Source organism: Neopsephotus bourkii, unplaced genomic scaffold (assembly GCF_033783945.1).
Source record: "Neopsephotus bourkii isolate Nb327-2 ecotype Australia unplaced genomic scaffold, CSIRO-AGI_Nbou_v1 NB_1615, whole genome shotgun sequence".
Taxonomy (NCBI): domain Eukaryota; kingdom Metazoa; phylum Chordata; class Aves; order Psittaciformes; family Psittacidae; genus Neopsephotus; species Neopsephotus bourkii.
In genome coordinates, this window is record NW_026902090.1 from 1,417,816 (window position 1) to 1,657,500 (window position 239,685).

General features: G+C 46.0%; 3 protein-coding genes and 3 long non-coding RNA genes across 15 annotated transcripts; 2 read left to right on the plus strand and 4 right to left on the minus strand.

Moving 5' to 3' along the window:
• Nucleotides 1-1,061: 1,061 nt before the first annotated feature.
• On the minus strand, nucleotides 1,062-8,470 carry LOC133222590 (solute carrier family 2, facilitated glucose transporter member 5-like). The gene is given in 14 exon segments (XM_061372386.1): nucleotides 1,062-1,313; nucleotides 1,546-1,673; nucleotides 3,170-3,245; nucleotides 3,772-3,873; nucleotides 5,220-5,330; nucleotides 5,457-5,573; nucleotides 5,575-5,645; nucleotides 5,944-6,076; nucleotides 6,157-6,302; nucleotides 6,568-6,692; nucleotides 6,774-6,934; nucleotides 7,318-7,416; nucleotides 8,202-8,398; nucleotides 8,401-8,470. Coding segments are annotated over 14 exon segments (1,773 nt in total). The 3' UTR covers nucleotides 1,062-1,076.
• Nucleotides 8,471-18,547: 10,077 nt separating this feature from the next.
• Nucleotides 18,548-135,467, minus strand: BTRC (beta-transducin repeat containing E3 ubiquitin protein ligase). Of its 10 annotated transcripts, XM_061372512.1 has the most exons (16): nucleotides 135,292-135,466; nucleotides 117,466-117,534; nucleotides 106,391-106,498; nucleotides 85,307-85,384; nucleotides 73,174-73,263; nucleotides 42,065-42,296; nucleotides 37,144-37,330; nucleotides 32,850-32,946; nucleotides 31,909-32,046; nucleotides 31,325-31,443; nucleotides 28,741-28,990; nucleotides 27,930-28,048; nucleotides 24,455-24,565; nucleotides 23,788-23,866; nucleotides 19,885-20,078; nucleotides 18,548-18,883 (listed from the first exon to the last, which is right to left on the minus strand). In XM_061372512.1, exons 1-15 carry the CDS (start codon nucleotides 135,337-135,339, stop codon nucleotides 19,917-19,919), a joined length of 1,887 nt encoding a protein of 628 aa, XP_061228496.1. In that variant the 5' UTR covers nucleotides 135,340-135,466; the 3' UTR covers nucleotides 18,548-18,883; nucleotides 19,885-19,916. The 10 variants fall into 10 exon arrangements, with proteins under 10 accessions (XP_061228496.1, XP_061228498.1, XP_061228499.1 ...); XM_061372514.1 differs by lacking the exon at nucleotides 85,307-85,384 and having other exon boundaries at nucleotides 135,292-135,467; XM_061372515.1 differs by lacking the exon at nucleotides 106,391-106,498.
• LOC133222653 (uncharacterized) lies at nucleotides 60,631-62,144 on the minus strand. Its single transcript, XR_009728330.1, has 2 exons — nucleotides 62,022-62,144; nucleotides 60,631-60,862 (listed from the first exon to the last, which is right to left on the minus strand). It is a non-coding gene; the product is annotated as an uncharacterized LOC133222653 (long non-coding RNA).
• A 43,232-nt stretch (nucleotides 135,468-178,699) lies between the features above and the next one.
• Nucleotides 178,700-190,829, plus strand: LOC133222644 (uncharacterized). Its single transcript, XR_009728329.1, has 4 exons — nucleotides 178,700-179,097; nucleotides 179,291-179,401; nucleotides 186,755-186,871; nucleotides 187,653-190,829. It is a non-coding gene; the product is annotated as an uncharacterized LOC133222644 (long non-coding RNA).
• A 41,367-nt stretch (nucleotides 190,830-232,196) lies between these two features.
• Nucleotides 232,197-235,812, plus strand: LBX1 (ladybird homeobox 1). Its single transcript, XM_061372379.1, has 2 exons — nucleotides 232,197-233,892; nucleotides 234,200-235,812. The coding sequence occupies exons 1-2, from the start codon at nucleotides 233,568-233,570 to the stop codon at nucleotides 234,700-234,702; spliced, it is 828 nt and encodes a 275-aa protein (XP_061228363.1). The 5' UTR covers nucleotides 232,197-233,567; the 3' UTR covers nucleotides 234,703-235,812.
• Nucleotides 235,813-236,104: 292 nt separating this feature from the next.
• LOC133222580 (uncharacterized) lies at nucleotides 236,105-237,959 on the minus strand. Its single transcript, XR_009728315.1, has 3 exons — nucleotides 237,827-237,959; nucleotides 237,157-237,229; nucleotides 236,105-237,022 (listed from the first exon to the last, which is right to left on the minus strand). It is a non-coding gene; the product is annotated as an uncharacterized LOC133222580 (long non-coding RNA).
• Nucleotides 237,960-239,685: the final 1,726 nt, after the last annotated feature.

Consider the following 239,685-nt stretch of genomic DNA (forward strand, 5'->3'; position numbering starts at 1 on the left):
TAGATGGCTCAAGATGCAGGAGGGCCCCAAGCCAGCTGCTGAGGATGGAGAGACTGGGACCAGGCACTGCGAACCGGTGGGCCCAGCACCTACCCCATGTCTGGAGGCACCCCAAGGGGTGCAGAAGGGGTGAACTCCTCACCAAGGGACCGCAGACCTGCAACTGTGGCTGCCACAGAGCGGCCAGCTAGAAAAAAGGGGGATGAATTATTGGCAATAGAATAAGTGATGCTTGGTTGGCACTCGAGGGGTTTGGCCACGCAGTGCTCCCCGCTTTTACCTCCTACCAAGCAGAATATCCCAGGTTCCTTCAAACCATAGCTCCCTGAGGGTCTGCTGCCCTGGGAGCCCCAAGCCCATGGTGTTTGTGGGAGCTCCTGTGAGGATCCTGGATCCTACAACTGCCATACCCAGGAAACAGGGCAGTCCCCACCACCCGCAGGATTCAGGACAAAGACATGGGAGAGGTCATGCTTGGAGAGCACCTTGGGGTCACAGCAATTCATGGGGCACAGCAAAGGGCCCTCTTTAAATCAGCAGAGTTTGGGAGGGTGCAGGGGTCCCATGGGAGCACTCTCTGTGGGGCCAGCACACAAGGAGGGCAGCAACGGGCTATGGATGGGCATGGTGCTGGAGTGTTACCCCCAGCTCTGAGCTGCTCCATGTCCCTTCAGCCACAGCCTCTGGGTTTGCATGAGCACAAGAGACCAGTGGGCACCCTACCACCCATCCTGCTCCTTCCTGGCACTGGGGGAGCACCCATGTTTGCCAGCAGGCGCCAGTTTGCTGCTGTCCCAGCCTGGCCTTGCCAAATGATGGCTCGGGTGCAATGGCTTTTATTAAACTGCTCACACAGGCAGCTCCTGGCAAGTCCACAGGAGTGATGTGATCCCCCCTCCTCTGGGAGGACATCTCTTCCAACACAGGGGTGGTGGACCATGGTCGGTGCAACCACGGCTCCAGGCTGCACCATGGTGAGATGCCCTGGGGGAACCAGAGGTGATGGAGTCCAAGGAAATCCCTCCTCGGCGCCAAGGCTCCTCCACCATCCCTGTCCCCTTCCCAGCACACCCACATCAGGGGAGGTCGGAGTCTTTGTCCTTCAGGGAGCTGTTCTCCAGGGCCCCGTAGCCATCGAGTTTCTTCATCCGGAGGTGGGCTGGGATGGAGGGGAAGGAGCGGCGGCTGGCAAAGATGTGGCTGATCTCCATGAAGGTTTTGTTCTTGGTCTCGGGGACCACGAGGTAGACGTACAGGGCCACCAGCAGGCAGACACCACAGAACACCAAGAAGCAAAAGGCACCAGCTGACATCTGGGGACAGCAAGAGAACAGGGATGGGGCAGGGAGCCAGGCACCCCCAAGCTGGGCATGGCAGGAGGCAGTGTCCCCTCCCATCACCCCTCCCTGGGCTGGTTGTCCAGCACTGAGCTGAGCCAAGAGCATGGGCATCCCCTGGGTTAAGCTTGTCTTGGCCCTCCATCCTGGGGGAGCAGCAGGGATGTGTCCATCCCCTCGTCCACCCATGGCCCCTCCAGAGCAGTACCTGCAAGAAGGGGAAGATGAAGCCAATGGTGAAGTTGCAGAGCCAGTTGAGGGACCCCCCCACCATGTAGGCAGCCGGGCGGTGGGACTGCGTGAAGAGCTCTGCTGTCATCAGGAAGGGGACACCGGCTGCGGAGGGAAGGGACATACTGAGGATACGGGGGACAGGGTCCCACTGGCACCCTTGGGGTTGCCAGGCCCTGCCCATCTCAGTCCTTTGGTCAAAGAGCTGGAGCCCAGCAAGACCCATGGGTCAAAGAGGTGATGGTGGGAGGGCTGGAGGAGCTGGGGAGCAGAGGACCAGGGTCTCCCTTTGGGATCAGTCTCGGTGAGTGGTGATGTCCCCCCCTGACATACCACAGTTGCACCTTGCCGGGTGTGAAGGTCAATATCACAGCTTACTTGACTGGGAAGTTTCAGACCAAGTCAAAACCGAGGACCATCTGGATACTCATCTTGCAATAATCTGCCTAAATGCTGATACATTAAACCTCATGTAGACCACAGGCGTAGAGAAACACGTCCCTGGCACCCTCCATAACGCCCTTTCCATCCTCCTGTGCTCAAAATGGTTCAGAAAATTTACTTCTATTGATCAGCTTCTATTGATGCTGAGGCTGATCTAGGCAGCGACGAAGCAGCCACATTTCCGAGCATCAGAATTCCTTCGGGACACAGAAACACCATTTTCCAACCTGCTTTTCCCATGGTCAATTACAAAAAAACCCAGAATGACTGAGAATGACTTCCCAAGACAAATTGGCCACTAAAACTGGACACAGGTTGTGGCTGCTTCTCAGCAGGACTCAATCCATCACTGAGCAGGCAGCCTTGGATCCCAGGTCTGTCCCTTTGCTGGAGGGCAGTATCCAAGGCCCAGCACACATCCCCGGGCACATGGGGACCTGGCAGGGGGCTGTATTGGATGTAGTGACACGACTGAGGTCCTACTGCCCGGGACAGAGCTGACTGGGTCCTCTTCAAAAGACGTGCTCCAAGGGAAAAGGGAAACCAAAAGCAAGTGCTAGGAAGTGAGGGAGGAGCAGAGCCCCTCACGGACTCTTACTCACAGCTCGCCCAGAATAGAGATATCTATTTTTTGGTTTTAAAACTCCTATTCATCATTGTTTGTGAACAATGAGCCATTAAAATCCTAATTAAAGATGTAATTACAGTGAAGAAAGTCTGGGCTGAGAATGAATTATAGATCTGTTAACAGCTCTGCTAATACATCAACTGGGTAAACCGGTCCAGGTTTCACTCCTCGCTGTTGGAGCCTGGGCTCAGTTAGGGGCAGGATGATGCTCCCTGTGATAGCCACACTGTGATGGGAGCAGGTGACAACTCCAGAGGGCCGGGGAAAGGCTGCCAGGGTTTTTTCCCTGTTTGTCCCAGGAGCAGGGATGAACAGGAGGAAGTGGAGTGTGCCCCAGACATGTATGGGGCTGGAGAGGCTTGTGGCAGGGTCTTGCTTGTAGGGTGCAGCGTGATAAACCAGGGCCTGGCTGCAGGGAAGGGGCCAAGGAGCTGTTCCTTCTGCCTGCCTGCAAATCCCGCTGTTCCCTGCTTCCCTAGGACCCCCATTTCCACTGCCCACCCCTCCCATTCCCACTGACCTCACTTACCTGGTCCTATGCAGAAGCCAGCGATGGTGCCGATCACACAGACGACTCCAACATAGCACATCCAGGGCACAGTGGCCTGAGAGGAGACACGGGGCCAAGGGTGCTACTGGTGTGGGGGCCCTGAGCTTCATGCCCAGGGTCCCCGGGGTGGAGCTTCACCGCCTCGGCTTGGTGGTGGCCCTTGGAGATGGTGGCCATGCACCCATGGGGGAGACACAGGCAAGCAATGGGTGGTTTGGGTCAGTCTCAGCACAGCTCAGTGATGCCGAGGTGTCCCCAAGTGTTGTGGGAGCATCCCTCAGGAGCAGGCAGCAGAGGAAGGGCCCTGCAGCCCTTCCCACCTCCCTTCCTGGGTGCAGCTATTTCTGCAGAAAAGCTACCACAAATGGCAGGATTTTCCCGATGTGGATTTGGGGTTTCTTCTTTGTTCTTTTCTTTAACTTTGAAGGGAAAACAACTGCTTGGAAGAACCAGTGCACCCCTCATTTCCATGCACGCTCCCTCCCGTGGGGTGATACCCATCCCTTCATCACCCAGCCCTCATTAACGCACCAGGGCTCCAGCCTGAGCTTAGCCTGGGGAGGGGTGGCTGCAGACCCTACCTGCAGCAGCAGGGAGACGGTGATGCCAGCCAAGCAGATGCCCATGGCGCAGAAGCCGGTGATGAGGAGGGGCCGCCGGCCCAGCTTCTCAATGGTGAAACACTGCCAAGGGAGAGCAGAGACTGATGGGGTGGTGGAGAGCTCCCCACCAGGACGGGGGCATTCCCAGATCCAGCTGAAGGTGTGAGGATGCTCTCAGTGGTACCTAGGGGTTGGAGTACCCTGAGCTCAAGGCACAGGGCTGGCGCCAGGGCATAAGAAGAGCCAGGACTCTTTACAGGCTGCTGAAGGAAGTTGTGAATGCTCCATCCCTGGCAGTGTTCAAGGCCAGGTTGGACAGGGTCTAGAGGAAGGTGTCCATACCCATGGCAGGGGGGTTGAAACTGGATGACCTTAAGGTCCTTTCCAACCTGAACCATTCTATGATTCTATGACTCCGAGGTCCCTGGGTGAGCACGCACTGGGCAGCAGCAGGGTGCTGCAGAGCCCCAGTAGGGTGCAGTCGGGGCTGGCTGGGGTGTCCCCACGGTCACATTTGCACCGGTGCAGAGCGGAGGTGCTGGTGTGTGGAGGGGGTGTGTGCGGGGCAGAGGAGCAGGGTGCGGGCAGCAGCAGGCGGGGTATTGACAGCAGAACAAATGCCTCTAATTTTATACCCAATCTCGGCACGTCCATCGGGGGCCATTGGCGGGGCTGCTCCTGAGCGATCTGGCTGCGTGCTGGGCGGCTGCTGGGAGCTGGGGCAGCCCCATGGCCAGGGCAAGGAGAAGGGGGCACCCTTCGGAGGGGCAGGGGGGTGACCCAGGAGCCCCACTCTGCTGTGGGGTCAGCTGTAGGGAGAGGGGAGCAGCCCCTCTCAGCCCCAGTTTTCTGGGAGCAGGCACCCGCCATCCATCTCTGTAATTGTCAGGGAGCGGATTTAGTGCCGGGTGGCTCGGGCTGGCCCCGGGTGACACTTGCAGATGGGACAAGGGCCATAAATCTGCCCAGCCCAGTGCTAACTCTCCAGCTAAATAAGGCCTGGCTGGGGGGGGGCTGTGGCTGATAGCCTGGGGCCAGGCCGGTGCTTGTCTAGGGGAGGCAGATGGGGACAAGTGGCTCTGCTAACGGAGTGACAATGAAATCAGGAGCCAGAAGGAAACACTTAACCCCCTCCATCACCTCCAGCCTGCTCCTTGCCTGGTGTCTCCCCCCCAAGCTCCCTGCTACCCACTTACCTCAACATCCTCCCATCCCTTCTGGATGTGATCCCACAAATTGAGCCCCTCTCATTCCATCTTTCCACCTCACTTTCCTGCCAAACCATTTGTCCCCCAGCAAAGGGGCTGTGCTATGGCACAATTGGCATTTGGGATCCATCCACACCACCCCCCATTTGATTGTGCTGGGAGCTGACAACAAGGCTCTGGCACTGAGGAGCTGTGTCCGTGTGTCCGTCCATCACTCACCCCGATCAGCCCAGCAACAACTTCAATGGTGCCGGTGCCCACGGTGGCGTAGGGGATCTGGGATACGGGGATCCCGGCGTTCTCAAAGATGGTGTTGGTGTAAAACCAGATCTGCCGAGGAGGGGACTTGGTGTGAGCTGGGGGGACCGGAGCCATGGGATGCTTGAAATGAGCTGCCAGGTCTCAGCTCAGGCCCTGCAGAGCCAGGTCCCGGGGTGAGGACCCTGCAGGGCTTACAGCATCGATCCCCGAGAGCTGCATGCCGGCGTTCACCACCACTACCGACAGCATTTGCCAGTGCACGGAGCGGTCCCACAGCAGCTGCCACACAGAGACCATCTCCATGGAGGAGAGCCGACTGCTGCTCTGCCTTCATCTCCTCGATCACATCCTGCACATCTGGTGTGCCCAGGAACCGGCACAGCGCTGTGGGGAGAGCAGGGGTCATAGCCATGGTGCTCACAGGTATGGCGCATGGAAGGGGGAAGGCTTGGGTCTGTCTTGGCTCAACCTCCCCACAGGACCTTCCTGACCCATGGGGCTGGGCATCCACAGGAACTGAGGAGATGCCTCACACCGCAGCGATGGGTACCATGGAAATGCTGCGGTGCAAGTGGGTGGGACAGAAAGGCTGAACCTGCTGGTGAACTCTCAGGTCTGGATGCAGAAGGATGCTCTGAGAGACCTTGGACCAGCATTGGTCTCCCCCAGGACACCTGCTCACCCCTGGTGGTCCCGCAGACATCATCCTTCTCTATCAGCAGGTACCGGGGGCTCTCGGGGAAGCAGTGCAGCAGCAGGAGCTGGAGAGAGGCAGGAATGACCACCACTGACAGGAAAAGGGGCCAGAACCTGTCCTGAGAGGGGTCAAAAGGGGGATGTGTCATGGGGAGGGCAGAGCAGGGTGCAGCACACGTGGCTGGGGCACGGTGCTCACCTCACCCAGCAGCTCCGGGAGGCCCAGGACCTGAGCAGAAAAAACCCCCAGGCAGATGAAGATGCTGGGCACGAGCCCCAGGAAACCCCGCAGGTTCTTGGGGGCGATTTCTCCCAGGTAGAGGGGCACCACGCTGAGACAGATACCTGGAGGGACAGGAGGGACTGAGGTGGAAGAGGCACTGGGGAGAAGGGTGCTGGTGCCTCGCCTTCCTCCCATGCCCAGCATCATCCACACCTCCCCTCTGCCAAGGAGGCGGCCTTGTCTGCCTTGTCCCCATGGAGACCTCCACAGCAAAGCCTGTGGCCATGGGGAATAGAAAGCCTTCTGCAGCTGGCTGGGAATGGGTTGTAGGGCACAGAGCCGTGAGGAAGGGGCTGTGCACAGCCCCACAACCCAGGCAGCACTTACCCGAGTGGATCCCTGTGATGCAGCGGCCGATGATCACCATCTCGGGGGACCCCAGCTCCCGGCTGAAGCCCATGAAGCCGCCAGCCAGGAGGACGAGGAGAGAGCTGCGGCTCAATGCACCGTTCCTAGTGGGCACAAGCAGCAGGGCAGCCCCCCCCCAGCCCCATCCCATCCCTCAACCACACTGTCCCATGTCACCCCCTTACCTGCCGCAGCGCTCCACCAGCACCCCCACCAGCAGGGAGCCCACCAGCCCGCCCAGCGAGAAGGTAGAGACAGTCAGGGAGTAGAGGAGGGTGAGGGGGCCGGGTGCCAGCCCGTGCCCATACCTCTGGGACCATGTGGTGTTGTAGAAAGCCTTTATGTGCTGCATGGCAGAGAGACACAAAACAGGTATCAGATGTGTTGGGAGAAAGGGGAAGACAAGGGATGGTACCACCCCCCATAGGGAAAATATCATGGGTTTAACAGCACTGCAGGAGATGCAGGGCAGGATGTGACTGGGGCTGACTGGGGTGTCCTGGTCTGGTTGCTCAGCCAGCTTCAGCACCGGAGGCGTTTAAGGACAACTTGGAGATGGCACAGGAAAAGCTGGAGCTGGAGAAAGGTGTTTGTGGGGACCACTCCCCATTGGAGCCCAAGGGAAATGCCAGCCCTTTGGTGCGGGGCTGCAGGGTAGCTGTCCTGCCACCCTCTCCAGGAGGGACACAGAGCCCTTCCCCTGCTCCTGAGAGGCTTCCTGCCCCTTACCACCGCTGGCGAGTTCACCACAGCCAGGTTGTAGCCATAAAGCATGGAGGAGCCAAAGGACACCAGGAGGGTGACGGACAGCAGGGGAAAGGTGAGGTGCTGGAAGAGAGGAAGAGGGATCAGCACGAGGTCACTTGTGGCATGAGCTGCGTTGAGTCCCTGCCCCAGAGCAAAGACCCCAGCGTGATGCAGCCCTGTACTGAGCACTGCTCCATGCCACTGCCCAACACCAAGCCCAGATGATCCGGCTTCCCCATGGCTGCTCTCCTGGCTGTGGCATGGGGCTGGGAGGGGGCAGCGGGCAGAGAGGCACAGGTATGTGAGGAAGAGACACGCTTGTCCCCCTGTAGATGGGGACCCCCAAAAGGCGGTGCTGCCCCACACATAACGCCCACCAGGGAGGCCCAGCACCACTGAAAGGTCCAGCTCTCTGCAGCAGATCCCATCCCTCCCCAAATGCACCCGCCTCCTACACCATGACCCCCACCAGCACCTCTGCCACATCCTCTGGTGCAGGGGGGGCCCTCACCCCCAGCCCAGCGGGGTCCCGAGCGGGGTCAGGGTTCACAGCAGGACCAAAAGGCATCCAGCCCCCCCCCCCCCTCCCCAGCCTCAGGGGCACCCCTGGGGTGCTGCCCCCGTGTCCCCCGGCAGCCGCCCCGCATCCCAGCTCCCTTTGCCCGGCCCCCCGCAGCTTCTCCCCAGCACAGTAGCCGGATCCGTAGCCCCCAGCAGCTCCCGGCTCACGCTCAGCAAATCCCCACTAATCCCATCAGGAATCCCAAGCCGGGAAAACTGGCGGAGAGGGGAATGTCAGAGCTGGGGTGAGGGGGGCAGACGGGGAGCGGGGATGGGGCAGCCCCCCCAGCCTGCAGGGAGCTCACCCCAGTGATGTCCCCGCCGGGCCGCGGGGTCTCTTTCCCGACCGTCGGGGCGAGGCTGTAGCCGGAGCAGGGGAAGGGAGAAGGCAGCCCCGGTCCGGCGGGCTCGCTCGAGTCTCCCATTGTTAGCTGGGAGCAGGAGGGGGAAGAGGGGAGGGAAGGGAAGGGAAGGCAGGTCCGGGCAGGGCAGCAGCCTGGGTGCCCCGGGGCTCATTGGAGACGCCTGAACGGGGGAGGAGGAGCCCAGGGCCTTCCCCCTCACCCCTCCCCATGCCGGGGGCAGGGGCAGGCCGGCACCTCCGGGCTGCACAGCCGGGGGAGAGCGGGACCTCCGGTGTGATGCTCTCGCACCGTAGGGAGGCCCCACATGTCCCCTACAAAGCGGGGTAGCCCGGGGGACCATAAGCAGGGCAGGATCCCTGCATCCCCACCGAGGCTGGGGGAGAAGGGCAGCCCCACATCACCAAACACCCCTGCCACCCCCTCTCCCACCCTGGCAGATGGGCCCCATCCATCCCCTGCGACTCGGGTAGGAGGGTGAGTAACCCACCCAGCCACTGCTCAGGACAGCTGCCTTCCCCGGACACAGAGGGGGCAGCGCCCAGCCCCACACATGAGAGAACTCAGCTCATGGCAGCTCAGAGGAATCCAATTTTGCTGCGGCCAGGAGCTGCCTCCCCTGCTGCTAATGAAGTGCCTTTAATTAGCAGCCTAATAGCAAGCTCTTAATTTGCGGAACAGCCAGTTGAAAGGATGGGGACCCCACTAAGCCAGGGCTGGCAACAGCTCCAAGGGCTTAAAAGGGACAGGCCGTGAGCTGGCCCCACCATGGGAGCGTCCCAGCCATGTTCCCATTCCCACAGCCTGCCAGCGTTCAGCTTTTCCCCAGGCAGGCACCTGCTCAAGAGCATCTCTGCCTTACTCAGGCTATCTTTCTCCATGTCTCATCACCTTTACCTTTGTGCAGGTGTGCTGGGTGACTGCAGAGACCTGGGTGACAAGGCCACAGTGGGAAGAGACCTGCAGGAAGTCACTGTCCTTCAGGGGATGGTCCCATTTCATTCCCAGAGCAGCAGGATGAAGATCCATTGATCAGACATGCCCACGGGTGAGATGACCCAGCAGGGTGAGGACACGCAGCCTGTGGGTACCACCCCTGCCCAAACCACTTGCCTTGCTGTGGGGGCAGCCCTGAACACCCCCAGGACTCACCCCAAGCCCTGTGGTAAGACAGGGGAAAGCATCAGACCAGGAACAGGATGATAAGCCAGGCTATGCTGTGTCCAGACTCGCACTACAGTCCACCAGGTACATGGCTTGTTCCTTGGACAATCACCTGGAGGTTAAATGTGCCCACTCCAGTGGTCCCTGCCATCCTGAACCATCCCACCTAACGGCCCTCCTGGATCTTCCCAGCCCTGCTGCACTCAAGTCTTTACCCATCCCCAAGCCCAGTGCTTGGACCAAGCAGGGACATCCTCAGGATGTTGCTCCAAGCAGAGGGGTGGCCACTGCCTTGATTTAGGGGATAAATCTGGGTTAGCGTCACTGGTTGCCAGCAGCAGCTGGGATGCTGGGAGCAGTGGTTTACCAGGAGATGAACAAGTGAGAAACACGTGCTGGGGGAGGAAAGGGGAGGAGCAGCAGGAAAGCCTGGGGTGCCAGTTAAGGGTCACTAGGGAGCTGGGTTAATTGGAGACACTCCTGTGACCTGACCCAGTGACAGTGACACACGGTAAGACAAGTGCTGGTGAGAAACACGCTGCTCTGTGCTCCGAGGGAGCTCCTCTCTGCCATTTACAGGTGTCCCTATTCTTCCCCTGCCTCCATGCAAGGGCTCCCTGGCTAAAACACCACAGCCCTGGCCTGGGAAAGCGTCTGTGAGCCCACAAACCACCCTCATCCCCTCCCACTGACACCCCCAGGAGCTCCCATCCCGCTCCTGCCTCGCTGCTGCCCCAGTCCCCAGAACTGTACCTGTCCCAGTGCTCCACACCGTGGGATGGATGCTCATGCACCTCCTCTCCTCAAGGCACTGCACACACAGCACCCGGAGCATGCACATAAACACAGGAGGACCAGGAGAGAGGTAAATCAGCAAGAGTCAGTTCCAGCATAAACCCTGCATTTGCCAAAGACAGGAGGATGGGGATGCTGTTGGGAGCCCCAAGCTTGATGGTGTGGTGCTGTGCAGGGTCCCAGCAGAGCCCAGCTCCCCATGGTATGGGCAGAGGATGGATCCATCCTGCCCCAGAGAGTTTGTGTGGAGGGGAAGGACAGAGCCAGCACCACTGCAATGGCAGAGAACCTGGTGCCTCCTGCCTCCTTTCACAGCTCCCCAGGGCCACACATGAGATCCCACACCAATGATGTGAAACACAAAAAACAGCATAAGGATATCTGCTCATAAATCCAGGGCATCTGAAAGGAGTGGGGAACGCAGCAGTGGGTAAGGCCCACTGGAAGAGTCTGTCCCCTTTTCTGAGACGGGATGGAAATCCCTCGGGGGGAACATGGCCTTCAGTGCCACCTCTTGGTGATTGCGCAGCACTGTCTAGTCCAAACTAGGACAAAGTCCACAAGGAAGCAGTAAATGGCTCAAATGCAGGCAAAAAGAGGAATTGTTTAGCAGCCACTAAGCCCCTTCCCTGCACTGGGAACTCGGCAGCACAGGCAGAGCCACTCACAGACATCTCCACAGCTCCAAGGGCCAGAGCAGTTTGCTGGCACTGCCCTTTTGGAGTTGACACTGCAGAAAGGGAGATGCTCCAGTAGCCTCCCCTACTCGCTGCCCCCTCGGGGGAGAGGCCTTGCTTGATCTGCCTCTGTAACTGCCAGCAGGGTGCTTTGGGCACGGGACAGGGGGTTTGGACACATCCACTGCGTGATGTTAACCAGGGCCATGAGTTCCTGCAAACCACAGCAGCCTCCAGAAGGAATCAGCGGTGTCCCTAGTGAAAGCACTGCTCAGGCTGCTGGCTCTGCCCTGTTGCACTCAAAGCCCATCTGACTCCATTCTGCAGCTGCAGGAAAGCTATTTACGTGTACAGGTGAAACCTTTTCAAGCCCAGGTTTTCCTGGCCATATTCCTTATCCAGCTCTCTTCATGCTAACACAGTGCCACCCAACAGCTCAATTCATCCTAAACGTCTTTTGTAACAATTGTATTAATTCTGGCCCCACAGCTCTAAACTGGCCTATTTGCTCTTCCTCCAAAGTAGCTTAATATACTCGTTAAAGCATCCATAGGAGAGAATAAAAATAAATAAATAAGAGTAATTTCATTTTAAAGCTGTAGGTTGATCAAACGCTGTTAATTTGAAGCTATGGCAAACATTACTTTCCTCCTTCATTTGAAGTGGAAATAAGGCACACATTTTTAAACAAAAAGGGTAATTAACCACTGAATCTATTTAAGATAAGCTGTCTGGTGTTCGTGCTTTTCCAGTGGAAATTTACAATTGAGATTGCTTTTCTTTCTCAAAGACTCTCTTTAGTACCTGAGATTTTGGATGCAATGCCAGAATTCCTGGGAGTTTTCCAGCCTGTGCCCATGCCCTGCAGCACAGCACTGTCCCAGTATTAGAAATCGGAAATAAATACTCTGATCTTCATCTCTAAACATAAAGAAGAAGGGGAAGGACCAGATAAGGAACAGCTGGAAATACCCACAAGGAGAACCTGTTTCTTGTAGGACCGGGTAGTATGTGTGTGGTTTGGGTACATGCAGAGACCTGGACCTGTGGGGACAAAAGGGAAGGGCTCTCATTTGTGTGTGCTGGCAGTCACACATTCAAATCAAGCTGCATCCTGCATTACAGACTGATCCGAAACGATGGATGAAGCCTGTCACCACAATTCCTCTTCCAAATCTATTACTGGATGGGAGGAAAGAGCGGGGAGGGAACAGAGAAGGTTAAAGTGGTGTAAATACTAATATATAGGAACACAGCCCCCAAACCCTTAGCTAAACAAAGCACGCAGCCGCTGGGAACCCTGTCACAAAGAGAGACGGGGATTGGAAGTGATGGGAATCCTGCTCCCAGCGCTTCAGAAAAGCAGGAGCCTTTGCAATCTCCAGTCCCCTGCTGGCTCCCAAGAATGGAGCCAGCAGGGAGAGAGGCTGCTGAGCGCAAGGGTTTGTTTGTTTTCTGACCACCCCAGGAGTCAGGATCTTAAAACTGTGGTGGCCTTTGTTTTAAAAGGGGCCGTTAAGTAGGGAAGATCCAAGGCTGCTGCCTGAGGAGTGTTTTTAAGAGAAAGGTGTTCTGAGGGCAAGGGTGCTTGTGCTAAAATTGGGGCGCGCCATGAACATGACAGCATCCCGAGCCGCAGAGCTGCATGGCGGTGCTGCGATATGTCAATTACTCACTCATTATTGAACAGCAGGATTCTGATTAGCTTATAAAACAAATTCATGCTTCTCCTATCAGGATCTTGCAACAGTACCCAGAAAAATACAAAGTCTTTATAGCTTCTCCCCCCAGTTTTTTAATGGGCAGGATGGTTCCTGCTCTTGTGTTGTCAGTAACATCCATTCTCTGGCTTACAGGGCGGACTCATTTGCCCCAGCCAGAGGCCACCAGCTATGTATGAATGGAGAGTTTGTTAATTAAAAAGTATGCTGTGGTTTTAGGAATGTTATGCTGCTTCATCAACAAGCAGCAGCTCAGAGGTGGGATATGCTGCTGCAGACTGTGCATCCTGAGAAGCTGCATCTACCCAGGCCTTGTCCACCTGATGGCCACAGCATTTCAGGTGTTTACACTGCAAACGTCATCTACACTGCACACGTTGCAGGAGTGTGACTCACACACATGGGGCTTAAGGAAGATCCAGGCTTGATATTCTGACCCCCCCAAAGGAAAACAGGAGAGATTCACAGCTTGATCTTTGTATTTAAGTTATTCTCTGAACAGTTAAAAAAAAAAACAAACCAAAGCAAACTAAACCACACTGTTACCATGATCCTAGCTCAAGTGAACATTAGTACATTAACTACACATCACCGTAACATAATCACGAAATTCAAAGCACTCATTACTTAAGAATCCAGATAACAAATATAGCAGAGTAACAAACAGAAAACTCTGGAGAAACCATGTTCTTTCTCACCTCTCCCACTTCTACACCCTCCTCAGCCTGAGCAGGCAGGAATGATGAAGCACAGGCTGGCCTGGCAGGCACGCAGCTCTCCTGAATGTTGCGATGGAAAATGACTGGGACAAACAGGATCTGTTAAGACTTTGCTGAGGTCCACGTTATTTTTCTGCCATGCTAAAACCATGGCTAGGCTGAGCTCTGCAATGCCTCACATGATAAGGACGAAGTAGCTGAAAGCGAAGTTTTACGCTCAAAAGCAGCTCCATATTTTCACATTGAGTTGTCTCAAACTTCTCACAGCTAGCTCCTCATAAAGGTCCCTGCAAACAGCCCAGGACAGCCTGCACTGCCTTCCTCCTGCATGTGAAGCTTTGCTCAGACTAAAAACAATGCTTGAGTGTGAGCAGATAAAAAACACTGCCTGTAAAGGCAACAAATTATTATTCATGATACAGGTATGAGCAGAGCTGCTCTGTGATGAAGACTGGCATTTCACACTGATTTTCTGGCCACAGCCATACTTGGCTCCTGCTTGAGCAGAAATTAAGATACCATTTAGGGTGATAGGCTATTGAAAAAAAGGACCTATTTCAGAGTTGGCTACAATACCTAAAGCGCTTGTTGTACATCTACATACACCAGCATCCCTCTGATTAACATCAGTCAGGTTAACATCGCTAAGGATTAACCAGTGTTGCTAACTCCCATGCAGTATCTGTTGGACAACAAATGTGGAAACACAAAGTCATAAGAGTTTTCTGACAAGACAGAGGATGACTTATCCTGGCAGCATGCTAAGGCTCACCCTGGCAGAGACACTGGGAATTTGCCAGTAGTTTGGCTATACCTCATTTAAAAAGAAAATGGGGTGACGGGGAAAGGAGGGAAAGGCAAATGTTCAGCCTCAGCAGGCAGCCATTCCTCTCAACCCACTGCTGGGGCTGTGGGGAAAGAACCCACTCAAGGGACCTGCTGCATCTGTGAGTCTCTGAATTCAAAGTGGGGACAAAAAGACTCATGCCAATTAATCCACTAGGGATTTGCCAGCAGAAAGATGGAGGGATTTCATATGGAGACCTCCTTTGGGGACAGCTGGGTCACTTGCTCTTCCCCCCTCCTTCTGGGAAGCTGCTGTTTATTGCTTCAGGGGGAACAACAGTAGGGCAAGGCTCAGCATGTCAGATGCATCATGCATGCCACTTGGAGACCCTGGCAAAGTTCATTCTTCTCTTGGCAAGTGTAGTTTAGACCATCCCTTTCTCCCCCAGCGTAACCTAAGAGCAACTGACAAGTTCAACAGTTGGAGGCCTTACTTGACTACCTTCTCATGACTTGTGTTGCACTCATAGAAAACTTCTATTCTTCCGCGTCAACTACACTGGCTGAGAGACCTATTCTCAGCATTGCCCCCACTTCTGTGGAGATCCATCTCCATCCCCACACCCTGTCCTAGCTTTCAACCTTTTGGGTTGTCTCCTCCTTTTCCTCCCACAATTAAGAGCACACTTGCAGTAGGAAGGCTGGCTGCTCCTTCTTGTCCACTTCTCTAGCTAGGAAAAGCTGCTATTTGTGATTTATCAAACACAAATATGCCTCCCTCAAGTGAATTTAGGAATCATCAGCCACAAAAGGCAGATCTAAAATGGAGTTAAAAGGAAGCTAATAAAGTTAGGGATAGAGCTCAGCCTGGTGATGTGCTTCCCTTTGGAGCTGGGATGCCAAAAATATCCTGAGAACCAAGCCTGGAGCTCTGCTCAGACTGAGAAAGGAACATGTGGCAGTGGCAGGAAGCACATACCTGGGAGTGGAGAAATGCACACGAAACTCTCCAGCTTTTTCAGTGTTCAAAAAAAAAGGAAGAAAAAGAAAAAAGGATCCTTTGGAGCAGGAGGCGGGTAGGTAGGGCATGGTGGTCCAAGCCAGCTTCCAGTTTAGAAACAAGTGTAAAGCATTTCAACATTTCCAATGATCAGACTTCTCAACTTTATCACTTGAATCCTTCCGTTCCAACAGCGGATGTGTCTGTCCCTGAACATTAACGGGGAGCAGAGGGAGCTGCTCCAGAGGAGACAGCTGCAGAAAACTATCTTGATGCAAATTCCTTCAATGCCATTTTCTATTTGCATATTTTAAAGCAAGCTGTATTCCTCTGAGGAAGAGAAATATTTGTAGCAATACTGTGCCCTATTGCAAAGGAGTCATAAGCAGGAGATAGTGTGGCCATAATGGATTGCCCTGCTCTGAATGCCTCACACCTCCAGTATTTTCCAACCCATAGTTGAAGGAGGAGAGCTAGCGTGAGCTTCCTGTTTGTGAGAGAAGTGACGATCTCTACCCAGCAGAGGTATCTCATTTCATTTCAAAGCGATGTGCAACACTTAAAGCCCACAGACACTTCCAGCCCTTTTTAATCTCCTTTCAGCAAGCATGTCCTAGTTCATTATAAACTCTGCAATTACTCCAACCTGGCTGAGAGATTATCCATCCAGTTCATGCCGAAACCTCTTTCTTACATGCACTCTTGCACACTCACACACGCACACACACATATCTTAAGGGAGGTAAGGGGAGTCTGAAAAAGCCACTTTCCTCTGACACTGGGAGATCTACTTACCAGATTGCTCCTCCCTGGGTGCACAATAAACACCACCAAATGTCAGGCTGTGGCAGTTTCAAGTTCAAGTTAGATCAGTTAACTTCACTTTCCTTCTTAGCTATCAGAAAATCTGTACAACTCGGGGAGTGGGGTAGGAATCCTCACGCTCCTGCAGTTCTGATGAAGTACCCAGACACAGCCTCTTCTTGAAGGCAAGATGCTATTCTTACCATGTGCCTAAAATGGATTTCAGCTGTTGCTGATTGTACCTTGAACAGCTCTATACAGCAGAGTTCAAACTACAGTACCACCTGGAAGACCCAACAGTGCTTAGAAATTACAGAATACCAGCATAAAGCAGCAGGACTAAGACAACCAAGGACAGTCTGCTGCGGTGTTGTCTCTGTGTTTAGCCAGCCAGTCTTTGCTTCTTCAGATTCTCTAAACTAGCAAAATAGAATGCATCCTTGTAGGTACTGGCCACAGGATGCAATTAAAATATTAGGAAGTTCTCCAGCCTTCAGAGGCTGGCTTAAGATCCCCGTAACCTATATGTAAAAGACAGAGGATGACCAAACTGAGGAAAACTGATTAAATCTGCAGCCAAGGTCATACAAACTCCTGCTGATACGCAACCATGCTGCAGACCCTGTAACAAATGAACTTAGAGGAACACTGTTCACATAAAATTAAGACTCAGAACTTCAAGTCAGCAAAGTCTGGGATGTAAACTTTGATTCTCTCTGCTCCCTTGCCACTTTGGCTTTGGGACTGCACTCTGTTTGACATGTAGAGATGCCCAAAATCCAAAACAGCCTTTCTAGACTTAAATGTAGTGCTAAAATTAATTCTGGATGAACTCAGCACTGTGGCTCAGAACTTCTATAACTGCAGCAGTAAGTCACACTGTCACTGTTACCTCAACAGAGCCAAGTTGTAAACCTGTCTGACCCTTTTACAGTAATTGTTCAAACAGAAACCAGGAGTGTCACCACATGCTCCAAGACTCTTTTCAGAACTGATGTAGGCTCTGGGCTCAACAAAAAATCCAGGAAGCTGAATGCTCAGCACTGTTGCCCACATGCGTCAGAAACTGCAATAGGTACTCCCCAGGCACTAGCTTTCCCTTCCTCTCTAACTCCATTGCCTTCTTGTTTGTCCTAGCTGTCACCAAAATGACTTAACCCCTCTGGACTGCTCTTTGGGAACTCCTGGCCCAGTTCCTTGCAAAATTTGATTGGTGGAAAAAGCAATTAGAAGCAATGCAACTGCTCCCCCAGCAAAGTGAACTGGATGAGAAGAGCTTGAAAAAACCTTCTAAGTTCCAAGTTTAGAGGGTTTAAGAATGCCTGTTTAAAACCCTTCCAGACCAAAATGAAATGCCCCAAATTCCTACTGTGGTATTGGAACAACCCCCTACTAAGGCAGTGGGGGTTATTCAAAACCTACAGTGGAAGATGTGGGCCCAAATCTGGAATGAGAGACTGATTTACAAGTCTTTCCTGATCTAAATGCAGGCCTGCTGCATTTCCTTCAGTTCTGTAAAAAGAGCTGTTTTCCCCCAGACCTCTTTGTCTAGTTTAGAGACACACAGAATTGTTTGTCATGTCCCTCCTTTTTAGGGCTATTTTTATCTTCTAAGCAATGGCAATTTGCAAAAGTCTCATCCAGAAAGCAAAGATCCAGCTCACCTATCAGTAAAGTGACTAATCAGGTTGTGTCCCTAGACTGCAAGGCAGTATGCATGTAGGTTAGAGAAGCACATCGAAGGCTTTCTATCAAGGCCTGCTCCAGAAATGCTGCAGAAGTGGCCTGAAGTCAGCTAACTGTACCGACTGTACTGAATGTGCACTTGCTCATTCATGTGAGCAAAGTCTTATTGTCATGGCGAGGGGGTTTGGGTAGTATCTCGACTCTATGTTGGCTAGATCTTGAGAGCTCGAAAGGTGTTTAGCAGCTCCTTCTTCCAATACCCAGCTAAAGCCTCTCTAAGGGGAGAAAGAATAGAAAGAAAGGTGCAATGTCCAGCTTTCCCCCTCATCCCAGCCTCAAACTTCCTTCAGTTTACAGAATGATTCCTAAGTCACCAGCAACACACTGTCTTTAAGGAGAAGCACAAGAGGAAGATGCTGCAGACAACCCCTTTACTAATGAAATACTGCCTTGGGCCAACACTTCATCTGGGGTGGGAGTGGATGGGTTCTCAGACCCAGTCCATCATGCTTGGGACTTCAGCAGAAGAGAGTTTAACTTTTCATTGACTAGCATTCCCCAGCCAAGCAGATGTTAAGGGAGGCTATGATACACATCCAGCTTCCAAAGGGTTAGCATAGCAGGCAGGAGAGAAAAGAGATGGATTTGGCTCATAATAGTCAAATTTCAAGGGTCCTCTCTCCACAAAAAATAGGTCTGCAGTCAGAACAGCCAAAAGCCGCAGGGAAGTGAAGAGGGAGGGGGTGGTCTGGCTCCTTATGAGTGTTTTTGTTGCTCTTCAAAGCTGAATGCTTTTTCAAAGGCATAGCAATGGACATTGATTTCAGTCTGAAAGTAGCAGCCTTCTCCCCACCCACTCTCCCACCCACCCTGAAGTGACTTTCTCAGCAGGATGCATTGTGGCTATAAGTCTTCTGCTTAACAGCAAAGCAACACATTCTGGCAACATCTTAAATATATTCATAGGACATCTGTAACTGGATTTGGAGGGGAACCAAACAGGGTAAAGGGAAGAGGAGTGAACAGGAAGCGCAGGATGGGGGAAGAAAGGGATGGGAAGGTTTAAAAATGTTAAGTGTTCATGAAAGATAAAAGACATCTTCTGATATAGCAGCACTTTAGCAGTCAGCCACGCTGAGTAGACCCTGTCTGAGATCAACCGCACGCCAACTTTGTTCCAGAAACAAGTCTGAGAGCCTCTCTCTTCAGCAAGTATTGGTTACGTGGATAGTTCTTTTGTCCTGGCATTTAAATACTGCAGCTTAAATGAGTCCTGGGAATGAAAAACAGAACAAACCAAACAAAGCCCATTCGCACTAAACCTTTTAATGATTTAAAAGAACATCTGATTGACCAGAGTGAGAAAATCAAGACAGCTGATCTGACAGCTCTGGAGCATCACTGTACATTTCCCAATCAAACATGACACAGGATATGCCCCATGACAGAGCATTTTCAAGGGAAAACATCATTGTGGACACCCCCTTGCAGAAGCCTGTCAACTTTTCTGCCATTTTTCTTAAGCTATTAACAGCAATTGTGCATGTACCCACCATAGTGGGAAATCATGCTACCCCACTCCACTCACATAAATCAAATCCACTCTAAAAGTGACCCAAAAATATGAAACATTATGTCCTCCCCACATTGTGCAGGCCAAGACAAAAGGGTAAGGCGATGAGCAAACCAGCAGCTCTGATATGAACAATTTAATAGCCGTGCTATGCTAGAGAGATCTAGGGGTAGGCCCTATGAGTAAATGATTTTGCACACTGATGCATCTCGATTAAATTTGCCTGGGCTTGTGCCTCAGTGTCTCCTCCCCTAGCCAAACTGTTCTAATGAATCAGCTTGCCGTAGAGTGAGAAGAATGGTCACCACTTCAGAGGGACTGAACAAAGCTGATGCTTCTTAACAAAACCCTCCTGCCTGGCGACAACTGCCCAGGGTCATGCCATCTGCATCCCCTTGTTAGGCAGCAGCTGCTCTACTCGCTCTGCAGAAACCCTTCTTCCTTCTGCATAGCAGTGATAGCTGATTTAATTATTGATGATGATGGGCAGAGGAGGAGGGGTTCTTCAGGCGAACTCACAGGTGCCACATGCCACAAATCCTAAAATAAAGTCCCTACTCTAAGGTTTCAGAATCATTCCTGTTCTTTTACAGGACACTGTAATTACTGTCCAACCAAGGTGAGAAATATTGATAGACTCAGCTAGTTATTCAAGCAGCATGCTTGCACTACATCCAGTGCCACCTTTGAGCCTCTGTTACCTGTGCAAGTGTGAGGTACTGTGTAGTGTTATTTATCTTGAGATGTAGGTGTACGTTCTGGACGGGGAACGAGTGGATTCTGCTTGGGCAGCTGGGTCATTCAGAAAATCCCAGATGAGGATGGTGTCATCGTGTGAGCTGCTGACGATCTGGAACTCATCAAACTGAAGTCGAAAGACTCTTCCAGAATGCTCCTAAATGCAAGTGGGAGACACAGCATGTTATAAATTTGCTGGCACGTGGGATGGATCAGGGAAGATGAACTTGGCCTTGGATTCTAGCATTACATGCATTTCTCAGTAAACCCCACATGACACGCTGTGCATCAGCATCACATTGTGTAAATTAAGTCCTCTTTCAGTGAAAAGGATTTCCTGTATCTGAGTACTTGGCTCACAGGAAGTTTACAGTCACAATTACCCATTACTCCTTAAATCTTCAATCTTAAACACTGGGCATGTACTGTGCAGAACAAACCAAGCTCCCTTCACCACACAATTCAGTCTGGTGGGGTTGACAGGAACACTGTCTTCCTTGTTCCATGGTGAAACTCTTTCCCAAAATCACAGATTTCCAAATGCAGTAGGTTACAGGGGGAGAGATGAGAACTTTGCATTTGGCACCACTGCCATTGCTATAAAGGAAAGGGTTTAATACTGGAGGACACTAAGAAGCCTGTTGTAAAGCCTGGTGACACAGTAATAATTCCTCTTAAGCAGTTCTAAAAATATGAACTAGAAAGGGCATACTTTATAGGCAGTTTGCATTCTGCTCTGAGGCTGAGTGGAAATGGCATGACAATTTGGCAAGAGTTCAGACTGTAATTAACAGGAGGTAACGGTAAGATCCTGGATATCACAGAGCAAATCCACTGTACTTTCCCTTTTGTATTGCCTGTCTTTCTTGGTGTTTACACTGCTATAAGAGCAGCGGCCTCTTCCTTGGTCAGAAGGGAACAGAAACCATACAACTAGGGTGAGCCCTATCTCTTCCATTAATACAAAAATCTCTTCAGTGCTCACACACTGTGAGGGGCTTAGAGTCGGGAAAAAAACATGTCTGAAAATACTTCAATACTGAAAATACAGTTTTCTCAAATATTTAGGCAAAAGATTATGCTTAGCTACTCAAAGTCCCTCCCCAGCATCCCTATAGGCCCCCTTCATAGCAGCCTTCCAGTATCTGAAGCGGCCTATAGGGATGCTGGGGAGGGACTCTTTTATTAGGGACTGTAGTGATAGGACAAGGGGTAATGGGTTCAAACTTAAACAGGGGAAGTTTAGATTGGATACAAGGAGGAAATTCTTTCCTGTTAGGGAGGTGAGGCACTGGAATAGGTTGCCCAGGGAGGTTGTGAATGCTCCATCCCTGGCAGTGTTCAAGGCCAGGTTGGGCGAGGCCTTGGGTGATATGGTTTAGTGTGAGGTGTCCCTGCCCATGGCAGGAGGGTTGGAACTGGATGATCTTAAGGCCCTTTCCAACCCTAACTATCCTGATTCTATGAAAAGCCTCTGTCCTATGATACAGGACTACAAGAATGCAGCTTGGTTTGCAAAGCATAACAACTGCTTTAAAGTGAATCTCTTAATCCCTAAAATTGACTGAAAATACACACATGCAATATTCAGATTCTATTTTTAAGATAAATTTAAAAAAATGGTCTAATCCTTGGACCTTTTCTGATCTCTTAACTATATTTTGAATTTGTCTTAAGAACACCTCAGGGGCTTGTCTTCCCACCTATTCAAAAAAGAAATGTTTTCCCAGAGTCTGTGTTGTAGAAGTGAAATAAAGAAGTTTTTTGCTAAAAAATATCACTACAACAGTCAGATCCACTGAGGGACTGCTCACAGAGAGAGGTACTTCCAAAAACTGTTTCCAGAGCTCCCTTTTTTCTCCCAGTCACTGTAGGCTATGTACTGTTGCCCTAGAAGTAGCACACACCTGCCCTTTGCTTTTACAGAAGCAGTAAGCACAGTGCACACCCTAAGTGAAGGCCAAAAGGACCTGGACTCATTAGCTTGTAAGGAAAGCTGAACTATGTGCTTATTCTGTGCCTCAAAAGCTTCTGACAAATTCATGTGGCCACCGTTCCAGCTAACAGAAGACAAAACTGGAAGGGACCTGGCATGCAGCGAGCATTTGTTATCTGTGCACTTTCCTCCTACTGTTTGAAAATTGAACAGGAGCAGCGGGAGACTCATGATGTTCATTGTGCAGCCAGGTTTAATTTTGGAGGCCAAGGGAAGAGAAAAAACACAAAACCAAACCACGGGTAAGTGGGTATAAGGACACCCTGTTGTCTTAAAACTCCTAAAAGTGCCACAACAGCTTCCTCTGTTGTTCCCCCCCCATCTCTTTTGGCCCCCTCCATTGCTATCAAATGGGGATTTATGAGTATCTATGTGTTGAGATTCCTACAGTGTTTCCATCCCACCGCATCTGATTTATAATATAATTAGCTGGGGCACTTTGGCTGTCCACTGCTGGAAAATGCAGAGGAAATCACACCAGTTAAATTAAGTCTACAGGTTACTAGGCACACATTTGTTTCAGGCTAGAGCAGGAACACTACTAATACCAAGCTGAAGTCTTAGAGTCTCAGGATATGTGCTTATGGTTACAGAGTAGTTTCACAGTTTGGGACTGGGTGGCTGATGACAAAAGGGTTTTTCTGGATTTCAGCCATGAAACAATTTGTAGTTCTACTTGGCTAACAAGCAGGTTTTTCAGAACAGTACCTGCAGGCACCCTAGGCTCTCATAGACTCTTACTCTGCAGCTCAGGGTTCAAATACATGATTGGAAAAGAGTTAGCAGGGTTTAATGCTCTACTGCCTGTCAGGTGAGTCACAGTAACTCTCACACTCTGCACCAAATGTGAAAGCTACAACAACAGTAGCAATTCAGGTGGTGGATGAGAGTGCAGAAGGCCAGTTAGCACAGCTCAGCTGGTGAGAGGTAACCACACTTCTAGAGAATGAGATGGCCTTGGTATGATCTTGGTTTAGAGCACAGACTGCAATCTCATGCCACAGCAGGGAAAGGTCTAATATATACCGACCCAAACGTTTCTTTGCTAAAAAAGAAATATATGTAGTACTTCTTTCAAAGATAACTTGGTACTGGATTGAAATCTTCCTTTATCCTCTGCGATAGTGCAAGTGTTTTGGGGTGACTGTGATGGAGGAATACTTACAGGAACCATCCCATAGCCTTGGCTGTACTGGCATTTTCCTCACAACTTTCTCACATTATTGTAAGACCAGTGCAGAGCCACTGTTAAGCATGACTGTGAAAGTTGTTAACACTCGCACAATGACATTTTAACCACATCATCATCAGACCTGCCCTAAATACTCATGAACAGTATGAAAGTGGTAGTTGCTTTTAAAGGATGAGGTAATTAAGGTGAGGCAGTTTCACTGTCTGTTCCAGTCCTTACCTGCTTTTTTCCTTAAACATACAAATGCCAGTTAAAAGCAATTCCGAAGGTGTTTTTGTTCTTGTGGCTCAAATTTGGAATGTAAATATTTAAGAAATTTCATGTCAACAGATCAGACAACTTACTATCACAGCATCGGGTACGCACAGGTTAAAGCAAACCCACTGGCACACAGATTTCAAGGACAAGTCTTGAAAATTAATTTAGCTAATAACTTCAAATCACAGAGCAAAACTGTTAAAAAGTGAGTGACAATTCCACACGTTCCAACTTTTAATGCTTTATAGCTTGCAACATTAAAAAAAAACCCCAAAACATGGACACACAAAAAAGCCAGACCAATAGAAAATTCTAGATCCTGCAGACTAAGCTAAGCTGACTTGAGTTTTCATGGCTCAAGATAGCCCTGATCAAGCACACTTTCCTGCTCCCTCCAACACCCCTGTCAAAAGCTCTTACCACAAGGGTTCGCAAGCAGAGGGTCCCTGCTGGAGCACGGGGGTCCAAAGCAGCCACAAGATCCCATACTTTAATTTTCCTAGTAGTGAAGAAACAGACAAAACCACAGCTTTGTTAGAGAGAAAAGAGCAAGTGCTCATAGAAAAGAAAAATAAAAATTAACTGTTAGTACATCTTAGCTAATACAGCAGTTCAAGGAAAATTACAGCAATCCTTCTGCTCTTGAGAACTGGTTCTCGCATTTCCCCTTTGTAAAGCTTATAGAGCTTAATGGGAGGAAAAAAAAAATACACTGTCAACAAGTAAAACCCATAAAAAGCAGGTGGCAATAACTAACAGAAACATGTGGGAGTGCAGACACCTAGTCTGTAATGGCAAATGGTCCAGCAGATATAACCACAGATAGGAAAAACTGTTCTTAGTAGTGGTTCAGCTACAAGAGGTTTCAGGCTGTGTCAGTCAGACATTCTTACAAAGTAAAGAACTGGACACACACATCAAAACACACTGACTTATTGCAAAAGAAGGAAAACAGGTATGCTTTGGAACATGGTCCTGATTTACAGACAAAGTGACTAGTATTTATAAGGAAGATACAGCAAAGTGGGGTGTGAGACACTGAGACAGACAGGAAGATGCAAGGTATTAACTGCATTGATGGTCTCACCCATCATATGCCCCACTGACTATCCTCTTGTTGTCAAAGCGTATGCATCTCACCAACTCTTCATGGCCTTCCAACACTCGTAAACATGCCCCACACTCGATATCCCATAGCCTGGAAGAAAGAAAACAAAAGAAGTACTTAAAACAGTTACGACGCTAGCCTACTTGCTTTCCATGCTTCTCTCAGCTTTTTGACATGACTTCCAGTTACCATGGATAAAGAAAGGTTATTTTCCTACAAGAACTGAAATTCTTTGACATGCATTGTCTAGAGGTGGTCCATCTGTGGCTGAAATGTGCTCTGCTCATACAGGAATCTTAATAGCTGTATCTGCTGCATCTCCCTGACACACAGCTGAAAAGAAAGCAGGCACAAATGTTCTTAAATGCTCATTCAATTAGCATTCAGACTGACTTGAACTTCACAGTAGTGAGAAATACAGGTGGAATCTCTAGGTGACACATCTCAAAGCAGCACAACTGCTGAGGATTCAGGTCAATTTTCCTGAGAGACAGATAGAAAGAAACAGAAACACTGTCCCCACATATTTTACTCCTGAGGTCCCCAAAGAATAATCCAGATCCAGTGGATTTGTGCCCAAGGTTGGTACATAATGACTGCAGGTGTCCTGCCATGACAAGCTGCTCTCACTTGGACAACAAAGGAATGGACAGAACTCTTTCGCCACTACAGAACTAAGAAACAATTTGTCTATGCACACAGTTGAGGCCGATGAGGAGCACCAGGTGATTCTTCAACCTGTGAAATCGATCTTTCAGGAATACAAAGATGAAGATCCTAACAATTTTCACATAAGAACCAGCACACCAGTCAAGGTCAGAGCAAGCAACTCTGTGGCAAAGGTCAGCCAAAGGCACTCTGGCTGGTCAGAGAGCATTAAGTCTCCCAAGGACTGTGAACAGGATAGACAGTGCCAGAAATGAACTGGTGCAGAAAGGTTTGAAAAGCAATCTTGTGCCAGGAACTTTAGTGCCATGTGTTTCCACTCCTTGCCATTAATCCTGAGATTGCCAGCAGCTCTGGGAGGCTGCATCACACTAATTCAGGCCTGTATTTTCAGGTCCCAGTTTGAGGTTTTACCTGAATCTGAATGTGCTGAGATGATGACGTGCCTAGCCATGTGGGGAATGAGCCTTCATGTACAAAAGAGGTAACTACTATGTAAGAGCAGAATCTCCTAACAGAATTGGTATCAAGGGCATCTTCCAGATTTGATAACCTTCTCAAATTTCTACTTCTTTAAATAGCCAAAGGATGAAACAGTAAGGGAAGCACTCTTAAGGCTTAAGAACTAACTGAAACAATTTACTACAAAGTGCACACAGTCAAAACCACCACCACTCTTCCTTCCTATAGCTTTGGGAGAATTTCTGGAAGTCTGCAAGCCTTTAATTCACCTGAAGACCTCACAGAGCTGGAAGATGTACGGAACGCAGGTGAGCCTGAATCCTCATCTCCCAGAGAGAATGCTGTTGTTTAAACAGTCTAGTGTCAGAATCCCATGTGTGCAGACACTGGAGGTTGAACACACACATGCAAATCAACCACTCAATTAAAAATTAACCCAAGATGATGCAGCCTGAGTCTATTTTCTTGTTATAAATTATCTTTTTTGTCTTATTTTTTTCTATACCATATTTGTCTGTAACAATTAAGAACTTTGACCCTGAAGACTAAGATAATGAAGTGGTTGGATTAAACTTGATGAACCGATTTCTAATAGATGGAAATCACCATAATGACAGCAATACCTATGTAGCTGTGTCCTCCTTCACTGGTGAAATATCTGGCCTACAACAAAACCTAAACCATTTTTACATACGACATCTCTCTACAGAAGATCCTGATTTCTCTGCCACTTCACGTGTCCTTGTATTTTCAGCTGCAAAACTAGAAATCAGTTACCTTTCAGAAGAAGTTTCCCTGAAACTGAGAAACATCAAACTTCAAATTCTGTATCGGGAGGCAGCCTCTATTAAAGGCCAACACACAACATCTGGCATTTTATAGTGGATTAAAAGCAAACATACAAAGCACAAAGCCACCCACAAAGATGGCTTGGCAACCTGCCCTTTCTTCATCACCCTTCCACTGACTTGTGCCCCCTGCTAATGGCTGGGAGAAAACAATGTGACCAGGTAAGTCTTGTGCCTTACCCACACAGCAGCCAAAAAAAGACTTTCATTAAGATTCACTGCCAACGTTCCTGAAATTCTAGCACAATTTATCTGTCAACTAGGGATTTTGTCCAATGTAAGCATAAAAGTAACTGTATTCCTCTTTAGCGTTATCACTATCTTGACATCTATTTTTATTAGCATTGCAAGTCGTAATTCCGATCCTTCCCTAACTGTTGTAACATTTAACTATTTCTTACTCTAACACTGGTACCAAGCTTCATAGTACATTGCAGAGGGGTTATTTTCTATTTGAAGTGCAGGAGTTCTCACCACGGGTAACTGGTGCTACTCTTACATGATGCCAGTAATACTCTTCCCTTGATTCAGAGACAGAAGTTCCAGTTCTCTTGGTCATGCTTTCAGACAGCCCGATACTAAAATCTGGTATAATGACCCGGTGATGTCAACCAAAGGACAACCATTTTCCAATAGAATGCAAAGCCAGGAGAGGTAAGCAAAGTCTACAGACAAACAACAGCATGAATCATTCTCACTGAGGAGAATTTATTACTGACATGCAAAGTGAAGGGTTTCTGCTTAAACTGTCCAGTTTTCAGGTTTTATCAGAAGGCAGACAATTGTTTAAAGCAATGACAAAGACAAAAGCGGGGCTGCTCTTACTCCTCTTTGCACAACAGAGCCATTTCTTTCCATCACTTCAACTACTACTCAAGCTTGCTCCTTAGGCCCTGAGATTAGTGATAGATCCCTCTGCTAGCAGCTGAGTATGTATGGAGAAAACCTGACTCACGATACCAGAAGGAGTTAAATCTCAGACTGGAACCAAGGCAGCTGGAGAAGTGCAAAAGGCAGTAAACTGAACTTCAGCCTCTAAACCAGCTGTTCCAAACTTAACCAGGTGCCAAGTACCACAAGAGGAGTTTGGCGAGAGCCCAGGAGGATTTCTGCAGAGGATTAAATGCCTCTTACTGCAAATCTGACCCCTTTAACTAGACACATAGCCCAATTAAAATATCACAAGAGGACATCATAGAAAGTGGTACTTGCCAGCTCTTTCATACACCAGAATTGTCAGAGCAATGTAACTTGTTGATTAGTATGGGACTCTTGAGATACAGAGGATGAAAGATAACACAGTAAACAGGCTTCTAATATCTCCTTCCAGTAGTTCCCAATGTTCTATAGCAAAGAAAGCATTTTTCAAAGACGACAAGGGTACAGAGCACTTCAGTTGCCTAACCTCTCTGCACATCCCAGGGAATCAGAGACAACGTGCTGGCACAGAACTCTGCAATGGGGAGTGTGTCTCTCACCTGATAGTATTATCTGAAGAGCCGCTCACTACTAGCCTGTCTCTGTACTGCAGACATGCAATGCCTCGTTTGTGGCCATTTAAGGTGCGCACAAATTCGCAGGTACTAGTGTTCCATACCTGTGACAGGAAGGGGGGAGGGAACCACACAGAGACAAAGTTATTAGGAAGAGACTAACAAAAGCTGGTATCTGTATGATATACAGATGCATCCAGAATGCTCTTAATTGAAGATGCTATCATTAAGAGTGGGAAGATTACCGCTCCAGGGACTTCTGATTATATTCTGCAACTGTTAGCATCTTGGGTCACTGTACACAGGAGATTTTTGCCACACCATGTAAGAATTAGCTTCCAAAATCAGGCTTTAGCATTCTTGGGCTATGATTTAGTCTACACAGGATCTTGATTTTCCTCAGTTTTAAGGCTGCAGATTTGGATACAGCAGTAACATTTAAGAGACTCCTATCCACTCACCTTTACTTTTGCCCCCATGCTGCCCTCTGACAACTGTTCGAGTGACATGCTGAAACAGATCATGGAAGTGGTCAAGTTGAAAAAGAACACAGAAAAAAAAAGAAGTCCTTTTTCAACTGCATCTGTAGCTAGACCTCATTTGCCATCCAGCTCTGTAAACAAGTTGTGCAAGCTCAACACAGGAGGGACAAGTGGAAACAAGCAGGAGGAAGAATACTGCTTCTAAAGGAAGATCTGTGCACTAACTGCCAAGGACTATCTTCCCTCTCTGGGCATCTGTTCTCGGTTATTAAATACCCCAATGCTGCAAATAAAAAGCCTCTGAAACACCTCACCTTTATAGTTCTGTCACCTGATGCTGATACAATGTACTTGTCATCAAAGTCCACCACGTTGACAGCTGCTCGGTGCCCTACTAGCACCCTCCTCAGGGTGATGTCTGTTGGTGAAGCCATGTCCCACACAGCAATGGAACGGTCTTTGGAACATGTCACCATCATGCCGTTATTGAAGCGGAGGTGCAGTACTGCTTCGCAGTGGTGAATCAGTGTGTTCAGCATCTCACCTGCATTCACGTCCCACACCCTGCAGGTCCAAATTTCAAACCAGAGAGAAGAGTTAAAAAACTGTACAGTGGATTTTCTGCAGAGCAAGAGAGGAACAAAGAGAGGTAATTGACTCTCTAGCAATATTAGAGAAGCTAATATAACACCACAAGTTATATCTATATCTATTAAATAGTTCATTAAAAGATGTATTATATAAACCTGTTGACTATGCATATACTGAGACAGGCCAGCAGCCAAAACCCCTGCAATGCAATTAACACCATAAAAATAAACCAGCCAGGAAAGAAGTGTTCTTTAATTAAGGGAATGTAGTGCTGAGGAAAGGTGTGAGATTGATGGCCTTCAAGACTGATGTTTCTTGGTTGTATAAGCCTACAACAAACTCCATTTCCAGTCAATGATTACTTAGTCATAATGTGTGGAGAAGCAAGCTCAGTTACAGGTTTAATTTTTGACCTCTTTCACAGGACTATCAACTCAAGGCAAAATTTACAGAGAAGCAGAAGATAAGAATATGCTTTTCAAACAAATATAAGTAATTGCCACAAGTTGCACCATGAACTGCATTTACCCTGCAGTGCATCTGCTACACAGCTACATTCCAGGAATGTGCTGAATACTCAAATTAAGACAGAGCAGTTATGTCAACTTAATGTTATTAGAACCAACTGTTCCAGTGGAAAGATAATTTAAGATGAAAATTAGGAAAAGGCTTCATACAGAACTTCTAGGAATTGAAATGAAGATCTTAAGTCTTAAAAATGTTTCTTTTGGGCTATTCTGTTGGCAAACTTCTTTCACCTTCCATAAAGATTTCTTTTGGCACTATCATACCTGTATCCCACATATACTATGTGAGAGCAGAAAATGGCTGTATCATCAGGGACATCAGACATTGCAGAAGTTTTCTCTGCCAATAAGGCAAGCAGTAAGAAAATCTAAGATGTGAGAAAGACTTCTAATGTCTTATTTTATAACTTATGGAGGCTGAAGTGCATCAACTTATGGTCTATAAATGAGAATGAACAGTACATTCCAATTACAAAATCCAAAGAAGAAAACTTGACAGAATAAAGACCTGAGCTGTTAACGTAGGAGCAGTTTGCAGACAGGAGCTGGAGACCTACTGACTTCTTTGGACAAGTGCATCCCTGAGATTTCAAAAGCATTAAGAGCCCATCTGTACTGTCTACTGAATGAAGCCCCTCTTCCTGAGGAGACCCGAGGATAAAAGTGATGGATCCTATGTGCCTCTGGGTTCTGCACAAACATTTACAGATACAGTGGGAAACCAAAGTATTTCTGGGCAAGTAGCCAGGCTGCAATTTGGCCTGCCTGGCCTGACATGGAAGATGATAGTGCTTGTTACAGAAATCAGCCTCTCCGTTGTGATCTGCTCAGTACAGTGCAGTTCCCACACTGTCTCCAGGCAGGCAGAATTGCTGAAATTCTTGATTCCTGCCAACGATAGGACCCCAAAATCCAGCAGCACCACAAGATCACATGCATCACGTGTCAGGAACTAAATGTAATCTTTATTAGCTTAACAGTGGTAGTTTACACACATGCACAGTGATAACCATAAAGAGCTTTCAGCTAATAGCTTCAGAAAAGGCCACTGACACAGCCTTTTGTTGTCTGCAACTTCACTTCATGGACACTGTTTGTACTCTGACAAGAAGAGAATAGATAGTATAACAACATGGAGAGGACAGACCTGCTCTTCCACATATAAGTTCATATTGCAGTTCATTAACTCATGTGCTTGCATTTATACTACATGTCTTAGACTCCCTGGGATTCTGTAATATGTCTAATGGACGTCACATCTCCACAACATGCACCACAAGTGCTGACTTGAGGTGTGCAGCCTTTGGTTGGAGAGTGGAAGGAAAGCAAGGTTAGAACGACTGAACAAAAACAAACATCATGCTAAATTTAATTAAGAGTCACAGGAGATCTATTCATACATCTTTTGTTAAAACTGAGTGACTATGAATGACAAAACCTTCAAACTTGCTTTGAAAACTTCAACTTTTTAAAAGTTACTCTCTGGGAGAAGTTAAAATATTCTTAGGGAGCATCAGAACATGCAATACCTTAGTGAAAAGCCAGATAGCCTTCCTAACTCATCTTGACCTTGACTGACCTTTACTTAGGTTCTCATTTCTCCTTGACTTCCATTTGCATGGACATCTGATAAATAAGGCACGGTACACTCCTGAACACATATGCTGAACTACTTCATGGAACTGACTGAAGAGCACGCATTTAAGAAAATACTATTTCAGCAGCTTGCAAGGCTAAAATCTTAGAGGCAAACAGAAAACTCCAAATCATGAGCACACACCTGACTGTTGAGTCTGAAGATCCAGTAATGATCACCCGTTCATCGTACTGGAGACACAGGACAGAACCCGTATGTCCAGTGAGAATTCGCTTGCATTCCAATGTATTCTTATCCCAGATCTAAGAGACAGCAAACATTCCAAAGCAGACAGCTCAGTAAGATTTTCACCTTTCAGCACTTACTGGTTTGACTAGTGTAGTTTTTACTACAACACATCATCCATAGTGCAGTACAGAACATCTTTAGTGACATCTGTAGAGTCTTCTACAAGGCTCTTTGGTGCAATACGTTAACATCTTTGATATTACCGTCTTTACTACAAATATTGGTTTCACCCTTCTCATCAAGGTACGAGGCACAGTAATTACATAGGCTGTAACTAATGATGGGCAAAAACTCTGCTAGCGAAGTCTGTCTGTAAGAAAACAGGGTTTCTCTTGCCAGATAAAAGAGGCATAACATGCTCTGCAGGTATGAGGTAAGGGAAGAAGAAGGATAGGTTACTAACAAGAGATTGGGCAGATGTCCTGAAATTAGGACACTATTATTTATGGCATAGGCACTACATTCTTGAGCATTCTCACCTTGATAGTATTGTCTCGTAGGCCACTTACTATCTTCTGATCATCATACTGTAAACAATAAACCCCTTTGCTTGTCTCGCTTCGGCAGTGGATCCTCTGTAAACTGTGCCTTCCACAACGCCAGTTTGACTCTATTGTCTTGAGAGACAGAAAAGAGAGTAAAAATAAAGCATGGAACTATCACCTCTTTTTCTGTTTGTTTGAGAAGACAGTAGATACTTTTCTTTACCTTTTTTTCTGCAGTCAGGCCCATATAATGACATAACTACTTTCTAAACTTCTTTCCAACACATATAAGAGAACCAATTAAATGGACAAAAGCCTAGAAAACATATTGTGGCTAAACTCATCTGTGTTATCTGGAATGGTGAGAGAGAAGTGACCTAAAAGCTTTTTTCTGTCTTCAATCTTTAACCCCCAGTGACTCAACAGCTAAACAACTGAAAAGAAAGTCTCAGTTGAGCTCTTAGCTAAGCACTTGTACAAATTTGTCACAACAGCACCTGAGCATGCTCTTGCCATTAGGAAAGTACCAGAACACGGCATTTTGCTCACACTAGATATAAGGCAACCATGCTCAATTTCTCCCTGCAACATCTTAGTAGGTCTCATCCGCATCAGCTGGAGCAAAGTACTGTGGAACAGAGAAAATCAAGATGGCATGGTGCTGCTGTGGCATATGACCTGCAAGGGGTAGAAACCCCCTCTGCAAACAGCTCACTCAACAATTCAACTCATCCCCTGTATAACGGAGTGCTGAAGCCTGGGACTTCATATAGCTATCCCAGATCTACAAACTCCAGACAAAGGCACAACAGATTTAATGAGGTATTTCATTAGAATGGCATGATCTCAGAATTTCTGCATCATGAATAAATCAGTGAGATTTAAAAATAAATTAAAAATCCAACCAAACACCACATCTGGAAGCTGTTTCTTACCTCTATGTCCTGTATAATTTTGGGGTAAAGTGCTCTGTAGAATGAGTTGGGTGGTGCAGTCCCATCAGGAGGTTTATTTTTAAATAGATATTGTCCCCTGGAAGACAAAGAACATCCCCCAGTGAACATAGATCATGTTTCAGTATCTTGGAGAAAGGTCCTCTTGGCATTTTACAAATGGGTAGCCACTGTTTAAGAGCACAGACAGACTGATATTCAAATGTAATTTACTCAGTCAGATGGGGTGGTTCATTGCTTGTTTGCCCTGTAACATGTCAGTGTTGCATTCTGACATTGAAATACTCATGAAAAATCTGAGCCTAGTCACACAGGGAAGGGAAATATATTATTTATTATGGACATGAGCCCATTCAACTCAATAGGAGGTGAGAACAGCTCATGCCTGCAATACACACACCTATATCAGAGGTCACCTTTAAAACAAAGAACACGAAGGAAGCCAAGGAATCCTCATACTCACCATGCATTTACAGCTTTTGTCTGCATTAGCAGGAACAGTATCAGTTTTGGTACACGGACATTTTACTGCTTCTCTACTACATTTTGGTAAGCAACACTTCATCTGCAGTGCTTCCCTCATTTCAACACTGATTTGGAATACTCATATCCCAAGCTAGATTTTTGCTACCAAAAAAATCCTGTAAACGGCAATCACTACCTGCTGTGTAAAAAACTTTAATTCCTCATCCTGAAGTTAAGAAGCCACCAAACACGGTGTGGAAGCTAGTAAACCCCACCATGGGCGTACTAACTGCTGTTCTGCCTGGCAACATGCCTCACAAAATGGAGAGAGGCACAAATGCCTCTGAGTGTAATCCTGGCATCAGAGGCACAGAGTTTACACTGGGCCAGCTCTCCACTTCTCCCTCCCTTACTCCATTATGGCATAATTAATTGTTCAGTACTTCTTTGTGCATTTCTTTCTTGTCCTTTCCATACAGTAGACCTCAAAACTCATTGAGACACTGTACATTAGCTGCCCTGGTGTACTTGAACTGGGGAAATCACAACAATGAACCACATATTTTCTGTTATAATGCAGTTGCAAACTATAGGACTGAATAAATTAAAAAACAAATGCTCAAGAAAAGAACTTTTGATAATTCTTTACATAAAGTATCTTAAGTATGACTTGAGAGAATGGTGCTTTCCACTTTGGACAGAGTAGTCACCTGAGTCTTCAAACACAGTGATCAGCTGCCACACATATGGGGCCTAACACTAATTAGGTGGTTGCCTTTTTACTGTGATCCAGTCTGGAACTTATTGGTCCAGGGAGATAAAAAACGCTTTGGAGATATACAAAACACCCAAGATACATCCTGGAAGACTTGACTTGGTCTACAACAGTATGTATACAAGCTTATGTGCCTGGAAACCTGTCTACTGTTTTCAGCTTTACTAGCTAATCTAATACAAGGTCTTGTTGCCATCTATAAGCCCTGCCTTACAACCTGTAGAGTCATTTGTTTACAGTACAGCTAAAAGATTGCTTGGAATTTCCATGGCATCCCAGTGGCCATTGCACTATGGCTCTGGGATAAAAGGAACTATTGTTCGCAGGTTTTGATGACTGGCCAGTTCAATCAGGTATTCAGATGGACACAACCATGCCCAGATTTTGGACTTCTGTTGTATATTTCTCTAAATCTGTGTAACCCTTACTGCTCCCTGACAAGCTGTCAGTGAAGGGCACCATGCTGCAGAATTGGGTTTCTGTTGTAAGCCACAAGCTGCAAATACTGAAATCAGGCAGCCCGTGTGCAAAGTGAGAAGCTGTAAGCAAGTAAGACCAGTCATCTATCATTCTGAACTGTCCAGTTAGTCAGCTCCCAGTGCTATGCACAGTGTTAGCATTGATTACAAGCTATAAAGCTCTATGTGACAGAGATACAATTATACTGGATATTTCTTGTCTGCTTCTCTTGAACACCACACCATGCTTGGAGTTACATCTTTTAGAGCCTATCATAGGGTAATCTGAAAAACAGAGCACAGCTTGCTCCTGTTCTGTGAAAGCAACCTCCAGGACACAGTGTAAACCTGAAGAAGAGGAGCGGTAATAGGGCGTGACTGTCCTTTGAGATGAGAAGCAGAACTGTTCAACTGTCTTTTAGAAACATCATATGTCTGTACTAGTAGTTGTGATAATGTTATTTTTAAAATCTTGAGGGACCATGCAACTCAACTTTGACTTCTTAGCAGTTCTAGAACACACTGTCAATCAGACAACCAGGTGATAAGCAACATGTAATACCAATCAATCCAGAATACACCATATCAAATTGTGACCTGACCTAATCTCTTCTCACAGGCTATTCTCATGACTTAGCAAGAGAAGCATGATCTCTGGAGAAGCTCAAAGATGGACACACAAACGGCTGGAAAGCACGGTTTACTGAATGTGCGCTGTTAACAGAATGGCAACTGGGACCTTGCATGGAGTCTGTTCTAGACGTGTCATTACTGAACATCTTCATTAAAGACAAAGTATAGAAGAGGGAATGCATTTATTACCTGGCCAATGATATTAAAGCTGGGAGAAGCTACAAGCACTTTGGAGGACAAGATTGATTTCATAATGCTCCTGACAAAATGGAGATATACCAAACAATAAACAGAATCTAATTCAATGAGGACAAGTGCCAAGTTCACCACTGAGGAACAACATAAGCATGCAAGATGAGGAATAATGGCTAAGTAGAACTGCCACAGAAAGGGTAACTGATTTTATAACAGTATTATTTCACTGTTAAGAAATAAAAAGTACATGTTCCACTGGAAAGCATAAAATGGAATATTCTCCATAAGACAAGCAAAGCAATGCTTCTCACACCATCAAACTCTGGTGATACTTTGGCAGAAGACACCATCCACCAATGAGTAGAGTAACTGGGGAGGGTCTGAACTGAGAAAACCAAGAATGGCAAGAGGACGAGGCAACACAGGGTTACAGCTGGTCAGGGCATCCACAATCTAGGAAACATGATCATCTTCCAACATGGAAATGATTACTGCCAAAAGGAGAATGAGAAACTGCCCTGTTTGCATAGGCTAAATACAATATGCCAAACTGTAGCTAGGAATACAGCCTAGATTTACAGAAAACCTTTCTAACACCAAATTCAGTCAAACAGTGGAATTCCTTGCCCCAGTAAGGCTTGAGGAAACTCCATCAGTGAAGGTTCTTAAGAACAAGTTAGACAAATATCTGGGATGACTTAGGAGAAACCTGGCTCTGCCTCTGGGAAACAGGAGAAACTAAAGAACCTCTCAAGGTCCTCTTCAGACTTAGTGTGATCTCAACCTGGAGAGAACAAGGTACTAAAAGGAATGCAGAAGTTACCACTGCCATGCTTGTGTTCATTTTACACTCTTTATAAATGTTACACTATTGGAAGCAGATCAAAATAGTATTTATTTTTAAAGGACGTTTCATAATCCTGATTTACTTGCCTTTATTGCCTGAGACAAACAGTATAACAAAATTAACCATAAAAAAGGAGCCTTTTGTTTGCAACTCTGTATCTTTTTCTTTTTAATAGCAACCAAAATGCCTGAGCTGTCACTTTTATCTTGTTTATGAAATATTCATACCCAGCTTCCTTTCTGCCAACATCCTAGGGACACCCTTGGAAAAGAAAATTATGTATTAAAGGACGTACCCCTGAGAGGGAAAGTTCTAATGAAATGTTAACAGAGCAGCTTCAAACTTGAGTGAGACCCACATTGTAGTAAGGCTATTCCAGATGATTATTAACTAATCTATCTGCATTTCTAAAGTCCCCTATTCTCCATGGTACCTACCCTCAGCTTCCAGTTTGAAAATTAAACAGATATCTAATAGTGAAAATCTGCTGAGGAAAACAAACAGACCTATCAGGAAACAACTAATTCATAGCACATGCTGCACCACTGCCACCCCTAAAAAAGCTCTTCTGCTCTGAACTGCTGACCAGTTTACTGTTCCCCTGGGGTGTACACAGCATCTTAATTTGAACCAAATGACAGCTGGGTGTAAAAACCTCAGTCTGTATATCACACTTGTCACAGTGGGAGAAGAGCGTGATCAGGTGAGGAGAGTGAGGAAAAAGCCCCCACATTGCCTGCATAGAAATTATGATGACCTAACCCCCAAATTTTGATTTAAGTAACTGTCAGGTTTGGAACCAACATGATGTTTCAGGGTGCTAAATAACTTCAAACATGGTTTGAAACACAGCACCTACTGTCCTGAATGGGGGCAAAGGAGGAGAAGATGCAGTTTTCTCACCATCCTCTCCTCTCTGACAAGCCCCTCCACAGGGAGTCTGTCCGGACCATTCTCTCAATGAGCTTCTTCCACAGCATCCCATCCGACGTCACCCGGTACCACTCTTTGCACACCAGCTCAGCAGCACACAATGATTTGGCATCCAGGTATGACAGAATGTTCTCAGCAATGTGATCCAATCCCCGAGCTGGGGGAGAAAAAAAAAATAAAGAATAATATTATTTGCTGGGGAGACATGGAGTTTAAAACCACCCCCCTTGCTAGTACAAAGATACCCTCTCTTTCCATCTCCTCTTCTGCATGTGGAGCTGGACTAAATGCACACAAGAGCATTTGCAGCTAAGTTCAGGAGTGAACAGCGTTCTCCAACTTCCTTTGGATATAACATAACAAGTCATTAAAAATAATAAAGAATCCAAGAAGTCATTCCAATCTATTTCGATGGGTTTTAGCACTAGGGGGATATTCTATGGATGGCATTTCCAACTCAGCAACGCAGCCCCCAAAATCTCTCTATATTAGGACCATTTCTCATCTCACTGCTACAGCTGTTCTCATGTTGCAACGGCTCAAAAGCTGTTTTTGCTAAAGCAGTAGCTTTTAAACGTAATGAAGAAAAAAATATATATTCCCAATGTGTGCCCTGAAGGGTAGTGGTACCTTTAGACATGGGGGAGGGAGAGATATGCAGATGCACAGGGAAGTCGAGAGAGAAGGAGAGGCTGTGTAAGGAGAAAGTGAAGCAGGTTTATCAGATTCATTTGCTTTAGTTGGTGAAGGGAAAATATGCACCAAAATGGTATAATTTTCTGGTGTGAATTCCAGGACTGGCTTTGTTTCAACATGGCTGGAGTGAAACGTAAAGCAATTGCCTGGTTAGAACCAACCAGCCCAATGTAACGTCTGCGAAGCTGGGGGACAGGGAAAAAATATCCTATGTTTCTTAACTGGATGCATGGATCCAGTAAAAATGTGCTCTCATCCACTCAAATTTAATCACAAGCAAGACTTCAGGAAAATAAAATGGCTTTTAAATGAAATGTTGCATAAACACAGCTTCTCTTGGAGGCTGTGTAAGTCACGAGTGATACACGTCATCAAGAGATGACCTCACTTCACAGGTCAAATTTCAGAGGCTTTGTAAAAGCTGTAGCTTAGACCTCATCATCCCTCAGGCATAATGTCCAGACCAACCAAAAAGGAAGCATGGCAGATTGGCATTACATGCATCTTCCCTCTGATTCACATTTAGGACAGAGTTAAAGAAGTCTTTTCTTGTTTTCAAAACAACAGCCTCAAAGACCAGGCCCTGCTTGTGACATGGAAAGAAAAAGCAGCAAGTGCATTTTTACAGTCATATGGCCATACTTCTGCAAACCCAAATTGGGTGCAATCAGCTGATTCTGATTAGAGTTTATGAAACACAGAAGACTCAACCTTTGTTGATGGTAACTGAAAGATCTCAAAATCACCTTCCAGTGCATGAAAATGAGAAAATTCAGCATGCCCCCTCTTGCTCCTCTCAAACATCCTAAATCTATAATACACTTTGGGTTAGACATTCTGCCCAGCGTTTTATGCTTCCATTCATGAGGAGAAAAAGATGTGAACGATACCATGCACAACCACAGAGTGCAGAAAGAGGTCTGACATTTCTTATCTTTATAGATGCAAAATTAGATGTCAACCTGCAAAATAAAAGCATCAGCAGCCTTTATTACGCATTTAATCTGAAAAGATATATACAGCCACTACATAAAACTCTTTAAAAAAAGGAAAAGTCTTTGTAAATTTAGATTGGCTCTACAGTAATTCGTGGAAAGAGATACACAAAGTTTTTGTGAATGGTAACTGGAATTTGCAGGAATTCCACAATTCTGTAGGGCAGCCATGGATGTTGTATCCCCCCAGCTTCCCCACTCTGACACCTGCAGCCCTGAGCTCTCTCCACTGGGTGCAAATGGCATATTTGTTCCCCCGGTCTGTGTTGCTTCCAGTGGGCCCACAGACATTTATAGACACAACAGGGCACTTAAAAATGCCTGTGTGTGTAGTATGTGTACTGGTGGCTTTATGTCAGCAACATCACAGCAAGGAACTGTTTTATACAGGGACCAACCTGTGCTTTAGGAAGCAGGGCTACACTGCTGGAACTGTACACAGTATCTTCATCCATAAGTGTGCCTCTGACTCACCTGCCTTTCCTGGATCATCAGCAGTTGCTCTTTAGATTTTACTGCAATGAGGTGTGGCAACTACTTTCATGACCATAAATAATCCCTTGCCACTGATGCAAGACCCTTTGCAGAGAATGAAAACTAATGTTTTGGCCTCTCCTCCTCACATTTATAAATGGATAGGCAGAGCTACTTTGGCCTGGTTGCAAACTCAATTTTACTATTTTGTTTCTAAGGAAGAGCACAACTCACCGAGACACACATCTAACAAAGCACTGCTTCCTTAAAAAAGGGAAATCTCTGCCCACAGAAGTTTTTGCTAAATCAATGTGAAACACGATTAGCCCTTCAGTCCTCCATACCAACAAGGATGTTTCAGTTATTTCACACATGAAACCCCTATAAAAATGACTTTCCTCATAAAAAATGTTAAACAGCTTGGAAATGCTAACCAGAGACCTTATTTTTCATAAATGGAACAAAGTTTGTGAAGTCTGCAGTTAAGCTGTATTTTTCAAACCACCTTAATTCTGCTCAAAGTACTGAGAAGATAATCTGAGTCAATTTTATTTTGTATTAGTAAAATGTGCTCGTGATCGAAAACTACCTTTAATTCTGGTCATTCTTTGGGACAGTGCTAGGAGGACAGAGATAAGATGCCTCATGATTTTGAAGTAGCTTTATTGTTTTATTCACTCAAGGGGGAGAGCAGGAAAGAGAATGAAGGAATAAAAATGAAACCAGAATACTGAACACTTGAGAATTTCAGAAAGCTGAAAAAAAATACTTAAAGAGTCTAGGTTTTTTTTATTATGTCACTTCATTTAAAATTTTAGGTTCATCACTCTTTCTTAGGCCATTTCTTACCTTTCCCTTTCCCATTCCCCTCATTAGAAACCAGCTTGTACTCAGGACATCCTGCGCAGACTGCAGAGTCTGCATCAGTGTAATTCCTTCCCATTAATTTTCTCCCTTAGAGCTATATTCACTAGGACATTAGCACTTTCAAATATGCAAATTGATGCACATACATTATTTAAGCACACAGTTCCCACAGCTATTCAAATACTCACATATTAGCTGCCTGATTCCTGTCTGTTCTGCATTCTGAGATAGTAAAATTAGCTGCTTCCTGGGTAAGTGTGAACACACTACTAACAAATACAGTATGGCTACAAATACAGAAATTTTGAATGCCTCTGAAAATATTTACCTTTGCCTATGTTTTTCAGAACAAGGCCTGTAGGATGAAATTAAGCAAGCACAAATTAATGTGTTGGCTTGTTTTGATGGAGTTTTGTGAAGAAAGACCTGGAAAAACTGTGCATGTAACTATATGCATGCTTGCACTTTAAAAGTGGGGAAATCACTGCACTTTCAAAATACTCTCTATTTTTCTGAAACAGAACAACTCCACAAGTTATAATGCTGCTCTAAGTACATAAGATTATTGCCATTGGACTACTAAAAACTAACATAAAGCAGGTACTTAGCATAACTAAGATTTTTTTTAATGCCAGAACAGCCATTTGATTACTGGGCACAATGAGCTTAAAAACCCAGTGAGTCTATGTATTTAACCTCACAGCAAAACTCCTGCGGTGCCTTTATGCTTTGTATCAATTCACAGCTAAACATGCTTTTTTCCGTCCTTTAACCCTAGGACTTACTGTTGAAAAATCCCTTCTTGAAGAATGATCAAATAACTGGACTGAACAGATTGTTGAAATTAAGCAGTTTTCCAAATGTATTCACAGAACAAGCTTTTGGCAAGAAACTCCTCCTCAGCTAGCTACTAAGGGAACCTATAGCACTTTTTGCGCAGGTCCAATTCAAACTAATGCTGACCTATTAATTACCCATCTAACAGAGGTACAATATAATGGTCTGGGGAAAAAAAAAGACCAAAGAATAAGGAACTTCTGTCTGGTTCTGAAACTTATTGCTTTATGCATTTTATCTCCCACTGTCCCAATCTTCCCAGCTATCAGACACAGCCAATACAAATCTACACATACACTACTTTATGTTTGCATTCTGTGAGATACACCCAATGCCACACCTGCGAACAGGTGGGATACTGTTCTTAAAGGAAAGCACTACAAAAGTACAAAAAATAGAACATTTCCACCTTTTAATCTTATGCCTTCCATTCTCTATTAGCAATAAACACACAATCAAAGTGATGGCTTCAAGAAGGTATTCTACTATTAAAGAGAGACAAAAATCTAAGTAACAAAGGGGAAAACCTCAGCTAAGAAAGAGTGGCAGTTTTAATTTTAAACAAATGTCGTTATTTGTGCACTGTTGTCAGCATGAGTACAACTACCTGCCCTGCGGCTTCAATGACTATCCTTAAAATAAATGTATGACCTATCATTTACTCCCAGCCAAACCATGGTGGTGTTAGATCACACCTTTTAAGATGGTAGGGATACAAAATATTATTACATTTCATACTGGTACAGAGCTTTTCATTCAAAAGCTACCTCCTATTTTCCCTGGCAGTGTTCAAGGCCAGGCTGGACGAGGCCTTGGGTGATATGGTTTAGAGCAAGGTGTCCCTGCCCATGGCAGGGGGGTTGGAACTTGATGACCTTAAGGTCCCTTCCAACCCTAACTATTCTATGATTCTATTTTTGCAAACTGACCCTAAACAGACCTCTTCAGCAGGGTAGGCCAGAATGGACCAGTTCTGTGAAAGAGAAGATGGAGGAGCAAGCTCCCTCTGCCTGCAGAAATACCTGGCAGTGCAGTGATGAAGTCCCGCTGTAGCATGGGTTTGAGGTATGAGTTTATATGTCCATGCTGGTAGTGACACATCTGGGAGATGAGGTGCTCCACAAACTCCACTTGGTCAGACTCGGACCACTGTTCAAAATACTTGACGCAGAGTTCCTTCTCCTTCTCATAGCTTGCAGACAGTTTTCTTTGCTTGGGCACGATCATACTGGAAGTGCCATTGGCAAGTTTTGTCTGTAAACAGGAAGGAGAGAAACAACCCAAATCACACATATGAAAAGCAGCTCAAGTGGTTTTCTAATTTCTTAGGGAGAAGAAAATAGAAAGAAAAAAGCACTCTGATACATGAAGTTGGCTAAGACCACATATCCCATTTGGTGCTGTCAGTCGAAGTGCAGCTAGTATGAGCTGTAGCCGTGCAGGACGATGCACAGGCTGCACTCAAGGGACTCTGGTTAGAGGGGAAACCTTGAGTGGCAATTTAACATAAACACAATTTTATTTACATTGTGCAGACAGTAAAATGCATTTGGATTTCTAATCTACAATTACCAGTTACTTCAATGCACCAAGACTGTGTTTGTATTCTTTTTTTTCTAAAGAACAGAATGCTGCTAAAATTCATAGGGAATGCATGAAATGGGTGAGAAAAAAAAAGTATTTCTTTTGAGTATAAAATTATACCTTCAGAGCAAAGCCAGCTAAACCCCACCCTGGTATTTGGTACATACTTCTTTCACAGAACAGAAGATTTTCAACTTTCTGAGCACTGTTAATACCTTGTCAGAAGGACTCAGCTCAAAGAAGATTTTCAGGGAGAAAACAAAACACTGACATTTCAATTTACCACTCAATAGCAAGATATAATTTCTGCTTTCTAAACAATTTAACTGGCAGAAAAGTGCACATTTTGCATTGCAAGGGTATCCTTTGTCCAAGTAAGATTAACTGTTTGCTGGGAAATCACTTTTCCTCGTACTCTTCAAATAGTTTGTATTAAATGCTGAAAACGTGTGATTTTGTCTCTTTCATTGCAGTGGTTTAACAGCAGACAGCACTATCGTAACAGTCAATATTATTACATGGGTTTTATTTACAAAATACACTTAGAGGTTCTCTATTAATTATCAAATAATTAAAATCGAATTACAGATATTAGAATGTACAAAACATATCTGTTCTACGATGGTAATTCCAGTCATAAACCTCGCCAGAAGATTTCCAGTAACTTTTAGGGAAAAAACAAGTACCTAAATGTCTCTGCAAGTCTATCTAATGACGTAGAAAGAATGCATGGATTAACTGATTTTACAGAAAAGAAAAAACAACAAAAATCCTGTTTTTCAGCAAGTGCCAAAACAGCAGGTTATTTAGAGACCACAAAATCTAGTTACCAAAACTGTGGTTGGAATGCAGGAATTTCTCATTTCTCAGGAATAAATAATTCCTACATTTGAATACCCCACACAACCCCGACAGCAATCCTTGGTCTGGAATGCCAAAAAGCTCATAATTTGAAAATCTACTCAACTAATCACAATGCACATTTCATTTTCTAGAGAAAATCCAACTAAACACTCTTTTCAGCATTTTCAGAGGCTGGAAATTTTCCTCTGGTAAAAAGGGCAACAATTAGCTGCAATTTTTAACAAGCAGTTTCTTCTATTTCGGAATTACGGTTTTACTAAAGTTTCTTTGAAAACATAGAACACGGAGATCACACCATCACTGCTCAATTCTGTAGCTCAATGTTTTCAACTTTACTTTTATCCCCACTCCTCCCTGTGAATTTCTGTGTGCGTTCAGTAAGATCATGCAAGTCAAGGGTTATGACTGAGCTACACTTTCCTCTAATCATCACATGGACAGCACTGACTGCAAGTCACAGAGACACTACTGGGTAGTGGGAAAGAAAGGCTCTCTTGGGCCAACGAGGGACTTCAGCATGAAGCCCTATGTGTGAAAGGCTGAACTTTTCCTAGCAAAGTCCATAGTAGGCAACAGCCTGGCAAAAAATGATTACCAATGGACTACACTTAACATTGGTCATAAGGGATTCCGGTCATTTTGCTGCAGCTAAGCTGCCTGCAAACCAGACAACCCTGTAAAAATGCTGGATTAAGACAGTGGAGAAACGGAGTATACAAGCTTGATCTCATTTCATTTCTCATTTTGCTTGCTGTGCATCTCAGAACAGGCTGTCATTACAAAGCATTTTTTGAAAACCTATACCTCTGCCTTTTAATTTGAGAGACTGTAAAGCCTGACCGATAATGGTGAGCTGGAGTGGAGCTGACAGCTGACATGCAAAGACCACAAAAGGGACAACTCCCTTCAAACACTGGCACCACGCTTTGGCCTTTCCTTGCCTCCTGAGCACCCCTCTCCCAGCAGCCTTCAGCTCCCCAGTTTCCTCAAAAATATCACTTTGGGGTATCAAACAGAAGTTGCAGTATCTGCAAAAACAAGTAATGGCTTATGTGTGTACTTAGATGGGACAAAATCCATTCTGCCTGGATCGCAACTAAATACAGGTCTCTTGGGCAGGAATAAAGAATAAATTGAAGAGTCCATTGACCAGCACTTGTCACAGCTTTTGAAGTCAAACTCCAGGTTTATTTAGTGGCTCTGCTAAGAAAAGCACTATATGTGTTATAGCATTTATGTTCAAATTAGTGGACAGGGGAACTTTTAGGTTAATGCACACAATTCATCCACATTCTGACAATGTCAACTTGAGACCCCGTTTGCACCCTTGCCTGCTCTGGTTTCCTATTAAAAGGAGCAAGGACAAGCCCAGAGGTAGCCACGGTGTGCCCCGCAGGTCCTGTGGTCAGGTCTTGTGGTCTACGCAGGCAGGGAACTAGGACAGGGCAAGCTGCGAACACACCAGCTCTGTGGAGCACAGACAGATGAACTCACAGGGCTCCCAAATCACTCCATCGCCATATGTGCTCACATGCCCCTGAAGACCACCTGCTGCTACAGTTTAGAACAGAATTCCAGAATTTCAGTTTGGCAATTCCTGAAAATCCACTGGGGGTTCAGTGAAAAAGGCCCGTTATTAAAAAAGCAACAACAAAACAACAACATCAAGCATCTGTATTATTAAAGCGTTGGGGGGAGGGTGGTTACTATCAGTAAGAGAATCAATTTGGCTTCCTGATGACTCAACCGTTCTGATCAACTGCCTCAAGTTCACAACGAACGACCTCAGAACAATAACAGCAACTATTTCCTGGAACACATCATTGGCTGTGGCCTCTTCCCTCTCCTAGTACAATAACAAGGGCTCGCTTCAAAACGAAAGAACTGTCCCACATGCTTCCAAAATCCACACAGAATAAGCATTAGCTGTCCATCACCTGGGAGGAAGTCTGGGTATAACAGACCAAATGAGCAACTCAGAACTCTGATTCCCTTTTCACAGACCTCTGTGAGGCTTTGTGGTGTCCCAGCTGGCTCTAGGCAAAACTGCAAGAACAGTAGAGGTGTCCTCCTGCCACAGTGTGCCAGAGCTAGTACACTGTGCCAGGAAACCCAGGGGATTGAGTGCCTCAGGTTGGTACTAGCTCAGGGATCTAACGTTCTATGCTCCATTGCAGCCCATAATTACAAGACCATTTCTCCAAATGGCTACATTTAACACAAAGCACATTTGTATGCCCAGTGAAGTAGAAGAGGACTAATATACGAGAGGACTTTAATCTAAATAATGGCTTGGAACTATAGGATGGTGCGATATTTCAACACAGATAAATAAAGCCTGGATAAATCTACTGTTCTGCATATAAAACAAAACAGCCACAGTATATCACAGCTGTAACCCATATATGACAACCAAGGTTACTTTTGTTGTTGTTCAGTACAGGGGACCAAGCAGCCCCCTAAAGCACAGGAAAAAAAACCCCAAACATAAGCACAGTTCTCTGATTCTAGCACAGGTATAGTATTTCCTCACCCATATGAGCAGTCACAACTATTATATATTCTTAAAAATCAATACCAGGTCCTCTAATCATCGGAGAGGACTTTGTTAAGGCACTTTACACAGGGTGGATGAATTTGCATCATATGTTTCTTATGGCTAAGAAGACATCTCCCAAAGTCAAAGAGAAGCTGTGTTCTAGAACAGAGGGTGGCTTAAATGATCTCAGCAAGGCTTGGGACCTTCTGAACCTTCAAGACATCTTCATGCTGGAGCTCTGAAAAGACTGAGAGCTTAGACCACCACTGCAAATTTCTGTTTCTCTCTGTACAAGAAGAAGGGACTTCCCTTTGATGTTCCAGTACCCACAGGTCATAGTGGGCTTCTCCCCTCCTTTCTGGACTCACTGGGACTATAGACTCTGACACAGAGAAATGGCTTCTATTGCTTATCTGCAGCGACAGCATTTCACCTCCAGCTTGTATCACCAGTCGTGGTTAAGACTGATCTAGACAGAGCCACCTTAACAGCAATTTTGGATGGGTCTTAGTGAAGGGGAGGAAAAAAGAGGACATAATGTTTAATTATAAGAAATGATTGAAATAGGCACAGACATACCCCGGGTGCCTCTGCACTGCAGCAAGCTCTAAACTTGTTATCGTTAATGGTTTAAATTTCACTGTGCTAATCATTTCAGGACACAAGCCTTTCTTGATAATCTAATGAATTATTCCAACATCCTTCAGCAAAAAAAATCCTCCATGACAGCACTAATTACAAGACGTTTTCCCAGTGCTTATGTAAAATATGACAGAGCAGCAGCTTAGGGAATTGCAGAAAACTGCTTCTAATTTCCACTGAGAAACTGACAAACACCTCTCTTTCATCTCTCCCAGCTCTCAAGTAAGATTTAACTTTCTCATTTAGTTAATTACCGAGTGAGGATCATCATTTTCCCGGATCGGAGCGGCACAGAGCCTTTATCGTGTTAACTTGTGAACTTGATCGATGGCTGCTGCTAAAACTTAATAACTTCACCCCCTGGCAAATTGTAAGATAAATATAATAGGAGAAACTCTGACAGTAAAAACCTGCCAGAAATGAGCGCTGTGTTTATGTTTCTTTGCAGGCAGCAAAAAAAAAACAACCGACAGCTTATTACTGGGTGCGTGTTACTTATATTTAAAAGACTCCAGGCAGTTAACTTTCTGCGTACTGTTCAAACTTTACTCACAAGATAAAAGACACTGGGGAAAAAAACGCCAAGCAATGGGATGACAAAGAAAAGAACCATGGAGGTGTATGTCCAGAGTGTGTGTGTGTGAGATGGGAACTTCACAATGAAAGCAAAGACACACTTGACTCTGTATCCTGCATATTCGTCAAGATTAACCACATTAAAAATACCCACAACAATGAGTGCAGAAATGAAACTAGTTTCAGCAGTGGCATGAAGTCAGGAATTTTGGAGCATGCTAGCAGCTGTGTGGGAAAAGCAGAAGGATTAAAAAGTACCAGCATGGTAGCAAGATGATTCGGTTCATTCGGTTTGATGTCTGTAAAGCTCATCTTAGCCAGAGAACCTCAGCACAGTTGGCTTTTCCAAAGCTACTTGTGTGGCCATGAAACCTCTTGCTATTCTCCATGAAGAAGTACCACTCAATACCACTCTAATGCAGCAATGGAACAAAGATGGTGAAACGCAGCTGAAAACATGTGCCAGACCCCCCATGCTAAAGGGCAGAGATAGTTATTTCAGAATTCTGCTAAAAGGGTGTTGTCTGCTAAAAGAGTATTGTTTGCATGGCCTAAAGGCAGTAACAGCATAATGAAGAGGATCCAGGTTCAGTTTCTATGGCTGGCTTCTTTTTTAGGCTTGTAATTACCAAATGCTGCAAAACTGATTCCCAGATTGCTGAGGCTAAGCAAAGAGGAAAGAAGTCCTTTGCATCTCTTTACTGGCAGCTTCCTATTAAAGAGCTCCTTTGCTTTGAGTTTGAGAGGGTGGTGAAGGGGTGCCTCACCATAAAGAGCACAGTTTCATGAGTCATCATAGCAACTGAAAGACAGGAGTAGGGTAACCAGCTCCTCATTTTTCTCCTTTGCAGGATGAACCTGCTTTTCTAGTGTTTGACTTGACAGCAAGGCTACAATGCTAGGTCATTAAACAACTCACTCGATTTATTTTAAAAGCTCAGTTTAGAATCTACCCATTTCTTTCTGCCTCCATCGCACATAACAGTCTCTGTGAGGTTAACCATGGGTTTAGCACATATATGGACTTACTTGCTCAGTACTGAATTAGTTTCCACGCTGCAAAGCTCACTGAAACATTCTGAAAAACGAACATAACCCAGAAGTGGATGATCATCAATCACATCTGAGAGTCAAACAGAAAGCACCACGAAAGAAACCACAGCATCTTTACTAGTTATTTTCAAGAGAAAAATCCAAAAGACACTCACACACTGAAATTAACAGGCCCCTGGATACCCAAGGAACTAGCAGTTTTGCCTGTCTGGGGCTTTTAACTCCTTGTCCACATCTGGTTTCTAATCACACTGCAGAAACATTTTTATAAGAAAGGATACATCTAAATGAAAGATCACTGGAATTATGCTGGACACTTTCTGAAATCCTGGGGGATCAATAGTTTTCAGAGGTACCATCTAAGAACCTACTGATATGGTGTCAGCCTGGGGGGCACCTGGCTTAAGGGTATTAACTCAGACACAAAAAAGAGAAGGCTGTTTTGGTTGAGGGCCAGAGGAAGCTTCATGCACCAGAGAAGTAACATGCTGAGTGTCTCCAGAGACCGGGGAGGCAAGACTGAGCCATGGGCACTTGCACACTGGCTATACAAAGCACAGCAATAATACCTTGCTGGAGAAGTTGCTCCCCTCCCACACTGCTACACCGTAAACAGCAACAGGGAGAGGAGATTAAAAAACTATTCTTTTAAGCTAATACTTAATGTTTCAGGCAGACCAATAAAGTTTAATTGTCTGGAATCTCGTGGCTCTTACTGTAAACTTTCCTTTGATGTAGGTCTCCCACCTTGATTTTAAGCGTTAGCAAAATCCTCCAAAATAAAATTTCTCTGATGCCAGCAATGGATGTGAACTGGGAGTCCCTCTCCTCCTCCTCCCTTATCTCCAAGTTGTCTTTGCAAATAACAAGCACTGATGGGAAATCTGCTTGCATCAGCACAGCACTGGCATATGTTACTTTTCCAAACTACGATCCCTGACCAAATGCCTATCTAGACATATGGGAGGGGAGGGCAGACACCATCACTCTTGAAGAGCTGGATTTCACAGCACACCTTTTATTAGTTGTAAAGTGATTGTACACAAATTTCAAAGCAGATCCTCCAGTAACAACAAATCACTTCCAGTGGAAGTCACCAAAGGACATGCTTTCTTCTTCAGCATGGCTACCAGAACCACAGTTGAACTGCTGGGACCATTACATGTTATTACTGTTAATGGAGGGAAGGAATATGCACATTATCACTTGGAGAACCAGTCTACTAAAGTCATCGGATAATGGCCAGTAGCAGCAAAGGGCTCATTTATGGTAGGGAAAGGCACAAGCTACGCTCTAAGCAGCAGTTTCATAGTTTTCTGGAACAGTTTAAAACACCCAAGCATGATCTACTGCCTGAGTCAAGTTACTTTTCATGGGTGTTATTATTTTCGTTTTGCTCTAAGTACTCCCTTAACTCAGAGAGAAGAGCAGCCAGGAACAGGTAGATGGGCTCAAGTGATTCAGTGAAGTTAACAGTGAAGACTACACCACCAGGAACAACAAACAAATAGAGGGGGAGAATGGCCCAAAAGACTTGTTATCTGCCCTCAGTAACACTGCTGAGATTTTGAGAACACTGTGGTTCTGTCTATGCAAAGTTTTATCATCAAGAAACATGAACTCTCCAAGATAGTTTACTCAGTATTATTTCCCATGAGTTTCTTCCTTGAAGACTCATACTGCAACCAACAACAAAGAGGGCACAAGAGCAGCAAACTACCTGGCCAAGGCGAAGTGAGCAATTCAGGACTGGAAGTCATGGATGTAATATGCTGGATATCACGTATCATTTCCCAGCTACAGGAGTATTGCATATTTCCAAGTGTATGGGCGAGACGCAACAAACCAAAAAGCTGCAGCCTTCTGAAGAACTGCAAGATTCACATATGTGGCTTGTTCCCACTGCAAACACGCTCATCTGCCAGCAAAGCCGGCTACACGAGCACTCCCTAACCTACTTCAGTCAAAATAAGCTTGTTAGCAAAGACCTGCTATTTAAACTGTCTACGCTAAAACACCTCATCTTAACTGAAAGCAGGTTTGCAGTTTTGCTGACAGATCCTGGAGGGCAGCAACCTGCAGCAGCCAGACAAAGGCTGAGTGGTATTCTTTTCCACAGTATAGCTAGATCTAGAAGAGGACATCTCATCAGTTCACACTGGCTGTTAGCAGCCACCACAGAGGCAGCTCTAAGAGGAAAAGTCCATGAAATACTCTAGCACAGTGCCAGGTCAAAGTTAGTAAGCACGCTGCAGCCAAAATCTTGACCGATTTTCCCTTGTAGCTTACTATAACCCCTACAAGATCATTCCATAGCTCTCACTCATTAAGAAACATTGTCTTCTCACAATGAATTGTCCTGGAACCTTGCAGTTGAACATTACGTTGCTGGCAAACTGGAATGATTCCCATGGATGACCACTAAGATTTCTAGGGAAGCTGGATGTATTTGGCCTGGAGAAGACTGGAGCTATCCACCAGCCCTTCGCTACCTAAAGGGAGGTTACAGAGAAGAGTGAGACAGAAGTGTGTAATGACAGGAAGATGGGAAACAAGCACAAGCTATAGCAAGCAAAATCCTAGACATTAAGAGGAAGATTTTCAAAATATAAGTGGATGAGATACCAAGCAAACTGAGCTGGTTGTGAAGGTAATCCTCCTCTGAATAGGCAAGTTGGATTGAAGAGCTCCAGAGGTCCACCCTAACTTAAAGTTTTCTATGTCTTTATATTTAAGATTGTGTTGGTCCACTCTTTCATTTGTACCTGGCAAGAAATTCAGGACCTGAGGAGCAGACTCCAAAATACAATCCAAGGACATTCTCTAATGAATTCTGTATCTTCAGAAATTTCATTAGGTCAGGTTAGGCCAAACGGTGCTGCTAGGTGAAAGTACATAACAGAAGAAAGGTGAGAAATAGCACCCTCCGCAACAAGTGACCAGCTCTGACCGTAACAGAGCTTCAGGAAGACATATTCAGTTTCACAGCTGAGCAGATTTTGTCCCTATCAGTTGATACTCAAATTGCACAATTCAGAAGCCCAAGTCACAGACCATCACACCAGTGATTCCTCCTTGGCTCAGTGCTTAGCTGCCAATAACCTTTCCTTTGTTTTGAGGAAAAATCACCTCAAACTAAAGGAGGGAACCTTCTAGTACCCCACTCCCTATAGCAGATTCAAAGTGGAACTGTTTTAGTATAATGTCTAAGCAATATAAAAACCCCAGGAAATCATGGCAGAACAGGACTGCCAGCTTCACTTGGTTCTTCAACATATTGTATTTTTCGCTTAACGGTCTATCATTCAAAGGTATGATTCTACTCTTCCATTTAATAAGATTAATAAACAATGAAAATAGTGTCAATTTACTTGCATTTCTCTTTCTACAAACACAGGCTAACTTCTTTTCATCCCACTTCTCAGAGTTACTTTCCTGTCATTATCAAGAATGTAATTGGTATGAAGCATATCATGTGAGAAGTTTTCCATCCTCATGCACTGATGCATCCTATTGTAAATTTATCTAACAATCACTAACCTTTTATTTAACTTCTACTGTAAAAGCTGGCTAAACATCTAAGAACCAATTGCATGCAGCTTCTCCTTCCAACAGTTTTAGATATATATATTCTCTTTTAAATATCATTAGGTCTTCTATTGTGAGAATTGTCCTCCTTTGTGAAAGGAATGGAATATTAGACTTTACCACTGCATGCTATTTGTGGAACACCTCTGTGACACCTCTGACTCATTTCCTGTATTTCCAGTCAGCCCACAATAGCCTATATTAAGTCTAGTATTAGTATACCCATCTTCTCTTCTAGGAAGAGCAATTTGGGATCATGCCTGGAAAAAAAACATATGCACCTTTCTGATACAAAATAAAATTAAACATCAAGAGAATTCAACGTTTCCTACCACAGACCAAACTATCATATGCACCATTCATAGCCTGTTCCTTTGATTGAGGGGTTAGAGCTCCCTCTAGCACTCTTGAAACAGAAGAGCTAGAGATACCAAGCTGTGACTATCTGGCTTTATCCAAAGCAGTCTTGGGTAAGGCTGTCCATCATTTTGATTTGATTTCCTTTTTGCTGCAATATGAACAATTAAGAACACATCCACTTGTTTATCTGAAATTCAGGAGAAAGAAGCGTCAGGAGAAATTCCCTCTAAAACTGAGGAAAAATGCTCAGATTGCTATCATTAACTGACCTCTACTTTAAAATGTAATTTAGAGCCAGCTGAGTCACGTGCACAGTGTGAAATGTAGCAAGAAATTAAAGGAAAAAGGTTTTGAAAATTTTCAATTTTTACAGCATAAAAAAAACAACCCCAAAGTGTTGCTACCTCACCCTCCCTTGCAGCTGACAAACATCCCAATGAGCCGCCAGGTCACCTGCAGTTGTGGATTACGTGTTTCTATTTCAGCATTAAATATTGAGTAACGCTGCTTAAGTAAAACTCAAAAGGTGTAACTCTGCTGAGTTCTGCACAACACTGAAGGCAAAGAAACATCGCATGACAGAGGGAGTGTCAGCTCTTTTCAATGGTATGTTATTACTTATTAATTCTTGATAAACTGAAAGTACAGGCAACTCACTCCATTTCACAAGTCTATCAGTTAAATAGATGTATCCTAACTCTTCACACAGAGACAAAGCACAGCTTAATGAATGTCTTCACAGGTCTCTGAAGGAAAGGTGCTTGGTGAGGGCAGTGACACTACGAGTGCGAACTTCCTCTCAAACACCAGCACAAAATGAATTTGTCACTTAAAGCTAAACAGAACAGACCTGTTAGAAAAGGCACGGCCTCAACTTCATCAATTAAAAAATGCAGCTGTACTAATCCTTTCAGCAGCCTTCAAAAGCAAAATCAAAAGTCGAGTGTGCTCAGACAAAGCTCACCCTGCGTATTCCCAAACTAAGGCATCACATCAGGTACCGCTCTGAAAATCAATATAAATGTGGAAACAACTCCTACACCCCTGAAGGCAAGTGCCCCAAGGAGGGTGCGCTTCAGTTCCTTCACTCATCACAGCAATTTCAATATGCAACCACCAGGGGACTTCTGAACATTGCTTGGGTTTAGAAGTTTGCAATTTTAATATTAGTATGTGTCAGAGAGGAGGAAATACAATAGGATGCGTTAGGCTATCGGCAGCTATGTTTTCACGTCTCTGACAAGTCCAGGAAGAAAAACTAGAAGTAACTAGACCCGAGCAGACGACAGAAGCACCTGACCAAACCGTCCCGGCATCGCTCGCTGGTGCCCCTCAGTCAACAGCTGTCCTTGCCATTCCAGGCCGAACTCTGTACACAGTCCTGCGGCTGCATTCAAATCCCAACACACAGACCTTCCCTCCCACAGTACACATGGCATCCAAGGCTGTTCCTTTTATCCCTTAAGGGGGCTTGGAGAAAAGTGCTGGCAATGACTTCTCTCTCCCCACACCTCTCACATGTGGCAGGAGAGGATTACAGTCCAGTATCTGACCTGACCAGTGGGAATGAAAGGACATGTGATGTGAAAGCAAGACCTCTGCAGCTGCAGATCTGTTAGCAATGCTGGCAGACCCTTAGGCTGACCCCACAGTCCACCTATTCATCCCTGCACCTCCACATAGTTGTGGCTTGGATCCAAGTCAGAGACAGGTAAGAGAGAGGTTGAGCTGACCAAACTGCAGTAAAACACTGCATCAGCAGCACTTCCCTACACACGCATGACCAAGTACTGAAACTTTCGAGATCTCTGATCACTTCTGTATATTAAAAGCAATATATCTCCCATCTTCATTTAGGAAACAGTTTGCAGCCGTCGTTTTTGTGCCTTTGTTACTTCCAGACTGAGTAACTTGGTGCTATCTTAGGAGATAAAGGGAGGCAGCGGATAGTGCCAAATGTAGCCCTTTTCATGCAAACCTATTACCTACTCAAAGTGTTGGCTTCATTTGTGGGTGCAGTGGGAGACACTGAACTGTAAAGTAGACATTCTGTGTATGCAAAACTTGGAAGAAGCAGGTACCAAGCAGTGGTACTAACCAGAACTAATAAATCCCATACTGACCCTGCGCTGAGCCAAAGGTTGAACCTTCTGAGGTCTCTTTTAACCTCAAGCGACTCTGCGTTTCTAACGTCATAGTTAAAGCTCATCTATGCTTACCAGGTGTTTGGAGAGAAAAGCAATTTAGATTTTGACTGAAGCCAAGTTACAGTTGTCTGATGCTGATGTATTTCATTTACCATAAGCAAAACCTGGTTGGTTTTTGGGTTTGTTTTTTGTTTGTTTTTTAAAGCTAATGAATAGATAATTGTTTTTTAAAAGACTTTCCAACTTTGGGCTTCACAAGCTTTTGCTATCACATCATTCACCCTTTGTAGAAACCAAACAGCAGGTTCTTCAAGAGTACTACAGATACACCTGCTATCTGACTTCGCATGCAGTATTCAAGAGACCTTTTTGGACATCAAACTTGACTTTCAATTCCATCCCTCCAACTATCTGTATTTTTTCTAAGCCCTGTTTATTTTGTTACAATGCCTGTGTTCTCCAAGAACTACAGTTGATTCTCTCCACAAATGATTAAATTCCAAACTTATCGTCACTTATGACCTAAACCAGTTTTAAAACTCACATCTCATAGAACACATTAATTGACTGTGATGCCTGATCATCTGCAACCTTCTAAATCAAATCTCAAAATACTCCCATCACCCACCTCAGAACTGCCCAGGATTACAAATTATGATGCGGGACAGGGCTGGCAGATCTAAATTAACACGCAGGTGAACAACCTGATTCTACTCTGTAGGTCACACAATTCTGTAAAATCCAGTGACTTGAAAGAAAACAACACATGAATGTAATTGGCGTTAATTAAGCAACATTTTTATTACCTACAATCAAAGACTTATAAGGAAGGTCTATTTGTCAGAAAGAGGGCTTTCTTTGTTGAGAGAGTAGAAGTCTTACTTAATTAACAAAGTAATTTTTTGTAGTATAGCTGTTAAGTATTTTTCACTTTTATTTTCTTCTAAATGACAGTCTAAGCACAAAAGCTATTGCTTAAACTGGCAGAAGTGTGGTCAGAAAAAACAACACTGGAATGTTTTACTCATTGTGTATTTTAACTGAATTCTCAGTTTGTGGTCACTGTTACAAGGGTTTCATTTTGCATTGAGAAACAACAAGAGGATCTCAGACCTTATGGCTATGAGAAGACAGTTAAATCTGAACTTGCACACACAATTAGGACAGAACTATCATCTCTCAAAATTCAGGGCATCATGAAGGCATGTTTGCCTGTTAGACACAGGACCCAAACAACCTGGCTACATACAGCGCCCTTTTCATTCCCTAAATTACTCTATGAGCTGAGCAGGTAAGGACTACTTAGCCTGTCTGCTATGGTAAAATAAGTAATTGCAGCTACCTTGAAAACTATTTTCAGGTCTGTGAGAGGAACCACCCAGTTGTTCATTTTTAATTTTCCTCAACAATAAGTGCCAGCAATGTACACAGTGACTATGGCTGTCTGTCTCCAAGCTGCAGCCTCAACTAAGCTGCCAGTCACATGCAACAAGGGACTGCCTATCTTGTTGAAGTTATCTTAGATGTGAGCTTCCACAGGCAGACTAATTCAGATCTGTTTTTGCAAATTACAGATTGTGTCAAATATACATGAAGGCGAGCATGGAACAGTTTTCTTTACTGCACAACATGAGTTATTTCCCATTCCAGGATCCCTCCAAGAAAACTCTTAAATTCTAAAACCTGCCAATTAGTGGCAGTGACTACTGGTAAAACCTAATCCAGTCAAGCAGTAGTATTTGCTGAGTACTGCAAAGGGCAGGACAATGTTCCAAGAGAACAAAGGGACCAAGATCCCTGAAAAAAACAAGGAGCGTGCAGTCAAGATTCCTTTTTCTTTCACAAGAAATGCAGGTTGGGTCATTGCCTTAATATGACAGTTAAACCATAAGCTTCACATCAACCAGAAGAATCAGATTGTTACATGTACTATTAATAGCTGCAGCACAGTTTAGGGCAATCATGTGACAATTTCTGTGTAGGAAAGAGCAATCAGAAAAGGAAATATAAATAAATTCCTCCTAGAAAACAAATTCCTTGACTACAAATGCTCAAACATGTTCACTGTTTCTCTTCCCTCGTTTCTTAAATTAAGCCACTTTGCAAGGGCCATTCACTTTATCCTAATAAAATAAAGAGGATAAGACTGCTCTCTAAAAATATATAGGGATAAACACCAAAAAGGGACGAGGAACTATTTAAGCAAAAGGAAATAAGACTGCTCTCTAAAAATATATAGGGATAAACACCAAAAAGGGACGAGGAACTATTTAAGCAAAAGGAAGAATCAAGCTGGAGAGCGAATGGCACAATCTCTCAGCGAATAAGCTAGCTTGGAAATTCAGAGAGGATTGCCAGTTGTTAGAACAACTGGGTTCTGGACTCATTTTCTGATGGAAACAGACTGGAAAAAAGACCTCAGACCAACCTTTAACCGGTTGTAAGATGACCAAGTTCACTAACGGGACTAAGCAGTATCTGCAAGACAAGAGGCTGAAACCAGTAACCTGCGAGGCACAGATGCAAACCTGTTCACTGGTATCTGAGCAAACTGACTTTCAATAAGTGGAGAACACTGCTGGGACTATGGACTCCACTGTGTTTATTATACAAAGGTAGGGCTTCATTCCTCTATCATGAATGACAGGCATCTGCTTCACCCATAAAAAGAGCTGCCAATTTTCAGTCTGGCATGTGGCCAGTGAGCTCAATCACACCTGAGATTTATGAAATGTACAACCTACACCTTTCCACTAGGTGCTGAACTGCTGACTTGCATATGACACACAGGAATACTATTCTGGTATGTTTTATCCATCTCTCAGCTCCAGGAGGCTCACAGGTAACATCAGACTGCCCTGAGGCTATATTCGCTGTGTCTGTAGTTGGTTCAACAGGATACCCTGATTGTCCCCGATGTGTTTACAACGAATGTATTACATGGGAACAGAGAGTATCTCTTTTCATACTGCTACTGCCTCCAGGTAAGCTCTCATGGGATCTGGGGCAAATGTTTAAGCTGTTTATTCACGTGATGTTTGGATGCTGGATGAAGATTAATCTGAATGCTACTAAAGCAAGTAACCTCAGAATTCCTGATATAGAGGTACTTTTGCAGGAGGAGTTACCTTCAAGTACCACTGAGTGGGAAGATTAGGCTGTGACCTGCTGGGCAGTCAGCTGTTGTAACTATGAACTCTGTTGCCTTCAGGGTCAATGGTCTATTGTCTCCGTAATTAGAAGAGATACACGACTGATTTCAACATTGTTGCTGTCCTGTGCTAGCTTCTATCTTTAACTGACCAGTTATCTGGGTATAAGTTGCAACAGGTATCTGACATTCTCAGGACCACAAAGAGCAGAAACTCAAGACAGGTACCAGCTGGAGTCCGGTATGACTCCAAATCAATTTTTTTGACCAGCAGAATCAAAACTTGTCCTGCCAGTTGACAGTGATCTACTTTGAGAGACAGTATGATGGAGGCAAATGTCTGACCTCTAGACAATTTCTGTTGAGTCACCTGAGATCCTAAGAGTTTTTTAGCTCAGTATCAGGACACTCTGATGGTAAATGAGTCTCCATATGAGGACAGGATTTGAAGCCTGCTGATCCATCTTTCATGTTAGAATGGATTCTACCTGTCAGCACTTGATCCAAAGAAGCTACTATGGTGACAAATGGTCAGAAATGAAGATAAAGACAATTACATATTTGGAAGTAAACAGAGTAATCAAGTTCTCCAATGAAAACTCTTTTGTTATATTAAACATTATTGCAGGATACGAGATTGCAGACGCAATAGCGCTGTTCCTATTTCCCAACTGATAACATATCTATGCAACATGTACATTCACATTTCCCTGACCCCACCTCCATGGGAACTACAAAATGTATTTTAGGGACTAGTACTTCAATATATGATTTCATTAGTAGAACTAAGGTTTTATAATGTAAAGACAAATAACATTCTGTAATAGTTTATAAATGTTTAGCCATTAAGACTTTAATAGGTAAACTTAAAAATGATGTCTTTAAGTAAATGTTGTCCTTGTGTTTTATATTATTCGCAGAAATGTTTACTGTACTTACATTTTATAGACCAGATACTACGTTTCATTACTTGAGAAACAAAGTTCTCATGTATCACATGTTGACTCATACTGTATATGAAAAGGGATAGTTAAAATCAAGCGAAAACTTTGAATTTTCCAAAATTTAAAGTGTTTCACCTATAAAAAGATACTACTGCAATTCTTAAGGTAGGAAAGATTTCTGGGGAATAGTAATACTGATTATAAAGCCGGAAAAAAAATTCCCACAGAATGCCTTTACATATATGAGACTTGCTTTACTTTTCAAATACACAAAAAATCTTCCAAGTTAAATTGAGTTTGAAAATTGTGACCCAGTTTAATCCAGTTTTGTTATTTGGGGTTTTGGTTTGTGGTTGTTTTTTTAAAGGAAATGTTGCTGGGATTCTGTCAACAGCTCGTAGACAGTTTGGTACACCTCACAGAGCAGAGTAAAGGAACAGATAATGGAGTAAGTAAAACACAGAGAGTTTATCAAGAGGTTGGAAAATTCTAACAGGCAATACAAATAGGCTTGGTTTTGGCTTCACCAACAGTATTCAGGAAGCCTTTTGGGGTACTGGGCAAAACATACATATTCTAGGAAGTGCACCAGTATAAGATCCACGGAGTCCAGAATTCTCCTTGGGGCCATTAACGGGGAAAAAAACACTCTGGAACTTTCGTTACTTAAAGATGGTGTGGTATGTCCTTGGTTGCCTGAGTGTCTGTTTCTAGAAACATGCTTGTTGAGGTTGTGGGAGCTCTTTGAAAGCTACAGGCCAGGGTGAGGGAGAGGGAAAGGTTCTGGTGAAATTTTTTCCTGTATAGGCTCTAATTACTTAATGATTTTATTAGATCCAAAATAGGCTGGCTCGCCCATATGATTTGCCTTGCAAAATATATGTGGGTAGCTTACTCAAAGATGAAAGTCACATCTCTACACAGGAGTCCTGGCTGGCTGAGGATCTTTTTAGATCACAGAATGCAATACGGCTGTAACCTCTTCAGAGCACATACAACATTGTTTGAGAACCTGACTGTACATCAAAGCCTTTGTGGTGGCCTCAGGCCACCTTTAGGCTTTACAGAAACAGGTATACTGCTCGATGGGGTTGCCTTTTAAGTCAGTCCTGATGTTCACAAAGTTACATTCATACCAGGTGTATTTTAGGGAGAGTTTGATGAAGAGGTGACAGTTAGAGAACCTGTGATTAAAACTGGTGGGAGTCCACCAGTTACCAGGAAGTAAGTACGTACCTCTGTGAAAGGCATGATAAACCTGCAGTTAAAGCAGAAGCTTAGAGCTAGAGGATGATCTTTACTCCTGGCTTTCCACAGATTTCCTTTTAAGCCTGGATAAAATGACCATCTTCTCCTGAGATACTATGCAGATACTTCGCAGGGTGTTGCAGAGCTACATCAATGTTCCCTAAGCTGGCTGAGCTTCAGACAGAAGACACTATGTACTAACCCTCTACACAGAGCTCTGATCCCGAAAGATGGTAAAGACAAAATTCAGAGATCAGGCAATAATGTGAATAAATCTCCCTCTCCCCCCTCTGAGAACGTCTCTTCCCCCAGGTTGCTGGGGAGCAAATGTCCCCCAGTCTCAAAGAAGCTGTCAAACTGAAAGGGGTCAGAACAGGGAGAGCCATGTGTGGAGTCAGGAAGAGAGCCAGGAAAACTGCATGGAGAAAATGCAAAATACAAACAACTGAGTGTGAAAAATATGTAAAACGTTTTAAATTAACAGAAAATAAGATCCAAAAAAACTGAATCAAGAACTTCTAGCACTGATAAAAACATCCAGTTGCAAAACACAACCAGAAGCTGAACCTAAATGATTTTATTAGGTTGAAAAAGAATTAAGATTAGCTGTATGTTCTTTTTAACATGTGTGTGAACATTAACAACCCCTAGGCTGCCTATTAATTCACATGTGCCATATTTACACTATTTATGATATTATACCCCATGCTGGGACATCCCATTACAGAGTCACGGTAGCAGCTCCATACTTAAGGTGAATTCTGCAACACATCCCCCCCTTTCCTGTTATTCTCTTGCAGTAAGATTACTTTTGGGCAAGAATTTACCATTTGGTTTCAGCCCACAAGGGTATCTCTTTGGGAACTGACAAACTGATTTAAGCAGCTGTGGATTAATTTACTGGGTTTTGTGTTTTATTAAAAGAGAACAAAAAGGCTTTGAGAGCTTTCAGTGTTTTATGCAACAAGAAGAACGTTTGGCTTAGAAACTGTCCACTTTTTCTTAGACTTTCCCCTTGCCTCCAATAAGGATTGTGTTTGATGGCAAATTTGACTGCAACCATTGGCAAGTGTATCTTTCCCAAGATGCATGTCTAACACAGCCTTTTAAAAATGCAGATGGACCTGGGGAGAGAGAAGGTGCCAGAGCAACAGAGCCCAAATCAACATTAGGTGAATATAAACAAAAATAACACTTAGGTATGAAACATGCTTCAACTAGGTTTGCAGATCCCCAAATGTCTAATAAGGAAACGTTAAGCAGCGTTATCCCATTCTACAGATGGAAGAACTGAGATGGAAAAGCAGAATATGACAAAGACAAAAGATGTCTCAAAATCTGGAGCCATAATTCCTAATTTAATATTCCTCCTGTGAGGCCTCTTTGCTTATTATAAATAAACTATTTTCCCCTTAGATTTCAGTTGCAAAAGTAACTTTTCAACTCCACAAAAAAAAAAGGGGCCAGCCCTCATCCAAGGAAACACTGGAAAGCTTAATCAAGGTTTGTGAAGCACTCAAACTACAGGGAAAACCCCCAGGAGGAAGTTTGTATTTCCATATTCTGACCAGGGTTTGAAAGGCATGCAATAAACACAGCCTGGGGGAAAGAGCAAACAATACAAATAAAGTAAAATATTGAGCAGCTGCTCCTTAACTGAATACTGTTCATCCCGCACACCAAACTTCATTTCTGCCTCAGGCAGCAGGGAGTGAAGGGAATCAGACTGAGGCTGAAATAAAAATGTACTTCAAAGTGTTAAATAGTAGCAAAGTTATAAAAAAAAATGAACCTGTTTCTTATAAAGGAAAATACCAGAGAGTCTTTACAGGCAGAACTGTAAGCCTCACTCATTATTATATTAGAAATACAACTGGGTTGGATAGTAAAAAAGGTCTGTGATTGACCAGGTTAACTCTTTTGCAGAGAGGAAACATCTTTCAAGCTATAAAAACTACACGGATATCTCCAAACTCATACAAAGCTCCATCATTCTTAAAGGAGGAGGAGGGAAGAGGTTACATCACCACTACAAAGTAAGAAAGTTCAAAATACTACAATAAGCAAAGATGGTGAGATCTCCCTAGAACTAAAAACCAAAGAAACCAAACCTCATCCACAGAAGCTTTTCTTTCTAGCACATGTTTACTGCTACCTACCTAAAAGTAAGCAACGTAAAGTTGATTGTGAGCTTACAGCACAGCCACATAAGCAACCTGTACAGTTTACAGGCTGCAGTGTGTTGAGTTGGCTCCTCTTGTAAACTGATCAGATTCTACCCACTTTTCAGTATCAGAAAGTGGGATACCTACAAGCGAAGAGAGCCTGTGTCCTGCTTAGAAAAATGAAAGAAAAAGCAGCATGGACATTGTGCACAGAACGACAGAGCTTCACTCTTCAACCATTACAACTTCTCTGGGAATTATGGGGAGGGAGAACAGAAATGCCTGGAAAACACAGCGCAGAGATCAAGCAAGACATAAAAGGAACCATGTTAATCAGAAGTAGCTGGATTTCCCTGCACGGTAAACATAAATCCTATTTCATTACATTTCTTCTTTCCTTTCCCAGAAATTGCCCCCTAATATCCCTCTTCTCCTCAGATTATTTTTTTCCTTTATAAAAAAATACCAGTTTTCCTAAGACTGGTATTGAGACGTGACAGGCGTTCAAGCCAGTGTCTATTTTTAGAATGTACTTGAGAAATCTGTGATTTTCTTAAACCATTGAAAAAAAAATAATAATCAGATCAATCTTCTTAGCAATTACAGCAGCCAAATATTTCAAATTAGACTTTCTTGTTGCAAGTGAATAAACTGAAAAATACGGGTGGGAAGAAAAAAAAAAGGCCATTGACAAAAATATACCAGCAAAAAGGAGCATTAGGGAATCAACGCAGTATTTGCTCTCTCCTCTTTTTTTTCTGCTGAAAGCCACATGGCTCACACAGTATTTTTAACTGAGGAGTCTCATTTCAAATATATGCCGAGGAATCTTATTTCAAACATATACTAAATAAGGAGGGGAGTATTAAAACAGGCAGTCCCTTACTCTAATTTTATCCATCTCCCTCCTCTTCTTTCCTCGATGCAGCAAAACTTTAAATCTGATACAGAACCCGGTGTGTCTCTCTCTTTCTTTGTAAACAGTGATCAACATTTTCCTAAATGACCCCCGAAAGGACCTACGTCGAAACTACTCATTAGTAACAGCCACGTTTGCAATATTAACCTGGATGCGGCTGTTTATTAAGATCTTTTAAGGGGTTTCGAATGAAGACACACTGCCGGTGTACAGGGAGCACAGAAGGGGTAATTTAAAACCCATGTTTTTCCTCCCCCTCACCGAAAACATGCCCAGCATTGTGCAGCTGTGCTGCCAGCTTCATCACGCCCTCCATCTCCACTCTTGCTAATTAAAAGGTTGATCACAGAACAATGCTCTTCTCATTAATTTCGGCTTTCTGATTGGGCAGGATTCCCACTCGCTCCGCCCGATCTTTTCCACACTGCTGAAGTTAATGTGACAGGAGCCCGAAGATGGATTACCCGCTGCCATATTGCCCATCACCTCCAATCAGCAGCTATCTGGGTAAACTGATTGTTCTAATTTGCTCTCATTATTTTTACAATATCAGGAGAAAATAACGCACACAGCTCACTGTCAAAGCTGTGAAAATCAGCCATTAGTTAAACCCAGACACCGAGTGGCTTTATTAGAAGCACTGCAGTTTATTGATGCAGCTTTGGTAGGCTAAGGTAATACCTGCCCTCTTCAAACACACTTTTTGGGGAGTATTTATGTTCAAAGAAAATATTTACTAGGACACTTTTGGAAACGCTCGCAGTCTCAGCTGTTATCTTTATATGCTTGCTGACAATGAAGATTAAGAACAATGGAGGCTTGACTTCCACATTAAGAAGGGCACAATAAATGCAGCATTATCCACATGGCAGCCTGCATATCTCAGCTATTATTTTACAGTTTAAACAAAAACCATCTCAGTACTAATATGACAGGTAAGAATGTAAATACACCCCAAAACCGCAGAAAACATTGTACTACCATAAAGGGAAACATGGTACAGGCGAAATTATGTGAGCTGTGTGTACAAGGTCAACAATTTTAGTTTTGGGTTTGGTTATTTTCCTAAGCAAAGGAGCCAGCGTAGCCCAACCAGAAAACACAGCGACTGAAAGCTAGAGCTACAGATACGGGAAACTGCTCTGTACGGCTGGGAACTGTGTTTTCCCTACAAAAGGCATTGTGCTGCCACAACTTGGAAATGACTCAGAGCAGAAATGTCACTCCATGTTGAAGCCTCACAGGATCCCATAGCTAAGAAATGAATAAAGTATTGTTAGTGGTATGAAGTCAGGCATTTTTACACCACAGCAGTGGTAAGAACTACGTTGAAAATCTTGGACTTCTGACAGTTTCTATGCTATATATAAAGGGACCTACATGATTTTGCCTGCTGCCTAGCTGCATCTTAGCAGAAGGAAATGCTAAATAGAGGGATTAACAGAAATACGATATCTTAAATCTTGCTAAACATAAACCTTAAATTGGTGTCTGCGATGCTGTAACTTGGAATGTGCTCTAAGAGTGACGGGCAGAGCACAGCAGACTGATTTTACTTTTAAATAATACCTAAATTAGATTAGTTCTTTGTGTAGATCTGCATGAACCAGAGGGGACATTCATCATTGTGCCAAAAAAGTTAAATTCACTGGGGTACGCTCAAAGTGAATGGTTCTAGACTTACGTTTTATCTCTCAGACATATCATCAAGATGCTATGCCAATATGCCCGAAGCCTGCTAGGAGCTGCAAGAAAGACAACGGGAAAGTAACTGGATACCAGAAGAGGTTTAAATTTCCCCTTTGTAGGTTATGAATTGTTTGGGACAGGATCCGAGGCTTCTCCGTCTTGCAAGCACAGAGCATCCCTTTCAATACTTGAGCTTCTTTTTTAATATTTAAACAGCTTAAATATAAGGAAGGATATTCTCCCCCTTCCCCCCCATACCAGATGTAATTCTAATTCTCCCTCCTCCTCTAGCTCTAATTTAGAATGCTACAATTTCCATTACTGCTTTTTAAATATATTTTAGTCCTCATCAGCCAGAGCCTTGCATTTGGGGGCTGATCGTTCCTCCCTCCTAGACAAGCCACCTCCCAGCTTTGTTTGGTATCTCTTTTGACCCTTCCTAATGGTTTTCTCTTGGAGGGGCGTGCCATGCTTTTCTCCTTAAAATTCCTGCACTGAAAGACTGCACCGCACCACACTCCACAAAACGTGCTGATGGCACAAATTACAAGCCCCCAGCCGAACACTCCAGCCCCCACCATTCGGGCAGATTTATGTGGGCTCTTGCCGACGTTATTACAAGTCAGAGTTTATTGGGAAATTGTTACATTATGCGGAGTGTCTAACAAATTGCTTATGCTGCTATAATTGGATTACAACAGCCGCTTGCTCCCACCGGTAAGATTAGGCAAGTAGGACTCCTGCCGATCTCTGAACGTTAGCAGTAATTTTATTTGCCTTGCCTCTCTCTTTCCTAACAACATGCCTCTTTCCCTGCCAGCTGTCTGCTGAAAAGGCACAGGCTTGTTCCTTGGCCCTAACAATGCAATTACAGCCCTGCAGATCGCACTGTTTGTGCATTAAGTACAGAGCCAAAACGAGGCGAATTGATCGTTTGACTTTTGAAGGAGCCATGTGATCTCTGCGTGCGGGTGATCCGGCATGCATCACTGGGCAATGCTGCAGCACACGCCTGGCGATGAACTCGCTCCACGCTGTTTCCCCTCCTCTGGCCGCTCCTAACAGCAAAGACGCTGAAGCCTACCCCATGTTAACCCTAATTCGTCTACAAACATAGGCTCGTTTTTAGCAGCTTTCTTGCTAGGCTAAACTCAGAACTTACTGTGCCTTCTGAAACGTGAGCACTTGGCCACACCAATGGCTTCCCCGCTGTGGGCTACACTATCAAATAATTATTCCCATGTTTCACACCTAGCATAAGAACTGGACACATTTTCAAGCCACCTTTTCAATTCTTGCATTTGAAAAATACTGAAAACAGATCTAGTTAATGTCATGTTAATGGTATTTATATTCTCCACCATCTGAGGGTGCTGCCACTGCAGGAGACTGCTGAAGAAGCGATGCCTCTCTTCACGTTTGCCACCATTTACCACTAAAGCCACCAATGATTTGTACTCCAAACTGTTTCACATTTCCAGCTCGAAAGAGCCCAAAGTACAAGTCCGGTTTGTTCAATAACTTACCCAGGTGAACACTCCCTACAAGCTTCATGTGACAAGACTCAAATGAAGATCTGAAGGCTGTAATCTTTTATGCAGAGTATCAATCACCAAACCAGCAAACACTTGGGGTGGAACTATAGCATGCAACACTACACAGAACAGAGGTGCAGGGGAATTTTGCTTTAGGATGTGAGCTTAAGTTCTAAATTTTACAAGATTTCTGCAACATCTGCATTGTCTGTATATGGAGAGGATTCTGGGATGACTCAGCATGGAAGGGACCTCAGGAGTTCTCCAACCCAACCTCCTGACCAATGCAGGCTGCATTATGAATCAGACCCGGTAGCTCAGAGCCTCATCTAAACTGCTCTGGAAAACCTCCAAGGGCTGAGGCTGCACAGCCTCAACAAGCAACCTGTTCCAGTTGACTGTAATCACCACAAGAAAGTTTTTCCTTAGAACCAGTCACACCTGAGGAGTTTCCAGGATCTGTGCGGGAGCCCTGCCAATATTTACTGAACTCAGAGGTGAAACATTCTGCTTTCTCATGATTCCAAACCCAGGGCTCCAAAAAGCAGAAACACCTCAATTGAGATAACTGAACTTTGGAAATAACTCTTCGTAGCAAGATTCTGTATATCACCTGACTGACCATCCTTACTGCAGAGCTTTGAGAACTGATCTCCAGAATACACTCGGAGACCCCCAGTTATAGAGCAATTTATGAGTTAACCATTATAGTAATATTTCTTTAATTCTGCATTTAAAAAACCCAAGGGTTATACTTTTTTTTTAATTCGTGGCTTCACTGACATGCAAAATCATTTTGGGTGGTAAGAGAAGCAGAAACGACAACCACTGCACAGCATTCGTGTAACTGAAGACTAAAGAAGCCTGTTTACATGTAGTTTAACACGCAAAAGAAACTCTGAACAGCTGAAACGCCTTATAAATAGCTCAGACCCAGAGGAAGTGCAAACGTCTGCATTGTGAATTGTAGATCTTAATTACAGACAATGGCTGGTACAGCAAGTAGCACGGAAAAAAAAAAAGTGAAACAGTTGCACTGTTCATGGTTGGCAATAATTCTTCAGGAAAATATTTACTATCAATCAGTTATGAGAAAAGGGACTCTGCGCTCATAAAACAGCACGTTGCTTCTCATACCAGGACCATTTTGCTTCAGCATAATCTGAATTTAAACAGCTTGTTTCCTGCGGATATAATTTTGGAAATAAATAAAACAAGTCTATCAAAATCTGGAGAATGTGTATGGTGGGGTGGGGGGAGCAGGAATATCACATTTCTTTCTCAGTCATTTGCAAAGAGGTTATTAGACCAAGGGGAAGAAAAAGCATACGGATTGTCTTGACCTAAAAAAAATATATACATAAAATATGAGAAACTTGCAATTAAGATAAAAGTAGACATATTACTAAGAAAGAAAGATCATTGTTAGGTTGAAGCCTTTAGATACACCTCCGATGCCATTTTCTACTTGTGCTGTCTAAATACTGAGAATTATTTATAGTTTGAAAGCACCTTTTGAGCATTAAGCAATCCCAATAATGTCCCTGCAATACCCATCATTCACACAACCCTCTTTTTTGCACAGTGAATACCTACAAGAGAAGGGTAAAATGACATGCTTAGAACTCTAGAAGCCAATGGCTGAGGCAGCACCTATATGGTTTGCAACAGTCTCAGAAAACTGTTGCCCCAGAGAAAGGTATATATCCAAGCCACAGAAGGGGATGCTGCTATCGAGGGATCTGGAGCTGGAAGCATGGCCACTGACAGTCCTCTGCATCATTACACAGAAGCTTAATACTAAAAATTAAGGTATGGAGTAACATGCTTTCTAATCAAAACAGTGGAAGGAGTATCAGGAAACCAAATGTAGCTAGTCAAATCGTATTTGCTCATAATTAAAACGCTCTAACTTCAATCTCAAGGACTTTAAAGGCTTCAAAAGCACTGGAAAACTGCATTATCTAAAGATATACTGACTGGTTTATAACAGCAGAACTCGGTTGCATTGTTCATGCAAAGTAAACACACGGACGCTCTCAGTGAAGAGGAACCATCAATCTATGACATAAAGGGACTTGAGAGTACAGGAGGGACAATCGTCAGATCAATTTGTCCTACTGCCAACTGGAACATCCAGCCTGGAACCCTAAATGTTTGTTTATTAAAGAGTACTCATGGTTTGTCCTCTTAATTCACTGAAGGATTCTGAGCTCAATGTTATTATTGTACACACTATTTTTTAGTCTAAAAATTAGAAAGTAGCAATGCAGAAAAAACTGACAAAGGAAGGTTGATTTCAATTACCAGCTAGTTCCACCACTCCTTGCTTTAGCTGAATCATCCTTGAATGTAAAATGTGTAGCTACAGCTAAGTAATTCTATGCATCCTTGAAAGAAACTTTCTCATGGCATTCTTGTAGAACCAAGTCCTGTTCTGTGTTTCCAGAATGAAGCAGAACACAGCCCTGTACACCCTGTATGCTGCGCCAGCTTGCTGAGCAGGCAGGACATCACTACATGCTTAAGCAGGACTTCCCATCCAAAGGTCAAAAAAGCATTACCTAGTTAAATTTCATAACATTTCTGCAAGGAGAGTATTACTCAGTTCCCTTTTTGAAGGGTAGCAAGAAAAGCCACCAAGGCCACAGAGAATAAAATCACAGTGCTAAAATCAAAGGGTAGAAAATGGTTCTAGATTCCTGCTTCAATACTGCAACCACTGCAGCATGCACATTTAAAACTATGATGAACAACACTCAAAGATTCCCTAGAAGATACAACATGCTTTAAAGACCCGGAGAAGTCCCTTGGTTTGCTAAGACCTTAAGAAGCAGGACCAGTTATCACATGTGCAAGAGGTGGCCTGAAACAGAAATCTGATTTTTCAAGGATGGTGTGTGTGACTGTATTTATCTTTACCTAAATGAAACTGGAGGAAGAAAGAGGCAGAGAACCTCTCCCAGCTGCTGTTGAGTTCAGAACTTAGAAACGTGGGATGCTGCATGCCATTTAGAAGGTGTCTTTGTGCTGTCTCTGGCAAGTATGCCATAGGGTGCTTATCTCTGGCACAGGTAGGAAAGAATTCAATGTGCAAAATGAAACTGAGAACATTTCTTTATATAGCAGATACAGATGAACTGGAACTGACTGCAGGAGTTAATAAACAGTAAAGACCTACCTAATGAATGCAGGAAATGGGTATTGACTTTAGAACTCTGTCAGATCAGCTGTACACCAGTCTCTCGCTGGGAAACAAAAGAGCACTTTAAATTGAAAGGGTATTTCCATGATCCAGGAAAATGCAAAATTTAACAGACTCCGAGCAAACAGCAAAACTCTAACATAATGCAGCCCATATTATCAAAGTGTGAAAAGGCAAGACCTCTGCTTGAAAACAGTAACACATATAATCCATCCAAGCAAAGACACAGCCAAGGAGACTGGAGACACACCACAGCATCCCTCACCACACAGCAAATAGAAAGTGTGAAGGTCACCACAGAAAGCAAGTAGTTCTGGGTGCAGAACAGAAGAGAAACTTGTTTGCACACCCAGAAGCATCACAAGAATCCTAGTGACATACCAGATGCCAGGGGATTTTTAACTGTGCCCCTCTCTAATTGAGGATGAAGCACACACCAATACCATTATCTGGCCTGAAGATACTGGCTTACAAAATATGGAACAAACAATAGGAACAGATGCTCATTTGGCCAGATTTCAATAAGCCTCATTAAAATCAAACACCCTGTCCTTGGAGCTCAGGTTCATGCTACATTTCTACCTTATTTAAGCACCTAACACCAGCTCCTGAGAAAGCTGTCCACTGGTGGTTGCACACCAGTAGTAGCACAAAAAGAAATCAATCCTCTTGCAGACATTTTTTGGTTTCTAAAGAGACAAACAGCAGCAGTTGGCAAAAAAGATGCCAAAAGATTAACAGAAAAACTCCTGAGGATGGAAGAGAAACTGATGTTACAGATCACACAGGTGACATCTGTGCACTACAATATATAATTTTTAATTTAAGATCCCACTTCTTCAGTTGAAATGTGCATACTTGAAACTACTCCTACTGTTCCTTATTTGCTTCTATCCAAATATGCCCAGGTCCCATCAATGGAGTTTCAGAGGACAAATACCAGAAAAGCAGGGGTAGGGACAATAGGAGAAGATTTATCAGAACATTATGTTCTAGGTTTGTTTTTAAATGTTTTAATAAAACTAGATAATGCACAAGTTTGCAAAGGTACTGTACACCTGCCTGCACAGGCAATCATACAGATATATCATACAGAAATGGTATCATAGAGAATGGTATCTATAATTATACAGATGGTATCATATAGAAAACCAGGCAAAGTTTTCTAACAAACACAGACTTCCTTGAGTGGTCAAAAAGACAGTAACTCTATGTTACTTTCCATACTTGAAAATGCATATCTGTTTATTGTAAACTTCTTTTCCTTCCATTTTGGAAAAATGCCAGGTGTTAGGCTGGTAATTTACATCTGGGTATCCTGTACAGAAACACTTGTTCATAAGAGAGCTTGATGGATGGACAGTGCTTCAGCCTGTAAAAAAGATATCTCAATATTGATGTGTGTGGCCTCAAGGGAAACTGCATTTCGTTCTTTGAACAAACTTTAGAAACATGAAGCACACAATAAGTCAATGGCATTAACACAGCCATAACAGAGCACAGTTTTCTTTTTTGCAAGTAGGTGCAGAATCAGAAATTCTGTTTTCAGGAAAACCATCGTCTCCTGCAGACTGACATATCTGTCACACATGTGATAATGCTGACTGTGGCGCCCAGTCAGGGCTGATGCCGCACTGCAGGATCAGGTAAGGTTTATCATTAGTTCCAAAGTAAATCTTTTTTGTCTTTTAGTGTCAGTTAAAAATATTAAAAAAAAAAAAAAATAATAAAATTAAATTAAAACTTTGGAAAAGTGCTGCAGATAAAGAAGCCCTCAGTTATCCTTTCCAGTGTTCACTCTCTTGAAAAAACATGTTAAAGTCCAAGGCTGTAAGACACATCAATCATGGAAGATAAAACTCACCATGTGCATAAGACTAAGAGAAGGCCCCTGAACTCCTTAAATCCCATTTAAGCACTTCACCTAGGGAAGATTTAACAGTTGTGCCATTTGCCTGTGCCATTACTGATCCATCTGCATTTAGCTAACTGGATTTATAAATGCTTCAACACTTTGGAATTCAAAAGACAAGCCTTCTTAGAACCTATTTCATTTTGGTTTGTAGCTGGGAATGCAAAGGAAAAGAGTACAATATCGAGGAATGCTAGCACCAGAGGAATTATATCCCCAGAAAAGTCCATATGCTTTTTCATACACACATATGTATGTGTGTGTACATATATGCCTGCATGCATACATGTGTGTATATGTTTTTTTCATATATATACATGATGGCAGATTGTCCTACAGTATATATAGAGATACGTATTGTTCTACAGCATACAGAGATACAATACTTGAAAATATATACTTTTTCATCTCCAGGGTGATGGTTCAGATTCATCCTTAGTGACATGAAACAAATCTTGCTGTTCCTGCCTTGAGTCTTACCCATACGTTTTACCATGATCCCATCAAAAACATTATTTTAAGCGAGTTTATTATTTAGGGCATTAGGATGTTAAAGATATGTCAATTCATTTAGAAGAGGCATCACTTACATTAAGTGTAGCTCTTGCACATCTTTGAATCTTTATAAGATGATCAGGTCAATCAAGATGCTATAAAGCAGATGGAGTCGAATGGGCTTACTATAGTTAGCTTTCTGTAAGCTGCTTCATGGCATCAGAATGATGCTGTATGACAATATAATTCAGTCAGAGCTGCTCTGATGCTTTGTTTAAAGAATTTCACCTACTTTGTATCATAAAGCACTTTAGAAAGCAGTGTGCAATAGCAGTCAACTTAAGAATGGAGGTGCTGGTATTAAATATTAGCCCTTTGTACCAAGATCGGTAGCTTCTCTCAGAAGTGCTTCTCCAGTGGAAGGTAACCTGGCATGTCAAGCGCAGTTTATGAGCACTAAACCACCTGCAAGCACCATGACAAACTTTTATGATAGCCAATTCCCTGACAGGAATCAAAGTAATGGGACATCCAAATTTTACCAGCAAAATCCCAGCAAAGATTTAGCTGGGAAATTATCTTAAAGGTCAATACAAAAGTGGCCCCCGAAGGGACAAGGCACCTTTAACAACCATTCAAAGTATGAAAAAAAAGGACTTCAAGAAGATCAAGGAATAAATAACAGAAACAGAAAACAGGCTTTTGAGTGGTCAGGTTTGTGGTGACAGAGGAGCAACAAAATGCCAGCTGGTTTGGGTAACAGATGGCTGAATGCACTGATCTGTCCTGCATGCCCATTCTGAACTTCCTTTCAGTGAAAATACGAAGCTTGCACAAGGCTAAACACATCCTTCACACAGCCTTTCTATACATATTGCATCACGCTTCAAATGTTTTCCATTCACAAACAGCCCTGCATGTATGTTGTTTTACTCTACTTATGCTGACTTTTAAGAAAAGAGGGTTGCTAATGGCACCTTGTATTTTCCAACTACATCTACTACAATTCTCAAGGAATGACTTTTCTCTCATGGGTTAATATATACTTTTCTTACCATTCTGATTGCTATATCTCCCTCCTCCCTTAAACACAGCATTCACTGTATTTTAATTGAAAGGTCTTTCTTTTTGCACCTCTCCTCCAGCAGCTAAGAAATCTTCATGATATGAAGAGCTCTCATGCAGTATTTTTAGCATGTATCTGGACATTTATTATTTGAAGATGCCACAGCTAATTACATGGCAGGCATAGGCCATCCCCCTGGAAAAGCCTATTACTTGTATAGCAGAATGAACCCTTCAATCCTAGGTAGCTCAAGACTCAAGTAATCATTTCCAATAGAGAAAATCAGCAAGTCTGAAATCTCTACACAGGACAGAAAAGCGTACCCAAAATACCGGCTTTCTGTTTAAACATGTTTTTCCAACTCTGATTTTTAACAAGAACTTTCCTTTCGTTAACAGTGAACAATCTGAAAAAAAACCTCTCAAAACCAAAGCCAGTCTCTTACTTACTTTGGCCACACAATTTTCAGTCTTCATAGCAGTGCTTCCTAGACATACAGTTTCCTGGTTTAAGCACAGTCTGGCACAGCTGTTGTAGGTCTGCAGAAAGATTAAAATGGTTACGAACAGAAGAACACAATTTTCTTTCAGGCACCACATTTTTGGCACAGGAACCCACAACAACTCTATTACATTTCCTTTTTCCTAAGGTGTAAATGTTTCAAACCAAAATAAACTAGCTTACAGCAAAAGCCTATGTTCAGGGCATGCATGTCCTCTGAGAAGCTATGCAGAATTTTATAGTTCTGAGATACAAAGATTTTTATCCTCTTTCCCTTTGAAAAAGGGGAGGGGGGGGGGAAGGAATACCTGATACAAGTTGTTTGGTCTTTCACAAAATGCTGCATAACTGAACAACCAAAGCAAGGTGACTTCTACACCAGTTGTCACAGCAGTACGAAGGTTATAATCGCTTCTCATCTCACTTCTTGTATTCAATCTTTCCAATTTTGGAAAGCTTCTTCTTTTAAAGTAGAATGTCTTTTTAACTTTACCTCATACACTGTCCTGCCCAGGAGACTTTGGAGTCTCTGCAGAACGGTACTCTTTTAAGTCTCTCACTTCTTTAAGGGCACAATATGTACAATACTTATGAAGTATGTTTAAGATTATACTTTGGGTGATTTGGCTATTTTAACTAAGATGCCTGAAGAACTCAGGAATTTCTAATGGAGGCCTCCTCTCCCCCCACTTCCAACACCTTTTTTAATTACGAGTTGATTAAATCCACATTTTCTAGTTGCAGGAGTAGTATAGCAGCACCTAAGAGTTCCAGTACTGGGTTAATACCCCAGTGCCTGTTGCCATTTACAGAAAACAGCTCCCAGGCAAACATGGCAGCCCAAAAGTAAGCACAAACTTGCTCTCTTGCAAGAGTAGTAAGTGGACCACAGAGAAGACACTGCTACCTCAAATAGTTGTGCGGGGAAAAGCCAAGAAGCATGTTGAAAGAGAATGAAATTAAACTTGCTACAAAGACATTTCCAAGAGCACTAAGTAAAACATACTAACATTCATGGTGTTTTTAAAATGGCCTTAAGGGGAGGCCACACCAAGATTTACAGTGAACTGCCTGTCAGTTCTCTCCCTGTAATATTCACTGGCAACTGTGCCGGTGAATATTGCAGGGAAGATCCTCCTTTCAGAGCCTGCAACAGATTTCTGTTTGTTTGACTTGAAACTAATTCAACCCCAAACCTGCTACAGGTTATAAAGCCTGCAGGCAATGCTGGCATACGAAGGGCTCCTAAACCTCTCCCTCTGCTCCAAAGCTACGTCAGAGTCAGATTCCCTCAGTGGCAAGCACCAACAAATTATCTCCCCTTTCTGTCCCTCTACCACAAGGCCCAACTCTGCAAAAGATGTAGTCAGTAACAACACACAAACCAGCAGAGCACATTGCAAAGGACATCAGAGGCAAGAATGCAATGAGATTAAAAGGGAGTTATGCTGAGAGTGATAGGAGCTACATCCACAAGCCCAGCATTCCTAAGTCTCCAGCTCAGGAGGACAGCAAGCACCAGGTGATGGGAATCAAGTGCTCCCAGTCAGTTTATAACATTATTCACCCACATTCTTATGATCCTCATTAAACACTCCTTACTGCCTGCCATGGGAAATCAAGTATACTGGCTCAGGTGGATCTGTACTGGCCAAGTAGAGTACCGATGCTCTTTAGGAAATCCACAGTCCTTTCCACCTTACTTCTTTACAGACCCCTTTAAAGCTCACTGTGAGACAGAAACAAAAAAGGAGCACAGAAGTCCTATGCTCTCCATTGCTTTAGCAGTTCATGTTTTATTTCTCAGTGAGCTCTCTAACCAGAAAACAACCAGTGACAGACAGGAATGCAGAATATCCTGGCTCCAGCAGATCTCCTTACAAGTCGTAACACTGATATCTGCTGTGACTAGCAGCCAGCTAGCAACTTCTGACTGTGGATACACAAGGAGAAACTGAAAAATCCAAACAAAGTGCTGTGCAGATGAACAGAGTGCATCTTTCAGCAGGGGAGGTTCAGATTCAAACTGGGATTAGGCCATAAGCAAACAGAAGTCTGACAGACTCGACTTAGCCTCTTGCAAATATTTGCCAACATCATAAAACCATCACGCTGGTATGCACAGAACTTTCTCCTCAGAAGAAAGATCAGAATGGCATAAACTCTCATGCATTGTGGCTTAGGTGTAGCAGCCCAACTGGTGGACAGAAAGTTGACACTATCTGCTTTGCACTGATGTTCAGACAATACCATGCAAACTTCATTTTATAAGCATCATCTCGGCTAATTCAGCCAGATTCTGAAGGTGAGAAACCATGAAGAATTGATAAGACTCTTTGTTCAGTATTTACATTTGTGTTACTTAATCCATTTATTGTAAACCTGTGATTTCTTTCATTTACAATTCCTAAAATTCCAGTAGCAGTACTTCTGTACAACTTACCTGCTGCATACTGTAAATTTTATGAGGAGTTCTGACTTGAAGGAAGCTACTACTAACTCCACTTTGCAGATGAAAGCTAACCACTAAAACATTTACTGAAAGCAACAAGGAAGCCTGTGGCTCCATGAACTGAACCATGAACTGAAGTCAGATCTTGTCAGTCTGTTTCCTCCCAAGACAGGTATGCACAAGCCTTGGTAGCAAGCCAGCTTTTAAAAGCCTGGCTTACATCAGGCTTTCTTTCACATTTACAAATGGGAAAGAGCAGACAACCCAAATATACCGTATGAAAAAATAAATGCTAAACCTAAAGCTCCTAGAACTTTCTGAGAATGAAGGAAGCTCACCATGCACTATTCAAAGGAAGAAAGCTCACTTACGTACTCTTCAAAAGTTGTGTGCACGCCAGCACGTAGATACAAATATTTATTTCAGTGTATTGCTCAATTTGTATTACTTTCATCCACACCTTACATGTTAGTGTGAACAGCACCAACTGAACTTCCGGTATAACCTGTCATCAAATCCCACAATACCAGGACTAGTGACACTTGATGGAACTAGTACAGTAATAATTTAAAGCAGATAAATTAAACACTTCAAGCAGCAGGCAGTGATTCTGGAGCCTGCTGTCCCAGGACGCTATGGAGAGAAACAACATCAGCAAGTGGAAAGAGATCAAACTAATTTATGGACAGCAGGTCTATAGAGTACATGACAGAGATATTCCTCAGACATCTCTGGTGCAACCATGGTAGATACTGCAGGAGCAGTGAAGAGAGCACAGGGAACAGCCAGACCCGTTCAGCAGCATCCTCCACTGACAGTGCTGGAGCCAGCACTGCATGAGCAGACTGTGGGTCTGATAGACCTGGGCATTCTCGTGCTATCAATACCTCTCTGCCCTTTGACAACATGCCAACGATACTTAAATTCCTCCTTCACAACCTTTTCAGCCACAAAAAGGATAGAAGAACATGCTTTTACTGCGAGAATCAACTTTTACACATAATTTTATTACCTAAAGATCTATGTAAGAGCCGAATTACCAGACAACCATTTAGTCCTCCAGCTCAGTATAAAGTAGTGAGGAAAAAAAAAAAAGAAAATTAAAAGTTGCATGTATAATGGATTCAACCCATCAGGATGAAGATTTGAGCATAAAACAGTGATCTTCAGTTCACATTACTATGTTTGCAAAGTTACAAAGTTCTTCTGCTCTTATTCACATTGTCACCAAAGAATGCATTATTAGCCTTGTGGGATGAATAAAAAAAGTAAAGAAGATTCACGTACATGTTCTACCATATGTTTTAAAAGGTTTAAAGCAAAAATGCAGAAGAAAGACTATTTCTCCTTAAAAAGGAAGTAATGTCACTCTACTTAAGAGGTCTCAATGGAAATGTATTGATAATGCTGCAAAGAAGCTGCATCTGGCTCATGAAGTCAAGTCATAAGAAGCTGCAAGAATATATTGTGACGGTTATACTATATGGTTGCCTTCTAATGTTCCTCTGTAGGCAGCAGTTACTGTCTACTGCGAGACACAAGATTACTGCTGGACATGGAGATTTGATTTAATCTGATACTGTGTTCATACTAGCAGTTACTAGTGAATAGACCTAACTGAAAGCAGAATGAATGTCTTATCATCAAGCAATAATGTAGAGCCTTTCATATTAGATGAAACATTTGATGGTGTCTCATGCTACACTAACACAGCAGAGCACCTCCTTTCATTCATTCCAATGCCTATGTGCACATCGACTAAGAAAACCATGAAAAGCAAAACCAGAGTCAAACCTCAGAAAAGCAAATTTCTCAAGCTCACCTTTAAAGCTCAACCCTTTTATGAATCTCATCTAATTTGCACCAAAACTGTTGAAGTTTCTCCTCACCTTTCAACAAGAGGTTTCTTTGCCAAGGAAAAGCACTCTGAAATGGTAGCCTGGTTCAACACTACAGGCAGATAGCTTTGTGTTGGAGTGCTTTAATATGTTTTTATATTGCATATAAAGCATGCAAACATAAACCAGTTTGTTGAAAACTACCTTCTTTGTGGAAGCAAGCTGTAATTCTGAACAAGTTTTCAATTTTCACACTGCTGCTAGGTAAAACATTTTAAAGAGTTTAATTTTTACAGTGGCTTCAATGACACGAGATTATCTAACAAAGTAATGGTTAATCAATAGAGGGTTTAGTTGTCAGGTGAAACACATAACACACTAAAAGGGATTGATTGCAAGGCTCCTCCTTATTTACTGGGAGGTATATATTTAAAATGACACAAACTTGTTACCAAGCTGCATTCCTTTAACCTTGCAAAAGCCGTTTGAGAAGAGTGTTAAGCAGCCCTATAGCAAAACAAGCTCTAATGAAAAAAAAAAGAAACAAAAGAAACCTACAAATATATGGGAGCACCAAATCATGTCAGAAGCAGGGGAACCACTAAGCTGCATTCACTCTCAGCCAAAGGCTTAAAAAGCCACAGAGACACTAGACTATGGTTCACTAAAGATAGAGCTGTATCTAATCTCATTCCCTAAGTGTCTTTGGTTACATTTTTCTTTTTAAAGAAAGTATGAGCCTGCTCTTTGACACATACACATAAACATTTCTACTCTTGTCCACATAGCTCTGGACAAGCACTGGATACCAACCTGAAGCCTCAAACTCCAGACAGAACTCTGTCTCTGTGTGTGTGTGTAGCTTTTACACTGACTGAAATCCATTTCTTTGGCCATTTATTCTGAGAATCCTCTGTCCCTGAACAAAACTCCACTTCTTAATAGAAGCTGCAACCCAGGAGTTCAATAAGATTTCCCCCCCCCATAGTTAATAATTACATGATTTATCAGAGAAAGATAACACTAATAAAAACCCAGCAAAAAGACAAAACCCATGCCCTCCCTTGAAGTCGTTTTCAGGGAGAAGATTATTAAACTGTTCTTTTTGAACAAGAGCTTTTGTAGCTAAGCACAAATTGCCAAACGGTTAGAAAAAAAGTTATTAGACTCCGAAGAATTCCGCAGAAGTGGGAAGTTATATAAACAAATCACTCCAGCAGATTTGGAAAGATCGCTTTCATCGCACTTAGCGTCTTCGGAGACTTGCATTAATTACCCTTTCCAGGTCTTTCACATGGACTATTTAAAATAAATGCAATTTATTTATTTATTTCAAATGAGGTGCTGCTTGTGAAAGAATTAAGTAATCTCAACAAATTTAAAAACGTTTTTATAAGCAGGTAATTAAAAAGAAGGCTTGAATTAAGTCAAGCTGTAAGACATTACCCAGCATTCGCCGCAATTATTTTCTTAAGACGAACTCTTTCTTATCTCTAGCCCAGCCTTGGGAAGGGCTGTCTCCATGGAAAGTCGTAAGGCAAAATAAAGACCAGCCAAACAAAAAACTAGATCATTTACAGGATTTTCCCTAAAGCACAGTTTGTCATATTGCAATTACACCTTGCCGACTGTGAAAGCCAGAGTCCTTAATATTGCCACTAGAGGGAAGACGCGTCTCAACACATGGCAATGGTAGTTGGGGAGTGGGTTTTCTTGAGCAATTACCATAACAAAGCTCCCTTGGCTGTGTGTACCTTCTAATTACTCAGTACAATTAAAATGACTTACCTAAAACAAACAGAAAAAAACAGAAAAAAGGAGAGGCCCCTAAAACAAAAAACCTCAAGACAATTTAAAAAGAAAAAGCCTGAAAGCCTTACTCCAATCTGCTGTTACACGAAATTACATTAAAGCTCAAGATCTCTTTTTCCTCATCCATCAATGCACGGGGGGGGGGGGGGAACAAAAAAAAGAGCATGCCACAATGCCCCAACACCACGGGGTTGTTCAGTGATGTAAAAGCATGAAAACAAACAAAAACAAAGAGCAGGGAGAACTAGATCTCTTGTTAAAAAGGGGGGGGGGGGGGGGTGCTGGAAGAAAAAGAAAATGCTGTGGTATTTAGCCATCTGGTAGCTGCTTGAAAACAAATTGTCCTCAAAAGAGCAGAAATACAGTATGTCTTCTCTCAGCTCACTGGCTTAGGAATCAGACCTCTCCCTCACCCCCCTTCTTTTTTAAATACAGGCATGGTAACATTAGACTTCTTTGCTGATGCTGATTTCACTTCCCTCTTGTCCCACTGCAAAGATAACCATGGTCATCCCACTCAGGTCTGGTTATTCCTTCTTGGATGCATTATTTGCAGCCTTTCGGGATATATCTTGTTGGGCCCATTGTTCACAATCCCTCAGGGTTTTCTTTCTTCCCTGACAGCTACTTGCTGATTTTTAAACCCTTAAATCTTTCATTTTATAAGGCACATCATTAAGGGAAGATGGCAGCCAAGTGATTTTTCTTTCCATTGACAATTTGTGACATTTTTCCAGCAGCGTGCAAGGTGTTGAAAACCTGGCAGCTGTTACCTCCCGGGATGAAGATCCTTTTTTATCCTCCCTTGACAGTTTAACTCAATGGGTCAGCACCTTTAAAGACTGCAAAGTACCACTGAAGTGGATGGAGGCTTGAATTACTGCTCCCTCCCTAATCAATGTAAACCCTCACTGCAGGTGAAACTCTTCATCTATAGAGGTGCATGGGGGAGGAAAATGTAATGCCCTGAGCCAGATGGTTTTCATCTTGTTTTTTAAAGAAGAAAGGAACAAGCTAACAAGGGGACAGCTACTTTTGTTAGCTTCTTGGCCTCTCTCATGGCTTTGGATCCCCAGGGTTCCAGCCACACAAGAGAAAGAATACAGAAAAACATAAACACTTAAAGAAATATAACTAGGGGGCTGGCAACACGCTGCTTTCAAAGAGTTGAGAGCCCTGTTCAGCGCTTTATTTATCACTGCCCACGTTCTTGGGATGGTAAGTGGACATGGACACAAAGGGAGGGGGGCAGACAACACTTGCAATTTACTCAATTACAGAGGAATGCAGCAATGCGGCGGGGTGACAGATTCCTATTAGCACTAGTGCTGAAAGAGCCCAGTGGCCTTTCCGCCACGAGGCAGCATTCCCATTGTAGCTTAGACTCCGGCGCAACCTGCCTTGGCTAGCTTTTTAACATGCATTAAGTGTCACAGAGGAATGGAAATTATTTTTTTCTTGTTGTTAGAGAATAAGGGAGAAAATGATTAAACTGAAAGAATAATCTTAAAAGTAAGCCTAAGGATGTACTTCAAGCAATTTCAGGAGGGTTTTCAACCAGCAACTCCTTACTAGCAAGCCAACAATTATGTTAAAGGTGAAGTAACTGGGATAACTTCACAGACATGGTACATCCTGCCTTGGCCAGCTCTCCAACTAAAGGCAAATTCAAACTGCAGCATCTTCCCCAGAGGGAAGGTGGAAGGGAGCTGAAGGACCCTCACTCCCTCCTCATCATACAACTTCCTCACCAGCCAAAAACAGAGCTTTAACTTTTCATAGCAGAAATACTTCTGGAGAGGAGAATTATGCAGTGGGACAAGGCTACCAGCTGGAAGTAAATGGTTGATGGTTGCTACTTTTTGTCCTTCCTTTGCTCTACCTTCTATAACTGCTTTCTGTTTCTTATGGTTTGCTTGAATCTTTGCTTTAAAATATTAAGATCAGACTGTTTTAACTCTGAAATAGCACCTAGAGCATGTTTTAGGTGTTACTTGTAATTTTACAAAAGTATCTAAAATCTGTAAGACTGGATTGAGATAATACTCTGTGCCAAAATGGTAAGTGGGAAGATTCTTGAAAATGCTAAGGGGCCTGTTTGAATGGGATAACAGACAGGGATTTTTTCCCCCGGACTTCCATCTGGAAGCTTATAGAAAGGCAGCAGAGTCCAATGTGAGGTTTGCAGGAGGTACAGTGCAGCAGCCTTACTGCTGCCAGCACTTCCCCACAAGGCACCTTCACCCATAGACAAACCACGGCAGCAAAAGGCACTTCATTATTGCTAAACCAAAGAGAAGGGAGGGAGGGTTTTAAACAACCTGCATTGTGCCCGTCTTCTTTAAAAACCAGCGGGGTAATCAAGTTCAGGGCAGCCCTGGACAGCTGCCCTGTGACCTATTCATGTTGACCCCCACTATTCATCACTTTCCTTAGGACTATGAGGGCAAGCTCCTGGGGAGTGACCACCACAATAGACAGATACGAGCCAACAATAATACGGTTCCTGCAAAAAAAACAGATGGCACTGCAATAAATTTACAAATCTGCATTCATGGCTCTGTTAGAAACACCCAGAAGCTAAAGGCTGGAGGGGCCCCCAGAGAGCTTCCCCTTCCCAGTTTCTAAAGGCCAGCTCTCTCCCCAAGACTATTGAGCTCGTGTTCTTCATAAATGAAGAATGGAGACATAGCCCTTAAAATAACAAATGTCTGACCTAATCAATCTAGTGTTTGGGTCTAACACTAAATGATAGGCACTGAAAACTAATTATGTTTTTTGGCAAGGAAGTTGAATTAAAATGGAAACACACAGGTTAAAAAGGCACTGAAGCATTTGCGAGTCCCTTTGAAAGGGCGGCACACACACACACACACACACACACACACTCTCACATGCAGGGCTTGAAACACAAACCTGATTCAATAACTCATGCATTTATTTTTAAAATGAATCAGATTAGTCCCATGTGTGACCTGCCGGTCCATCTGTATGAGCTGGACTTAATGGGCACTCTTCTCACGCTTACTTCAGTTTGAAGTATGAGAGAGATAAATTTAGTTTAATTTTCAACAGATCAAGCTATCCATTTTCCAAATGGACCATCTGGATCAGCCTATTAAAATTAATTTATAACTTTGCAGTGTGAAAATTCGTTTGTTAGCTTAAATAAAGTTGCCAGAAACTTTTGCCACTTGTCATTGTTTTTTCTGAAGTCTGTTTTCATACTATGATTTTCAGTTTACCCCCTCAAAATTTAATTTTGTCAGGTCAAGTAAACAACAAGAACTGAACATTTGCATCCTTACTTCAAAGCTTGCCATAGCTTAGATCTTTTCACTGGTCCAGCTAACAGTGTCAAGTTCATTGCCTTTTTCTCTTCCCTTTCCCAGATGTCTCTCCCACCTTGCTGCCTCTCACACACCTACGAGTGGCCATGCCTCCCACTTCCAGCATGCCAAGGACACAGCTCCACTTGTTGAGGCTTCTGAAGATGCCCTTCTCCAGAAAAACATTTTAATCAATAGAAGAATGCTATTTCATTTTGTAAGAGGTCCACAGCACTTAGCAATGGATGTCCTTCAGCCCCTTCTTATAACCTCAGATACTTAAGTAACCATTACATCTCCTTATTACCTTTATTACCATTAGTTATTACCATTATTGTTAAGGCTGCATCCGAATCTGATTTCTGCAACTGGAGCTGGAAAACTCCCACTGGTTCTTGTCCATGACTAATAGAGGAGCAATCTGAGTTTCCAAAATACTCAGACAGCTTTAATTATGTCTACTTAAGGAACCAAAATCTGTTCTATAAGAGGCACAAAACTGCAGTCAACCACCTCCTATGACCTAGACAAGAGGGCTCCTGCTTTAAGACTACATTTTGCACTTGTCCATGAGCACTGTTCCTAACACAAAAGGCCTCAGATAGCAATCAGAAGACCAAAGGATTTTCATGCATCTGTTATCATAAAGACTGGACAGAAAGATGGAGGATGATACATCTCAACAATATCCTGAAACACAACTAACCACCTTTGACATAAACAGTGTCCATGTGAGTTACTTCCAATATGAAATGTTTGGACAGTACAAGTAATTTTTTAGGTGTATTCTTCGTATCTAGTCACCTTGGCTATGATGAATTGCAGGCCTGAAGGAAAGCCAGTTTTCCCTGGACACTAAGAATACTTCTGGAGACTGAAATACAACTCTACCTTCTTGGTCTGTATAACGCTGTCCATGAATATTTGTCTCCTCCTTAATAATCATGCGGAAGGACTCAGTGTGATGAGAAGGCACACAAAACAGGTAACTCGTGTTCCTTTTGATTTAACATCTCTTACTATGAACCTTTTATTGGAGAAGAGACATACGCCTTTTCTTGTTGAACCTGAAGCCTCGTCATCAGTCAGGTAATTCCAAGAGAAGGGAAAAAACAATTCTGGTGTGCTGGGGACCTTGTTGGCTATCCTGGGCATACACAGCAGGGACCTAGGAGCTCTGCCTTCTTCCTCTAGATCTTCTTGTTTGTTACTGAATGACAGAAACATTTTCAGTTTGGTATAATGTATATAATCAATTCTACAAGTAATCTTTCTCAGCAGGATCTAGGACCTCACTCATTATCCTAGCATACTGCCTCGTCTAAAAGCCTTACATGGACTACATCTCTTAGATGGACCTGTCTTAGCCACATACAGTCCTTCACATGATAATTACTCCAACAAAATCAAACACTCCTAGCACAATACATTATAGAATCATTGAATCACAGAATAGTTAGGGTTGGAAAGGACCTTAAGATCATCTAGTTCCAACCCCCCTGCCATGGGCAGGGACACCTCAAACTAAACCATGTCACCCAAGGCTCTGTCCAACCTGGCCTTGAATACTGCCAGGGATGGAGCATTTATTTAAAAAAGAAACCCCAAATCAGCAACCAAAAAATCCAAACAACCAAACCTGCCCCCCACAAAACAACTCTCAGCTCTGAACACAAGCATGCTATATAAAAAAAAGAAAATACTACTTCTTCTCCTACTACAGTTCTGACTCACAATTTCTCTTGGAAATAGCAGCAGTGGGGCAGTGTGGTACCACCCTATTCCTCTGCCTGAGACTGCTGCTCCTATGGCTGAGATGCAGAAGGAAGACTGCCAATTCCTCAGCTATTGCAATGTGTGGCCTGGGGTATTCACTTAAGTCACGTTCCTCAATGGTTTTATTCTGATACACCAAGCAGCCACCTTGGGCAGCTGAAGCATGGATGTATTTTTGCTTCTGCTGCCTGAAGGCTGCAGTAGGGAGGAACAACAATGTGAATAAGGATTTGAAATCACTAAAGCTAACTTAAGTTCCCCAGAAATCACAAACCAGACACCCTTTGCTGACCACAGGGATTGAAAAACTGATTCCTTTGAACTGGTAAGAAATTTGCTTTATTATATATAAAGGCAAAGAGATTAAGTTTTATCAGACCACCCTTTCCCTTTTCTACCCATTAGTAATTTATACGAGTGTAGAAGAAACAAGAACAGGTAATTTTTCAGGTTATTAACCTGGACATCACCTCCAAGAATATTTACCTTCAAGGGCAATAAAAAGCTTAATTGTTGCAGAACACTTTGAGACTTTTGATCTAAAGCAAGGCAAATATACTACAAACAAGACAGGAACAATTACAGAAGAAAAGGTTGAAGAGGTCTTGATGAACACCAAATGGAAAAAAAGCAAAACTAGGGAGTCACAGTTGACTGCACCATACAGAAGCCTAGATTTCTTTAGAAAGAGTCATCAAATTCTCCTGAAAGCTAAATCTCTGTGTCTGATTTTCCTGAGTACAATGTGAGTTGTTCAGACTACAAAGGAGAAAAGATTTCCATGTACGCAAGTCAGACTTCAGCTTCCAGAAGCATTTAAGGATTCAAATAGCTAGAAAGTTTTATTGCATTTTTAAAGAGACTGATCACATACCTGTCTAAGTGAATTCTTCTCAGGAATGATCTTCCTAGGGGGCTCATCATTATTACAGTCTTCTCTCTCAGAGGAATTCTGTGAAAGAAAGTAAGCTTTAATTCAGTTCTTATCCCTAATATCACTCTGCGAGGAGAAAAGAAACAGAATATTTGTACTACACAGGCTGTATTTCATGTATACCGGAGGCTAACTTGTACGTTTAAGCCAAACAGCTTGTTATGGCAGAGAAAGAATTTCTCCTCCTCAACACAACAATGCACCACTATGCAGATCTTTACCGAAGAAGCCTGTGCTTTGGGGATTTATTCTGAAACCACCAGTAATAGTCACTTTGAAAAGCTGGAATGGTGGTTGGATCAGCATGGCAACACCAGTGCTCCTGAACACCCCGGAATAACTACTTAAAACAGAGGAACCTGTTGAAAACAAAATGTAGTTAATGGATGCAACTGTTATTCTCTGTGCACCTACACTTTTAATCTGCCTAACAATTATTAATTGCACCAAGTCTGCTTGGCTGCCAAAAATCGTGGAGAAATGATGGTAGAGCTAAATGCTGGTGAAAGAGGTTGTCAGGAGATCCTTATAAAAACCAGTGTAGGCTGCGTATGCTATTAGGGCTGGTTTCACTCCTGCCCTCTGACTCTAAATACCTGTATAATTTCTAGAAAGATTGATGCTCCAAAACTGAAGCTGCCGCCTCCAAAAAAAGAGCATCAGTGAGGCAAGAGAAGCTGCACAAGAAGAAAAAGGAGGGCTTTTCCAGCATCAGAAAGACCATCAGGAGACTTTTGTCCTGTTAAACTCATGATTAAAACCAAAGGCAGGCTATAGCTATCCCAGGACATGCACAGTACGTAGCAAATATTAGGTTAAAAACTGCTGGGTATGTGGGGAGAATCCTGTCCTCACTGCCAATGTCAGCTACTCTGGAAGACAGCATTCCTTTGCATGGGTTCAGCCACTGCCTTGACAGAGTAATGACAGCCAGCTTTGGGGGAATCCCACACACACATCTAAAATCAGTTTGATCACCACAGTATTCATAGCCTTAGGCCACATTCCCATGCATTCAGTAGCGAGCAACTAAACAGGTTTTAAAGAGGTACAGAAAAACTGCTTAGGGAGAGCTCTGCCAGGAAAAGGGTGGTTTTCCAGTTACTTGCAGACAAGCTCAGGAGTGCGGATATTCAGGCAGAAGTTTGCATTCTGCATTTCTCTCCCTTATTCCCCAAATAACCTGTCCTTCACTGAGCATAGCTTCTCACAGAGCCAACTTCCAGCCCAGCACCTCAGGAGACAAGTGGAATCTGTTGGCAGAGGAGGAGCTGGGCCCTGCAAACAGCCAGCAGGGCAGAGCAGGGCTAGCAGAAAGCAAGCAGGCTGCGGGAAGCCATCAGAAGAGCAGTGTGCTCATGTGCCCACTGCAGTGCTGCGTGATCAGGCACTGTCTAGGCAGCTTAGTATGCTGGGCTGGTGAATGGGAAGAAAAGGTAGGGCAGGGGTAGGAGCTGTTTGCTGAGAAATAGCAGACTGGGGGGAGAGACAACAAACACAAAACACTTGGGATGTCATAAACTGGTCAGGAAGATCCTGTGTAAATCTAGGCTTACAGACCAACTAATGATTTGTGATTTGGGGGGGGTTTAGGCAAGATACAGAACTCGCAAGGCACCATGACATCTGGGATGCTGTAACCAGGGCTTTATAATGGAAATCAATCCTAAACAGGCCTGATAAATCGCTGTAAGAGGCCAGCTTTTCAAAGTTTTCATATGAGGTCTCAGCCTGGACCAAGCTATTACATTAAATCCACCTTAGAAAGGACTGATCATAAAAACATACAAGCTAGAACCACATATCTCCAAAAAGGCAGGTCAGATGTTAAAGCTGCTTTTTTCTGCTCATGAAATACAGTTTAGTAAGTCATTAATTCAAGCTAGGGTTTTAATTTCTGCACTTTGGAGAAAAAGACCAAGTGTGAGAAACATCAGAATCCGAGGTGAGTTACTACGCATGACCAGGAAATGCATTTTGTTGGTGGGGTGAGGGGGTTGTTTACTGTTTTTAAGATGCTTTTCCAACATCCACCCCCTTCCCTACAGTAAGTGCCAAAATGACTTCCCCTTCCAAATAATCTTTCTACAACAGTGAAATCTTGCATTCTTCTCTCCTTTCAAAGCCATTAAGGATCCTCCCTCAAAAAACATCCAAAAGGAGGAAAATCAGTGCTGCTGGCAAACTGTCAGCCCTTATTTTGAAATTTCTAGTTACCGCAAAGCACCAAGTTACCTTCTTTTCCTTTAAGCTGAGCATCTCATTTTAAGAGCAAGCAGAGGACCATTTTGCATTCATTATCTTTATAGGTGGCAAGGCTAAGAGGTTGGCTGAACAAAGACCAGACAAAGACTGCCAAGTGCATATGGTGGTTCACAGCTTGGCGTCTTACCATTCTCCAGCACCAACACAGCAGCTCCGATAGCAGACTATTAAAGAGGAGCACTGCTTGTGCACTTTTGTCGGCAAGTAAGTTACGCTTGGTGAAGACAGAATGACTCGAAAGCATTACACTTAAGAAGAAGCACAGATGTTTATAACTCCCGCTCCTTTCTCAGGAATAGGAAATCTATCAACCCAGGTGTAGGTACAAGACCCTGAATATTTCAGGACTAACTGTATCTAGCTGCATGGAAGCGAATTTCACTTGATAGGGCAACACTTAGCCATGGTCATGGGAAAAGCATAACGTAATTGACTGAAACAGTACATCTATATATTCCTCCTTGCTTAACAAGGTGGGAGGAGGGATAAACATGTGCGAGGTCAGAATAAGGTTTGCTTCAGCAGGACTTCACTGATGCTCTCGGCCGCAAGAGAGGAAGACAAAGGGAGGCACTGCTCTGAGCACCCTCTCGTGGTTACTGAAACGCATGTCTCGGGCACAGACCTGGAAAGAAGCATTTGGTATCCAGACGGTAAGATGGGTGTACTCACTGGGAATATTAAAGATCTGCAGCAACTGTACTTGGTATGTAGTAGAGGAACGATGGAATTTGTTAAGGTGAAAGAAGTGAAGAAAACCAGTGCATACAGAGAGCTGAAAAGCCATACAAACTCCCTTCCATCAGGGGAAATGTTTAAATCCTGCAGGCAAGCCTTCCTTCATAGACTAGAGCCAGACTCACCAAAGGTGCTGGTGCTCAAATGCAGGGGTCCCTCCTTTTGAACAAGCACAAGATAAGATGTGAAGTGCTTAAGCCTCCAAATCACAAACAGATCAATCTTAGCGAGATAAATACTGTGTGTTTCCCCCCTTTCCACGAACAAGTAAAATATTTATTTGCCCAAGGTCACACAATGACAGTGGAAGAGCTGGGAAGAGAAGCCAGGAAACCCAAGGTCACAGTTCTTGTAACCTTTAAAATTTCCCTGGAGCAGGAGATTCCTGTAAAGGGGCTCTGCCCTCCACAGCTGATTCTTCCTAAAATGGCTACTGTCTGTAACAAGACCCTTTTAAATGTGATTTTCATTCAAAACTTCAGCCTGTAATTAACAGAATATAACTCCATGGCAGGTTGTCTTAAAGACCACTACGAAATTATTACTATTTAACTCTCCCCATGAAGCCTCCTCCACCACTAAACACAACATGCTACGATGCATACCAAATCCCTAGACTGAAGCGTTTGACAGGAGATGACACGCAGTATTTTGCGTACACAGCCCAGCAAAACACTGCTGGGGACGAGACATAATACACGGAGAAATGCACTCCCAGGGACTACCAATTGGGCAGAGCTACCTTTAGTGCTGCCTCGCTCGTTGTGGTGGAAATCAAACCCCTGCCAACTGGGGGAGGTTTTCTTTGATGCTGTTCTGCCCTGTACTAATTATAAGAGAGTACGGACGCAGCCTTGTTCCAAGTGTGGGGAGGTGGGGGTGGGGAGAAGCGTGTGTCTAAGCGAAGAGCACAACTATTTTTTATGCTTTCAAATTCTTAATCCTGTTTGGAGCTGTCAGTGGGGGTTAATGGAAGCCTTGGATAGGAGAATTCCAATCTGGTTGGCAGATGGATAGGTTGGTTATAGCTGCATAACTATGTCTTGCCTGCAGGCACAATTCAGAACACTGTTAAAGCAATATAAAGTCTCTGTCAAGCTGAACCATTTGGATCAGTAGCAAGGAGAAATAATAATAAAAAAAGGAGTTCATTTCTGGGCCTTGCGCGTTTATGCTAGTATGCAGAAACTGATTAATTGTCATCGTGTGCTGGTCTGCTATACCTCGGATTTCTACTTCTGGAGTAGATTTTGCATGCTAATATAATCATTCTCCCTCTTGAGACATTAGCAAATAATCAAATGAAAAACAGGATCATAATTTACTGAGATTCGGGCAATTCTCTATGCAAATTTGACTTGTTATTGCTGCTGCCTCGTTAATCTGAATGCCTTTGACAAACTCCTTTGATTTATGAACTCATGACAACTCCAATGTGTATATATTTTGCTAGATTGACATTATCATTAAGAGTGGGTGGACTGAGCTCACATGAATGGCTGATTTTATTCGCTGGTGTCTGCTGCTCAACAGCTGAGCATCTCCTTCTCACAAAGCCCCTGAGCGCCAGGCTCTTCCCATCTACCCATCCATTCATCATCTCGATGTTAATTGGCCCAGGCTTTAAGCAAATTTTCAACACGATTTAAAGGCACGATGACACTGATTACTGACCCTCTGCCATACGGTGCCTATTGATTAACCTGACAGAGATGATGAGCTTGAGGGAAACTAGGTGTGTGTGGACCTCGGGGGTGGGGGGGTTGGTGGTAGCGGAAATAATATTGTTTATGCAGGCAAAACACTTGTCATTATCCCAAAGGCCAGAATTTGTGCTGCACTGGCCCTTAAAACACACTATTGCTTTAAACACCTGCATCCAATACAGAAAATGCTTGCTTGCTGTGGAAAAATGATTACAAATTTGATGTCATGTGCAGTCTGTATTTTAATCGAGTTTCCTGATAAATAGAGCCCCTCAAGCCAATCAAGTCTCGCTCTAGCCATTGCGTGCATACACATCAGCTCAAACAGAAGCTTGGGCAGGATGTGTTTTTAGTGGTATCAGCAGATCCAACCACATGCAGAAAATCTACTTGGGTATTTCAGGTCTCTAAGCAAATAATATAGTGGGAACACAGTGTCCAAACAGTTACAGTAGAGTAAATGTTTCAAGGGCAAACTGGATGCCAGAGGTAGCTGTCTCAGTATTTCTGTTGCCATGTTAAAGCAGATGCTTTAGCACACACAAGGCAACAGTGTCTATTTCCCCTTTTCCAGGGCAAACTGTTGATATCACCTAACCCCCAAGCTCTTAAGTGCACTGAGTGAACATAGCATTTCATCAGAGCTTGAAAATAACTGACACCCTCTTTCATGTTTCTTGAAGTGTTCCTGCACTGCACTTGGTCCTCCTCACCAAGGACAGAGGGGTACTGTCTCAGCCAAGAGAGAGCCACTGAATAAGGTAAATATATCAGCATTCTGCCTGCAGACTGGTGCTATATGAAAGGAAAAGGAAGCAGAAGGCCTGTTTAACCCCCGCCCAGCCCCAGGTTAAATCTGTCAGTCAATTCACACTGTTCTTTCCCAATTCAAGCCAGCAGCCTGTCAGCAGCCAGGATGTTTCTCTTGTTTAGGAGGGGGGGGATTTGAGGGGGAAAGAGTGTCATCCCAAGGTGCTATGAAGTTAGTTGTCTTGTAATCTGCATCAATTTCTTGCAGAAAATAGGACAAGGAATCACTGGTAAAGGTATGGAGAAATTAGCTGCAATGGCCTAATGCCCATGTCAGCCAGAGCAGACTGAAAAGTGGAGGGGGATGGAGCGAGGAGAGAAAAAGAGAGAGAAAGATGCGTGGAAATAAGTGCCAGTCTAAGTCTAGAGGCACATATAAGCCTTACGTTCCCTTTCCAATAACCTTTGTAAGTGATAGATGAGTCCAAGTCCATTGTTATCGTTAAGGGACTGTCAGCATCCTGATTTTATAAATGCTGTCTGTCAGTTTATAAATATCTCAGCCATTTCAAACAGCACTAGGATGAATCCTGGCATAGCCAATGTCAGCTTGAGAGCAGTATCACCGTTAAAAAAAAATATGGGTCTAACATCCACTAAAACCACTTAAGGACAGCTTTTCCTTTTTCTCCTGTCAGGAGGCCCCAGCCATTCAAATTCATGCTTATTTGGCTAGTCGCTACAATATATAAAAGCAGTCCTTAATACTGGCAATCGTCTTTGAAGAAAAAACAAGTATGAAAGCTGCAAGTTTGAGGGTAATTCTATGCCTCTTTGGTAGATAAAACAAAAAATGACAGCTGTAACACACAGGGAGATCCAGAGCAATGAAAATGCAGAGATAAGTATCAGACCCCACTCCTCGGCATTTGCTGCTCTGAACATTCACCAAGATTAGATCTTTTCTGAGAACACCATAAATTGCAATGTGCAGGCACAAGGGGGTGACCTCAGCTCGGAATGAAGGCGCAGACAAGTTTCCCAGCTCTTACAAGTTTAAAGTTAAATGGTTCTTTTGCACAGGGTTTATGGCTAAGCATTAGAATGACGGAACGAGAGGGCAGAGAAACTGCAGCCTGCCTTGCAGTGACTGATGTCACTGAAAAGGATAGGCAAGAAGCTAAACTGGCCTTCCAGTTCAGTGCCTGCTTTGCAGATTGGTATGCACATGTGCATCATGTTTATATACCTATTACCTTGATGGCTGCAGAGAAACCTCGCTTTTTTTCCCCCCAATACATTCATAAACTCCCCATGATAGCAACTTCTCTACCCCCACCCTTAACATTCATGTGGTACCTAAAGACATGAAGTTCAAATTCCTGCCTGAGCAGCTCAGGTACTCACTATAACCTAAATTCTTAAACCTAAAGCTCTGACAACAGTGAATATGGAAAAGCACAACACTGTCCTTCCAACCATACGCAAACACGCATGGTCACACAAGTCCTAGTTTGGTCTGCATCTATGTTAATGCTGCCCAGGGCAACAGAAGTTTCAACAACCTTTTCTGCAGTTGAAAACCAGGACAAGATGCTGGGGTTTACATCTGTAGAATGGATCTTTTCTATTTTTCCTTAATTTTCATCCATATCAATAATCAGAAAAATACACATTTTCAAAGCAATAAGACATGATAATGGAACTTCATGAGGACATCAAGGAGAGTTTCTTATCAAGTTATTTAACTTATTAATTATTGCTTGGTTACGAAGGGTAAATCAAGGGTGTGGGGAGCCTTAGCATTACTAGAAGAACCGTAAATTCAGTTTAATGTTAAAATAGCAAAAGCCAGCACAAATACCATAGATCTGATGAACAGACGCGTTCTGAGGAGCATGAATCTAGTTGTAGTTAAAAAATAAACAGAAATCCAGATGCTGGGAACAAGGCATTTAGGGAAATTTTAAAAAGCTAGCTTCGCTTCATACACATTTCTCAAATGAGAGTAAGAGAGACAGAGAAAGAGAGAGAGAAAATATGGCTAATGAGCACAGCCTTTCCCCGTTCCCCGGGAAGCAGCCCCGCTTAACATTTCTGTTCTGTGAATTTAAGAGAGTCAGCAGTGGTAAATTTGTTTTTAATATTCAAGCTTTCAAGCCTTGCAAGCTAGTTGGCCAATGGCCCTTTCTATTCCAATGTTTGTTGGTGCCTTATTTACACAAGCATTACATCCGGAGAGCCTTTGAATATAATTTCACGTGGATTAAGGGAAGAACATTTGCTTCTGCTAATCAGGACATCTGGTTATTTTTGTAACTCAGAGACATCTGCATTAGGCAGTTCAACTTCCCCATTCCTCATAACAAGGTTAGAGCTTAAGGAGCCTCAAGGACCTCCAGCTGAATGTTATTATTTGCATTTTCTCACAGCCAGGTCTGTTTCAGAATCTCTTTTCCCAAATAACACAAATTGATCAGCACCTTCGCAGGTATACATATGCTTTTATAGCTAGCACTTTCTATGCATGATTTTATTGCATACATCTTGTACTCCAAGATTTTATAGCAGTTCAAAGCTATCTACATCTTTTTAAGGAACAGAAAGCACATATTCCCCAAAAGCATGGATGAAAATACCTAATTAACCTTATGATACACATAATGTGTATGCATCCAAATATCCAACCAGGCCACTTATGTAAGACTGGTGTCAGGGCTTATTCTGAATCTTATTACCACTGTGCTTTGGTTTGTCTCTTACTAGCGACTTATCCTGCATATCTGCTCCCCCCCACTGAACAAAACAGTATTCGCTTCCCGTTCTTCAGAACAGCCTTAATGATTTCTCCAATCTTATAAATTTGTACTCAAAATTCTTCTTTAAACAGCTATAGCTGAGGTTAAATTTCTCTGCCAGACTGCAGAATTGTACCACACATTAAGGAAGCGGGATTTCTTATGCAACAGAAGCCTTTCAGAGAAGCACTGAATCCATCAGGGCTTGGCTCTCACTTCTTTGCTGCTTTCATCTTGCTACATTCCTTTCACAAGAATTCATTTTCAACACTCATCTCACAGTGTTAAAATACTACAGTTAGAAATTATACACTCTCGTTCTCTGTTTGTAGGACTCTTCCTTCCCCATCCACAAATCAAAGCTTTTATCAGTGCTTTTGTAAGCTGGAGTAAGATGGTTTCTTGAATTTCCCCCCCAACACACAAGTTGTGGGGAGCACAAAGTCAACTCTTACAGGCTCTGAACACAAGCCAACATCCTAAAAAGATGTCAAAAACGTATTTCTAGCACTAACAAGAGCCAGGAAGAGCCAGCAGATCCAGGGAGAGGTTTTTAAAACTTTTTATTTATTAAAATTCTCTAGATACAGATTAACTTTTTTTGTACAATATTTATTACAGCTTCATCTGCATTGGAGCTGCAAGTGCTCTGCAAAATGGGTTGTAAAATCAGCCGGTTTTGCTGTAGATTTCATGTCCTTCTTGAAGCATTATTTTCTTTTTGTAACTATTTTCCTCAAAGGAACCTAAGCTGTCTCATTATAAAGCTCGTCCTGTCCCATCCCTCATCATCACCTACACTTACTACGTTGTTGGGGTTTCTCTTCCCAAAACCTCTCATTCTGAGCTTTCTTGTTTAGTAGACAAAAATATCTCCACTTCTCATCACACCCCCTCCTGTGGCTTTCTCACTCCCAAACATCTAATTCAACCACATTGTCCTCAACCTGATGTACTGGTTTATGCTCTTCTTGGTTTTTCCTTCCTATTTTTCACTGCAGGATAGGAGAAAAGGAGATATAAAACAAAGGTATGAAGCAGAAGTGAAGCTGTTTACCCAAGGTCAAAATGACAACATGGGAGAACAAACCCCAAATCATGTTCTACACTGTGTTAACATTTTAGGCATAGTTCCTCTCTAAAACAGTGAATGAAAGCAGCTTGCTTGGAAATGGCAACTCAGTGATCTCACTGCACTGTTACACTGACGTGAATTCACAGCATACTGTCGACAGCACAGTATGCAGAGGCACTTGCATCTTTATGGCTTAGATAATGAGAGGTAGGTGACCCTGCAGCCAAAGGGCCTTGGTTTTCAATCTAGAACAGGTTCAAAGTACCCATGGTGCAGTTAGGTGACACAGATGCACCTCCCCAACACACCTCACAGTAGTAATTTGTCCATACAGGCCTCAGTGCTTTTTCCAGCTTCCAAAGCTACATTCACAACAGGGAGCATCACCCACCATTGGACTATGGGGCAAATTTAGTTAACTTCCAATAAAGGTGCAGTTACTCCCAGATGGTGCTGCTGAAAAAAACTCATTGAATATAAAAAAGCACGAGTCAAATCATGCCCCAACCTTCCATCACATCAAGCAAAAACCATTTTATAATCTTCTAATAAAATAATGGAAAATTACAGATTAGGCACCGCAGCCTTTTAACAGCTGCCGCCCAAGAAACAAACCCCTGGGTCCTCCTGGTTTGGCTAGACCAAATTTGAGTGTGGTAACACAACAGCCCCTCCTGTAACATTTCAGTTTAAAAGCTCACATTAGGTTCTGCTATTACAAAATAATTCCAACTCAAACCCACCATTTTCTTGAACCAGAAGAAGGGATTACAAAATGTTATTGCAAACCTCGCTCTGCTGGGTAAGGAAGAGTTGGACCTGCTATGGGGACCATGAAATGGGGTGGATAGTCAAGCAATCAAAGAAGGGAAGAGAAAGGTGTATCTAGCATCTTGCATTCAGATACCTTGGGGCTAGCAAACATTTTGGTCCTATAGGAAATTATAGAGCTCTAGATCACTGCCTATTGAGCTCCACTATTCACAGCTTTTTGTTACAACATGAATGGCTTATTAAACCTACAACATATCTGTTTTAGTTAACTTCTTGGTAGAAAGAGGCCAGAAAAACAAAATGTACTTAAATGCTGATTTTTTTTTTCCCAAGGCTGAATGCCTTTCATCCAGTAAGACATTCAAAGCAGTGACCCAGCAAATGGATTGAAAAAGCAATCTTCCGTCTCAGTGCCACATTATCATTCCTATTCAGTATTCTCGGTGAGATATCTCAATCAGCTGGATGTGTGTGTAAGTGACAGCGCAGCCCATTGCTGGGTTAATTAAACATTTGACTTTAACACCCTCCCCGTCATTAAGCAAATAAAAACAGATAATTCAAACTGCACTTCATCCACGGGGTACACAACATACATGTCAAAATTAAGAGAGTCCAAGGCCCTCAGGGAGTTCTGCTCGGGGAGGTAATCGGTTTAAATCTTATCTGGTTTATCAATTATTCTATTGATTAAAGCAGGGTGATTATACAAAACTCCCTCTTGCCACATGGGATACATGTCAGCAGAGCAGGACAACATAGGGAGGCTCAAAAACGATTTAAAGAAAATACAGACAGATGAATAACAGTCTATTAGTACATGCCAGTAATCCATAGATGGAACGCCTGTCTTCTTTTTAAGCAAGTGAATTAAGGTCCTCCCAAAATTCGAGTGCCAATGTTGTTACTTCATCCGCTTTAAAATCAAATCTACATGTTCAAAGGGCAACGTTTCTTCATTTTAAACAGATGATTTCTTGCCCAGTATTTGAGACATGTTTTATTGCTACTGCTCTTGGAACGTAACAAAGACACCAAATACAAGAAATCTCAGGCTTCTAAAAGGCATTACACTTATCTACCAATGACTCCCAAAAAGTGGATAGAAAGGGCATTTTCAGTACTCGAACTCTCCCACATACATACACGACATAGCCAGAAGTAAAATTGTTGTATTTTAACCAGAAGTAAAATAGTTGTATTTTAACAATTAAAGCATGACAACTCATCTCAGACATAAGAAGATTGTGCTTTGGAGTTTTGGACATATTTTTTTTTGCCTTGCAGCCCTCCAAAGTGAGACATTAGCAGCTGTGGGAGCTGCCACTACCATATTCTCCTGATTTTCAACAAGCCCTCACCTCACAGAAAATCCCACCACAGTGATCCTTATTGCAACTTCTCTCTTGCCTACAGCCACAGGACACAAAGCAATTCCAGTTACTTCTCATTTTTTGTTTCCAGGTGAAGAAAGGTTCAAAGTGTCTCTGCTGCTCCAAGAGTATGTGTCCTGAGTATGTGAGCACAGTCCCACCTCCACTATCTTCCCAGGAACATTCTGTTTCAAGTTTTATTGTCATACGCTAAACTGGCTGTACAAGACCTTGTCTTGCACATACAGGGACCTTTTAAAAATGAAACACTGCAGACTTGGAAAAAACACTTGAAATTTGCTTCTAAGAGTTCCCTCAAAACAAACAATTAGCAGCAGAAGAAAGATCAGCTTTAAACCAGGGACTTCATTTTATCCATAACTTCTCCTACAATCTGTTTCATAATAGTCAGACTGGTAGCACAAATTAATCATTAGTCGTCTCACCACATCTCCATTTTTAGCCAGGACAGAGGGTATGAACCACAGTGGTTCACACCCAAGAGTCACAACGGCCAGTGCTATTCGAGTTGCAGTCACTGAAATTTTAAGGGACAAGGTCAGCTAAAAAGCAGGCCTGAGGTACGTTCTTGCCCTTCACCTTCAGAAAGGGATTATACGCCCCTCCATACTGCGATGGCGTGTGCATCCAACCATACTTCAGCCTCTTCTTCGTAGATCTCTTTTCTTCTTTGGAAGCAAACTAGAAGCCTGCATTAGCATGCTGTATTTTACTCTCACCACTAGAAATACTGAGGGTGCTATTTGTAATTGTATTCTTTTAAGAGGTTTGTTCTCTGCAGCTGTTTTCTGCTTGCAGTGTATTTTGTGTAATCAGCACATCATCATAAATACATTGGCTGTTCCCCCGAGGGAAGCTGTCACTGTTTAATTTACAGAACAACCTGGCCAATGTGAATTCTAACACTACAGCACTATGGCAAGAAGTTACCACACTCAGAAAAACAGGTTTCTATGAATTTTTATATCAAGAGCTGGTCCCAGGACAATTTAGGTTCCAGAAATAGATTGTTTTTATAAGCACTTTATATACTGGATGGAATGGATTCTTTCCCACTACAGCTTCTTAAGGCAGCACCAAACTCATTTCTGCGTTATTTTAAAGGTGACAACCCCAATCCCCCTCCAACAAGAACATCTTCACTTCTGGCTTCTACCAAAAGAAGGCACTGTATGTGTTTTATGCTACACACCAGATTTTTAATTTTATCTTTCTGTAATGAGGAACAACCCAAAACATCAACGTGTTAGCTGCCTTCATGTGCACAAGGGAACGTACTCTGTCGCAAGGTCAAATGTTATTACCTACATCAAAAGGGTTGCTGCACACTTTATTACTCTGAAGATGCAATAGAAGAGTACGGCATATTCCTGAAAGAGTAAAAACGTATGCAGCTTTATAGGCTAAATGAAGAGTTGCTTCCTTTGCTGGATATATGGTTGTATTTTGAGAGAATAAATCACGGAAGGTAAGCAAAAGGTGGGTGCTTGAATTTACTCTACATAGACCCAATTCAGAAAATTCCACAGTGGCACAATATTATATTGGTAATCATTTAAGAACTAAACATGAACCCCAAATAAGCATTTGGGCATGACCAAGGAGTCACTTGGATATTTCATTAGCAATAGCTACTAGAAGCAGTCTACCTCACTACCTGGAAATGGTGCCAGGCTGACAACCTGACTTCATTTTTTTATAGTTTCTATATATATACACATGTATGTATATATATATACATACACACACACACACGCATACACAATAAAAATGCTAAAGAGAAGCAACCACAAAGGTAAATAAAATCAAAGCCAATTTAATGGACAGATTTGGGAATTCTCGTCCAAAAGCAACACAAAACTACTTAATGTACTAAAAAAGAAAAACAAAATCTGCTTTCCATTTTGGGGGGCAGCAGGTTGTTAAACAAATTCCAGTGAAAGTGAAAATTCCCAAGTTCTGTGTATAGCAGCACTTGGCTAATCCTCGGTGGTAATTAGAAGCTCTGTTTAACATCACGAGACACTGGGCAGGTATACAAACATAATAAAAAATACCATGCGCATCACAGAGCATTGGTTATGTATCTTGACAAGCGTAGTTTAATTTTACTTAGTTTGCAGAGCATTCTAGGAAATTATTTTCATTGATTTGAAAAGTAACAAAATCCAAGGAACAACCACTGGAGCAAAATAAATACCATCTAATCTCTGACATGGTTTATGAGAATGATCCACCAAACGCACCGAAAGCTGAGTGGAAATGGCTGAAATTTTATGAAAAACTGAGTCATCTGGTTGTCTATTGAAGAAAGAATACAGGAAAGGGAATATCTGACTGTTTTTATGCACCATGTGGGTAGTAGCCAACAGAAAGAAAAAGAAATAAAAGGAACCCCACCCGACACGGTGTAGCAAATCCACTCTTCAAGCTACACATTTCAGGTTTTAGGAAATGCATGTCTACTCAGAGCATTTGGCTTTGTCACCCTGAAATTTGCATGTGGTCACATAAAATCCTGATTTCAAAGCACAAATATTTCATTTTGCTCTCCCTATATCTGTGTGCCTTTAAAGTTTTTCAGACCTGCCTCTCCCGTATTGTATTTCTTTGAGAGTTGATGGAATCTGGCTAACACTGGCCTAAATGGTGGATGATAAGGTACTTCATGACTTCTCCCAAATCTGTGGTGAAACTTCATGTTTTCATTTATAAACCATCACTTGACATGGCCCTTGCTCCTTGCCAGTTCTGCAGACACAGGCAAACTGGTGTGGTGCATCTGGCTCGCTTCGAAGCACTGCCCACCGAGCCATCAGGTTCAGAATGATAACAGAGCCAAGTGATTTATTCACAGCAGATGTGGCACTGAGCACCCAGAAACCTTCACAACTGCTGCAAGGGGCTCGTAGTGCCTCCGCTCTCCAGACAGAGCAAGTAAGGACGAGAGTGGACACCGGGAGAGAGTGGAAAACTCGCCAAGACATTGGTTTATAAGAAGTAAGGGATGAGAACGGGAAGAGGCGGTCTGGTGGGAGATCTGGAAGAGACACCCCCCATCTCCCTGCAGTACCGGTCGTGGCCGTAAGGGCGCAGCACAGCACCGGGATGGCAGCCCCGCCTTATCCCGCTCCATGCGCGTTCCCGGGCACGCGCGCGGCGGCGGCGCGCACGCGCGGCCGGCTCCTAATTCAATTAGAACTCCAGGAGCAAATAAAACCCACCCAAACAAGAGAGAGGTGCGGTGTGGAGCTCCGCAACACCTCCAAGCAGATGTTCGCGATCCTGAGGAACGCCGAGCTAGCTTTAAACATACCTGCACGGCTCCAACGCCGCGCCTTCCCGAAGGCTAACGAGGGGGAAAGAACTCCAGTGGGTTAGGGATGGTTTCATTTTTTACAGACTCGTCGGCCGGCTATATCATGTAGTGCCAAGATCACTGCTGCAGAGGCTGAAGGAGGGGAGGAAGCCTTTTAGCCACAATTCACTTTAAATTAATCCCATGCTGGGCATACTGGGGTGGTATCTGTCGGTGATAGACACTGTCACGCTTCTTGATGGACTCAAGGACTAATAAAAGCACAGGCAACTCTGGACAATCAATATGAATGCAGAATAAATGCTGATTTTTAATTACTAAGTTGTAATGTACTACAAAAAAAACCCCAGACCATCTCCACAGATCCATAGAGAAGGACTCTGCCACCTGAAAGGAGGGAAGAATCTCCTGTCATTGCTATTACCTGAGAGCTGAGATCTTGTAGCTCAAACCTGCGGCTCCCAGAGTTCGGTGGGCTTCCCAGCATCACCGAGTAATAGCACAGGTTATGCCACCAGCCAGACAAGATAGTTAGATTTAAAGGGCGATAAACCCTAAATATGTCTGACAACACTGTTGTCAGTGTGACAACACTGGGCATTTACTTTACTAGAGAAAGAAATCCCAGATAGGATAACCCTCTTGGTCCTCTTACAGTGAAGCTCCCAAGTCCTAACCACAGATGGCGGCCAGGGTGAAGCACAAAAACTACACCATTAATTTGGCTTCATTTCTGCTCCTTCTTGTATCCCCTCTCATTGCCCCTGCCAAGTGGCAACATGAGGAGAAACAGGAGGGACTACTGCTGAACACCTCCAACAAGAAACTTTGCTTAAAAAAACCCCGGTGTCGCATTGTGGCAGCTCAATATTTCATAGCCAATACGAGGAATGTGCAACAACACTGCAACTTTAAATCTTTGCCTCCTGTGTCAGTCTCTCTCCTCTCATTGTAATGCCAAAGGGAACAGCAATCAGAGTGGAGATGTTCAACGTGATAGAGGTCAGGACACCAGTGGATCAACGTACCAGAAACACGACCTTTTTTATTTTTTTCCCCGGTATTATTGTTTACAGGGTGCTTTGCTCATGTACCTTGTGGTTCTTAGCTAAAAGATGAAATTACAGCCCAGAATGAAGCGCTCAGGCACACATCCAATTTGTGTTTCCATCTCAGAAAACAAAAAGCTTCTGAGGCCCTCGGGCTGCCATTCAAACTTGGAGAGGCTGACATTTTTAACAGCATGAAGCAGAGACTGGCAGAGGGAATGATCTAATGCATTTCTGACTTGTCAATCAAAGATCTCACCTCTGCTGTCTTGTAAACAGTTGGGGGCCACCTAACTACATTCATAACCAGGGGAGAGCCTGCCGCCAGCCGGGGGGTGCTGCAGCCACACGCTCTGGCTATTTGTCACCAAAATCATGGTTCCGCTTTAGAGGCACCGTCAACAGCCCATGGGCAGATTTCACACGGCCGCTGGGACAGCGCGAGGTGGGGGACACAAAGCCGTGCTTGGTCAAGGGCGGCCACATCTCCCTACTGATGAGGTCTGCTGACTGGACACCCCATCCCTCTCCCAATTAGAGACAGAACTACACACACCAGCAAACACTGGCTCCAAAACCAATTTCCTTCAGATGTGTTTCTCACAAACACGATTCTGAGCATGCACAGTCTGTCCACCCCAACACTTTAGCTTTAACCTCCTGTGTAACCATAAACAATGTACTACTACTCACATTTACACCGTATTTCCCAGCAATAAAATGTCAGCTTTTAAGGCAAAAATGCGTGAACAGGCCAAAGGAAATTCAGAGACAACTGTTTTGACAATTTACTGACAACGCCTTCTTAACAAATATTCCACTTCCTAACTCAAAAACATAAACATTAGGAAAAAATAGATGTAAAAATAATTTGGCAAATGAGTTCATCTCTGTCTCATGGGTGCCACAGGCTTCCATTACTACAGATCATTTACATCCTTCCTACTCTCACCTCTCTCCAAAAGTGAACTCAGTCCAAAGACAGAAGCGGTATACACCATGCCTGTGCTGCACCACCTCAAGTGTGGCCCGGTTTACTTCAGTTTGCCCGGCACAGTCCACCCATGGTTTCCCCAACCAGGACAGAGCTTCCAGGCAAGACCGACAGGGGCAAAACAGAGCAGAGGGTAGTCCCCTCCATCTGACAAACCCTGGTGTGCCATTGTTTATGAGCAATACCTTCACTTCGGGCAAAGCAAAACGTGAATTTCAGGCATTCCAAAGACACACTTCTGTGTGCAACATGCTGCTACCTCTGCCACAAAAGCTCATCCTCCTCTTTGCCTACTAGAGCCTGCTACAGAAAGAGTGTTTCAGATCTGGCAAAATAAAGCCAACAAGACAACTCTGCTTTTTCACTGGTGCACAAAGAAGAAAAACCAGGACTTTTGTCCCAGAAAGTTTACAATCTAAACTGAGGCTGATATTTGTGATGAGTGTCAATTAGGTAAAAAGGAAGAGCTGGGCTGCTCTCTGTGCTGACCCTGATACATAACCTTTGGCAAGACTTTTAACTTGCTCCATAAATCTCTTCATTTATACAATAGCTCACAGAAGTAAATTCAAGGGAATATTATGGTCTTCTGCAAACCTGGAAGGATTAATACAAAGTCATTTCTTTGACATAGCTGATGGGTGTAATTGTAAATTAGAATTTGCAAGGAACTATGATTAGTAAAAGTAACATGAATAGAGCCTTGTGAGCATACATGGAAAATATTTTAAAAGGGAAAGTAATTATCTTTAAATGCAAAATGCCATGAAAACAGACATTTGTTGGTAAATCTGGAAACTTCCAAAGCCTGGATTTCTAGGAAAAAAGAATACCGTCTGCATAAATTTATTATTGCTATTAAGAGAATCTACATGCAACCTAGTTTTCAGTAGCCTTGCAGAATCAGAGTACAGTAAAATTTGGCATCCGAGACACAAAATGAAACAGCTGGCCTTTTTCTCTTGCTAAAATACCCTCTTTGACCCCTTCCCACAGTGCCTTATAGAAGTTCATGTTCCAATTTGCTTCCATCTTCCACCATGAGCTCTATGAAATTCAGTTACACAATAGACTATCAGTAGCAAAGCCCTTTGAGATAAAAGATGTTAAAAAGAAGTGTTTCTAGCTCCTTATTCATCTATTCATAGGTTTAGCATTAAAACCTTTCCCACTGTGGGAGGATTACTAAACAGAGCTGAGGAACCAGAAGATCCTGTTTCCACACAAGCACCTCCAATAATAAAAGCACGCAAAGAAGAAAAATGAAGTTATCTGACATGTTTCCCAAATCATCTCTAAATCGACTACCTGCCAATGTTTCCCATGAGGAGTCAGCAGGGCTTTAACTGAGCTATTCAAAAAGAGCCTCTTTGCACATTTCTGCCTGAGCATCTGAAGGTAAGCATGTAAATAACTAGACAAATTCACCAGTGACTAAGTAGCCTTCCAGATGGCATCTTTTCTTTTGCCACAAGCAAAGAACATTGATATGCTTCTCCAGTTACTACAAGCTTGCTACAGAAAAAAGGAAATAACTTAATATGACAAAATTTGCTGGGCTACAAGAAAGTCTTTAATGCTTTCCTGAAGATTCGATACCAAAACCACCATTAAAGAACGATGAAATATTGCAACATCACTGCATCAAGCAGGCTCCAAACCACTCCCATGCAGACTTGTGCACTGTGAAATGGAGAAACTATGCCTCACAGAGGGGAATTTTCTCCAAACCATGCAAGTTAATGGAGAATCAAAGCCCAGTGAAAAAAGTGGACTGAAATACGGATGACTCATTGCTGCAGAAGCTGTTACTGGCAATTTAGTTTCCCTCTCAAATGGCACTAAGTATGTTCTTCAACACAGCAGAGCATTATAAAGAATACCACTACATCATTTTAGATGGCAGTGGGGCAGACTTCCCCAATTCCCACAGTCACTAAATATGCATGGAAATGTCTCTCAAAATCTACAGGACTGCAAATGTCCAAGCCCTACTACACTCTTAAAAAGGCAGTACAAGGTGAAGGGCTGTTCAGCTGACTCTTCTGACCCCAAATATCATTGCACTGCATTAGCAGAAAAGTTATTGTTTATCATTAGCAAGAACATCTTGAGCTAAAAGAGGCTAATTTCCCTTTCCCTTTGCAATATACGCTTATTCTGAGTAATCAAAAATAATTCAAGTAGAAAGAAAGGAGTCCCAGTTTGAGTATATAAATTGCTTTCTATATACAGCTAAGGTTCTCCAAAACCTGAGCTTAAAGGGATCTGAGATTTATTCAACAGCCAAAAGCCCCAAAATGAGGCCCATCCGATTTAGTCAAATTATGCAAATCAGGATTAGAAGTGGGAGTCTAAACTCTGCCTGTTGTCTCCAGAGGCCTCTTAGACTAATAAAGAAGTCATCTCCCCCCTCCCCCACGGAAAGCTCTACTAAAAGCTTGCTTCAGCAAAGGAGGCCTGGCAGGACACCTTCCAGAGTCCATCAGCGCTACTGCTGGGTCAGCAAAAAGAGTTGCAGCAAAATGACGCAAGACACTTAAGCCTCCCCTGAGACTGAGAGGATTATTTCCACAGTACTCTCCTAGCCCTGGGAGCAAGAAGGCAAATTCAAAATAATCTTTGCATGCTTTCAGAGACAGATAATGAAAATGATAAAATAACCAATATGACTGAAAATTTCAGAAGGATTCTAGCGTATTCATTATGTCCGGGCCTGCAAAATGCTGCTGAATAAAACTCTGCCACAGTGTAGGTCAGCAGAAGCATAAAACTTGAAGTAAATGTTCATGCTATCCTGAGCTCCAGTAAGCACACTCTACACACAAGGTCCTTTAGACTTGTCCTGGGTTCAGCAGTAGCAGACATTTTTCTCCTTCTTAGTAGCTGGTGCAGTGCTGTGTTTATGACTTTCAGCCTGGGAACAGCACTGATAACACCGATGTTTTTAGTTGTTGCTCAGTAATGTTTACTCTGACCAAGGACTTTCTGAGTCTCATGCACTGTCAGGGAGGAGGGGAAGCTGGGAGGAAGCAGAGACAGGACATCTGACCCAAACTAGCCAAAGGGATATTCCATCATGCCCAGTATATAAACTGGTGGGGAGTTACATGGAACGGCTAGATCACTGATGGGTTGGGTGGGGTATCGGTCAGCAGATGGTGAGCAGTTGTACTCTCTTCCCTTGTTATTTCCCTTATCATTATTATTATTGGTGGTAGTTACTGGACTGTTCTTATCTCAACCTGTGGAAGTTACATTCTTTCTACTCTCCTCCCCATCCCTCTGGGGACAGGGGAGTGAGCAAGTGGCTGCATGGTTCTGAGTTAAACCTGGGCTTAAACCACAACAAGTCTCTGCAGTTCATGCATCTCACAGTACCCAATATGAACACAACATCTCTGCTGCTCAGTCTGTGATATTTATATCCACATGTCATTATAAATTGCTTGCAATGATCTTGAGAACTTTGCCTGGGTTTCTAGATGCCTACCTAATTGATGCCTCACTCTCTACCCACAGGAGTGTGTCTGCATGCACTGGTCACCCAAAGCGCCTGAACAAACCTGTCTGGCAGAAAGCTGAAAGCTGTCTTATGACAGAGAAAAGGTTGAGCCTTACAAATTCAGAAACTAAAGGGAAAATACCCCATATTTCCTTTATTTTCGTTTTGAATGACAGCTTACTTGTACAACAATTTTCTGTAGTCAAAATGTCCAGACTACTGTTAGCAAACCTGAAGTAAACAAATGCTGGCACCAATTATCACTATGGCAATGAACCCACCCCCTTCGTCCTCTGAGTAGCATACATAAAATTTAGATAGGAGGGGAATCACGGCATGAATAGCCAGATTGGAGACTGTGTGATGGAGACTGTTTGCCAAATATAATTAAGTGGTATATTTTTGACAGAATTGAAAGTCAATGGAAAAAGATGATGGTACCAAGTGAACTTAGACAAAATAATTATATTGAGATAATGGAAATGCCCCAGCACTGAGCTGCCCTGAATCTACACAAGATGGGTTTAAATAGCAAAGATCTGAATGACATTGGAGAGGCATACAGTATGAAGCAGAATAAATGGAGGTAAAGCAAGAAGGAGATGCGCATGTACACAGATGGTGAGAAAAGGAGGAGTAGGGAGAGACAGAAAGTACCTGGAAAGCTGGGAGTGCGCCAGTCCCTGGGTTATACAGGCATCGCAGCGAGGGCATGCTGTCCGCCAGGCTGGAGCAGCCCAGCCACAGAGATCTGGGCATAGAGCACTGCAGAGAAAGGACAACTATGAGATGGGACTGTATGAGACAGGATGGCACAGATTACAGGAACTTTTAAAGGCTTAGCCAAATGGCATCAACACAACTGCACCTGCCCTTAAAGACTGAGACATCTTTTAAGAGAATACAAACTGCTGATGAGTCTTTTCCTCGAGAGAAGCTTTACAGGTGTCATGGTAGCAAGAAAAAGGCACTATGGACCAAGAAAGTAATTTTTTTTAATCAATTTTCTACACCAATGTGTGAGTTTTTCCATTAACAGAAAGTTTCTTTCCAATTAATCAGACCTCTTCTCCATGCACAGCCATGCTCCAGGCACGACACAAAGCAAGCAATTTTGCAAGGGAAGCAGAACAGGAAATGGCAACTTTAAGTGTAATACGGGCAGGGAAAGAAAAAGCTTGGGGTTGGTGTGTAGACAGAATAAAAGGAAAAACCTGCAGTCCAACGTGAATGGGAAATTGGTGGCACTTTATAGGAGTTTCATGTTTCTGCTTGCCTTGTTATTTGTTAAATAAAATACAGTTATTACAATAAATCAATTCGGTTCCTCCAAACACAAATAAAGGAGCCAGAAGCAGCCAATCAAGGAAAATACTAGCCATTTTGATAGTTAAAGCCATTACCCCTGAAATACAATGAGTTGCTTGTTCATTTTACACCACTACTATTAAATTTAGGGATGCATTATGATAGCAATTGCTTTCACCAGCCACAGTTTTTGATGCCATAAGCACTGCTGCATTTGTCTAATTACTGGCAAAGCAGAAAAAAAACCACAAGGATATTTTAAATTGGCAAATAGCTGTGAAAACTGTAGGATGTGATAAATTAGATGCTAGAGATTTCTAACCCTCATATTATTCTTTTTTGTAATCCCCTTCCCTCCCTCCTCCCCCCTATTTTTTTTAAGGGAGAATGGAAAGAAATCTGAGCAGAATGAGCAGCTGGAATTGGGATGAAGTGACAGCTGCCTTCTGAGCCACCATTTCTTGCTGCTCTTACGAGGGCTAGAAAACTTTGCACAATCTTGCACTAAATTAGTATGTAAGAGCAACATAACCCATCCTTGAATTAACAGAAAGGTGATCACTAACATCCATAATCTGGTACTGTGCAGACAGCCACAGAGAGATTAACCCTGTCTATCACCACATTCTTTGCTGTACTTTGTTACAATTCACACTGTTGTTCCAGAAAGAATATTAAAAGATTGTTGGGAAACATAGCCTATACAAATGTGCTTATTAAAAGTTTATGATACCTTGGAGTAAATTCTTCACCTAATTTTCATTGGAAAAAAAAAACCCACAAAAAAACCCTCTTCACTTTATAAAGACACTGAATCTCAAGTGCTTGAGTATTTCATAGTATTACATCACATCAGTTTGTAGATACTGCCCCTTCTGAAGACAAAAATAAAACAGACCCATAGTATAACAAGCAACAAAAATCTGAGCCCTACTTCCTTGTCTGTCATCCTAACCTCTCAGAAAACAAACACTCCCACATACAAAGACCTTCCAAATGCCAGCAATCTTTTCTTTGCAATGTAATTTGTATCACTGCAGCAATTAGAAGCTGTTGTGACAGTCAGCCTTAAATATATATAAATACATATATATATATGTGAAGTGGACATCTACGATTAAACACTTCCCCAATTGGATAAATTTACTAAAGTTATTACTTTCCAAGAACATCACAGTAACAAGGAAGATTAACTACAATATGGTACTTCTTATGGTGCAGAGCAAATTCACTAGGTAAGCATCAGCTGTTTACCATTAACCATCCTGGACTTTTAACACAAAATAAATATGGGATGATCTTTTTTTCCCCAACCAGACTTATCAAAGCCTTGCCACAATCATTTATTCCCTCTTCTCAAGCTTTCTCGTCCCTTGTGCTGGCTCAAGTTTTCATGCTGTGATAATGAACTCAAGGAACTGATTGTCATTAAGTTTGATTGACAAGATAAAAGAAGTTACTTTAAATATTTACACTGACCACAGAAAGATACAGAGGCAGAGGAATGAGGCTCACTCTGTCAATGGAAAGACAAGTGTACGCTGCCTCAAAGTTTATGTGAGATTATGGCACAGTCACTACAAGCTGCAGGTAGGGCACTCCATTGTGCTAGGACATTTACAAGTTAATGCAATGTCCTCCTCTAAAATTGCCATGATAACAAAGGGAAACATAGGAAGTCCATTCTGCAGAACTCTCTGTACCTAGAGGATATCATTACTCACCCAAGCACTCCCGCTGCTTAGAATTATTCCAGAATTAGGAAGTATGCAGTAAAAAACTACCAACCCCTTAGATGACTTCTGAATCTGCTCCACTATATAATAAATTTATATTACTGATACAGTTCTGTTACCTATCTTGAAAAATAAGTGTAAAGCTGTGCACAGTGTAGGAGAAAATGTCATTCCTGTACTTGCCTTTTACCTATTGAAGGAAGCAGAGATGCTAAATTACTGTTGGTGACTGAAAGAGGCTTATTCACAAGCATGAACAAAAGGCCCCAGGTGCTTCAATAGAAACAGCTTGTGTGTAAATCAGATGAGTGACCCAACAGAACAACTTCATTTACAGCCTGATCTCTGAAAAATCTCAACAGCCTCTATCCCCATCCACTGAGCAAGCCTCGTGTCAAACACTCACTTTTGTCCTGTCAGTTCCACAAACAAGGGACTGGCCTCAATGTTCCTACTTGAAAGCTGACTGACAAAATCCTCCCCTGAACTCAAGTCAATCTACATTGATTCTTCAAAACAAAGATACAGAGGCACAGCATTTGGATTACAGCCAAGTGGGAATGCTGATACTGCTTGCTAAGTACTGGGCCAGGATGCATCAGTCTCTCTACCTTCCTGGCTCCCCATTGCATTAATAGTTCAGATGTCTGCACAACTTTCAGACCCAGAGGCAAAAGCTTTTCACTTATAAAAGCTAAGCATCCTCAACACACGTTGAATGGCATAAGATAGGGAATTATTTGGCAAAAAAAACCACAATTCCTTTTCCCAACTGATTTTTAAGTCCCATTCTCTGATCTCTGAAATGTATTTTCCCATTAAAGAAATAGAGAGAACACAGTTTCAAACAAGATCAGTATCCTCCTCCTGACAGAGGCCAGTACCAGCTGCTCCACTGGTGATTAAAATGGTCTTGCCTTACTTTGAATTAAAATAGGCTAGAAGCATTCATTGCCTGAGCTAAGGGGGCAGTAACCACGAGCTGAAGGGAAGCCGTATTTTAACCTATTCAATTATTCTTGTAACTATCTTGCAAGAACATTTTGACTACATCAGATGTTCTGCCTCTAATAGCCTACCCTCTCTTCCAATTATCTGATGTCCTAAAGACAAATCTCAATACACACACAATGGCTAAATTTTTGCCAGTGCTAAAAATTGGTTATTTATTTTATTTGCTCTTGCATTACAAGGTTACACATCACCATTTCAGACTGGGTTGGGTTTTTTTGATTTCTATCAAATTTGTTCTCTTGTAGTCCTTCACCAAATACAATATACTAGGGGTAACTAACACAGTTTTAGTAAATTGTGTTACAGGTCAGAAATATATCACCTTGTCCTGTAAAACTAAGTGGCTCTACACAGAGAAAAACCAGAAGTCCTTAGACTACTACAATTTGCAACTATAGTGCACACGTGTGAAAACACAAACTCACCTTAAAACAAGAACAACAAAGGAAAAACGACATAGTTTCAGGATATATTCTTTATAAACACTTTTGAGAAATTCGACAGTAGTATGGAATGACTGTCTTTAACTGTGGTGCATTTTAACATAATGAAGTGTAATAACCTGTTATCCCTGCCTGAACCCAACTGTACAATAACGTGTATGCCTAAAATACCTTTGATTTATAGGCAACCTAACATATTTTTGCACATCTTCACAAGCTAGTGGTAAAGCCTAAAAGGAATCCCATTCTTCTTAAAAGGGCAGGTTCTTGGCCAACTGTACATAATACTAATTTGGGCTTCTAACCACATCTATTTCAATCCTTTCCTACTTCAGAATTATTTCCCCTCCAGTACAGTGCCCAGTGCTTTATGCAGTTGAACTTTAAAAGTAAACCAATAACAATTTCTGCTGCTCTTGGGAAATGGGAATTAAGATCACGTTCACACAGTATCTTCTTTAAGGAAAATAAATAGAGTATGACACTCGTTGACAAGAGCTGAAGAGTTTAACAACTGAGAAAAATGAGGCTTTTTCTGGTCCAGCTGATCAGAAGCCAGGGAACTGGATAAGGTTTTAGAAATTAAAACAAAAACAAATTGTAACTGTTACCAAAAAAAAAAAAAAAAAGCAGGATAAGAGGGAAAAATAAGTGCTAGAAATTCTACCACCCAAACTGCAGTAGATAAAACATAAGGGATGCTCTGAAGAGTATTAAAACTATATACACCAGATCTGAGCTTGAGAAGAGACAGGTCTCTTCGCACCTCTTTTTTTCCATCACTTCAGAAAGCGAATGTGGAATTGATGGCAAGTAGGATTCTCACTGAAAGTCTCTTCCACAGTACCATTTCCTGCATGCTCTCTAAAACCTGATTCTCATGTGCCTCAGGAATTTTGATCCTTTACTATATCTTAAACACATGCTCAGATGTTACTAGGATCCCTAATATTCATGTTTATTTTTATATTATAACACAACAAATGGAAGAACAAACCTCAACACTTTTTAATTCCACTTAGTTCCTCATAAACTTTTATTCGGCCAGGTATTTAACTAAGCCAATGCCAAAAATGTAACACGCATCACTTCTGCATTGTTTCCAGCGTCCACTATTCCTGTCACCACAGAAGGCAGTACCTTGTATGAAACCTTGTATCAGATAAGGCAGCTGCTATTCACATTCCAAATGTTGGTCTCATGAAACTTAGTAACAATTTCAGAATTTACTTGGCTAATAAGTGATTTTGGTTCCTTTCTTTGGTCCAGTTTTCATCCTTTCAACCGCTCATATACGTATAAAAATGAAAAGGCATCTCTTATTTTTCACCTCTACTGTTCAGAGAGCTGCTCTCCTTGGGTTTATATATATATGAAATAGTTATAAATATATATATATGATAGAGGTATATAGAAAGAAAATAAATTCCCAGTGCATCTTGTGTACTTTCACAATGAAAAAACCTGACACACATTTTTTAGCTTAGGTTACACTTGATTATATAGGCTTCTTATCTGAGAAAAAGGTGTATATGATACAACTTCAAAAACCCCTGCTAAAATGGAATGGTAATTTCTTTAGTAGGTTTTGGGGGGGCTTTGGGGTTTTTCCCTTTTCTCCCCCCCACCCCAACAGTGGATACAAAGCATACTACATACATAATTACATGAGAGAGCCACCCACCTTTCAAAGGAGCCATTTCAGTGAATTGTGTAAATAATATGCCTTTAAACCCCCTAACATATGAATACGGATTTACCAGTTATGGAGCAGTTATATACCTGGGAGAGAAGAATACCCATTTAAAAAAAAAAAATAATCCTGCCTAATTATGAACTTACCAGAGAGACTCAGATAGCTCAGAGCAAATTAATACTTTTATCATTTCCTCCAAAAGTTTTTTTGGTCTGTTTTCATTTGAAAAATGTTAAAAGACAAATGTTAAAAGCCGTAAGTCTTAATTAAGCCAAGAACAATGGCCCAAACCCATAGAGTTAAAATTTACACCTCCTTCAACCCCAGGCCACGCTGTTGCTGCCATAACCAGTGCTATTCACTGTTTCTCAGCTTCTATTACGTTCAGACATTTTGGTTACCTTTCCATAAGTGTGTATGGGGATGATTACAAGCGGTGCATGCTCCTGTTTTGCTATAATAGAAGTAATTGAGCTATGCTGTTAAAGACCCTTCCAGTCATTTCACAAACTGCAAATCAAACAACCCAGTATCTCACTTAGGGAAAGGTGAGAACCTGATCCTGGGGCAGCTATAGGATCTGTCCTTAAAACAATTAGCTCTCAGAAATCAGAGGCTGAGCCATGCTATCAGGGTTCAATTGAAACACTCTTCCCAGATTCCAAACATAGGACTTCTCACCGCAGTACAGATCACTGACCTCAGTGCAGTGGTTCTCCCCTTCACCCTGTTTCTCAGGGGGTTACTACATTCTGCAAGCTTTGCTGTGCACATACAGCTCAAACTGCTGTTAATGATTCCTTTTCCTTCAGCCTCCCACTTCTCATGTAATTGCTCAGTAATTTTCCTTAACGTACGTATTTGCAAACTCTTCTCTAATCTTCTAGTAACTCCCTAGCTTACAGTAACTTTTTACAAGGGATTCCAGCTCACTAACTACTCTGAAATATCAAAGATAAGGGACATAGAAAAGCATTTACATATTCAGATTATCCAAATAATTTCTTACCTGAGTGGGATCTGGGAGTATCAAATCACAGCTTCTAGGTAAATGTGAAGAAATGTTTTCCCCGAAGAGCGGTTAGTGGAGCTCAACCTCCCAGATTCCAGATCAACAGAAATTACATGCCCCAGTAAGGGGCCAACTTCCCATCTATAAGGTGTACAAGATCCTCAAATGCCAAGTGCTTGAGGGAATTTGCGTAGATCATATCTGAACTAGACAATAGTAATATTTTCGTAATTACAGCTCTTTAATCCATGAAGCTGATAAATCTAAACCAGTGCACCTGTGGAGCTTTAAGATTCAGATGCCACTCCCTTCTTTAGGGATAACATGCAGAGACTTGTACTTGCTGCTTTAAGCAACACCAAAGACAATGTTGTTAAAAGCAAGCCCTACCCAAACTTACTAAAACCAATCTTACGAAGGTTTAAACCATGAAACTATATGCAGGCTAGATAGAGATGTTACAAGATCAAGAGCATTAGACTCTTGCACAAACAAGAAAACACAGTTGTCATTAATATCCATCATGTCCAAAGCCTGATTCTGTAGGGATTCTGAACAATTTAGGATCTTATTATGCCGTAAGAGATAAACCTAATTATTTGACACAGGCATTCTGCATGAGTTTAACCAGAGTAACGCAGCATCTCAGTTCTGTATCTGCACAGTAAGGATAACAGAACTACCCTGCCTGAGAGAAGCCTCGTGTGTTCTCAATTATGAGAGAATGGTGAATCAACACCTTTACAATAAAAAGCAGAAAGAGCAATATATCAACTGCCTAACCATCACTGGACCTGGACAACTATGAGGTTTTAAAAATATACCTAATCCTACTCTAAGAAATGGTTTGAAACCTCTTCAGTTGGGACATTTCTACAACTCTGGTCTCGATTTTCATTAAACAAACTGTGGATAACAAACCTACGTTGGTCAAGAGATGAAATGGAGGTTTCATTAGCTTTTCCCTCATCTCTACTTTTATTTAATTCCATACAATCTCTCGGGATTACTGTTATGAGATGGACCTACCACACAAAACTGTTTCAAGGGTAACTGATATGTCAGCATAGGACTTTGTGTTCTCAAAACACTATGTGAGTGCCAAGTATTAATAATAAACTGCAGAAAGCAAGCTTATTCCTACTTTCCACCGAAGAAATTAGTACTGAATTTTAAAAAGCATATGGATCCACTGGAAATAGAATGTATATGGTTTAGAATTAAGGAGGAGATGCTAAATGATAAAAATGCAAAACCAAAGTATTTCCAGAATCATTGCATTTTTCTCCTAGGGGAGTGCAATTCTAGTTGAAGAATTCTGTTTTTACCACAGTCCTGGTTTTACACTCTCTTTTTCAGCTGACTTGAATGAAGTGCAGACCATTAATATCTGAAGTGCCTTGTTTTGATTATACTGGCCTTTGTTGGTACCAATCTAGCAAAGGTAGCATTAAGAATTTCCAGCATAAAACACACTTACAGGTTTATAACTTGGCTTTAAAGATTCTACTCCAAAAGCCAGTGGGAGGCAGAGAGGCTCAGATGAGTGAATTATATTACATACCCTCTGTGATGTGTACTTGCTCACAATGGTATGCAAACAGGAAGAACTAGCTTTAATTCTGAATTTCCATGTTTCACAAGCCACCCAAAATGATTCTTTTAACTTCCCTATTTCTGTAATCAAAATAATGTTTTGTGTTTCAAGCTAATTAGGTTCTTCTGCCCAATTTCAGTTTGGCTTAAATCATAGGTGTCAATACAATGTAGGAATTGGAATGTCATGTCTATTAATCATATTTATACACAAACACTGTCCCCCTCCCACTCCTCAGAAGTCAATTGCAGCTTGTCTTCAAAGGGTCAGCATCTAGGTGATGGGATGTTACAGACTGCTAGCAGCACAACACTGCCATTCGAAGAAAGGCTTAAATGAAGATCGAGGCTTAATAAATGAACTGCAGGTATTTGCCTTTTCGTAAAAGATGAACTCGCAGGAAACAGCTGGATTAACGAGAGCTTTGCAGGTTACTTAAAATGCAGTTCTTAGAGCAACATGTATTTCTGGCCATTGGCATTCTATTTCCTCTAGCCCACATAGGAATACAACACACTGCAGCACAGCAACATTAAACATAAAAACCTAGTAATGGCATCAGTGTGGGCGACCCATGCTCAGGTAGTGCTCAATGATTATCTCCAGTTTAAGTAGGCTGAAAATATTCAAATCGAGCCAGCACTGTTTTTAGGTAAAATTGGCAGGTTTATGGATATTTATAGTATGTGTCCAGTCTTGCAGAACTCCATTTTCTTCCATCTCATCTGTAATACAAACTGCTTTTAGCCCACATTAATACAATGTGTTACTGGGATACTTCTCACACCCTGTATGTCAGGCAGCAGCAGATCAATACTCAGCTATGCTGAGGAAAAAAATCATTATGTTAGGGTCCTGTTTAAAAACACAGACATCAGGAGGATAAACCTGATGCACAGACAGCATTCCATCAGGATGCATGTGTAGATTACTGCCTTTAAATACATCAAAAGTGTCTTTCTTTCCAACATGCAGTTTTAAAGAATCCTACAGGTAGGACCTTTGGTATATATCCCGCAGCAAATCAGTCTCACATCAGAAAAAAAATGTAACTTCCCTGTTCTCAGGAGAGCCCTCTTGATCAAAAGTTTCCACCCTTTGCATCAATCCCCTTACTCATCTACTTCCTGTGGTGAAATCACAGCACTGAAATTGGATTAGCAAAGCTATTTCCATGACAGCACTTGCTGGTGACACAGCTCGGGTTTATAACTTTTCCTTGGATCAAGGAGTAAGAAGATTTAAGCTAAAGACTTTAGAACCAAAACTAAAAATTAAAAGTAAAGCAGCCACAAGGAAAAGGATGAGTACGAGTTCTCTTATTTGAGGTTGCCTGATGTGGAAGTCTCCATGGAAAATTCACTGAATTTAGCATTTTGGGTTTGGTTTGGTGTGTGCCCTCCCCCACCCCCCCCAGTATTTTTCAGTGTTAAAAAAACACATCCCACCTGCATCAGAGCATTGGTAATAACAGAACAGCTACATAATGCTCTTCCTATTGTTCTCCCAACCTACCACATAAGAAACAGAAACTGATACCATGCCCTACAGGTCAACAAACTTGAGCTCTGTGAGACGGTAACTGCAGAGTTGAGACCCCTTTGAGACATCTTGCCTCCAGCTCAACAAAGTTTAAATCAAGAAAACATCTGTTTCAATGTCCCAGCTGACCCTCACTAGCGTGGACTTGGAAAGAGAGAGAAATGGTCTCTCACAGAGAAGCTTCAAAGCATGCTTCCTTCACCTTTGCAACACATCACTCATCCAAAGAAATTGTTTGCAGACATAACACAGGACCCAATGCCTATCATCCAGTAGATATTCACTCTCTTCCCAGTTCCACCCAAGTCAATGTAAGTTGACAACAGTAAGCAACTTGCACAAACAAGTTACTACTTACTACATATAAGACAGTGAGACACAACTGGAGATTATCAAAGGCATCCTCTTAGCACTTGCAATGAAACTCTCATGTTTTAAGGAGTTTTGCTGCTGCAGTTTTCCATTCACTCCCACCCCACTCAAGCAAGTTGGCTCTTTGTTTCTGTTGGGCTCTTGGTACCACAGATGCCTTCACCACCATGTTTCGTCATTTCACAACTCCAGTTGCCACGACAACAGGATGCAGCTTATCTCTGCTGTTTTCATACTTCCAGGTTTTGTTGCCATAACAACACAATCATTCTGGCTTTCTACAAAAACAGCAACTTTAAGTCACATATTCTCAAGGCCTCAGGATTCATCATACATGTATCTTCACGACAGAAGAGATTTGTACAGGCAATTTGTAAATTAAGCTATTTTTTCTGAAGGGGGATTTTTCACTCACAAAAGTGAAAAGCTGACAGCAATTGCTGGAGGCAGACTGCTGAGACATCGAAAGCCTGGCCTTTAATAATAGCCAGAGTAATATAGCACTAGGCGACTTCTGAGTGGGGACTCCCCACAGTGTCAGACTATGTCAAACTGCACAATTGTTATGTGATGTGAGTAAGTGTCCATACTTGTTTCACCCAGGCAGTTCTGAATTAGACACTAGATGCAATTCTCTTGAGTTTTAACCCAGTGGCCTCCCCATTATTACCAGCACCACCATCACCACGCAGCTTTGTGTACGAAAGCCCATTTTAATTCTGCAATTCAAGCTGCTGTTGCAGATTTGTTTTCAGACTCTGACCCTTTCCATTTTCAAGTGACTGCATTTTGAACTTTTTATTTACAGGTAGTGCACATTCATATGACTGGTGAGAAAATGTTATACAAACACAGCATGCATAAACACAGAACAGTGATGGCTATGAGTGGTATCAGCTAGCATGGCACCATAACTTCATTACACCCTCATTTATGTACTTCACTAATGAGACAAGCACAGGTGTCCAACACGGTCCCTCACATGAGATGAATAACAATAATACAGTCCAACCTGCTTTAGCCATGCTTGGTATCCAGAAGATATAAGTTGGAATCCATCTTTTGGCATGTGTATTCGGGGCTAGGAGAGAATAGACATAAAGAGAGAGCTCCTTTTACACTGGGACCTAACTAACCTAAATCTAAAGTCTGGAGCATTTTAAACAATGCAGATTTTTAAGCCATGTACGAAGGTTTCATCCCCAGATTACTTCTTGTTTTCTCCTCTGGTATCAGCTGCTTTAAGAACACTTTTTTTAATAAAGCCACCACCATTTTTACGATTTCCACCATTTTACATTTAAACTCTCTATATACAAGAATTTTTAAGATTTCCACACAAATGCACTTGGATAAGCACAGCCTCTGTGGTGGGTGCAGTAGCAAAGACTAATGGTCATTAATGCTTTTGCCACTACATAAAGCTAAATGGTGTCAAAACAGCAGTAGCCAAGCTATGAGTGTTTTCACAGTCACCATCCTCAACACAGCAGACCAGACATTGGACAACATGAAAAGATTAAGGAAAATCCCTGCAGAGGTGCAGCCTTAATACTGTGGTAACAGGAAGCTACATTTACACACAGCCGTAAATTATGCTTCAAACTGATAGACAAATATCATTTCCTCCCCATTTACTGTTTTCATGCTTTATCGGGTTGAAGAAAAGGCAAGACATCCAAATGCTCTGGAAGCACATAACACACATAGCATAACTTACAGCTAGAAAAAAGCATGGAACAAAAAAAATGAAACACTGCCATTCACAAATGACATTCGTTTGCAGTTCAAAGATATTCTCTCAGTCAAGTGGATTCAACTGCTCCCAGAAAAATTTGGAGATGCTTAGAAAAGCACATCTAAGCCACAGGACCAGCCAGGACATCTGCAGACACCAAGCCCAGAGATTTCAGAATGGCTCTATTCAAGGTGAGTTTAGCCCCATTTGTTCTTGGGTCATCACAATATTTAGTGTGTATAGACTCTGTCTGCCTTGGATTTGTAACACTAAACACCACAATTGGTTGGAGATGAAAAATGTATCACCACTGAATGACTAACGCTTGCAGCTATGGTGGGGAGGTAGTCCAGCCTTGGAATTTGAAAATAAAGGACTAGAACAGACTAAAATTTTGCCTCTAAAGAGAAGTACAAATACAGGATTTTACAGTATACTTTGAACATTAGTTATTTTTGCTTCCCTCCAGTTTGAATTTAAATCCTCCTAAATCTTTCCAAGCAGTACTAAGATTATGCCCTGGTGTCCTAGCCAGTAATCTCAGTTAAACGTGGATTTTAATAACCACCATTGTGCTGATAAATTAAAGTCAAGTATATCTGGTTACTGCATTCACCTGCTGAGTTTGGACTTGCAATGCTTAACACATTAACAAACTGTGTTTTAGGGGACTTCTCACACAGCTAGAAGAATCGTGCTCCGAGACCTAATCCTTACTTCAGCACTAACTTCATGGATGGTTAGTCTCTCTACTACTGTAAAATGAGGACAACACTCATTTAACCCACCTCACAGGTTTGCTGAGAGGAACTGCTGACATTTCTATGTGCTTTGAAAATGGAAGAAACTATATGAAGTGCTACATATCTGGCAAGAACACTGTAGAACCCCACATTTTACTCCTGGTTCAAGTGCTTCAGTTGCTTTGCCAAAGTAGCACAGCACAGTACAGTATACCTATCGAGGAGGGGGAGGACAGGAAAAAAAAGCAAGCCTTCATAAACAAGCAGAAAGAACGACCTTTTGAAATCGCAGTGTCAGGAGTAAAGAGACCTGAATGCCAGTCTTGTATCTGCCCAGGCTCATACAACAAATTGAGAAAAATTGCTTCATTACTTTCTGTTTCTGGCACCTAACCTACAAATTAAAGGATAACAGTCAAGTTTTCTCTTAGAACCCACAGGCTGCTTAACATTTGTAAAGCCCATCAGTCCAGAGTAGTTTGAGTAATTGATTTAAGTCACTGATTTAAACCATTTACTTTGAAGACCCTGGTCCTGCAAATATGTAAGTGTATTAATAGATCTATTACCATCAACAGGATTACACTCATGCAGGATTGTCTCCAATATCAAAGTTAAGACTGTATTTCTATTTAGATAACTCTTACCCATGCAAGTACTTTGTGAATTCAACATAAAGTTGCCCAAGTATTAGCAATAAAAGCAATCAGGACTTTCAGCAGATCAGCAGCTACTGTAAACTCAATTTATTTCTCAGTGCTGACAAGTTAAATACACAAATAGGAGAAGCTAAGACTCATCACATCCCTCAGCACCATTATTTGCAAAATCCTCTCAAGTGTCTCCTCTACATTTGATATATCTACCCTCACCTAAGAGAAAATAAGCTATATAGAAGTAAATTTTACTAGTATGTGGTACGTCACTACCCACATATTGTTACGCTGTTGAAGTGGGATATTTGCACAAGTGAGCCCCCATACACATCAAACACAAGCACTGATAGAAAAGCGTAATTTAATTAAAATCTCAGAGATTCACCATTGGCTAAACTTTTACAACCAATTTCCTAGATTCTGAACTCCTGTGGCTCTCCTGGGCACGCTATGAATGACCCCAGGAATGCATTCTTCAGCACAGACAGGCAATTAAGTGAGTACATCTGGTTAAAATAGTGTGAATTTCAGTATCTGAATGACAGCAGACACAACCTCAAAATGATAGAAGAGGAACTGATACATGCTTGACAATTTAATAAACAAAATATTGCCCCTCTTCCTCCAGCCTATAAAAGATGTCAGATACAGACAACTGCCTTGTTTGAAAGCTGTAGTATTTTATCAGTCAACACTAAAATTTACACAATTATGATCCATTCAAAGCAATCCTACCAGCAATACAATTAATTGCCCAGCAACATCTACTCATTTTTGTACTTTCATGAGCACACGCCATTTATGTGCATGGTTCAGTATCATTTATAAGCATGCTCCAGCATTTCCCATGACTGGAAGTCACGCTTATCAGGTGATTTTCCTCTCTTTTTCAATAGCCATGACAGCATTTGCTTTTCTCAAAAAGTAACTCTGAAAGCATTCTAACTGCTAATTTCTATCATGCCATTTTGTGAATACTTCAAGTTTGTATCTAGGTGAGTGACTAATTTGTAATATAACCCTGTCTCCTTCCTATTCCAAGACATTCACATTCCTTATCGAGGACTTGTTTTAAAAATGAGCCTTCCATCAGCCCAGATGGCTTATTCCACAACCATCAGCAACTTATTCACAGTTCTGAAATGTAATTTTAATCTGTATAAAATGCCTACTTTCTCTGTAACCTTTTTGGTGGCCACAGAACTTATAATTTATATATCACCCACACATTAAAATTATATACATTGCAGTTGTCTATAAACCCATGAGCCAGAGTAGCTTACTTCACTCATCTTTTTTTCTGCAACCCCTGCCTTTTTTCTTTAGTAATCTCTTCTTCCATTTTTAATCCATTTGATTTCTGCAGTTCCTAGCAAGGCCCAGAACAACAGGAAGATTTCTGAGAACAAGTCAGTAATTTAAAATTCAGTGGTACCCTCTTTCCCTTCCCTACAAAGGCTGATTTTTAAGGACATTTAATTACAGGCCTGAGCTCCTATATTCCAAGCCTAAACACAACCCCTGAAGGCTTACAATATTTGAGTCACAGCTGGAGCTGTGGTTACTATACAGTTTAAATATCAGCCTCTTTACTGTGCAATTTGTTTTGAAAATCAAATCAGATGCCGTGTCATAAACAAGTGCTAATTAAGTACTGAGCGGAAATTGGGCTTTTTTGTGCAAGAAGGGTTCTTAAATATCTGCATCTTCACTTCCATAAGAAAGGATAAATACAACAAGAATGATAATTATAAAAGGAAACCTACTCTGGTACTTGCAAGGCAGTACTGCTGCTTCACCATTTCAGCAGCTTCCATGTAAGAAAAAATGAGGGGAAAACCAAGTTGAGAGCTGTATGAAATATATATGTACTAAGGAGCTTATGAATCCGATCATATAACCCATAATGCTTCCTTCCTTTTCCCTCAGAGAGGACATTCACTCTGGGTTTCCATCACATACGATTTAAACAGGCAAGCTAAACCCATCTCTCTGTCACTGCACAGCAATAATGAAGCTACTTGTATGTTCAGCCCTTTTAAGTTATGATCGACACACAGTATTTATTTGACGATAACACTGCATTCATTAGCTATAACACCTTGTTTGATAAATATCAAGTGAAGAACAGGAATAATGCCTTTTAATACTCTGAAGGTTGCCTCTGAGTAACAATATTCACGACTCCATTAACAGGCTCTCGGCTACAAAGGCAGAATTAGATCTGTCAGTCACTGACATGGGAGGGCATGGCCAGTTGCACTGAAGATTGTCCAGTTGAGATGACTTCCACTGCAATGGAAAATATCCCCTGTGGCCTAGAATTTGTTAATGAGTTTGTATGCATTACAGCAATAAATTGCATTCCTACTATAGAATATATGGCCTAAACAGATACCTTACTCCACTGCCCAAAGCAACACTCAAAATAAGTCTCAGTTAGATCTGTGGACTCTTAATAATTCAACAAAACCAAAGACAGGATTTCAAACTCATATTATTAGGAGAAAAACCCACGAGCTCTCTAATTCTAAAGCCCTAAGCTGCCAATATTTTAAGTGTGCCCTTGGTGAGATTTTGTAGATGGAATGAACAAACACTGAGCCTGTTGACTGTTGGATCTCAGTGTGACACCAACTTCTTCAGAAGGACACAGTGCTCTCAAATAGTATGCTCTGACTGCCTGCAAACAGTGAATCACTGCATGCAGTGAACGTGGCTACTCTAGTTCTTTAGTGAATCTGTTTGGAGTATGTTGACCGAGATCTGCTCAAAACCAACTCCCACTGGAGAATGCCTATTTATACACCTTGACAGATAAAAAGACACAAGTTTTTAGATCCTCCAAGAGCAGCAGTTACCAGGAAAGCTACTTTCATAATATGAAATACCTGGATACCTTCTTAAGGGCTCACAAGAATACTAAGATACAGTATTCAAAACCAAAAGGAGATCTGTAACAACACTCCATTAATCTTCAAAGTAACGGCAAGCTCTGCAAACATGCTTACCGTAAGCAGCGTAAAGAGATCCTCTTTGTGCCCATAAGTAAAAACACACTTGATTTCACAACCACTTGACATTTTAAGTCTGAAACTCAAGTCCTACATTCAGCCTTCTTCAAGACTGGTGAAGAAGAAGAAGAGGAAGACAACTGTGGTGAAGAAGAAAGAAGCTACATTTCCCATGCTACTGTCTAAACTTATGCCAGATAAGTATCCAACAAGGACACTGGCATTGATAGTGCAAACATTACGTATACAACAGAAGCTGGAAATTTGTCTAGAGATCAGTAAAATGAAGATAATGACTTTTAAGTATCTTGTCTCTTTTTTTGTAAGTACACAGAAAAGTCTGAAAGCTCACCTGGACTCTAATTTTTCACTGAGATTCAGAGCATCAGGAATGGAGAATTATGTACTTGAGAAAAGAAAAATTTCAGCCAAGGTGAACAAAATTAAGAAGTCTGGAAAACTACAATCTCTGTAATCAGCAAAAGAACCATCAGCACTAACTCCTCTTCCTTATCTCCTGCTGAGTTTTAGGGAGCAGACAAAAAAGCATACAGAAGGGACAGGTTACAAATCTGTGCCAATCATCCTGGAAGGAAATCTGCAATTCACACATTAAGCAGACAAATTTGTAAGAGGAACACTGGTTTATTTTTTCCTAAAGAAACGGAAATGCTTTCAGGAGCAGACTCCCTCATTCAATCTCAACATTTTCTGCTCAGATAGTGAGCTCTCATCTTCTGAGCTGACTCCAGCACTCAAGCCAAACATTTTCTGTTCAATAAAGTAACCAAAATACTTCCTTTTTGCAGAAATGGTCATTCTATCCTAAGTCATTTCCCTCAAAAAGCACTGTGCTACAATTACAATGTGGGACCTATTCACCCATCATAAGTAATTTGGATTCCATAACTAACTGCCTCAAGTACTTACCAAGACATAGTAAATCTCTTCCTGATCTAATGCACTGTACTGAGTTCAGCTCTATGACAGTTCTCAACTCTGTGCAACTGGTACAAGATGCAAATATTCCCTTACTTAGCTTAACTAGGGGAAATCCCTCCTTAAAACTGAAGTACCAAAGAAATCTGCTGTCCTAAGAATGAAGGAGGGACAACAGAAGCAGCTGAAGACACTTAACTGGCAGCCTCGAGTAGCATCCCCATGCACAACAGGTATCTGTAAGGAGACTAACCAAAGTGCAAAATGTTGCGGAAATGACTGGGCATCCCAATCCTTAGAAAATAAAAAAAATATGGCAAAAACCGTAACACAAACAGACAAACAGTATGTCCTGTCTCCCAAGAAAGGAAACCTACTGAGACCAAGTACTGGTAACTATTGCCAAAATCAAGCAGTCACCATGGGATGTTTAAATAAATCTACTCCCAATTTAGAACAAATCAGAATTAGTGCTAGACTAACCCATCTTCTTCTTTAAGAAGATCAGCAAAGTCCAGACAAATTAGAAGTAGTTACAATTTGATAGATGCCATGTAGGAAGTTACTAGTTAAAATTGAGAGGATTAGGATTAATACCAGAGTTGTAAGAAGGATAAGAAACTAAAAAGGGTAAAGGATCACAGGACACTGTAAAAAAAGGAACTAGCAAGATGTACAGAGATTGCTCTTTGTTGAAATCTATTATTAATCTTGAAATTAATGTTAAAATACTCTAATAGCAAAAAATCCCTAACAAGAATTACCAATGTGATAATGAAATTGGCTGAAGTTCAGAGACATCATAAATACATAGGACACAGCCCCTTGAACATGTGGGTAACAGAACCAACACAAGATACACATATATTAAAAAGTAACATTATACCTAACATAAACTAGGAACACAGTAACTGGGAGGAAGAGACCCTGGGATATGTTACTCTTTAGATAATGATGGGTTGCTACTAAGATGCAGCCATGAAGACGGCAAACACTACTATAAAATACTGTATAAAGTGAAAAAAATCCCAGAAGAGAGAAATTGGGATTCTGCTTTTGTACAAGGAATCAACAAAACTTCTCCTAGAATCTTCTGTGAGACCAATCAAATTCTGCAGCTGTTCAGAGAGCTCTAAGAGGATCAGAAGTTACAGGAGATGTCTTATTATGGGAAGAAAATAAAAATAAAAAATGCTGCTTTAGCCTGACCAGATCCAGCTCAGAGGAGAATAGAACTGCTCTCCACAAATACATGCAGATGAACACAGGGGAAAGCTGTTTAAGCTCAAGGACCACATTGGCACAAGAACAAATGAGAATGAATTAGCCATGAATGCAGTTAAACTGGGAAACAAGAATGAGGATCCTAGCTTTCAAAGCAAATTTGGAATAGCTCTACAATGGCGCAGCAAATAAAATTCCACTCAAGAACCCCTTTGAGTAGCTTGCAAAAGGGACTAGAGAGAACACTGTCTGCCAACATCAGACTTGAACCCATGCTCCAAATGCATGCAGAGACATTTCCTCTCACTGACAGGCTCTGTACTGGTTTATGCCTCTGCATACGGTCTTATTTCAAGGTCAGTGAGATAGGATATATAGTAATATCTTCCTGTCAGAAAAAAACTCACAGGACACTTGCGCTTGTTAATAAACAATAGTTCTGACTAAGTACAAGAGCTACACACTTCACTGCAGTCATCCCAGTCAAAAGAACAAAACAAAGGAAAAAGTTACATAAAGAAAATTAACAAGGAATATACATTTTTGTTCTTTGGAACCTTTCAGCAACTGAAAACACCTGTCATATTTGAGAAGAGTGTTAATGTTGTTTGGATTTCTTCAGAAAACTGCTGAGATGCTTCCAAGACCCATCTTCTAAAACAAGATTGATCCATAGTTTCTTGAAACTACACCCACTTCTCATTGTTCCAATTTGCAGGAGATGAATGATAGCTGGCTGCATTTCCCAATCCCGCTGAGAGTTTTGGCACATGAGGAAGGAAGGGCACTAAGTAGACCCAATGAACAACCCCTCTGGAGAATCGCCAGCATCTTCCTAATAGACAGAATTCAAGGCCAACTATCCATAAACTAAAAGCAACTCCAATATAAACACTGCTCCATTCTGCATTGGTCTCACAATAAATTACAAATGATGCGTGTAGCCAGGTACAGTGCCTATAGTGTATGACAGACTTCCATGGTAGACCATTTTTCTTTGAAACAGTTAAAGACTCTTTTGGTTGCTGTATGGGCAAGCCTGGAAACGTTTTCTTTTCTAGTCAGAATACAGTCTAGCCCTGCTTTGTATTTAAGCAAAGGCAGCCACCACCTTCCTCTCAAGTATTTAATCCATCCTCCTATATCTGGAAAAAACCTCAAGAATAACTATGTCCTTAGCTGGAAACATCCAAGAGAGAAGACTCCTGTGAACAAACCAAAAGAATCCACATGCAGATACAAAGCCAGCTGATGGAAAAAACACACCAGAGCTCTGCACTGGCTGCTATTACCCAAAGTCCCTTTCTACAATCTTCTTCGAATATCTTTTGCTCCTGAAAAAGGTGGTTCTGAAAAAGATGGGGCATCTAAACTACAGTTAGAAGTACACTCATTACTGTCTTGCTAATATACAACCGCACTTAAGTTCTTCATTCCTTCACAGCATATCCCCGCAACATTTCCCTTCTTTACCATGGGATGAGGGAAATTAAACCAGCACTAAGGCTTTTTGCTTCTGTTAGTCCAAACTGGTTACTCCAGTGGATTTTGCCAAGAGGTTGCATGGCTCCTGCTCACAGTCTGTAAACACTTCTGTCCTTCCCTCAAGACAACGGGAAAGACCCCTTGCTGAGCTTTCCTATTCTTCCTCATTCTCTCCATCCTGCTGCTCTCATTGAGATGAATGCACAGACCCTGTTTCAACAGTAGGGGGGAGGGAAAATTAAATTGGATGTTTCTCAATTCTTAGTACAGAGGAGAACTAGAAGCAGCCAGAGAGCGAAAAATTGTGATCAATCGTTTGTTTCCAAACAAAATCACTGCGGAAAAGTGAAATCATTTAAAACTAAAAGCCTTCACTGCTGCTTCTCAAACCTTCTGCCACCCCAGCTAACAAATTTGGCTGTGCACACGCAGCTGCAAGCAAGCTGAGCACCCATTGGTTAATGGAACCACAGAACTTGCAGATGAAAGGAAAAAAATGAATTTTAATGCAGTTTTTAGAAATACTTGTCATTGTTTCAGCATTGCCATTTAGTGAATGGGACCGATTTCTCTCTCAGTAGGGGATGATATTTTAATGATGTAACAATGTACTTCCCAGAAGAAAGACAAGCCTCATGAGGCAGATTAAGAATATTCAGATCCCATTAAAATCAGACAGTTTCAAGCCATTTTTAAAATTAATTTTGTTTAATGATAAAATGTGTTATCTTAACAGGTGGCTAGCCAATTGTAAAATTAACCAAAACATGGTCAGAGGCACAAGGCTAGCTATTAGAACTGATTTCTTTTCATTCTGCCTTTTATCATCAGTGTAACATATGACCCTACACAAATTCCTCCAGTCCATGACCCCAGTCAAATTTCTGAGCTTCAGCCTTCTCTTTCTGCAAAGCAAGGGTAGTATTTGTCCAACACCAGAGCTCCTCAAGACTACAGATCAAGAGCCATCAGAAAGCACTGCTGTTTAATCAGCAGGACATATTTAATGCAACTCCCAGGATGTTTATTTTCCACAGTTTCCGGGGGATCATGAAGTTTTTCTCAGCACTACTCAGCATCCTGTCAAGAAAACAACTTCATGTTTGATTGCTTATTAATTGTATTTTAAGCACTTACTACTTAGCTGCAGCCACTGGACTCTGCAATGCTACAACTCATTTTCAGTTTCCACAGCTAAACACACACTGCATTCGACCCTTCTGTGCAAAATCACTTCAAATATATAAATAATACGCCTTGTTGGGCATCTCCTGAATTGTAGAATGGGGAAAATGAGGAAGATCGAAGAAAATACTGACTCTTAGAAACACTAGTTAAGTTTGCTACTGAGAATGCTTAAATATTATCCAGATCTCAGCAGCACACATGGAGGCTAGAGATGAGATAATGTAAGCAGACAAGGAGGTGAGAAAACAACTCATTCCATCTGCATTGTTGAATTTAGCATGAAAATTTTCATACAACAAAATCAAATTTGCTGGTTATGCTGGTCTTACACGTGATTGATCACTTACACCCTAAGTACTGCAGCAACCATTGAGAAAATCAATGTGACAAGAAATGCATCTATACAGAGAAAGAGTGTCAGTGGAATCCTTTCACTCAATTTTCAACGAAAATATGTAACTCCCAGGTATAGCTCCCCTTGTACTAGAAAATAAGTACTTTTCATTAGCAAGTTTTAGGATATAAACTACCAGCACAGTAAAACCCAAAGAAAACAAAACAGTGGATGAGCACCAGTCATCTGACAAGCATAACCAGTCAACGCTTGTATGTCAGGAAATACTTTCTGATCCCCATTTTAAATGTTTTCAGAGTGTGAAGTGAATTTTAAATGAAACTAGAGCATGAAGTTGCCTCTGCCACCTAACTCCTAGACTCAAGTCATTATTTCTCCCACCTCAGTAGCTGCTAACATTGAAAATAAACAAGAAAAGAATGTAACTTCATATTTTCATCTAATTTATGGCCCAGAGATCAGAGCCTGGTTGGCTACTGAAATACTGCAGAGTACTCACCATTTCATTTTTCCTTCATTAAGCACCTCTTAGAGAGGTGATCTCCAAACACTGCATATTCCTATCTTACCTCTGGAGATAATATATAGCCACAGAGTAACCTTACTTTCCTCCTCTGAAGTCTTCATTACCTCTTTCCACATTACACACCTCTGTAGGATGCTGCGAACATCGTGGCTACTGTGTATATCTTGTATCTTCAAGGATTTGTCCATCGTATTTGAAAAACCATGGCAGTCAGGTGAAGTTCCTGATGACTGGAAAAGGGGAAATACAACCCCCGTTTTCAAGAAGGGGAAAATGGATGACCCAGGGAATTACAGACCAGTCAGTCTCACCTCTGTGCCTGGCAAAATCTTCGAGCAGATTCTCCTGGAAGGCATGCTAAGGCACATGAAAAACAACAAGGTTCTTGGTGACAGCCAGCATGGCTTCACTAAGGGGAAACCCTGCCTGACCAATCTCGTGGCCTTCTATGATGGGGCTATAGAACTGATGGACAGGGGTAGAGCAGCTGATATCATCTACCTGGACTTGTGCAAAGCGTTCAACACTGTCCCACACAACATCCTTGTCTCTAAATTGGAGAGACATCAATTTGATGAATGGACCACTCAGCAGATAAAGAACTGGCTGGATGGCCTCATGCAAAGAGCTGTAGTCAATGGCTCCATGTCCAGCTGGAGCCAGTGATGAGTGGTGTCCCTCAGGGATCGGTGTTGGGACCGGTCTTGTTTAACATCTTTGTCGCTGACATGGACAGTGGGATTGAGTGTGCCCTCAGCAAGTTTGCCGATGACACCAAGCTGTGTGGTTCGGTTGATACGCTGGAGGGAAGGAATGCCATCCAGAGGGGCCTTGACACACTTGTGAGGTGGGCTGATGCCAACCTCATGAAGTTTAACCATGACAAGTGCAAGGTCCTACACCTGGGTTGGAGAAATCCCAGGCACAGTTACAGGCTGAGCAGAGAAGAGATTCAGAGCAGCCCCGCAGAGAAGGACTTGGGGGTGTTGGTCGATGAGAAAATGAAAATGAGCCGGCAATGTGCGCTTGCAGCCCAGAAAGCCAACCATATCCTGGGCTGCATCAAAAGAAGCATGACCAGCAGGTCAAAGGAGGTGATCCTGCCCCTTTGCTCTCGTGAGACCTCACTTGGAGTACTGTGTGCAGTTCTGGTGTCCTCAACATAAAAAGGACATGGATGTATTGGAACAAGTCCAGAGGAGGGCCACAAGGATGATCAGGGGAATGGAGCACCTCCCATATGAAGATCGGATGAGAAAGTCAGGGCTGTTCAGCCTGGAGAAGAGAAGGCTGCAGGGAGACCTCAGAGCAGCCTTCCAGTATCTGAAAGGGGCCTATAAGGATGCTGCAGAGGCATTCTTCATTAGGGACTGTTGTGATAGGACAAGCGGTAATTGGTTAAAACTTAAACAGGGGAAGTTTAGATTGGATACAAGGAAGAAGTTCTTTACTGTGAGGGTGGCGAGGCACTGGAATAGGTTGCCCAGGGAGGTTGTGAATGCTCCATCCCTGGCGGTGCTCAAGGCCAGGTTGGACAGAGCCATGGTTTAGTGTGACGTGTCCCTGCCCATATCAGGGGGGTTGGAACTTGATGATCTTAAGGTCCTTTCCAACCCTAACTATTCTATGATTATTGAGGAAACCCTTTGCCTAACCAAATTTTGTGGTTAGAACAGCCTGCTTTATCTTTACTAATGAGAATGATAATTTAGTACCAAATACTCATGAGGAATTATAGCTCTGCTGACTAGCAAATAATTTGCCAAGGCAGATTAGTTTAGCTGCATAAAATAAATATCCACCTGCACATACCAGCACTAATCAGGGCGTGAAATTAAACTTTTTATTCAGTGGGAAATAACTGCTGCAAGGTGGTGATTTAGTCTGGGAAGCAAATATTAAGGTCAGCCTATTCTCTCTGATGTTTATAGTATATATTGCAGTGCAGAGAGCACAGAGCAACAAATTCTGCTTTTTAAGTCTATGAAACTAAATACTTCAATGATGCGACAGCAAATTTGCCATTTGCTTTTCTAATTGCATATATTTAATGGAGCAAAGTGGCTGAAATGAAACATTACCAAAGAAGTGAAGGTGAAGTTACTGAAGTACCAGAGGCCTGCACCAAGAGCAGAAAAATCTACAGCATAAAGTTTGGGGCAGAAGAAAATAACACATTTCCTTTACAATGTACTAGTGCCAACAAATCCTCAAGCTAAGAAGATGTCATTTCAGTTCTATTGGAAAAAAATTATTAAGCATGCATTTAATATTCAAGCAGGATTTTCAACCCTCCATTTAAGAGGCAACTCTCTCCTATTCAACTGATTTACAGAATTATTTTCATTGCTTTCATGCCACCCTTAGTTTGGATATCCAGGTTTATCTGCCACAATGACCACACCACCAATATGTTATTAGGAAGACTACCAGGTTCCCGAAGCAGACTTTAAAAACAACACCTAACAAGTCCTAGGTCTTAAAATATGAGTCCTACATACAGGTTCAGTGGAAACAGAACCACTTTTAATGTATAAACCTTTGTCCATCTGTTCCATATACACACATAAGAGAGAAGGGGAAAAAAAGAGATCCCAAGTCTGTCACCCTTCAGCCTCCAATTATGCTGACTATTCCTTAACAGATTACTTGTCAGTTATGTGGAAGCTCCTAGGGAAAGGAGAATATAAAAATTAAGGAGCTTCAGGGGGTTGTTTCATTAGGAAGAAAAACAAAAACCATCACCAAAACAAAAAACACACCCACAGGTACACTTTAAAAGACAACCAAAAGGTTTTGGTTCTCCTGTGAAACTGGAAGGCCATCGGGACCTCCTAGAATCATGTCACCCAGAAAAAAAATGAAAAAAAAAAAGGGAAAACAGCAATTTGGGGACGAAATGGAATAAAGATACTCATGAAAAGCATTAGTGCCAGCATCTTCCTGTTCACAAGCCAGGAAATTAAATGAAGTTCTGCAACTTGATTCATTCAGAAAAAAAGAGAAAGTGAAACTTCATTAAATATCACGCTATTGCATCCCAAACCATCTTAGATGGGATCCCAAACAGGTCAGGTACAGCTCCAAGCACTGCTAATTAACCAGAACGGAAGTTGTCACTAGTCCATTCAGGAAAACAGATGTTGCTTCATAGAGTTTTGATATTTTTCTTAAATACCTTTCAAAATGAGGAACAAAAAATATGAACTCTTATAAAAGGGCTTTATTGTATTTTTATAGCATATTACATACCTTGTAACAATCATTCTGTTAAGTGTGAATGTCAGTTTTATTTTCTGTCCCTTTTTTCCTGGCTATTTACAAGCTTTGTAAGAATCGTTCCTTAATTAAGTCTAAACATAGTTTTATATAAATGGATTCCTGGAATTAAAAACGTTCAGACTTAAGAAATGATTGTTACAGAGACTGTAACAGGCCGTAAAAAAGAATGCCACTTTAAACAAAGATTTCTCATTTTAATTAAAAAGATAATCATCAGAACATTCGTATACTTAACAGAACCATTTGAAGCTAGTTTGAAAAAATATCTACTATTCTATGCAGGCATATGTAGTTTACTTTATATGATATTTAATCAAAGTCTCAGTTGAGCCTATTGTACTCATACTTTAAACATTATACCTACAGTTTCACAAACACTTTATTCAAATATGAAAGTTACTTATTGAGCACCTCATTCCTGGTAGTTTTGTAAATGGTTATGACAGCAGAAATCCCATATTCTTCAACGCATAAAACCGGAGCTCTGTAAGCCAAAGGGGTTTGGGAAGGGGATCTGTGGTGGGTTTTTTTAAGCTAATGGGCACATTCACTTCCCCTTTTAGTTTGTGCATCAGTCTCTTAAACACTGTACTTTATGAAGACTGTAGTTTTAAATCTGTAGTGTGGAAATATGAAAAGGGGCTGAGGTGAACTGAGACAGGATTCACTCTGGTAAAATCCTTGGTGTACTGGTAGCTGCAGGACTATGTAAGGTACAAGTTCATATTTTAGATTTATGAACTGTCTTTCATTAAAAAAAAACAAAACCAAAACAAACAAAAAAAAACCCCACCACAACAAAACTTTGAGAGATTAAATGTATCATACACGACAGAAAACACTCATTCACCAGCAAAAACAGCTTTCCCTGGTGAGCAGTTGCTTAGCATTGCATAATGCTAATACACAGCAACTTCATATCAGAAATAAATCTAAATCTTAAAACGCAGAAGTAAATTGAGTAGGCAAATGAAGTTAAATGAATTACTTAAACATGACCGTATTAGATTATACATATTGTAGCTGACCACAGATAACTAGGAAACTGGTAGCAGGTATTAGCTAAACGTAATACTGTTTCACTGATGAGTAATCAAGTCAATGCCAGCCAGTAAGAAGGTGGCCTTCTTTTACTGCTATCAAGAAGTGGCATAGACATGAGCACACGGAAAGAACAGCAAAACAAAATAGTCCTTCAAAGCATCAAGTACAGATACTTTAAAGCAAGATAACTTAATTCATAATATTAGTATTCGGTGAAGTCTACACATGACATTTTTCTATTAGAGTTAGACATCAAAATAAAAGTCAAACCAGCAGGTCTGTCTTGCCCAATACCTCGTGACTCAAGAGAGTCACAAGTCAGTGCTCAAAGCCAAGTCCAAAAATCAGATACTGACATTTTTTTAAGGGAACAAAAGTATTATATTCTAAAGATGTACAGGAATACTACCACTAATCCATATCAAAAAGAAAACTATCAAAAGCTGGACACATGACCGGGCTCACACCTCCAAGTGTTATCTGTATATTTACCTCCGATGGCACTTGGGAAAATCTCAGGGAAAAATCAGTAATTAATAGCAAAGCCCACTTCAATCATATGTGAGCCACCTGATAAGGAAGATTTACATGAAGCATATCACACACTTGCCTGAACAAGATAATACACTGTGAATGATTCAGCATTAGTTGAGAGGATGTACAAGCTGATCCACTACCTCTATGTAGATAATTGCACCAATGGCACTACTGCAGTAACCAAGCATTTTCTTATAGGCAGAAACAACAAGGTGCTTCTAGGAGGGCCAAGCTAACACTTTCAACTAATACTTCACGTATCAGGTGTGCCTGTGCCACACCTCCAAGGACACCAGAAGACCCCACCAAGTCTGACAAACACCTTATCAGCATAACTAAAGCAAGAGTCATGTTCTACACAGGCATGCGCTAAAGAAAAAGCTTGAGACATGTTTCTCACTCTCTCCTCAACCTGTCAGCAAAAAATACCCCAAAAATATCCAGAGCGGACAGAGGAAAGCCACATCTTTCATTTAGCTTTTTACAAAAGTTTTGCATACAAGAGGCATTTTAACAGAACATTGAGGGACTTGGCTTAGCTTTTAGTTCTTAGCACAGCCTGATCTTGATAATTCATCCCTTTATCTGGTACTCTTAACAGATGCATCTCCTGTAAGAGCAAGTCACTCTCATGTCTCTCCCTAATGTCAGAAAGCTTTATTGTTGGAGTGGAACCCAGCCAGCTGTAAGATGGACAGGGATTCCCTCAGGTCCTGGGCCCAATCTCACAGAAGAGCGAAAAGGCCCGGGTTAAACACTTGAATGGGAATCTTATCACAGGTGATGAAAAAAGCAGCATATGAGAAATCAACGCAGCAATGCTCACAATGGTGTTTGTCAGGAAAGAAAAACATCTCAGCAGAAACTTTTCAGGATATGAAACTCACTATCTAGAGGCAGGTTGTAATTACCAAGCTTGGCCAAACACAAGTGCAACAAGATCTAGGACACTCCTTTGGCCAATCACACCCCAAAGAGGGTAGTTTATTATTCCTAATTGCTACCTTGCCCATTTAGGTATCCATACCATTTTCCCACTTCACTGAGCTGAGGCTCTATAAATCTGACAAACTTGGCGACTACCAGGAAAAGGGTCAAAAAGTCTCAAGAGAAACAAGTTCTACAAGATTAAAAACCAGAAGCCAAACGAGTGTTTTGAAGCTCAATTAAAAATTACAGATCGTAACTACTGTTTCCTCAGTTTCATTCTGGGCACCTGTTCTGAAGGCTTAATAGAATTGTTTCTTCTTGATGAGCTTTGATTTAATTCTGTACCACTGGAAGCACTAACCCTAAACCAAACTTATAGGAAGTGTTGCCAGTCATCTAAATTATATCCTTAGGAAAAGTTCTGGGCACCCAAAATTTATATTGAATTCAGCTGGCAACTGTTTTCATTTCTAAATATTATATTTCTAGCCAAAACACTTAGAAATATCAACAAATGAAGAGAGGATGAAACTATGGCTTAAGTGCATCGTGCCTCAAAGCAGTCACACTTAAGAGCATCTTTGGATGCAAGTACCCCCAAGGCTGTTTTCCATGGCAAAGGCCAACTCACAGACCTAAAGAATGTAAGTGCTCTTCACATTCACTATCAATGATATGCTGCTGCACCAGCAGGTGAAGGATTTAAGCATCAGTATTTACAGCTTTCATGGCAAAATGGAAGGAAAAACAACATAAAATCGCAGAGTAATGGTGTGTAGTACAAAAGGATAGTCTAAGGTGCATTTATAAAGATAAAACCCCAACAATTACATGCGTGACCCCTCCCGGAGCCTGCGGGCCCCTCTGCCAGCTCCTGCCTCTCTCCAGTTTAACTTCTCCAGCTCCCAGGTGCCACCCGCAGCCCCGACCCCCCCTGCACCACAACAATACTTTGCTACAGATTTGGGGCCCCGCTGCCGGCACTCAGCCTCCTCCCCGCACCCCACTGCACCTCTCGGGCCACGCTCCCCACCCTCCCCCGGCCCAGCGCACCTCACAGGCCCGGTCTCCCCCAGGGGACCCGTCCCCATAGCCCCCCTCTACCTCTCCCCACATCTCTCGCCCCTCCCCCCACACACACAGGTGCCAACCGCCATCAACCGCCGCAGGCCCTCACCATGAACTTGAGGGCTTTCTCCTGCAGCACGGCCTCGGCCGGGTCCATAGTCCTACGCCGGGGCCGCCCCTCCTCTCAGTGGCAGGCCGCAGCCAGCGCAGACAGGAACCTGCGCTGCCCCGCGTCCCCCCTTCCACCTCGGGCCGCTGCCTGCATGGCGCATGCGCCGCCCGCAAGCCCACGGGAAATGGAGTCCCCGACAGAGGCACCGGCCAGGGCCCGTGCAGCCGATCAGGACTACAAAGCCCAGAAGGCCTTGGGGCAGGAGGCACGCCGGGAGCCGGCCGGCGCATGCACCGCCGAGGGAGAGGGGGCCGACGGGAGTTGTAGTAGCATGGGACTGTGGCGATGTAACCGGAGCGCTGGGGCTGGAAGGGAGCAAGGGAGAGAAGCCCTTTTCTGCGGGGACCATGTGGGACATTTCCACCCAGACCTCCCTAGGAGGGCAGCGCTGGCTCCCGAGTCACCCATCAGCACCTCATGTGTGGCTAATGGCGGGGTGCCGGAGCAGCGGGCTCCCCAAGCAGGGCCTCACCCGCGGTTCAGGGCTGGGCTGCTCCCTGGTTCTGCCCCCGTTACACTTCATGGTTGTGCACCGCCGATTTTGAAGTAAGTTGTTACTGGTAGAACATCCAAAACTAATCTTGTGCACGGAACAAGGACCAAAAGTACCTGGTGACTTCCATCCAGAAAGAACTGTGTACCAAACTGCACCTTGTCACGGGATATGAAACTGGGAAACTTCACTGGAGTAGATCAAGTAGACTCGAGGGATGTTTGTTCACATCCATCCTGTAAAGAACATTCCTTGTAAACAGCCTCCCATGGTGCCAAGGTGCCCTTAAACTTAGCTTTATTCTTCTTTTCTGATAATGTTTCTAAATCAATTTCTCCTAAAAATTGGCCCAAGCTCTCTTTGCTGTACCAAGCAGCAAGCAAAAGAATTGATCAGCATTCCTTTAACAGCAGCTGCATATAGACCAGAGGGTGTTTACACATCCACCCCTCCATCCTTTTATCTTCTCTGTTACACATCACACAAAACCAGCTCACTCTTTGGCAGCCACTGCTTGTAATCCTCTTGGGTTTGTTAAATTTGTCTAATGTCTTTCCAGTTTTCCTACATTTTTCACAATGTGCCCAAAAGTGGAGGCCAGCTCGCGTGGAGCAGTAGAAGGAAATTACCTCCAGTGTCTTTAGTACTAATTGTAAGACACCAAGAAGTTTTTCCTTTCTCTATAGCAAACAGGACACTGATCCCTGTGCAGTTTTGTCATCAGTAAAACACAGCTTTTCCTTGCCACATTTATATGTTTGACTTGGCATCTTGAGCAAGATCCCTTGAATTTCTTCCTCTGTAGGAGAAAAGGAGCCAAGCACAAACATCAGTAACTGCTCGCCAACATTCAGCTTAAACCCATTGTTTTTGCTCTATGTTTGACCTATAAAGCAAAGCTTCGAGTTGCAGGTATGAAACCAGCATCTCCTGTGGATCTGCCCCTTCCCTCATTTTCTGTAGACACCCCATCGTCTCCACATTCTTGAACAAGATAATCAGAGGGACAACAATGCAGAGAATATGCCCATTACTGGATTCCTTGCAGGGACATATGACCTGGATGGTGTCTCATGACTCAGTATCAGGAGTGTGTCCTCCAGCCAGTGAGCCAGCAGAGGTGACAGGGAATGTCAGCCCATGCAGGGTGTGATGCTGGGATGAGCTACACTCCCAGAAGAGTGGCTTGAGAGGAGGCAGCAGGAATAACCTTATGTCCTCCCTTTACAATCCTAAGGCATAGAAATCTTCCAAAGAAAGCTTTCAGGTCACCAGGACATGGGCTGCTATTCTTGGACTGGCCCAGCCACACTCTTGGTCATCATACTTTAAGCCCAGACTCTTAGCAGTGAAACACCTGAAATGCTTGCTATAATGGGGCTGGGCATTTTCCAGACTGCTGACAGCACTGAAAACGCTCACCACAATTATATAAATAACAGTAATTATAATGGGGGAGTCCTGTAATTACAAAGAGACGGCTCCTGTAACAGTTCTGCAGGCAACCAGGGGCTGCCGGCACTTGAGGCAAGGTTCTCCTGCGTCTCCTCCCTGCAGCACCCTGCAGTTGGCTGGGATGTAATGGATCCTCTTTGTAGCAGTGTGATGAGATCAAGGCTTTGATTGCATGGTTTATTTGTCAATAATATCTGATGCTGGCCTAATTGTAGGAAAATTGAGAAGTGTAATGCTTCAGCACTAGACACCACTGCCCCAAAGCCCTCCAGGCTGATTGATCTGTCTGGACTGTAACTTATAGGGGATTAATGTCTCTGGATCAGAAAAAGCATGAATGAAGTGGAGCCAAAACTAATGAGTGTTTAGGTGTTGGGCTTAACCTTGGTGGGAGAATAGAGTGGCTCAGTTATTCTGCTGTACTGCCACCAGGATCCTGCAATGCAAGACAACTGCGGAGGGACAGGGCAAGATTCTCTAGGACAGCAAAGAGAGAGACTAAGGAAAGGCTCAGAGAGACAAGGCTTGTCCCAGCAGCTCTAAGCATGGAGATGGTGTCTTGGCATGTCAGCCTCACCTGGACTCCTGCATCTGCAGCCCAGCCTTGTGTCTGCTTCCCACCATGGGATGCTTTCTGCACCCACCTGCTTGCTGTGTCCGCTGTGGCCCAGAGGAGAATGGGCAACACACCCAGCTGTGACACCCACCAGATCCCTGATACAGCTCTGTGTCATCGGTGTCACATCACACAGCAGGATGACAGGCACTGGAGACATCTGCAGTGTATAAGGCAAAGGGAAGGCACTCTTCAGATTCAGCAGATTCACAACCAATTAAATAATGATTTGTTTGGATTTCAGGAACCAGGAGCCAGATGTGTGGTCAGTGCTGCCTCTGCCACAGTAAAGCTGTCCTGACCAGCTCTCCTTTACTTTCTCCTTGCAAGAGCACTCATAAACCCGCTTTCTTTCCCTCCACACCCTCACTGCAGAACATGTTACATGAAGCAAGCCGTATAGCGCACAGGGAGCTCACCACCCTTCCAGATGAAGGATGCTACCTAACAGTAAAGATATTGCTGTGATTATTTTTGCACTAGCATATTGCTCTGTGCATTCTGGACTCTGCGGACCACATCCACGTCTGGTGTAACGCCATGTTAATTTGCTGTGGCAATCATTAATTGGGTAAGGAACAGCTGGTGCTTTGCTTTAAGTGAAGCTGATTGGGTCAGTAAGTAACTATTTGGTTTAAGCTATCTGCAGCAGGTACAGCCCTACCTCTCCCTGCACTCCAGAAGGGTTTCACTTCTTGTCCCAGTGACCCTTGGTGGAAGCAGCAAGATTTGGCCATGAAATGTTAGGGAGCTTTCATCAATCCAGTTCCTCTGGACTTTATTGCCTGAATTTTAATATTTTGAATAATAAAGGATGATTTTAAATTAAATTTGTGGGCTTGCCATCTGTGTGTGCTTGGCCTTGTTTTCCTCTGCTTTGGCAGTCCCTTGACTTCATTCTTTCCAAGTTGCAGCAAAAAGGAAAGGGAAATAGGAGAGAGCACCAGTGGAGGAAAATTATGTTATTCCCTTTGTCCTACAAGGTATCTTGGCAGCAGCAGCCATTATTGTGGGTATATTTCACAGTGCTGAGCATACAGATGATGTTTGAGAGCATAAGAGCTCATGAGAGGGACACAAGGACCCCTGCACCCAGAAACGTCCCAGTGGCTCTGCTCAGCCTCTCCATCCAGCTCATCTGTGATGGGAGCGTGCTTCACGCGGGGAACTGGCATCTCAGCTAAAGGGGCTTGGTGTGCAATGGCCTGGGGAATCTGGGGGCAGGAGGGCTCCCTGCAGCCTCTAGGCAAAAGGGCTTTTTTTAGGACAGAGACATTGCCACTCAATCATGCAAAAGGACAGAAAGAAAAGTCTAAGAGCATGTAAATACGAATTATGTTCACTGTATGGCTGGAGCAGGACAGTACCCATCTGGTACTAATGAGATGTGCAAGGCTGCGCATGTGGAGAGAACAACCAAAGACAGGCTTGAATGCAGAGAAACCAGAACAGTCAGAGTATGGATTGACATTACAATTTGAGCTGAATTTATCCCTTGTGCTGCTGAAAAGGGAAGCTGAATCCCCCCTCCTCCTGTCTCTGCCAGCCATGTGCTTCCTCCTCTCACCTTGTGCCAGCTCTGACAGTTGTTTGCTAGCACAGTGAACTGTTTTAATTCATTATAGTAGCAGAAAAATGATAATAAGGAAATAGAAACTAAACACTTTGTTGGTGAGTTAAACCGGCTTTTCTTGTGATGAGACAAATGGCAGAGCTACTGCAAGGGTGGTGGGAACTGCACTCCAGGGGAGGGGAAGGGAGGGGAGGGGAGGATGAATCTGGTTCCTCTCTGTGACGGGGAGCTGCTAATTCAGCAGACACCACATGAAAAACCTCACCTTCACACTCAGGTTCTCTTGACCCTCCTGGGTATTGAGTCCTCTCTGCTCACACAGCATCAGTGCTGCCACTGGAGGCTCTGGAGGGCCAAGGCAAAGAGTGGGGGAATGTCTCAAGAAGACCATATCCTGGGAGTATGAGATTCTCGCAGGGATCCTGAGCGGGTAATCCTGAGCTCATTTTCCTGTTTCCCATCTTGCCACTGGGACTGCATGGCACTGCTTTCTCCCTAGATTCTCTTGGCCAATTTATGATGCTGAAGCCCTGGTCCTAGTCCTCCCCGTAGCCTCTGTAGGTACTTTGTTTAAAATATAGATCAAAAGAAATGAGGGTGACAGTGGTGTTCTCAAACAGGAGCTGTAGCCATTGCCAGCAGCTTTCCCACAGTCCCAGTGGGATTCCCACAGGCCTCAGTGTCGAGCACTGGGCTGCCCTGCAAGGCTGTGCACATACAGAAACACACACCCCAACTCACAGCCAGCCAGGTGCCCCCAGCAGAGATCTGGAAGCCCTTCTTTACCTCCAGAAGCATCTCCTTCGCTCTCTGAGGCCTAGCCACCTCTCCACACCCCCCGTGCATCCAGAATGTGTCCTCTGGTGTTTGCAGCACCTTCCATCAGCCTGTCCTTGAAACAGCAGTGATGACAAATCCCTCAGTCCTTTATCAAACCTGAGAGCCCAGAGGAGCATCGCCAGGAGCTCAGCGTTGCTGCCTGGAGGGTAGCAAAGGGCGAAGAAAGATTTCTTCCGATGAGGATGAAAAACAAACCCAAACCACCAAACCTGACCCGACAGAACAAAAACAACCCCAACAAGTACCTCGTAGTCGGAACAGCCTTTTAAAGCCTCATGAATATTTAGCTTGTCCTCATGTAAAATATATGACTTTGCGTAAGGATCAGGCAAAGGAGGTGCATGATTTTTTTCTGATTTATGGGCCCAGCAACGGATTATTCATAGCAGAGCAGCTGTGTGGAAAGATTCATCCACTGCAAAATGTGATTGTACATCAGGCAGTGTGAGGGAACAGAGCTATGACTAATGGCTACTTTACATATAAATGAGAAGGTTTGCGCTAGGAACTGTAAAAAAAATACAATCGTTCAGCTGACGGCCCAGCCTCTTTATCGCAAGTGCTGCACAGGGGCCAGGGAAAGACAGAAACAAGCCTGCCGAAGGCGCTGCCTTCCCTCACATCCTCCAACATGCAATAAATAAGGCAACGGCAGGCAAGGCTTCCGAGGGCCATATTTGTTGCTGGTGTCAATCTGCAGGCTGCAGTGGGGGAAGGCAGATCTGGCTCCTTCTGGCTCGGATACTCCTGGAAGTCCCTCCCAGCTGGATTGGGGTGGACCCTGCTTTGAGCATCACACTCAAAAACAGCAGGGCAGCATAAGCCAGGGTGCTGGGCACAGCCCCAACATAAGCCCATCTCTTCCCCTCCCCTCTGCGATCACAGCCTCCCCCCCATTCGCTCTCCTAGCCAAGACGGGCTGTCTAGACATTGCAGATGTGGACAGATGTTGGGGCTGTAATTTATAACAATGGCCTCCAGAAGGCAATTCCAATTTGTTTCGCTAAAGCTTTAAGTTACAGGCAGCAAGATCTCCTGTAAATACTCTTGACTTACATAGTAAGTACATAAAGGAGTTTGCCTGGTGAAAGCCCGCTTGCTGCAGCAATTACAGCTTTCCCCATGTCTCAGAGGGACATTATGATTCATAGGTCTAAAAGCAATTGCCCTCTGCCATGGACTCAATGAGTCCAAGAGTGACCTGAGCTCCAGGTGCTGACACACGTGCAGCTCAGAGGTCACTTCTCCAGCATCACTCACCTGCTTGGGGGAAGAGGTTGGGATCTCATCTGCAGAGCCAAGCCCCACACTCTGTGCTCTCTTCCTTGTGGGCCATATCCCTGCCATTCAGTGCCTGAAGGACAAGTCAGAAAGGAAAATTTTCCAGCCCTTTGAAAGGTTCCCTGAGGGAAACCTCTCCTGAAAGCAAAAATACCCTCACAGGGGAGATTTCCCTCTAGAGAAACCTTTCGAACACAAAGGGAAATGGAGCACACAGCCTTGCCTCTGCCAAGGCTCCCACCAGCCTGGCAGCCCAGATTAGGCACTACAAGGCCTTCTCCCTCCATCAGACACCACTCAATATCCCAAAACCTCCTCTTGCTGCTCTTACCCTCCTGTGAAAGACAGCTGTGGCAGATTCCATCACAAGTGAAGGTTATACTGAGAGTGGTGGGCTTGCAGCCACAGGAGGAGAAGAGGGCACCAGCAAGGGTGCAGTCACGAGCAGCTAATGTGTGCCCTTCTGCCGTTCAACACCTGCAGCCAGGAGTGCTTCCAACAAAGGAGAGAGTGTTTCTCCAGCACTGTTTTATGCAACCTACAGTTCTTCTGCTTGTCCTCAACCAAGAGCTTGGGTTTTCTTGCGAAGTCCAAGGGGAAGAATATGACACCTCATCAATTATTTCCTCCTGTAGTAGTGTCTGTGCAGGTTGTTCCTACATGGAGCAGCAGACTTTTTCACTGCTTTTAAGGGACACTAAGATGCTCTGCAGTGACTATATTGGTGCATGAGTACTTGAGGAGGGGTGCGTTGAACTGGAAGCAACTCCAGTAGTCCCCAGTACATTGTAAAAGCTTGTACTGACATGCTGCAGCCACAGAGGCCCCAGAGATCCCACCCTGTAGCAGATTCAACCATGCTGGTTGCCACACTGCCCACAGAACTCGCAAGCTCATTCATTTCAGCCCACATTGCACAGCCCAGCTGTGCAAGCCTGTCTGTGCCATTCACCTCTGTGGCTTGGCCATCAAACTAGTGAGAACCTGTAGGAAAGCTCCACACAGGTAAGACCACAAGAAAACAAACAGGTTACATCTCATGTTCATCAGAGGTGAATGTCGCTTCTGGAGACTGGGATATAACATATTGAAATCCCAATTAGAGCCTTAGCACAGGGCATCCACCAAGAGGAAATTAAATATATATATAAAAAATTAAATATATATATAAAATTAAATATATATATATATAAAAAACAAAGAGCATACAGTGCCACGCACAAAGTAGGACAAGGTTGGGAAGAGTTGTGCCTTGAAAGTTCCCACTTTTCATCTCAGAGGTGAGTCACTGTGGCAATTCCATCCATGACGTGAGGTTATGGAGAACCAGGACTTTGCAAAGCCTAACCACAATGTGCTTCAATTAAAGCACATTCCTGTGAGGTTTGGTTGGATTTAGAGGTGTTCTCCCTTTGGATTTGCAGCTGGAGGTCTGCGGCCATGTGCCACCATGGGAGAGCCTGAAAGAGAAACCCACTGGTCTCCCAGAGGAGTGTGAGCAGAGGCCAAACCAGCACAACTGAGCTTTCTAAGATTTCTGTCACTTTTGTTCCAGAGTTTGCAATTGAAGCAATGGGAAATGGCAGTTTTCAGGTTTTCAGCCAAATTAAAGTCTTCTTTTCCCCAGCCCCCAAAAGTTTAATCTCAGATTTAATGAAACATTTAATTTGAAGCCATAGATCTTCATTTGTGGGGAAGCAATTCTTTGAATTAAAGTACATAAAGTAATAAATTATTTATTGTTCTTTAATTCTGAATTCTTCAGCAGAGCAATCAGCTGAATTCAAGGTGAAATAAGTGTCTGAGCCCCATTTACCTTCATCAGCAAAGAGAGTATTTGATGCTTCTTTCAACTCTGAGGTACAGGAAAAGCTTTTCTAGGAAGGGATCAGGCTTTTGGCACTCATCTAATTTTGCAGCCACAAAGGCACATTTCCATATTGCTTTGCATGCCTGGGAGTGTCAGTGCTATAGAGACACAAAGGTGCTGCAGCTCATTCTGCAGGCAGCATCCAAGCCCAAAGCCAAGTGCCCAGCCTGAGGCAGGCAGATGGCTTCATCCATGACTTGGAGACTTTTCCGTAGACTGAAGGACAGTGTGGAGACTGGGATCCAAAAGTGGATACACTTGTGGTTGTTTTAAAATGGGAAAGCAGAGCAGGCCTCTCAAGTTTAAGTTACTCTCCCAAAACATATCCCAGTTGCAAATTACATAGGTGATACCTGCACCCCATACAGCTGCTGTTGTGCCTCAGCCTGGAGCTGTGCTGTCCCGGCCCAGGGAGAAAGCCCAGATTTTCATGGGAAGGGACTGAGTCAGGACAGGAGAGACAGGACCCACATCTTACTTGCACACTTGCTGCCCTGAACCAACTTCCAAAGTAAAATGCAGACCCAAATACTGACTTTTCCCAGCCACTTGACAGCTGCATCCCTCCTGACCCAGCATTTCCAGAGCCCACATGGGGTCCTACTTACTGATGGAGCAGGAAATCAAGGCTGAAGTGCACAGATGACCCCAAGGAAGCAAACACGCCAGACTCTGAAGCATCCCCAACAGACAAGAGGGTGAGGTGGCCTTGGGACCAAACAGCTCCATGCTCATGGAGCTTGGGGACAGCACTGCTGTTTTCAGGGGGCCGGACTGGGCAGCTCCCTCCCCTGCTTGCTCATGCACTTCCAATTAAACCTGGTGGAATTCAATCTCTTACTCTTAATAAACTTCCCTGTTTCCTTGCCAACTCCCCTCCGGACACCAAGACACTATTACTCCAAACACAACAGGAAAGGGCTATTTTTTTCTGCAAACTTTCTGACTGAAGAGGCAGGCACGAGCCCCCCTAGCAGGATCCAAGCCATTTAGGATCCATGAAAATTAACAGCAAAGAAACATTTGGGGAGAGAAGAGGGGGAGGAATGGGGCTGCAGAGCCGCAGCAGAAGGGTTATACACACATGCATGTGCTTCCCAAAACAGGCAGACACCCACAGTTGCTGACCAGTGCACAGTTGCACATGGGACCAAGCATGGAAATTGGGAACTTGTGCTCCCAATTTGAGAACTGTGAGCACATGGATCCCCAGGGATGCTGCCCCTTATTTTCACACCACCACCGGTCCCATCTCATGCATCCCATGCAATCTCATTGCATCTCATGCAATCCTGGGGGTGGGGAAGGTCTAACAGCCCCTTCCCTATGGCTGGCACCACTCAGTACAGCATGCACATACAAGAAAGCTGTACAGCCCCCCCCTTCTCCAGCCTGGAGTCCTCATTCCCATGCGCTGCATCTCCGTTGCACAGACCCAGAAGATTAATGCAGCCATCTCCCCTTTCCCAAAGCCCTGGTCGCAGCTTTGCAAGGCAGGAGCCTCCTTCTCCACTCTCCTCTCCCTGACAGATGCCTCAGAGCCCGGGGCCGCAGTTAAGGTGACAAGATTCAGCAATTCTTTATGAACATTTCATTCCCGCTCGCTACACGACGTAAATTAGATGGTGTGTTACATTCGGGCAAGAAGCACGATATGTCACTGTGGCGCCGGCCCATTGGATGGAGAGGCTAATCCTGCCGTGAATTTCATTACTGCTTTTATGCCGTCGGAATTAGCTCGGTGACAGCGAGCCTGATTGTCTTTCACTAGGGGTCTGCTGGGGTGCGGGAAGGCTTCCTCCCTGATGGGAGCACTATGGAGTGACCCTGCTCCATGGGCACACATTGCGCCTTCACTGAGGCAGGGAGGGAGCAGTGTCCAGCTCATGGGTAGCTCTGATATTCCTCTTCCCTAGTGAGGGGATAAATAAGACTGAAGAAGCACCTTGCATGGGTGGGTGGCCAGGATGGTGGTAACCCCCCTGCCTGTAACAGGAGGGTGGTGTATACCCCTCCTCTTGACTTTACATGCACACAGGCAGTTATCCTGGGGATGCTTCTCTTGCTGTGGTGGATTCCTCCCTTCTCCCAGCACAGACCACATGGGGTACCAACTCTCAAAAGCTTAAGAGCCAGGGACACAGGCTTTGATCCATGCTGCAGCGGGGCCAAATTCAGTCCTTGGTCAGTGTCTGCACTTGGGGGTTTCATGCCCTTGGCCAGTGTAAGAGGAGGTGAATGAGATATAGAGCCATGTTTCCATTACTGCCCACAGGCTCCTCAGGCAGTGATGATGCTTAGGGTCTGTTTGGCTGAGCTGCCTCCTGAAGAATCCTTATGGAGAATACCAGCAGTTCAGGTGACTTAGAGCAGGGACTGACTTTAGTGAGGCTGGACAAATTGTACCCATCCTATGTCTATCCCTACATCTCTCCTGTTATAGAGCTACTGCTGATCAGGGAGCAAAGCCAGGAGCACACAAACTTCCCAAACAATCAGCACTTACCTAAAGTGAGATTGCTGAGAGGTCAGACACCAAAAAGGGTGGCTGCAAGCAAGAAGTGGCAGAGAGAAATCTGGGAACACCTGGAGAGCTCAAGTGAAACGCAAATGTGGGGCTGACTGCACACACTTGGCAAGTTGCTCAGTCCCTAGTTAAATAAGGAGTCTCAGAAACATGCCATACGGTGTCCCCTGATGCCACCTGCAGACCCAGCCATCACAAGTGCCCTAAACCTGGCCATGACTTTTCAGAAACACCATGACTTTGCATCTCCAAACCTAGCTTCTGGAAAGCCTTTCTCCCTCAGGCCGTACACTGTGGTTTTGACAGCCCTAGTTCACTCCTCTCCATGTTTATGCCCTCTCTCATCCCTTCTGCCCACCCCTGGTTTGTATCCCCACCGAGCTCCCTTTGCTACCACTCAAGTTTAGGTGTCGCCATCCACTTAACCAGCAAACACACACATGCAAACCCACAGCTGCCCATGTCTTACTGAAGGACTTGACTTTTCTCCTGGTGCCTCCCAGTACTGCTGCCATTTACAGGGTTTAGAATGTCAGGGTGATGCCCTGCAGGGGTCCAGAGGACTGAGCAGCAAAACACTTGAAGGTTGCAGATGACGTGGGTGATGGCTGCCAGGCTGATCCAATCAGTTCTGCACCCTAGCACAGGGTGCTAGGAACAAAACTGCAGGAGCAGGGATAGAAACATGAATTGATCATCACTGCCCACCATCCCAGTGGATTCCTAAAGCTTAGACTGTGTGGTTCTGCATGGCTCCAGCCTCCAACCCTCCAGTGCTGGGTGCAGCCCCTGGAAAATGCACAGGAAGCTTTAAAGCTGAAGCACCAGCAGGAAAATAGCTCTAATGACATCCCTGTGAGGAAGGTGTAGGTATATATACTGCAGCTCCTAAAGTGCTCTGTACCACCATAGATCCCTCCACTCTCCTTCAGGCTGCCCCACTGTCTTGTCCCAGAGCAGCATTGAGTGATCCAATACCCAAAGCACCAGTACAGAATATCCCCCTGGGGACTGAAGGAGCCCTCCTGCAGTAGGTGTCATACAAACACAGCATGGGGGGAAAGCCCTCCTTTCCCCACGCAGGAAAGCTCCTATCTCTAGCTAGCAAAGGACCATGTTGCACCTACTGTGATTCAAATCCACCTGGATGGGGTGTTAACCACAGGGCAAGTTAGATCTGAAACCCATCCCTAGGGTGCGTCTGAGAGCAGTAATGGTCCAACTATACAGCAGAGTGTGGAAATCAGGAGAGAGCCAGTGACACCGATATCTGGAGCTCTGCTCCAGGCTCTTGGCCACCTCCTCCTGCTCTCAGGACAAGGATACTAATAGATGCACATTAAGGCTGTGTAAGTGCTCTCCCCTTAGGTAAGCACTTTGGGAAGCTTGCTAGTCCCTCGCAGTAATACTCCATTAGTCCTTCACTCTAAGTCTAATTAGGGGGAGGAGAAGGAGGAGAGGGAGGGAATGGGGAAGAGGGGGAGGAAGTTAACAAACCCATTTGGGATGATGAACTACATAAGAGGTTTGTCAAAACAGGAAAAAGAACACAAGCAGTCAAATCTCGGATGTTTGCAGGGCAAGTGCCTGAAAGGTACATGGGAACAACACGTAGGAGAAAAGGGCTCCCAAGCTCTCCCCCAGGATGAGGACAGGATGCAGCCTTTCCGCTAACCTTTGGGGTGGGGATGGCAGTCCCCTGACAACAGTTCTGGTGGTCTGCGTTGCTGGTTTAAACTGGGATGAAAAGAAAGCAAAATCAGTTAAAATGAGGATTAAAACTGATAATTGTGTCCTTATCCTTCTTGCCAGAGATTTCCTCTCCACCACCACTGAGTTGGATACAAACACTGACCATAAAGAGCGCAGCCTGAGCAGGGAACCTCAGTGCCCACAGGAAACCACAGCAGTGGCATGTCACGAGAGGTAACACTTGAACCCCACAGGGCAGAGAGGGGCTTTTTTTCTGGGGATCACTGGGGTCCAGGCACCACCGTCAGCGATGTTAGACAATGCTTTTCCCAGTCTGGGAGTCCTCTCCATACCTGGAGGTACCCAAACCTGTAAGGGACTCACCTGTAATAGGGGACAGGCTCTAAGTGGGTCCAGCAGGAATGAGTTGCTGGAGAAAGCAGCTCTTTGGGCACCCACAGTACATAAGCCTCCCTCAGCTTCGTCACCCCTCCCAAAAAGCCCAACACCAGGCCTAGCCCTACCAATGCTCCAAGCATCACTTCCCTGACCTCCAAACTTCTCTTTCGCCATGCCAGTGGCCCAGGATGTTTCACAGAAGCAGGTCTCCTGCAGCCAAGAGCAGTCTCGGTTGGCTTTGCCCCTAGACGTGAGGAAGCCCTGGACAGCCCATCCATCGTGCAGCCCATCCATCGTGCAGCCCCTACGCAGCCAAGACACGGCCAGGAGCTGTGCAGAGCAAAAATAAAAGAGTCACCGGATCTCCCCATATCATATATATATCAGCCAGCAACGGCTCCGTCGGGAACAAAGGTATTCAAGCATTGGAAAGAGAGTGCTTAGCAGTAAAATAGGTCCTGGAAGCCCTCAGGCACTATTTACTGGGGAATGAATCTACCTTGGTGACTGATTGCAGCCTTTTAACCTGGATAAATCAGATGACAGATAAGAGCGTCTCCCGGGTAGCCCTGCCGGCAGGTACCTCCATTACAGCCCCATCCATTTCAGCCAGCTCTGTCACCCACCAGGGGACGTGTCCCCTGCTATGTGGGGTAAGCTCTTCGAGGGGGGCTTCAGTGGGCAGAGGTGCCTGCTAGGTTTTGATGCACCTCTGCTCTTCTCTTTATGACAGGGAGCCATTTCCAGCTGGAGAAGCAGCCAAAGCAGCTGAAATGTTAGGGACTCATCCCTGCCTGGCTCTGAAACCCCAAAGTATCCCACATCCCCGACCAGACCGCTAAGGATGGGGTAAAGGACAAGTGATGGGCCCTGGCATGGGTTTCTGGGGTACACCAGCCGAGCACACTTTTCTCATCCTCAAAGAGCACTTTCCAGTGCTTGCAGCAGGACACATTGCAGGTTTGGAATCAGCACATCGCACACCTGAGAAACAGTGGAGCCAGAGCCATCCCTAAAGCCACCCAGACTGCAGGGACACCACCAGCTGGAAAAGAAGCTTGATTTATATAGGGACACTTGCAAGCTGTGAGTGCTCTGACAAGAATGAACAGGCAGGTTGTCCCAGTCTTTCATTTTGAGAGATGCCCTGCCTGCCACCCTGCAGTACATCCTAAACAGGAGAGTTCAACACCAGCTTTTGCTGCAAGTGTCTGTAATATGCAGCTTCCTTGTCCCAGAGGCAGGCTGCAGCAACCATCTTCCATCTCCCTGTGTGGCTCTAAGCAAAGCAATGGGGAGCAATGACAATACTGCACAGCAGCTCCATGAATGTGGCAACCCCCTGATTTTCGATGCTCAGGGCTAGTTTTACACGCACCTCTCCTGCCAGGTCTGCCATTGCCCAGCCCACAGCAGGAAAGTATTGGTTAGGAGCAGCAAAGGCTGCCCTGTGCACTCTGTCATCCCTCATGCACAGCAAGAGACCTGGAGCACAAATTAGGATGTCACCACTTTGTTTTCCTGACTGGTTTTCCCCTTTCAGCACTCAAAACTTGTGCACACTCAAGACAACCCACTTGATATACACAGTTCCAACCACAATATTGACACCTGCTCTAGGCACCATCCTGGCCCATTTCTTGTCCTAATTCTATTTATTGCTGCTTCAGACACCCTTTGGAGGACCCTAGTAACTCAACACTCAGCCTGCAGCTCTCCTGACACAGCAAGGAGCACTGGTCAGGAACACAGGCATTTCAACAGCTACTTGAAAAGTCAGTGCTTAATGCATGCCTTTATCTTGATGAAAGGAGAACCAGCACTTCCCATGCTGCAGCTTACCCAGAGAACCTTTCTGAAGCAGAGCAGGTAAGGATGCTACCTCCTTCCCTCTCCCACTTTATAGATTTTAGGGAGAACTTAAGCACAAACAGGTGTCCTTGCATCTTACAGCCCAGTCCTGCACTCTGCTGCTCTCCCCAGCACAGCTCCCACCCAGGGCCAGCTGCTGTTGTTCAAGAGAACTAATCACTTACCTTGAGATAATAACCCTAACCAAAGCACTGCGTGGAGAGAAGTTAAAGGAGCAGTGCTTGGCTCTGGTGTGGAGACTGTGGTTTAAGGGCCTTGCAGTGCTTTAAGCCACCACTGTCCCAAACAAGAGACCTACTGAAAATCTTAGTGGCAGAGAACAAACGGGGGGCGGATACGAGTGAATTGAGCTTTGGCTTTGCATGTTGGATCAGCATGGCCTGGAAAGAGCAAACCAGCTCCTGGTTTTCTGTGCCATTGCATGACAGTTTCTGGAGGGAGAATGGGAATCTGAATCAAACCAATACATTTCATTTAAGTTCCTGCATATGAGAGTGCTCCCCTCCATGCTACCCCCGTGCCAGCTGGGTGTCAGCTATGTCAGAGGCATGCAGAGCAAGCACGGGATGTTTGCTGAGGCTGGATACAGAGCAGGGCTTGCAGTTCTGGGTACAGCAGTGCCCCAGTTGCATCAGAACATGCCATGTGATGCTCAGTCTGACGGAAATCACCAAAACCAGTCAGAAACCTTTTCTGGGTGGTTTAAGCTTATCAGGCTGCAGCTCTGGAGGTACTAAAATGAGCAGGAACCCCCTGGTCAGGGTAATTCCTAAAAGGCTGGGAAAGGGGTTTCTCCTGTGCAGTAGCCCTTAATGATGTTGACAGCTCTGGGACCCAGAAGAGGACAGGTCTGATCCAGCAAGTTGCTTTTCAGAGGGAAACTCCCTGCAGTTCCCTGGGACAGCCCCTCTGAGTGTAGTGGGTTGTATCAATGACTTGATTCCCATGGGACTAACCCTGTTTTGGGGTTGTTTTCAGCCGGATTGCTTCCCTGTTCGTGCCTCCATCCCCAGGGACATCAGACCTGAGGGGGGGTTAGACAAACAGCTTGGTTGAGCAGCAGGGGTGAACTGCCCCAGGGCAGGAGCAATCCCAGCTTGACACATTTTGCATACACTAGAGCCTCCAAGCAGAAATGGGGATGCTTCAGGGAGCCAGGCAGATGCTGGAGGGCTTTAGGGACCAAGACCCCCCTTAACCTGGCCACACAAGGTGCAGCGTGTCCTGCCTGTCCTGTCATGTCTGTCCAGCCAGGTCTGTCCATCCAGTCGGAGTACACATGTCCAGGAGGGTAAAAGAGATATAAGGGCATGTGTGTGAGGACTGGATAGCACTGAGGATCCACCCAGAGCCTGACCTCCCCTTTCCATCAGAGATCGCACCCTGGAAGCCATATTCAGCCATCATTAGTATGCAAAGACTGTGATCCGAGAGAGGGGGAGAGAGAAAGAGGGAGGGAGGGGGGAGAGAGGGAAAGGAGAAAGAGAGAAAAAGCCAGTTGTTTTATTCATGGCTGGTGATATTATAGACTGAGTGAAAATCACATTATCGTAATGGGAAAGTTAGAGTTGCCGTGATGATGCCCTGAAGCTTGTGTGCTGATTGGGGTGTGATTGCTATCTGTATTTATATGTAGAAAGCAAAGTTCACTGCCAGTTCAAGATGGTGGAGCCTGCTTCTTCATGCTACATAATTCTTCAGTAGGGAGAAACTAAGAGCAGCCGGGGCGGCTGAGCCAGCGTGGGGGCTCCTGCAGCACAGGGCTGCGGGCAGGGATGGTGTGTGCCAGGCTCTGGGCACAGCCCGGGCTGCTGCCCTGCTGTGAGCAGGGTGGGGGGCACTGGGTGAGAGCACCTGGGTGTGTTTATGTGTGACGGGGTCTCACAGCCCTGGTTGTTGGGGATGGCTGGGGGAATCTAAGCCACAGTTCCTGTTTTGGGGGTACAGGGCCAAGCAGCAAGAGGAGGGGAGCTTCGTGGTGCTGTTTGCAGGCTGCGCTGGGCTGCACAGGGCTTGGGGACATGAGTTAATGGTGCCTGCTGGTGTTTTCTGTGAGATGGAGAGTCAATGTGACAACCTGCGGACCCTGCATGTCCCATCTGTCATCCCACTTTTCCCTTCAGCCCCCAAAGATTTCTTGGGGGGAAGAGTTGCTTTGGACCTTCCTGCCCCAGACTCCAGCCTTTTCTGCTGCACCGGGATGGTGCTGTTTCTGTGCAGTAGCAGGCAGTGGGGATGCAGGTAAATCCTATGGCATAAATCCACTCACAGAAGAAGGTGATGCTCAAGGAGCTATTAAACCTTCAAGAACAATCCTTCTCTGCCAGCCCTGCACTCCTGTCTGCCTGCTGCAGGTCCCATCCTGGGATCCTGGAGAGCCTACAGGCACAAGGACCCAAGAGCACACTCCAGGAGCTGCTAGCCCTCACACAGCAGCACTTGGGAAACATCCTCCCACAGGACAAGGACGTGTCATGGCCACCTGCTCCCCCACGCACTCACACAGAGGAGATCCAAGGGTGGAAGCCGCTGCCCTGCCTGGGACTCAAGCAAGTGCCCTGATGCTGCAGCACAAGGGGACCTCCAGTCACCAGTTTGGGTTTTTAAATCACAAAGTGACACACATAAAAAAGGCAGACCATTAACTGTGCATCTGTCAGCAGTAATGCTGAGGTTATACCAGCATCCAGGCCTCCCTGCCGCTGCCTCCCAAGGACACACCTTCCAGCAGGCTCCTGCATCTGCAGAGATGTGATGGTGTCCAGGGGGTGCATTTACCTTCTGTGTCTGGGGGTGCATTTTCAAGAGTAACAAGTTTCAGGAGAACAGAGGGCCAGTTGTTAAACCACAGAAGAGGGAAACAAAAATACCTAGTGTTGCAGAGGGAAAATGAGGCAGATATTGGAGATGTGAGAAAAGCAGAGGAATAGGCTAATCCTCTTCTTTCTTTGCTGAGTTTCAATAGGGTTTAGAGTAAGCCACTATATGTTCTTCACTCCCACTGAAGTATCTTCTCCTTAGTCAGCTCGGCCACATGCCTCCCATTTGCTGTTGCTTTTCCCTTTCACCCCATCATGATGCCCTGCAGTGCTGTGCACTTCCTGTGCATCTCCAGACTCCTCACCCTGTGTGATGTGTGTGATGTGCAGTTATTTGCAAGCAAACCTCGGGCATATGAAATGCTCTCCTGAGGTGATGCTGCCACACACATGTTTTGCACTGGTGCAAGTAATGACACAAGGTGCAGGGCCCAGAGCAGCATCCCCCAGATCTATTCTCCCAGTCACGGGCAAGACAGCCTGGGAAGAGACAGGCAAGGGCTGGACTATATGTGGAGAGCTGCCGCATAGCAGAGGGGGATGCAGTGTGATCCACAGGGATGGCTCAGCCCCAAGGTCAGAGGGAAGGACAAGCTTCCCTTTCCAGGCAGAGCTCAAGAATGGCCCTTCCAAGGACACGTGGTGGCAGAGCCAGCTCCTGGGTGCCAAACCCCCTGTGCCCTCAGCACACCAGATGGATGCTCATGTTCCCGAAAGAGCAGCCGTTACCTTGCCCGCCTCCCTCCTGCTGAGGGAGTCAAATGTGGCTCTGAACTGTGCCATGCTGCAGAGCAGAGACTGCCTCCGACCCCACCTGTCCTCTCCACCAGCCAGCACAGCAAGGCTGCCAGCCAGGACGCCCCTTTTATCAGGCACTTGGGTAGGCTGGGACTGAAGGACAGCTAGCTGGGATGGGCAGGATGCAGCAAGGGGCTGCTTGGATACGCAGAAATGGGAGAGCATGGAAGCTGCCAGCTGGGCTCGAAGGTGGGAGAAGAGGTGGCAGTGGGACACCGTGGAGCTGGGGACAGGGACAGCAGATGCATAGTAAAGGTCAGGCCATGGGCACAGGCAGGTGAGGAGCATCCACATGGGAAAATGCAACCTGGGGGATCTTATGACTGCCCATCTGATAGCTAAATACCTGTCATGAGCTGCACATGAACTGCAGCTCCAGGCCCTCAGGTGCAGGCTCCCCATCCCTGGTCATGACAGTATTGCTGGCTGTCAGAGCCAGCTATGCCTGAGGCTGGCTTTGAGCTGAACCCCATCCCTCTTCCCAGCCGCAGGGGAGGCTGTGCCAGGGGCACAAGGGCAGAAGGGCTGTGCTGAGCTGCCCTTGTGCCACACAGGCTTTGCCATGGCCAACAGCTGGACATCACACACCACGCACCTCCTTCCTCAGGAGCCTGTGTGCATGTATGTGTGTGGGACATATACACACTGCACACATGCGCCTGTCAACGGGGTGAACAAGCAGGCACACGTGCATGCAAAAGGAAGGAGTCCAAGCTCCAAAAACCTCATTTTCCAGCCCTGACTTACCCTGGTGCTTTAGGCACAGCATCCTTGCACATCTCTGTTGCTGGTGCATACAAGCAGAGAAAAGAACATCCCGCAGCCACAGACCTCAGCATACACCTACACAGAATTCAAGGTTTCCTCCTGCCAAACACCCGCACAGAGCTCTGCCTCACACAGGAACACACAGTTGTCCCAACACGCCCACATGAGATCCTTGCAGCCTGCACCAATTGCTACACAAACATCTCAACCCAAACCTACTCAGTGTTTGCTCCGTGTACTCTGTCACCCACATGCCCAGGTGCTGCCAGCTCATGTGTGAACCAGGTAGTGGGAGCATAGAAAACCCAGGCTGCACATATTACAGTGATCAAAGAAGTCTAAAGCTCTGGATATTCCCATATGCACATAGGGGTATGGATGCACATACACACACAGATGTTTTGTTACCACAGACAAAGATGCCCATGGCTCCCCTCCTTCTATGGCACTGCCTCTCTCCTCTCCCTAACTTACCCGTTTTTCACAGTTTAATCAGAATCAGCAACTTCTGTCACCTGCTGCTACCTGGTGTGTCCCTTCCCATGCTGGCTGAATCTGTTTGAACCCACAGATGTGTGATTAAACACGGCGAGTGTTAGTGTTGGAGCACCGCTGCGTGCTCCCCGTATGGCTGATGAGCGTGCAGCTGGAGCAGAGCTCCCTGGGGTACCCTGCTGCTCGCTCAACACACGCCAGGTTGGGGGGAGGAAGGTGTCGACATGGCAGGGAGGGTATTTAAGCATTAAGCCATTTCTTTTCCCTACAAGCATCCTGAAACTTCAGCTTTTCCTGCCTGGATGTGTCTGGCTGAGCTTCTGATGGGGAGTCTGGAGAAAAACATTACCTTGTAGGAGAGCAGGAGAGGACAGGGAAGGAACAAATGTGAAGGGAGAAAAACTGTGTATAAAATAGCAGAGGGAGCTGCTTTGTCTTCTCCCAGCCTTGCAACACAAAACTCAAGGGGCTGTCAGAGCAACTGAACAGCAGAGCACATGGGGGAGACACAATGAGCTTGACTTCCTACCTCACTACAACATGATGATGCTGATACCAGGGAAGAACACATCAGCCTATAAGTTTCCAAAGGGGATGAAAACTTTGCAGGCTCCCTCGGTCATCTCAGCATGTGTTGTCTGGATCCTGAAGGGTTTAGGATCCAGAGGACTCCCTTGGCTTATGCAGCTTATCATCCAGGACCAGCCAGGCTGACTCCAATGTGACCTGTGTTGCAGGTGAAAAAGGAAGATGAAGGAAAAGGTGCCTCAAGCCAAAGCACTAGAAAAAGCCTGTTGGTGACTTGCCCAGACAGAGCAAATCATGAGCTCAAAGCAGGACACGTGGGTCCCTTTCCAGGCTCATCAACGTGAAACATTTTGGGTCAGGTGTAAGAGGCATCAAGAGGCATCTGAGGATAGATCCCAGCAAAGTGGCAGGGATGTTTCAGGTTTGCCTTGAATAAATGACAACTTTCAGGTTCCTTGCAGGGTGCTGCAAAGTATAGAAACACAGGGACACAGTGGGTCATGCTCTCACAGCATAGGACATGGCCCCTTGCCACTAGACCCTACCCAGCTTTTCCACTGCCCTCGCAAACTGGACATGACTTTGGGGCAGCCTCCCAGTGCTGCAGGGTCAGGATAACCACCAGTCTGCCTCATTCCTGGTGGGAGCAACATGTGACTCACCTTCAGCATGTCACCCAGAGCAGGTCCAGGAGCGTGTTGGGGAATTCCTACGGACACACCACTTTGAAGAGTGCTCTCTTGCTGTTTTCCTTGTGAAACTCCAGGGTTTGCCCTGCAGAGGGGAGACAGCTGGGAAAATGCTGACAGGGCTGAGAGGCAGCATGGGACAGAGCTGCCTGCCAGTCTGAGGAGCCAGCAGCGCTGCTCACCTCCAAGGGACGCAGAGGCCATGTCTTCTGCCTCTCTTACTACCTCTCCCAGCTCCTTCTTCCCCTGGGGACTCCTTTAACACACCCGTGTGCAGCATGTGCCCATCTGCTCCCAACACTGCAGCTGCCAGCTCTTAGCTCTTCTCCCTTTTGCCCATTTCCCTGCAAACACCCTTATTTCTCCTGTCCTCACCTCTCCACACCAGGTATCTCCTGTCAGCCTGCATCCAACTTCTGCCTCTCAGGTTCTCTCTGTGCTGTGTTTGCTCCGGGTCTTCCCGGTCTCACCACTAACCTCCTTGCTTTCCTGAGTCCTGATTTAGTGGGGAGCAGATTGGGTGCAGTGCTTCTCTTCAGACAGGTCCCACGCCTTGGAAATGCTGAGGTGGCTGTTCTGCTACATCCAAATGGTTAACATGGAGAGAGTAGAAAGCCTGTAAGACCACAAAGCATCATTCCTGGGGAATTAGTACTGACATGAATTGACACCACACTCTGCAGCTGGTTTCCTGTGTACAATGCCTTGTGCCAACAATTACTGCAGGCAGGAAGAGGAAGATAAGCGATGAATGGGTGGTTCACGGAAGATCCGTGGATGGAGGGATGGATGAAGGGCAGCCCAGATGGATGGTGGGTCCAGTCAAGGTTCCGCTGTAAATTCCCAAATTCCTTGTATTAATTTACTTTCCCATCTGCTGCAGTGAAACCAAACACCCCAAATTTTCCTTATTGCACAGTTTTTGCATTTTCTGACAACATTTTGATGCCATTCTGTTGGTGCCTTGCTTGTCGATCCCTTTCTACATGGCATGAAATGCTGTAGAGGGGTAGCTAGGATTAACAGCCTTCCCACACATGCATTGTCTCCTCAGGATACAGGTTACTCTACAGGACATTCTGCATTTTTCCCTGTCTCTTCTGTGACACTGTCTAGTCTCATCGGCTACCAAAACCTTTGCACTGATCTTGCACCCTCAGTCAGGCATGAACATTTGGGAAACAGAGGTTGCTCATCCCTATCTCCCCCAAACACTGTGTGATTTTCATACCATCAATAAAGTTTGTACAGCTCGGTGAAGATAATTCTTCTTGGCTGGTTTGCAGCATGGCTGGAGTTACCCAGGGACACAGATGACAGGCACAAGGCAGCAGCAATTCCCCACTTTACTAGATTTTAGTCCCTTGGTTCTCCACATCTCACATCTGCTGCCTGCTGCGGGAGCCAAGCTGGTCAGAGGGCATGCAGGGATCTTGGAAGGGTGGTGTTTTGCATGCCATGAGTGGTTCTGAAGCAAGCAACAAGGTGTTATTTGGATGGAGTCAGTGGAGTCATAGCCTTATTTTCTTCCTGAGATGAGAGACGACAGAGCTGGTGACGCCAATGGCTTAGCAAGGAAGGGCAAAGGATAACCCTGCTCATGAGCTCTGCGCGTCTGCAGCAAATGCTGATGGGGCTGGGTAACATTTTGGACAAAACATTTCTCAAAGGAAACGAAACCCTCTGTGGAACTTTTCAATAGAAACTTCCTTGTTATTATTTATAATTCTGCAAAGTAAGCAAATGAAAAAAATGACAACCAGGGGTTTGTTCAGATTTTTGGAGCCTAGCACATGTAATAAAATCAAGCTTTGAAAGCTGATTTGGGGAGGGAGGGAGGGAGGACGGGTTGCATCCAGCCACTCATCCATAGGGGAAAAAAAGGAGAGAAAGTGAAGCCATTGGCAGTTGCACACAAACTCAGAAAGGCAGAAGGAAAATGTCAATGCCATGTCACAGCTCCGGCTGGTACAAGACAGCTCTTAGACAGAGATGTGAAAGGGCTGTTTGGGATCATGTACCCTCTGTTCCATAAATTACAAGTGAGTTGAGGGGGGTAGAGCCAAGCTGGGCTGGTCGGCGGGTTTGGGAGTAGGTCCCAGCCAGTTCCTATTTCATCCAAAGTGGGTCACCTGCCCCGGCTCCTGTTGCCTCTCGCTTTCAAACTTAGCTTCCTCTGGCAAAATGCTTTGGGTGGTGGTGGGTGCCTCATTGCGATGCTTTCTTTCTGATCAAAACCACTTGTGATTTTACCTCCGTGCCTTTCTGAGCCCTTCCTTTCCAGGAGCCATCTTTGGGATAGGCAGAGTCGGAACGATGAACAGCACCCCCTTCACCCCACACTGCTCAGGGTCCCAATGGGTGTTGAGGCCTTGCAAGTCAAACAGGGGCTGGCACGGTGCAGGCGGGCAGGCTGCCCTGCGGGCTGTAAATCATGCAGCACATTCCTCCTGTGGCATCTCTCTCAGGACACATTCCCCTCCCAAAAAGCACAGCAAGCCTGCATCTCTCCACTGCCTCTCCACTCCTGCCCAGCCGAGCTCCAGCAGCCCCCACCCCAGGGACCAACAGTCACCCCCTTCTTGTAATGTTCAAGCATGAAGAAGTATTAAATTGTAATCTGCCTCCTTGGCACTCTTTCTCCTTCCCTCCTTCTTCTCCTCCATCCCCAGTCTCCTCATCCTTCTGGGCCCATAAATCTTAATTGTGTCTGTGACTTGGGTTTTCGTTTCCTCTCTCTCTGTCTTGCTCTTTCTTTTTTTACAGTGTTAATTAATCATGTTTAGGCCTGGTCCCAGCTGTTACCACAAGGAGAGTCCCTTGCCAGCCCCTTCCCCCGCCCCCAGCCCAGATGCACATCACTTTTGGATAAATCCAGCCAGTTGGAGGAATTCTTTGGTTGTCCAGCAGCCGAGACACAGAGTGATTCACCACACTCCCCCTGCCGCCGCTGTGACGTGCCACTTGCAGCTTTGCTCCCCTATGCTGTGCCCACCCCATCCCCACCTCCAAGACTGTAATTGCCCTGTTACGGGGGTGGAAGGGTCTCTCTGTTTGGAAAGATGCTGAGGGGCCTTTGGCAAAGAGGACCTGACAGCCCAGCCGTACATGGATGGGAGCAAGCTGTGATGGAGGGGCTTCTGTCTCCCTCTCTGCCTGGGAGAGATGCAGAGGGGAGAATTGGCCTCCCTCCTTGGGAAATCATATGGTGGGCAACCTTGGCAGAACTTCTGAGAGGTCTAAATGTGAGGTCAGGCCCTGCAATCAGCCCCTCCCATTCTCCCATCTCCTCTCTGTGCCTGGCACTGCTTCCTGGGAGCAGCAGCAGTGTTTGCATCAGCTGACACAGCTGGCACATCTCTGTGCCACGTGGCACCCCATCGCCAGAGGTGACCTTGTGTCTGGCACTGCTGGGATGCATGGGAACATGTGGGGAGGGAGCCAGAGAGTGCTCACTCTCCCCAGAGCCTGCTGCCAGTGGATATTCAGTATCACAGAAAATGGAAAGATCCTTTTCTGTGCTACTAAGAGTGGTTGGGAATCCTTGTCTTGGAAAGACAGATGACTGGAATAGCCGAGATGCGAAAGGTCAGGCCTGCCATTGCATGTGGATGTGCGTATCTCCCCTAGCAGGGGCTGGAAGGAAAGGTGGTGTGCAGGGAGAGCCCAGCAGTATTGTGAGAGTTAAGGGTGCCTGGGCCTTAGCAGTGATGATGGTAGAGCTGGCACCGAGGAGCTCTGGGAGAAATACAGAGACATGGAGAGCAAATTGGATACAGTTGAACATCAAAGGCCTGGACTGTGCACCCCAACTGACATATGAGTGTGGCTAAGGCATGAATTTATCCAGCTATGCCCAGCTGGTGCAGGCTCCCAGCACTCCCACAAATGCTCACCTCTGTGCCCAGGGTCCTATTGCTCCCCAGCAGTGTGCCAGCCTGTCACACTAGGGATCTCACTGGCCAGCAGTGTGAAAAGCCTCGCTTGCATCGCTCTTGCCCCTTACACTATGTGTGCTCCCCAGCATACATCCCAGCTCCTTGCTGGGGCTCTTATTGGGTCTCAGGCTGTATCCCTGGATGAGTGTATCCCATTTCCTAATGCTCCTGATTCTCTGGAAGCTTTCTTGAAACTCCTCTATTTTGCCTCCCTTCCCTGCTGCCTGTCCCTCTAAATTATACCCTTTCATCCCCTCAGGACTGGCTCCTAGTGCTAATACCCCTCAGATATTTGCAAGCTATCATCGTGTCCTCAGTGAGTCATCATTAGACTAAGCTCTTGATGTTAACTCCTTTAATCTTTCCTTGTAAATCTTTCCCTTTGCACCTCTGCTTGTTTTCATAGCTTTTCCTGAATGTCTTCCAATCATGCCAGTGGCTTTCAGGTCATAGGCCTGGAAATGACCCTTGTAACTCTACTTGGACCATAGGCAGAGTTGCTCAGGGTGTTCCCAGGCTGATCCTTCCCTGTGCACATCTATGTTTAGTCCCAAATCATATTGGCATCTTTCCCATGGCAATCTCCTTTCTACTGGCTACTTTTGGCTGTGCTCGAGCATGATGTTCCCCCACTCCAACACCATCTGAATCAATGTGCAGTGGGGGAAAAAAAAACCCTTATAAAATTTCATTCTGTTTATTCCCTTTGGAAAAAGGCAGCCTGTTTTCCTTTAAGCTCACGAGGGAAGAGGAGACGGCTCGCATGAAAACTGAAGCAGGTGAAAACAGATCAAGATTCTTCCCCCCCTCCCACCCAGGGCAAGCCAAGCTGTGCTGGGTATTTTGGGTTGGGAGCTGGAATGAAGCTGGTGGGGCCCATCTGTTACTTTCCCCTTTGCAGATCAGATGTGTTTTCCCAAGCTGACCTTCATCAGCTATTTCAAACCCTAGGTCAGCTTTCCTATGGGCTCTGTCCAGCTTCCATTGGGAACAAAACTGGGTGCTAAATATTTTGGTGTCATTTTGCTATCTGTTCCTGCCTTTACTACCACCTACAGGATTCAGGAATGAAACAGACTCTTCCCAGATCATTAACAGGGAGCTTAATTAAAAGCTGTCATAACACAGGCATCATTGCTGGAAAATGGTAGTCCACTTTGCAGCTGGGTGACAGGGTCATGCTGTTCTCATTTCCCTGTCAAGAACATGCTTTCTTTATCACTGACTCCAGGGTTCACAGCAGCTCCAAGTCTGGTTTTATAACAGCTTGTCCCTCCTGCAACATTTTCTGCCCTTCTTAAAATTCTGGCCAATTTTTAAAATGGAAAATACTCCTTTGAAATGAAGAATGCAGGACTGGTGAAACAAATTGTTTCAGGTTGTTTCTGTTCCATTCCTATCTCCTCTGGACAATTTACCATGGTGAGATGTTTTCTGGCTTTAAAGCAATAGTCCCATTAGAGGGTAGGGGGAAGGGATGAAGTGGTTTCCCAATATCCACAAAAAAACTTCCTTGGAATTAGGTGGCAGGCAGCCAGCAATGCCAGGCGCAGCCAGGCCAGAAATCTCTGTATGTGTTGTAAGAAACAAAGGCTCAAAGCATGCTTTTCTATGCTATTTGGGTACCAAAACATCCCATTCTCACACCAACCCTACATCCAGAAAACTCCCCACCTAGAATAATAAATGGGAACTCTTGGGTTTGCTTCACTGCCTCTCTGTAGGAACAAAACCTGTTGACAGGACCCTATGCAAGATGTTTTGGGTTTTACCTGCTTGCTATACCTTCCCGATGATGTGCTAGCCCCCCTTCTACAGGTTTTCATACCCCTTTCTCTGCATATTTGCTGTGTCTGACCGCAGCCATAACCCTGCTCCACACTGGCATGAAGAGATGAGCCCCTGTCCAAGTGTACCCTAATCCAACCCAACTCTCTGCACCCTGCAAGTGGGTCAAAGCCTTTGCAGAGACCAGTTTCTGCCCTGCCCCTTGCTGTTTTCAAAGCCGAGCCACCCTGGGCCCCCAGTTCATGCAGACACTGAAGCACACACTCAAACCATGAGCACATGAGCTCTGCCACTGTTCCAGAGGACTTCAAAGGGTCGGGCCCACGTGCTTAGAACTGAACAGGTGTTAAATAAGCTGCGGGATCAGGGCATCAGTCATCCACAAGGCAGGGGGCACTGGGTATATCTTGCGATAATAGACCACTTTGCTACATTTGCACAGGCCTTTGCAGCAGGCAATAAATCAGGCAAAACAGCTGCTGCTGAACTATGCAGAGACTTTGCCCTTTCTGAAGAGATCAGCCGTGGTCTGGGCTGGGGGAATTGAAGCTGGGCTCCTGCACACCCTGCTGCCAGACTGGGGGTGGTCAGGGCATGGTGGTGCCTGTCCCACTGGTGGAGAAGCATAGGCTAAAGAGCAGCTGGTGAACAGAACCTGTGGAGTGATGCACCCAGCCAGCAGGACTGAGCACCATGCTGCTCACAGTGTGGGATGCCTAGTCCAACCATTGCTCTGAGGGTAGACAGTAGCTAGAGCACTTGCGTAGATGGGGAGTTTACTCTGCTAAACCCCAACTCTGCTATCAGGGGTCCTCTTATTTGTGTGGCTTTGTTAAACCAGGCAGCACCACCAACATTGGCTCTAAAGTATTTTGGGATCTGCTGAGCATTTGACATCTACTGAGAGATCTACTGGGAGACAGTAGGAACTTGAGGCATGGGTCCTCAGTCTGACTCCATCAGCTGCTCCTCAACAGCTCTGTGATTTGAGCCACTCACTTCCCTGTTTTGTTAAATTATCCTCCTGGTTCAACCAGCAATTTACTGGGCACAGTGGCCCAGGATATGCTCTGTCTTGGCTTTATCAGCTGCTGCTATGAAGCAAAAGAGAAAGAAATCCCCATCAGCCAGTGAGACCCCAGGGGCATGCTGCTGGAGAGACAGGAAGGAACAGCTGCTGGTGCAGGTAGCAACAGATGAAGAAGGCAGTGAGGAAAGCCTGAGTGCAACTTGAACACAAAGAGAGAGAGGAGAAAGACTAGAGAAGAAGCCCCAGATGCTGCGAGCCTACAAACTGCTTGGAGCCCACCATGGGGAGAAGAGCTAATGTTGCTCTCTGTCAGCATTTTGCTCCTGATCCCAGAGGCTCATTTCTGCTAATGGAAAGCAATTTGCATTGGCTGGGATCCCCAAGGTGACGCCAGCTCCCATCTTGCTCCTGCACACACCAGACATTTCAAGCCATTGCAAGCCTGGAATCCGTGCGCTGGGGCTCAGCTGTCACCAAAGTGCTGGTGAGGCTGACAGAGCACAGCTGCTGGACCAAGAATGTCCCGTGGTGGTTGGTGCTAGCATGCTATGTTTCACAGAAACTCTCCGCTGGCTTTTCCAGAGCTGGCTACTGCTCCAGAGCTGCCAAATAAACTTGCTTGCAAAAGGAATGGGAAAAGGGGATTTCTCTGTGGGATGGGAAGTATTGCTTCCCTGCTTAGCTCCTGCGGGACACTCAGCTGAGGGCCCTCAGGTTTGAAGGACAATGTTTACTCTGTACAAGACCCAGCAGCCAACATGTGAGATAAAGCCACCATCAGTGAAGGAACACGCTGCATTATATCAACCTGTCAGGCAACAAGTCTTTGCTGTGCTGGACTCACAGCTTTCAATGTGGGCAAACACATACCAGCAGAATTACTCCTGGAAAGCACCTTCTGACCTTTGTCTTCTTCCCTGCTGCTTTTTTGCCTCCATCGTCCCCCCTGAAAAAAGAGGAAAACCACAATCTCCAAACCACTCCTCCAGCAGCCTCAATAGCAGTACAGCAGGGGGAATTTGTTCCTCTGCTCACCCATTTTTTCACAACCATGGGTTACTGCAAGGAGTTGCTCACAGAGGTGAAAGTTTTGATGCTGTGGTGGGGTCTGGTTCAGAGCAGAACGCTGTAGGTGCTGTTTGCTAAGGGGCATAGCTGGGCAAGACGTAAGTTGTTACCATCTCACTGTGCATGACTCTGCAGGACATGGATGAGCATTGGCACTTCTCCAGACAAAGCTGCAGGAGCACCACTATACCTGCGGCCAATGCTTTCCATTTGTCTGCACTGAACTCAAAGTTCACACAGCACAAAGCCCAGCCTGGGCCAAGGAGACCAGGTGAGGGGCTGCCAGGAGGAGGGAAGGCGTCTGACTGGCCACACTGTATATTAAAGGGCTTGTTTGCCTAACATTTACATCTGATCACACCCATCATACTCATTTCAGTGTGAGATCCTAGAAAACTGTTCTGGAATTCAGCATCTACCTGTATTTTGGGTAGATTCTGACTCTTATTTTTCCATGTCTCAGGTAGCCCGGTACATCTGTCCTCCATTTTTAGATGTGTTTCTGACAAAACAGCTAGTCCCATTTCTCTTTCTCTAGTTACCCATCTGTAAGCAACCAAGTGTCATCCCTTTACCTGTTCATCCCCACACAGTATCTCTCTCTCACAGGTGCATCCTTATCTACCTGTCTGTCTGCCAAGGGAACAAAGCACAATGTGTTTTGTTAGGATAGCATCAGCTGGCAAAACCCAATGGCATGCTGTCCAGCTGAACATCTGTACTGAAGGAGAAACATAGGATTAGTGGGGGGCAGGAAGCCCCATGAGACAGTTTGGAAAGAAAACCAAGCAAGACCAAAATTTGGGGAAGATAAAAGGTGAAAAATGTTTGTCTCTTCTACCAAACTTTTCCTCTTAGCCTCTTGCTGAACCCAATTACCCTAACTAAAATGAATGTGCTGTAATATGACAGACTTTTCTCTTTGATTAAGGACTTCCAGGCCTCTTGCAGGTGATGCATTCTATAACTCATTGTAAAGATGGCTGCATTTTATAACCAATGAGTTGTGTGGAGTTTAGGGTTTTTTTCTTTCCCTTTCTCCCCCTCTTCCCTGTTTCCTTGCTCTCCGGTTCAGACCAAACTGGGTTTAACTAGGCCTGAATAATTTAATAGAGTCATTATGCTCCTGTGTTTTTCCCTTACTGTCAACTGTAAAATCCATACAGTAGCTTCGGGAAATGGGGCTAATTTGAATTGATAATAGGAGACTCTGGAAAAAGTCATCTATTGCCGTGCAATGGTGGAGCAGATGCATGCTAAATCTTGTATAATGAAAGAATATGCTGGTGTCAATTATGTAAGAAAACGACTTTACAGTGGTTTGAGGCAATGGGTTAGCATTCTGCTTGATATTATCACATAAAGTAACACCCATCAAAACTTCTCATAAATATGGAACGGCAAGTAAGATTACATTATAAATTTGAATGTTATGAATGTGTATGAGAGAGACAGATCGAAGCAGGATATCCACCTCTCATAACTGGAGGTAAAAAAGAGCCATATTTCAATATTTACACAACACCATCGTCAGGAGAGCGGGCCAGGAGAAGGGCCAAGGCTGTGTCCCTCCCCTGCCTGCCCCAGAGCCACCGTCACGGTGTTTGCTGGGGAAAGCACCACCGCCAGGCACTGGTCTCTTTAGTTGTGAGCCTGCACGAAACAGCAATTTATCATCGGGCAAGGTGGCTGAGAAAATGATGATGCTGCTGCAGGTGTAGGGGTGGCTTGCACTTGAAGAGATGCTTGCACAAGGATCTAAACCTCCTAGCAGGAATCAGGCTCAGGGGAAGTGCCACTCTCAGCTTTCAGGGTTTGCAGCTGCCTGGGAACTTGGTTTTCTGGAGAGCAGTGTTATGGATGCCAATTAGTGTTCCAGTTGCTACCAGCCAAAACCAGTACCAGAGGCTGGTTAAGAGAGGACAGCACATTGCTGAACCTGTATTTGACTGCAGAAGGCTGCAGCAGCTCTTGTTGTGCAGGTCACTGGGGAAAGGTCTGTTCCCCTGAGGGGAAAGCAGCATCAGCTCAGGGCACAGTGGGGTGGAGTGAGACAGAAAGGATTAGCAGATATCAGAGGGAATTTGCTTCAGAGCAGATTCCCAGCACGTGCTGGAGGGAGGAGGTACTTGGGGCGAGGGAATTCCAGGGCACAGAGTCAATGAACCACGTAACTAAATTCAATTCCTCATAAAACATGAGCTGCATCAGGCGTAGAGGAGAAAACGGATGACTGGCCCAAGCCGATAGAGGGGACCGGGTGAGCTAGGTGGCCAGTCACACAGCTCATACCTAGCCTGGGGCAAAGCAAGTAACCCAGAGCAAACCTGCTGAGCTTGCACTGACCACTGCAAATCCCCATGAAACCCAGACATCACCTGAGCAGCTCACATCTCAGGGCCTCCAGCAGAGCTGTCGGTTAGCCCATCTCCAGGGCTGAACAGAAACTGGACCAGATCCAGGCTTCTTGTGCCCAGCTGATGGCTGAAACCTGTCAGTTTGCTCTCCCTGGGCTCCAGCTGGCTGGCTGCAGCCTGAACCCATCAGGCTCTGTCAGCATGGTGCACTCGAGCTCCCGATACAAATGGGAGGCATGTGTGATACATCAAGTTGCAGCCATTCCATCATGCTCTCCCAGATGTTGGTGCCCTCTGCATCCAGGACAGCTGAACACATCACACATCCAGCCCAGGGCTACCCTGACTTGCCACAAGCTTTTAGCCACGACTGCATCAGCACAGATTGAAATCAGCAATGTTGATTCAGGTTTTTAAGCTGTGACACTTTGGGAGCGAATATACAGCCATCCAGCTGCTGTGCTGCAAAGGGCCAGCTTTGGGTCTGAGACCAGCCAGATGGTCAGGGGTATGGCATGTCTGCCATCCAACCTCGGCCTACAGCATATGTGGGTTGTCCCTTGCTCTCCATTAATGTCTGCCCTGCCTTCCACTGGACACTGCTACTCTTAGAGCAGAAAAGGCAGAAATGAATGTGGCTTCCACCGCTGTCACCTCAATCATCAGTGTGCAAGTTCATGTTCAGCACTGGGTTGTGCTGTTAGTGCCTTTGCTGACTGCTGCAGGGCAGGTCCCTCCAGCAGAGGCAGGGTGGGTGGCAGGGATAACGTTGCTGTGGCTCGGTTCACCCAAGCTTGACTGTGCCAAATGATACCTCAGCATGCTCTTGCTAGCACAGAGAATGGGCATAGCTTAAGTTGTGTGTTGAATGGGTTGGATCTGGTGTGGAAAGTTGAACATCCAGTTGCGCTTTTGGGGCCTGGGTCCTGGAGCACATCCCAGAAGAGAGCTTAGGCCACCTGGTTGAGAAAGGGAGGTTCCCAGTGCCACCACCTCCACTGTGGGAGAGATAGAAGCCAAGGAAAGGTGCCTTTTACCAGCAATGCCTGACTGGCATAGAAAATATTGCTGGATCTGGGGAGCATTGCTTTGAACACATCCAGCACAGCAGCACGTTCACAGACTGAGCAGCCTGTGTCTCAAGCAAGCATTGATTTTGGCCCACTCTGACCCTGTGGGATGTTTATTCCAGTCTGTCTTTGCTCTGATGGTCACAAATCTGCCACTAATTTCCAGCCTAACATTTCTTTCCTTCTGCTTTAGCCCTGTTTGCTCCAGTGCCAGTGTCCTCTTTTAGCTTCAGCGGCTCTTCCCTGCTGTTAGCCCTGTTGATGTATTTATGGACAGCAATCAGATCCCCTCTCAGCGTGTGTCGTGCTGGGCTAAACAAGCCGAGCTCATTCAGCCTCCTCTCTGCAGAATTGATAAGGACATCCCACACTGAGGCAGTTCAGCTGCTTTGCGTCTGCACCCAGGTGGGAGCACATCTGGGCCAGATTCATACCATCCCGACCCCTGTGCCTCGCTTTTTGTCACTGCCCTGCTAGGGGCATGGGTAGATGCTATGCCTCATCTGTCCCCTCCAGGACAGAGGTGTATGTTCAGGAGTCACCCTAAGGAAGGCAGGCACTTCCAGGATCTTCTCTAGGAACAGCCTAAAACCTTGCTTCCTCCTGGAAAAGCTTAGCAGGGAGAAAGGGAACAGCTGGACAAGTTAGCATCTGTCCACCTGATAGACGTGAGGAGAGGCCTTTCTCTAGCTTTGTGGAGAGTCCTTTTGTGGTGTTAACCTTTCATACCTTCCCTGCTCCTCACCTTGGCTTTTCAGAGACCCAGTGTCCTGGGTTCAGCAGTAGCAGTCATTTTTCTCCTTCTTAGTACCTGGTGAAGTGCTGTGTTTCTGACTTTCAGCCTGGGAACAACACTAATGAAACCTATGGGTTTAGTTGCTGCTCAGTAATGCTTACTCTGATCAAGGACTTTCTGAGTCTCTGCTCTGCCAGGGGAGAGGGGAAGCTGGGAAGAAGCAGAGACAGGACATCTGATCCAAACTAGCCAAAGAGGTATTCCGTACCACAGCATGTCATGCCCAGTGTAGAAACTGGAGACAGTTACCCGAAAGGGCTAGATCAGTGCTCAGGTTGGGCTGGGTATCAGTTGGCGGGTGGTGAGCAGCCGTATTCTCTTCCGTTGTTATTTCCTTTATCATTATTATTATTGGTGGCAGCAGCAGTGGTTTGTGTTATACCTCAGTTACTGGACTGCTCTTATCTCAACCCATGGGAGTTATATTCTTTCGATTCTCCTCCCCACCCCTCTGGGATCAGGGGATGAGGGGGTGGGGGGGGAGTGAGAGAGTGGCTGCATGGTTCTGGGTTGCCGGCTGGGCTTAAACCATGACACCCAGGCAAAAGACTGGGCTAGGACAAGGGCAGAGTGTTGGGGCATCTATCTCCCTGCAGCAGCATGCAAGGAAGGCACCATCTGAAGATGAGGCTGGAGGAGGATGTATTCCCAAACCCATCTGTGAGAAGACTGGAGCAGCTGGTCATGCCACCTGATGGAGTACAACAATGTCAGCAGGTAAGGAGGAATGTTCCCTCTCCAGTTGCTTCACCCCTCTGTTCTCCTCTGGTCTACCAAAGATTCTAGCTTTTAAATGTAGCTAACTTAACAGAATGACAGCTTATCTGTCATGCTAACATACAGCCCTCTGTGCTGGCTCCTACCAGCAGTACAATATCAGATAATTTAATATTCTAATAGGATTCGAGCAGCCCTTTAAACTAATAGGGTAACAACTCTATTAACTGGTACACAGGAAGGGCAAACGAGGCACTGGAAAAACAGAGGATGCATCAAACTTAGGCTTTGATGGAGGGTTTCAAAGCAACCCAACAATCACTTTGTTCCCCAGCACCTGCAGTTTATTTCCTGAGAGAGGAAATATGTTTGTAGGATCAGCCATGAGCTGCATGTGAAGGTGGAGTGAGGAAGGTGGTACATTAATCGAGCCACCAAGGTCTACTCTCTAGTAAGTATTTATCCTTTGTGATGTGCAAAGATGCCCCACCTCCGGCTGATTGGACCCACAGCTAGTGTAACCTGCCCAAAAGTCTACTGGCTGCACTGCTGACTTGGGCTGTCATCCTCAGAGGCATAACCTTGAGTTTAGCTGCAGTAGGGCCAGGATCTGGCCAACCAAAGCCAAGCTTGGTATGAATAATAAAGACACTGTGAATGGAGGTTAGGTCCAGCTCTGTAGAGTCAACTGATAAATGACACCTGAATCCCAAAACAGCTGCTTAATCTTGTGTCCAAAGAAATCTCCTGGCTGATGGTGGTTCTCCTCTCTAGCACTCATCTTTTGGATTCATAACCCGTGATATGGAAAGACCTCATTCTCTGCTAGTCCTTTGGCCACACTCTGCAAACTCCCAGTTACAGCATTGTTTCCTGTGGGTTCTCTTGGGCCTGGGTATTGGCTTTCTTGGGCAGAGATACTGGGCTGGTCAAGGTCCTCTCCTGCTCATTATATCATTATTATCTATTTTGAACCTTACCAAAACCATTTACACCCTTCCCTACCTTTAGGACCTTATTTTCACCCATATTCACCTGGCTGGTGGTGCCCACAGCCTCTGGGAGCAATCCAGCTTCTGTCAACGTAAATGGCAATGCAACAACCTGATGCTTGTCCTCATGAGACATCAGTGTGCCAGGGTGACTCCGGTTGGACTTGTTCCTATGAAAAACACCCATCAGCTTCCATCTTCTGTGACATAGTTCAGAAGGGCCTAAAAAAATCAGCCCTAGAACAAAATGGCTAAAAATATTTCTGCTGGGCAACACTGGATCAGAATGGAGCATTCTTCCACTGTTGAAAAGATTTGCCTCATTTTACCAGGATTTCAGTTTGGAAGAAAATCCAGAGGAAACATTTGGTCAATGTTTAATGACTTCACTTCGGTATTTTCAAAAATTACTATGCTTGGGGTTTAGACACGACTTTTTTGTTTAAACATTTTAAAAGTGTGATGCTTGTAAACTTTGACATTAAAGGGAAATTAATTAATCTGATCTGAAATGAATGTTCCTTGAGGACTTTCCTTTGCAGGTAGTTTTGAAATCAGTGAAAGGAGAGAGGGAACAAGATGGACATTTCTAATTAAGTGCTGCACATCTGGAACTCTCAGCCTTCCTTCTCCCCTTTGGATTTTGCCGACTTCTGCACTTTGCAGAGCTCTGGCCAGCTCTTTATTGTGCTTGATGCTATATAAGCATTTCAAAACAGTAGTCCCAATGGCAGTCCAAATCCCAGAGCTTCAGTTCTTATGTAGCCAAATGTTTTTCATTTATAAGCGTGGGTTTTCCTCTAGAAAGCCGTTTCTTGCTACATCTTGATGCAGCATCCATTACACTTCAGCCTGCCACCTCCTAGTTTCCTCTAAACATGCCCTTGCTCTGCCACAGACCTCTTGCATAACCCACCAATTCCTTGAATGTAAAAGAGACACCTTGCCTAGGCACAATAGTGGGTTTATATTTTTATCTTTTGATTTGCCAAAGTTAAAACTATTCAATGGACTGCTTCAGCCATATTTCCATTTTGAAACAATTTATGTGCTCTACAATGAGAAAGTACTTGTTTTCTGCTTAAAATGAGCTTTTTCTTTTGAATTGTGATTTGAAAGCTGAAACCCAGAGGTTTCAAAAATAATCATCCAGGTTTCTGTCCACAGATTTCTGAGGATGGGCTGGGGACTGCTGTGGCTTTTGGTGGGTTTTATCCTGACTTGGACGGGAGAACACTGCAGTTCTCAATCAAAAAGGCAAGACTTCCTAATCTTAATTCCAACCACGTTTCAAGGCCTCAAAACCTCATTAAGATAAACATCTTTACCCCAGCTTTGTCCCTTCCACAGCTGGACAGGCTAAACCTAAAACTCTGGAGTGAGAACACCCGGCCAGCTGGTTTCCTTGCAGTCTTTCCCCTCTTTTGACTTGGTTTTAAAGCTGTGAATGGTGAAACAACCTCCCCAGCAGGCTGGAAAGCTCTCCAAAGGGTTTGACGGCAGGGCCCAGTGTGAGCACACGATGGACCCCGTGCTGCCTGCTTGCCTGGGAGCATTGCCCACATGCTGTTCTCATCTACAGGGGGTTATTTATAGCCACCGATGCCAGGAATTCGGCTGGGACGCTGCCGGGGAGGATAACAAGTTTCTCTTTAGGAGGAATGTTCCACCCTGACCGGAGGAGCAAAGAACAATAAAAGATGATTGATTTCCTTGCTGTACCCATGCCAAGTGTCCCAGTATGCCGAGCTCCCTTTCTCTAGCCAATGTGTGTTGTGTCTATACGCATGATAACACCAACGGGCAGGCAGGGGCTGTAGCCTGGTGTCCCTGTTCTCTGCCCTAGCCGGGCACCTTGCATCGCCTTTGCCTGAGATGAGTGAGAAGAGGAGGAAGGGGAGGGAGGGCTTATAAGACCGTCTCTCTGGGCCTTCAGGCACTTTCTATTTACATTCTTTGGAGCAAATTACCAAGCTTTAGAAATTTACAGGGAAATCGCTTTGATTCTTAAACTATATGAATGAAGCTGCAGATGGAGAGAGTAACGGCTTAAATTTATTAGTGTGCATAAAATTGTTGATGCTAATTTTCAGCTGTACACTAAGCCAACAGTCGATGGGATTAAACTGGATCCCTTATTTAAACAAACTCACAAAATGTAATTTACATCTCGTTATTGTTTCCGACTCTTCCCAGACCCCTTCCCAAAGCTCCCTCTAATGTTGCCATGTCTGTATTGCACCCGCTCCCTCCTGCTCCTCCATCACCTGTGCCGGGACAGTGATGCAACCGCTGCGGGACCTTCATGGCAATATATATATATTTAGACAGAGCAGCACTCTCTGAGCTTTCTTCTCCAGACAAACTGGCCTGCATTTTTTCCACTAGAGACGACAGATTTTCCACTAAAGATGCCACTTAAAGATGCTTTTTTCCACTACTGATGCCAGTCATGAATCCTTTCACCCTTTTTGATGTAAGACTTCTCCAGTGGGCTCTCATAATGAAAGGAAATTTCTGTCACAGGGCAGTGCCAAGCTCCCAAACCTCTAGGATTAAGTATACAGCCTCGTCTCCTGCCCTGCAGTCAGTCTGAATATCACTTGTTCACAGCACCAAGCATCTTCCCTGCTTGACCCCTGTCAATGCAACCATGACTGGCACACAGCATCCTGGATCAGGAAGGAGACTAGAGTGATATAGCAGCAAACGAAGCTCATGGGGACTGTGGGAGATGGTCTCCATGCAGCAGCAGCCTCATGCCTTGCTCCTTCCTCCACCATCTGACCTGACATCACCTGCATCTTGGTGTTTGTTGTCTTCTGACCCTGAGCCATCAGAAAAGACTGGGCAATCAAAATTGTTTTGAATACCTGTAAAACTCTGCAGGTTGAGTGAAGATTCACGCCTTATATGCAGAGTTCCTGACCTCAGTGGGGTCCAAAGTGCTGCAGGGATGTGAACTAACTAGATGGAAAAATTCTGGTCAGCCTCAGCCCTGACCAGTCATATGAACTAACCTCGTAAATTTATTCCCTGCCCTCTGGTGCCTCCCTATGAGAGGAATCTGTGTTATGGAAAGTCTGGGTGTCACTGGAGGGTGGGAAGGCTGCAGAGGAATAACAGAGCTGGCAAAGCATGTGAAAATACAGGGATACTAAGCAGCTGCTAATCCTGCTCCCTATGGCTATTAGGACCTTGCCAGCAAGACCCATGTGCTGCCATCCTATGTCTGCCAGCAGCAGTAGGGGGTACAAGCATTGGTCCAGTGCAGAGCACAGGAGTCATCCGGAAATGGCTGCCGAGGGGACTGTCTAGGAGCAAGAGAAAGGACAGGACAGTGAGACCATAGCAGGGATTGCAGGGAGATGCTGGAGTCACTTATACGAGCAGAAAAATCTCTCCATGTGGCACAGCTCTTTCCCTGATGTCTTCAGATGGTGACAGTCCCACCATGTTTCTGTGTGCCATATGGGGAAAAAATGGGCATGGTAGAAATGACCTGAGGTAAGAAATAGGTGATCAAAATAAGTGATGCTCACACTTTCAGCGCAGGGATTCAGAGATTTCCCTCCCTAATGGCCGGGCAACAGGTATCCTCAAGGCTCTGGGAAGCTTTGTCCTCTGTACTGTGCTGTGCGATGGTTAATCTTCTTGTGTGAGCTGAGCTGGTTGGGATAAGTCTGGCTCCTGTGTCCCTGCAGTGAGGCAGACGCAGGGGGATGGAAGCAAGAGCTGTTTTGTGCTGCAGATCATTCCTCTTCTGAGCAATGATGAAGCCTTGCACAGGGCTCTGAGGACAAGAAGGAGACAGGGGTGTGCAGAGGGACTTCAGTCCTCTCCTACTAAATGGACACATCTGTGCTTAAACAGCATCTATGACTTCATACATCATCTGCACCCCCAGCTCCTGGAGACACCCCACTAGGAGTTTTGCTGCTTGGGACACCAAGAAGAGGCAAGAGACAAATCCTGCCTGTCTTGAGTAAAAGGACATAGAAGTAAGGCCTGAAAGGTGAGTAGCAGCTATAGGAGCTGCTGTTCCTCCAGCTCCAGTGAGCAGACTTGTGAGCTTGGGTAATGACTGGACTAGACTAAGGCCAGAGATGGAAAGCCACTTCAGCGTCTCCCCTCCCACAACACCAATGAGAGCTGATCAACCCCGTGTCACCTTACAAGCCACTTAATCCCTTCCGTCATGCTTCTCAAGGAAGGGGGCGTGTGGGCCAAGGTTTAGCTGCCACCAGCTGCCCCAGAGTCATATGCAGGATCACATGCAGGGTGATATGTCTGACTCCTCACCGGTCCCCCGCACCTAGGAATCACCCAGCCCTGCAACCCCACACCCAGCTGGCACTTTGATCTCTGCAGGGGCTGAAGCCGGTTCCCCTCTGCTCCAGCTTTGCAGAGGATCATTCTGATTTTGTCTGGACATCTCATATCCTGGCAGGTGTCAGTCTTGGCTTCCAAAGCACCTTCGAGGGGGAGGTGGGAAAAAGGAGGGTTGTAAAAATAAATGGTGTTGGAAACCCACATCTGCACCCACACTTCCTCTCAGTCCATGTGTTGGGGCCTTGTTCAAACTAAAGAATGTTCCCCTCCTCTCTAGCAATGCCACTAGCCTCCGTAAAAGCAGCTACACATTCTCCCACAGAAAATGTCATCTTCAACATTTCTGAGCACCCTAGAAGTGGAAACATATGTAGCTGGATGACCTGGAGACAGCCTGTACAAAGTTGTTCATAATCTCTATTAAGGAAAGAACCAGAGAGACCACCAGGCACACACAGGGCTGGAGGGCAGAGCAACTAACTCAATGCTTTTCTCAGCTTCCCTGGTCTGGGTCCCACCAGCTGCTGCTCACACCAGCTACAGTTTGTGATGAGTCAGTCTGTGCTGCTCCCTGGAAGAAGCTGCTGTGGAAGTAAACCATTTACAAAACAGATCCTTTCAAAGCTTTGAATGTCTTCCACTGGGTATCTTCCAGGAGAACTATAATACTAGAAGGAGTCTCCTGTTCTTGAGCTCTCCAGCCCCAGATTTGGTAGCAGTGAGAAAGGAAGAGAATTCTCTCACAAAGTTTGGCTCTTTCTGTCTGTTCAGGCTTAAATTACAGACACAAAAGCCATGGTTGCCGACAGCTTCAGCCCAATTCAGATGGGCCAAGACACTGCTTTGCTTTGGACCTCACCTTCCCAGGATGCTTCCCTCTGCTCCAGACAGTAAATTGATCTTACACCTGGCTGAGATGGGATCTTACTGAAATTGCCTTAAAGCCAGGGACAGAGACGTAAAGAAAGCTGTGGCTACATCAGACTGCAAGGCAGGTCACCCTCTCCCTGCTCCAGTGTCCCACATGAGCCCAGCATGTGCTTTTAGCTGAGCAATGTTTTTAAGATCACAGTTTATTATGCTGGAGAACAGCTCCCTAACTAAGACCAAGTTTGGTCTGTCCCCATGTGAGTTTCTACAAGACTCACTGATGCCTTCTTTCTCCCTCTTTCTTCATGTTTTCCAGGTGGCTTCTTTAGCTGTTGAGACCCTAGATAACTGAGTCAGCCTAAGTGCCTTTCTGATAGCTATTGCTGAACCCTTGTTTTTAGCAGGCCTGCTGTTTGCTAAAGCAAACATTCTGGGATGTTCAACAGAGGTGCAGTGTGAGCTAGAACAGGAGAAGGCCTAAACCCAAGTAAGTTCTAAGGTTCACACAGTGCTGCACTGTGTGAGAGGATGCCTAATGAGTAAGAGAAGGGTCTATATGCTATGAGGTTTCTCCAGGATAATTTCTTCATCTGCAGCAATCTTTGATTAGTCTTCACAGCTTTGTGCTTAGCAGCAGCTCTTGTGGATTATTCTCCATGTGTTTTGGGTTTTCTTGTTCCTTTTTGAACTCCTTTAAACAGCTAGCATCCATTTATCCAAAAGCAAGGAGCCTCTCTGGTTAGCTCTGCACAGAACAAAGAATTTACCTTTACACTTTTCTCCTGCTACTTTCACTTGGCAACCCTGGTTCTTGTATTGAAAGAAACTGAACTGTCATTCTTTCAATAACATTCACCTCCATTATTTAGCCCACCTCTAGTCTTTCACCAGCTGAAGGCTCTCAGCTCATGCTTGGTAGTGTCAACCCTCTGACCACCCTTGTAGCCCTTCTTCATTACCTGCAAAGTCCTGCTAGATACACTTTGTGGTGGGGAGACCAGAAGGGCACTCTGGAGTTGACAGCAGGTGGGACATCCAGTGGGCTGCAGGCTGTTCTTGGCACCACACTGTAACAAAGATAAACACTTGGGAAATCTGAGCTTGGAAGGAAAATTGAAGGATCTGCATTTCTTTTGTCCAAAAAGGAAAGGACCAGGAGGCAGCAAGTAAAAAATGTTTCTGTATATAAGGACAAGGATGGATTGCTCTCCATGTTCAGTGTGGGGACAAGACAAGGAGAGCAAGGTTCCATTTGTGGCAGAGATGATTCAGATCAACTATTAGGAAACTCCTCCTACCCTGAGCACACACAAACCCTGCAACAAGCTGTGAGGAAGGGATGAAGCCTCTTTCACTGGCAGTATTTACAAACAGGTTGGACACCCATCTGTTGGAAGGGTTTGGGGAGAGCTGTCTTGCAAGACTGTCAGGGTCCCTCCAGCCTCACATTTCTCCCTTCATGTTCCCTCTGTTGGACCATTGGGCTAGGACAGACCCTGCCATCCGGGGGCTGGAGACACTCTGCCAAAGGCCCTGAGGGGATGAACAGCACTAAGAAGAAATCTGTGCAAATCTATTACCTGTACTGTCTGCCGAAGGCAGGGGGGATCTCAGTATCAGGCACGTCCCCAGTGGGAGCTGCCTTCTCACCTCCCTCCGCTGCCACAGAATGTCACTGCTCTAATTACAAAGGTCATCACAAAGGAAAACCTGACAGGACTATGTGGATTTTGGTCATTTGCAGCCCCACGGGCTTTTCTTACTTGCTTCTTAGGGACATTTTGGGAACCCATGGACCACAGACTGAAAGTCATTGATTACAATTACACATCATGGGCTCATGTCACTTCGTGGGTCACAGCACCTGTGGCCAAACTGAGAGACCCCATCCTTCTCCTCTGCATTGAGGTACCTGCTCCGAGCTCTGAGCCAGGCCACATGAAGATGCCTCAAGCTTTCAGCTTCCAGAGCAGTGCTAAGGCACCAGTTCCTCAACTGGCCAGAGAAGATGGGGTGGACAAGCAATGAGCCTTCAGCTGCCCAATGGTTCTCACCAAGGACATTATTTGAAATAAGGTACATATTTTCAAGAGTTTACACCAAAGGAGACTGCTGATGGCTGCTTCTTTCTCCGTGAGAGCAGGGTGAGTTCCCTACCCATGTGTGCTGTGGTGCAGGTGTGGTGAAGAGGTGGATTAGCTAGACCAGATGTACATGGTCTACCCAAGACTATGGTGTCCCAGGCAGTCACTTCTACTCTGAGTCCCTGAAGACAATCATTCTGGCTGAAGGCACCACTGAACTGCTCTGTCAGCACTGCATTCATTATGGGAACCTTCATAAGTGAATGGACTTAATGTGTCCCCCCAGGTTGTGTTGACAGTGGAGGATCATTCAGGTTGTAGTACTGATCCAGAGACAATGCTCAGCTCCATCAGCACCTGCTGATGCCCAGGTCCCTCTCCGGATTTGTCTGTGTGATCGATGCTGCACAATCCCTATTGTGTGCCCTCCCTTCCCTCTCTTCCAGCTCATGCGAAGCATGGCCACAAAGCAACCCATCTTTTCGTACTTGTAAATGCATTTTACAGAGTTGTAAATGCTCTTATTGATTCCTCACCCATATTATCCTTGCTGCTCAGGCAAGAATTAACTTCCATTTGAGGATAAATTATTAATCAGCCTTCTCCAGGTCTATTTCATAATCATTTCCACCATCCCAGCTGTCACATAAGAAGGATTTGCATATTTATTCTGCCACTTTTCCCCAGAACAGTATGTGGTGGCCCACGTTTACCTTCAGTCTCTTAAATCACTTTCCCTGCCTTATAAAAGCATTGCCTTTAGACAGAGCAGGCCCCGCACAGCGCAGTCCACGTCCTTCTGACTCATTTACTTTGTGGCATATTTTTGCCAGCAAATACTTTTCCTTTTCACTTCTCTGCTTTTTCATTGCTTCTTTATGACACCCTGTAGGGTAAAACTGTGTGGTTTGTTCAACAACCCATAACAAAAATACACAAGCTTCCAGCCTGGTACTGACTGTCTTTGGTCCCCGGCCCAGCTTGCGCAGGAGAGCGTGTTGAGCTGCTATTTTGGCTTTTGGCACTGTTCTCTTTCCCCCAGACGGTCAGAGATGAGCAGCCTGCGTGCTCTACCCAAGCCATGGCTGTGTTTCGGTGGCAAGGGAGTGCTGCTGGATGGGAGCAGTTTTGGGAGCAGTGGGGAGGAGCAGGGATGGGAGCTTGGTGAAGCACCAGGCTAGGAAGGGACTATACATACAGTCAAATGGAGGGGACTGAGCAACACTAAGGGATGGCGTTTTAAGCAGCAGCAGGGAAACTGAGGTACAGACCAAACCAATGCCTTATGCAAGACTGTGAAGCAGAGCTGTGTCAGAGCCAAGAAAGCCCCGAAGAAATGCAGCCTTAAAACAACATGCCAGAGGCCACACGCTAGGAGAGACCTGAGATTCCTGGTCCCCATAAGCCCAGGGTGGGAAGGCAGTGAGCCGTCAGGTTCACCCCAGCGTTGCCCTCGTCCTTGTGCTGCTCCCGTTATGGTTCTCAACAGGGTTTCCGTATGCCGGACGAGCGCACAGGCTGATTCCTTCCAGCAGATGGTAGCAGGAGTATACGAGGGGACGGGTATCCAGCCGGGACCCCCGCTGCTCCTCACGGCAATGGCCGCTGAGCAAGAAGTGCCTGGATCCAAGGCACCATGGGGGGCTACTGCCTTTCCTTGGCACCCAGGCCATGTACAGCATGAGTTAACGAAGGACTCACTATCCCACAGTGGATTCAGACATGAAATGTCAGGGGGATGTGCTTGTAGACTCAGCAGCCAGTTGGGCATGGTCAGCCAAGATGGCTGACATGGCGCAGGCCAATATGGCGGCCATGGAAGAGGTCAAGGTGGTTGCCATGTCATCAGGCAAGATGGCAACCATGGCACAGGCCGAGACAACTGCCACAACACTAAGCAGGAACTAATTTACAGCCCCATTGTTCCCACGTTGCATTTGGAGTGGTTCTTCCACCTCAGATCTCACGCTCCTGTTCCTTCAGGAGGTGGCATGTTAGCTGGACTCGTCCCTCTCTGCAGCTCCTCAGATTTACTCTGGTTCCTGTCCCTGTTCTTTCCTTCATCCCCATGTATGGCCCCAGCTCTCCTGGTTTACCACCGACACTGGTAACTTCCTCCATGTCTTCAAGTCCTGAATACTTAGGGGAAGTTCGTATCTCTTTTTTTTTTTCTTGGCAGAGAAAGCTTAAAAATGTGATGTGAGTGCAACAGGAAGAGCAGAGACCAATCAATAGAAATCGAAAGGAGACATTAAACCAGCAGCTCGACAGTAGGACCTGGATGGTTGGGGTGTACACAGTATATGGATCTGTTTCACAAGTGGGGATAAAAAAGATCCTTTAAGAGACCTGAGATGAGAGCAAAGTGGGGAGGTCTCAGCAGGAGGATGGACAGGAGGACATGCAGGAGATAGAATCATAGAATCATAGAATAGTTAGGGTTGGAAAGGACCTTAACATCATCATCAAGTTCCAACCCCCCTGATATGGGCAGGGACACCTCGCTCTAAACCATATTACCCAAGGCCTCGTCCAACCTGGCCTTGAACACTGCCAGGGTTGCAGCATTCACAGCCTCCCTGGGCAACCTATTCCAGTGCCTCACCACCCTCACAGGAAAGAATTTCCTCCCTATATCCAATCTAAACTTCCCTTGTTTAAGTTTTAACCCATTACCCCTTGTCCTATCACTACAGTCCCTAATGAAGAGTCCATCCCCAGCATCCCTGTAGGCCCACTTCAGATACTGGAAGGCTGCTATGAGGTCTCCATGCAGCCTTCTCTTCTCCAGGCTGAACAGACCCAGCTTTCTCAGCCTATCTTCATATGGGAGGTGCTCCAGTCCCCTGATCATCCTCGTGGCCCTCCTCTGGACTTGTTCCAACAGTTCCATGTCCTTTTTATGTTGAGGACACCAGAACTGCACACAATACTCCAAGTGAGGTCTCACGAGAGCAGAGTAAAGGGGCAGGATCACCTCCTTCGACCTGCTGGTCACGCTCCTTTTGATGCAGCCCAGGATACGGTTGGCTTTCTGGGCTGCGAGTGCACACTGCCGGCTCATGTTCATTTTCTCATCAACCAGCACCCGCAAGTCCTTCTCCGCAGGGCTGCTCTGAATCTCTTCTTTGCCCAACCTGTAGCTGTGCCTGGGTACCAATGCTAAAGGACATAGCTGGCAGCTGAGGAGATGAAGGACAGCAATACCCAGCTGCATGTGTTAGTCCGCAGGGTTGGATTGGGTGTGATTGCCCAGCAAGCCTCTTAGCACCCATGTTAGCATGGCATCCACAACTCCATCATGTCATGGTGGGCAAGCAGGAGTGAGGTGCAGCAAGGAGCATAGATCAACAGCATCAACTGCATCTGATTTTCAGAGGGAATCTTTGCTTTTGCTGCATGGTTAGAGGGCTATATTACCATTCTGGCAAGCACATTGAGAGGGCTCCTCCAAGAAGCCTTGCAGGGAAGAGTCAGGTGCATGGTCTTCTATATACAGTACATACAGAGAGGTGTAGCTGTCTGCCAGAGGGTTTGGTAGCAGGTCTGTCCCACTGGCTAGCAAAACACCTAATTCCTCCAAGCCCAGTGCCTTTGTCCTCAGTCCTGGTGTCTCCGACTTACGGTTGCTGCCCAAAGGGCTGGAATTTTGGGGTTTAGCTTGGGGATTCCTATGGAAACAAGCTTTAGTCCCCCTGTTTTCATCTATGCCTACCTGTCTGCCCCTCAACACCTTTTTAAACTGCCCAACATTTTCAAGTAATTTTGACAGAAGGGATGAGGCCTCAAAGACGTGACATTATGACAACCCTTAGAAATGTAATTGCTTAGGAAGAGAGATCCAAACTAACATCATCACTGAGAGAAGGAGCTCAACCCGTGAAAGAAGGCCATTACCCACTCACTGCCTTTCTTTGCACTGCTTAGTGTAGCTTGTCATCCCTGGAGCAGACAGTTGGGCACCTCTGCTGCAATGTTAAGCCCTGGTTTATCTGGGGGAGGATGCAGTGCAATGAAGACATGGCACATCAGCAGTGAAGCCAAGAGGTGCTTTCTCCAACAGCCAGTGTCCCCAGGTGCCTGGAGAGCTTGTGTGCTTGCTCACTAAGCCGTGTTGCTGCCTCCTGGCTGCAGCAGCTTCCCACCTCTAGAAGGTCCGGCTCCCATTACTCTGCCCACTTTCCCAAGACCCCAGGATGGGACCGGATGATGGGGGTGCTCCTCTCATGAAGATGTAGGGCTCGCACGTGTTGGATGCTGGAGGATGGGGAATTCAAGGCACAGTGCTGGGAAGGGGAGAGCCAGTTCCTGCTGTGGGGGGAGCCATGGGGCTAGTGTCGCTATGTGTGACATTTGACAGGTCTGCAACATATTCTGTGTCCCACTGCAGGCTGGGGCTGCCCTCCAAATCTGCTTCCAGCCTGTCTCAATGTGAGGTTAAATCCTCACTCAGGAGTAGGAAAGCAGAGAAGCAGCAGATGGAACCAATCAATTTGTAATCAGAAAGCTGATCAATTTGTGGGGACCCTTCGCTACCCAAAGGCAGGGTGAGAACAGTGTCCAACCACTGCATACATGCAGGAAAGATCAGTGGGCAGCCTATAATAAACCCTAAATGTATTTCCAGCCATAAAACGCTTGACATGCCTTCAGAAAGGCTGTTGAAATCCCTGATTTGCAGCTGGCACTCATTTTCCATCTCAGGTAATAAAAAGACTCAGCCATAGTGCTCAGATATTTTATCGTCGGGGTCCGTTGCCATCCCCCAATCCCACGACCAGATCGCAGGGACTTACACACCTCCTCTTCCTTCTCAAGGCTCTCCTTTCCCTTCAAAAGCAGATCCGGACTGGTGCAGGTGATGGGAGGGTGAGATAATGAGCAGCAGTGGTGATTTCAGGAAGTGGTTGGGACTTGTAAATCCTCACAGGGGCTTCCTCTGTCAGAGGAGCCATCCGGGGAGCAGGGCATGTGCGGGCTGAAGTCATGCCTGTTAGCAAGGTATTTGTTCTTCTGGCCCCCGTGGCCCAGGCGGGTTGTCGTAACATCCCTCAAGCCGGGATCTGGTTGCAGCAATAAAGTCGGGCGGGTTGGGTTCCTGGCTGGGCAGGAAAGAGTTATTGATCAATGCCATGAATCCTTCCCACCTTCCTCCCGCCCCCAGGGTGCATACCAAGAGAGGTGGGTAGGAAAGGAAAGCAAAGCTCGAAAGATGCTCTGGTCAGCAGCCAGGGCAAGGACATGGGAAAGGCTTAAACACAAACTGAGTGAAGTGCAGGTCCTTTTAACTGTCTCCAGATCAGGGCTGCAGGTGGATGTGGTTCACTCTGTGGCTGAGCAAATGCATCTGCAACCATAAGGAGAGGGGGGTTAGTGTTTCTCCATTCATTTGCTCAGAGGACATGCCAAGGCTCTGATCTCTCCCTCACATCCCTATAGGTGCACAGGCTGCAGCAGCTCCATGCCTCATACAGGCCCCAGTGGTCAGTGCTGTAGACCACTGACCACTCATAGGAGTTGCTCATGGGAGTGCTCAGCCATTCCCTGCCTGCTGAACGTGTGCACACAAACTAAGCAGCACTGTGTTTATAAGCACATTTAGCTGAGAGCAGTTTGAAGGCAGTCCTTTATGCTCTGGGGCTGAAGAGACAGCAGGGATCCTGATCGAGGGTGGGGGTCTCAGCATAGTAAGATAATACCAAAGGAAGCTAATGCCAAAGGAGCAACATGCTTGTATCTTGCATTGTATAGGATCTCCAGAGATTATTTCCTCTCTTACAGGAGGCTGGTATTATTGCAGGACTCTTGCTATGTGCCCAACAGGGAAACCTCTGGCATGTGTCCCAAGACCCAACATTTTGGCCAGCTACTCAAGCTGCATACCTGGCCAGGTATTATCACTATAATAAGATTGATATTAGTAATACCACTAACAATTGTGGTAATGCTAATAAAATAATATTGTACTCCTTCATCCAAGGAGCTCGAAGCTTTTAAAGGAGATTAAGTCTCATGGCATCCATCCCACTTCAGGAAAGCTTATTTAGACAGCAACAAAGCCTCCTCACCACCTTTGTGGAGTGCAGTCTTCTCCAAGGTGGAACACAGCAGCTATTTATGAGTATGCAATAACAGCCTTCAGCAATCTAGGCCAAGCAATGAAAGTGAATACTATATTCAGAGCAATTACAGAGGTTATATAGAAGACAATGTACAAGGACACTCAGCTCAGCTGTTAGGCTTTTAGATGCATTAGGGGACTTCCTGAGGTGTTCAGAACCTACTCCAGTCCATCACAAAGACCTTTGGCTGTGGCAGCAGTGTGATCTCTCGCCCCAGCCTGGCCACCCATCCATCTCTGGTTTGGAAATCAGGGAAGGCAGAAGCCTTGCTGTCTCCCCTCTGTTACTCAGCCTACCCTTACTCCTGCCCTGGCACTCTGCAGGAGGCATTTCTTCATGTGCTGACTTGGGGTTGTCCGATGAGACCAGCAGCTTGGAGACGGAAAGCTTTTGAGACCTGTGTTCCCCTTCCAGAACAGCCTGTGCAAGCCTGTCAGGAGCACACAGTCCCCATAGGTAGATTGCATCCACAAGAGGCAAGTCTTGATGGCTAAAGCCTCCTCAAACCACAGCCTTTTCTTCTGTGGCCTTGAAGTCACAGACACCACTACCCAGCCTGAACATCTACAGGGGAAGCTGCTCTGGGACTTAGACCTATAAGGTGCTGGTGGAGAAAGAGCCAAAGCATCTCTCTGCTCATCAGTCCCCAGTGTGCTGGCCTCAACTCCTGCAGGCTTTGAGGAACGCAGAACTAGTTAGCAACACTGGTGTGAGTGGGTCCGAGAGGTCATGCTGAAAAATGGCACTTTGTCAAAAATGTCATTTCAGCAGCATTTCATTGTGTTTTTCTTTAAACGAAATATTTCAGAAGGAAATGAGGCCCATGCGTTGTTTCAGAATATGTTGAAATATTCTGCTACTGTTTGGATTCTTCTATAGAAACATCTTCCTTATGGCTGGACTCTTCCTCCTCTTTCAGTCTATCATCTGCAGCTCAAAAAGCAGCTTCTTGTCATTCTTCAGATAATGCGGGTTTTGGTCACAGCATAGAAATTCAGTATTCCCTTTACTTGAAAAAGATGTGCAAAACCAAGATGAAAATTGTATCTCCACAGGCACTGATCCTGATCCCAGTGCATGCTCTTTTCCTTTTTCTCTTCCTTTTCCTTTTTCTTTTGCTTTTTTTTATTTTTATTTTTCTATTTCTTAATTGAATCATTTTCAGAGAGCTTGGCTACCCTTTTCTACTGAACCTAGATGACTGTGCTTTGGGGCACCAATGCAGGCAGCCAGGCCTTTTCTCATGGCTACCAGTGGAAGCCCAGGGCTGATGCAGAAGAAGGGCAAGCACAAAGCCTTACTTGTCCTGGCCTCCCTCTCCCCACCCCTCCCCAGCCTCGTGCTGCCTATTGCTGGGAGATTCCAGGAAAAGCTCAGCCACATTACCTGTGTTTGGCTCCCCAGAAAACATCCCACCCAGATTCAGGGATCTCCAGGAGTGTAACACCCATCCCTGTCTTAGGGTTGAGCTCCAGCAGCTCATCTCTTGTTTTGCTTGAAAATGTGGGGTTTGTTGCTCATTTGAAGCTGCCTGGTTTCATCTCCAGCCCTGCATTCACTGCCAGAATAGGCAATAGGCTGGGGGCCTCTGGCTGTCAGTATCACAGGGATTAGAGGTGTGAGGGGTGGGGAGACCCATCCTATAGTTCCTCACTGCCCTCCCCCACCTCTGCCTTTTCACTGCCTGGGAAAGAGATGGCAGGACCTCACCTAGGACCCTGGAGACAGGCTATCAGAAAGGAAGAGGCTGCTGCTGTGCACGTCAGGAATGATTTGATCAGCAAGAGAGATGAGCACCTCTAGCACTGACATCAGGGGACAGGCAGAGGAGAGTGTGAAAAAGCTAGTGATGAACAGCAGGACTGCAGCACATGGCAGGGTGCAGAGACACAGGGCTGGGGAGGAGCACCCACGGCTGGGCATGGGCCTCTGCTGGGGACAGCAGAAGGGTTGATGAGACTGACTGATGCCGTGCTGAAAGTCTTCTCCTGCAAAACCAGCCCCAGTGCTTCCATCTGGGATAACAGTTTGAGAAGTTGTTAGTGCAAAGCTGTGTCCCTGTGCATCCTGCACTGGCTGGGAGTAAAACCAATTGGGTGGTGCAAAGCACTTTTCTCTTACCCACATGCATGAGTATTTACCCACACGTGCAAACACCCCACTTGTTATATGTTACCTACGAAAGGATAGGTGAGTTCACCAAGTGGGGAATCAGCTTTGCCCAAACTCTTCCAGGCAGACCCTACTTTAGCCTGCCTTTCTCTGGAAACTGGTCTGTAGTCAGGCACATCTGCTGAACCTTTCCATGAGCCATCCCACAGCCTTCCTCTGTGTTCACTGGGCAGCAGTAGGAACGGGCTGCATGACCCAGGCTCCTCCAGACAAAGCTCTCAGCCACCAGGCTTGCCAAGCCGCTGAGAGCAAACCCCTTCCAGTTTTTTCTCTTTAAGACTTAATTTAAAAGTGGATACAGTGTTGATGAAAGGTGCTGCACTGACAGCCCTGGACAGCAACATGCTTACCTATGGAACAGAGTTTTAAGGGTCCTTACAGCAGTAACAATCATGTCCTTGTCGTTTGCAAGACCAGATTTCCAGCAAGAAAATTCCCATGCAGGTTTCCAAAGAGAGGCCAGGTAGGATGCACACCACACCCACGTGCATCTACATGCGTGCTCCAAGCCATGTGGTGCTCTGTCTCCTCCTGCCACACCAGACTGTCAAGGCCACCAAGACCATCAAGGCCCTTCTCTGGCCTCCTCAGTTCAGCAGTTTCTGAGGCTGAGGATACCACCTGCAAATTGCTTTCAGGGGCTGGATTCCCACCAAGCACAGCCCAAAGCCTGGCATTACAGCGTGTCCTAACCGACCATGGGTACATTTTTGCCTCACATTTAGCCAGACACTTCAAGGCCTAACCTCCTCAAGGATGCTCACAGGGAACAGGCCTTTGGGTAATATCCACTCCCCAGAAGCAATTCCCCTCCTTTAAGAGCCGAACACTCTTTTAATACATCTTGGTCTCCTCTGCCCTCTTTTCTTCAGAGCATTTTGCCATCTATTTGCCTTTATTTCCTTTGGGAACAACTCCCTTTTATTTCCAGGGGCAAAATTAGCCCAGTGGCTGGGGGTGGGGGTAACCTCTTTTAACCTCCACCTTAAAAACAACAACAAAAACCCAACAAACATTAAAAACACAACAACAATATCAAAAGAAATTCAGACCAGAAATCCTGCAGAGGACCACAGCATGTTATTATGGCCATGTCTACAGCCAAGCCTCCCTGTCAAAACCCCATTGTACCCCTCTGTGATTCTCAGCCATACAGTCTGCTGGTGTCTCCTTGCCTCTATTTATACTAAAGCCCTTGCAGAATAAAACATCCATGTAAAATCCAATTTCCTCTGAATCTCTCTCGGAGAAGAGGCCTCGAGATTGAGTAGATAACCTCTGCAGTAATTGCCTGAACCACTCCTGTTTGCTGGAAAGGTGAGATCCATTTTTCAATTATCTATCTGCAGTGACAGCAGCGAGCAACGGAGCTAAGAGGAAGGAGAGAGAGAGGCAGAGAGAGAGAGAGAGAGAGAGAGGAAATCCAGCCAACAAGAGCCGTCTGTGTCAATCCTGGCAAACGGGAGGTACGATAGATGTGGTCACAGTTCCTGCCATCAATATCCTCTAATATAAATGTCAGCAATGCCATTTTACCCACAGTCATTTCCCACAATGCTGATTACATTATCGTATAATAGAGGGGCGCCAGCCGCACCGCTTTCTCTCCTAACCCTCCTTGCGGTAATGTGTCAATAGCCTGCCTCCATGAAACAAGTCAATTTTCTGCAGGCTTGGCAGCGGAATAAATCTGCCGACTATCTAGAGAGCTGGAGATATTTATACACACCGCGTCCTCTCTCTCGCGCTCTCTTTCTTTCGCCCTCCCCCCTCCCGCCTTCCCTCCCTGTGTGTGCAAGCATAGATGTGTGTCCTCAGCAGAATTGAGTGATTTTCAGCCCAGACTCAATAAGAAGAGAATTTAGGGCAGTCCTACAGCTTGGCTTCCAGTAACAGCCCTACACGTTTATTTTCTTTAGCTTAACAGGAAAGAGAGAATTATGTTTAGATTTATATGACAAGGGCAGTTCTACCAAAACACTTGCGATAAGCACTGTGGAAGGGGGAGGAAGGTGTGTGCATGTGTGGCAAAAACCAGGCAGGCCAGTGGCAGAGAGGAATTGCAACACCCTGCAGGTCACATCAGGGGGGTTCTCTGGGTTCTCTTATTTTAACCGATAGCACCTTCCTTAGTGTACGTCCAAATCCAATGCCAGTGGAAGAAGAAGGAGGGAGGCCCTGGGCTCTTCCATCTCTGCTGACGGATGAGGGTAGAGGTGTTTGGCTCTGTTTTCCTGACTCCTGCAGGCAAGGAGCTTCCCAAGGACAAGATATTCCGGACAACTCAGGAATGCTTGTTCTGGGATGTCCGCAGGGCACCCTGTGGTTCACCACCCCACACACCCCTGCTGCGATTTCTGCCTTTCCTCAGCTTCAGAGGAGACTCAGCCTCCCCAAAAGCCCCAGTGGCTCCCTCTGCCAGCTAGCACGGGCTGCTCAGGCCATCCTGAGCTCCCAGAGCGCAGGCTGAAGTGGCAAATGCTGCTCATGCTCACAAAAGCAAGGTTTTGCCATCTTAGTGAGACACAGTGGCAACTCAGAGGCTCTGGAGGAACACTGGGTGCTGGCCAGAGAGAGGCTGGCTCTTAGCAAGTAATCTCCCATCCCTCTTGCTCTAAGCCAAGGGAATGGGAAGGGTTTCGCCTTCCTTTTAGCTCTGCTCAACACAGAAGACTGTGTATTTAACCCTCAGTGGGGGAATTTTGGGGTGATGGAAAATATCATCTATTTTTTTGCCAAGAGGGGAAAAAAAAGCCTGAAAATGACAATAACAAATACAAAATTGCCTTCAGATTTCTGGGCTTTGGTTTTTTTTTTAAATAAAAACCTGCAAATGTTCCATCTGTTTTCATCAAAATTTTGTGCAAGAGGCAAATAATGCTTGGATCATTGCTTTTGTCTTGATTGCTCCAACCTCCTGCTCCAGAACACAGCAGTTTCTGGGCAGGGAGCGGGGAGCCCTGTGAGAAGCAACCACCTCCCACAGTGATGGGGAAGCTGCACCCTACCAGACACCAAAGATGCAAAGTTTGCAGTAAAAGGTTGTCCTGCAGACTCCATACAATTACTTCTGGCAGCTTTCAGAAGGAAGATCTGGTAGAGGGTGGTGACCTGCTACCATGCTAAGAAGACTGCAGAGACCTCATTCAGTCTCTTGCCCTGAACAAAGCTCTACCCATATACTCCCAGCCTAGGTGAACATCATGCACCTCCTTGCCCAGCTCCACTGTGACTTTGCAAAAAGTCATTTGTAACCTACATTGACACCACAAAGTTCATTTCCAACACAATCCCCTCTAGGCAAGAGCAGGCCCAGAGGACCCAAAGCATCCTCAGCACAGTGGGGTGACTTGGCATGGGGGGAATACTAGGCAACAGCAGGCTTGGGCTCTGGTTTGTCTCTGCAGAGGGAAGACATCCAACTCGCCACCTACTGCCCTGATTCTGTACACGCCTTCACAATGGTGCTGGCAGGGTTTTTCGCCCTGGCAGCTGTGTCAGAGATTGACAAGAGCTTTAAAAAATTTGGAGGGAAGTGAGGCTCTGTGTCTTTATTAAGAAATCAATGAAACCCATAGCTCCATCACACAAAATCCAGCCCTCCTACCCTTTTCAACCCTGGCTGGCTGGGCTGCAGGTCATCAGCACCTGTCAGAGAGGCCCACACTGGAGGTACCTAAATAAAAACAGGCACCATGCAATCTCGCATCTGGAGGAACCTTAAATTCCTTCTGTGATATCTAGAGCAGACACTCTGGGAGAAGGTTTGCATTGGGTCTTTGATGGGTCTCCCCACATCTCGAAGGGACAAATCTGATCACAATGGAAAAGAATCAAAGGTGGAGTTGGTTGGGGCTGCCTGGTCCAAGGGCTGTCAGAGCCAGCAGGAGCTTTCCTATTGTCACCATCATCCTTCAGATGAGTCCAAATTTGGAGGCATGCCCTGGATCACAGCCTTTGGGGGTAGTGGGGCTGGTTCATTGCCAAGCCTCAAGACAAAGTGCAAAGGAAGGGTACTGCATTAAGATACGTTTCTCCAAAGTGAGGAAGCAGGGAATAACTCCAGAGCTCTGATTCAGATCCTTGTCTGCATACGTGGTGTGTCATTAAGGGAGAAAAGCTGGCAGCAAGCTCCAGTTGCTTACTACTGCACTGGCAGGAAAGACAAATGCAGAGCATAAGATAAATGAGGCACTTCTAAGTGCGAGAAAGTCAATACTATAGAGACCTTCAAACTGGAGTCTGGGGAACAGCCAGCAATTCAGCTCGCTGGTACAGACAGGAAGACATCTCTGTGTGCTGAGAGTTTATCAGTTGTTTGGACTGGTACATCCCTATAGGGTGACAAGACAGGTGGCCACATGGGACTGGACTTGGGCTCAAGTCCTTGCAGGGGCCCACCGGGAGGGATTGCTCATGCACCATCTGTGTTGTGGGAGCTCTTGGAGGAAATCAGAGCCTTGCTGTGCATCATAATGTTCCACTAAAAAAAACGACTAAGTCCTGGTGTAAGACAGTCTCCAGTGTGATCAGGCAAAGAGCAAGATGGAACAGAAGAGTGACTTGCTCAAAACCTCATTAAAAAGCCAGACTGATCTCCCTGATCCTGCTCTTCAAGATGCCTGGAGACACCCAGAAACACTGGGCATCCCAAAGGCTCTGCTACATGTCAGATCCCATCCTTTATCATCCCCTCTTCCCTGCTGTGATGCACAGAGAGGATGCACCTTCTCCATGGCCCTGCAAGAGCCACTAGCCATGGTGGGAGCTAGCTTGCTCTGCTGCACAGCATCATGGCACAGCTGTGTGTGAGACTGGATTAAATATGGCTGTGAGTGCATGCACATGTGCTGGGTCCGACAGCTGAAGGAAATGCAAACTGATCCACCAGAGGAAAGAAAGGAAGATGCTGCCCTCTTTTTTCAATTATATCCAGGTCCAAGGTCGGCGACCTCATCCCTCCTGCACTTCAGTATCTTGTCACACAAAACCCAGAGAGAAAGGGAATGTGATAAAGATGAAAGTGATGTGGCAGGCTCGTATGTGAAAACAATCACCCTTCAATTAAGTGTGATTGATTTCCCAAATCAGAGATGCATTCAGCTTCCAACAGATAGATATGAGCGAAGGCCAGATGCTAGGGAATTCAGCACACGTGCTTGGGCTAGGACACCACAATGAAACAAAATGGAGATGCCATAAAGTACCAGGTGCTTTGAGATGAGTCTGAGATGGGCATAAAGTCGAGACGCAAAAAATTTTCCACCCTCAAAGGAAAGCTCAGGGCTTGGAAACAAGATGCAGAGGAAAAAGGTGTTTTTCCATGCAGTGAAACTACAGCTTTGTAGAAGATTTGTCATATGAGAGCAGCAGCCAGGGACAGCCCAAAAGAGAGTGGGGACTTGGCAGATGGGTAGAAGAGACTCACTGACATATCTGTACAGACAAGGGACACAGCCCTTCCTATGGGGGAGCCAGAGGCAGAGAAGGGCAAGGCACCTTAGTAACATCTCAAAGCCTTGTTCTAAAGCCTTTGACAGACTACTGCGAGGTCCAGAAACTCTGTTTGGTCCTTGCAACATCAGCTGTGTCTCCTTTCACATTCAGATGCTCATGGGGCCCTTCCAGCTGTTTTACAGACCCCTGGTGCTTTGTGAACCAAACCTGCCCTGCCACCTGCCCACCACTGCTAGGGCAAAGCACCTCAGAGTGTTTCACAGAAGGCAACCACTGGAATAGAGGAGGACACTGGAGAAGCCACCTCACCCAAAGAGGAGGGAGCTGTGCTGTAAATGCCTGCAGCAAGCCCTGCTCCTCACTGAAGCACTGCAGCATGGCAGAGGAGCAGCATCCAGATAACCAGCTTTCAAGTGATAACAGACTTCAAGTGATTTGAGCCCTAAGCATCTCAGTGCACAGGGTTCATGCACATCAGGGCTGGCCAAAACACATGCTGTACCTGGGGAAATTTGGTTACTCCCAGCTGGTGGCAAAAACTGCTCTAACATCCTTCCTCAGCACTGGTTTAACTATGAAAGGGGAGCTTGCAACCCTCTCAGAAATTTGCCCCCTCAGCTCTTACATGTGGCATCTGATCACATCATTCTTCTGAATCCCACATGCTCCTCCTGCATTTTACAGCAATCAGCAAGGATGAAACTGGCAGCACCAGAGAGTTGTTTAAATGGAGAGAAGGGAAGGCAGCACTGCAGATTCATGGCTGTAGAGCAGCTCCTGTAGGTTAGGTTGGGCTGTTGTCCCGTTTTCCCTATCACGATCAGTCTCATCCATCTCCCTCTCTCTCCCCCTTGTCCCTTCCAGGGATTTCAAATAAAAGGTCTGCACTTGACCCCCCTCTTCCCTGCAGGGAGAGGGGAAGGCTGTGAATAGAGAGACCCTCATGTTTGCAGAAGTGATTTTCACATTAATGGCAGCATATGTCCGCATTGACTCCAACCGGCGGGGCTGCGCGCGGGCGCGTGTGTGCCGTGTGCCTGCATGCACTGCAGGCGGGGGGCTCAGTGTGGGGGGGCACCAGGTGCTCGCTGTCAGCCTGAACAAAAAGAAGTGTCAGCACTCTGCGCCGGGAGGCTGCGCTGGCAGCTCCCCCCTGCCTCCAGCCCCGCGCTCAGAGCATCCTGCCTCTGACTCACAGCAACATCCTCTTGCATCAGCTCCTAAAGCTCCGCTCCTGTTCTCCTCTCCCAAAATCGCACAGCACAGAACGTACTGACCCCCGGCTGCCTGCTGTCACCCATCACTGCACCCCAGAAGTTCAGATGGCGACTTTAGGTAGATGGCGGTTGTGCAGCTTCCTGCTCCTAGAACGTCCTCTGGAGGCTGCCCTGACCTTCTGCCAGACTGGTGCATCTCACAGCCCATGTAAAGTCTTGCTGCACCCAAAAACAGATCATCAAGGCCACTTGCTGAATTCACATCTCCAGCTCATGGCTGACTGCAACCTGCTGCCTCCTTTCATGCCTTCAGTGCTGAGACACCATGGGGCTGGCACCTCAAGCACTCCAGGCTGTTCTGGCCAGCAACCCCAGGAGGAGAGCTGCCCTGTCCCCAACAGTGTGAGTGGCACCCACACTGCCTGCACTTGGCCGGACAGCCTCCATTCAACACCAGCAAACCCCCAGCTCTGCCAACCCCAAGGTAGCAGGGAAGCTGAAGTTACACATTAAGAGAAGCAGGGACCAAAGCAGTTAGCACATCTCAATGCCCTCCCAGGATATATTGAACCCAGATATTTCCCCATGATGATGAAGCCAGCCATTGCAGAGAGGGAGGTCTGACCTGCTGCCTGGTTCTCTCACACCCACGAAATTTGCCAGTTCATGGATACGCTCAAACTTTCATCAGCAAAACTTTCTGGAGGAGACCAGGCCTTAATCTTTTTTTCTGCTCCATTTCTTCTGCCTCTGAAATGGGAGTCACTGTGTTTCTTTTTGCTGCACTGTACATCCATCTTGTCTGCTTAGATTCTGACCTGTCTGGTGCCCTGGAGATATTCAACAGCTCCAGCAGTAGGACCAGCATCTCCCTGGGGGTCTCCAGGCAGTGCTGCAATCACAGCAAACTCATGAAGAATAAGAATTAGGTGTGATCCTGTGTGGGCTACAAGGACCCTCAGAGACATGGCTGGAGTGAATGGAAAGAACAAGCACGTAGGCGATGCTGCTGCTCAGGGCACAGTGATAAGAAGTCCCTTATCTTCCCAGGTCACCTCAGGCCTATGTCCTGTGGGAGAGCTGCTTTGTGCCCCCAGGTGAGCTCAGCTACTGAAGGATACCATATTTTACCCCTTGATGAACAGTACATTTTTTCTACCCATTGTTTTATCTCTATGACAGGTGAGGATTGGTATGAATGGTGACAACTGGGTGCTGGAAATTGTTTATCTTCTACAGGACAGCACTGCACCATTGCAATGAGCTGTTCTGCAGGCAGAGCTCCCAGGGACAGCCTCCACGCACTCACAGAGCTTGCTTGGGACACACTCAGGGCTCCCCAGACACCTAGAATTCAACATTCATACACAGTCCCAAACCAGGACATCTGGCCTGGAGCTTGGAGCTCCTTCTCTTTACCTTCTGGCTTTTCCTGACTGGGCAAGAACAGGAATGGAAACTCTCACTTGCCGGAAATCTTGGTGTCTCCAATTCATTCTCTGTGGGGAATCAGAAATCTGCAAAAGCAAAAGAAAACACTCCCCAGACTGCAGATTGCAGCTTAAACCGTGAATGTGGAAGGTGAAACCACCAACACTGCTTTGCCACTGGACTTGTAAGTTGGGAAAGGAAATGTTCTTGCCATATTTTAAAATGAAGACTGCTGCTCAGCCTGGGAATTTCAAGCTGAAATTATTTGTATTGTTGCTTTGATTCTCCTGATCAGACAATAAAAGAACTATACCAAAGTATTTTCCTTCGAAGAATAGTGATATTGGAATAACCATATTTTTCTCCATGGTTCTTTATTTAAGGAAAACAGATCAGCTCCTATGCAGATACACCCAGACTCTAATCTTATTTCTTTTTATTTTTACCCTCTAAGCTATTAACAGTTTTGTTCTTCTCAGAAAAAAATCATCAGAGCTGCCCTTGTAACCACAGAGTCCAGAAGCCAGGGCTTTAATGAAAACACCAGCTACTGCAAAAGGGCCAATGGCTGATGCTATACATAGCCCAGACACTACACAGCTACAGACCGGAACACAGGGAAGAATCTGGTGGGTGCAATAGCTTGGTGCCTTATTTATAGCATGAAGCTGTGGAGCAGTGGTAGACTGAGCTCTGGTTGCCATTGCCCTTCCTGTGTTTGCACCCATCAAAATGAAAACATGTGTGACAGGCTAAGCTGGTGTGTCAGAAGTTCACCTCCAAGGCAGGCTATTTTAATCTACCTGAACATAGTCTATCACTCTTGACTCTTTTTGTCTTGTGCTTTACACACAGACATGCTCAGTGCAGATTTACGGTCTCCTATTGTACATGCAGGCCCATATGAGGTTTATTCTTTATTTTCTCTTGTACTCTGATGGGAAGAGTTTCAATACTTTCTGTGATATAAAAAGAGATCTGCCCAGAAGAGTTCTGTAGAACTGCAGTGGAAGTGTCCAGGCCAGGTCTTATTAATGAGCGAAGGCTGATGCACTGGATCCATTGAATGTGAGGGGAGTGTGGGATGCAGACGGTTTAAGCATTAGGAGCACTGAGTACAGAAGTGGTTTTAGTCTTCAAGACTTCATTAGTACACAGCAAGCAGATGATCCACCAGGTCCACCAGTGGATAGACTTCTAACAAGCCATGGTGTGGTAATCAGGCAGGTGGCTTCATGGCATGGGGAGGTCTCCTTAGGTGGTTTTGAGGGGTGGGAATGATGGGAGAAAAGGCTAAAAGCATTATGCCTGTTTTCTACCCCATGTAGCAAGATTTGCCATTCATGGAAATGAAGAGTCCTACCTAATTTTGAACATAAAAAATTCAGATGGAGCTAGAGGCCCACGCAAAATGCCCCCACAGCTACTCTCCTCTGAGACCATGCTGCAACACCCAACTCCCCCTTCCTGCAGGATAAGCAGGAGGTGGGAATCATGGGCTGCTGAGCAGAGCAGGGCTGCTGTCGCATTCACAACAGGGCGAAGCAAAGGGAAGCCCCATGCCCGCAGGGAATAGAAATCCCTTCGGCTTTTGAAAACTATGTTTTACACCAAGATCTCAAAGCAGCCAGCAGCTCCAATGTGCAGCCATTCCAATCAGACCAGAGGTGCAAGGGTGTCTCAAACAAGGTCTGAGGGGCACAGCTGACTTTAACTGCACAATCCCAAATGTGTATGTAGAATTCCCTTGCTGAGCACCTTCCCTCCAGCATTCCTGCATCGTCTGACAGGATCACACACTCCCAGTACACCCCTCCTACAATAGCAGGGCTGCAGGGATGGAGGCTGATGTGAGGGCTTAATTAATCAGTTAATTAATCCCAAACATTTTAACCCTCCAAATCCCTGCTGTGCTCTGCTTTGGCAATTTGTTCATTAGCTGAAGTTTTTTGTTTGTGTTTGAACCTGGATCATTTGATTTTTCCCCCAAGACAGAAGCCAAACATAATCATGTCATTAGGAGAGTATGTCTCTGTGTGTGTTTACCACTGTTTCCTGTGTTAAGAGCAAGCTCTACTCAAGACGTTTCTATGCTATCTCCAACCTCTCCTTTAATCCTCCTTTGCACTGGACGTTGCAAGGCTAAAGTCAGGCTGTGTAGGGTTGATAAAGCTCCCTTACCCACTCTGCACTGGTCAAGCCACCCCAAATTCTCAGGCGGTGTTGATGCAGGCATCTTTGGGTCTATCCTGTAAAATGGTCTTGGTGGGGTTCATGCCAACATCCAGCAGGAGCAGAGCACTGACTTTCCTCCTCAGTAGTATCAGGGCTGCCCCACACAGCAGAGGTTTGAAGCACAACCCACAGCTTTCTGGGAGAGCAGCAGTTAAATGTATGGTCTCTGGCTATCACATGAAATAGGAACCTGCCCTGCTGGGATCCCACACTGCTTGTTCTAGGGCAATGTTAAGTCTAAAGTGCCAGGACACCCTGTCCTGTCTGCTGGCAGGCTGGGACACCTAGATGTATTTTAGAGAGCTCCAGACTCTTCTTCTGCTCTTTGCTCTGCTTCCATCCCTGTCCCTGGCTGAGCTGGAGAACTGCCCACCTTACCCAGGCTGTTACCCACACCTTTTTACAGCTACTGTTTTCAGACCTTCACTTCTTTCCCATCCTCTGCTCCCCAGGGTAGACACACTCACTACCCCTTGCTGAATCTGCAGCCTCCCACATTAAGACAGATCCTAAACACTGCATCAGTGCTGCTACGCTGCTGGTGCACATCCCTATTCCCTGGGTTTTTACAGCACATCTTTGTGCCACTTGGCTACAGTAATGAGACCCTACCTAATTGCCACTCAATAAACTCCGGTTAAATTAACAGCTCCATCCGATGATCACCAACATCTGCTGTTCATCAGGCAGCTTTCTCTCCCCTCCTGCTCCCTCTTTCTCCTAAAATCCCAATGCCCCAAAAATTCAGTCTGTTGGGTCCCTCCTGAAGAGTCTGTGAAAGCTGGTCTGAAAGCCTTGTGGTGGCCAGGGGGTTCTTATGGAGTGTGTGGAGGGGTTTGTGTGAGTGAGTGAGAGCAAGGGAGAAAGTTGTAGGTGTGTAAGTAGAAAGAGGATATGAGAAGGAAAGTGTGTGTTCAAGAGAGGAAAGATATTTATGGTACCACAGGACACCCAAGGAGAGTGTTGTTATGTGCATGTGTATGAGATGATAGACAACTGACAGTAGATGAAGAAGGGCAGTGTGATGAAGAGTAGCTGTAGACTCCAAGTGCCTAGTTGAGCCTCAGGGAAGAGGGTATGTCAGGCAGGGCAGATGGATGGATGGATGGATGGATGGATGAATGGATGGATGGATGGACACATGCACATGGGACGAGCTATCCCTTTGTTCTGTGGGGTGCATTCACACAACTGTGGCTGTGCATGTAGATGTCTGACTGATTGTGGTGCTGTCATCCTATCTCTTTGTTCACACACAGCATGTTTGTGATGGGTATGAGCTAGGCATAGCTTAAACACTCTCTGCTCTTAGCTGTGTTTGGTTAGTGTACAAACTAGCTCACATGTGTGGGAACACATGCTTAGCTGCAATGATGGGCATAGATGGACCAAGATGTGACCACAAAAGTGCATGAGCACCTCTGACTCACAAACACCCACTATCTTGATCTCCGGACCCTTTGTCACATTGGCAATTAATTTTCTCCACACTGCATAGGAAGAACTGGCGCATAGGAGATGCGACTTGCTTAGCTGACACCAGCAGGAACACTGACTTTGCAGGAGCTTCACACTCTTCTGGCTCACCATTTCTGCCTGAGGATTAAGCTCTGCATCAGCTCAGCTCTAACTGCAAATCACATCCTGAATCTGAGTTGTGTAGGTAGGTTCAGTCTGTTTGTATACGAATGTGTAAAGCCTGTGTGTGTGCATCACCGTCTCCAACAGCTCCACAGCGGCTGGGGAGAAGGAAGGTCACCTCTCTGATTCAGAGGTTAACAGGGTCATGCTTCACTTGTGGCAAAAACTCTTGCTTAAAATTAAGCCTCAGTCTTGCAGAAAGGCAGGCCAGACAAGCCATTAAAAAAAGGTCAAAGATATTATCAGCTCCTAATCCAATTAGATACTGATTATCTGTGAATTCAGCACAGCCTCACTGTTAGAGCTATGCTTAGGAAAATGAGCATCTCCAAAAAAAACAGCTGGAAACGGAGGTGGCTCTGAGAGCCAAGGCAGCCTTGTGAGAGATTATGCCAGTGCCTGGGGAGCGCTGGCTGTAGCAAAAGCCACGTCAGGTTTTCATTGCTATCTTTCTTTGCACATGTCACCTGGTGGGTGACATTACACTGTTGGTGAAGGAGGCAGACAGATCTGTAGCCATCCCTCCTCCTCAATATAAGTTTAAGAACAAAGGGAAACAAGAATTCCTGTATTCAATTAAAATCAATGATGCAGCAGTCTGACTTGTTGGGAATTCTCCAGCAAAATATTTTTAATGGAAAACATCATTCTGGCAAAACCAAGAGTTTCCATGGGGAAATAACGGTTTTTACCATTCACATGTTGTGGGGTTTTTCTTATATTTTTGGTCAGTCCAGCAAAAAACAGCACATTTTAAGGTTTCCTACTAGTGGTTTTCTAGAAAAAAACCCTTTTGGTGGGGTAGAAATCTAACTGGTTTTAATGTGGAACTTGACTGCTTTATTAAGGGGATTACATGATACAGTCCTGAGATACCAGGGGAATGGATTTGCTCCCCTGGCAGGTGGTCTGACTTTGAGAAAAGAGTTTATGTGTCAAGTGCTGGCTGAAAGAGTTATGGAAATTACCCCCCCGTCGTTTCATCCCCCTTGTCTGTGGGCAAGAAGGTCTTTGATTATTCTTTTTCTTTTCTCCTTGCTCATAGGACTGAACCATGGCTGGTTTCTCTCTCTAAATGGAGCACCTTGCACATCTTGCTGTGTCAAACTTCCACATAGTGTGAATGACTTTAGGTGGTTTCTTCTGTGGAAACAGGGAGAAGTGCTGTGGCCGGGGAAAATCCCTCTGTGCAAAGGCTGGATTTCTTTTTAAGTGTTGGCTGATGCAAAGGATGATTTGGAGAATGCCTCCCTTCACCTTTTGCAGCTCTCCCTTCTTGAAGGCATCATCCTTTGGTTCCTTATTTGTAAAATGCAACTGATTGAAATTTCTTTCCCTGTGTTTTACAATCTCCCACACCTGGCTGGGCAGAGGTGGACAGATTTGCAATAGCTAGCCGAGCAGCAGTATGGATTTCCAGTGTTGCTGTTTGGTTGCAATGACACCTCTGATTGCAGCTTTTGCCTCAGGAAAATAGCGACACTTTCCTAAAAGCAAACCTGTTCATCAGCCACCCAGGGGTAGGGATTTCCAGATGTTGCCAGGCAGGGATCAGATCTGGAGGGCAGCACTCCTGATGGAGCCAGGACTCGGGTACCACTTCCTAATCTACAGAAAGAAAAACCTTCTGACCACAGAAGGATGTACCAAGTGTGTTCAGTGCTGCAGGAGCTGAATCAATCTTGAGTTGAGTACCAACAGCAGTTCTAGCTTCTGACACAGATTTGCTGCTCAGCCTTGAGAAGATGGAGTTTCCCTTTCATATTTTGGCTGCGAGAGCAGCTCTTTGTCCAGGCGGTAGTGCTTGGAGTCTGTGCTTTGTGTTTACATCTGCTGAACATCTGGGCTTGAGGATTTAGCCATGCAGGAATGGTCACCAGCATGCACTTGTAAAGGGCATCTATTACGCTGCATTAACCCCACGTGGACACGTGCAGGCAGGATTAAGAGGCCGTAATCACATTGAGCTTGGTGGGCTTTTGAAAGAGAAATCAAATGAAGGCTGTGAACAAGGACGTCCCTGCAGGGGCTTAACACAATTTGGCTAATCCACTTGGCGTGTAAATGGTTTGTTCAACTTCATCCTTCCTGCCAGTGTGTGTATAGACAAGGTAGGAGTGAGTGCATGTGTGCTTGAGACCCTCAGGTAAGCTGAATCAGGTTTGTTGCTGGGGGTCTGGCTCTGGGGTTCCCCTCCTGTTCCCCATAGAGCAGGGTCCTTCCTTGTGAGTCTGAAATGTGGGGGGAAGCACAATGGGCACAGTTCAGGACAGGAAGCAGTTTCCGTGGCTAAGTGAAAGACAGAGGAGGAGATGTTGCTAAATAGGCGATTAACACCCAATGTCACTCCATTAATTCTATGGAATAAATCTGTCCTCTTTTCTTCCTCCCATCTCCCATGGCTTGAGCTGGAAGCTGTTTGCTGGGCTGAAAGGGAGGACCCAGCATGAAACCAGGGCTGTTCTTGTCTCAGTCTCACCCCTGGAAGCTCAGCCAGAACCAGCACTGTCCCTTTGATTTGACAAAGGTGATAAGCAATGGCAAATGCTCCCCCATGCCAAGAAAGTGGGAATTTGACAGCACTGACTGTCTTCTTCCCTCCCCAAGAAAAGGAAGGAGATACCTTGCAGACAGCACCTTTACAGCTGTGCCCACCCTACCAGGAGGGTACCTCTCCCTCTACATCTGCATCTCTCCAGGAAGGACAAAGCCCACAGAAGATAGGAATAGCTGCTGGGCCTGTTTCCGAGTCAGGCTCTTTGCTGATAAAGAGCCAAGATTCAAGGCAGGAGAGTACAAAGGCTCCCTGGGCTGAGCTGCAAGGCCATGGCCAGAGGAAGACCTGCATCCAGTTCCGCACTGGAGCAGCTTGCCTTGGACCCAGTGCCTGCAGCGCTGAAGCACAAGGTGCTGCCAGTTGGTTAAAGCAGCAGCTTCACTAGGACATCAATATCGACTAGGGGATTTTGTTCTCTCTGTGTTGCTGTGGGAGTCACAATGTGAGCTATACTGCAACACTGTTATCCATGCAGGAGACACTGGTGAGGTACCCATAGCTCATGGCTGTTCACATCTCATCTACCCGCTGCCACTGCAATAGTTCATGCTATCCATTGCTACAAATACCATCAGGACCTAGGCTGTTAGTGCCAGGCATTTCTCCAGCAATCAGTACAACCAAAGCAAAGGGAGTGAGCACAAGGTGGAGGAAGGAGGAGAGGCAAGAGGTTAAGCTGGTGCTGTGAGCAGAGCTGCCCTGCAGGAATGGTCAAGCTTATGGACATTGAGCATTTCCCTTCTGCAAAGTGGCAATGGATGTGTCCCTATCTCTAGCTTATTAGCTTGCCTGAGTTGTGGCTGTAATTAATTCACACCTGCAAAGCACTGCTTAGAAACCCTCACAAGCTGGCATCACAGACATGGAACGGAGTGTGACTGACCTATGTACCTTCACAGCAATCCCAGACCCTGTCTCAGGCCTTCCCAGACCATGTGCAGTCACATCCAGCCTTTACTGCCACGGATCAGTGGAGATTTTGGTTGCCAGGTAGAGATCTCATTGATTTTTATTTATTTTTTAATTGATGTTACTATGGCAGGAGAGAGTTTTGCCCTATCAGAGACCACACAGCTGAAAGGTACAGACTGCTACAGTTTGTGGGAGGCTAGATTAGAGAAGATGATTTGAGTGACCTGGCTCGGCACTAAAAAAGCCCTATTAGGATCAGCCTCACCATGGGAAGATGGAGCAGTTTGGCAAGTGCTGTCAGGAGGGGGCTCCTCATCTCTAATCAGCTTTGCTAACCAAAGTCCACAGCACCTCCCCTCCAGTGTAAGAAGGCTCATGACTCAGTTTTTAAAAGCCTGCTGTGATAAACAGCTTTCCCCATCCCTTTGTCGATGCAGCCAGCACAGTCCTGCGTGCTTGGTGGCATTGCTGCCCATGCATGCCACAGGGCACCCCACAGGCCCTACTGAGGGGAAAATGGGGATGACTGAGATGGAGGGGAGAGGCAACAGGAAGTGCTTTGGTTTCAGTTGTGCCTGGTCCCGTGGGAAGCCAAGGAGAAGGTGAGAAGAGACCCTTCTCTGGCATGTGTCCCTCACATCCCCCTTCCCACCGACTTGGGCAGCTGCAAACTTCACCACTTTCCCAGCACTCACCCAGGAGGGAATAACGATAATAAAAACAAAATTAGAACGACTCCGTTGCCCAGACTTGGGGGGTGGGAAGGGAACGAGCTCTTGGGAACGGCTTGAATTTCACAGCCTCTCCTGGCAAACGTGACTTTTCAGAGAGAAAGTCGCCGCCACCGGCTTGTCCTTTGTGTCTGCAGAAATAAGGTCCTCTCTCAGCCTTTTCCTTGTCATTGGATCTGGTCGGAGGGGCTGTGGTCCTGCCACTTCCCCTGTGCAAAAGAAGCAGATTTGTCCTCCCTGCTGTGGGCTCTGTGTTCCCAGCCTCTCTTGCCTCATTTACAGAAAAACCCCAATCCCCCAACAATGTAGAGCTTGAAATCTTTTCTTCCTACTTGATACTTCAATATTGTGATTGCTATTTATTGATTGACAGAGCTGGCTTTGCAAACACCCAGGACCCTCAGAGAATTGCAAGCAGCCGATACAGTCCCACTCTCACACACGTGTACGCACCATCACCCATTGAGCACAGTGGAGCTGCGTCTTCCCCCGCTTCCAAATCACAGCTTCCTTAGAGGGATGGTGGGAAGACTGAGGGCTGGTTTCTCTGCCAGGCAGGGTAACATAGACCTGGAAGACACAACTGGGCATGAAGCTGCCCCCAGGAGCTTTCATAATGGCCAAACTGTTCTTTTGCTGTGCACCAGGCTGTGGCTCTCTGGGAATCACTGCACAGAGACACGTCAATACATCGGTGATACGCAGGTCCTGGCAGGTTCTTTGGCTTCTTTCTCATCTTGAAAACCTCCCTGCTTCCTCCAAACCCCTGCCATGCCTTCCCACTGGCATCACACGAAGGGTCACTGTGGTTTTCCAGCCACAGTTGACTCAGCCATTAAACACCAACCTTGTTCTAGCCTTCAACTCCACCTCTTCCCTGAAAGCAGGTACTGGGCAGCCAGTGCCCACTGAGCCAGTCCCGCTGTGGAGACCCAGCCCTAAAAACCTGTGAGTAGACTTCAGCCTCTGCCTCGTTTGGAAACTCAAGGATGGAAGGATGGATGAATGGATGGATGGATGGATGGGTGGATGGATGGATGGATGGATGGATGGATGGATGGATGGATGACCAGCCCTAACTGCGGGGAATATCCTGCCCTCTCTTCTGTTCTGGAGCCCTTGCACAGGTGCACTTTCAGAATCTGGACTGAGAGAGGGGACATAGATTTTGGCTGCAAAATGTGTGAGCTCCCAGTCTGTCTGTGGGGCTGGGAGTACTTGCCTTTGTATGACCCAGCTTGCTGAGGCACCCCACAGTGGCCCAGGCATCTCAGCTCTGCTTGTGCTTAGGGAACTTAAGCCCTTGGGATATGGTTGGAGAGGCCAGAGCAGCCTGCTCAGGACTTTCCAAAAGTAAACCCTTTTTCCCACTGTGAACTTCCTGCTAAACATGGAAACCCAATTAAGCACTAATGCAATGGTCAGGGCTTGTTAATATTAGGGCTTGGCTGGTTTCATTCCCGGCTGACAACAGGCAGGAGCCAGGGTGGAGAAACAGATGAAGCAGCAAAACCACACAGCATAGCAAAGCTCTGGCAGCATTCCTGCTATCTCTTGATAGGATTTAGGAGGACAACAACTCCCAGCAGCCGGATCTCCCGAGGTGGTCTGGAGGATGCGCCTGCCTGCCCTAGGTCTTCAATCAAACCCAAGGATACTTTCATCTCCTGACTTTCTGAGGGCACATTGCTTGGAAAGTAGGAGACAAAATGCAACTGTCAGAATACAGAACTCAGCCGTGATGTATGGGGCAGCGAGAGGGGCTGCTGCTTGTTATCCCCTGCCCTGTCGCAGCGACAGACAAGGGGACGAGGCAGAGCCGCTGCCAGCCGGCAGGCAGATCACAGGGAGCCCAGCTGTAAGAAAAAAAATGGCCTTAAAGGATCACTTGTAAAGGTGAGGAGAGCACTAGCTATTAACCTGCTGCAGACACTGATTAAAGAGACACTATCCTATAGATTACATTCAGGGGTTTCTAGCCACGCTAGCAATAGCAATAATTCCTTACCTGAGGGTTTCTAGTTCTGTTTCCAAGTGGTTTAAATTTAAAAGCAGACCTCTTTTCTCCTTCCTGCAGGTGGGATGCTGTTGGGCTGCCCCAGCAGTGCCAACCCAGCCCTGGGTTCCATTAGACCATCTCTTCAGCACCACTCACTGAGATGACTTTGCACAAGCACAGCCTGAAGTTGCCTTGCCCTGCCTGAGCAAAGAACTTAACCAAACCAGTGTCATAAAAGCCAGGGATGCAAGCTGAGCTGGCTCGCAAGACAGCCTGTCCTCACCTGCCCCAGCATTTCAAGGATGCTTTTTCTTCCTGCCAGCTCTGTGGCACTGAGCAGCGGGTGGAATGTCTTCCCAATAGCAGATACTAGCATCAGTGGGATGCAGTGGTATCCAGTGCTCACACCACCATTGCTCTGGCCGCTGTATGTCTCCCATCTCACCCCATCCTCTCTGCAGCAGTTTCCATGTCAGGACCATAGAGCCACCTCAGAATTCCCTGAGAAGGGCTTTAAAGAAGCTCCCAGGTGACTTTCCTGGGGCCATATACCATGGATGGGCATTTGGGGGGATCTGCAGCAGAAAAATGTGATGCTCTATAGAGATGTGCAAGGAGGAGACCTGGTATTGCCTGCTTCTTATATGGTGGCACTTGAGGATCTTCACACCTCCCTGGGGCCCAGGAGGAGGAAGATCAGAAGCAGGGCAGTGACAGTACTGCAGGTCACTTTTACACCATCCCCAAGGTGCCTTTTCTTGCCTTAATGAGTGGCAGCACCCACAGGCAAGGGATATGGCCACTGGCCATCATATTAGCCACTAGCCATCATGACACAACCAGCAAGTCTTTCAAAGGCAAAATGGCTGCAGTGTGGATGCTCGGTGCCAGCATACAGACCTCCATTCCCAAACCTGCTCTGCCATGCGACCTCTCCAAGCCTGGTATCTCCCAGAAGAGGGAAGCACCAGCACAAGGACATGACCAGGTTGCAGCAGTACTTGGTGTACTAAGGGATATTAGCTACTAAGGAGCATTAGCACCTCACTTCCTTCCTTTGAGGCAAGGCACTCGTCATCCCCATCTAGGTGCACAGGGGAGCCTCAGGCACAGAGTCCCTATGCAAGTGGATGGAGCAGGTGCCAGGCCTTCATGTGTGGGATGCCCTTCAGCTTTGCATCCAGAAAGCTCTTTCCTATGGTGAGGGCAGCTTTAAGCAGTGCCCCAGAGCCCTGGCATCTTGGAAGGGTTATTCCTTTTGTCTCATTTTCTTTTCTTCCAGATCTGACTTAAAAAAGAGCTCAAGATGACTCTCAGTGAGCAAAGATCCCATGACTGTTTCCCCAAGAGCCAGGATATTAGTCCTTGTATCCTGGCCATATTCCAGCTCGGGAAATTACCTTCTGCCTCCCTAAATCCCCCCTGCAGTTTCAATTGGATACAGGCTTCTTTGCTCTCTTGCTGAAACTGCTGTGCAGGGTTGCTGTGCGCGGTTAAGCAGCTGCTATGGGAGGTGGGTGACAGGATTAATCTCAGGGGTGCTGGGGTCGAAGCCGAGTGAGGGCAGGGAGTGCCGCCTGCTGAAACACTGCCACAGCCATCTCTCCCCGGGGTCGCACCCAGCCCCAAATGGGGCTCCTCTCCTTGAGCTGCCCCTGTGGGCTCTTTCCCCAAGCTTAGCCCCCTCTTTTACCCTCGCTGCGTTGCAGAACCACGACCAGCATGCACCGAGGTGGATTTTGCTTCGTTTTCCAGCACATCAGCTGCCAGGCTGGACACCAGCTGCCAGAGCATCGATTTGCTGACGCACTTGGAGAACACGTGCTCTTCTCACAAGCGTGCATAGGCCTAGGATCCCTCTCCCCCTGGATAGCCCTCATGTCTTTGCAGAATAACAACGGGCTTTTGGCCATTCCGATACTTGTCCCGCTGGGAGCAGCTGTGGAGGCCCCATGTGGGATGCTATGCCTGCAGTATGGAGTGTAGAGTAGAAAGGGGCAGTGGCACAGTGTGGGAACCTGTGCACAGGAAGGGTCCTCCTCTAAGCCCAGGACACATCCCTAAGTAGGGCCCATTTTGCAAGCCCTTGTACTGGGGAACGAACCAGCACGGTCCCATCTACAGTCACCCAACACTGGAGCAAATCCGAGAAGCCAACAGCCCTTGAACAGGAATCCCAGAGGTCTCCAGACTGAGGCCATTGAACCTCGAGTTAAAAATGCAACACTGCCGAGCAGCCAGATTTTGCATTGTTCGTGTTGCCAGAATCTATACAAGCAAATTACTTTGCTGTCAGGAATACAACAGGAGACAGAGAAAGAGAAATCCCCTGCCTGAGCACTCAGGAGACATACCCGCAATATTCTGAGTGGTGCAGCCATCTCGCTGACATCCCCTGACGTCTGGGGAACACAGAAAAACCCATCAGAAAACCTTTGAAGTCATTTAGTAGTTGTGATTTGTGGGTGAAATATAATATACAGTGAAAGGTGGGGACAACAACGGCCTTTAATGAAGTGTCTTGAAGGAAATCTCATGTGTGCATGTGTGTTAAGGGGAGGTGTTTATTCGCATATAAATATATGCACACACATTTACACACATGTGTAAACGTTCTTCCTGTGTGTTCTATGTGTGCATATGTAAATAATACACATCTGTGCATGTGCCTGTGCCATGGGCAAGAGAGCTGCCAAGACCAGGAGAATTCCAATCCAGCGTGCACAAAGCAGTGGGGCCCGCGGATGGGAGCTCAGCCCTCTCTTCTCCCCATGAATCACAGCCCACGGGTGAGGATCAGTGCGGATGTCAACTCTGGTGCCAGCCCTTCTTCCCTGGCTCCTCTGGGCCGGATTCCCTCCCTGCCCCCCCATTCCCCTTATTCTCTACCCTGCCTTCCCTTCCCAGCAAGATGACATTCATCCATCATCAGCATTTTAAGTGCTGGCATGTCATTGAGGCTGTCAGCTGCCCTCTTTGCTCAGCACAAGGTGCTCTGCTTGGCGGCTTGGGGCGACCGTTTCCATTTGGAACCCGTAATCCTCCTATTCAGGTTAGTTCCACTTGGTTTCACGGAGTGCAGAGTGAGGAGAACCCAATGGGATAACAGTAAATTATATCAAATAATAAAGAGAGTGCTTGCTCTAATAACTGTGACCACAGGATCCTCGGGCACAGATGCGCTGCCAGGGATCAAGCGCTGCAACCTGTCAGGATAAATCCCCTATAGCCTGCCTTTATGCCTGTCCTCCCCAAAGCCAGAGAGGTGCTGGGTCCCACCTCAATTCCACCAGGTGTAAATCTGGAATTAACTCTCCTGACTTCAGTGGAACTACTCCAGATTTATGGCTGTGTAACTGAGCTTGGGATTTGGCCCAAGCTCAAATCCAATGGGTGTAAACTGAGCTCCAGCAGCTTGGCCCCATGGCTGAAAAATGGTTCGACATAAGGGGGCTGGAAACAGGGATACTTAGGAAAGTCAGCACAAGGTGCCAGGGACAAGTCGCTTTGCTATCCCTTGGCCAGAGGGCTGGCATTCCTCAGAGGTCTGCCCGTATTTCATCTCATCAAATGAACATGTCCTGATGTCAAACATGCTCTCCGCAGAAGACAGGCTGTCCAGCTTCGGGTACCAGTGGAGGGACACCCTCCCCAAACCCCACCACCCCACTTCTCTCCCAGCAGAACCCTGGTCCCCTTTGAAGTCCATGCAGCCCTAACCCATGTATACCCTTGCCCTGGCTGCTCCAGGTGCCACCGCGGCAAAAGGTGGCCAAAGAGATGACACAGCTGCCACCCCAACCCAGCTATGTCATGCTTGGCTACTCAGGTTTAAACTGGGAGTTAGAGGAGATGCTTATTTTAGAAGCAAGTTGTTTTTGCAGCATGCTTAGTCAAAGCAAAAGTGGGAGGGAGGCAGGGGGATTATTTAAAGGGAAAACCCCTGAGCATGGACCCAAGCACTGGGCTAATTTTAGAAGCCAGAATATCCTGGAGTCATGACAAGGGACTCAACAGGACTTTAAGAAGTGGGCAGCACACCAGAAGAAAGCATGGTCCAGGGGTGGCCACTAGTGCTGAGAGCCCAGGTGGGTGCTCTGAATCAGCTGCTTTGGCTGCAGCAAGCAGTTTATTGCTCTGTGCCTTGCTTTCCTCTCCCTGTGTGGGTACACTGCTTTCACATGAGGTAGCTAAAAGGGTCACAACCCAGGGTCTGTGATGGCAACTACAAAAGAGCAGTTAATTTGGATCTCTGAGAAAAGGTAAAAGGAAATCTGTGAGGAATTATTTGTATTTGGAGTTTTTTACGTTCTTTTTGCCAAAGCCATTTGGATAAAGGTCTGCAGCAGCTCCCTGGCAGAGGTATGAGCATTCACAAGAAGGATGCAAGCCACAGGGCTGTGTGGAACCAACTGACAGCTTTCATTACACACCTGCAGACTCAAGACTGGGATATAGCATCACCTCTGCTGCTCCTGAAGCCTTGCCCTGCTACTCCATGTACTACAAAACCCATGAGAAGCATTCACCTACCCACAGTGCCTGTGCATAACAGTGCTTTGAGGTCAGCAGCCCCAGGTCGCAGAGCCCTGGCTCTCCCTCCTCTTTTTGCTGGGCATCAGCAGAGCAGCGCGCCGGGGGATGTGTGTGCGTGCATGTCTGCCTGCACTCCTTCCCTGCAACCTGCCAGCCTGCTGATCTATAAGCTAATCCTACCCCAAGCTGATCTATAACTAATTCACTTACAACACAATTGCAATATCGATTCCCAAACTGCTTTGCAGACAGTGCTAAAATGTGTGTGTGTACAGCAGGGACAAGGGAGCCGGCTTGACAAAAAGCCAAGGCGCAGGGAGGGCTACTTTCTTGGGGGGAGAGATGGGAGCGTGCTGCAGAGGCAGCTTTGTGTGCACCCTTTGAGTCTTTCCCTTTGTCTCTGCTGTCACCAAGGGCTGTAGTTGGCTGTGGAGAGATCTGAGCATGTTTTTCTGCCCAAGGGTCCTATGGATCCTATGCATCCAGCATCCCTGTGCCTGCTGAGCAAGACCTGTGTGTCATCATGGGAAGGATGGGATGCCTTTTGTCCATCTCCACCATCTCGGGACAGCAAGCCCAGTCCCACGCTCTCCCATCTCTATGGCAGGCCTAGCTGGATGGGCAGCTGTGAACAATGGACATCATTGATATCTGGAGGAGAAACACATGATCAAAGAGCAGCTTCTCTAAGGTCATACTTAATGGGGGAGGAAAGGAAGTGAATGTCTCTCCAGGCTGCTCCAGCTCCCTCTGGGATGGGCTGGAGCAAGAATTGTGCTTACCTGGGGAGGTAGCCACCTCCACAGCTCCTGGTCCATCTGTAGAGGACAGGGTAACTCATCCTAGCATGGCAATTGCCCACCACACCAGGAAACCCTGCCCTGTATGCACAGACAAAATTGGAGCTGGCCTGAGCCCAGTGCCTTTGCACCTGACCTTGCTCACACCAAGCTGCTTTGGGATCAGTCTAAGGCTACTATACCCAGCACAGCCCAGGACCAGTGGTCTTGGTACCTTCCCAACCCCTGGGGCAAGCACAAGCTATTCCAGCATGTTACCTCCATGGAGTAGTGCAGCAGAGCACACAGGGACAGCATGAATGTTAAACCTCTCCCAACATCTGCAAGAAGCACTTAATTTCCATGCTGCTTCCCCAGACTTACATCATTTAAGCCAGCAGAGCCTAATAACACTAAAGCCACCAAGAAAATCCCCTGTTTTGGTCAGTGGTCTCCGGGAGCGTCTCTTTATTCTGGGAGCCACGTTTGAAAGGTTGATTTATGCAGCACAAAGTAAAGGAGACGTATTTAATGATGAATGGAAATGTCATATTGATCCTATGGACAGGCTGTGAAATATTGTTGTATACAAACTGTCACTGAATCCACTGAGCAGGTAAAGGTGTTCAACAGCAGAGTAGTCAATTTGGGGAGCACTCTGCCCCCCACATGTCTGTCTACCATGTGAGCATCAGCAAACCAGGCTGGAAACCAGGAGAAAGCTTCTAAGCTGCAATGGAGAGAGGATGTTGAAGGATTTTCCATCCATCCAACAGTACCATTAGTATTTGAAGGGCGTTTACAGCATGTGCAGGGTGGCAGGGCTGCCATCTCATTGCACACAGCACAGCAGGGCACTGAACAAGGCCAAGGCAATTCCAGCACTTAGTTTCATTAAATAATATTGACAAAAGGCAGGATTGTGCATGGTGGAAGGACAAAGGTATGTGTCACCAAGTACAGCTTGGTGATGGGCCTCTCATGCAGTCTGCAGCAGGAGCAGCTCTACCCTTGTATATCCTACACTTGCAATTCTCTTCCCCTTGGAAATGGCAGTGTACCCAGGCTTGTCAGTGCTCAGGCAAAATGCATTAGGTTGGAAAATTGAGGGGCAAAGTTGCTGCTGAGTCTAAGGAAGGACTGTGGCATCTTTGGAATTGTGACCCCACAACCACAATGCCATGTAGGGTGACCCCAAAGGGACTTTGGTGGCTACCTTCATACCCCTGCCCTGCCTCCTCAACCATGAGGATCTGTCGCATTGCTGTAACAAAGAGCTCAGCTGGAAGAAAGTTCCAGTTGGACAGAGCACAGCAGAGGGGAAAAGTGATCTTAAACTGGCAAAAATAGAGCATCAGCCTCATATAATTTCTCTGAAAACAAGATTTATTGAAGTTCTGTCTGTGAAAATCACTGTAGTGTGGAACACTCAACGTATAGATTCGATCACTGACTCGTACCCTACTACATTTTTCATTAGGAAAAATATTGGCTGGGAAAGTTTGACCTCATAATCTCTGCATTTTAAACAATAACCAAGGAAAACAAAAGTGACTGGCTAAGGAAATCTCTTCCACTTCAGCACTCCCCTAGGCAGGAGCCAGGAGCTGAAAATCACTGCTCTGGACCAGAGCTACCTTCTATAATCCACTGTAAACAGACCCCTCCAGACCTGATGGTCTTTGGCCACATCTACCCAAGAGGGGCACAATGCACATCAGTACCTGCTGGAGGACCAAGCCATTCCGGCAGTGTGCTTGGAGAGCAACATGTCAGAAAACTGAACTCTATTCTCAACGTAATTCTGATGTGCTCAAGAAGGACAGTCTCCACCGCAGGGCAAATTGGAGATAGCCCTCATCTGAGACTCCGTTTCTCACCTCTCTGTAATGAGATCTCCACAGCCTACAGACAGAACAAGGCTGGGAGGGGGGACAGTCGGACAGAGAGATTCACAGTCAGTAGACTCCACGTTCTCCACCTGTGGTTTGTCCAACATGTCTCTGTCGCCCAGCCAGCACCACACAAGGGATGGCTGGAGTCTCAGCTGCTGCTCTGCCACAGCCCCTTTCAAATTAATTTGTGTTTTACGGTCTAAATAAATTAGCCTCCATCGATTAGAGGCTCCTGGTGCTTTTAATGTCAGTGTCATAATCAGATACCAGAATGGATTTGCCTTTCTAAATCATAGCTCCAAAAGGCTTTCAATGTGAAGCTCTATTTTATGAGTCACCCAATTAGAGACCACAAGGCTTTGGGCCCCAGTCACTCACCAATAGCCTTATTTACACACACTGCTTGTTGGTAGCTTTCATGACTGAAAGGAGATTTCACCCTGGACCCAATCCCTCCATGCTTCCCACAACCTGCACTCCTCAATTCTCACCTCCTAACAGCCAGAGACCCCTCCACACTGCAGCAAAAGCCAAACCCAGGAAAGACAAAAAACAGGCAGTGTTGCTTTCTTTGATTCATGCACCAGATCTTCATGGGAAGAGGACTAACAAGCCATTTATGAAGCTAAAGTCATCTTGGGAGGCAGCACCAGAGCTTCATCAAAACCTTCCCGTTCGTGCTGGAAGTCTCTCTGACAATCCAAAGCCAAAACTCAAAAGATCTTGTTACCTATGGGTGTCGGTCTCTTCTCCCAAATGGCAGGTGATAGGACAAGAGGAAATGGCCTCAAACTGCACAAGGGAAGTTTGGATTTGATGTGAGGAAAAAAAATCTTCACTGAAAGGGTTATCAGGCACTGGAACAGTCTACTCAGGGAAGTGGTTGAGCCACCATGGGTAGATGGGTAGACATGGCACTTAGGGACACAGTTTAGTGGCGGACTTGGCAGTGTTAGGTTTACATTGGACTTGATCTTAAGGGTCTTTTCCAGCCAAAGCTGATCTTAAGTAATGCATGGGGCAAAGAACTGAAGTGGAGATCTCGAAGGACTTTGGTTCCAAGCGTGACTGAACAAAACCATTTGCCTGCGGGGAAAGGAAGAAGTACATCACAGGCAGCCTAATCGACTTGGATCAGCAAGAATAGCAACCAGCTTTCTAGGGAGGTTTTCTGTCTTTCCCTTTACCATTACACATCTCCAGATCCTTTCTGAGCAACCATCTGATACCAGGAAGGGAATTCCTCTCCACCCCCTATCCTGTGCTCAGCATCTCACTTGCAACTTCTTCCAAGACCCTTCAGTTTGATTTCCAAGTTCTGACATGGCCATTAGTTACAAAGAGCGATTAGTTTGGTTGTTGTCATTAAGTCATTTTTTAAATGGCTCCAGGCTGCATCAGAGAACAAAGAAACAAAATACCCGTGAAAAGAGTTAATCACAAATTACTAATTATTTCCCCCCCTCCCTTTGCACTCTTTCCTCCCCAAATCATGAAATATTATCCCCATGAAGAAAGGAAAAGGTCTGTCCATTCGTGAGCCCTTCACGGATTTTGTACACCTAATTCATCAAACAAGAAACACTTCCTGATCGTCCGGGATTATCTTGAGAAGTGAGCTCCTGACCCCCGACCCTGCTGCCCAGAGCCGCGGCGAACGGCAAAGGCTCTGATTTACATGTCCCCCAGCTATGTGATGGAGAACGGTGGAGCCTTGCCGGCTCAAGGAACGAGCCCTGATACCCTGGTGAGGGGCAGCTGCCAAGCCGGGCCCTTCGTACAGAGAGATCCCATGACTCCGAGTGTTTCTGAACCCGTCCGGATTTTATGGGGCTGCTGATTTCAAACAGGCCGAGTGCTTTGAACAAGGCGCTGTGCATGCCATGTGGGGGGTTGTATTTATTTACGGTGAGGTCTTTTATTCCTCTATCCAGCCTGAATGTACGTGCCACCAAACAGGTCTTTAGCTCAAACAAACACAACCAGAGGGACAATCTGGAAGGCACGGGGGACTGGACTCCCACAGATTTTACTCAGAAAGGAAGATTTAGGGGTGATGAGACCTGAGCAGTTCAAGCCACAGAGACATCCATTGCTCCAAGGTCTGGATTCACTGGGACCTGCTTGTTAATACCCCCAGTTCTCTCAGAGCAGAGGTGGCCAGTCTGAGGAAAGTACTGTTGAAAATAGGGACTTGCAAATACCCAATTCCCTACTTGCCCTGTTCTCTCAGTCTCATAGTACTGAGTATCTGCAGTTCCACCACAGACAGGTCTTTGGCTGTTCCAGAGCAAAAACTAATGTTAAAGAATCTCAATGCGTAAAACTGGAAAGTTAAGCAGAGCAAAAACTAATGTTAAGGAATCTGGATGCAATTCAGATGCCCAGTGCCCCTCTGTCACCCTTCCTTTTTGGCCATTAACAAAACAAAAGTGTTCATATGTCCAAACCTATACCAGAGCATCCCTTTGAGGCTCGGAGATGCTCACCGTTCAGCTGTGGATCTGCCTAAGTACCAAAGATGTCCTTAAAAACAGGCAAAACTAAAATCAAACATCTCCAAGAGATTTGACTTCCAAATCTGTACCAGCAGCCAACACAAAACAGAAGGCAGCAGTAGCACTGGGAACCCTCTACACTGGAAGGCTTGAACATCCCTGCTGGCTGGCAGACACGTAAATCTCCACCTCCCACTATTTTTGCAGCCTTTAGAGATGGCTCCAGTCACAGAGACACCCTGAACTGCACCAACATCACTTCAACAGGCTCAGATTTTGCCCTTTGCATGGTTAAAACCCTTTGACCTTTTCTGTATGCGTGCAGAAGCACATCCTATTTTGCGTGAAAATGAAGCTATTTGCCTAACTAAGATAAATAAATAAACCCCAGTCTCCTAGACCTTCGAGGAGAGTTTGGGAGAGACATGCCCCTGGGCTAACCATGGTTTTGCCTAGGATAGAGCGAGCCTGTCCTGTTTGCCTAAAAGCTGAAAGTGATGCAAAAGGCAACCATAAGGGAGTATGAAAATGCATTTGAATCAATAGGATAAAGTTAACAGGATCAGGAATAAATAGAATGAAAGAAATAGGATAAAAATGCCAGAGGAGACGATAGACTGAACATCGCCTCAGGGATCACTGGTGAAGGAGCAGCAGGGCCAAGTTCATCTTGGGTGTAATACCCTTGGCTGTTTCCTCCAGGCATTATAAAGCTTGGTGGATTTAGGAGCTTTGGGTGGGATTTTCTTTGTTCGTGTCAATGATGTCTCAATTCAAATAATGTGTGAGATTCTTGGGTTTGCTCCACGCCTGCCTGGCATGGCTTAAGGTCTGGCTTCTATAAATGGCAGCTTCCCGTGACCCAGCAGTGTTGCTCTGGCTACAGGGATATCCGGTAAGTTGCCTACATGTGAATTTGAGTGATGAATTTAAAGCAGCCACCTTTGCAAAACAGTTTTTATGTTTATGTAACAGACTCCATCCCCATTCAATAAGCATGCTGACAGCCAGGCTTCACTCCAAACGTGTTTAAATCTCTTTGGCCTTCAAGGAGTTTATGCTTATGCTCTAAGTAAAGCAGGTGTTTTGTGGATTGAGTCCTGCATCCCTTTTAGCAGATGCATCATCTTCCCATGGCCCCTTGAAGACAACGGGGAGAGATTTTAGAGGAGATACTTGGGTATTTGCTGGTTGTTTTTCCCACCATATCCCTGCTGTGCAGCACAGCAGGGCACTCCAGCAGCTCCCAAAGCACCAGGCTCCCACAGCCCTTGCTGCACCACAAAAAATATGCAAAGAAAAACAACTGAAATACGATGTAAAGCACCTTTTCTCCGTACTAGCTCCCATGGTATCGCATGAGCAGGTGTGAGTTTTGCAACTCAGCCAAACCATGGATCTGATTCATTTTCTGTTTTATGGAAGGAGAAAGGTGCCCCTTCAGAATCAGCAGTCCCACACAAGCCTCGTTCATTGATGGGTGAGCAGAGGGTCCCGGACACCCCGGCTCCTGGAGCATCCCCATGTGTGCCTCATGGGATCCCAACACTGCAACTCATGTTCCTGTCCTTGCAAAAATGGAGAAGTTTCCAGCATCAAACACTTTGTTTGAAAGGTGATCCACTTGAAGGGGGCAGTAGCCCCACATCAGGGCACCCTGCTAGTCCATGGTGCTGCTCACGGACCAGCCCTTCATCCCTCCACCCTGGCTTTCTGACCCAACTCCCAGTCCAAGCCCAAATTTTGCTCAGCTTAGGAGACTTGACAAGTGCACTGCCCCAGGCAAGATGGCTGCAGGCCATCAGCTAAAATAGCTGCTTGTCATCATCTCCTTTGTCCAGGCTTTGGGCTGGCATAACTTGCCTCCAGTCCTTTTGAGATCCTTTTACACCCTGCCTTTGAAGGGCTGACTGATAGCAGGACCTTGATCTTTCCTTTTGTCCTCTTCCCCCCACTTCTCTCCCTTTCCATTGCCATCTGCTCTGGTTATTTCACTCCTTCCTTATAGTCCACTTTCCTCCTTCATGGATCCTCTCCCTATCACTCTAGGTGACCAGTAGATTCCCAGAGCAGTCCTGCTATGAGTTAAGATGCTCATCCACATCATCACCATGTTCACTCACTCTGGCATAGTGGGGAATGCTGGGGAGTGTGGGTCTCAGTACAGGGGACCAAGCTGGGACCACATCACACTCTGGAAGCAGCCAGCCCTAGCAAATTGCTCTGACCCAACACTCTCCCCAGGAAGCACCCATCTCCTCAGGCCATGGGGCAGGGGGATCACATGGACCTCGCAAGTGTTGTGTGGACCTCACGGGTATTGTGCGGACCTCACCAGTGTCATGTGGACTTCACCAGAAAGGGATGAAAGGAGCCCCTCCAGCCTGGTTGTGCCAAGGGCTCCCTCTGCAGCAGGTTGCCCCCAGAGTTGGCTAACTATTGGAGCCCAGAGCACTCTGCCCACACAAGCAATTCCTTCCAGGTCAAGGACCTGGCATACTGGGAGGTGTCACTTACACCCAGACGTGGATGGCACAAGCTGGTGGGGTTTAACTCATCTCAGCAGGCTGGATCCCTTCCCACAGAGCACAGAGGTCCTAAAGCTTAACTGGCTGCTGGGAGCCAGGCTGGGGGAGCATAGCAGGACAGCCACCAGCTCCAGGGCACACCCTGATGCCCGATGCCCCAGGCTGTGGCACAGGCAGAGGCAGGGTGCCAGGACTGTCTTCCACTAAAACCCCTAGAGGATTGTTCCCCTGCCAGGGAGGATTTTAAGCTTGCAGGAGTGAGATATTTTTCCTGAGACAGTTGCTTTGATGCTGCCTGCATCTGTCAGATCAAGACTCCATCGCTCCAATGGTGCCTCTTGGAAGCCCTTTGGCCTTAAGGAGTTTCTTTCCCTAAAAAATCAGAGCCCAGGTATCCATGCTTTTCCAAGAGACACCTGGGACTGGAGGCCAAGCTGGCATCCAGTTCCCACCATAGCAGGGTCCTGCTCCAGCCCTCTCCAGCTGGGCTGGTTCTGACCTGGTCTGGGCTCTGACCCCCTAGTTTGAAAGAGGGAGATGTCACTTCCTAGAGCTCTGACAGAACTGGATGCCAAAAATATGCCCACCCACCTGCATCGCACTTCGGAGCCCTCAAAGCTCAGTGTGCACAGGCACTTCCTGTGCAGGTCTGGCTGTGCTGCATCTCACACCCTGGGGGCTCTGGAAGGGAATCCAGGCACAGCAATGGGCCATCACACATCAAGGACAAACAAAACCCAAGGCTTGTGCTGTTGTCTTCTCCCACAGCAGGAAGATGGACACCAGCAGGCACTATCAGTGTCATCAGGTCACTCTCTTTCCAGTTAGAACTGAGTTGTTACACTGAAAATAATTGACTCTTAATGCCAGCTGCAGGGACCAGAGCATGCGTTGCCATGAGGTTATGCTCTTTCCAATCCATCTGCTGTCCCTGTGCTGAGCTCAGATGTCTCCCCTTCTTCCCCAGCCCCCAGCTCTCCTCTCAGCTTTCAGAGCCACCCTGGCTCCCAGGATGTGCATTTAGCCTTTCCCTTCTCCCACCACTTCCACAAAGATGAACAAGGTCAGGGATGGGTGATACATCACCACCAGCCCCTCTGTAATCCAGGAGGAACCTGGGACAAGGCTTAGCTACCCAATATCCATGAGGTCCTGGGATATCACTCATGCTAACATTGCAAAGGCAACACTCTTCTTGCTTCATCTGAGCTATGGCTCTGGTGAAAGCACCAGGAGACCAGCGTTCCCACTGACAGTGATGAGGGGAGGCTGCACTTCAAGGGTCCTTGTCCCATGTTGCTCCTCACCTGTGAGCCTTAGCAGGCTGGGAAATTTGGGTTCTCTCTGTCCTAAGTCTTTCAAAAGGAGCTGCCCCATTCAAACAATTCAGCTGTGTGGTTTGATGAAGGAAAACAAAAAACAAATGGTACATTTATACAGTGGTATAAATGGGCTGAAGGAAAGTAATTCCTTTCCTTGCCTCTGATCTGCTTGCTGGCCTTGGCGGGGTCACTTCCCACCCCTGTGTCTCTGTTTCTCCTCTTCCCCTCTGCCCTGTGCATGCAGCCTGCAGCCTTCGTAGGGAGAAGGAAGAATAACAGGGGCTGTTATGGGCTGGTATATCTGGTGCCTTGGGAAGAGGAATAACTGCAGCTGTCAGTACTCAGTCAGGCTTCACCCAGCTTGGAGGTACTGAACCCTGCTTGCCCATGTCCACCCCAAGGTGCCTATTCAGAGCCTCCATAGACCTTAACGGGAGGCTACTAGACTCTTGTGATCATGGACATGGTTGTGGGCATGGAAAGTCACAGCAAGGAGGTGGAGGCAGGATGGGCAGATGCCGGTGGGGTGCAACGTGGCAAACCACCGTCTCCTCCAGCAGTATCTGTCTGAAGATGTCAGAGAAGGGAAGTCACAAAGCTGGGAAAGGGAGGAAACTGAGAAGCAATACTGGAGAAGCCAGAAATAGTTTGTCCATGGAAGGCTCCTTACAGCCATGGCAGGGTCTTGCTGTGCACAATGCGTTCAGGGAGGGAGCAGCAGCTCAGTTTCCCACCCCGCTGCCCTGCCTTTCACAGCACTGCCATACAAGGACATTTAGACAGGGAGTGTGCAGCACAAGGCCAGGCTGGCACCATGGGGCAGTGAAGGGCAGGTATGCCATCCAGGCCTTTGCAGGTGCAGGGCTATGTGGGCAGTCCATCTGCCACACTCGCCTCCACGCTCCCACCCTCTGGGCTATGCTGGTCCTGTCTTCCTACATCTCTGCTGCCCTTTTATCCTCAGTGCCTTCACTCAATGGGAACATCTGACCAAGATGCAGCAATGCGCTGCCGTTTCCACCAGCATCAGTGGGCACAAGGCAACCCAGGGGAGGTTTCAGCCCTGTGTGGAGAAGGCAGCAGGACCAGCCCCAGCCAGGGGTAAGCCTGGGGCATGGAGCAATGCAGAACTGATGGCGGCCGGCTGCAGTGAAGAAGGCAATGCTGATTTATGCCCCCACCATCTCCACGCTGCTTGGTTCCAGCAGAGCTAAAGTGTCGGTTTTGCCTGTACTGGGCCCATTGCGGAGCAAGATCCTGCCAAAGCATGAGAGAGATGTGCGGTGGAAAACGTATCAGGGGTGGAATTGTCTACACGCAAATGCTCAACTTTATGTACTTTTAACTAGAGGTGTAACAGATGGTTGCATTTCGGTCCAAGCAGCGGAGAGCCATGCCCATTCCGACTGGAGCCAATCAATCCCGCCACTCTGGGGAAAACGGCAAGCTGGGTTTGGAAGCGCGGCTGCCAGCAATCCAGAGGAAGGCTTTGCACAGGCAAACGTGGGCTGCTGCCATGTGAAACCAGGGAAACGGGATTGAAAAGCCGTCAAGGCAGACAGCAGAGCACAACACCGAGGTCCATTCCCAGAGCAAACAGTGGGAGAGGTGGCGAGCAGTCGGAACTCAGTGAATGGCACTGACCCAACCGGCTGCTCCCATGTGTTGGCACAGGGAGGGGAAAGGGTTTGCTGGGGAGGGAAGTTTTGTGAGGATGGGGAGGAGGTCGTTCTCACGTGATGATGCTGCGAGAAGGGCTGTCTGAGATGCTCTTCTTGCTCTGGATGCTCTGTCTGACCCCCTTATCTGTCTCTCATCCCGCAGTGTTGTTTCTGCATGGGATGGGGACTGCCCTCTATTGCTATGGCTCCTGCTCTTCATGGCCCCTCAGCCAAGGTAACATCCCTCCTCTGAGCTCCAGTACCAACGATTGGGCATGTGGGTCTGCAATCCACATCAGGCTCTACTCCATGAGGTGGGGGCCAGGACACCACAGCTGGGGGTCCAGGGGAAGGAAGATCCCTGAGGTGGGAAGATGGCCTTCCCCAGTACAACCCACACCAGGAGACCAGTATGGAAAAAGATGAGGCAGGTCCCATCCCACACCTCACAAGAGAAATTTGCCACTGTTTTCTGGGCAGCTTTTGGGCTGATGGAAGGGAAAATGGTAGTGTAGAGAAGTCTGAGTTGGGCTAATTCAGGGGTGCAGTTTAAGGTCTGGGGTATAAGGAGGTGAGTGATGGAGAAAGATTGTCCAGTGCTGGTTATAGGAAACTGAGCTGGGGGATCCAGACAAGAGTTCTTAACATGACATTCTTCCAGATAACCAAGAGCAGGGGAAAGAGCACGAGAGGGAAAAGAGCATCATCACCTCTCTGTTTATCAGGCTTCTTACCGTCTAAAGCAGTGGCAGATCATTGCTCACTTGCTGGGGAAGGTGCTGTATTTCCAAGAAATCCCAATAGGACCTATTTATCCTTAAGGGCTGAAGGGCTGGACAAGCACACAGGTTCTGCTAGCTCTTCCAGGGCCATTGTGGGGTGAAACATCTGCACTACACCTTCCCCAAGCATCTCCCCAAACCACATGGCCATTTCTGCCTCCAAGGCACCTACATTTGCTCCCTTCATAGTTCTTCAGCAACAAGAAGCACTTGAAATGCAGCTTTGTCCTTTTGTCTCAAATGTAGGTTTCTATTGTGAGAGAAGGATAGGCAGAACAAGAGAGGTAAAATTACCCTGTGGTCCTCTCCTCCTGCCAGTGAGGCTGCAAGGCTGAAGCATGATGGAAGCAGGATAAGCTGGAGGCAGCCAGCAGCAGAGCCCACGGTTCGTTTGCGAGGTGCTCAGCAGACACCCGGAGTTCGGGAGGTGCCCCTCGGGATGCAGCCTCCAGAGCAGCTCATTACAGCAGTGCGGATCATCAGATCAGGAACTGCAATGGGAGGTCACAGGGAAGAAAGTGATTTTGTTTAATGGCTTCTGGAGACTGAGGGATTTTGGAAAATCACTGGAACTGTGGATCCTGGCAGGAAACCCGTGCTCCGTTTCAGTGCTGTCAACACCAAGCAGCCAAGAAAACTGGGGAGCAGGTTCAAAATCATGAGAGGATGCTGAAACCAATGAAAAAAAAGTGTGATTTGTCCTTGTCCCTTGGCCTGGGTGGTCTGTCCATAGCATCTGCTCATCTTCAAGGGTACTTCTGTCACCACAAAGGTCAGGTGAGAAAACCCACATGTGCAGGATGAATTGCTCCCATGGTTTAGAGCTAAACGTGAAAAACTTGCAAACATCCAGTAAAACAATGAGGCTGGGTGATCTGGGAGTCTGCCCAGCAGGGCAATGGGCAGCCCTAGGGCTTAAGGATGCGTCAAGGACACTTTGGTCCCTGCCTGTCAGTGGCACCGTTCATCAGTGCAAAAGTTGCATGCGTTTGACTGAGACAGAAATGCATCCCAGCAAGGCAGCAGGGAGACGGCAGGCAGCCTCCTGCAATTAAAATGAAGTATTTCAAGCAAATCTGGCTCTTTCCTCACTTCTATCATGCTCAAAAGCCTCAGGAAGTCTCTCCAGGGGCTTCCTCCCCAGCCTGGCAGGGTTGGTGCCCCCCATGGTGCCATCAAGCCTTTCACATCACCCCCACAGGGCTGAGGGGTTTAACCTGTTCCCATGACCTGTTCTCCCTCCCCCTGCACCTCCTCATTCTCTCTCATAGTCACGTTCCCAGGTACCTCTCAGCAGATGTTTATGGTGCTTCTGTAAAACGTTTCCACTTTCTGGAGCTTACCAAGCACTCTCTGTCTCGCAGGTGCTCTTGTCTGGAGAACGCAGTGTCACGAAATGACTGCTCTGACAGCAGGCATGTCCTCCCCCAGCTCATCTCCCTAACTCACAGACAGGGTGCCATGTCTAGAGAGACCAAGAAAAACCTTGTGGGGGCTGAAGACACTTGTCCATACACTTCTGCTATAACTCTTATCATCCCCAAGGCATCATAATTTCATGACAGGGCAAAATAGTCCTTTGGATGTTTCATTTTACATCTGCAAATCCCTCCTAACCCCAGGAATGTAGGTACACAAAGGCAACCTTGGTGGGCAAAGGAACAACCCCGGAGCAGCACATGATGAGCTGAGCAGTTTCCCATCACAGCAGCACTGCCTTGGGTGCCAGTGGATGCTCTCCACTTTTATTCAATGCATTGACACCCAGCTTAGGTCCATCCTAAGAGAGGATGTGTCAGCCTCAAGCTCCTGGTCTCCTTTGACACGACTCCTCAGGAAATTCTGGAGATTGTGGGTGACTGGGATGAGCTCCCTGCCCCACTGTTTCTGTTTCATTGATGCAGCCCTGGTAGCCAACCCTTCCTGTTCACAGCTGTCTTCAGTGCTACTTCAGGCAACCCCAAGCATCAGCCAAGTGCCTTCCTCCAATTCATCCTGGTGACCCAGCATTCTCCCCTTGGGTGTTTGACTAACGAGGGACACCACAGACCTCCCCATTGCCCCCATGCCGTGAATGTCATTCTCTCTTTGAGGTGCATCTTGGTTTTCCTTACTCTTCTCCATCGGCTGCTTAGTCCTGAACAATAGGAGATTCACCTTTCCCACAGTCAGCTCCATGTTCCCAGGCTGACAATCCTTTACCAAGGACTAGGGATGAATGTCTGCGCTGTCAGACAGGCTGAGGAGTGGGTGAGCAGGGATTAACTGTACATCGCCTCTTCCTGAACAAGTGCAAGTGGACAAGCGGACATGGAGTTATCACATGGCAGAGTCATAACAACTGGAAGGAAGATCTTATCTGCATAGCTTGTAGATCAGCCGTGAAACTCATGGCCCTGGAATATCATGGATGCCAAAAGATTATATGGCTTGAACAAGTGGTTAGACATGTTCATGGAAGAGCAATATCTATCTGGGGCTATAAAACACAAACGCATCACTTCTGGCTCAGGATTCTCTGAACTACAAACTGCCAGGTGGTGGGAAAGTATCAAAGGGAAGCATGCCATATACTTGTTAATGTTTGTATTATAATAACATAATGTAATACTATAATGATAATAATATACTCAATAATTGAGTATGTTATTTGGGACATCCATCACCAGCCAGTGGTGGGGCCAGGATATGGGGGTAGGCAGACCTTCATTAAACCCTATGTGGCCTTCCTGAGACTCTTGTGTGTGGTGACAGTATAGATCAGTGCCCATCTGACTGCCATTAGCACTCCTACAGACAGGTAGTACTCATTACTGAAGTGCCTCCTTCCTCTTCAAAGGAAACAGGCAGGGATAAAGCCTCTGATTCTGGGAGAGTTCATGAGCCTAGAGCTGAATGTCAATCTCCTGCCTGTGCCAGGGAGCAGCATGGTGGTAAACTGTGTGTTTGGCTGAGCTCTGGCTCTAAAACCAAATGTCTTGATATCTAAGTCAATGTTCCTGGCTGTGGATGTCTGCATCTTTCCTGAAAGTTATCAGTTAGAGATAGACCTTCATCTGAAAACAGCTTTTATTTCTCAGGAGTAGGTTCTTCTGCATTAACTCACGTCCTCTGACCCAATCCATGGACTTTTCACAGCTCTTTTGCATGATCTCCTCAGCACTCCAGAAGCAGCACCATCTCCTGTGCTCCAGGTCCATGGAGAACCACCCCCATCCCATCACAGCCAGGTGCTGTGACATGTGAGTCTCAGGCATCACCCTGCTTCATTTCCATGAATAAATATAGACCCTTTTCCCCCACCCAACAGCTTGCAAAGCAGAATGAGCCCAGCCTACCTCCTGCAGGCATTTTGGGGACTGAATTAGGAGCTTTGGGGCAGAAGAGCATCATGGGTTTTATACAACCTGGTCCTTGTTCAGACAGCAACTGATACTGGATGATGATGGATTCCTATCAGTGACCTGCTGCTGTTGTTCACCTACCTCTGCCAAAACTCCTGCCTGGGGAAGAGACCTGGGGGCAGATTTGACTCCTCCAATGGCAGGGGAAAGTTTTGGGGAGGAAAGAAAAAAAAACCAAACTTCTTTTCCATGCAAATAAAACTAATAATAAAACCAGAGAAGAACAAAGCTGCAAATATGCTAAGCAAGCAGAAATCTGGCTAAACAGGAGTTTTCCACAAGGCATCAGGAAATCTCTGAATTGCCATGAGTGCCTTATTTAGTGGCGTGTGTGCTTTTTGTCCACACAAGTTCCAGTCACTGCAGCCATCAAACATTTTTTAATAGGAGCATTAACTTAAGAATAGCTAACAGTAATATTCCTAGCTGTGTGGAAACAGCATTTTATTAAATGCTTCACACAGATTTTGTATAATAAAGATGAATATATTATATCCTCTGCCTCCCCCAGAGTGAAACAATAATAGGAAAATAAAAAAAAAAAGAAGCCAATAAAGTAAAACATAAATAGAACATAATGGGACTAGTAGTGAACTGAACTGACTATATAACATCTGCTATTGTTTGCCTGGCAAACGCAAACAAGGGGAGAAACCAAGAAAGATTGGAACAGCCTTAACCTCTTTCCCCTCTGCTGCAAGAGAGCACCACTGATATCCCAAGCAGAGCTGATGAAACAAGCAAGGCACAACTTGCAAATTTACCCTTAAACGAATGTGTCAGATTCCCTTCACTCCTGTGCATGGAGCAATGTTTGCAAGTCTTCTGATTCCAACCAGTTTATGTGTGAACATATACCCAAGTGTGGCAGTTCTCAATGCAAACATTTATTCAATTCAAAGCTCAGATTTTGTCATGTGTTTGCCCCTCACTATGCTCTGGTTTAATAAGTCCAGTCACCCCACTAGCTAAGCCAAAACAGAGCCAACAAGTCCTGCCAACTAAAGAGGTACAAAAAGAGTTCATATATATGGGCAAAGCCTCAGATGGCTCCTGTAGCTCATAACTGGGCAGCGCTTGCCTTACCCAGGACCACTGGAGAAACTAGGATAACTGAGGGATCATATTGTGAGCAGAAGGGAATAAGAAAGAAGGAGGGATTTTTGCCAGACAGCTCCTTTGCAGGTAGGGATCTAGCCAGAACACAGGTGCTGTGAACCCAGGGCTCCACATCTGCAAAATCCAGTCTGGGTTTGTAACCAGGCATAAATCACAGCCATCCTGACTGATAACAGAACTGGCTGGAAGCTGGGGGAAGGAAAGAAGAGCTAAATGCCTATAAAAGTCATTTTCTCTTTTATTTGTTATCTTGCTTGTAATGATCACACCATGTTTCCTATCTATTTTTACAGTAAGTTGTACACTGGTCTCAAGAGGCTCCTGGATGACTTATTATTAACGATGTCTTCTTATTATGGATGGTGATTTATTATCAGAATGATTCTATTTGTACAGGGTATGTTGCTCAGCTGCCAGCACAAAGCTCTTGCCATCTTCAGAGCAAAAGGTCATATTCTTGCAGCACTACGTGCCCAGCTCCGCAATACTGAGCTGGTGCATCTGCAGATTACACACATGCTCAGGGCAAAAGGGCAAAGACCAAAGAGAAGAGCGGCCCCGGTGCACCCACAGCATTGCAATTGCTCATAGACATGGGGTGAATGGGTGCTCCTTCTCCCACTGCTAGACTTCACTCCTTCTCTCCCTGTGCCTACATCCCCTGGTTGTAATGCAAGGATCTGTATACATCTCCCAAAAAATCGTATCTTCTGTAATTTTTATGTTATATTACCAGTCAACAAGTGTTTAACCTTGAAATCGCTTCTCTACCCTGCCCTACAGTCCATGTGCTCCAATACTCACAGACACTCTCTAGTTATCATAAGGGACCATCTGGAGTTTGGCAATAGGTTTGCAAGGCACAGGAGACTTTTTGACATCCGTTTCTCTGAGGAGACTGAAAGAAGCAGCAGAAGCAGGTACACAGCTTTCCAAGCGGAAAGTCACGGGATTTAAACTGCAGGAGCGCGGCTGCTCCCGGGAAGCTATCCCGTGGTTTGGGATAGACAGAACTAGCCCCTCCACCCTCGAAGCCGCAGCGAGTCCCGGGGTCCCCTCCGCACCCTCCGCGTTCGGCGTCCCCCCTCTAGCGGCGGCTGCCCCGGAGAGGGCCCAGCCAGCTGCCGGCTTGGTCTTTCACCCCTGGCCTCACCGCAGTTACAGCTCCATGGGCCACAGGCCCTGCGAGCCGCAGCCTTGCTCCGGGGTGAGGGGTGCCCTGTCCAGCCGGCCCCTTCGCACACCCCAGGCTGTGATTTCTGCTATTTATTAGTTTAATACCTCCCTTTCTGGGTCTCACTCACCCCCCCCTTAGCTCTTGCTGAGCAACACTGGTGGGTCCTCTTTAAGCTGTAGCACTAACAATGGCAGAAGCAGAGAACATGACTGGTTTTGTTACGTGCAAGCAGAATCCAGATCCACGTATTGCTGCACGTTTGGCATCAGGGAAGACCCACTTTCCACACCTGTAAAAAGCAGCACAACTGAACAGACCTGTAGGAGATTTCAAGCAAAAAAAGTGGGAGAAATCTCGAGGCTGTTCACTACACACACTTCACTCAGTGCCCAGAAAAAAAAGCCCAGGCAGTAAAGTTCCACTGTCACAAGCAGTCATACATCAGCTGGAAGACAACCCTGGGTGCCAGGCAGGAAGACATGGGAATTCAGTGCCACAGGACGTCACAAACTGAACAAAACTGAGAACGGAGGTGGACTGGACCCTAGGATACTCACAGGTGGAATTGCTCATGATGAGGCCTTTCTATAGTTGTATTAAACCTCACAGCTCAGAGTCTGAGTCATTTCCCAAAGAGCAGGAATTAGATAAATACCTAGCAAGAGAGGGTTTTTTCACACCAGCCCCCTGCAAGAAGCTCTTTGCTCTCCCTCCATTGTATCACCATGCAGCACTGGGGACAGAGAGACAGCCTGACCCAACAGCGATCGGTACAGAAACACTGTAAGCTAACAGCAGCTATTATGCAGGATGGGAAACGCCAGCCACCATTACAGGATGCTAACAGTACCCAAAGAAAGAGCCATGCCTGATTCAAGGCCATCTGAGGAATGTGTCTAAGATTCCTGTGGCAGAAAGCAGAATAAAATAAACACCAGTATAAACCATCCCATCAGAGGAGTCTGGTGGCTGTGGCTAAGTTCTTGGGGAAAGGTAACTCTTCCAGGCAGATGGGCTCCAAGCAGGATGCAGAGAGCAACGTGGCACTGGAGTGTGGCTCAGTAGAGCCCTGTGTCCAACAGCAGGGGCAGGGAGAGGCTTGAGAATCACCTTGTGAACCCCTGTCATGGATGGAGACCACAAGAGTGCAAGAGTGTAAGCCTGGCCTTTGGTGAGAGAAATGGGAAGAGAGAAAAGCTGCAGACCCCTAGGTGGGCCTGGGGCGGATGTGTCTGCTGCTAAATCTGAGGCCTTGCAAGCCTACCTTACATGTGAGTTAAAAGACAAGTGAAATGCTGTTTGACCCTACCTCTAGCTGCTACCCCTTCACAACAGGACCAGAGATGGACAAAGGGAGCCAAAGCGGCAAGCCTAATATGAAGGGATGGATTTGAGGGACATTTTTCTTTCCAGCATCACTTGTCTGAGCTTGGAGAGGTCCTGCAAGGTCAGACTGGGTGGGATGCAAACAGGAAGGGATGGAAAAACAGGAGCACTGATAGAAATAAGGAGAGGTGGGGAGGAGCAGCCTCACAGAACTCAAAGTTGGAAGAGAACACAGCCAAACTCTGGGTTTTCAATTCTGCTTTTGCAAAGGGTGGAAATATGAGTTTTTAATTAATTTTCTTACTGCAGTTGTTGGAAGGGGGGATCACCTTCAAAAAATAAATACAAATAACTGCTTTAACAGGAAACTTTTGCTGCTGTAATTTATTGGAAGGCAAAATGAGCTCCAATTACATTACCCACCCGCATTGTGCCGGCAACGCATACTTCGGATATTGCGCTATAATCCAATGACTGCTCCTGAATTATTAACACCAAGTTGTTATTAGAAGAAGTTGCCTGGCTTATTTCCGCCATTCTACCCCCCACTCCCTTTATTAAGTTTCAATTGATTCCCCACACCTCCTCCTGCCCCCCAAAAATGAGCCCTCGCCTCCCCGGCTCCTTCATAGCTGCCACAAACATTACTTGTATTTGGCAGCCTGGTGAATTATTCACACATGCCGGGAGCGGCAGAGATATTACAGGTCTCGGAGGAGCCAGCGCGGCTCTGCTCACAGCCCTGGGTGGCAGTGTCGTCGTGCTCCCGTCCTCCTGCTTCCCGCCCCGTCCAACAAAGTTTTGTCGAGCCCTGAGTGCGGAGGAAGGTTGCAGGGCAGGGAAGCGTTCTGCTGGCAGCCCCTTCGCTCTCCTCCCGGGCGAAACGGGGGAGACCCCGGGCCCAGGCATCAACCCGGGGCTCGACACCCCCACCCCAGATCCACGGTGGGCCCAAAGGTGAAGGTAAAACCCAGCTCTGAGCTCTACTTCCAGCCTCCTGTGGGCGCAGCTGCCTGCCCCCGTCTCCCCTGCACCCATCCCCGCGGTCCTAGGGAGAGCTCCGTGACCATGGAGCACCAGGTCCACCCCCTCACCTCCCCACGGCCTCTTCACTGGAGCTTGGGCGTTTGGAGAGAAGGCTTTGATTGAGCCCTGTCCCAAAACGTGAGTGACCCAGGGGACAGTGCAGGATCGAGACTGCGCTGATCCCCTCCGCCGGGTCTTCCCCGCTTGTCCCACGGCCCGGCCTTGCCTCTACCAGGGCTGGGACGGAGCAAGGAGGACCCGAAAGATGCTAAACTTCTGCCGCTCATAGAGCCTGGCATGGCAGGGAGGCCTGAAATGCCCCGGGTCTGGTCCGTGCCACCCTCCTGCCCTCCAGAGGGGTCCTGCAGATTGTATTTATCGAAATTTTGTTTTGTTTTAATTAAAATATATATATATCCAAATTCTCGCCTTGCCTGGAGCTGGGACGGGCACATCCCGGCTGTTTTCCACAGGGATCCTGCCTCCAACTGGGTTTCTTGGGCTAGAAATTAAAACACTGGAGTTTAAAAGAATTAAAATGCTATAAAATGCTCTCATTCGCCTTTCCCTGCTTGAAGCTCTGCGCCCATTCAGGAGGACCCTGTCCGCGGAGGAAACCGTGTTCTGGCTGAGAGACAGCAGCGCAGACCGGCTCTCCAGACCCCCAAACCCAGGGGGAACACCAGAAAGCCGCCAGGAGTGCTGGCTCCGGAGGATTCCCAGCCATGCTGAGAGGGGATGTGCCAGTGTCCAACATGCGGGATGGGGTTACCATGCCGTTCTTCCCCACCGTGGAAAATGCTCCCCGTGGCCTCACGCGAGATGATGAGGCAGTCGAAGGAGTCAATGCACCCCGACAGTAACTTTGAATTTGTGCTTTACAACAGCTTCCACGGAATCTGGGCTCACCTATTTCCCTTCTATCCCACCCGGGACCATCCGCGCTTACCGCAGCCCTGGAACTCGCTCAAATTTAGGCTCATGCCCCGCTCCTCGCCCTGAGTTAGGGCTGCGGGAAGCTTTGGGACGGAAATAAATAGTCCCCGGGGATGGGCGGGGGTGCCCGGACCCTGCAGCTCCGCCAGGCCCCGGGAGTTCGTTTGCAAACGAAAAGGCCCCGGGAAAGGCGGGCAGTCGGGCACGGCTCTGCCTGCCCAGGGGAAGCTGCTCCCCGCTGTCCCGCTCCTGGCAGCGTGTCTGGGGAGGCGGAATTCGCCCCTCACAGGCCCTCCGCAAGTCCCGTCCCTGCTGCCGGAGCCCTCCGGGGTAAACGGCGACTTCTTCGAGTTTCTCTGCCGGGGAAAGGCCGGGGCCAGTGTTTTCAATCCGAGCCAGGCCGGGCTGGCCAGAGCGCCCTGCCCCTGGCCCCGGCTGTTCCGCAGGGTACGGGCGCTTGGATCAGATTTATTTTTGGTGCAGCGAAGTTTTTTCCCCCACAGAGAGCTGGTTGCGAAGGGAGGAAGGAGCAGGCGGTGGCTGTGAAACGACCTCCAGAGATGGGCTCGGAGGAGGAGTTCCTCTCCAGCCCCTCAGACCCCCCCGGCCCTCGCCACCCTCTCCCCAACAGAGCTGGGAGCCGGCTGGAGCCCAGCTCCGAGCCGCTGCTTTCCAAGGGAAGCGACAACGAGCACCGCTCGGCGCTGGGTCAGAGGACACCCATGGGTACATTTTACCGGTAGTAAGAGAGCAGTGGGACAGGGACCTCGGACCTCGGCGCTCTTCTCCCTTCTCTGGGCTTCACTGCGGGTCCCACCGGGCTCTCTCCGCCTCTCTTCACAGCCCCAAACTTAGGGGGTGCTTAAAGACAAAAATAACAGTTATTTCCCAGGTCCCGGCTCCCCACCGCGGCCCTGTGCGGGATGCGGTGCCAGGAGCTCGCTGTCAGCTGGAGGGCACAGAGTTCTGCTCCTCTCCGCGCTGCTAACAGGGAGCGGTAACGTGTTTAGACCACTTAAACTAGGCAGACATAACTGGGAGCCGTGCATGGCTCAGCTATGCCGGGAAAGGAGGTGTCATTTGTACGCAGTTACTTTGGTGATCAACACTTGAGTGATTTATGCCGCCTGCTTTAATTATATTCCTGTGACATTTTCCTGGACAAAAGCGAGCCGCTCACAGCCAAAGCCAGGCAGCCCCGGCCGCTGCCCGCCATGTCCTGAACGGCTTCTGGAGCGGAGGGGGGGGGGGGGGGAAGGACCATGCCGATACCCCGAAATACGGCTCCGGGGGCGTCAAGGGGTGGCCCCTCCAAAGATGCTACCTTTAGCTGACGGGGTTTTTTGGCTCCCCAGGTAGTTTCAGGTGCAGCGGTACTTCTCTGCTCTGCGGAGGAGGAAAGGCCGAGGCTTTACTGGCTTTCCGGAAGAAAAACAGGTGAAAGGCAGGGACCCGGAGCGACACTTCCCCGACTTCCCCGGGGGACGCCCCATCCATCCCCAAGTACAGTGAGGGGCCGCCATTCCCTCCAGCCTTGCTCTCCTCCCTGCTTCTTGGCCGGGGACCCGACCCAAACTTTTCCTGTCTGCACCGAGAGGGGCTCAGTGCCAGACCCCCTCTCAGTTGGGCTGGAGCTGGCAGAAATGGAGGGTTAGGGGTGTTAAAGCGTTTCGAATGCGGGTGGTTTTGCCCAGACGACCCCAAATCTGGGATGCACGATCCCTCAGCTTCCTCCTTGAGGGACAGGAAAGGACAAGAGCCCACTTACGGGCTCTTCCCTGGGATGCGAAGTTATGTGGTGGGGGCGAGAGCAGGCCTCCGGTGCCCCCAGTGCCCTCTAGCTCTCAGATGCTCTTGGAAGCGGGCATGCTTTCATGGGAGGGAGATGCGATGCGACCTGCCGCGGAACACCGAGGGTCCCTAATTCCGGGCAGGGTGCAAGCGGGCTGCCAAAAAAGGAGTTAAAATAATTAAATTCGGAAGGGTGCTAAGGGGGATGTTGAGCTCTTCCCTCAAACCAGGGAGGGGGTAACCCAGCCCGCCCCTCCTCTGATTTTTGGCCACCCCAGGAGCGCAGAGGAGTCGTTTGCGAAGAGCGAGTTGCAGCAAAGTCAAAGTGAGTGTAGGGAAAACAAATCCAAATCCACCAAAGGCACCACGGAGCAGCTGAAAGCACAGAGGAGAGGGGTCGATGGGACCCCGCCGGGTCACCCATAGAGCCCCAACAGGTAGGGGGAAACGATGGGTGCTGGGATCTATCCCCTTTTCAGCCACCCCTCTTCCCAGTGAGGTGATGCGTGGGAGACACGTTGAGCACAAGGGCAGGCGGCAGGCCTGGAGCTACCGGGCTGAGCTACTCAGGCAAGGCATGAACCCGGCTGTCCCCTGTCAGGCAGCGACCGGGGCAAACGAATAATGGTCCCCCGGTGTCGGGGAGCCTGTCCCGTGGCTTCTGCCGGCCCCGCCGGGCTCTGCCCCTGCCAGGGAGTCAAAATAAAGCGGGGCTCATTTAAAGCCCTCTCCCCCTGCTCAAGCAGAGAAGATGAGTGCGGGGCGGGGGTGGGAGGAGGCGGAAACGGGATCGGAACGGTTTTCGGGGCTTCTCTATGCTCAGCACCGGGTTTGTCCCTGTCCCGAGCAGAGCGGGGACGGCGGTCGGGCTGGAGCTCGGGACGGCAGAGCCTCGGCGCATCCCAAGCGCCCGCCCGAACTCTTTTCTACGAAAGAGACTATTTTTCTCCCCCTCGCCTTTGTTTTTTTCCCCTCCTTTTTTTCTCTTCTTAAAAAAAATAAAAATAAAATCTCATTTTCTCCTTTTTTTTTTTTGGTGTGGGTTTTGTTTTTTTTTTTTTTCTTTTAATCTTATTTCTGTAATTATAATACCAGCATCCCCGGCTGAGTTCTCAATAAAACCCGGATCCTGACATAAAACGCCACGTTGGAAAATAATGCGAGGGGACACCAGGGAGAGGAGGAAAGTCTCTAATTGGTTAAAATATGTTTAAATCACTTCATAAAACCCAAGCAAAGCGAAGCAAATAATCCACCTAGCAAAGCAAAGAAGCCGGGCGATTTAGAATCAGTGTAATTCGGTCCCCCCCGACCGGCTCCCCCCCAGCTCCTCGCAGTATTTGATATGATGAATAACCCAATATAGGCCTTTAAAAATAGGTCACTGCATAAAGAGACTCCCAGAGAGCTATAAAAAATGGGAAGAGGGCGCTTTAAGGAGAGGAGCCATTTGCTTCTTTTGTGCTTGTTTGGTACCTAGCGGCCTGGGAGCTGCCAGTCGTCCTCCTCCTGCCCATCAAGGTGAGGAGGCAAAGTTAGGGCCGGAGCCGGCCCTGGCCGTTCCTCGAGCCCCACGGCGCCGTCGTGCGCCCGCCGCCGCCGCTCGCCCCGTCCAGCCCCATCCCGGCCCGCGGGGAGCAGGGGGTGCCCCCTCGCAGGTCACGCCGATCACCCCCCGGCTCAGGGCTTTGTCGCCCGCCCTGCAGAGCGGTGGCACAGAAGTGGGCTGGTGGCCCGGGTAAAAATAACAAGGAGCCGTTCTGGCTCCACAGAGAGCCCCTCGGGTTTGGGGGCTCAGCAAGCCTCGCCGCCGCGGACCCTTTCCCGCAGGAAAAGGCCTCGGGCTGGGAACACCCCGGCGGAACCCGGCCGCTGCCTGCCCCTTGTGCCGCGCTTCCCCGGTCGGGACCGCCAGCCAGCCCCGGCGTTAACGAAGCCGAAGAAGCCGCCGATACCCCGCGCCCCGCCGTGCAGCCCCTCCGCAGGCACCCCCGGCAGCGGAACCCTCCGGTGGGGGCCCTGCCCTGCCGCCGAGCTGCTCCCGGCCCTGTCCCGCAGCCCTCCCCGGCACAGGGCGCTGGGAAAGAGGAGCACGACAAATTCGGCGGAAACCTTCGGATTTTATTGGAAAGGAAAGGTCTGCCTTACCTGGAACCAGGCTCTCCCCTTCTTCCCCTCATTAAAAAAAAATCAAACGGCTCTGGGTTGAGCCGGACAGAGACATTTAAAATAACGGAGTAGCCAAATTAACAGGAGGTAAAAATAGATGAAAAAATCAAAATCTTAGGGGCAAGAAAGAAAAAAAAAAGATACCGCCGGATATTTTCGTTTTGTTTTGTTTTCTCTTATTCTTATTTTTCACTATACTGTGTTATCCTGATGCAATAAAGGCTGCTTTGTAATGTAATTTAAAAATATATATGTCCAAACAAATAGCAGGGCCAGAATATGACAAGTGCATTCAGCATTATAATTCAAGTGGGCTCCACCTCCATACCGCCTCCTAATTAATGGGTCTCCGAACTTGCAAAAGCCTGCATTGGACAGAGAGGGAGAGAGAGAGGGAGAGAGAGAGAGAGAGAGGGCGAAAAGTGTCATTGAAGATAATTGATTACCTCCCAATCAACAATAACTTGTTAGCAATAGTCAATTACCCCGTCTCTTCTCGCCTCTTTCCCCCCGGTCCGAAGGCTCGGTGCGAGGGCTGCTCTCCCCTTCTCCGAAGTCTGCTTTTGAATTTTTGTCTTTTTTTCCTTTTTTTTTTTTTTTTTTTTTTTTTTTTTTTTAATTATTTGGAGGGGTATTCGCTTGGGGGGGGGCAGGGAAAGTGCTGCGATTTGGGGTGTTTCTTAAAATAGCAGCTGGGAAGAGGAAGAGAGAGGAGAGAGCGAGCGAGAGGAGAGAGAGAGGGAAAAAAAGATCCCCGACCCAAAACCCTGGGACAGGAGGTGCGGCAGGACCACCTCCCGGCGAGGGACCGACGGCAGCTCCGCTCCCGGCCGCAGCCCGCCGCCCTGCCCGCCGCCCGACGTGGCTCTCCCCGGGAGGACCCGGGACTCCTCCGCCGGAGTTGGAGGTGGGCTTCAACTTTTGCTCGCTGTCTCCGCCGCCGTCGCGCCGCGGTCCCGCCGGGGGCTTCTCCCCGCGGCAGCGCATCCCCGTCGCAGGTGGGGAAGGCAGCCCCGCGCGGCCCGGCCCCACCATGACTTCCAAAGAAGAACCCAAGCCCTCCTCGGGGGAAGAACGGCGACGGAGCCCCTTGGATCACCTCCCGCCGCCGGCCAACTCCAACAAGCCCCTCACTCCCTTCAGCATCGAGGACATCCTCAACAAGCCCTCGGTGCGGAGGAGTTACACGCTCTGCGGAACGGCCCACCTCCTCTCCGCCGCCGAAAAGCACCCCCCGGCCGGGCTGCCGCTCTCCGGCCGGGCGCTGCTCTCCCAAACCTCCCCCCTCTGCGCCCTGGAAGAACTGGCCAGCAAGACCTTCAAGGGGCTGGAAGTCAGCGTACTGCAGGCGGCCGAAGGTAAGCCTCTCTCGGGGTGTGGGGGCGTCTTCCCGCGGGTGGGTACCCCGCTCATCCCCATGGCCTGTTTTTCCTTTCCCCCTTCCCAATCTCACTGGGTGTCTCACGGGGTGGGACGAGGGGTACGCCCGGGCCGCCGGTACCCGGCAGCATCCTTCCCACTGCGGGCCTCTGACTGCGGGAGCGGTGGCTCTGCCCAGCTCCCCCCCACTTCCCCGGTACAGACGGAGCAGGGGCGTGGGGTGTGGGGGGCTCAGGGTTGGAGGGACGTGGGGAAAGCGGCCACAATCTGGCGACTCGTCGGCAGGCAGGGACGGGATGACGATCTTCGGGCAGAGACAAACGCCGAAAAAGCGTCGAAAGTCGCGGACGGCCTTCACCAACCACCAGATCTACGAGCTGGAGAAGCGGTTCCTCTACCAAAAATACCTGTCGCCGGCGGACCGGGACCAGATCGCCCAGCAGCTGGGGCTCACCAACGCCCAGGTCATCACCTGGTTCCAGAACCGCCGCGCCAAGCTCAAGCGAGACCTGGAGGAGATGAAGGCCGATGTGGAATCGGCCAAAAAGCTGGGCCCCAACCCCGCCGTGGACATCGTGGCCTTGGCCGAGCTGGAGCCCAGCGCCGAGGGAAGGGGCAAGCCGCGGGCCGGTTCCCCGCCACCACCCCCTGCCGCCGCCCGGGAGCCCGGCGCCCCGCCGCCGCCCCGCCCCACCTCGCCCCCCACGGAGCGGCCCCGCAGCCGCCGGGACAGCGAGGAGGAGGAGGAAGAGGAGGAGGAGGACGTGGAGATCGACGTGGATGACTGAGGGGCGGCCGGCGGGGTTCCCCCCTACCCCACTACCAAACACCCCCCCGCCCCGTCTTGCCCCCACCCTCCCCCGCCAGCCCCAAATTGGCACCCCCGGCCCCCAGCCCGGCCCCGGCAGCGCGGCGAGGCGGCTGCTCCCCTCGGTCGGAGCAATAAGCAATAGAAACCCACCATACACACACTCACACAACCACGAATTAATTTAGGGTAGAGTCGATATCCCTCCGCCTGTCACATCTTCGGAATGGTGCAATTACGGACGGCTTCTGTATAAATATTTAAACGTATATATTGGATTTTTTTCCTTCCCCCCCCCCTTCTTTTTGAGGCTTTGATTTTTATTTTTTTTTAATAGCTACCAATGACGATTATTTTGTCTGTAAGGGAGATGAGTAACCTTGGAATAAACTCGGCTTCCAACAGATGTTTGGGTAGGCAGTTGCTTTCAAAGACTTCCGAAACGAACCACTTTAGGGAAGATTTAAGTTAGACTCAAAACGGCAACAGCAAAAATTCGCCACTTGCCTTTCCTTGCATGTTTCAGGTGTGCACGAAGTGATTATTATTATTTTTTCCTTCTAAAAACGTTTCTTTTTCTTTCGCAATCTTGGGAACTTGGGGATGGGTGAGAATGCAAGCTGAAAACAATATATACTTTCTTTTTTTCCTAGAGCATAGAGAGTTGTCTCCAATGCAATTTCTGCCTCATTTTACCAATTAAAAGCTATTTTTACCATTTTCTGCTATTGTTGTGCTTTTATTAAAAAGCTGCTGCCTTTCGTATTTTTTATATGAAGGTGGTAACAAAAAAAAATAGAAAGAAAAATGAAAAAAAAATCCTAGAATTATTTTTTACTCTTTTTAGAATTTTTGCATGCTACGGAAATAAAAAAAAAGGACAAATCCCAAGATCAATACATTTAAATATTACACTATAAATTAAAGATATGTACAGATTTAAGACCTGTTTTTTGTTTGAATTGTACAAATTTTAAAAGGCCTGCTATTTAAGTTCCGATAGGGACAATGTCGCTTTATTTACTGTCTCTTAGAATTGTACAGATAGCTCTTTTTTCCGATACAATAAAATCTTTACCATTTTAATAGACTTTTAACGTCCTTCTTTGTGAACGACAAACCGCTCCGCCGGCCCGAGGTTCTGTCAGACTCTTCCCCCCACCAGGAATCTCCCATCCCGTTTGCCTTTAAAGTTACTTTAGCGGCGGGACCTGGGAGAAAATGACGGGGGAGGAGCACGGGACCGAGAACTTCAGGAGGGTTTTTGTGGTTGTTGGTCAGGTTGGAGCCAGGCAGCGGTTTGGCAGAGACGGAACCCGGCGGAGCGGGAGGGCAGGAGGTGCGGAACCGCTTCCCGGGGCGGGGGATGCGAGGCGGCGGCTGCGGGACCGCGGCGGGGGTACCTGGGCTACCGGGGTCATCGGCCCTCCCCGCAGCTCCCGCCTCCAGCAGGGTATTTCCAGCCCGGAATTAGAAAGGGAAAAGTGGTGGTGTGGGGATAAATAAAGAAAACCCAAATGCGAACGAGGGGAAGGAGTTACCATCCTTCTGCACAAAAGGAGCGGTGAGGAGCACGGGGGGCGGACCTCCCGTTCTGGGCCAAAACTGCCGCTCCGAGGACAGAAGGGTTGAAAATGCTTCATTTCCTCCCGTTCCTTTTATATTTTCTCCCCTCTTTTTTCTCTCGTCTCTCCTTTTTTTTTTCCTTTTCTCCAAAATCACGGCTCTGGTGCATGTGTTTTCCCCTGGCAGCGTGACCTGCCCTTGGAGCCGAGCAACGTGTGTTTCTCCCTATTCTTTGCAAAAAATTTATGTGAGAAAGACAAATCTGGTGTACAGTGGCAGAGCTCGGGCGAGAAGTGTCCGGATAAGACAGGCTTGGGTTGTGGGTTGGATTTTTCCTTTTTTTCTTTTTTTTTTGGTCCAGTTTCTCCGAGGCTAAATAAATCTTTCTCCTCTTTGAGAATGGATGGGGTTGTAATTTTTAGCGTAAAGCATGAAAACTGGGGACAAATGAGCCCTCTTCTCTGAAGTGACAAGCGACAATGGAGCATATACAGCCTCCTGCGGTTCGCCATGCTGAAACAAGCGTGCCCCTCCGCAGCAGAGAGAAGGCGAGCGCTTGGAGACCATATGGTTTTTGAATTTTCTTCACAATTTCCAGACAATTTGATGGATTAGGTTAACCCTCCCTTCCACTGTTTAACTCCACAACAATGGGAGCAGAGCTGTTCTCCCTTCGTCGGGGCATCTGTGCGCTTCTATTCTTCTCTCTTTCTCTCTTGGTATTTGGAACAAGCCTATGAATTACAATGAAATTCACTTTTCTTTAGTATTATTTGGAAGAGCACTTGTTTTCCGCTACCTCCCGCCCCCACCTCTCCATCCCTTCTTTGTTTTGTTTGTTTTTTGGGGGCTTGTTTTTTTTTCTTACCTCCCAGTGATAGCTTTGACTTCTGTCCAGATCTCTCGGAAAGCCTTCAATCTTGTCCTTAAGTGTTTTTATGCTAAACAGGCAAATCGTAAATGCTGAGAAACTGTGACATTTATGTGAAGATCTAGTTAAAGGGCTTTATTTGTTTTCTTTATCTGTTCTTTTTTTTCTTCCCCCCCCCCCCCCTTCCCTCTCCTCTTCCCCCTCCTCTCCTGTCCCCTCCCTCCCCCTAGTCTTTTCTTCTTTTGTCTTGGAATGGATTTAATGAGGCTGCAAACACTACAATTCAATATAACCACGAAATGAAAAAAACAAAAGAAGAAAAGGGGTGGCTGGGTGTATGGAAAACAGGCTGGGAGTTAATTTGGATTTCTGATCTATTGACTTCTGTGTGTACAGAGAAGAGATGCCGGGCCGCCGTGCACCCGCAGAACTTCACCACACGTGGCTGGGGCGGGTTAGTAAATAAAGCCTCCTCTCGAAGATCTGCAGCGTGTTCGCTTTGGCTCACCCCCATTTCCAAAGAGCTGGGATTTGGGTTATTTAATTGCATACTGAAAAACAAAAAGGCCTTTCCCCCCCCCGTTTCCCCCCCCCAGCTTAAGAAGGAAGCGCCGGCTTGTGCCCCTCATTTGTCATGCGTTTCGAAACGCGCCGTTTCCTGGATTACCTGGCTTGGTAGATACATCGCTTTCCCTCGATTTTAGGTACAAACCGGAATTGGCTTTTTCTCACCTTTATCTTCAATTTCTCTCCTCTCTCTGTGTGTTTCCACCCCACAGCAGCAGGAACCGCGCTGCATCGCACCCTTTGGTGCGCAGTCCTTCCAGCCGGCTCCGAGAGCTGCTTTTGGGGCCGCGCTCAGGGCCGCGGGAAGAGTCCTCACGGACCCTCCCATGCCCACCCCAGACACCCAAATTAGCCTGCTCCCCTAAATCAGCCGGCCCTGAGGCCGCGGAACCCCACCTTTTCTGCTGCCTGCAGCAGAGAAAGGGGGGGCTGGGTCAAGACCCCAGGGACTTGCTGTTCGGGGGCACCCAGGGCAGAGGGCGCCTTGCCCGGCCTTCTCCTTGTCCCCCATGCGTGGATTCACAGCGGGGACAGAGCCGGTCACGTTTTCCCATCCCCGGGCACCACCAGGACCGTTTCGGAGCTCCTCGCCCCGGCGCGGTGCTCCATACCCTAGGGATTGGCTCCCCTCCACACACCCGTAGGGAGGTGAGCACGGGGCAGAGGAAGGCAACGGCCTTTCCCAAACGGATCAAACTGAAAAGGATTCGGATTCAAGCGGCGAAGGCTGGATTCCCGACGGGAAAAATAAAGGCATAAACCCCGGCAAGGAGGGCTGCGAAATCCCGCTGGGTTCTAGCCCGGGGAGGTGAAAACCCGCAGAAAGGGGTGCGGAAGAGGGGGGAAAGGGGGAGCGGGTTGGAGGCCTGGTGGACCCCCTCAGTCAGCACCGTCGGAGGCTACAGTGCCCCAGGACCCCCCTTCTGGCGGACCCTGGGTGCTGGGCACAGCGGCTGCGCTACGGCCTCGGGCATGGCGACCCCGGGAGCCTCGGCCTGGCCCGCACGGCTGCCCAGGCTGCTCCCTCTCAGAAAAACCCCGTTTCTCGAACGCAGGAGCCGGTGCCCCCCAACCCGAATTCCCATCCTTCATCCCCAAACCTGACACTGCCTTGGATTTCGTTTGAAGATGTGAGGGAAACGGGAGGGGAGGGGGCTGGGGGGGGTGGTGTTGTCTGCTTGGAAATGCTGCCCTTTGGGGATTAGTTGTTGGGGTTTTTTTTATGCTTCCATATTTTATTCCTTTTTCTGAGGGGGGTGAAGGAGATCCATATTTGATCTTGTTCACTTCACACAGGGCTCCCAGACGGAGAATAAAGCCCCCTCCTGAATTATCCAACAGGGCTAAAGCAGGTTGAGTCAGTGAAATTCAGTTCCTTATTTTATGAGGTGTCAGGGCTGATGTCGAATATGGCAACGATAACTAATACTACAGTCTGAGGGACCAGAACGTGGTAATTAATCCCAAAGACTTAAGTGTATTTTAGTTCAGGAGAAAAAAAATCACTAATTCAATCGTCCGGAAAATTGAAGTTTGATGCATGAGTCTCTGCTGAAAGGAAAAGCTTTTTCTTCCCGATTCTGGGGTAGGGGCAGGAATCTCAGCCTCTCTCCTCCGCTCCCCCGAAAGGCCATAGTGATGCCCGCCCACCCCCAGCCTGGGCACACTAGGGACAGGCACACCAGGGACCAGCACGCCGAGGGACCGGGGGACACACAGGCTGGTCCCTCTGTACCCCCCACTGTCCTTCCTGCTCTCCTCCCCCAGTGATCATGACACATTCGCAGCCGTGTCACGACCATCCCCTTATATCGCGACATGCGGAAAGGCTGTTGAGACCCGGACACGTTGGATGTCGCCCAGCCCCGGGCCCTTCCAGTCTCCCTGAGCCGAGAGGGCTCAGGTGCCGGACCCAGACCTCCGGCGGTGGGGCCGAAGCCGGAGAGGGGGTTAGTACTT

Excerpts from the sequence above, each read along its gene's own strand:
- BTRC (XM_061372512.1), bottom strand. The coding sequence starts at position 135,339 with ATGGACCCGGCCGAGGCCGTGCTGCAGGAGAAAGCCCTCAAGTTCATG. Across the intron at positions 106,499-117,465 it reads ACCAAGCATGGCTAAAGCAG|TGCTCTATGCCCAGATCTCT; the intron begins GTTGGACTGTAT and ends CTTTCTCTGCAG. Across the intron at positions 23,867-24,454 it reads GTCAGTGGGGCATATGATGG|GAAAATTAAAGTATGGGATC; the intron begins GTGAGACCATCA and ends CTTCACTACTAG.
- LBX1 (XM_061372379.1), top strand. The coding sequence starts at position 233,568 with ATGACTTCCAAAGAAGAACCCAAGCCCTCCTCGGGGGAAGAACGGCGA. Across the intron at positions 233,893-234,199 it reads CGTACTGCAGGCGGCCGAAG|GCAGGGACGGGATGACGATC; the intron begins GTAAGCCTCTCT and ends ACTCGTCGGCAG.